This window comes from Podarcis pityusensis (genome assembly GCF_964106645.2).
Source record: "Podarcis pityusensis genome assembly, chromosome: 1".
Classification (NCBI taxonomy): Eukaryota; Metazoa; Chordata; class Lepidosauria; order Squamata; family Lacertidae; genus Podarcis; species Podarcis pityusensis.
The window spans coordinates 8899630-9170870 of NC_138028.1; the positions used below are offsets into that span (position 1 = coordinate 8899630).

The 271241-nt window shown below is 45.6% G+C and overlaps 3 protein-coding genes across 5 annotated transcripts; 2 read left to right on the top strand and 1 right to left on the bottom strand.

Moving 5' to 3' along the window:
* Positions 1-10328: 10328 nt before the first annotated feature.
* MNAT1 (MNAT1 component of CDK activating kinase) lies at positions 10329-148085 on the top strand. The gene is made up of 8 exons (XM_080992273.1): positions 10329-10540; positions 44319-44471; positions 45454-45527; positions 51558-51661; positions 53340-53480; positions 70504-70629; positions 105188-105309; positions 147792-148085. The coding sequence occupies exons 1-8, from the start codon at positions 10452-10454 to the stop codon at positions 147910-147912; spliced, it is 930 nt and encodes a 309-aa protein (XP_080848399.1). The 5' UTR covers positions 10329-10451; the 3' UTR covers positions 147913-148085.
* Positions 148086-150925: 2840 nt separating this feature from the next.
* TRMT5 (tRNA methyltransferase 5) lies at positions 150926-159661 on the bottom strand. Of its 2 annotated transcripts, none has more exons than XM_080983447.1 (5): positions 159523-159661; positions 154705-155360; positions 154151-154278; positions 152644-153289; positions 150926-151258 (listed from the first exon to the last, which is right to left on the bottom strand). In XM_080983447.1, the coding sequence occupies exons 1-5, from the start codon at positions 159525-159527 to the stop codon at positions 151173-151175; spliced, it is 1521 nt and encodes a 506-aa protein (XP_080839573.1). In that variant the 5' UTR covers positions 159528-159661; the 3' UTR covers positions 150926-151172. The 2 variants fall into 2 exon arrangements, with proteins under 2 accessions (XP_080839573.1, XP_080839574.1); XM_080983448.1 differs by lacking the exon at positions 159523-159661 and adding an exon at positions 157545-157667.
* A 32-nt stretch (positions 159662-159693) lies between these two features.
* Positions 159694-208125, top strand: SLC38A6 (solute carrier family 38 member 6; the record flags this gene model as incomplete). Of its 2 annotated transcripts, none has more annotated exons than XM_080987615.1 (16): positions 159694-159827; positions 162906-163036; positions 164928-165001; positions 168062-168114; positions 168711-168750; positions 183204-183282; positions 191048-191130; positions 191639-191697; positions 199842-199907; positions 201464-201517; positions 202313-202392; positions 204007-204107; positions 204483-204607; positions 206249-206393; positions 206498-206592; positions 207209-208125. In XM_080987615.1, the coding sequence occupies 16 exons, from the start codon at positions 159717-159719 to the stop codon at positions 207287-207289; spliced, it is 1377 nt and encodes a 458-aa protein (XP_080843741.1). In that variant the 3' UTR covers positions 207290-208125. The 2 variants fall into 2 exon arrangements, with proteins under 2 accessions (XP_080843741.1, XP_080843740.1); XM_080987614.1 differs by having other exon boundaries at positions 159717-159833.
* Positions 208126-271241: the final 63116 nt, after the last annotated feature.

The following is a 271241-nucleotide window of genomic DNA, read 5'->3' on the forward strand; positions in this document are numbered from 1 at the left end:
ATACGTAAATTGTTGAGAGAGTGGATATCTTTCAATGGAGTTGTATCGCTTAGCTAAGGGAGACTTCAGAACCTGCCTCTCCACATTACTTGGTCAATAACACAGGACTATGCACATAAATTTAGGAGTTAGATCCACTAAAGTCAGTGGTTCTTACTGCGTGCTGCGCAGAGGGTTGTCAGAAATAAAGTCTCATTGAGCTCAGTCAGTCCCAGTTAAGCTTCCCAGTTAAGTTAAACTTTCAGGTTTCCAAATAAATGGTTGAGAGTGTAAGATAACTTTCTGTGGACAGCTAGTCCACAGAGTTCAAACCTCACCTCTCCACATTACTTGGTTAATTAAGCGTATATATGCATATATATTTAGGAGTCTGAGCCATTAAATTCAGCGGTTCTTACTCCAAAGTGCATAGAGGATTGCTCAGAAGTAAGCCCCATTGAGCTTCTCAACCCCAATTAAGCACGTCTGTGGGATTGAATCCTGTGAAATCCTGTATCAGCTTACCTAGAAGTCCCATTGAACTGAATGGGGCTTGCTTCTGAGTAGCCAAGTATTGGGTGGCGCTGTAAGTCACCATCTTTTTACACTCTTATGTGGACAGTGGGGGGATAAAATATGGGAGTGTAAGTCGGGTTTATTCTAAGCTCTGACCCCGCCCCCCCGCCCCCGCACTAGCAGCCAGCGTACTGCCCATCCCCAAAATGAAAGAAAGAAAATGAAAGAGGGAAGAGAAAGCAAGAATTAACACAGAAAGAGGCAGGGAAGAAGAAGAAAACAGCACAGGAAAAAGGCTGGAAATTTGGGGAAATGAGAAAGACAGGGAGCAAGAAAAAGCAAAGTTTCATCGAAAAGAATGCGGGATTCCCTTGCCGCAATTTCTTGGGCAAAGAGATTATTTCCCTTTCTTAACCTGCAGTTTGGCACCAAGACTCCCTTCCTGCTCAAAACAGAACTCTAAAGCTGAGCCCCCACCCAAAATATTATTTTTTGTGACTAGGATTTGCAGTCTGTTACAAAATGACTATTCTCCCTGTAAAATACATTGAAGATTCTGTTTACTTTTACTGCTGAGGTATACTAAGAGTTAATGAAGGATCGTCGCAAAATGGCTGCTCAAAAGCTGCAGGGTTGCTGCTGCTGCTGACCCATGTATTATTTACAACACTGTCTGGAATAAGGTCCGGAAAACAAACTTATTAATATCAATGGATCTGTCTGCCTGTCCTTCAGTTTTTGTCTGGTGACCTTGCACCTCTTGATCTACCTGGTTCAGTCTGCTGGGCCTAGCGGACGAAAGGAGGAATCGTCTCAGCCTTGTGATGCTATCTTCTGAACTGTCCACATGCCTTGCCATTTGGGAGAAGTCTTCTTCGAGGATTAGTTCTCCAGGATAGGAGTTGACAAGCTGGAAGGTATGCAGTGGGTGACCATGATGATCAAGCGTCTGGAAACCAAGCCTTATGAGGAACAGTTGAAAGAGTTGGGTATGTTTAGCCTAGAGGAGACTGAGAGGAGATATGTCATCTTCAAATATCTATAGGACTGTCACATGGAGGATGGAAACAAGCTTGTTTTTTCCTGCCCCAGAGGGTAGGACTCGAACCAATGGATTCAAGTCTCAAGAAAAGAAATTCTGACACTAAACAACTTTCCGACAGCAAGAGCAGTTCAACAATGAAACAGAGGCCTTCCAAAGGTGGTGGACTCTCTTTCCTTAGAGGTTTTCAAGTGGAGATTGGATGGCTATCTGTCATGGATGCTTTAGTTGCAATTTCTGCATTGCAGAGGGTTGGATCAGATGACCCTCGGGGTCCCTTCCAACTCTACATTTCTATGATTCTGTTGAGAGTTGTTTGGAGACCCCTATTCCCCCAACAGAGCTTCAGTTCCCAGAGTGGTTTCACAATCAATTCATCTTCACCAGGAGTTCTGTGCAGGAAACATTAGTTTCCTAGCAACTCTCAGAACACTTAAGCAACTACAACTCCCATAATTCTTTGGGGGGGGAGCCATGGCTGTTTAAAGTGGTATCATAGTCCTATAAAGGTATGGTGAGAACGTGGCCTAAGACGCAGCAGAGACCTTTGCCAGGCTGCAGCTGCTGTTATACTTGAGAAGTGAAGACAGAGAAGGGATGGGAAAGGGATGCAAAGAGCTGAGATGATAGTTGGCTGGGAGTGGGCGGGTGTGTGTGTGTGTGTGTGTGCGCGCGCGCGCTATCCTGCGATTTGCCAAACTGTCTGTTGAAGAAGAAATCACTAACTGGGCTACCAGGTCTACGTTCTACAGAAAGGCTGAGTAGAAAAGAGTCCTTCAAGGCCTGCGGAGAACTGCAACTGCTGGAGACAGTTTTTGGACCACAGACTGCTGAACACTAAACCACAACACTTTGCCTTTGGAAAGAGTTCCTTGCTGGCAAGGACAAAGACTCCATATATATATATATATATATATATATATATATATATATATATATTCTATTTCTTTTTGTCTTTTCTCAACCATTTTCTCCTCTTCTTAGACTCTACCTATCTCCTTATTAAATCCCAGGTGCCCAACTGCAGCACAAGCTTATTTCGCACTGCACAATTTCCGTGACTCTGCACAAGATGTGTCTAGCTGCATGTTAGAATAAACCCCCAAAGGTATTTTCTTGGCAGGGAACTCCACTGAGTTTCAAAAGGGCTTACTTCAGATAAGGCTGCAATCTAGACACACGTCACACTGAGTCCACTAAATGTGCATAGGCGTGCAGCAGAACGTGAATCATTACCAAAATATAATTAGAAACGAGCCTGTTATATATATATCTTAAGTATGTATACAAACTCAATGAGAGGTGTGTTTGCTTTTGCTGGGTAATCTTATTTATATTAGGTTTAATCTGAGACAGATAAACTCTCATCTCCTCATCAACACATAATAGCCTTTCTCTTTTCTGATTTTTTGTATTTGTCAGAGTTGAAAATCCTTGTTCACAGCAATACGGTCGTATGGAACTGTAGAAGAGAGGCGCAGATACTGTTTCCGGCTGTATATCCAAAAATAATCCAGTGGCATACTTTTACTGCAAAACAAAAGAAAACAACAAAACCTCTTCTGCAAATATTTTTGTTGTTGTTACTATACTATAATGTAGGTTTAAATGTTTCTTTAGTTGTCCTTGAATCTTCCGGCCACGGTCATCCTTTTGCCACACTCTTTGAGAACCATGCCTTTATATGCATTCCTTATATACAGCTGCTCATTCAGAGATTGCTTACTTACAAGTAAACTACACACTCACATGCTGCGTGATAACGCTGGGTCTGTAGATGCAGCCTTCGAGTGCCAGTATTCTGGAGGGTGTGGTGGCCCTGTATGAAGGAGCGTCTCCACCCCCATCATTCTCCCCGGACACTGAGGTCCAGCTCCGAGGGCCTTCTGGCGGTTCCCTCATTGCGAGAAGTGAGCTTACAGGGAACCAGGCAGAGGGCCTTCTTGGTAGTGGCACCCGCCCTGTGGAACACCCTTCCGTCAGATGTCAAGGACATAAACAACTATCTGACTTTTAGAAGACTTCTGAAACAACCCTGTGTTTGATGTTTTCATTTGTTGGAAGATGACCAGAGTGGCTGGGGAAACCCAGATAGGTGGCATATAAATAAATTCTCCTCCTCCTCCTCCTCCTCCTTTAACAGCTCCAAGGGTTCTTAAGCAAGTCTCCCACTGGAGGACCCAAGAGATTGCCTGCTTCTAAAGGTCCCTACCCTGTTCAGTGTGGTGTAGTGGTTAAGAGCGGTAGTCTCGTAATCTGGGGAACCGGGTTCGCGTCTCCACTCCTCCACATGCAGCTGCTGGGTGACCTTGGGCTAGTCACACTTCTCTGAAGTCTCTCAGCCCCACTCACCTCACAGGGTGTTTGTTGTGGGGTAGGAAGGGAAAGGAGAATGTTAGCCGCTTTGAGACTCCTTCGGGTAGTGATAAAGCGGGATATCAAATCCAAACTACTCTTCTTCTTCTTCTTCTTCTTCTTCTTCTTCTTCTTCTCCTCCTTCTCTGAAGACACAAGTGTCCAGCAGTGTTCAGTTACAAGGAGCATTTGAGAATTTGGTTAACCTTGAATTCATTTTCAGAATCCTTCCAACTCTAAGATTCTACGAACCTGAACTGAGTTCAGAATCCTTACACGCCAAAAATCCACTCCTGGTTTTCTCCTAATGCCTAATTTAGGAAGAAAGGGAAAAAGTTGTTAAATTCTTAGGAGTCCGAAAACCTTGTCAATCTATTGCAAAGTTGCCCCCCCCCCAATCCCAAATTACTTTCTGCCCACCACCAATGTTGGAAAGCACAGCAATGTATTAAAACCAAAAGTGTCATCATAAAGAGCAGCTCAAGTAGGCAAAGAACGATGCAGTCCAGTCAAAGTTAGGCACTTTAAAATGAAATTTAAACCACATTCTGATGTGTGTCTACATACAAGCAAGTCCTGCTTTTCAATGGGATGCTCTCCCACTTTGTGAGATATTATATGTTGAATTGTGTTTGATATAGAAGTTACATAGTCAAAAACAGCCTGTTACATTGTGTGTGTTGCTCCCAGGTAATTGTGTATAGGACTGCGGTCTAAATGTGCTTAACTTAACTTTGGAAGAATCTCCCGTTTTTTGTTGCAATGCTCCTGTACCAGTAGTGGCATGACATTTATTTATTTGATTTTGGATTTACGAAAGCCAGTGCTTAAAAGAGTGCAGTATAAACAGAGAGCACGTTGTGTCTAAATACAAAGCTGCTATCTTTGCAACCTCAAGTCACAGTGTACATAACACTGAACTCCTGGCTGCCGCCGCCACTCTCTTGTGCAGATTCTCATAATGGATTCTGTCAGCTGCAGGCAAGTGCTAACCACCACCATTTTTTAAAACTACAACTCCCATCATTCCAGACCAATGGCCATGCTTGCAGTGGTTGATGGGAGTAGGAGTCCAAAACAGCAACAACACCTGGCTGGTACTATTTTGAATACCCCTGGATTACACCATCATAGCTGCAACCCTAAACACATTTATTTGCAAGTAAGCCTCCCCAAACTAATAGTTTGTAGTAGGACTTAAGAGCACAATTCTACGCAGCACATTTCTACTCAGAAATAAGTTTCATTAACTGTAAAGGGACTTATTCCCAGCTGAACCATAGGATTGCAGCCTTTGTCCTCTCAAATATCGGTACACAAAACTGCAGCTTTAAGTCTAAGGAAGCATAAAGGTAAAGGTAAAGGGACCCCTGACCATTAGGTCCAGTCGTGGCCGACTCTGGGGTTGCGGTGCTCATCTCGCTTTATTGGCCGAGGGAGCCGGCGTACAGCTTCCGGGTCATGTGGCCAGCATGACTAAGCCGCTTCTGGCACACCAGAGCAGCGCACGGAAACGCCGTTTACCTTCCCGCCAGAGTGGTACCTATTTATCTACTTGCACTTTGAGGTGCTTTTGAACTGCTAGGTTGGCAGGAGCAGGGACCGAGCAACGGGAGCTCACCGTGTTGCGGGGACTCGAACCACCGACCTACTGATTGGCAAGTCCTAGGCTCTGTGGTTTAACCCACAGCGCCACCCATGTCCTCTAAGGAAGCATATATGGGAGTAAACAGCAAGGCTACAACTCTATGTATGTTTACTTTCGAGCAAACGCGATTCAGTTAAGTGGGACTGAGGTTGCCTATACAGTACACTCTCTACACTGAAAATACACCTCTCCCTATAAAGAATCATGGAAACTGTAGTTTCCAGCACCATTAACAAAGTACGGTTCTCAGGATCATTGCTGTGTGTCAAGGCTTTAAATGTGTTTGAAATGTATAGTGCGTAATACCCAGTTGTTGCACAAGAGGCACTTGAGTATGGCACACAGGAGTGAGAACAAAACAGCTTCCTTTAAAAAAAAAGTATGATTGATCAGCCGTTCCTTTCTCTGTCTGGGAAGAGTTCATTCATTTTCTTAAAACATTTCCTTTGTGGATCGTTACTGTTATGTACTGAAGTTCTCACCCTGAGCCAGCAGGGGGATACTGTAGATAGTTCAGGTCCACATATGCAAATAAGGGATCGAAAGTGACGTTCAGTGATTGGATAGTTACAGAAATTTGTTACAGTTACGTTGTACTGGAGCTCTATATAAGCAGGCTGGCTGAACCTTTCAGTTCAGATCTGTTCTGGCCTGTGAATAAACAAGAGCTGTTGAAGAACTGCTGTGTCGTCTGATGTGTTCACCCACAACTTAACAGTTACTCCTGGGTTCAGCTCACCGCAGCAGAGACAGGCACATTCCCGTGTTTTGTGAATCAAAATCAGACACTGATTTCACGGAGGTGTTTGGAATGGGAAAGGACATCAGATGTCTGATCCTAGCAAATTTATTAACTTGGATTGGCAGTACAGATTGCAAATCAGTTTTCATGTATAAAAGCGGCTGTGACTGTTCTGCTCAGAAGCCACCAACTGTATTTTATGAGACGTCTTTCTCTTCCATCTGCCGTCTGGACTAGTCCGACAGATCCTCAAGCGCCTTGTAGATTGCTGACAAGACAGACACGATCCATAAGGAACTTAGGCTATGCCCTAAAATTGAACTCCCAGTCCCAAGCCAGTCATTTAGCATGAACCCTTCTCATATAGCAGCCATGCGGACCTCCAACTACTGCAGGACTCATCATCCCTAACCACTGCTCCTGCTGGCTGAAAAGCTACAGGCTTCCAATCCTTGCCCTATAGACCTATTCTCTGTTCTTGAGAAAATCTTAATAAACACAGGTTAGGCTTTGTTTTGGAAGACGAAAAGTACTTTGACCCTGTGAATGAAAAACGATTTCCCTCTAGTGTGGGGAAGCTGCATTCCTGACCCGATTTACTCGGGAGCAAGTCCCCACTGAAATCAGCGCATTCACGGTTAGGATTTGACTGACATGACCCCTAACTGCATACCAAGCCTGGATCTGTGTCAGATTGTGACATTATTGCAGAGCACCCAGTCCCATTTTGGTTATCTGCGATTTTAATGCCTTTGGGACACCGTTATCGACTTGAGCATTTAGACAAGATCTGCCGTGTGAATCGTCCCTTGACTAGAGCAGGGTTAATTCAGTTCAGATCCAAGTAGTAATATTTGGCATGTTGATGGGACATTGGGGCTTTTAATAACCCCCTTTCGAGCCTAGGGCTCCATGCACACTTAGACTGAAAAGTCCTCTACACACTTACCTGGGAGTAAGCCCCATTGAACACAATGGCACTTAATTCTGAGTAGACGTGCCTGGGATTACAATGATGGTTGCTGATAAGCCTGCAGTCCTATACTGTACATGCTGACCTGGGAGAAAGCCCCGTGGAAAATAATGAAGCTTACCTCTGAGTAGACAGGAATGCTATTGTACTGCAAGACCGTCTGAATTCAGTTGGACTTGTTTCTGGCTAAACACACTTAGGCTCTCCATGGCAATATATACTTACTTGGGAATAAGCTCCACCGAACGTAGTTGGATTTACTTGCGAGGAAATGTTCATAGTACTGGTCAGCACAGTCCTTTGATCCTAGTGGGAAAACTAAGCAAGTACTTCTAACTTTCTCCCATTGGAGAATGATTGTCTTCCAAAGTGGCTCACAGACACGATCAGCTTGGAGATAAGATGGGACTGAACACGAGATCTTCTGCAGATCCTCGACCACTGAAGAGCTACACCCCTTCCCAGGTATGTGAGCTTTAAACATCCACATATTTATTCGTTTAAAAGCATTAGTATTTTTAATATTTATATACAGTACTTCATTATTATTCTTATTATATGTCCCTATTTTCATCTGAGCAATGTTGGAGGGTATGCAACGCTACGACAAAGAGGAGTAAGTGCTATTGAATTAGGCAGTGGGACCCTACGCTCTCTAAAGATGCAATGCCATCCCTGGCTTCCCTGAGAGCAAGCCTCCTTGAATTAAACAGGATATGCTTCCCAGTAGGCAGGAGGACCATGCTGCAGCCTGGGAAGCAAGCCCTATTTAAAATAGCCAGGGCTTACAACTGAGTAAGGCCGAGGTCCCCTCGCAGGAGCCACATTGCCTTCTCCAACACAAAGGCAGATTGGAAGCATCTCGGGGCAGAGACCTGCATGGCCTTCTGCAGTCTGAAAGCTAAAACGGTGTGTGGGGCGTAGTCGTGCCCCCCAATCAAGTCCAATAAAAAAATACTTAACTAAAAGTAGAAATTGTGGAAAGATTTCAACAGATTTCTCTGAGAAATAATTTTAAAGCAACTGTTGTTGAGACATTTCATTCTGAATCTGCTTGACACAGCCAGAGGAAGATGACAGGCATGGGCATAGCCAGGATTTTTGTTTCGGTGGCGGGGGGGGGGGAGGGAACAGAACCTCAGATTTGTATTTATTTGCATTGTTTTTTGTTGGGGGGCAGGTTTTTGTTGGGGGGACAGAACCTCAGATTTGTATTTATTTATATTTTTAATTTTTTTATTTACAATTTTCATTTATATACATTGCCACAATTATTTTACCAAGTTTTAATGTTTTCCATTTCGACTCCCTTCCCCCTTTTTCTGCGGTTCCTTACATTAATTTTTACCCTTTCCTGCCTACTCCTGTCTTAACTCATTCTTTTATGCGTCTCTTCTAATATAGATCTCCTATATCAACCTGCAGGTTGTTACAAGAACCCTGTCTTAATCTGTTTCCAGGTTTGTTTTGCAAATACTCAATAAACCATGCCCATTCCTTTCTAAAAAAAGTTTGCTGTCTCAATTTCTTAAATATGTATTTGATGGATTCTGATGGATTTAGAAGCTGCCCCTCCTTGGCTACGCCCATGATGACAGGTGGGTATCCTTCCTCCACCCCCCCCAATAAATTCTGGCTGCCCCCCTCCAAGTCTCTTCTTCTTTTTTGGCGATCACTTGTAGCCGAGTAATATTGTCTTCCATAAACATGGTTTTAACAATGAATCCGTAAGTGACCGTGGAGGCCAATTCTGGTTCCACACGTCCTTCCACAGTGGGGACATAGGTTTTCGGGGGGAATTGATCACGGTTGGATTTGCCAACGGTGGGATTTGCCAAGCGTATCTTTCTCTTAGCACGTGTCTCCCTCTCGTCCTGAGTTCAAGTGTCTTCAAAGCCCATGACACCTTTGGTAAAGGCTGCTCTCCAACTGGAGTGCTCGCAGGCCAGTGTTTCCCAATTGTTGGTGTTTATACTACATTTTGGGACGCGGGTGGCGCTGTGGGTTAAACCACAGAGCCTAGGACTTGCTGATCAGAAGGTTGGTGGTTCGAATCCCCGCGATGGGGTGAGCTCCCGTTGCTCAGCCCCTGCTCCTGCCAACCTAGCACTTCGAAAGCACGTCAAAAGTGCAAGTAGATAAATGGGTACTGCTCTGGCGGGAAGGTAAACGGCTTTTCCGTGTGCTGCTCTGCTTCGCCAGAAGTGGCTTAGTCATGCTGGCCACATGACATGGAAGCTGTACGCCGGCTCCCTCGGCCAATAAAGTGAGATGAGCGCCGCAACCCCAGTTGGTCACGACTGGACCTAATGGTCAGGGGTACCTTTACCTTTATACTACATTTACCTTTATACTACATTTTTAAAAAATTGCCTTGAGAGAGTCTTTAAACCTCTTTTGTTGACCACCAGCATTACGCTTTCCATTTTTAAGTTTGGAATAGAGTAGTTGCTTTGGAAGATGATAATCAGGCATCCGCACAACATGAGGAGTCCAACAAAGCTGATGTTGAAGAATCATTGCTTCAACTCTGCTGATCTTTGCTTCTTCCAGTACACTGGCATTAGTTCGCCCGTCTTCCCAAGTGATGTGTAAAATTTTCCAGAGATCGCATTGACAATAGCTGTCAACTTTTCTTGCGAGGAATCCTATTCGGAATAAGGGAATTTCCCTTAAAAAGGGAAACGTTGACAGCTATGGCCATTGATGGAATCTTTCAAGGAGTTGGAGATGGCGCTTATAAGTTGCCCATCTTTCACAAGCATACAGTAAGGTTGCTAGGACAAATGGCTTTGTAAAGAAGCATTTTAGTTTCCCTGCGAATGTTCCAGTCCTCAAACACTTTGCACTTCAATCGGGAGAAAGCCGCACTCGCACAGCTCAGGCGGTGCTGGATTGTGGCATCAACCCGGGCCCTCGTGGAAAGACAACTGCCCATCACAACCTCCAAGCCTACAATTCAAAGAAGTCAGCCGTCGGGCTCTCTGTGCGTCGCGGCTTTCCTTCCCCCGCTCCTCGCCCTCCGCCAGGCGGAACTGTCGTTCCCGAGGCTTCGGAGCCGCCCGGACGTTGTTTGCGGAGGGACGCCGCTGGCCGGAGTTGCCAGGCGATGCTGAGCCGCGGCGAGGAGTAGCTGCAGCGCCAGGAGGAGGGCGAGGAGGAGGAGGAGGAGGAAGGGAGCGGAGGCCCAGCCGCCATGGACGACCAGGGCTGCCCCCGCTGCAAGACCACCAAGTACAGGAACCCCTCCCTCAAGCTCATGGTCAACGTCTGCGGCCACACGCTGTAAGTGCTGCTGGCCTGGGGGGGGGGGTTGCTTCGGGGCGGCAGTAATCCTTGTCTGTTAGCTGCTGCATAAAATGGGCTGTGTACGTGTGTGTGTGTGTGTGTGTGTGTTTGTGTGTATATGTGTATGTATGTATATGTGTGTGTATACACACACAGCGAGATCCCATTTTATATAAATTCTATAATATATATATATGTGTGTGTGTATATATATATGTGTGTGTGTGTGTGTGTGTGTGTGTATGTATATGCGTGTGTATACACACACAGCGAGATCCCATTTTATATGAATTCTATAATATATATATGTGTGTGTGTGTGTGTGTGTGTATATATATGTGTGTGTGTGTGTGTGTGTATGTATATGTGTGTGTATACACACACACACACAGCGAGATCCCATTTTATATAAATTCTATAATATATATATATGTGTGTGTGTGTATATATATATATGTGTGTGTGTGTGTGTATGTATATACACACACACACACACACACATATATATATATAACATATTCTGGGGTGTTGTTGTTTATATAGAGAGAGATAGAGATAGATAGATAGATAGATATAGGCGTAGAATGGAAGGGACCGCAAAAGGCCATCTCACCAAACCCCCTTGCAAAAAGCCAAGGGGAATTGTACAAGTGCAACAAGCAGGTGTTGTTGTTTATGTAGATATAGATAGATAGATATAGATATATACAGTGGTACCTCGGGTTATGCTGGCCACATGACCCGGGAGCTGTACGCTGGCTCCCTCGGCCAATAAAGCAAGATGAGCGCCGCAACCCCAGAGTCGGCCATGACTGGACCTAATGGTCAGGGGTCTCCTTTACCTTTACCTCAGGTTAAGTACATAATTCATTCCGGAGGTCCGTTCTTAACATAGGCATAGAATGGAAGGGACCACAAAAGGCCATCTCACCAAAGCCCCTTGCAAAGAGCCAAGGGGAATCGTACAATTGCAACAGGCAGGTACTAAAATTAATAGTTGCCTCTCCTCCGGTTCAGGTACTAAAATGCTACTATTAATAACTGCGTCTGGTCTGGTAAAAACCTGTAGACTAGACTACTGCAAAGCATTAGAATAATAATAATAATGATTTTGTTATTTGTACCACGCCCACCAGACCGGGTTGCCCCAGCCACACTGGGTGGCTTACAGAATATAATAATAAAGTGTCAGACATGAGAAACTTCCCTAGACAGATGTCTTCTAAAAGCTGTAGTTATTTACCTCTGTGACTTGTGGGACTGCAGGTGAAGTGGATTTGGAAACTTCAGCTGGTGCAGAATTCAGCAATGAGGTTGCTTCCCCGGGCAAAGTGGTTTGAGCATAGAACGCCAGTCCTGGCCAGATTGCACTGGCTGCCGGTTAGTTTCCAGGCCCAATTCAAAGTGCTGGTTTTGATATATAAAGCCTTAAATGGCTCAGGACTGTAATACCTCAAGGACTGAACTGACCCAGACCCTGAAGTCATTATCGGAGGCTCTCCTTTGTGTGCCTTCTCTGTGGAAGGTGGCAACATGAGAAAGGGCCTTTTCTGTGGTGGCTCCCCGCTTGTGGTATGCTTTCCCCAGGGAGGCTTGCCTGGAGCCTTTGTTGCATATCTTTAGGTGCAAAAAACATCCTCTTCTCCCAGGCCTTTGTCTAACTAAACAATCTATGGCCTTTTAAACTACGTGAGGGGGTTTATTGTTTTTGTTTGTTACTATGTTATGCATTTTTGTGCTTTTATATTGTAAACTGTCCTGGGATCCTGGATGGAAGGCGTTATAGAAATTTCATAAACACTACTACTACTAATAGTAATAGCACTAGCACTAGCAATAGCAATAGCAATAGCAGAGAGAAGAAGTGCAGAGAGGGGGGATGGTGCAGATGGGTGAGGTCGGGTGGTGATGTTTCTATTTTACTTAATATATGTGGGGGTTTGTGTCAGTGTTGCATGTGCAGGTTCTCTGCTGTTCACTTGTGTTCCTTTGGTGGTGAGAGAGGTTGGGGTTGGCCTAGGGTGTGGCTGTTCATTTGTGGTTGGCTGTGGTGGTCTTTGTTTTCATGTGTGAGTGGGGTGGGTGGGTGTTTGGGATCAGGTTAGCCATATTGATTTGTATGCTGTTGGTGGATTTTTGTCACTGTCTTGTTGGACTGCGTATGTGATAAAAGGGAGCCATACCAGGGTGAAGGCATCGTCTTCTATTTGTCCCCATGTCAGTTTCAGTTTATTGGTTAATTTTTCTAGTAAGGCTGTTTCCCATACTATTTGGTACCATTGGTCCATGCTTATTCCTGACAGGTCTCTCCAGCGTCTGGTTATGATGTTTCTGGCTGCTGAGAGTAGGTGGGTCATGAGTTCTTTGTGGTGTAAGTGGGCATTGTTGTCTTGGAAGATGTTTAGTAGGGCCAGTTCTGGGGTGATTTCTAATACTTGCTCGGTTATTTTACATATTTCTCGTATGGCTGTTGTCCAGAATAGTTGGATTTTGGGACACTCCCACCACATGTGGAGGTATGTTCGTCTGATGTTTTTATGCCTCATGTGCAGAAGGTCGCAAGTTCAGTCCCTGGTGTCTTCTTGGAAAGGTTCCTGCCTGAAACAATAGAGACAAACCAAAGTGGCTTAAACGAACAATGGCTTAAAGTTACTATGTGTTAACCAGGCCAATGTCTCCTTGATTGATTAGAAGAGGATGTATTAGTAAAGTAAGATTTAGTTGTTGCTTGATATTCCAACAATTCTTATTTATTACAGCACCATCACTGAAAGCCCATATGGCAGTTGTAGTAATAACATTCTGGGCAACAGTATTCCAGGGAATTCCTTGAATAAAAAATATTCTGAAGGAGTCTCACTTGATGTGTGCTGTTAAATTGTACTTGGATTCTCCAGGTGGGATTTTGTCTTGATCAAGAAGTCGAAATAAATAAAAAAAATTAAAAAATTGTCCAGTAGTACCTTAGAGACCAACTAAAGTTTGTTCTGGGTATCAGCTTTTGTGTGCATGCTCACTTCTTCAGATGATGAGTTTCAAGCCAGTAGCACTTCATCTATCATGAGCAAAATCAGATTATTCACGGTCTTTTTTCCAGAGATTCCCAGACTAATTGTGTTGCCCAACTCTAATAAAGATATGAGGTGTGTCTTTAGATGAATGGTGGCCAGCTCTCTCTTTTCAGTTTGGACCTCTTTTTTCCCTTTTTCAATTTAATGTGATTGATCTTTTTACTTGAATCAGGTTTAAAATCAATCAGCAAATGTCAAATGAAAGCAATTTATAACAGGTTAAATCAAAGTCAATGCTACTTGTCTTACAATGTCCTTTGGAATTGTCCTATTCTAGTAATGAAACAAACAAACACCAGACACAATTGTTTCGAAAGTCTCTCATTAGGCCCAGATTGTCCTTCCCAAAGACATTTATATTTTTAAAAAGGCCAATTTGTTTGTAAGCAATTTGTATCTCCTGACTACTATTGAATGCCTTCGAAGTCTGAAAATACAGTGATTGCTTTCAACGATTGCCCTGAAGTGTAATATTGTGTGGAATTTTATGTCTTTTTATAGAGTAGGGCTGCTAGTAATACACTGTATCTCAACACTAGTAGGAACAGTGCTTAAACCCTATTGGCAGTATAAATGGTTCTCTCTTGGCACCGGTAATACGTTAGCATCTTTGCTCATAGAAACAGGACTACTTTTGTGCTTGATATCTGGTGATAACAAAATTAATGATGTAAGGAGGGAGCTGCAACCCAAGATAGGAAAAGAGGTAGTAAGGGAGGACCTAGCTACTTTAAATGAATTTAAATCTCCAGAGCCTGATGAGCTGCATCCAAGAGTGCGAAAGGAGCTTGTGGATGTACCGTATTTTTCGCACCATAGGACGCACCGGACAATAGGACGCACCTTGTTTTAGAGGGGGGAGAACAAGAAAAAAAATTCTCCCCCTCTCTGCCCAGCGCCCCTTCAGCGAAGCGGCAGGAGGCGCTGCGCAGAGAGGGGGAGAATTTCCCCCCTCTTGTTTTCCCGCTCTAAAACAGGGTGCCGTTTAAGGTGTGTTCAGTCGCCTTCAGGCGGCTACCTTGGAAGCCTGGAGAGCGAGAGGGGTCGGTGCGCACCGACCCCTCTCGCTCTCCAGGCTTCAGGTTCCTTTCGACCTGCTCTTTGGGGCTGGTGGGGGGAAGCCCACCACCAGGGAGCAGCGGAAAGGCGCAGCTGAGAGGCTCCTGCCATAGCCGCGCGTCACCTCTCCAGCCGGGAGAGGGTCGCGGGGCTATGGCGTCTTCACTCCATAGGATGCACACACATTTCCCCTTCATTTTTGAAGGGGAAAAAGTGCGTCCTATAGAGCGAAAAATACGGTAATTTCATGGCCTTTGTTTATTATCTTAGAGGATTCTTGGAGAACAGACTAGATATGGGCAAAAGTTGTCCCCATCTTCAAAAAGGAGAAAAAGACCCAGGTAACTACTGTCTGGTGAGCTTGACAAGGAAGTCCCTAGAACAGAAAATTTACAAAAATAACGCATTACAAGCGAGGCACAGGCAATGTTTTTTTTTTTTAAAATGTATTTTTATTAAAGATTTTATTGATTTACAAAAGTGTTTGCAATGTCTCTCTCTTGTATTCCCCCCCATGTAACATTTTTACAAATCAGTTTCATTTGTTGAGACATTAGGAAGAAAAGGGGGAAAGAGGTGCGGGGTGGGGAGATGGGGTGGGGTGGGGTGGGGTGACGATGTTTCTATTTTACTTAATATATGTAGGGTTTGGTGTCAGTGTTGCTTGTGCAGGTTCTTTGCTGTTCACTTGTGGTCCTTTGGTCATGAGAGAGATTGGGGTTGGCCTAGGGTGTGGTTATTCATTTGTAGTTGGCTGTGTTGGTCTTTATTTTCATGTGTGAGTGGGGTGGGTGGGTGTTTTGGATCAGGTTAGCCATATTGATTTGTATGCTGTTGGTGGATTTTTGTCATTGTCTTGAAGAAGAGGAAGAGTTTGGATTTGATATCCCGCCTTTCACTCCCTTTAAGGAGTCTCAAAGTGGCTAACATTCTCCTTTCCCTTCCTCCCCCACAACAAAGACTCTGTGAGGTGAGTGGGGCTGAGAGACTTCAGAGAAGTGTGACTGGCCCAAGGTCACCCAGCAGCTGCATGTGGAGGAGCGGAGATGCGAACCCGGTTCACCAGATTACGAGTCTACCGCTCTTAACCACTACACCACACTGGCTCTCAGTTGTTGGGCTGTGGTGGATTTTCGTCATTGTCTTGGGGAGCCATACTGGGGTGAAGGCGTCTTCTTCTACAGTGGTACCTCAGGTTACAGATGCTTCAGGTTACATACGCTTCAGGTTACAGATTGCGCTAACCCAGAAATAGTACCTCGGGTTAAGAACTTTGCTTCAGGATGAGAACAGAAATTGTGCTCTAGTGGCGCAGCGGCAGCGGGAGGCCCCATTAGCTAAAGTGGTGCTTCAGGTTAAGAACAGTTTCAGGTTAAGAATGGACCTCCGGAACAAATTAAGTTCTTAACCCAAGGTACCACTGTATTTGTCCCCGTGTCAGTTTCAGTTTATTGGTTAGTTTTTCTAGTAAGGCTGTTTCCCATACTATTTGGTACCATTGGTCCATGCTTACTGACAGGTCTCTCCAGGCACAGGCAATGTTGAGCCCAAGCCTGGGCACAAGGTCAACTAAAAATTTGTGGGCTATGTGAGGACCTTCATAACTGGATGCTCCCTCACATTAAAAACATGCTTAATGTGTAGGGCTGGGGTCTTGGTTGTGACATCATGGGACTCTTCCAAGGACCAGTGCAGCTGCGGGGATAGGCCTTCTGTGCCCTCCCCAGCTTTAAGCTCGGGCAGAGAAGGAGCTTACCTCTCTGTGGCTCAGTGCAAGGTCAGCAAGAATATGCAGTCATTGTAGTGGGCCCAATCCTGTGGAACACCCTCCTAAACAGGCACCCTCTTTGCTGAACTTCAGGTGCATGACTAAAACTTTATTTTTCCAGCATGCATTTTAAGGTAGCGTTCGGTTTTATGGTACATTTTTACTGGGGTTTTTTTGTCCAGTTTTCTGTGTACATCACTTTCACTTTAATTTTAGGACTCAGCTTATCAGGCCCATCTTTTGCCAACCTGCTGCCCTCCAGATGCTTTGGACTACAGCTCCCATCTGCCCCAGCCAGCGTAATGTTTGCTGAGACTGATGTGAGTTGTAGTCCAAGCTGCCTGCAAGGCAAGTAGACTGGGGAAAGCTGATGGAGTAGAAATTAAGAACTCAGTGGGAGAGCTGAGCTTGTGCTTGAGTCTCTCCGGTTTAAATCAGTAGGTCTTAAATGCCCTTAAACTTTGGTTGGTTCTTGTCCTTTGTGTTTAACCAAGAGGGAAAAAACTGTGTATGAGCAGGACAACGTCTGGTTGCCCATCTGAATGTGTGCTTGCCAGGCTGGCTTTATGGAAGACCACAAGCTTATCTCTTAATACTTCCTCCTTAAGTTTCATTGCTTGTAATGATCCTTAGCTGGGAAAGTTTAGCTTTATGAGTTGTCTTGCAGGCACTAAAAAGAAAGAAAATGGAAAGGAAATACTGCACAAAGGGGAAAAAATACATCTAATTAATGTGAAGACTGTTGTGTTGAACAGGACTGTGGAAATGAGGTTTATGGTTGGTTGTAAAATGTGCCACATGGTCTCTACAAGTCAGGGGCCAGATCTCTTATATATAGAGAAATATTTTTTTTAAAAAACCAACCAGTTAAAAATTGGACCTGTTCCTTTTCCCCTCCCATATCAGAGAGGAAGAAGAAGGCGGGTCCACCGCATCTGTAAAGCTTGTCAGGAATACCAGTAATTCTTTATTTTAAATGATAAAATCAAAATCCTACACTAAATTCTGATCCAAGAGTCGCTGAACTCTGTGGATTGCATAAAATCTGCAGATCAAATTATTCTGTTTGGCTTGTCTGATCTTGCCTAATTGTGGAACACTTTTTTTTTTAAAAAAAGACTCTATAATTTTAAAATTACTTTTTTATCTTTTCCTTCCTCCAAGATGCTCAAGCAGCATACAAGGCTGCTTATTCTATGTGTTATTGGAAGAGGCCGTAGACTGCATTCTCAAATAATTCTTTAACATTTTCTTTTTACACCAAACTGAAGTTCGCACCAGCCTGTTAACCGAGCCTTGCAGCACTCTCCCACTATTTTCAGCCCTCTTCGGGTAGAGTATTTAACCATTCCAGAAGACGTACTGCATCAAGTAGACCCTACTATAGGGCTGAAGGAGAATTCAGTCTGCATATTTGGTGTTTTAGACTACAACCCCAGTCATCCTTGACCATTGGCCATATGGGTTGTGGATGATGGGAGTTTAGTCTAGAACAGCTGGAGGGCACCAGGCTGGAGTAGACAGTGCTTGAAGATGGGCAAAAAGTCTGATCTATCCACACTCTCACACCTGCTTTGCTGCATCCAGGTATGCTTGAGTTCAAGGCCAGCAAGGCAAAAATGCACAAGGTTGTTGTCAGGGAACTGCCATCGGCTCAGGGGCAAGAGGGGAAAAGCCGGATGGATTACAGAGAGCCCCCAAAGATCGTGGGAAGCAGCACCTCCTCAGCGGAGGAGAGTAACCACGCCTCCAGCGGAGAGGAGCTTCAGTGCCAGGACACCTTGCCTGAGCAAAGCGGGGAGGAGAGAGGTCCTCCGTTACCCACACCCTCCCTGCGCAGTAGGCTTCCGCACAGAGAGGGGAAGCGCAGACTGGGCATCAAGAAACCACTCTGCTGGGGAAGGTTTAAGGACCGCCCATTCTCAGATTCTGCCAGTGAATGAGCCAGCCACGGAATAGTGGTGCTTTGCATGGCGAAGGGTTTTTGGCACCAATAACAAGGCTTTACAGCCGCCCAGGGAGGCATTTGCCTGATTGCTCTCGAATAACCCCCTTCATGGATCACTACCTTGCCATGGCGAAGGGGCTTGAATAACTCAGAGAAGCTATGAACTATGCCGTGCAGGGCACCCAAGATGAACAGGTCATAGTGGAGAATTTTGACCAAACGTGATCCACCTGGAGGAGGAACCGGCAAGCCACTCCAGTATCCCTGCCAAGAAAACCCCATGGGCAAAGACATGAAGACAGGAGTGCCTGGCGTGCTCTGGTCCATGGGGTCATGAAGAGTCGGACACGACTAAACGACTAAACAACAACAACCCCCTGATATCCTTACAGGTGTGAATAGAGAGGACTGGAGGGCTGTATTTCACCCTTGTGCCTGAGGTTTTCTGCCACTGCTATAAGCCCAGTTCTTTTCTTTCTTTCTTTAAAAGCATTTATATATTGCTTGATATTTCAGGATTCTTTTAAGCAGTGTACCGTCTTAAAAAAACCAGAACAATATATCATAAAAAAACCAAACTGTGACGATAGACTGCTCTGCCTCCTTTCTTTTAGCAAATGTTTTGTGCCACTGGGGAAGTGGTAATTCTGTATTGATTTGTTTTGGAAGTTTGTATGTGATGCCAATAAAAGGTTTGATGATGATTAAAAAAAACAAAACCACACAGCCTAAAACCAGCAATATGAAAACACAGCGAAGGATATAAAAGTGAATTTAAACAAAAAATTCAGAGGCATAAAGCAAGATCCAGTTATGGATCGGGGAAAGCTTGGGCAAAAAGATAAGTCTGAAGCAACTACAGTGGTGCCCCGCAAGACGAATGCCTCGCAAGACGAAAAACTCGCTAGACGAAAGAGTTTTCCGTTTTTCGAGTCGTTCCGCAAGACGAATTTCCCGATGGGCTTGCTTCGCAAGACGAATCGTCTTGCGAGTTCTTGCGAGTTTGTTTCCTTTTTCTTTAAGCCACTAAGCCGTTAATAGCCGCTAAGCCGTTAATAGCCGCTAAGCCGCTAATAGCCGCTAATAGCCGCTAAGCCGCTAATAGCCGTGCTTCGCAAGACGAATAAACCGCAAGACGAAGAGACTCGCGGAACGGATTAATTTCGTCTTGCAAGGCACCACTGTAATGGCTGCTGCTTCGCGTATGGAACATGAAAGGGCATTCTGCAAAACAGCCATCACTGCCCTGCGGTATTTTATAGGGTGTATTGCCATGAATAGAATTTCCCCAGATGTGATCTGTACAGGGCCAGGCAGGTTGGTAGCCTTTTCTCTTTCATGCTTAAAAGCAACACTTTCTGAGAATAAGTGGGCCTGTGCTTTTTCTAATGCGGGAGAAAGAAGAAAAAGCATGCTTTTGCTATCAGATTTTTTTTGGGGGGGGCACTGCTGTACCATATTCCGTGAAGGTCAAACACTCGGTCAGCAAAAGCAGATGCAGCACTATTGTTTCAGGAAGGCTGTATCAGCTGCAAATGTGATCCAGAGAGAGAGAGAGAGAGAGAGAGAAAGTTGCAATCTCCAAGATGTACAGTTTTAAAAATAGAAGATCTGATTGCTTTGACATCTTCCGTGGCTCTCTGTGGCTACAGTTCAAAAGAAGAAGAAGGGGACTTTGAACTACAACGATTACCTTAAATGCAGAAGTCTTTGGCACTGAGAAAAGGGCCAAAGCCAATAGTGCTGTTGCTTGCGATTACTTGATCTGAAACACTTTTATTATTGTCAGCTAGTCCAGACCTGATTTCACCGTTCCTGTTGACTTGAAGGAAAGTACTCAGTATAGTAAGCCATTAGAGGTTGAGAGGTCTAAATTGCAGCTTTAATTTCAGGCAACAATCCTGGAGGCATCCAAGGATATGCTTAATTCGACTCCCTTGATTATTCCTCTTGAGGTCTGTGCAATTTGTGCAGGAGTGAAGAGTATATTTGCATTCGAGTTCTCTCTCAAAACATGGCAGCAATTTTCTAGCCCTCATGGTGTGTTTGTTGAGGCAATGACTTCTATGACTGTAGAAGTAGCAACATCCTAATCATCCTTTGTGGTCACTCTTGGGAGATGCTGTCTGTGAAAGTTGGAGTTGGATAAACAATGGTGATTACTTAAAGCAGGTTGGTGTATGTTGTAGGGTTTTTTTTATTTAATTTTTTAAAAGTCCTGTTTCAGGCAGCCTGGCGCATACATGAAAACTCAGCTCAGAAAAGATGCTGGCCATTTCCCTACCTGACATAGTGCGGCTTGGAAGGTCAGTCTGTAAAAATTCCTGGCTTGAGAAGAATGATAGGGAATTCAGATAGGCTTCTAAGTTTTGGAAAACTTAGAAGAATAAGTGCCTTAATAAATGCATGAATCATAATCTGTTTGTTGCATGTGGAATGATGGGTTATATAGAGTTCAAAGTCACATTGGGTTTTATTCAGTGAAGTCCTACTCAGAGCCCAGACCCACTGAAACTAATGATTCTAAGTTGTTGTTGTTGTTTAGTAGTTTAGTCGTGTCCGACTCTTTGTGACTCCATGGACCAGAGCACGCCAGGCACTCCTGTCTTCCACTGCCTCCCACAGTTTGGTCAAACTCATGCTGGTAGCTTTGAGAACATTCTAAGTTAGCAATGTCCATTACAGTCAGTGGGTCTACTCTGAGTAGGGCCAGCATCAAATACCACCCATTACAATGAAAGTTCCCATTTGCCCTACTCATTTCTCCAAAAAGAGAGCACTGTAATATCTGAGACGAAGAGTTGTGGCTGAAAGCATGTGCCAATTGTATCTTTGGATGCAAATATAGATATACTTGGTTCTTCTTCTATGCACTGCATAGAGACATAAGGCAGACAGACGGGAACTTCTCTTTCCTGTAACGTGGGAAGCATCTCTTTGAATGTAGCACAGGGATGCCTCAGCTCATTAGGAGGTATCGAATTGACCACTAATAAGCAAAAACTTGGGCCATAATACAGTGGTATCTCGGGTTAAGTATTTAATTCATTCTGGAGGTCTGTTCTTAACCTGAAACTGTTCTTAACCTGAAGCACCACTTTAGCTAATGGGGCCTCTTGCTGTTGCTGCACTGCCGCTGCACGATTTCTGTTCTCATCCTGAAGCAAAGTTCTTAACCCGAGGTACTATTTCTGGGTTAGCGGAGTCTGTAACCTGAAGCATGTGTAACCTGAAGCGTATGTAACCTGAGGTACCACTATACGTCAATGTCTCTTGATCATTCATACCGGAATCATAATATTTATATTCTTGGGCACCTGCCAAGGCTCCCCTCCTAGTTTCTTTAAGTTGATTTGGGTATATATGTGTGTGCATACCCACGAAGACAGGCTTTGGAAGATTGAGCGGACGTGTTGTAGCTTTTCTCTTGTCTGTGTCTTATTTGTTTCACGTTGCTCTATCCCAGCTTCTGCCAACCAAGCAGTTTGAAAGCATACCAGTGCAAGTAGATAAATAGGTACCACTGCGGTGGGAAGGTAAACGACGTTTCCGTGCGCTCTGGCTTCCGTCTTGCTGTTTCCGTTGCACCAGAAGCTGTGTAGTCATGCTGGCCGCATGACCAGGAACGCTTTCTGCAGACAAACCCCGGCTCCCTTGGCCTGAAAACCAAGATGAGCGCCCCAACCCCATAGTCTCCCTTGAGTGTACTTAACCGTCTAGGGCTCTTTTACCTTTACCTTTATTTGTTTTACAGTGCATCTGTGTGGTTTGGCTGTTGTTAGGGAGTTTTTCTTCCATGATTTAGAGCAGGCTTCCTCAACCTCGGCCCTCCAGATGTTTTTTGGCCTACAACTCCCATGATCCCTAGCTATCAGGAACAGTGGTCAGGGATGATGGGAATTGTAGTCTCAAAACATCTGGAGGGCCGAGGTTGAGGAAACCTGATTTAGAGGCATACTGCAAGTAGTAGGATTTTATACCTGTGTGCATCTCCTTGTGTGAGACCTTTGACGTATTGAAGGACTGAAGGGGCCATCCTTGTGATTGTGTCATGGTGACGCTTTCTTAGTCTTACAACAATTTCACTGAAAGTTTAAAGGAACATTAGCAAACATTTCAAAGATAATCATCCCTACTGGTTAATGTCAGCATAATCATTGCCAGTGACCTCCCGTTTCCTCTCCCAACCCCAAAGAGGCAAGCTTTTAAAATAAACACATAGACGTACGGATGTGCAAGATAGGCCTGTTCTTATTACAGATGCTTTGAACTGATTATCGGTGCTTTTAAAATTCAAAATAAGTGAATAAAAACAAATTTACGTTAAAAAATTTAAAAATAATAAGCACACACAGACAAATATTATTTTGATTGAGGAGGGGAGGCATCACTTAAAACTGCTTAAAGTAACCATCATCAAAATAACCCCAAAATGGGATCCAGATTCCAATATATGCCTTTAATTCCCCCCTCCCCCAAAAAACCTTTGCTCTCATTGGTAGATCTGCGGGTAGTGCTCATGCCTCATGAACATCTCTCTCTCTCTGTGTGTGTGTGTGTGTGTGTGTGTTGTGCTGGTGTAGCTGTTTTGGGGCAGACTTCGCTTGCTCCTTTATAAGTGTCTCCAGTGCCTATTACACATCTATTATTGAGGTGATTAATGAATGAAACATCCAGGAGGGTCTCTTTTGGTGTTACCTAGCCATATAATCACTCTGATGTTCTTTATTGTGGGAGATGAGTAATATCTGAAGAATGGTTTGCAGGATTGAACTTTTTCGATTGCATGCTTGAATTATTATGTAGTTGGGACATGAAAGTGTTAGTGAGCAGAAATTACCGCTTTATTATTCTTCGTTTGCCTTCGTTTGTTTCTTCAAGCCATCCATGCCCATTACTTAAACTGTGTGCCTTGGAGGAATGGTGATTAATATGACTTTTATTAAATAGCTGTAAATCTCCTTGCGCCTGTGAGGTACATATGTGTGTGCGATTTTTATGTACATTGTGTATATATGTATGCCTGTGTGTGTAAGTTTTATGTGCTATGAAAACAGTACTGTTCCTTTCTGTAGTTATGACACAAAGAGTTTTAGGCTTAAGTTTCTCAGGCTCCTGCATCTATGCTGTGTCTTTCAACTTAACAGTAAAAGAACAAGCTCTGGAAATCTGTTCATGCCAATGTTTATCTTGGAAACCTAAGACGCTGCCATCTAGGGAGTCAGACCATTGGTCTCTCTACCCTGGTGTTGTCACTGACTGGTGGCATCTCTCCAGGGTTTCAGATAGTCCTCAGCTCAACCTGATTGAAGCTGGGACATTTCCCTGGAAAGCATAGAGTCAGAGAATCTTAGAGTTGGAAGGTATCCCGGGGGTCATCTAGTCCAAACCCCTGTAACACAAGAATCTCAACAAAAGCATCCAGGACCAATGGCCACCCAACCTCTGCTTAAACACCTCCAAGGAAGGAGAATCCACCATCTCACATGGGAGTCTGTTCCACTGCTGAACAGCTCTTACTGTCAGAAAGTTCTTCTTGATGTTTGGTCGGATGTCTGGAATTTGGGGTCTCATTGCTGCACTGGCTCCCGGTGGAGTACAGGATCAGGTTTAAGGTGCTGGTGTTAACCTTTAAAGCCCTATACGGCCTAGAACCCTCGTATCTACAGGACCACCTCTTCTGGTATGTCCCACGGAGGACCTTACGGTCTTCAAACAAAAACATCCTGGAGGTCCCGGGCCACAGGGAGATTAGGCTGGCCTCAACCAGAGCCAGGGCTTTTTCAGCTGTGGCCCCGATCTGGTGGAACGCTCTGTCACAAGAGACTAGGGCCCTGCGGGACTTGACATCTTTCCACAGGGCCTGCAAGACAGAGTTGTTCCACCAGGCCTTTGGCCAAGGCACAGTCTGACCCCCTCCTTTGGTAATCCTCACCAGAAGTCTAGCCCAATGGTTGCCATTAATTTGATTTGAATTGATTTTAGAATTATTTGATTTTAGAATCCTATGTTACTTTTATTGTTGTTAGCCACTCTGAGCCCGGCTTCAGCTGGGGAGGGCGGAATATAAATATAATTTATTATTATTATTATTATTATTATTATCATCATTGGCACTGGGCTTTGCTGCATGCCAACCTGCCATGTTAGCAAAGAGTGTGCGGGATAAGAAGGTGATATGGGGACCTGTGCAAAAGACCCGGGGCTCAGTCTCTCTAGGTAACCCCATAGAAAAGCCCCTGTCAAGATGTTGGAGGGACTCCCATCGTTTGGGACTATTTGCTACAGAGAAAAGGCAAGTAAGAGTTGGTGTGATAGAAGTTTATGAAATTATGCAAGGCAGTGGATAGAGAAAAGTTTCTTTCTCTCATAACACCAGGACTCCTGGACACCCAATGAAGCCGAGTGTTAGAAGATTCAAGGACTTCTTTTGCACAGCGCAAGGCTGAACTATGGAACTCATTCCCACAGGAGACAGTGGTGGCTACCAACAAAGATGGCTTTGAAAGAGGATTCATGGAGAGGCTATCCATGGCTACTAGCCATGATGTTGTACTCTGCCTCCACGGTTGGAGGCAGCTAGGCTTCTGAACGTTAGCTGCTGTAAACTATAGGAGGCCAGAGGGCTCTTGTGATCAAATCCAGCTTGTGGGCTTCCACTCAGGGTATCTGACTGGCCACTGTGAGAACAGGATGGGCAGCTAGATGGACCATTGGCCTGATCCAACAGGACTCTTCTTATTGTCTTTTGAGTGTGGAAAAAGTGCTTGCATTACTGAGGTTATGGGCTCCTCTCTAGCATAGTTGACGTACCATATGAAAGCATGCTTCCACAAAGCAGTGTGGTCCAGTTTTCGTTGTGCAAAACATTATTTGATTTTTATTATTTTTATATTATTATTATTATTATTATCTTAAAGACATTTTGTGGAGTGAGGCGTGGAAAGTGAGAAAATGCTGAATTTGAAGAATAATGTAATAAACCCCAAACATGCCGTTGCTTCACTTTAAGAAAAGAAAGAAAAGAAAAAAGAAAAGAAAAAGCCAAATACGGAAGTAGTTATTACTGAAAATTTAATGATGCTTCTATCGATGTGGTGCATTGCCTCTGCAGTTTTGCAGTGATTTATTTATATTTCATGAGCCTGCAATTTCTACTTTTGGGTGAAAGGAGCGACTTGCCAGTGACCATGGCTACTGTGTTTACGAAAGGCATGTCCCATTGTCTGCAACGTTATTTCTTAGAGCAATTCAGAGGCTAAATTAAATTGGTTCACCTTTTGAGGCATACAACTTATTTGGCCACCAAATAATATTTGGCCACCAAGGAGTCCTGCCCCCCCCCCCAATATTCTGTACTACTTTCATCTGGCACCATGTATTAAAACTCACACACCACAGTCCTGGCTTGGGTAGCTACTTGTGATAAATCCCCAGAGTCCTGCTGTGTTTCATCAGAGCAGTGTTTGCTTGATTTAAAGGTAAAAAAGGTAAAGGTACCCCTGCCCGTACGGGCCAGTCGTGACCGACTCTAGGGTTGCACGCTCATCTCGCTCAAGAGGCCAGGAGCCGGCGCTGTCCGAAGACACTTCCGGGTCACGTGGCCAGTGTGACGAAGCTGCGTCTGGCGAGCCAGCATCAGCGTAGCACACAGAAACGCCGTTTACCTTCCCGCTATAATGCAGTCCCTATTTATCTACTTGCACTTAGGGGTGCTTTCGAACTGCTAGGTGGGCAGGAGCTGGGACCGAACGATGGGAGCTCACCCCGCCGCGGGGATTCGAACCGCCGACCTTTCGATCAGCAAGTCCTAGGCACTGAGGTTTTACCCACAGCGCCACCCGCGTCCCTTTTGCTTGAATAAGCATTTGGTAATTTGCTCTGCCACTAGGTACAGCCTTCGCTATTCTCCAGACCTTTTGGACCACAGTTCACAGCAGCAGTGTGCGTGGTGAGGGACGGTGGGAGTTGTAGTCCACCACAGCCAGCATAGCCAGTGGATGGGGATGGTTGTTTATTTGATTTATTCAATATCCACCCGGCTGTTCCTCCCTAAGGAGCCCAGGAGTGGCGAGCAACAAAGCAGTGAAACAATACAATGAAAAACAAACGAAATAAACATTAAGGAATAAATATTTGGTTTTTTTTATTATTAGTTAAGAACAAGTGATGCAGTTTCATTTGAAGAGGCTAAGGGTCAGCCTCAACAGGAACAGGCTTTTCATAACAGAGGGTGATGCTGCAGAACATTACCAGCAAGCACAAAATGTGTTTGTCCGCTGGCTGCTGCGGAGCTTATTGATTCTGTCTTTCTCCTTTGAAAGGTGAGCTTCGTTCTAAGCAGGGGGTGGATTTGAACTTGGAACTCTCCGGCCAAAGCCCCACTCTTTGGTGCTTGCCACCTTGGCTCTTGCACTGTTCATTCTCAGTTGAAAATGAAACCTAGAGACTTCATTTTATTTATATATACATATATACCATATTTTTCGCTCTATAACACGCACCCGACCATAACACGCACGTAGTTTTTAGAGGAGGAAAATCCGTAGGCATGCCACCCATAGGCATTTCCTCCATAAACACGCACAGACATTTCCCCTTACTTTCTAGGAGGAAAAAAGTGAGTGTTATGGTGCAAAAAATACGGTAGGTAAAGGTAAAGGGACACCTGACTGTTAGGTCCAGTCGTGGCCGACTCTGGGGTTGCGGCGCTCATCTCGCTTTACTGGCCAAGGGAGCCGGTGTACAGCTTCCGGTCATGTGGCCAGCATGACTAAGCTGCTTCTGGCGAACCAGAGCAGCACATGGAAACGCCATTTACCTTCCTGCCGGAGCGGTACCTATTTATCTACTTGCACTTTGATGTGCTTTCAAACTGCTAGGTTGGCAGGAGCAGGGACCGAGCAACAGGAGCTCACCCCGTCGCGGGGATTCAAACTGCCGACCTTCTGATTGGCAAGTCCTAGGCTCTGTGGTTTAACTCACAGCGCTACCCGTGTCCCCTATATACATATATATTTACAGTAAAAGGTAAAGGGACCCCTGACTGTTAGGTCCAGTCACGGACGACTCTGGGGTTGCCGTGCTCATCTCGCTTTAGTGGCTGAGGGAGCCGGCGTACAGCTTCCGGGTCTCAGTAGCTGTCTTTATTTACCAACAGAGTATCCAAATGCATGCTTGAGTATTAACGATGGCTAGGTTTCTCCCCGCTTTTCTAAACAATAAAATAGAACGCAGCCCTTTTCGTTCCACTGACTGCATTGTTTAGTTCATAGCCTCCTTACGGTTTCTCATAATTATAACTGGCATATATCCATTCACGGTTTGATTTGTGTTTTGGAGAGGGATTCGAAGAAGGAGAGGCCCATATAAGGCGATGTCACTGAATGCAGAAGCATAAAACTTAACAACCAGGCACATTCTCTGCTAATGTAGCCTTGTGCTGGTATCTCAAGTGCAATCTCGAAATGGGAGGTTCGTTCTTTTCTTAGCAGAAATCATACATATGTTTCTACTTGCCTAGTTCTCTCCCTCCCCCCCCCCCCACATTCAGCCCACCCTCTTTTGTGTCAGTATAAAAAAAGATGAATGAGGCATTAAGGAGAAATGCAAGCTTGCAAGTCATATTTTATTATAAATGCATGTAAAAAGATGTATTGAATTGTGTGTCTACTACAGCAGATCTCAAAGTGTGGTCCTGGGGCTCTGGAGATTAGGGCCAATCTGCGTTGCAAATTTAAAACAGATCAACTATCATAGAATCGCAGAGTAGGAAGGGATCCCTGGGGGGTCATCTAGTCCAACCCCCTGCAGTGCAGGAATCTTAGCTATAGCATCCATGACAGATGGCCACCCAACTTCTGCTCAAAAACTTCCAAGAAAGGAGAGCCCACCACCTTCTGAGGGAGTCCGTTCATGGTGTCCTCCAGTTAGCATAGTATTATGTTCCCCCCCACAACTCCCTGCTTTTTAACGTCTGGGATTATGGGGCGTGTTCTAGGTCGTGCACACTCAACCAGGGCCAGGGCCTTTACAACACTGGCTCCAGTCTGGTGGAATGCTCTGTCTCATGAGACCAGGGCCCTGCAGGATCTGATTTCTTTCCACAGGGCCTGTAAGACGGGAGAGTTGTTCCGCCTGGCCTTTGACTTGGAATCAACTTGATCCCCTCCCCCTCTTTCCTTTTTCTTTTCTCCTTCTGAGATGGAACTCCTATTTGGGGCTTTTTTCTGGCCCACGTAGGACCAGTCTGGATAGTTGGCCTTGGTGAAGATTTGACGTTTTCATCCCCAAAAAGTTTTTGATTTGAGTTTCTACTGAAATGAGGCTGCATTTTAATGTATTTTAATCTTGTTGTATTTTAATCAATTGTTTTTGTACCTGGTGTTAGCCACCCTGAGCCCAGTCTTGGCTGGGGAGGGCGAGGTATAAAATAATAATAATAATAATAATAATAATAATAATAATAATAATGTCATGTGGAATGCTGCCCAGGCCTCTTTGGCATCAGCCATCGCCCCGTGTGAACCGAGCACATTCTTGCCCACTGCTACCAGTCTTCCCCTGTAGTTGCCCGCTGTCGTTAATGGAATTGCAGCTCTGCTCATAATGGAACCCCTCTTAAGGTCACCTCTGCACTGTACCTTTAAAGCACATCGCTCTTCCAAAGGATCCTGGGAACTGTAGTTTGTTAAGGGTGCTGGGAATTGCAGCTTGTTGCGGGGTAAGTGACAGTTCCCAGGATTCTTTGGGAGAAGCTGTGTGCTTTAAATATATGGCATGGATGTAGGTATTTAAAGGTGAATCTACCTAATTCACACTTTCTGAAACAAGACGTGACCCAAAACACAGTCAGCCTTCCAAGGTCACACTTCAGCCAAGCGGTGTGTTAAAATGTGTATATTAAAATGTGTATATTAATTAGGGCAATGTGCACACACAAATGCATATGTTAGTGAAAATAGCATCTATGCATGCGTTATGTTAGGGAACGTTGCTTTGCAAAAATGTATATATTTTGTGTTATAAGATTTTTAATAACTAAGATAACAACACAAGACAAAATGAACATGTTAAGCAAAATTGTATACAAAGATGTTTATATTTAGATTAGATTGCTGCAACGTGTTATACATGGGGCTACAACTGAAGCTGCACCAGAAACTTCAGCTGGTGCAGAAATCAGTGGCCAGCTTGCTCACCTGGGCGAGGCGGTTTAAGCATATAACAGCAGTTGTGGCCTGACAGCACTGGCAGTCAATTAGTTTCCAGGCCCAATTCAAAGTGCTGGTGTTGACCCATAAAGTCTTAAGTGGCTCAGGACCGCCTGTCCCCATATGAACTGACCTCAACCCTGAAATTATCATCTGATGCTCTTCTTCATGCTTTGGGAATGTCTCTTCCCTGGAAGTGACTTTTGTGTGTGCAGCTGTGGGGGGAAAGAGCCGTTCCGCCTTTGAAAAGCGCATTGTGTCTTTGTGTCCCTGGTAATAAATGCTACGCAGGTGAGTCAGCCTTTTGTGCCAGGGGGCAGGTGCTGATTCTCTAGCAGTTTCTTTTTTTCAGGGGGGGGGGAGATGTGGATGGCATGCTGAAACGCACCCTGGCATTCATCCTGTTTGCAAACACTTCAGAGTGTGGAGAGCGGAGGAAGGGTTGGGGTTTTTTGAGTGCATGATAAACCATTTCCCCATACCGTCTGGGAGAAGTAAGCTTCTATTTCCTCCTTAGTGGGAGAGCTAAGAAGTAGAGTTCACTCTCTTGGCTCTGGTGGGAGAGACCAGCTCTGTCAGGAACCTTTTGCCCCTGAGCTGGGCCAGCCGATCATTGTAGGTACAACTCTTCAGAACTTGGTTCCCCAGTTTTTATTTTCCTCTTCCCTGTTGCTTTCCTCTTGTGTGTCATGCTTTTTAGATTGTACACCTGCAGGTAGGGACTTTCTTGTTTTGACTGCGTATAATTAAAGCTATGGTTTTCCTAGTAGTGATGTATGGAATTGAGAGCTGGATCATAAAGAAGGCTGATCGCCGAACAATTGATGCTTTTGAATTATGGTGCTGGAGGAGACTCTTGAGAGTCCCATGGACTGCAAGACGATCCAACCTATCCATTCTGAAGGAAATCAGCCCTGAGTGCTCACTGGAAGGACAGATCGTGAAGCTGAGGCTCCATTACTTTGGCCACCTCATGAGAAGAGAAGACTCCCTGGAAAAGACCCTGATGCTGGGAAAGATGGAGGGCACAAGGAGAAAGGGACGACAGAGGACGAGATGGTTGGACAGTGTTCTCGAAGCTATGAGCATGAGATTGACCAAACTGCGGGAGGCAGTGGAAGACAGGAGTGCCTAGCATGCTCTGGTCCATGGGGTCACGAAGCATCAGACACGACTGAACGACAACAACAACAAGCCACTCTGAGAACCTTTTTGGCTGAGGGGTACAAGTGCTGTAAACCAAAAGCCAAGCCATGGACCCCCAACTTCTGAAAATTTTAATATCCCTATGGTAGTTTTTGTTATGTGAATGGTGCCACGGACCCCCTGGGTAGGTTATGCGAACCCCTTGGAGTCCGCAGACCACCATTGGGAACTACTGCTCTAAACAATTGATGGATTAATGCATTTTCTTTTATAGCTCCAGAGCAGAATGAAATGTTGGAATGGTTACTGTAGTACAAGGGGTGTGGAACCTTTTTCAGCTTTAAAAATCACATCCTTTCCTGGGCATCATTCCGGCGGGGCGGGGGGGGGGCATATGCCTGTGATGGGCGGGGCCAGAGGCAAAAATGGGTGGAGCAACAAATGAAAACATTACCTTTGTGCAGTAGGCTAGACTCTTACACATCTCTCTAGCCTCCATTCAGGCATTATCAGAGTCCAGGGACACCCGCAGGAATATTCCCACTTCCTGGGGAATTGGCCAAATTGGACGCTTTCCTCGAGTACAGGGCTTGCGCTTCCGGTTCCCAGCTTCTGGCATAACATCCAAAGTACAGGCCCATATATTTCCTCTGCAAGGGGGGATAACATCTGGAGCTTGAGGAAGCTGAGAGCTATGGACTTCTCTAATTCAAACGGCCGCCGGGAGTCGCTGACGTGTCTCCGCTTGCTTCCTGCTTTTGGTGATGAGCGCTTGCATAAGCCCTTGGAGACTGTACATAACCAACTTGATTGAATGTGAATGTCTCCTTAGACCAGTACATCAGGCCTAAATAAAAAAGGGCAATCAATAAGAACGTTATAGTAGCTGAATTTACAGAAACGAGATATGAAGCAATATATTTTCCCAAGCAACTTTCGGATGTCTTTTGCAGAGTAGATTTCTTTCGAAAGACAAGTAAGGAGCCCATGGGAGAACTAAGAGACAGTAGCCGAGGGAGAGTGGCTCAGAGAAGCTATGCCATGAAGATCCCTAGAAAGCCTACATGTGTCTGTGAGGTGGGATGGGGGGAACCCTTTCAACAGCCATTTTTTTTTAGTTTTGTACCCTGGCTTTCTTACCCCTGTGTTAAACACTGGCTTCCAGTTAACTTCAAGGTATCAGTCCTGGTGTTGTTGGCATCTGTCTGTCATGGGAGGCAATGGAGGAGTGTGCCTTTGGAGGTGAAGTCAAACTGTTGGAAGGTTGCTGCAGCCGTAGAGACCAATACAGGAGAGACATGTTTTGTTGCAGCTGGGGCAAATGAAGGCATCCAGTTGTGCCGCCGCAGATCCTCCTAGTGGTCATTCCTCCTCTGCTCACTGCTGTGGATGCACGACCTGACCGTCTGTCTCCAGGCACTGCGGTCGTCTGCAAGGGATTCCCCACACAGCCGGGTTGATGTTGTCAGGCTTCACGTCACGTTTGCAGACATCTTTGTAGCGCAGAGTTGGTCTGCCAGTGGGCCTGGTGCCTGAAGCCTGAAGCCTGGGGAACAGAGACCCAAACACAGTAGCTGCTGGTGGCGTGATGACGCAGTAGAGCTGTGTTGCTGATCTAGCTTCCCAATGCCACAGGGCACTGCCAGGCACTAAGAGGGAGAAGGGCAATGCCGTGGGGAACCTGATGCAGAAGCAGCGGTAGAGTCCATTTGATGCTTCTGCAGCTGCACCTACACTGTGCTGAGCATGGATTTTGGGGGTCAGGAATCTGGGTCCTGCTACGTTGGGGCTGGGATACCTAAAATATCACCTCACCCCTTATATACCCAGCCGACCACTGTGAGATACATCACACCGTGATGTCTGTTCTGTATGATGTTGGAATCAGGACTTTAGCGTAGTGGCACTTACCGTCTGGAACTCCCTCCTCTTGCCACAATGTCTACTGTCCTTTCAGCGCCTGTTGGAGACTTTCCTTTTTTCAACCAGTCTTTTAAAGTCGAGATTTTTTTTTTTATCCCAGTCTGAATCTGTGTTGGATTTGGAGCAGTTGTTAAACATATGACATAGTCCTCTGTGTGTATTTCAACGCCAATGTTTTTATTGTTAAATCGCTTTGAGTTGTTTCATAGGAAACGATTCATAAACAAAAAGGGAATACGTAAATAAATATGCGAGAGACTCGCACTTAAAAACAAACCAGCAATGAAAAACAGAGGTTATCTATGTAGGTTTAAGAATTCAATGCCACCTTTCAGGGCAAGGACCTCCCAGGCAGTTTACATACATACAAATATGCTATATATTTTGGAAAGCTGTTTGTTTGCTATGCATTTGGATATTTCCTAAGATCCTGTTCCTGTGATCAAGAAGCAGGTGGTTCTTCTTAGATACCATTTTGAATCAAGGCAGTAGACTGAACCTTTAAAAATTGCATTGATTTTAACCACTGATTTCAAAACTGCACTGATTTCCTTTTGTTTCTTCAAATTCCTGAGCTACAAAAATTGTTGGCACCCCACCAGAAAAACAAAGTGGCTGCCTGACCTACAGGGAACCAAGACTTATTTTGGATTCCACTTCTGAAACTTTTTGAGAGAGAAAGAAAGATGAAATGGGACTTGTGGGTGGCAAGGAACTGGATCAGGGCTAAGGAGTGAAGCACCCAGGGTGGTGCAGTCATTTCTGCTGCACTTGCCAAAGATTTCATCTGCCGCCTTTTTCGAAAGCATTTTGGAACTGCGCATGCAAACACTGACATGGGTTTCGTAAAGGGCTGTGTGCCTTTTCCAAGCTGTCTGCTGGCAGTAATTGCAGTTTTGGTTTTCATGCACCCAGATATTTATAGGTGCCCTTGTTGTGAATGACATTTGGTGGATTTCAAATTGGCCAAAAAGAGAATCTTTCTTTAAAAAATAATAACATTGGATCGTCCCTCGGTGTCGATCGGACTTCTGAGTTCAGACCTCCTGTGTAGGATACGGCGGTACCTGTTTTTATTTTTTCATATTCCGTAGAACCAAAGTGCTTCTAAAGGAAAATAAGCATAGAGAAGCCGGAAATATTCCTGTGTAACTTCACCCAGTGCTCTTTTCAAGTCTTGCCTGCCCTTTTGCAAGACCATGAGGGGAAGGCGAGACGCATTCTTATGCCAAGCCCTGTTCTCCTATTTTAGAAGCTTGACGTAACAGTGTAAATCCTTGCACCTTTCTCTCCCCACCCCACCCCACCCCCTGTCCGCCCCGCTGCGTGTGGTTGAAAGCAGCTCGGCTCTAGATAAAAGCCAGAAAATTAAGGAAGCGGGTTTCCTTAATGGGGATCTGAAAGATTTATGAAAAGAGTCTTTGAAATCACAGACGTTTAAAAGAAGGCATGTGAGAGCTTGAGATTGCTAATGATGATTGACGGGAGTCAAAGGGTTTCCCTCCAGGCAAGGGTGGCATATGGCAGGGGAGTGGGTGCTGCTGCCAGTAATGGATGGAGCGAATTATGTCAGGGGTGGGTGACATATGGCGTGTTGCTGGAGGGAGGGCCTCTGAAGGTGCTTTATGTGGCCCTCGGGCGCCCGCTTGGAAATGTTGCCGCATCCGTTTAGCAAGAGGGATGTTCTGGACCATGGGGGATAGGGACTTTTCTCAGCTCCAGGGTTCCCCTTCCCTGCTGGGAGATCGTCTCAGGGCCACATGCCTGAGCTGGGCAGGCAAAGATGGGTTGGGCAATTAAGCAGATATTACTTTTGCATGATAGGCTAATTTCTACACACACTCAGGCACCTTCCAGAGGCATTGCCAGAGTTCACTGTGGGCAAAAAGGCACTCCAGGAGGGTGTGAAGAAACCCCAGCGGGCAAGTGTAGCTGTGAGTGTCTCCAAGAGAGAGTTCCGAGGGCCAGATAGAGAGGAGAGCCTCATTTGGCCTGCCGGGTTGAAGTACCCAACCTCCCTTTCCTACAGTGCAGGCCTTTGCCAGCTGGTGGCTTGTTGGGCTGGGCGATATCTGGTGTTCAACTTCGTGATGCATCGCCAGCTAAACGCCACGATATACTGATATATCACAATGTCTGAGCTGGTTTTCACCTTTGTAGTACAGTCGTACCTTGGAAGTCAAACGGAATCCGTTCCGGAAGTCCTTTCGACTTCCAAAACATTCGGAAAGCAAAGTGTGGCTTCTGATTCACTGCAGGAACCTCCTGCAGCCAATCGGAAGCCGTGGAAGCTCCATCGGATGTCCTCCTTCCAAAAATAGTTTGCAAACCGGAATAGCCGCTTCCGAGTTTGCGGTGTTCAGGAGCCAAAACGTTTGAGAACTAAGCTGTTAGAAAACCAAGGTATGTCTGTATATATCGATATATCGCCCAGCCCTAGTGGTTTTCAAAGTGGAACAAGGCCCACTGACAGCCTTCTATGGGTTCAGTTCACCCTTTGTGTTTGGTCCCTGTGTGGGACCACAGAAACCAGGACGTGGCAGGGGAGGGGGAAGGAAGGACCTGTGGCTTGAGAGGTCACAAGTTGTGCGACCTGTTGTACAAGTAAGGTGGGTGGGTTTTTCAAAACTTTCCAGTTAACCAATTATTAATAAGTCTTCTGTTAAGCTCCTGCTGGAGATGCTCTCTCCCTTTCCTTTTTGGGAGTTAATAACAATAATAGTAGTAGTAGTAGTAGTAGTAGTAATTTTATTTACACCCTACCTATCTGGCTGTGTTTCCCCAGCCACTCTTTTCCAACCCCCTGCAATGCAGGAATCTCAACCACATCAAACATGACAGGTGGCCATCCAAACTCTGCTTAGAAACCTCCAAGGAAGGAGAGCCCTCCTTCTTCGGTGCCTCATCACTCAGGTAGGGTATACAGCTCCTCTTGGCTTAGTGCTTTGTGCAGTATCAAAGGAAAGAAAGCGTGTGTGTCGTCCCCCCCCCCCATTCTTGTATATCTTGAAGTTGAAGCTGAATAGCCCTCACTTTGCAAAAGTGACTCTGAGCGAGATTTTTAGATAAGAACTTGAACGCAAAGCATTACGGGGATGTAAAATTTTTCCGTACGGTCTGATCTAGAGCCCTGACTCCTGACCTTTTTGCGCTTGGAGAGAAAACAAAGCCTTTTGTGAAATCTTGGGAAGTTAGGGGAACTTTGAAATATAACGTTGACGGGCAGCTCTGACCTTGGGGAAGAGCTTTCAAGTTGACGGGCAGTTGTAGCATCGAGTCTTTTCAGATCTCACTAGACCACCAAATCCCAACATGAAAGACTGGACCCCCTTTTCTAGTACAGTATATTCTTCTTCTGAGCACCGGCCTTCATCGTTCTTCTTTGTTGAGTGCGTAAGGAAAAGACAACACAAGACAAATGGTATCATTGGAGAGCGATGCACTTGAGAAGTTAGAATCAGGGGAAACAGCCTTATATTGAGACAGACCATTGGTCCATCTAGTTCATTATTATCTACTCTGACTCGCAGCAGCTCTCTGGGGCTTCAGGCAGCAGGTAGTCCCATTCCTACTCAAGAGATGTTCAGGATTGAACCTGGGACCTTTTGCATCCTAAGAGATGCTCCGCCATTAAACTGCAACCTTTCCCCCGCTAAGCCGTAGCTCTTTCCCAGATTGATGCAGAGTAGAAAGGAAGTGTGGAAGCGGATCCCGATGCAATTGTTTGGGAGAATGAGAAAGGTAAATATGGACACGCCTTTGGCATTGTGTTTAGTTGTAGACAAGCCCTGAATGACGGAATCTCAAAAATCATCATGAGTTGCATGGATTTCCTTTCCTTTAGAAAAACCAGTGCCTTGGGCGCAGGGGTGGGGTGTCTTTCTCATACAGCGTGGGTGAAATAAGTAGGTAGCTGTACGGCCCTTGAGAGTCTTAGCAAAACACTCAGATTGAAGGGTAGGCTGTGAGTTCCTCACTGTGCAGGAAGTTGAGCAATGAACTGGCCTGTTCCTTGAACCAGCGTTCTTTATTCCACCCCCCCCAACTTGCCTTTTGTCAAAGCTGTTTGTCTTGGCTTGTGACAGCCCAGAGGCAACTGGTATTAGGAACTGTGTCTCGGATGAACTGGAGGTGATGCATTCGGGGGGGGGGGGGGACGGGACCAAGGTAAAGACTTTTGCAATGATCCTTACTCATTTTTAAAAGCTTCCTTCCGCTGCCAACGCTCCCATGCCAGGACGACATAGTGAAATATTGTGGACACCCCCCCCCCCACTTGGGTGCATTAAGTACATCTGTTTGCCCAACATGCTAATGGATTTTGAAGTGGTCCTTCTTGCACCTTGAGTAAATTTTGTGTTTAATCTGGCAGTGCGTACATATTGTGCAAGTGCTTGCTTTTCTCATAGAGCATTAGCTCTTTTTAAAACAAATGGCGTGTATTTGGGCCTTGCTGGCTCAGGAATATAAAAATTGTTTGGATAGGAACAATTCTGGTCTGAGGTGTGATGATGACAGGCCTGTAGGGAACACTGTAAACTTCCGTAAAGTAGGTCAGGCCATTTCTCCATATAGACCAGTATTGTCTACCTGAGCCTGGGACCGTCAAAATGGCTGGACTTCAACTCCCATCTGCCCCAGCCAGTATGGTCAGTGGTCGGGAATGATGGGAGTTGTAGTTCAGAACATCTTGAAAGTACCACATTGGCAAAGGCTGGTCTGCACTGACTGCCATCATCTCTCCAGGGTTTTAGGCAGAGGGCTTTACTGTCAATTTTACCATGATATGCCAGGGATTGAACTCAGAAAGCACGTGCCCTACACTGAACTATGAGCTGTCCTTGAAAGGCATGTTGTGATGAGTTGTTGGCACCCGTCCATCTCGGGAGATAATGGAGGAGTGTGCCTTTGGGGATGGAGTCAAACTCATAGTGTTGGAAGGTCGCAGCGGCCACTGTGGGTATAGAGAAGGATGCAGGAGAGACATGTTTTGTTGCAGTTGGGGCAGATGGAGGTGTCCGGCTGTGCAGAGGCTAATTCATTTGCCCAGGAGCTTGCCAATACTGATTTTTGGTAGAAATAGGCCCTGTCCTATCGTTGCTGTACCATCATTTCTGTTTTTATAGGCAGCTGACCCAGAACAACTGCTGAGTTTCAAGCAAGCCGTATTGCTTTAACATGCACTCTAATGTTATCCGAGAGGGTAGAACAAACATTTGAAATAATCTTCCCGAAGCCTATTTGCGATGTCTCGAACACAGTTAAGTTGCCATCCAAATATTTAGGTTGAGCAGAGAAAGCCATTGCAGTCCCAGTGCAGGAGACATTAGCCATACCTTTAATTCACATTCCTTGCTGAATCACCAGCTCTTGCCACTTCTGGGCTGGGAGTGGAGGAGTAGAAGAGGCTCCCCACCTCAGTGTGAGTGGTCGCTCCATTTTTCAGTTAAGAAGGGGACATAGGGACACAGGAAACCCCCTTATTCTGAGTCAGACCATTGGTTCACCTAGTTCAGGGGTTGGCAACCTAAGGCCTGGGGGCCGAATGTGGCCCAATTGCCTTCTCAATCTGGCCTGTGGACGGTCCGGGAATCAGTGTGTTTTTACATAAGTAGAATGTGTCCTTTTATTTAAAGTGCATCTCTGGGATATTTGTGGGGCCTGCCTGGTATTTTTCAATGAGTAGAATGTGTGCTTTTATTTAAAATGCATCTCTGGGTTATTTGTGGGGCATAGGAATTCATTTCCCCCCCTTCAAAATATAGTCCAGCCTACCACATGGTCTGAGGGACGGTGGACCGGCCCACCGCTGAAAAAGCTTGCTGATCCCTGACCTAGTTCACTGTTGTCTGCTCTGACTGGCAGCAGCTCTCCAGGGCTTCAGGCGTGGAAATCTTCCCTAGCCCTACCTTTCAGCAGCTTTCACTACCATTGATCATGGTATACAGTGGTACCTCGGGTTACATACGCTTCAGGTTACAGACGCTTCAGGTTACAGACTCTGCTAACCCAGAAATATTACCTCGGGTTAAGAACTTTGCTTCAGGATGAGAACAGAAATTGGGCAGCAGCAGCGCAGCGGCAACGGGAGGCCCCATTGGCTAAAGTGGTGCTTCAGGTTAAGAACAGTTTCAGGTTAAGAACAGACCTCCAGAACAAATTAAGTTCTTAACCCGAGGTACCACTGTATTATTATTATTATTATTATTATTATTATTATTATTATTATTATTTCCTGTGCCACAAATGACTAATGAATGGGCAGTAAACATTTCTGTCGGCTAGTAATGCCTGTGTAAGCTTGCAATCCTGTATGCATGTGTAAATGTTGGCCTTCTCTTCTTCCCAGAAAGGCAGAGCCGCTGTCTGTTTAAAAAGCGGTCTCTGGAACCTTTTGCCAGCTGCACTCTGGCAGCCCCATCACTGCTAAGGGTTTGGAAAGCCCCAGAGACTCTGTTCGTTCCCCCCTGACTACTTTTTATTAAAGCTGTATTCTGCAGATTTTTGTTGTGTTTTTGGGGTGTGTGGGCTGTTCATTGGCCTTTTTCTATAGGCTTTTAATGAATTTATTGCTGGGGTGTATTGTATTGTATTGTATTTTATTGCTGGGATGTATTGGGATGCGGGTGGCGCAGGGTAAAACCTCAGCGCCTAGGACTTGCCGATCGCATGGTCGGCGGTTCGAATCCCCGCGGCGGGGTGCGCTCCCGTCGTTCGGTCCCAGTGCCTGCCAACCTAGCAGTTTGAAAGCACCTCCGGGTGCAAGTAGATAAATAGGGACCGCTTACCAGCGGGAAGGTAAACGCCGTTTCCATGTGCTGCGCTGGCTCGCCAGATGCAGCTTGTCACGCTGGCCACGTGACCCGGAAGTGTCTGCGGACAGCGCTGGCTCCCGGCCTATAGAGTGAGATGAGCGCACAACCCCAGAGTCTGGCAAGACTGGCCCGTACGGGCAGGGGTACCTTTACCTTTACCTTTATTGTATTTTAGTTGCGAGCTGCCTTGGGCGGGTTAGTATCCTTATCCCCTGAAAGATGGCATAAGAATATAAAAAAATAAAGGAGGTTTTGTCAAGCATTCCTTCCAGCATTCCAATCACTGTCCACTTACTTGGCTGTGGGGCAAAGCACACCTGTTAGATGTTATCCCACTTCAGAGCTCTGCAGGCTCTGCAGGCATAAGGAACTCTGCCCTTTATGGAAAAATGTCACTCTGCCAAAGGATGCAAGGCTACACCTGTTGCGGTCACTTCCTATTGTCCAAAGAGGGCCTATTTATATCCTTGGCGTGCTGGAGAGGGGAAAGGGTGCGAGGGGGGGCACAGAAAGACCCAGTTGTAGCATGCCTGCCTCCCCCTCTGTCCCTCTCTCAATTTCAGGCTTGCAAAATGATTCCTGCAACAAGCTTTCTGGCAGAGAAGTGTGCATTGATGTTGGAACAAACCCGCTGCCTCCAGGACCTCTTCTAGATGAGACTGGCTTTGGTTATTGGGGTTGAACAGGCTGTGGCCAACCATTTGCCTCTCTCTCGCCCCCCCCCCCAGCACACTCCGGTTCCCCTTTTCAGGCTGGGACAGTTTAGCCAACAATGTCTTTGTAGTTATTTGTCCTGGTCTTTAGCGCTGGCTGGCAGCCTGAGCGAAATGTACCGCAGTGTTGCTCAAACAGGGCTTTGCTGCTGCTAGACAACGGGGGGTGGGGGGGTGGGGGAGAATCCGTAACCTTTCATTCTCTTTCACTTGGATCCCACACCTACAGACACGACATTTCCGCCACGTATCTGCAGTGTGGCAGGTGGTGGTCGGGTGCAAGTATTTCCCTCAGACTTTCTCTGCACAATCTCTCGGCCCTTGTTTCCCAGCACTTTTCTTCCATGACCTTTTCCTCCTCAGCTTTCTATGGGAGCTTAGGAAGAAGCCTCCTTATGCAGAGTGAGGCCATTGGGCCATTTAGCCCTGCAGTCGTGTTTGGAGCACACGCGAAGCCAGACCGTGTCTTGGCATGCACGTGGTGGCTCCCGAGGTAAAGGTAAAGGGACCCCTGAGCATTAGGTCCAGTTGCAGATGACTCTGGGGTTGTGGCGCTCATCTCGCTTTATTGGCCGAGGGAGCCGGCGTACAGCTTCCGGGTCATGTGGCCAGCAGGATTAAGCCGCTTCTGGCAAACCAGAGCAGCGCATGGAAACGCCGTTTACCTTCCTGTCAGAGCGGTACCTATTTATCTACTAGCACTTTGACGTGCTTTTGAACTGCTAGGTTGGCAGGAGCAGGGACCGAGCAACGGGAGCTCACCCTGTCGCGGGGCTTCGAACCGCCGACCTTCTGATCGGCAAGTCCTAGGCTCTGTGGTTTAACCCACAGCAATTGCCTTGCCCCAGGATTTTTAGGTCAATGCAGTAGATTGGAATGGTTGTTTGTTCATTCATTCCAAGGGTCAGCAACCTTTTTCAGGCGTGGGTCGGTCCACCATCCCTCAGACCATGTGGGGGCCAGACTATATTTTGAAAATAAAAATAAAAATGAACGAATTCCTATGCCCACAAATAACCCAGAGATGCAATTTAAATCAAAGCACACATTCTACTCATTGAAAAACACCAGGCAGGCCCCACAAATAACCCAGAGATGCATTTTAAATAAAAGGACACATTCTACTCATGTAAAAGCAAACTGTCCGTGGGCCGGATTGAGAAGACAGATTGAGAAGCCTTAGGTTGCCTACCCCTGATTCATTCATTCATTCCATTTATGGCTCACCACCCATAAAATATCTCAAAGCAATTTCACAATAAAAGCATCAGCAATAAAAAAAAAACCACAGCATTTAATATATTAAAAAAATTCTGTGTTGTCATCTGTCTGTCTTTGGAAACAATGGAGGATTGCGCCTTTGGGGGTGACGTAAAACTGTTGGAAGGTTGCAGCAAATGCTGTGGCTGTAGAGTACGATATGGGAGAGACATGTTCTGTTGCAGCTAAGGCAGATGAAGGCGTCCGGTGCTGCTGCGGCAGATGCACCATGGCGTTTCTTCTCTCTGCTCCTCCCAGCGGTAATTCCTCCTCTGGTCACTCCTGTGGATGCAGAACCTGTCTGTCTGTCTCCAGGTGCTTTGGTCGTCTGTAAGGGATTCCCACAGGGTGGGGTTGATGTTGCCAGCCTTCATACATCATGTTCGCAGACATCTTTGTAAAGCAGAATTGGTCTGCCAACGTGCCTGGTACCAGAAGACAACTTCCCATAGAGTGCGTCTTTGGATGCTAACGTCCAATATAAAAATAATTTTTAGAAGGTGTGGTCAAGGAGCAGACACCTTAACTGTGATCCTAAGTTCAGATGATCTGCTGTGTTAGGTGTTGGCTTAGCTCTCCTCCCACTCTGACCTATTAAGCCTGGAGAAAAGCCTAGTTGGTACAAGCTGTTCCCTCCTTGGGTGCCAACCTGCTTGCGTGGTCATGGCAAACTCAGTGGCGGAGAGCAGACAGGGGCGGAGCTGGTGTGCATCCTGGGGGTGTGGCGCGCGTCCTGGGGGCGTGGCATGACACCTGTGGGGGCGTGGCACCTAGAGCGGGCAGGGGGGCAGCTGCGATGGCACCCCACTGGGATCGCGCTGCTGGGGGTGGTGCGCTCCCCCTGCACTCCTCTTCCTCCGCCGGTGGGTAAACTCCATTCTGGCTTACCGTGATGTGTGAACCAAGCCAGTATTGTCTACACTGACTGTCAGCGGCTCTGTAGGCCTTTCCCAGACCTCAATGCCATTCGTCGTCCAACCTTTTTTCCTTTCCTTAAAAAAAATAAATCTGAAGTTTAGCAGTGATTTGCAAACTGTGCAAAACCACTTGGTTTCCATACATTTGTCCTAAGCTCTGTGTGGAGATTTCCTTTGCAAAACAGGGATTTCTGACCTGCCCAGCGTTGGTTATCTCAACTCACCCCTCAACCCCCAGGCCAAAGTGGCTGCTGTTGTTGTTGCTGCTGCCTTCGTTTGTAATAGCCTGAGTACATGTATTCACGTATTTCAAGAAGTTTTGCTTCCTTCTGAAAATCCAGTCCAACTCGCTTGTTCTGACCTTCATTTAAAACTAGTCGTTGTCGTTCATTTCCTAACCTTGTAGATCAGGGGTGAAGAGCATTTTGTTATATGGTTGGATCAGCCTTTGCGAAATCAGCCGCTTTGCCTGCTTATCTAGAATCATAGAATCATAGAATTATAGAGTTGGAAGAGACCACAAGGGCCATCGAGTCCAACCCCCTGCCAAGCAGGAAACACCACCAGAGCACTCCTGACATATGGTTGTCAAGCCTCTGCTTAAAGACCTCCAAAGAAGGAGACTCCACCACACTCCTTGGCAGCAAATTCCACTGTCGAACAGCTCTTACTGTCAGGAAGTTCTTCCTAATGTTTAGGTGGAATCTTCTTTCTTGTAGTTTGGATCCATTGCTCCGTGTCCGCTTCTCCGGAGCAGCAGAAAACAACGTATTGCGCAAACAAACAATCTATTGCGCATAACAGCCTTTTGTGGAAGAGGAGCTTGCCATCACTCCAGCGCAGCCTCACATTCAATCACAATGTGGTCTGTGATTGTTTCTTTAGACTGCACACCCTGGGCTGCTCCCTCTTCATTTATTAATTCATTTATATAAACTCCATTTAATTCCCACTTTTCTACACGTTGCATTCAGGGTGGCTGGCAAGGGTAAGGGTTTGGAGGAAGTAATGATTCTGAACACCAGTTGCTGGAAATTGCAGGAGGGGAGAGTTGCTCTTGGTTTCCCTATGGAGCCTCTGGTTGACCACTGTGAGAATAGGATGCTGGACTAACTAGATGGACCACTCGGCTGGATCCACCAGGCTCTTATGTTCTCAATGATGTGTGGACAGCCCAGTATAAATCTACCACCATGACAATACTAAATCACCAATGACATGTTGCAGAATTTGTTTTATTTCATTAAATTAGGATTCTGCCCTATACCTGTAGATCTCAGGGTGGTTCAGAACATAAAATCACAATATTAAAAAACCCAGAAAATACATAATAAAAACAAAAACAACCCAATAATCCCCCCCTTCCATGACATATTTTAAAAGGGCATTGGATGTCCATCAGCCAAAGGCTAGGTTAAAGAGGAACATTTTTGCCTGGTGCCTAACGAAGGCACCAGTCTAACTTCCCTGGGGACTCATTGCAGAAAAGGCTCGTTCTCGTGTTGCAGGAGGGCTGCAGAAGATGATCTCAGGGTCCAAATGGGTTCATATGGAGGTATTATGGTCCTAAGCCATTTAAAGCTTTAAAAACAAGCACTTTGAATTGGGCCCGGAAACGAATTGGTAGCCAGTGCAGTCGGACTAGGATCAGTGTAATGTGCTCAAACCATCTTGTCCCCGTGAGCAACCTGGCCGCTGAATTCTTCACTAGCTGAAGTTTTCAAGCCATCTTCAGAATGCACCCACGAAAAAGCCCCCATTTCGAAGGGCCCTAAAGAGCAGGAAACAAATGCAAGAACCCTCAGCAGCAACTATGTGAGGCTGAAGTGGCATTTCTCCACCCTCTTTCTTTCTTTCTTTCTTTCTTTCTTTCTTTCTTTCTTTCTTTTTAAAAAATAAATAGAGCACCAGTTTCTGCATTCAGCTGTTTTCTCTCTTTCAGCTGTGAAAGCTGCGTGGAGCTGCTGTTTGTTCGAGGGGCTGGGAACTGCCAGGAGTGCGACACCCCTTTGCGGAAGAGCAACTTCAGAGTGCAGCTCTTTGAGGACCCAGCTGTTGACAAGGAGGTGGAAATCCGGAAGAAGGTGTTGAAAATGTTAGTGTCACAAAGCCCCAAATAAGGGAGGCCGCCTCCATTGCCCCGCCGGTCAAGGCCAGATTCCCTTTGGTTGTGCTTGTGGAAGGGTGTCTGTTTAAACTGTTTGCCGAGTTGATCTCCAGAGATACAAACCGAATATAAGAAAGGCATCTTTCGGTGGAGACAGACCAAATGGAGATTTTGATGGTTGCCAGTGATCTCATCACCTGCTTGTTTTAGAGAACATAGTTAAATTGCACTTATGGTTGATGACTGCATACAACGACCCTCTCAGTTCTTTAAACGGGGCTGAGAACTTTTACGCCATAGGTTGGAAGATTTAAAAGCTGGAATGTTAACATTCAAACTTAGAGGAACCCCTAATGCCAATAATTAATTTACAGATATTTGTGCTTTAACAAGTGCTTATGAAACAGCTTTTAAAAAATATAATAGACATCAGTTCTAACTGCATGGTTGGCCCTCCAGATGGTTGAGGTTACAATTCCCACCAGCTGGCAGCAGTCCAGAACATCTGGCAAAGGCTTCTCTAAGCTTATCTTACACTCGAAATCACAGTTGTCTTAGTGGTGCCATACTGCCCTTCGGATCTCGATCCTTGCTGTGCTTTGTGGTCTTTCAGGAAAAATATTTTCACTAGCTTCTAAACTGGCTGTGTTCTGTCTCTACAGTCAGTGGCACTTTATCTCTGAATTCCAGCTACTGGGAATCACAGGTAGGGAGAGTTCTCTCGCACTTGGGCCCTTCTTGCTGGTTTCCCATGTGTCTCGTATGTGACTGGCCACTGCGAGTACAGGATGCTGGACTGACTGGGCCTTTGGCCTGATCCTGATCCTGATCCTGAAATTGCTCAAGAGCTCAGTTCAAATGCGCCCAGGGCGCTTGGACCCTCAGGAAGAACGTTGAAGCATCAGGCGTCGTCATCTTGGCACGATTGCATGCAAGCATAATGCTGATTTCATTTCATCTTCTCTCACAGATACAACAAAAGAGAGGATGACTTCCGCAGTCTAACGGAGTATAATGATTTCCTAGAAGAAGTTGAAGAAATTGGTAAGTCCTAATGCTTGCATATTTGATGCATGGTGTGCTTTCATCTCTCGCAGGCCCTGCAGAATATTAAAGCTGAATCTCTTCCGTCGGGTCTCTATCTTGGTACCCAATAGTTATCTAATTACTATCTCCTTACGTTTTTAATCGGGAACTCTTCAACTGGAGCGCCGTGTCTTGTCTCTAGCTGTCAGGGTTGCAGGGAGTGGGTGCAAGATGCAGGGAGCAAATTCACCCAAAGAAGACGCTTTGTCAAGGCGCTAGGGATGCTGAAGAAACAGAGAGGGTGGGGAGATCAAATAAAAAAGAAAGGGGGATCTGTGCTTCCATTGGCTTTGTTTACTGTGACACAAGCCATATGGCCCCTTTTTCATCCTCTCACTCCTTCAAGTACAGTAGCTTGGAGCGCTTTGAAGCATTTGACCTTGCATACCACTTTGGGAACAGGTTTTTTATGGTGCTAATGTAGAGTGAGGGAGGCTTAAGAGCAGGGCCGGATCTCTCTCTCTCTCTCTCTCTCTCTCTCTCTCTCTCTCTCTTCTCTCTGCTTGGATTTCAGGTCTACAGATGCCATTGCCCGAGGGCTCTCTAGCTTTGGTGGGGAACTCGTACTTTTTTTTGGGTAGGGCAAGAGAGTGGCAGATGAGTTGAATATGTTGGCAAGAGAAGAGAAATCAGCCACCCCAGAGGGTTGCCGGGCAGATTATTTGGGGAGGTGGTGGGCAAGTGAGGTGAAAGAGTTGGGTTATCAGAATGGTAGAGTTGAAAGGGACCCCAAGGATCAAATACTCCACCCCCCTGCATTGCAGGAACCTTTTGCCCAACGTGGGACTTGAACCATCAACCCTGAGATTAAGTGTCTCATACTCTACCAGCTGAGCTATCCAAGGATATAGTTACATAATGCGGGAGTGGGCAATAGTGGCTGCTTCCAGGTGGTGGAGCTCCCTTCTGAAGGAGGCTTGACTGATGTCCCCTCTGCTTTCCTTTCATCAGCAGGCAAATACTTTTTTGTTTAGACAGGCCTTTGGCCACTAATTGGCTGTTGAGGAAGGGTATTTTAATAGTGGGTGTTATACATTTTCTTCCCCTTTTGCTGTGCTTTTAAAGTTGTTGTTTTTTTAAATTCAGTGCTACTTTTAGTATGGTAACTTTTTTATTTTTTGTAATTGATTGGTTTTTATTTATTTATTTGATGTGTCTGTTTTTAATTTATGTCGTGAGCCTCCATGTGTCCTGCATTGGGGAAACGTTGGGTTTAAAACAAACAAACAAGCCAACAAGCCAACAAACAAACCAACAAACTCAAATAGACCCAGGGTTTGAAATGAAATTTCCATTGTGCAGAAAATGAGAACAGACAGGAGTGTTCCTTATAATGCATTTATTTATTTATATAGAACCATCCATGTGTCTGGTGCATTACTTTTGCTTTCTGTCCCAGGGTCAGTGATTTGGGTGTTGCTGTTTTTTTAAAATGTTGAATCGATTTTCCACCATGCAGATTAGACTAATTTGCGTAGGGTAATTTGCAACAGAAAATTGTCAGATTGCACTGGAATTTTTTTTCCTGATGTCCCAGGGAGTGAATCAATTTAGTTTGTTTATTGTAATGTTAAGAGCTATTCGATGGACTGTCCTTCGCTGGAGGTTTCTAAACAGCAGGTGGAGGGTCATCTGTTGGGGATTTTTTAGCGTGATTCCTCCATTGCAAGGGGGTTAGACTAGATGACCCTTGGGTCCCTTCCAGCTCTACAATTATATGATTCTACTTGTATGTTGTGGACTGCCAAACTTGTCCCTTGCTGTATTTATAATTGGCACCTGTTCATTGCTACTAATCAACTTACGAAATGGAAAATTTTCTATGGAAAAATAAAGCAGTGGAAAGTTTTCTGTCCCACATCTCTACCGAGTGTTAAAACCTTTTTGTTCCAAGGAGCATTAAAGGATTAGCTTTATTAAACTGTGTGTTTGCTTCATTGGCTTACCCTGGGCTGTGTCCGTCCCCCCCCCCCGCCCTGCTTTTTATTATTATTTATTGGTTCATTGTACTTTTTTTGCTGTTTTCCTCTGCCTTTAATGTCGAAAGATTCAGAATAAAAACGTTGTAAAATAAAAATATGCCTGGAGAAGATGTAGCCAGCTTTTCATTTAGGGGAAATCTCCCTAGTGGCTGAGAATATTGTACAATCATGCTAGCCTTAATAGTGGTAGGAAACTATATTATTAAAGTGGTCAGGGTGTCTTGGGCAAGTGACTATGGGCAATGTTGTTGTTGTTTAGTTGTGTCCGACTCTTCGTGACCCCATGGACCAGAGCATGCCAGGGACTCCTGTCTTCCCCTGCCTCCCGCAGTTTGGTCAAACTCATGCTGGTAGCTTCGAGAACACTGTCCAACCATCTCATCCTCTGTTGTCCCCTTCTCCTTGTGCCCTCCATCTTTCCCAGCATCAGGGTCTTTTCCAGGGAGTCTTCTCTTCTCATGAAGTGGCCAAAATATTGGAGCCTCAGCTTCAGGATCTGTCCTTCCAGTGATACTAGTGCTGCCAGAGTAGTTATTGCCCATTATTGGAAGTAGGGCTCTTGACACCTCGTCCAACACCATTTCAACCATTTCAAAATGATGGAGCTGGCAATGTATTGTGAAGCACAGTCATCAAAACTCCAGGAGGCGATAGAGCTCCAAGTCATCTGGCGGCTGGATGCCTGCCTTCCCTTTTGGCTACCTTTCCCCTCTGATGGCAGAACAGTCCCACTTCCAGCCTCGGTGCCTCCTTGTAACTGTGGAGTCTCTGCTTAAGGCAGGAATCGTGGCTGGGTAGCTCCTTCCTTCTCCCTCTCTCTGTCTAGGGAGCTCGTGATAAGGTCTAACAACAAAATCTACAGGAATACAATTCAGTTAATAGCAAAAAGCCAATGCATCTTCAAAACTACATTGACGCCAGCAACAGCCTCACCCCGGTGGCCTGTAAGTTTCTTGGGCAGCAGAAGCCGCCTTTGCAGCTGGAGTCAGTCCAAATCCTACCCTCCCGGGCCAGGTCTTGTAGGACTCACAGGGGGCAGGTCTTGTAGGACTCACTGCCAATTGATGGGCTCCCAATTTTCGCCAACCCAGCCAGCATGGGCAATGGTCAGCGATGCTGGAGTCCAGCAACGTCTAGAGGGCTACAGGTTCCCAGACCCTGTTTTTAGGGCCACGTGGAGTCCTGTTGGCCCCTTGTGTCACCTAACAACTTGTGAGTCTGTAAGCTGTAGGTGCCTTGGATAGAAGCCCAGTGGCGCTGTCTTCCGGCAAGGTGACCCAGAGAGTGCGGTTGTCTGGAACTGGGGGCCCAAGTCTTAAATTTGAGGCCTGGGCTGCAGTAGCAGGTGGAAAAACAGTGCAGCTCAGAAATATAGTAATGTAGGAAGTTGCCTTATACTGAATCAGACCACTGGTCCATCTAACTTAGTGGGTTCCCTCCCCCCCATTATATTTTATTAAGTTTCAATATTTTAAACATATACAGTCAAAACACAGTTTCGTCTTTTTCTCATTTTTGTTGATTTCACACTCTTTTTTCCACGGAGCTGTTGCTTCTCCTATACTGCTGCCCGCTATCGTCTATCTATCCAATCATATCCATGACAGTCTAGCTTAGTATTGTCCACACTGACTGGCAGCCATCTCTAAGTCTCCAAGTCCTGCCTGGAGATGCAGGGCTTTAGCCAGATGTTCCACCACTGAGCTTGTGGCCCTGAGCTACGCCATAGTAGTTCACCTGCAGTTCTAGCATCACGCCGCTCCCCTCCCTTTTTGGATAGTGGCTTGGAAAATGCTTCTTCCTTTCAATTCGGAGCATTTTTCTTTCTCCGCAGAAGAAAGTCCTGGCTTTTCAGAAGTGGGATTGCTATTCAAAGAGCAGTAAACCTTTTGGGCTTCAGAAACAATGGGCTTTTTGTATTATATTTTGACAGATGTCTAAAGGCAGGCCAGTGTGTAAGCCCAGCCAATAAGAGATGGGCCAGGAGATAAAGAGCGGCTGCACACTAGTCTATTTTCCTTCTTGCTCTCCCAGCCCCTGTGGGCAGGTTCTTGTTTGGAAACGTACAGTATGCTTCTGTCTGAATGCAAAAGAGAGGCTTCTTTAAAATCCCTGCAAAACAGCCACCTGCTCATAAGAACGTAAGTGGAGCAGCCCTGTAGTTGGATCAGGCCAGAGAGGCTCATTCAATCCAGGTTCCTTCTATCACAATGGCTAACAGGGTGCCTCTTCTGGGAAGCCCACTTACATATTGCACATGGGTACAATAGTCCAATCTCACTTATTGCACATGAGTGCAATAGTCCCATCTCACTTGTGAACCCCAGCGACTGGTATCCAAAGTTTTTTCTGCAATATAACAAGGCTTGGCTTAGTGTTTATTTCTTAAAAAATGCTTTTTGGGGGCCCTAATGCTACATTGGGGGACGCGGGTGGTGCTGTGGGTTAAACCACAGAGCCTAGGACTTGCCGATCAGAAGGTTGGCAGTTCGAATCCCCGCGACAGAGTGAGCTCCCTTTGCTCGGTCCCTGCTCCTGCCAACCTAGCAGTTCGAAAGCACATCAAAGTGCAAGTAGATAAATAGGTACCGCTCCGGCGGGAAGGTAAACAGCGTTTCTGTGCGCTGCTCTGGTTCACCAGAAGTGGCTTAGTCATGCTGGCCACATGACCCGGAAGCTGTCTGCGGACAGACGTCAGCTCCCTCAGCCAATAAAGTAAGATGAGCGCCGCAACCCCAGAGTCGGCCACGACTGGACCTAATGGTCAGGGGTCCCTTTACCTTTAATGCTACATTCCCTCTTGAGCAGCTGTCTGGGGTTGTGGTGTCATGCTAATGGTGGGTTAGGGTTAGGGTGACACTTAACTGTTGTATACTAGGCTACATTCCAGCAGAATTCAGCCTCTGAGCTTGAGGTTCCCCAGCCCTGATTTATGTCTCCCCCCAAAAACCCTGCTAGATGCTGAGGCCGACAATGGGTACTCCTAGCTTGGAAAAGAAAACATAAACCCCATTTGAACCAGGAAGAACCCAATTTTTTAAAAGTACCAATCATACACAAACGCTGGCAGTCTTGTATCCCATTTCATATATAACCGCAAGTGTTTTCTGTCCGTTTCCAGCCAATGGTTCTGAATACTAGCCCGTGGTATCCCGTGAACAATGAAACAGGAAAATCCCAAGCACCCCCTCCCTTGCCCCTCCATTAGTACTAAGCTGCTGAGCTGTTGGCTGCCCAGCCCTTCTTTGACATCAGAGTGGCTAAGCCAATGAGGTCAAGGGTGCCAGGGCAGCGAAGAATACACAGGTCACGAGACACATAGGGTCAATGTGGGAGGTTTGATGACCTGGCTTATGGTCTGTGGACAAGCTTGTTAAAAACCTGAATATGCCAGTTAGGAACTGAAGATGAAAGCTTGTCGTTGCCTTCCTATTTGCTAAAGAAAAGAAGTGCAGTTCAAAAGGTTTGCTGCTCTGCTTAATGCAGATATCAAACGTTGCATTTGAATTTGTGTTGCGCACGCTCAAATCCTTTTGTGATTGCCTTTTTGTGAACAATTGTCTCACAACCAGGATAAACTAGAAAATTAAATACATCTATATGTATAATCAGTGCTTTTTTTTCTAAAAAAAATGTTTAGGGGCACTCTCATTTTCCCACTCATATTGAAATACTGCCCCTCAATGAGGCCAAACTTAGATTCACAAAATGTTTAGGGGTATGCGTACCCGTGCACCCCCCTGAAAAAAAGGACTGTGTATAATTATGCATGAGGTATGTTGTTAATTAAATCTATTCAAATTACGGGGTGCGGGGGAATAGTAGCAGAAATTAAGATTTCTGATGATAGACACGGAGTCTTAATTTTAAGGTGGGAATATATTTTTAGAAAACATTGTCCTTGAGTAAAAGTAATGCTTTGTTATGACTGCTGTTTAATATGAAGCTTTGCTTCTTTTCTTCATCCCTCTCTTCCCCACTGCTAATTTATAAAACGTTGATCTAGTGTTCAACCTGACCAACAACATTGATGTAGAAAATACAAGAAAGAAGATGGAGATGTATCAGAAGGAAAACAAGGAAGTCATTCAGAAAAATAAGATCAAACTGGTAAGTTGCCTAGGGTTGGCTTTTGTTTTGTTTTGTTTACAGTTCTTTGGATTATTTGCCAAAAGAAACAAAGGCATTTTTTTTTTAAACCCCTAGTTCTGTCCAGTATCCAAAATAGTAGGCTTGCTAGAGCAAAAAAGTCTTGGTCCGCTATAGACAGTCTTCTGAATGGGTAAAGTAATGGCTTAAATAAAGCAAGCTAAGTTTGAACAAATTTAAGGCACGTTCTTTGGACTGGAGAATAAAAACAAAAATTATATGCAGTGTGTTTTTTAAATTTTGTATGCAGCATTCTGAGTCTGTCTTGTAATTAGAGCAAACACACAAGAAAGCTGTGCTGACAACCATATTCAGAACGAGGAAGGAGACCTGTGAGAGAGTTGTGCTTCAGTACCTGTTGCTGTTTTGCAAGTCTGCAGCTTAGAGTTTGGATTTGATATCCCGCTTTATCACTACCTGAAGGAGTCTCAAAGCGGCTAACATTCTCCTTTCCCTTCCTCCCCCACAACAAACACTCTGTGAGGTGAGTGAGGCTGAGAGACTTCAAAGAAGTGTGACTGGCCCAAGGTCACCCAGCAGCTGCATGTGGAGGAGCGGGGAAGCGAACCCGGTTCACCAGATTACGAGTCCACCGCTCTTAACCACTACACCACACACATCAATCTAAACATACTGAGGAAGGGGAGACAGCAATTCCCTGGCTGCTTTAGAGTATTTGAGACTCAGCTTAGTTCTGATGTATTTTGTGTGTGTACATGACCTCTGTTACTTCAGCTTGCAAGTGGGTGATGGAGGGGACCCAGTGAATTCTACTCAAAAAATAATTTTTAAAATCCCTTTACATAGAGAACTAGCATCTCAGGCTGGATTCTCCCCCCGGATATGCTAGCTTTCTATCTGGAGGGAAACCTTTTTGCTTGTTCGTGTTTAGTTGCATTCCATCATGTTACCCGCCCGGCAAGGGTGGTCTGAAGTGGTGCAGCCTAGGCGCAAGTTCACCACCTCTGGGGAACGAGCCTTTGTGATGTTCCAAAACATGGCTCAGTCAAAGGCTTGCTCTTCCCATTGCATAGCTGTCAATCGTCCCTTATTTGGCGGGAAAGTCCCTTATCCCAGCGCTATGTCCCACTGCTGTCCCTTATTGATGATGTCCCTTAAATTTCCCGGGTTTCAAAGGAAGCAGCTCCTCTCCCTCCCTCCCTGCCAGCCAGGGAGGAGGGAGACTCCAACTGTGTTGCTTGACTGCGTTGCTCACCCAATAAGGAGTCTAAGAACGACTGGGGGGTGGAGCTTGCATGCCTTGTGCCGATCAAATCGGCCGTGTTGCCTGGGGACTCGCCTTTGCTCAGCGCTTCCCAGCGGAGAGGTGACGGTGGTTTTCCTTGCTGCATCCCCTTTGCCGGGTTGCTGCGCTGTGGGAACCACCGCTTGAGACTTCGTTTGGCTGCTGGCTGGGCTTTCTGCCTTTGGCTCGGAGGAGCTCAGAAGTTGAACATACCTGTGTTCGGAAAATCCCTTATTTTGGCTGCTGTTCCCTTATTTTCGAGGCTTCTGGTCCCTTATTTTCAAATCTGTAAGTTGACAGCTATGCCATTGTTTTTCTGCTGCGATGGTCATTGTTGAGACACCCTTTTCTTTGGCTTCACCTCCCAAGTGCTCCCTGTTTTCTCTCTCTTAGTCTCGAGAGCAAGAGGAGCTGGAAGAGGCTTTGGAGGTTGAGCGGCAGGAAAGCGAGATCAGGCGGCTTCTTATACAAAAGGAGGAGCAAATGCAACAGATGCTGAAGAGGAAGAACAAGCAGGACCTTCTCGATAAGCTGGTAGGTGATGCAGCATCCAGAAGGGCATCTCAATTACTTAATACGGAAATGGACAGATTCCCTCTCTCTCTGTTTGTCTGGCTTATTCCTATACCATGACACCAAAGACAAATGACCCTTCTTCTAGGTTCCACTCCCAGAAAGATGATGTTCACACACTAGGCTACTTAGAGTGGCTGGGGAAACTCAGCTAGATGGGTGGGGTATAAATAATTATAGTGGTACCTCAGGTTAAGTACTTAATTCGTTCCAGAGGTCCGTACTTAACCTGAAACTGTTCTTAACCTGAAGCACCACTTTAGCTAATGGGGCCTTCTGCTGCTGCCGCGCCACCAGAGCCCGATTTCTGTTCTTATCCTGAAGCAAAGTTCTTAACCTGAAGCGCTATTTCTGGGTTAGCGGAGTCTGTAACCTGAAGCATATGTAACCTGAAGCGTATGTAACCTGAGGTACCACTGTGTTATTATTATTGCCATGCTTTGTTTAGTCACTTTTTGATGGGACATCCACGTAAATAATAATAAATAATAAATAATTTATTTATATCCCGCCCTCCCCAGCCAAAGCTGGGCTCAGAGCGGCTAACAACAGTAAAAATAACACAGTTTGCATAAAATCACAATCAATTAATTGAAATACATTCTAAAATCAATTCATTCTAAAATCAACTCAGAGTCAAATCAATGGCAACCATTGGGCTAGACTTCTGTGAGGATTACAGAAGGAGGGGGTCAGACTGTGCCTTGGCCAAAGGCCTGGTGGAACAGCTCTGTCTTGCAGGCCCTGCGGAAAGATGTCAAGTCCCGCAGGGCCCTCGTCTCTTGTGACAGAGCATTCCACCAGATTGGGGCCACAGCTGAAAAAGCCCTGGCTCTGGTTGAGGCCAGCCTAACCTCCCTGTGGCCTGGGACCTCCAAGATGTTTTTATTTGAAGACCGTAAGGTCCTCCATGGGACATACCAGGAGAGGCGGTCCCGTAGGTACGAGGGTCCTAGGCCGTATAGGGCTTTAAAGGTTAAAACATGACCACCAAACTCCAGTGATGATGATCCTGCGTTTTCCCTGAGGATCTGCCTTTTCGCAGACTGCAGCAACTCTGATTTCCCCCCCTTCTTCCCCAGAAGAATGGATTGCACAGACCATAGCAGGATGTGCACACAACAAAACTGCAACACGCCAGATATTGTGGGAAGTTGATCGTAATTCCTTTTGCAGCTTGCAATGGGAGAGCGGCGATTAGATTGCATTAGGAGCCACACATCTAGCAGTGGCTCTTTTTGTCAGTTTGTACACACAGTTTGTCTCGGTGCGTACGTCTTTCTCCCAAGGAATTCAGAGTGACACACGTCTCCTTGTGTTTTATTCCTCGCAGCAATCCTGCAATGTAGGTTAGGCAGAGTACAGAGGTCGCTCAGCAAGTCTCACCACCGATGCGGGTTTAAACCCCAGCCTTTCTGGTCCAAGTCCCATACGGTAACCAATTATCCCACACTGGCTCTGTGGGCTGGAGCAGGAGAATGACTGGTTTATTCTGGAGACTGGCTCTTTTTTGGTCTTTTGCCCTCTGCCACCAGAGGAGATATTCCTTCAGTCTGTCAGTTGTGTACAGGACTGGTCATCGGGCTGTGTCAGATCTCTTAAAAAACACACCTTGGCTACTCTATTGGCATCATGGCCCAACCTGAATTTTCATTTTGGTCACATGGTTCCTCCATTGCACCCCATAATGTTCACTTCCCCCTTCTCCTCTCCTCTGGGTCTCTTGTTACGAGCCCACCAGCTGGATTTCACTTTCTTCCTGTCTTGCACCCCCTCCCCCAAAAAACCCAACAACACTTTTTATTGTTTTGCTTTAACAGTCCTATCCAATTGTTGATGTGTTTTTATTTCTGTTCTGCTTCCGTTCTTCCTTTGGGAAGGCTGAGCACCTGAACTCCTTATCTGACCCTGAGGGATAGCCACTGAAACGAGAAGGAGATTTAGTGTCACGTGATTTAAGAGGTGGTTTTATTGAGCGGGCGGCTATACCCAGGGAGAACCTCGCTTGGGAGCAAGGGGGCATGTGGGTTTTTTTTTATTTTTTAAAGGGGAGGTATTGTATTTTTTAATTATTCCTGGGCCACGGGCCTAGATATTTCCACATGCTCCCCTTCTTGGATGTTGACAGAAAAAGGAAATCCTGTGTGGCCCTTGACCTTGCAGGCAGCAGAACAGTATAATGTTTTAAAGACCTTGCAACCTGCTCAGGGTCTGGTTGCTTTCCCTCCTTCCCTTCTTCTTTTCTTAAGTCTATAGTCTCTGTCACTTCCAGTGGCGTAGCGTGGGGGGTGCAGGGGGGGCCGGCCGCACCGGGCGCAACATCTGGGGGTTAGGGTTAGGGGGCGCAAATCCACGGGTTAGGGGGCGCAAATTACTTGCCTTGCCCCGGGTGCTGACAACCCACGCTACGCACTGGTCACTTCCCCTGTATTATCCAAGTGGGTATTGAGCGTATGGATGCACTTAGAGCCCAAACAGGTGGGCAAGGCAGGAACACACTACATGCCTTATGCAGAGTCAGACCATTCATCCATTTGGCTTAGTTGTGTCTACACTGACTGGCAGCTGCTGTCCAGGTTTTCTTTTTAAACATTTTTGAAATTCATTGTCACTTTTAACATTTATCATCATACATAAATAATGATCATTTTACAAAAAGGATTCTCAGAATCCCGGAACTTCCCTCCCTGGTTTCCCCAGATACTCTTTTCAAACTGCATTATATCATATTCTCCGTATTTTCTTAAAACTCAGTTTTTATCATAGTTCTGGCTTCATTGCAAGTGTTTTCACAATCCTGCCAATGTTTTCAGTTGTTTCAAGTAACTTAGAAAATTTCCCCATTCTTTGTTAAATTTATTGTCCTCTTGATCTCTGATTTTCCTGGTCATTTTTGCCAATTCGGCATAGTCCACCATCTTTATCCGCCATTCTTTTTTTTTAAAAAATAATTTTTTATTAGATTTTCCACAATGATAACACAAACCCCTCCCTTCTGAGTTTCCTTGTAATTAAAAGTAACAGCTTTCCAATATCATTATTAAACTAAAACAATTTCCAATTATAGTCCATCTTATTCACTTTTCTTAACATTCTAAATCCCATTTATTTAATTATAACTTAGTTTAATCCTAGGCCTATTTGTTTCTTTCAAGTAATTTCTAATTTTATAGATATATAATGAACTAAAAGAAATGTTGAAATATACATTTATTAAGAAACCAGAGGCCTTTCTTCTTGGAATAACAGGTTTGGAATTGCCCAAGAAAGATGTTAAATTATTTTTTTTTGCCACAATGGCTGCCCGAATATTACTTGCTAAAAATTGGAAAACACAAGAACTACCAACAGTGGAAGATTGGCCGATGAAGATGATGGACTTTTCGGAGCTAGCTCCGAAAATATTATTTAAAGGTACCTCTCCAGGTTTTGAGGCAGGAGTCTTTCTCCAGCTCTGCTTGATGATTCCAGAGGTTACTATGGAACTATGGTCCTGTTCACTTGGCAGGGACTTAGGAAGTTGCCTTACTACTGGTCCATCTAGTTCAACATTGCCAACACTGGCTGGCAGCAGTTTTACAGGGTTTTGGGCAGGGGATATTATTCCCAGCCCTTCCTGGAGATGTCGGGATTGAACTTGGGGACCTTCTGCATGCAAAGCAGATGCTCTTACCCCTAAGCTGCTGCATTTTCTGCTCATCTTGTAGGAAAGTATTGGGGAGGTCTAAGCAAACCTCTCTCTCCTCAAAACTGGCAGGTTTCAAAGACTGTATATGCACGGTGCTAAGTACCTCTGGCAGCAGAGAGCAGCCTGGAAGTCTTAAGCCCACAGTTGTTTGGCCTAGGAATGCTGGCCTGGCATTTTCTTCCTTACAGCCACCCCAAAAGAGTAGAAGGAATTGGACTCAGATGGTGCGATCACATACTGTATTTGTCGCTCCATAAGACGCACTTTTTTCCTCTTAAAATCTAAGGGGAAATGTCTGTGCGTCTTATGGAGCGAATGTGTGGTCGCTGGGGGGGGGGGAGAACCTGGGCTTCCCCCGCCAGCCCCACAAGCCCTGGGGAGGCTTCGCACGGCTATCCCTGGCTTTTGCGGGAGGTGGGGGAAGGGACAGAACGAGGCTCTCTCACTTCCCCCACCTCCCGCAAAAGCCCCCAAGAGCCATGCTCCCTTTAAAGAACTGCACGGAGTGTGTGTGTGGCTCTTGGGGGCTTTTCCCCGAGGAAAAAGCCTTCTCCCTTTTCCTTCTCCCTCCTCACGGAAAAGCCTGCAAGTGCCGCACACACGCTCCACGCGGCTCATGAAAGGGTGCTCTGAGCAGAACCTGGGATGCATACACGCTTTGCTCAGCGCTCCCTTTAAATAATATTTTTTTTCTTGAATACCCCCCCCCCAAAAAAAAACTAGGTTCACCTTATGGTCAGGTGCGCCTTATGGAGCGAAAAATACGGTACATTTTGAGAGCCAAATTTCAAGCAATAGCATTCTTTAAGCTAGGAATAGCCAATGTGGGCCCCTCCAGACATTTTGGACTACAACTCCCATCATCATTGACCTTGCTGGCTGATGGGGGTTGTAGTACAACCGCATCTCAATGGTATCACACTGGCCACCCCCACTTTAAGCTATGAAAGGCACTTTTCCTTTGCAGCTAAAAGAATCTGGGTGGGCTAAGGGGGAAGTTGCCTCTGAGCCTAGTCTCTCTCTCTTTGGGGTTCTTTTTCTTTTTCTTTTAAAGCTTAAAGGTCCCAAGAGAGGGTCTTGAAGGACAGACTTCCTCCCCCCCCCCCCATGAAACTTTCACAGATGCGTCCTTGTGTGTAAAATATTTCCAAAGCAGCCTCTGGTAGAAACGTAAAGTAGACCAGGACATTCCAAAGCCTAACAACAAAGCTACTGAAATAATGCTTTTGAATGCTGTGTTATGGCAATAAGCAAAATCAAGCCAAACTCCGGGGCTGTCCGAAATCCGCAGCTGTTGAAGAAAACTGCAGCTGTGCTGCTCACTACCTTCCCCTTCCTTTTGTAATGTCTGAGATAATTTTTCCCATAGCCTGGCTTCGGGAGTTTCTGCAGTCCCCCCCGTCCCAATATCATTGGTTGCAATTGACTGGACATGAGAGCCCAAGTAAATTCAACATGATGGAAAGTAAACAACCAATATTACCTAATGCAGAAAAGAGGAATAGATGAAAATTCAGCAGCACAGACAAACAAAAACCCAGCGAAGAGAAAATCCACACCAGATGAGCCGGTGTGGTGTAATGGTTAGATCATTGGACTAGGACCTGGGAGAGCAGGGTTCGAATCCCATCCCTACTCAGCCATGAAGTTCACTGGGTGACCTTGGACTAGCCACCCTCCCCTAGCCTAACCTACCTCACAGGGTTGTTGTGAGGACGAAATGGGGGGGGGGGAGGAGAGCCACCTACACCAGAGCTTCTCAAACTTCATGTCGCTGGCACACTTTTTAGACATGCATCATTTCATGACACAGTAAATCGGTTTTACTAGTAAACTGGAGGTTAAACTAACCCCTTTCCTTTATCATTTGCCTGATAATAAATGTTGGAAATGTAAAGAAACTGAAGGTACATTCTTTCACCTTTGGTGGACGTGCCCAAAGATCAAGGCCTTCTGGGAAATGATATATAATGAACTGAAAAAGGTATTTAAATATACCTTTCTGAAGAAACCAGAGGCCTTTCTTTTGGGCATTGTCGGCCAATTGGTGCCAAAGAAGGATAGAACCTTTTTTATGTATGCTACAACAGCAGCAAGAATACTCATCGCAAAGTATTGGAAGACACAAGATCTACCCACTTTGGAAGAATGGCAGATGAAGGTGATTGACTACATGGAATTGGCGGAAATGACTGGCAGAAACCGAGACCAGGGAGAAGAGTCGGTGAAAGAAGACTGGAAGAAATTTAAAGACTATTTACAGAAATATTACAAAATTAAGGAATTTTAGAAGGATGTTGGATAGAAACTAAGAGGTTTTTAGCTGTAATGCCTTAAGAGATATGAAAAAAAAAAAGTTAACAATTGGGTAAAAGTTTAATGGTAAGGATTTGCTGAACTAACAAACTGAACTGGAATACAAAGAAGGGAGGTATGAGGAGGTTCGGGGAAATAAGTGCAAGGAAGATAGGTTATGGAAAATTAATGTGTTTTTAATTGTTTAGTTTTGTATGTTTTTCTTTATACTTTTTTCTTTATTTTGTATTTTCATGTATCTTTTTGAAACTTTTAAATAAATATTATTTAAAAAATAAAATAAAATAAACTAACCCCTTTCCAGCCCCGGGAAGCACGGGGAACGTTGGCATGACACACCTGCGGCCAACGCACGATCGTGTCGCGACACACAGTTTGGAAAGCTCTGATTTACACCACCTTGAAATCCCTGGAAGATAAAGGTGGTATGCAAATTAAAATAACTAACTAATCAACCACAGTCTTTGCTGGTATTCCAGTGGTTTGCAGACAAGGGGCCACATGGTCCTTACTTGGTCGGGAGTTCCGTAATTTAGGTTGAGATGCAGCGATTGTTCCAAAGTCACCCACTGAGCTTCATGGCTGAATGGGGATTTGAGTTCAGTTGTCCCCAATTGTACTGTGACCCTCTAATCATTACACATGGTCAGTAGGCAAGACATCTCCCCCTGTACACGGGGAAACACGACGGAAAGCCCTATCTCTTTATCTCAAGTGGCAGGGGAGGAATACATGGAGGAGGCAAGCTGTAAGGTAGACATAGTCTGAAGTTCATAACAGCTCCAGTACTAACAGTTTATTTCTTTTAATGGCTGGAGTGGCGCGCCGGGGGGGGGGGAAGGGTTAAACTGAGTCACCAAAGTGTTTCCAACTCAGCTTTAAATTCTCTTTTAATTTATACGGGGCGGACATTGTTTTCTTACACAGCAGTTGGCTTTACTGGAAATCCATTTTGCCAGATGGCTTGCAAAAAAAAAAAAGAGCAGTTATAAATAATCTTTATAACATGACCAAAATAGGTAACTTAATGACATTTGTGCACACATTGCTACTAAACATATCTAAATATGTTGTTAATGACTGAAAGGTAATGCGAAGGGCAGGGGGGAAAGAAGGTTCTTGTTTGTGTTTCTTTCCACCCTAAAGGGAATATTCACAATCTCCTTTGTGAATTCTCAATTAATTTTTTTCTTTAAAAGAAAAAAATCCCAGTTTGCATTGGTGGTGAGAACCTCGCGCCTTATGGAGTGCAGGCTATCATTCTGATGGGATAGACCTTAATTAGTTCTGGGATGCTTCTGAATCTATAAACAGGCCCTCTGCATTCCTGATAGCATCCCTCTTATAGTCTCCACCCCCAATTTCAGCCCGGACATGGAGGTTCACCCTTGCAGTGAAGTTCCCTCACTGCAAGAAGTGAAGTTACAGGGAACCAGGCAGAGGGCCTTCTTGGTAGTAGTGCCCGCCCTGTGGAGCGCCCTCCCACCAGATGTCAAAGAGATAAACAACTATGGGACTTTTAGAGGACACCTGAAGGCAGCCCTGTTTAGGGAAGCTTTTAATATTTGATGAATTATAGTATTTTAATATTTTGCTGGAAGCTGCACAGAGAGGCAGGGGCAACCCAGTTAGATGAGTGGCATATAAATAATAAAGTTATTGTTGGTTATTATTAGTGTCCGTCTCTGTATGACTTCCTTGCATTTTTCAGAAATTGCCCACATGCTTTTTGGGTTCCCTCTTTGCGACTGTATGATCTGGAAATTTTCCCTTTCAGTTCATAAACTGTGTTTTTAAATTCCCAGGATCACCCTAGAGGTGTTGGATCCCTTTTCATAGCAGAGGAAGACAATGTGGTGCCTGTTGTCGTTGTTGTTGTTATTGTTATTATTGTTGTTATTATACCACCCTATGCCCGGAGGTCTTAGGGCAGTTCACAGAATAAAATCAAAATATTAAACCAGAAAATACATAATCAAAATAAAAAACAACCCAATACCCCCCCCAAACCCCCCCTACATTTTAAAAGGGCATAGGATGTCAACCAAATAAACAAAAGGCCTGGTTAAAAAGGAACTTTTTTGCCTGGTGCCTAAAGGTGTATAATGAAGGAGCCAGGCGAATGTCCCTGGGGAGAGCATTCCACAGACAGGGAGCCACTGCAGAGAAGGCCCTGTTCTTGTGTTGCCACCCTCTCGAGGAGGAGGCGGCACACGAAGGAGGGCCTCAGAAGATGATCTTAGGGTCCAAGTAGGTTCATATGGAAAGAGGTGGTCCTTGAGGTATTGCAGTCCTGAGCCATTTAAGGCTTTATAGGTCAAAACCAGCACTTTGAATTGGGCCCGGAAACTAATTGGTAGCCAGTGCAGTTGGACCAGGATCGGTGTAATACGCTCAGACCGTCTTGCTCCAGTGAGCAACCTGGCCGCTGAATTGTGCACTAGCTGAAGTTTCCAAACCGTCTTCAGAGGCTGCCCTACGTATAATGCATTCCAGTAATCTAACCCTGAGGTTACCAGAGCATAGACAACAGTAGTTAGGCTATCCCTGTCCAGATAGGGGAGTAGCTGGGCCACCAGCTGAAGCTGATGGAAGGCACTCTGGGCTACAGTGGCCACCTGAGCCTCGAGCAACAGCAAAGGATCCTGGAGTACCCCCAAGCTACAAACCTGCTCCTTCAGAGGAAGTCTAACCCATCAAGAGCAGGCCATCTCCCACCCATCTGGTCTAGGGAACCACCCACTAACAGTGCCTCAGTCTTCTCTGGATTGAGCCTCAGTTTGATGGCTCTCATCCAGTCCATTACCAAGGCAAGACATTGGTCCAGCACTTCCACTGCCTCACCTGCAGATGGAAAGGAGAAATAGAGTGTCATCGGCATATTGCTGGCAACGTACTCCAAACCTCTGGATAACTCCACCCAGCGGTTTCATGTAGATGTTAAACAACGTAGGAGATAGGATTGAGCCCTGCGGAACCCCACATCGAAGGTTCCATGGGGCTGAAAAGCTTTCCCAAGCAACACCCTCTGGGAACGACCATCCAAGGTGGACTGGAACCACCGTAAAGCGGCACCACCCATCCCTAGTTTGGACAGTCGCTCCAGAAGGATACCATGGTTGATGGTATCGAAAGCCACTGAGAGGTCGAGAAAAATTATCAGGGACATGTTTCCCATGTCTCTCTCTTGACAGAGGTCATCATACAGGGTGACCAAAGCAGTTTCTGTGCCAAAACTGGGCCAATCCAGTCCCTAGATGTCGCTGGACTATAATCCCCATAATCACCGGCCAATGGCCTGCTGCTGGGGGTTGATGGGAGCCTTGCCGCATCTGGAGGCAAGCACTCTAGCCTTGCTGATGGCCAGTCCTGTCTCCTCTCCCGTGCCTCCTTGCCTGGCTATTTCTGCCTCTGTACGCTGCAGAGAACAGAAGCGGAAGGATCTCCAGGGTCATTTTAAGTTTGATGATTCAATTGTTCTGTGAAATAATATTGGGAGATGGCAGCTGAGAGCTTGAGTGGATGGTGTTTATATATACACGTTTACTCACATGTCAAACAAGAGATTTGGAACGAGACTTGATTGGCAGGTAAGCTCCGGACTGGGGAAAAAAATACTGCTGCTTCACGCAGTGCACTGTTTATTTCTTTAACATATTTACTCAGCCGTGGCTTTCAGAGGGGGTTTACAAAGTGACATTAAAATGAAACAAAGAGAGAATTGAGCGGGCTGTTTAGAATATCCAGCAAAAAATATAGACAGAACTAAAGAGTTTGGAAACTGAATTTTCACCTGGTGCTGAAAATAAAAACACTGCCAGGAGAATCTCCCTGAGAATGGAGTTCTGCAATATGTGGGGCCACCACTGAAAAGCCCCTGTCTCCTTTCACGCCATTCCCAACTTCAGTGTTGATGCAGACGGACACCCAAAGCAGGGCTTCTGGAGCTGATTTGAGGCCCGGCAGATTCATCCAGGAGAATGTGGCCCTTTAAAATTTTGTACCCTGACCCCTTGCAATTGAGGGCTTTGTAGGGTACAACCAACGCTTTGAATTGTGCTCAGAAATGCACAGTTTCCAGTGTCGCTGTTCCAAAACTGGCATAATCTGCTCTGTATGAGCAGTAGGAAAATAAGAAGAGCTTTGTGGCTGGATCAATGTAGGGAAAAACGTGAAGCCAGCCAATGCCTCTCTTGATTCCCACAGCCCCTGTTAACTCTGTCAGGACAGCGAATCACAAGAGCAGGTGTCGGCCAAAATCACAATGCGGGAAAAACTGGGAAGCCAGCTGTCAGGGAACTGCCATCGGAAGGAAGGGAAGTGAAAGGGCTCACACAGGTTGGGAGAGACTCAGCAGCTGAAGAGGGAACCAGTAGGGGGAGAGGAGCTGAGCTGAGGGAAAGTGAGCTGGAGGGATGGCTCAGAGACACTTCCAGCGAAAACAGTGGGGAGGTTTCAGGACCTCCTGTAGGGACACCCACTCCTCGCCGGAAACTGTCACGCAGAGAGTCCAGAAGACGTGTTTCCGTTAAGGAGCTTTTATGTTGGAAGCGATTCCGAAAGCAACCACTGTCGGAATCTGCCAGCGACTGACGGAGCCATGTTTAAGGGGCTCCGTTACAGACAGAGGTTTGCAAACTTGACCAAACTCTGAGGGACTAGGATTTTACACACAAGCAGCTCATCGTCCCATCACAGCATTCCGACAGTCTCCGTGAGCAGCTTGTGCAGGAGAAGGCATCATGAGCAACCCAGCCGGAACCGGAGAAGCAGGAGCTGGAGCGGGTCCAAGCCTGGAAGAAAGGTACCGGGTGTTGGAGGTCCAGCTAGCGCTGCAGACGGCGAGGCTTGAGGAGAGGAGGGCTCAGGATGCAGACAAAAAGGGGAAAGACACCCAGCTCGTCAGAAAGGTACCAGGATTGGTGCAGAAGTTTGGGGGGGAGCCCAAAGACTATCATGGCTTTCGGACAGAGATGCAATATGCCCTCAATCTGCAGTTTGATGAATTCCCTGACGAGGAATCACGAGTGGCTTTCGTGATTGGGCATCTTGAAAAGGGGGCGAGAGACTGGGTTAGACCCCTGATGGCAGCGAATAGTGACGTCCTAAAGGACACGATGAAGTTCTTTCGCGCCATGGATCTGATGTTTTCCAGCGATATTGAACAGGGAGTGGTCCGCAGACAGTTAATGGCTTGCAAACAGGGGAGCCGATCTGTCCGTGAGTACTGGACTGAGTTCACCATGTTGATCCATAAATTGGGGTGGGATCTATCGGCGGAACCCATTCAAATGCTCTTTGAAGAAGGGCTTTCTTCGGCTGTGAAAGACGAACTTTCCCGGGCGCCCAGGGCGGAGTCTATGGACCAGCTGACCAAATCAGCGCTGACCATAGGAGCGCGCCAGGAGGCGAGAGCATTGGAGAGGCGGGAAGGGAAGGGGGAACGTTGGAAGGAGTTCCGCATTCCAGACATTCCAGAGCCAACTTTCCCGCCGGCAGAGCCGATGGAAATCGGAACAGCGCGCGCGCGCGCAGTTTCAAAGCCCAGTGAGGGGGGAAAGAAGGAGGGAAAAGGCGCCCGGAAATGCTATCTCTGCCAACAGCCAGGTCACTTTGCCAGAGTCTGCCCCCAGAGGAAGGAATGGCAAGGGATGGTAGGAGCTGTGGAGGGAAGAGAGGAAGAAATACCGAAGCAAGTAAAAGCCAACGCCTGGCTGCCACCGTCGGGGCACAGCAGCCAGGCCAAAGAGCAGTGAAAGTGCCCACGCCAGAACCTCCTAAACCCGCCCTAGTGATAGAAGTGGCGCTAGAGCTGCCAAACGGACACCCTCTAAAGATAAAGGCGCTGTTGGACTCAGGCAGCTCCTGCAATTTCATGAGCAAAGAGTTTGCAGCTGAACACCAGATACAGACGATCCCTTTAAGCAACCCCCTGCAGGTGACCACGATCGATGGCAGGGAGCTGTTGGGAGGAGAAGTCAGCTTGCAGACCGTCCCAATGATAATGAAGGTGGCAAGGCACACCGAACTGATAGCGTTTAATGTGGCCACCTTGGGAGGAGCTCCCATTATATTGGGGATGAGCTGGCTAGCGTTACATGATCCGCTGGTGGGCTGGCATCAGAGAGTGGTTTCTTTTGGTTCAGCACATTGCTTAGAACACTGCAAAGAGGGAAAGGGTTTGGCAGGGGCCCAAGCCACCCTAGCAGGGACTGAAGTAACGGAGAACGTGAAGGTACCACGACAATACGCAGATCTCCGCGACGTCTTCAGCGAAAGGGAAGCTGACCAACTACCCCCGCATAGACCCTTTGACTGTCAAATCAATTTACTCCCTGGGGCACAGCTCCCTGTAGGCAAGCTGTACGCCATGTCAGACAGAGAGATGCAGGAGCTAAGAGAGTTCATTGACAAGAACCTGAAGAGAGGGTTCATCAGAGAGTCCAGGGCGGTGGGGGGCAGCCCAGTGTTTTTTGTGGATAAAAAAAACACGAACAAGCCGAGGCTTGTGTGTGACTTCAGGGCCTTAAATGCAGTGTCAGAACCAGTGGCTTTCCCTATGCCCAGGATTGACGACATTTTGACAAGGGTCAGGAAGGGAAAGATTTTTACTAAACTGGACCTAAGGGGGGCGTACAACCTGATACGAATAAGGAAGGGGGATGAATGGAAAACCACCATGTTCACCCCTTTGGGGGCATTTGAATATTTAGTTATGCCCTTCGGCCTACAAGGAGGCTCCGCGTGCTTTCAATCGTTTATGAACCACGTCCTGGGGCCTTTGCTTTACAAGAATTGTGTGGCCTTCTTAGACGACGTGTTGGTGTATTCTGAGAATGAGGAGCAGCATGTGAGAGACGTCAGAGAAGTGTTGAGCAGGCTGCAAGCCAACCAGCTGTGGGTGAAACTGGAGAAGTGTCAGTTTCATACCAAGGAGGTGGAATTCCTGGGGTATCGCCTGTCAGACAAGGGATTGGCCATGGATCCCGGCAAGGTCCAGGCGGTGCTGGAATGGAAAACACCCAAAACAAGGAAGGATGTGCAGAGGTTCCTAGGATTTGGGAACTTCTATCGTAAGTTCATCCGAAACTTTGCCCACCTGACGGCGCCCATTACGGACTGTCTCAGCAGTAAGAAGAAGTTCGTTTGGACTGAGGAGGCGGAGCGAGCATTTGAGGAACTAAAAAGGGCCTTCGCCTCGGAACAACAACTCCTGCATGTGGATTTACAAAAACCGATGAGAGTGGAAACTGACGCATCAGACCGGGCTGTGGGGGCGGTGCTTCTGCAGCCTGGGAAGGAGGAGTCAGAGTGGAGACCGTGTGCCTTTTTTTCGCGAAAGCTGAACAAATCCGAGAGGAACTACACGGTGTATGACCGAGAACTACTAGCCATTCATGAGGCGTTCCGGAGATGGAGGCACCTGCTAATTGGCGCACAACATAAGGTGCAAGTGTGCACTGACCACAAGAACCTAGAGTATTGGAGGACGGCACGAGTGCTCAACCAACGGCAAGTGAGATGGGCCCAGGAGTTCTCCAAATTTAACTTTGAGATTTGTTACGTGCCAGGCCCAGAGAACATTAGGGCGGACGCTCTCTCACGCAAACCTGAATATTTGGAGGGGGAGGGAGCACCCGAAGAGAGACATGTCATTCCAGAGGACCGCTGGGTGTGTGGGGCGGCATTGGTGGGACAAAGAGAACTGGTAGAGGAAACAGAGAATGATGAATACGCCCAGAATAAGCTCAGAGGTCTTAGGGGTGAGGGAGAGGAACCAGGGGGTTTCGAGGAAAGAAATGGAGCTTTGTATTACAAAGGGGCACTGTATATCCCTGAAGGAGACTTAAGGGGGAGGGTACTCAAGCAGTTGCACGACAGCCCCACGGCGGGGCATTTTGGACAACACAAAACCATGTGGTTGGTCACCAGGGAATTTTGGTGGCCTAAGGTGAGGGAAGATGTACGGGAGTATGTAAGAGGGTGTGAGCAATGCCAGCGAGCCAAAGGGGAGAGGCGGGCACCGGCGGGGCTATTAGAACCCTTACCAACCCCAGAACGACCTTGGGAGGCAGTGTCGATAGATTTTATGACTGATCTGCCGAAGTCCAAGGGGAAAACAGCCATCATGGTGGTGGTAGACCTACTAACAAAGATGTGCCACTTTGTAGCCTGCTCGCATGCAGTCACGGCGGAAGAGACAGCGAAGTTATTTGTAGAACACATTTTTAGGTTGCACGGGGTGCCATTGAGGGTGGTCTCAGACCGAGGAAAACAATTTACTTCCAGGTTCTGGAGGAAGCTCATGAGCTTACTGCAGGTGGAGGTCAACTTTTCGACTGCCCGGCACCCTGAAACCAACGGGCAGGCGGAAAGAGCAAACGGGGTCCTCCAGCAATACCTGAGGTGTTATGTCAATGACAGAGAGAATGACTGGGTAGAAAAGTTGGCGCTGGCGGAATTTGCCTACAACAATGCCGAGAATGTGTCCACAGGGATGAGCCCCTTCTTGGCTAATTATGGGTGTCATCCCAGGGCTTTCCCAGGGGGAGAAGGGGAGAGATGGAGCGTCCCGGCAGCCGAGCATTTTGTAGAAGAAATGGAAGCAATCCATCGTCAGCTCCAACTCAACTTAGAAAGGGCGAAGGAAGAATACAAGAGGCAGGCAGACAAGAACCGAAGGGAAGGTGAAACCATAAGGGTGGGAGATAGGGTGTGGCTGTCAACCCAAGGGTTGCCGTTCAAAGGAGGTTGTAAGAAATTAAGACCCAGGAGATTGGGTCCCTTTGAGGTCATTCAACAGGTCAACCCAGTGGCTTTCAGGCTCCGGTTACCCAACCACATGAAACTGCACCCAGTATTTCACAGGTCGTTACTGTCACCGTATGAGGGGGGACGAGAAGGGATGGCCACTCGGGGACCGGTCATAGAAGAAAGGGAATGCAGCAGCCATGTGGCAGAAATCCTCGACGCCAGGTGGAAGGGGGATCAGGTGGAGTATTTGGTAGCGTGGGAAGGAGAACCGGAGTCAGAAAACACTTGGGTAATGGCAGAAGATATCAATGACGAGGTATTGATAGAAACGTTCCATCAAAGGTTCCCAAGGAAACCTCAGCCTGTGGAGAGGTTCCGGAGGGAATACTTTGGGACCACCGATGAGGAGGAGGAGTTGGAAGGATTCTCGGACTCGGAAGGGGAAGGGGAGATGGACTCTGAGGAGGAGGAGTACTTCGAGACCAGGAACCGCAACAGGTGGAGAGAAGTGTTCGGGACATCGGAAGATGAAGGAAGTTCATTCCGGGGTTTTGCCTCCTCACCGCCCGTAGAGGAGGGGGCGAGAGGGGATGAAGGGGGCCCTGGAGGGGAGGTGGATGTCAGGGAACTGCCATCGGAAGGAAGGGAAGTGAAAGGGCTCACACAGGTTGGGAGAGACTCAGCAGCTGAAGAGGGAACCAGTAGGGGGAGAGGAGCTGAGCTGAGGGAAAGTGAGCTGGAGGGATGGCTCAGAGACACTTCCAGCGAAAACAGTGGGGAGGTTTCAGGACCTCCTGTAGGGACACCCACTCCTCGCCGGAAACTGTCACGCAGAGAGTCCAGAAGACGTGTTTCCGTTAAGGAGCTTTTATGTTGGAAGCGATTCCGAAAGCAACCACTGTCGGAATCTGCCAGCGACTGACGGAGCCATGTTTAAGGGGCTCCGTTACAGACAGAGGTTTGCAAACTTGACCAAACTCTGAGGGACTAGGATTTTACACACAAGCAGCTCATCGTCCCATCACACCAGCCGATGCCTCCATCCTTATTTCAGACTTTGTGATACATTGGTATATTGCGATGTTTCGCTGGTGATATATCATGATGTTGAAAACCAGATATTGCCCAGCCCTACTTCCCACTTGTGTTTTCCTGCAACTGGTGTTCACCAGCAGTCTGCCTCTGATAATGGAGGTGATGATGATGCTAATGATAATAATGATAATTTTATTATTTATACCATCATGACTAGCAGCCATTCCTAACCTTATCCTCCATGGGTTTTTCCTTAAGCCATATCATCACATGCACTGTCCTGCCTTACAGAAGTGTAGCGGGCAAATGTGCACTGTGATACTACATAATTCATTTTCTTAACTGCGTATTAGGAGGAGGGAGGAATCTGCCATTTTTGGTCTCAAGCCCGCAGCGGGCATTGCATCTAGTTCCCGTCAAAGCTCGGGAGTCAGTTCAGCCAATAATTTGATTTCTTGTTCCTTGGTATGCAGAGTGTTTGCCCGCATTAACAATCCTTCTGTTGTTTCGCTTGCTCATAAAAATTTAAGTAATTTTAACTTGTTTTTGAGCAACTTTCATTGCTTCGTATGTGCACGCACGCCCATTTTCTTTTAAAATAGGAAAGGTTTTGACTGGCCTCCCTAAAAAGAAATCACTAAAGGAGAAAATAAATATGCTGTTGGTTGCGTGTACAATAGCGCCATTGTGCAAAGGGGGAGTGAGGATCACCTCCAAACGGCCTCAGGTGAAATCTAATGGAGAACCAATTTGAAACTGGATGGAGTTCATTGGTCGAAAGAATGCGTCTTAGATAAACATCTGATCCAAGTTAGATGACTTTCTGTGCTGCTTGTTTTTGTGATTAAGTTCTAATTATTATTACTTAAAAAAACATTTTTTAATACATAATGGCTGCATTTGGCCTTCTGAAATAAGGAGCTTGTTATATTGTCATTTAATGTGGAATCTATAAAAATGGCTGTTTGCAAGTCCCTCTGATTTATGAGGCTAACGCAGCTTTTTCTTATTACTGAAAGTGATCGTTTTCTGGTAAACCAGGAGTATTGAGCCGTGTCCTGTTCTCCTGAAAACAGCCTTTTGAGATGCAATTTGTCATTCTAGGAATATACGGCACTAATGGTGAATTGTTTATGCCTTTTAAATATTTTACTCTCTCTTATTTCTCTCTCTCCTTAATTCCATTTACAGGAAAGTTCTCATCTTCCTGCTTCTTTGCTGTTGGCCCAGCACAAAGACAGGTCTACCCAACTCGAAATGCAACTGGAGATTCCCAAACCAGTCAAGCCAGTTGCATTTTCGACTGGCATCAAAATGGTAAGGCCAGACATCTTTGTGCATATGGGGAGGGGGGAGAGATGAGTTTTCTGCATTCTGCATCACAGTCTTTAGCTGTTTCAGTCTTGGTCTTTGAGATCTACATTTGACTTGCATTTAACACCATGCCAGCATCAAACTTTGTGGTAGCACTTAAATAGTGTTGGTATAATGTAAAATTGAAGGCGGTGGTTAAAAAATAAATAAAGGAGGGGGATTATTATTATTTATTATATAAATACCACTCTTATATTATATTATATTATACCACTCTTCATCCGAAGATCACAGGGTGGTTTACAATATAACACCTCCCCCCCCCAATACATTATGTGCTACACTGGTGCATGCAATCTGGTGTGAACCAGATTTCCACGTGGTTATTGTAAACATGTGTGTCGCCTATTTTGAGTGGGCTTGTGATAGTGGAAGTAGGCAGCCCTCTGTTTAGAGTGATCGGCGGGCGGGGGTGTGTGTGTTGAACTAGAATCCCTTCCAACATTTTTTGGGTTTTACCCAACAAAATGGTTCGATTCGCATAAGGGCGTCCCCTCCCTCTCCTCTCAGTGTGTGCTTTCCATGCCCCCCAAACTGTTTTGGGGGTTCCACCCAACCCTCTGGAGCAGATTTGGAGGGGCGGCATGCAGGGATGTGCAGGGAGAGGACGGGAAGTTGCGTTGTTCAAGTAGATATCCTTGTGTTAACCAAACAACTTCATTGGACGCAACCCAATGAGTCTAAGTGGTGTTTGCACAATCCATAGGTACACAAGAACTCCATGATTGTGCAAGCGACTCTGCCATACTTTCTAGTTGCTCAGTAGTTAACAAAGCCACAAGTAGCTTTCGTTTGGGTAATGACTTAATCTTCTGTGCTGCTTAAACACTCCTTGCTCTCTTAATTCAAAATAAAAAATAGGGCCGGTTGCATTCAATTCTGAAATGCTTTTCTTTTTCTTTCCTCCCTCGATGTTAGCCCTCCAAAGCTTTCCTTGCTTGTTTTAACACATTTTTGTTGGTTCCCTGTAGCAAAATGCATTGTATGGAGATAATTACTTAATTCCTCAAATATCCCAGTGCCATTTGGAGCAGTTTTATCTGGAACGTCAATCTTGTAAACGGTGAAGAGGTTCAGCGTGATTTCTGTAAGAACACTTCAGATAATTGGCAGCTAAAGCAAGCTGCAAACTTTTTTACCCTTACAGACAGGTTGGCCAAACTCTTGTGTCAGCATGTGTCCAGCCCATATTTTGGCAAAAGGGATCTTACCCGGGATTCTTGACTTTTCCTGCGGATCTAGCTTCTGCATAGCACTTAGCTTCCCTTGCCTACTGCTCTATACAGATACATATCTGGCATAGAGAGAATTCTCTGCAGCAGGAGTAGGAAAACTCAGGATCGGGGGCCAGATATTGCCCTCGAAACCTTTCTGTCTGGCCCTTGGAACTCTTCCCAGGCCAAACCATGTTTTTAGATCTGCTGTAAGCCGCCCAGAGTGGATGGGGAAACCCAGCTGGATGGGCTAGGTATTAATAATAATAACAGTAACAACAACAACATCCCTCACTGGCCCTCCTTCAATGCCCTAGTGTGTTTGCCGCCCTGGCAAGCGTCCTTGAAATCTAATAATGCTTGGCTGGATGCAGGGGGGGGGGGGCACCAGCTGGGGAACCCCCAAGGGAGGAAGGCTCAGAGCCAAGGGATTGGCGGTGGGACAGCAACAATAATTTTATTATTTATACCCCACCCATCTGGCTGGGGCGACTTTGAACACGTATAGAAACACAACTAAACACCAGACATTAAAAACTTATCAAACATAAAAAAACCTGCTGTGAGCAGTTCCCATCCCAGAACCAGAAGAGGTATAAAAAAGGGGGAGCAAAAACAGTCAAGGCATCAGAGTCTCACATTGCTTAGGAAGGACCCAGGGAGGAGGAGATTTAGGGAGCTGTGGGAAGGCGAGGACCTCATTGGTTGCTGTGCTCACTAGGCCAGAGCTGTTTTGTTTCTTTGAATAAAGAGTTAATGTCGGTGACACCTTGTGAGTTATTGCAGACCTGCACTCGGCACCCGCCCTGACATTGGGTTGAGGCTACACAGGGATGTGTGAGCGTTTGTAGAAACTCGACTTATATTCAAGCATAAACTTACATCTAGTACTTGGCCCACTTTTGCCTCTGGCCCTGCCTTCTACTGTCATGTGGTCCTTGGAAGGTCGATCTAAAAAATGGCATCTGCTGAGAAATGGATAGCAATAACCATGGAGGAGCAGCTTCTTCTATTTCTTCTTCTTCTTCTTCTTCTTCTTCTTCTTCTTCTTCTTCTTCTTCCTCTCTCTTCTCTCTTCTCTCTTCTCTCTTCCTTTTCTTTCTATCAGAAGATATTACAGGGCCTAGATATCCCACTTATCTTCCAGCTCTCTCTGACGTGCGAGCTGTTTCCAGGAGAGAGGTATGGAACTACTGATTTCAAAATATTAATTTCCCCCTGCCTTTCGGCAAAACAGCTTTCCAGGCAGCTAACAACAGAAATTAAAGCTCTAAATTTAAAACAAATGTGGCAATAAAAATGTCTCAAACAGCAGCGAGAGGAGGCCAGCAATAAAACCATCAGCAACAAGTCAGCAGTGAAATGATAAAGCTGCCCTGAAATATTATCCACAAAAACATCACCTGGCACCTAAAAGCTAATAAAGGAAAGGTGTCGGGGAGAGCATTCCACAATCCGGGCACCACGACTGATACAGCACTGTCCCTAGTCACTTCTCAACTGTCCTCTGTAGATGGGGACCCCCGGAGAAGGCTTCTGAAGGAAGTTCATATGGGAGATGATGGCCCTTCAATAATCCTGGCATTGATGGGCTACCCTAGTAGATTTGCTCATGGTTCGATTGGGTGAGGAGGCCACATTCAGAAAGCTTCCCATTCAGCAAAATGCAGCATGCAGTGGTAGTGGAAGAGCTCGCAGCTTGTTGCAAGAGAGCCTGAAAACCTTTCTTTCAGGATCTTAAATGCTAGCCAAACCCCCTGCAATATGCAATCTGTTGGATATGGAACAGGACAGAGTTCTGTCAACTGCATCATCTTAGCAGCATTGTTCGCCGAGTCGCTGGTGGTTTTTGGTTCAGGGAGGCTCATGGTCCCAGCATTTGCAAATTCAAAATCTAGGGCCAGCCTTGTTTTCCTCTGTTGACACAAGTACTGTGGGTGCAGGGATGCTCTGGAATGTTTTTTAGGCAAAGGGCTGCAGGGCCAGACACACAGTCACTCACATACACAGGCCAATGCACAAAACTAACCAGAGGCACACATTTTTAATTCTTAGTAACTCCACTTAATTCTCACCTTCCTTTTCCCCCCTATGTCCCCACCACAAAACATTTGGAAAAAGCTTTCCAGGAGCCCTTTACCTGTCCTCGCTGTGCAAAAGGCAAATGCTCAACCTTAAAAATGCATCATGAAAATTTCATGCATGCAGCTGAAAAATGCACGGGCACTTTCTCGATATTTTGCAAGGAGCATCTGTGTGCTGGCACAATTCCCTCAGCTGCTCTATCTTCTTGTAGAAGAAGAAGCTTCAGTTGCACACTTCACAGTGGTTGGGGATGAAGGGAGGTTTGTTTCAACAACACCTGGAAGGCCGCCATGTTGGCTATCCTTGTAGAAAGTACAGAACTATGCGTACCATTGGGGTGATCGGGTATAGAAGAACATCTTAACGTCCCTGTGGAGAGAAACAATTGCAGAGTAGAGGTGGGGTTCATGCCTTCATCATGTATGCTTCCATGAGGTATCTGGTTTTGACTGGCCATTGTGGGAAGCAGGATGGTAGACCAGACAGAGCTTTTGATCTGAACTAGCAGGGCTCTTCTTGCGTTCTTATTATCAGTCTCTTTCAAATTAGTTCAGTTTTGAAAGGTTCAGTCCACCGTCTTGATTCAAAATGGTGCCCAACTGTATCTGAATATAGATGAAAACCTGCTCCTCGATCTCAGGAACTGCCATGCAACATTTGGTTGTGGAATCTTAAGAGCTGTCCAAATGCAGAGCAAACAACTTTCCGAAAAATATAGGGCCGGATTCAACCAAGTTGTTGAGCTAGCAGAAGCTGGGGCAATGGGACTCTCCCCTCCCTTCTGGAAAGAGTTTGTAGATTTCTGTTGTGGACTGGAATGTCTCAGGCCAGACACAAAGCCTTGTTGTTGTTGTTGATGATGATGATATAACAAAGACCTTTCAGCCACATTAGAAAATTAAAACTTTCTTAGCGAAGAAAAGGTTCAAGTAGGAACATGTTTAGCTACATTTGAGAGGTTTGGGCTATTTCCTCCTTTTCCCTCTTCTTTTTTTGTTATTTGAAGTGTAAGCCAGACAGAGTGTGTTGAAAAGCAGCCTGTCATTCGATCAGTTTTTCTTTTTTTAAATGAGCGCTAACCTGCCAACTAGTGCATAAGATATGTTAATTAGCCGGGGGATTACTATGTAATTGCCGATCTTTCAGAGTGTTCAAGCATTCAGCTCAATTAGCTTGGATTTAGTTTTTAGTTTAGTTTTTTTTTTAAATCGTAAGTGACTAATAAGTCATTTTATTGGTCATCATCCTGCCCATTTCCGCCTCCAGCCAGAGGCCCAGCATCCACACAGCCTCACCTGATTTGCATGCAGTAGCCTGAGACTGAGCTGAAGGTTGTCGGCATATTGATGACAGCAAGTTCCAAACTCCCGGTTGACCCCACCAAAAGTGGAGCCCACAAATGCTCTGCAGATTGGGCACAGCTGGCTTCCAGGGGCTCTGATGCCCCTTATGAGGGACTGGTTTTCATCAAGTAGTTTGTCGTACAGAATAGCCCAGCTAGGGAGCAAGCCCGGGATGTAATGGTGGTGGAGAAGTAAGCATTCTTTGGCACTGCTACCTGGGAGGCAAATTATGATCCTGTGCTTGTTCATTGATCCACTGGATTCAAGGACTCACTGTATAGCTCAGTTGGTTAGAATGTGCTGCTGATAATGCAGAGGTTGCAGGTTCAATCCCCATGTGGGAGAGCTGTATTGGAGGTGCTTGGACTAGATGATCCTCAGGATCTCTGCCAACTCTACAGCTCTGTGATTGTCACTACAGTTCTTTTGCCACCTGCACTTGAAATTTCATTACACAGAACTCACTAGGAAACTCAAGAGCCTCCCATAGAGACTTGGTGTGAATATTGAAGTCCCCCAACACAACTGTTTGGGGGCGGTCCAGTAGCAGGGCAGCTATTGCCATTGGGCATCAAGGTGAGCAGAACTTCAACAGAATACACCGCAGCCTTCCAGTTTGTGCTGGTGTTGCACCAAATACATAGCTGTCAGCTTACAGATTTGAAAATAAGGGACCAGCAGCCTCGAAAATAAGGGATCAGCAGCCAAAATAAGGGATTTTCCCAGCATAGGTATGTTCAACTTCTGAGCCCCTCCGAGTCAAAGGCAGAAAGCCCAGCCAGCAGCCAAACGAAGCCTCAAGCGGTGGTTCCCACAGCGCAGCAACCCGGCAAAGGGGATGCAGCAAGGAAAACCACCGTCACCTCTCCGCTGGGAAGCGCTGAGCAAAGGTGAGTCCCCAGGCAGTGCGGCCGATTTGATCGGCACAAGGCATGCAAGCTCCACCCCCCAGTCGTTCTTAGACTCATTGGGTGAGCAGTGCAGCCAAGCAACACAGTTGGAACCTCCCTCCTCCCTGGCCGGCAGGGAGAGAGAGGGGCTGCTTCCTTTGAAACCCGGGAAATTTAAGGGACATCATCAATAAGGGACAGCAGTGGGACATGGCGCTGGGATAACGGAGTTTCCCGCCAAATAAGGGACGGTTGACAGCTATGCAAGTACTTGCACAACTGTCAGGCGTCAGGGAATCTGATCCCTGCCACAGCAGGCTGCCAGGGATAGATAAACAAGAAAAGCTCTTACCAAAGTCTTTTATTCAGTATTCACAGAGAGAGGCTTAGAAAGGCAGCCTCTTGGACTAATGGCGTTTCTCAGAGTAATCTCCACCCCACTTCCCTTCCCGTAGCTGCTTAGGGCCACTTGTCTCTTAACCCTTTGCTCTCCTACTTTAAATGCTCGCCAGGTTCTGGGTGGGGGGGTCTGGAATGCTTTCTAGTGATAATGTGTCAGCCAGCTGCTCTGGCTCTTCTCCCCCCCCCCCCATTATTTCCCAGCTTTGCCCCTCATCTATCTCTGAGTATTCACCATTCCTTCTCAGTCCAGTCCCTGACATCAACTGGACCACCCAAGTCATCCACCAAGGTTTCAGTAGCTTATGGCAGGGGTCAGCAACCTTTTTTAGCCATAGGCCGGTTCACCGTTCCTCAGAACATCTGGTGGGCCAGACTATATTTTTTGGGGGGAAATGAATGAATTCCTATGTCCCACAAATAACCCAGAGATGCATCCCCCCCCCCAAAAAATAAAATATTCATTTTATAACACAAATAAAAAACACAAACAGAAAAGACAAACAATACAAACAAATTATTGTCATATCCTTATTTTTCTAAACATTGTTAAATGGGCTTCCCTAAGTCCCCCCTATCTGATTTTCATTTTACTTCGTCTTTAGCAGTTTACATATATCATAATTTCTAACCATCTTTTTTTTAAATCACACTTAAAATAACTTCACATTTTATCACTTACAAATAATACTGTTTTAAAATACCCTATCTTCTACTTCTAACCCTACAGCCTATATCCACTTCCAAAGCTATTCTAAGGTTTAAATATTAACATATTTTTTCAAATATTCCTTAAACTTCTTCCACCGTCTCTTCTCTCTGGTCTTGGAGTCTCCCGGTCAGTTCGGCAAGTTCCATATAGTCCATCATCTTCATCTGCCGACGCATTTTAAATAAAATGACACATTCTACTCATGTAAAAACACACTGATGCCAATTGAGAAGGTGAATGGGCCGCATCCGGCCCCTGGGCCTTAGGTTGCCTACCCCTGGCTTATGGGATATGCAAACACTCAGGATTCACCAGGGTGTTTCCAGAAAGAGCTTCCCTAGTGCTCTCGGCCCTCTAAGGTAAAGGTAAAGGGACCCCTGATCATTAGGTCCAGTCGCGACCGACTCTGGGGTTGCGGCACTCATCTTGCTTTATTGGCCGAGGGAGCCAGCGTACAGCTTCCGGGTCATGTGGCCAGTATGACTAAGCCACTTCTGGTGAACCAGAGCAGCGCACGGAAACGTCGTTTACCTTCCCGCCGCTTACCTATTTATCTACTTGCACTTGACGTGCTTTTGAACTGCTAGGTTGGCAGGAGCAGGGACCAAGCAATGGGAGCTCACCCCGTCGCAGGGATTTGAACCGCCGACCTTCTGATCGGCAAGTCCTAGGCTCTGTGGTTTAACCCACATCGCCACCCACGTCCTGCTCTCAGCCCTCTACACCCCCCCAAAAAGAAAAGAAACGTTTTGTTGTAGCCACAGACTAGGTTGCAATGTATGCTTTGTTGCAGGCTGTATATGGTATCCACGATACTTTAGGTCCCTCTGCTGGCAAGGTTATAATGGGGGGTATCATCATCCCCTGAGACTCTCGTGTGCCCCCTCCACAAGAGGTCCGGAGGATGGCAACATGAGAATGGACCTCTTCTGTGGTGGCTCCCCATTTGTGGAATGCTCTCCCCAGGGAAGCTCGCTTGGCACCATCATTATATACAGTTGCAATCGTAATTATTCAACACCCCTTGCAAATCAGGTTTGTTATCAAAATGTACAGACTGTCAGCTGTTTGCAATGAACAAATCAAACAAATGCAATTGAAATAGCTCAACACAATGGATGCTTCAAGTGGTTTCAGCCGAAAATTGCAACCTAGGTGCCAGTCAAAAACTTTCCTCTGTCACCGGGCCATTGGTCTTTAACTAGCTGTGGCTTTTTAGATGTGGGCGGGATGTTTTTAATGTACTTCTTTTTCCAGTTGGTTTTAATGTGGGTTTTTTTATCTGTCAGTTTTTTGGTTTTTTTTTTGTAATTCGCTATGGATTCCGCTGGGCAAGATAAGCAAATGTAAGTCATCATCATCATCAGGATCAGGGCAGGGCCTTATCAACAGTGGCACCATGGCTGTGGAACATCCTCCCTGGGGGATGTTTGTTCCGTCCACCCTCTGCTGATCTTTAGATGCTGGGAAAAAGCATTGCTTTGGTATGGTGCCCCTGTTCCCTGCAGTTTTCTGTTGCTTTCATTTCTCTGTGCCTGTCTTCTTTTTGTTTATTATTATTTTCTAATATTTCCAACATGTTGTTGACCACCTTGTATATCTTTAGAGGCCAGAAGACAGGGCGCCAGTATATCCATTAGTAAGTAAATACTCATCAGTGGACTCCCAGGGTTTTTAGTGCTGATTTTTTTGCTGTCTCTTCCTGTGTTGTTCGCCTAAGCTGTGCAAGAACGACCAGTACTGAAAGATGGAAGGTGTCTCATAGAACTAGCCAAAAAATAGCTGGCGGGGAATAGATACTCTTTGTTTTTCCCTCCTCTTTCCGCTGTTGTTTGCTTTGGAAAGATCACGTTTTAAGCACATGGAAGTACTTCACACTTTGGATAAATGCTGACTTCCTACATGCTTTCTGACGGAACAGCACATCATCCGTGCAATGCAAGCACATTTAATAGATTATCTCAATATAACTTCTCATTTCTGCTGTCTGGGTTTTTTGTTTTTTTTTTAAAGACGAAGTCTATTGCATTCCTTCTTTTGTTAACCATGGGTTTTTTTTGACCATGTGCTGAATAAATCACGGAGGGCCGAGAAACGAAATAAAACCTTGCACTATATAAATATAATGGAAAGATGCATTTTGAGTGGTAACTTTTACTGCTCTAGAATGTTGGTAATAAACTTTTAATATTCAAAGTGAAATGGCTGAGAAAAGAAACTTGGATGAAGTTTTAATGGCTGGCAAATGTTGGTGGCCGTGAGATCAGATCCCACTGCTTTTAAGCATGTCTTTATTTAAATATATAAAAACGGCGCTTTCCTAGAAAACGTAGCAAGGCAGTGTTCGGCATAGAAAACAATAGCCTTACAAAAATAGCATCAGTGAAGACTTTAATAAACCGATTGGAAAAAAAGAATTCTAGTTGCGAAGGCCTGCCTGAACAGTGCAGTTTTCAAAAGATGCCTGAGAGAAAGCAGGGATGTCTCCCTCTGGTCTTCTACTGGCAAGGAGTTCCACGGGTCTTGAAAACAGCCTGCTATTGACTTCAATAGAACCGATTGGTTTCAAACCTCATTCCGTCACAGGGGCATTTTCCAGGATAGCTACAGCTGGTGAGGAAGGGGCCAACCTGTAAGAACATTGGCAACTTTGGCAAGGAGCGCCATTTGCTTGCAGCTCAGCTTAAACAGTATTTTGTGTGATTTGTTGCAGGTTTTTTTGTATTTCTTAAAAACAAGTCATGCAGCTGGGAGAAGGGCTGCAGCTCTTTGGTAGAGTGTCTGCTTTTCATTGGGAGCATCTGCTTTGAACGTAGGCGCTCGCAGATTCAGTCCCCAGGAACCTTTGGGTAGGACTGGGAAGGGCTCCTGGTACGAAACTCTGGAGGACCGCTCCCAGTCAGCGTGAACAGCATTGAGTTAGATGCACTAAGGGGCTGTAGCCTCCTCTGTTCCCCTTGAAGTGTAAGTCGCAAGGTCTTACAGGCATGTGGCTGCTGTATGCTCTAAAATATCGTATTTTTCGCTCTATAGGACACACTTTTTCCCCTCCAAAAATTAAGGGGAAATGTGTGTGCGTCCTATAGAGCGAATGCAGGATGCGCGGCTAAACCCAAAGCCAGAACAGGGAGATGGAGCGCTGCACAGTGCTCCATCTCACTGTTCTAGCTTGGGATTAGCTGCGCAAAGCCTCCGCACGGCAGCGGGGTGAAGGCACCCCGCTGCCCTGCGGAGGCTATAAAGGCCGTCCCCGAAGCCAGAACAGCGAGACGGAGTGCTGCGGAGCGCTCCGTCTCGCTGTTCTAGCCTGGGGATGGCTGCGCAAAGCCTCCGCAGGGCAGCGGGGTGCCTTCACCCCACTGCTCTGCAGAGGCTTCAAAGGCTGCGCTCCGGGGGCTTCAGGCAGCTATCCACAAGCCTTCCGAGCGCAGCAGGAGTTCCCGCTGCGCTCGGAAGGCTTGCAGATAGCCGCCTGAAGCCTGGAGAGCAAGAGGGGTCGGTGCACACCGATCCCTCTTTCTCTCCAGGCTTCGCTTCGCTGGAGAGGCACTGCACATTTTTCCCTCTCTGCGCAGTGCCCCTTCAGCGAAGCAGGAGGAGAAATGGAAGGGGCTCCGTTTCTCCTGCTGCTTCGCTGAAGGGGCGCTGAGCAGAGAGGGGGAGGATTCCCCCCCCCCATTCTCCCCCTCCTATGGTCCGGTGTGTCCTATGGTCTGGTGTGTCCTATACAGCGAAAAATACGGTAGTTTGGAAAGAGACAGTCCTTGAGGTATTGCGGTCCTGAGCCGTTGGCATCCATCTGCCCTGAGAAACAGTGGAGTACACTTCCAGGGGTGAAGTCTAACCACTGCGTTAGCAGCATCAAAGTGACCTCCCTGGGTCACAAGCCAGGGCAGTGTTTACGGAAGTCCTGGGCTGCCCAGACCACAAGACCCCTGGATATGTGTAGGGGGATATGCTTATAATAATAATAATTTTCTTTTAATTATATCCCGCCCTCCCCAGCTGAAGCCGGGCTCAGAGCGGCTAACAACAGTAAACAACAGTAAAAGTAACACAGTTTACATAAAATCACAATCTATTAATTGAAATACATTCTAAAATCAATTCATTCTAAAATCAATTCAGAATCAAATTAATGGCAACCATTGGGCTAGAGTTCTATGAGGATTACAGAAGGAGGGGGTCAGACTGTGCCTTGGCCAAAGGCCTGGTGGAACAGCTCTGTCTTGCAGGCCCTGCAGAAAGATGTCCAGTCCCACAGGGCCCTAGTCTCTTGTGACAAAGCATTTCACCCGATCGGGGCCACAGCCAAAAAAGCCCTGGCTCTGGTTGAGGCCAGCCTAACCTCTCTGTTGCCCGGGACCTCCAAGATGTTTTTGTCTGAAGACCATAGCTTAGCCTTTAACTCCTTAGTTATCCAGCAAGGCAGCAGAGGTTTGGGATAAGAGGTTTTGACCTTTGGACCCGCTGTTGGGTCCAATCCAGTAGAGCCTTTCTTCGCATGCAGAGTAAGTCCTAACACACCAAGGGGTTGAGACCCGTTGGCTACCCTCACCTGGTTTTGCCACCCAGTCGAAGTTGTTTCCTGGGTGTGGCTGCTGACAGCTTCTAGGAGCCCTAGGTGAGAGCTGAGTGCAGGGTGGAGACCAAAGGTGGACAAGCTACCCCAGAAGGAGCATAACATGTCCCCCGCCAGAGGTGCTCTTCCTCCTGTGGGGAACTAAAGAAGAGTGAATTTATTTGGGTGCCCATTGCATGTTTGGGAATTGGCCTTAATCAGGTACAGTACAGTGGTACCTCTGGGCCAGTATATCTGGCCTCGGTTCAGTATACCTGAAGGAGCGTCTCCACCCCCATCGTTCTGCCCGGACACTGAGGTCCAGCGCCAAGGGCCTTCTGGTGGTTCCCTCACTCCGATAAGCCAAGTTACAGGGAACCAGGCAGAGGGCCTTCTCGGTAGTGGCACCTGCGCTGTGGAACACCCTCCCACCAGATGTCAAAGAGAAGAACAACTACCAGACTTTTAGAAGACATCTGAAGGCAGCCCTGTTTAGGGAAGCTTTTAATGTTTGATGCATTATTGTATTTTAATATTTTGTTGGAAGCCGCCCAGAGTGGCTGGGGTATAAATATATCATCATCATCATCATCATCATCATCATCTGGTTGCCACTGCCTCTGGTTGCATATGCTTCGGGTTACAAGCTCCGGTAACCGGTAGCCGCTCCCGGTTGTGAACTTTGCCCCGGGATGCGAGCGGAAATTGTGTGCTGGAGGTGCGTGCGCAGCGGGAGGCACGGTTTCACTAATGGTGCCTCAGGTTATGAGCGGTTTTTGGTTACAAACAGACCTTCGGAACGGATTCTGTTCGTAACCAGAGGTACCACTGTACAAGCGTTGAGTGCCTGCCTTCATGTGTTGTGGTGAAAAGGGTTTTTGCATCAAAGAGACAATGAACTAAAGTGAGGAAGATGTCCTAATGATGGTTTGCATGAAGGGTGTTTGCTCAGGTGCTCAGGGGCGGAGAAGAGATTATTGTTCCCTGCAACCATTGACAGACATCAAACGCTGGCACCCCCGGTTTGCACCCAGGACAGGTTTGGTATGTCCGTGAAGACAAAACTGAGGCAAATTCACTCACCCGATGGTTACTCTTGAAAGAAACATCCCTGTTTGTTTAAAGGGATAAGAATATTCAGCCTTTGAAAGGTTTAATGGCTTATCTTTGTTTTATTGTATCAGCTCTTATTTCCTCTCAGATAATTAACCCAGCTAATCCAATTTCAAAGTATACCATTACAGACCCTTTGCAAATCCTTTACCTGTAAATAAAACTTTTAGTATTTTAATGGGACATGAGAACACTTGCTGTAGTTTGTAACATATTGGGGTGTGTGTGTGTGTGTGTGTGTGTGTTTGAATCTGCAGGAGGTGTGAGTCTGTCTCTGTTTATGATGATGAGGGCTAGAAATATGTGTTTCAACTCTAATGAAGCCCAGCTAAGAGGTGCACCTGTGTTTGTTAATTTCACAGGTAAATAAATGGACAGCTTATTTTCCACGTTATACAGTGGTACCTTGGGTTAAGAACCTAATTCATTCTGGAGGTCCATTCTTAACCTGAAACTGTTCTTAACCTGAAGCACCACTTTAACTAATGGGGTCTTCCGCTGCCACTGCGCCGCCACTGCACGATTTCTGTTCTCATCCTGAAGCAAAGTTCTTAACCAGAGGTAATATTTCTGGGTTAGCGGAGTCTGTAAGCTGAAGTGTATGTAACCTGAAGCGTATGTAACCCGAGGTATCACTGTATACGTTTTATTTCAGCTCGGACATTTAATTCTTCAGGTGGCGGTAGTTCATACAGTCAGCTAAGGTTCACCAGGTAATATCCATGTTTGTATGGAGCCCCTCAGTATCTTAATTCCAGAGTTGCAGGTTCAATCCCCACACGGGGCAAAAGCTTCTTGCATTGCAGAGGGTTGGACTAGATGAACCCCATGGTCCCTTCCAACTCTACAGTTCTATGAACATTTCACTGTCAGTTCCCCTCCATTTCACCATCAGCCAATTTCTTTGGCTAAGTTGACAGTCAAAATGGCCGCCCTCCAGTATGGGGCCACCCCAGTGTCCCCCCATTGCCTTGCCCCTGCTTCACATCATTGGCTGCTTAGAGGGATTGATCCACAGGAAGGGCTAGACGTGGAAGATGCAGAGTAAAAATAAAGGAAAAAGCCACCTCCTGTCTTGTGCTTTTGTTTTACTAATGAATAGCGATGACCAGTCCGTAAAAATGGGAGGCGAGGGGGTGGGGTGGATTTTGAGACTTCATTTAACAACTAGATGCTAGGTGTGGGTGATGGTGGTTGCTAAGTGCAGGATCCTTTCTGTTCCGAAGTGGAAAAATAAATAGAAGTGGATTTGAAGTGGCGGGTTGGAGACAAGGACAGCACACACACTATATTTCTAAAGCACACCATGGCCTCTGAATAATCATGGCAGCTGTAGTTTATCCCACACAGGGCTACAGTTCCCAGACTTTGGGGGAAGTAATGTGCTTTAAATGTGCTTTAAATGCCCCAACTCCAATTTGCAGAGATTTTTCAGTTTTCAGCTAGAATTCAATCTTGTCGAGAGGGCCATGAATTCACTATCCCTGCACTAGGAGAAAAGTATTTCCCCCAGATGGCTCCGTGTGTGTGTGTGTGTGTGTGTGTGTGTGTGTGCGCAGCTGGGAATGTCCCAATTCCTTATTTTTCAGTTCTATTGGTGCGTTCATGAATTTTCAATTGCCTGTGACAGCCAATGTTGAGGCTGGAAGGGGAGAGAGGGAGAGAGAGGTCAGATAAGGGAATGTCACCTGAATCAACATATTTCAGTTTTGGCAAAGGAGAGTGATTTTTCTGATAAGCTAGTTTGAACCTGAAGTCCCCAGATGAAAATATCAACCCGGTTGCATTAGCTCCTTTCTGTTTCCTTTCCCTTCTCTTTTCAACAAAGAGATGTTTTGATGGCTGATCGCTTAGAGCTCTGGAGTTAATGTAAAGGATGTAGATGTTTCTGTGATTAAGTTTGATGTAGTTTAGCATGCATGAGCTATGTCCCCCGCCAGCCCAACTCCTTCATCTCCTCTCCTTCTGGGTTTGACTTACACGCATTGCTGGCTCATGCAGTTATGCCTTACTGTAAGTTAATCACCTTTGTAAAAAAGAAGAAGTTAGATTTGTAAAATAAATTTAAAAAGTTTTTAAAAGGTGGTTAGATTGGTCTCAACTAGGGCCAGGGTCTTTTCAGTACTGGCCCCGACTTGGTGGAACGCTCTGTCACAAGAGACTAGGGCCCTGCGGGACTTGACATCTTTCCTCAGGGCCTACAAGACAGAGCTGTTCCGCCTGGCCTTTGGTTTGGACTCAGTCTGACCCTTATGTTTCCCTCCCCTTATGGTCTTGATCTATTGGCTACTTTTAAAATGAGGCTGCATTTTAAATTGCATTTTAACCTGTATTTTAAATTGGTCCCCCCCATTATGTTTTTACTGTGATTTTATTGGTGTTAGCCGCCCTGAGCCCGTCTCTGGCCGGGGAGGGCGGGGTATAAATAAAATTTATTATTATTATTATTATTATTATTATTATTATTATGATTTCAGTTTTTTGTTTTAAAAAAGACATTCAGATAGAATGGTAAAATATATTTTTCTTGGCACGTGCATGGTCCTGGATTTGGGGCCATTAACTTTTGATGGGTTCATCTCTGCCCAGCCTTGAGTCCCAGTTTTCGTGCACCATTTTTGGCAGTAGGTCTGAGTAGCACACACAGCAGATCTGACGAAGGAAGCTGGTCCCCCTAGTGATAAGCTCAGGCAACAGCATCCTGTGGGTGGTTGTGGTCACACGGACACCTTTGGCCTTGGAGGACAAATGTCAGTATCGACATACCACTTCCGTGGGATTTCTGGATTGACGCTTCGAGTGCAAGGGGAGAGACGATACATATTTAGTTTCCGTTCCGTAGAATTCTGCGAAGCCCTACATTCTGAAACCAAGGATGTCAGACGCTGTTGATACCCTGCAATAGGAGATGCCTCGTGAAAACTGAGTAGCTTGCTCATGGCCATCGCCTCGAATGGTGGGAAAGAAACCCTCTTGTTGTAATGCATTAATTTAGCTGGCAGAATAATTTAGTCATGCTGTCGCTGTGCAGGAACATATGTTTCGTATGCCTTACTGCTTTACCGGCAAGAGACATGCAGCTGTGCATGTGAGTCCTCAGCTTACTTTACATGCAGTTTCTGTAAGGCTTAGTGCTTGAGTACTGTTCATGTCATTGGCAATTTATAATGGGAGGCTTCAGAATACGTCTTTCTCGTTCCCGCTAGAGTTTCAGATTTAAAATTCCAGTGCCCAAGGCTGTCAGATGCGGGGAGGGGAACGTTTCCCATGAAAATAGCTGCAGTCCGAACCCTACTAAGCTAGGGCTTACTTCTGAGTAAACCTAGTTAGGCTCGTGCTGTTAATGATCCCTGAGCGCTCATGTTTAATCACATTAAAGTGCATCGTTTTAGGGGAATCCGATGCTGTTTGAGCATGGAAATATACTTCAGATAAACAGCTGAATGGTTTGCTGAATCCCCTGAGTCCAGTTACAGGAAATACTAATTTATTAATAAAAGGCCCTTCCAATACTTGCAGGCACCGTCTCGTGTGATCTCTCTGCATCCATAATGACATTAAATCCTGGCATTTGAAACACAGCAGCAAAAGATCTTTCATAAATCACCAAAGATCCTGTGGATTTAGCCATTGGAAACACTAAAAGGGATTAACCGTTTGTACGCATTTTGGAGTCCCTAACTCAGGTATAAAATAAATACGGAAAACTCTTTCTTCTCATCTATACCACTGCATAACTGGTACGGTCTCATCTGATAAAAAAAAAAAGAGTCGGTTTTGCAGTGCTTCAGACCTCACTTCTCTGTGATGGTTTGACGGTTCCGCTGAAAAGGTGTAGCGGTGAAATAAAACAGCGCACGTCCACAAAATGTTGGGAATCTAAATGACTCCACTGTGGCACAGGTTGTCATTGAACAAACACAATACTAGACAGGAGTGGGGAGCCTCAGGTCCAGGCGCCAAATGTGGCCCCTTGGAGCCTCTATCTGGCCCTCAGGACTCTCCTTACTCAGTACGCCCCTCTCCGCAGGCCATGCCCATTGTGGGCCCTCCATGAATGTCCTTGCATGGCTTAAATGTCTCCTTGAACTCTGCTAATGCCTTTTGCTTGCATGGATGGAGGCTAAGGACACGGGTGTGTGAATCTCTGTAGAAAGCAGACGCGGGTGGCGCTGTGGGTTAAACCACAGAGCCTAGGACTTGCTGATCAGAAGGTTGGCGGTTTGAATCCCCACGACGGGGTGAGCTCCCGTTGCTCGGTCCCTGCTCCTGCCAACCAAGCAGTTCGAAAGCACGTCAAAGTGCAAGTAGATAAATAGGTACCACTCCGGCGGGAAGGTAAACGGTGTTTCCGTGCGCTGCTCTGGTTTGCCAGAAGCGGCTTACTCCTGCTGGCCACATAACCCGGAAGCTGTACGCCGGCTCTCTTGGCCAATAAAGTGAGATGAGCACCGCAACCTCAGAGTCGGTCATGACTGGACCTAATGGTCAGGGGTCCCTTTACCCTTTACCTTTATGGAGGCTAGGGACACGGGTGTGTGAATCTCTGTAGAAAGCAGCCCACTACACAAGGGTAAAATTCACCTCTGTGGCTCTGTCCACTTTTGCCTTTAGCCCCGCCCACTGCTGGGATGTGGCCCCTGGGAGGTTGTCAAGAAAGGCATCCGGCCTTCAGGCTGAAAAGCCCCACCCCCCACCCCTGCATTAAGATGATTAGGTGTGAACCATTGGGTGCTTTTTAAAGAATTGTTCATACCCCCAGGAAGCTTTCCATTGAAAAAGTGGATGAACCAAAGTATTGGGGGACCCCCCTGGAAATTACTTAGGGGGCTCATTGCATATCCTAACCACTACCCTTGGGATATTTATACCCATGTTGATACAGGTTGTTGTTGTTTTTTAATGTTTAATTGGAGCAAATACGTCTCATTTTTAAAAAATCTGATTATATCGGGCTCTATTTGACCTCCAGATAAGTAAAAGTGGGTTTTTTAAAAAAAGGCGTAGGAGGGTTAAACTTGACTCGTACGTGGAAGACGCATGTTGTGCAATAACGCCCCTTCGCTCCCCTTTCATAATAAATCTTAAGGGAATATTCGTCTGAAGGGCAAGATGCCAGAAAGAACAGGTTCGACTTGTCTGCGAGGATTTACACCACAGTAGTACGCACAACTGTTTTTTCAGAGGTCGTTGGGAAGGTCATGGAGCTAGCTTGCGTTACTGAATGAGAGCAGCTTTACGGCAGCCGGGGGGGGGTATGTTTAAAACCTGATGTGAAAATGGAGATTGAAGCAGGTCAGGTTTACTTGTTGGGGAAAAAAAAGAAAAAGAAGTTACAACTTTGCAAAGTTATCCATAGTTTTGCTTTTCCCTTCTGATCCACGGAGTGGATCCCATTTACAACAACTGCACTTTTTAATTCCCCAAGCTGGTTTCGTGACCACGTATATTTGGCAACTGAAATGGCCCAAGGAGCTGGGAGGAAAGGCCGAAGCAAGCGTTTCCCCGAAATGGAGATTACGGTTTTTAAAGCACCTCACCGGCAAAACGGTTTACCTCTTTTGTTCTCGTCTGAGTCACCGGGGTGGGCGGCACCTTCCTGGCAAGCGATTATTCTGCATCTTTGCACTGGGTGCGATTAGATAATTCAGTTACACCTGGTGCAGAGATGCGGCAAAAATGCCCACCCCCATCTGAGCCTGATGCTCATGCAGAGTTGCAGTGGGCAGCCTCCTTTGGATGTGTACTTAGGTTTCATCACCCTCATCCTCAATTTCTTGCAGTATAATTGCAATTCTTGGAACACTTGGCTTGGGAATTTTGTTGTTGTTGTTTAGTCATTCAGTCGTGTCCGACTCTTCGTGACCCCCTGGACCAGAGCACGCCAGGCACTTCTGTCTTCCACTGCCTCCCGCAGTTTGAGTTACAGATAGGTAGCCGTGTTGGTCTGCCATAGTCAAAATAAAAAAATCCTTCCAGTAGCACCTTTAAGACCAACTAAGTTAGTTCTTGGTATGAGCTTTCGTGTGCAAGCACACTTCTTCAGATACACTGTTCTGTTTCAGTGTATCTGAAGAAGTGTGCTTGCACACGAAAGCTCATACCAAGAACTAACTTAGTTGGTCTTAAAGGTGCTACTGGAAGGATTTTCCCGCAGTTTGGTCAAACTCATGCTGGTAGCTTCGAGAACACTATCCAACCATCTCGTCCTCTGTCGTCCCCTTCTCCCTTGTGCCCTCCATCTTTCCCAACATCAGGGTCTTTTCCAAGGAGTCTTCTCTTCTCATGAGGTGGCCAAAGTATTGGAGTCTCAGCTTCAGCATCTGTCCTTCCAGTGAGCACTCAGGGCTGATTTCCTCAAGAATGGATAGGTTTGATCTTCTTGCAGTCCATGGGACTCTCAAGAGTCTCTTCCAGCACCAGAATTCAAAAGCATCAGTTCTTTGGCGATCAGCCTTCTTGATGGTCCAGCTCTCACTTCCATACATCACTACTGGGAAAATCAAAGCTTTAACTATACAGACCTTTGTTGGCAAGATGATGTCTCTGCTTTTTAAGAAGCTGTCTAGGTTTGTCATTGCTTTTCTCCCAAGAAGCAGGCGTCTTTTGGGGAGAAAAGCAATGACTGACCACTAAAGCATCTGGGGCTTTTAGTTTAAAAAGATACTGGCTTAAACAAGGGCCATTATAAGACAGGAACACATAAAGAGCCCTGTTGGATCAGGCCAAAGGCCCATCTAAACTAGCTTCGTGTTCTCACAGCAGCCAGCCAGGTCATTTGGGAGCCTGCAAGCAGGAACTGAGTGGAAGAGCTGTCTCTCCATTTGTGATTCCTAACTGGTGTTCAGGTGCCTATTGCCTCGGACAGTGAACACAGAGCCTAGTCATTGTGGCTAGTAGCCATTGATCACTTTATTTCCTCGAACTTGTCTCATCTTCTTTTAAAGCCATCCGAGCCATCTTATGGGAGCGGATTCCATAATTTAACTCCACGAGGGAGTATTTTATTTTCTCTGTTCTGAATCTTCCATTGTTCAGCTTCAGTGGATGGCTTCAAGTTCTGGTTTGATGACAGAGGGGAATAAATTTTTCTCTACCCAATTTCTCTATGCCATGCACAATCTTACTCACCTCTCTCATGCCTCCTCTTACTCTTTCTCAACCCTTTCTTTGTTTTGAGATGAAATGACCAGAACTAAACACTCTTCCCTATCCTGGTCTTCCCTGTCCTGGAATATGCCTTTCTCACTGCTGCCACTGGGTCAGCATCTTCATCAAGCTATTCACTGAGACCCGGCAGTCTTGTTCCTGGTCAGTCACTGCCAGTTCAGAGCCCATTAGTGTATATGTGAAATTAGGGCTTTTTGCCCCAATGTGCATCACTTTAAACTTATCAAAAGCTTTTTGGAAGTCTATATATGCAGTGTCTATATCTATATCTGCTTGTTGACATTCTTAAAGATGCTGCACTGGTTGTGCTTCAGCAAGATTTGCTCTTCAACATGCTTGGTTTCCTTAACAATGCTTTCCCACCACTGTTCCTGGAAGAGACATTAAGGTAAAGCAATCTGTAATTTCCAGAATCACCTTAGACTCCCAGTGGTGGTGTAGTGGTTAAGAGCGGTAGTCTCGTAATCTGGGGAACCGGGTTCGCGTCTCCGCTCCTCCACATGCAGCTGCTGGGTGACCTTGGGCCAGTCACACTTCTTTGAAGTCTCTCAGCCTCACTCACCTCACAGGGTGTTTGTTGTGGGGGAGGAAGGGAAAGGAGGATGTTAGCCGCTTTGAGACTCCTGAAGGGGAGTGAAAGGCGGGATATCAAATCCAAACTCTTCTTCTTCTTCTTCTTCTTCCTTCTGGGGGAAAAAAAGTTCAAGTGCAGGGATCTGCCCCTCCATCTTCTCCTGTGAGGTAAAGGTAAAGGGACCGCTGACCATTAGGTCCAGTCGTGGCCGACTCTGGGGTTGCGGCGCTCATCTGGCTTTATTGGCCGAGGGAGCCGGCATACAGCTTCTGGATCATGTGGCCAGCATGACTAAGCCGCTTCTGGTGAACCAGAGCAGCACATGGAAATGCCGTTTACCTTCCCACCAGAGCGGTACCTATTTATCTACTTGCACTTTGACATGCTTTTGAACTGCTAGGTTGGCAGGAGCAGGGATCGAGCAACGGGAGCTCACCCCGTTGTGGGGATTTGAACCGCTGACCTTCTGATTGGCAAGTCCTAGGCTCTGTGGTTTAACCCACAGCGCCACCCGCGTCCCTCTCCTGTGAAGACAGATGCAAATAATTCATTCAGCTTCTCTGTAGTCACCTTTTCCTCTGTTAGCACACCTTTGACTCCCTTATCATCCGAAGGTCCGGCGGTATCCCTTGCCGACCTTAGGGACGCTCCAAAGTGCGTCCCTTCCCTCGCCGTATATTACAAGGGCGTAGGGTCACCCAGTGAAGTTGATTTGGCGATAGGTTCACTACTTCTTCACACTTAGCTGACTTGATTACTTAATTTGAGCTAGATAGGCTGCGATCTCATCCAACACCACGATTCTTATCTTCTTGTAAAAATAGACCCTAGAGATTCATTTCTTTCCCCCGCCCTCCTCAGCAGTTTACTATATATTATCTTTGGCTGATATTACAGCGACGTTTCTGAAATGGAAAAAGGAAAGCAAAAGCTGGGCTCCAGGCTCCCCCCCCCCACCTCACGGACTGCTGTGCTTTCTATTCCTTAAAAAGAAGAGGGGATTGCTTCTAAGTGCACATGGCCAAGGGGGGGCGGGGCGAGTTTGGTGGGGAGATTACTTAGCAAACTCCGGAATGCGCTCCGGCAGATGCTTCTGAGTGGCATCAGCATGTGTGGCGGCAACTGGTGGAAAGAGGGTGCTCCTTCCGGGGCAGCTATTTCCAAAAAGGCTTAAGGCTTCAGAGGTGCGTTAAGTCTTCCAAGCGGATCCGTGCTAATTGCTTCAAAGCAGTGTGTTGGTTAGCGCAGGGAACTTCCTTTTTAAAGTTTTACGGAGTAAGCTCGGCGTTATGAGAAGATTAAAAAAATAATTGGACTTCCACATGCTGTATAAAAATAAGACCCACTAATGGAAAAGAAGAACTTGCTCCCAATGCAGCAAGGGAGAACTGTGTGTGTGTGGATTATACAGGTGCAAAGGCACATCCGGATACTCACTGAACTGCCTGTGTATTTTGTTTTATATACATACCCACCTGGAGCATGCATCTAGTTCAGGGTTTCCCAAAGTTGGGTCTCCAGCCATTTTCAGACTGCAATTCCCATCACCCCCAACCTGCTTGCTAGGGATGATGGGAGTTGTAGTCCAAAAACAGCTGGAGACCCAAGTTTGGGAAACTCTAATCTAGTTGATATACGCAGCTGAAGGTGGATCAGGGCCATTTTATATTATTCGCCACTATGCTTCAAACGCCTATAGAAATATATGTCTGCGGGGTGCAGAATCTCAATTAAAACCAAAACGATGGGAAATAAGGGATATGGTTTTGGGGGTTGGGGTTGGAAGAACCCCCAGAAGTGCACATAGAGGAGGAAAGTGGGGGTTGTTCTGGCAAAACTGAGTTGCTTGTGCAGACAGAACATTTATCACAATGTGGTGTTGAATCCCACCCATTCTCTCTCTGTGTATATATATTTACTGATGGCTAATGGCCCAGGGCGGGGAAGCAGCCTGAAAACAAATTGTCAGTGTGTAGCTGAACTTACTTGTATTTCTATAGCCTGCCCCACACCAAACGGTCCCAGGGCAAGTTGCAGAAGAAGAAAAAAGTGCAATTAGAAACATACAGTGAAAACCACAAAAACAGCCACTATCAGAATAATAGCCCAGCAGCACAGAACTGCAGCGCACAGCAACGGATAGTAATGCAGGGATGTATAAATAAAAAAACCTCTGTTTGTTGAAGAGTAACTCCATCAAACCCAGTGGAGTGAACTTCTGCACAGAGCTGCCTAGGATTGGGAATTCTAATCTGGATAGCTGGGAAGAAAAATGAAGCAGGGTGGTCTTAATTTGGGCTGATTTTTCCACAACGTTTTTTGTCTCATGGCTCTCCCAGTCATTAATTCTGACTCCTCCCATTGCCAGCGAGCAGCTCCAAGCAGATTCCTGCTCAAGGGAATGTTGCCCTCTGCAGAGAAAAGGGTACCCAGCACCGTTGAAGGACTTTTAGCATGATCCCCCCCCCCATTGCTTTTTAAACCCTTTACCGTTTTTATGTCTTCACCTTTTAAGATTGTTTGTTTTACGTCTGCTGTTCTGTTTTTTAAAATATAACTTTATTTTTACGGGACTTCAATGTTTTCGTTATTATATATGTTTTGGCTGCCTTGAGGGCCTGATCTGGGATGTAAGGCAGGCTGAAAAATCCTACACACAAAAAGTTGTAAACCTCCGTATTGATTTATCTTTGTTGCCCTTTGCCAGACTAAGCAGTAATGTTTACATGTGCTGTTTGGAAAATATTTAAATAGGTGGCTCCTAGCCTGATTTTGTGATTTGCTGCGGAAGAGAAAAAGCAGGCTGGGCTTGGGTGTGGAAGCCGCCACTCCAGTTCCCTGCATCGGATGTGAGTGCAAGCGTCCAGGGCAGTGTGCCTCTGGTTCAAAAGATAATGTGATGGCCACAGAGCCTTTTGCTAAACTTCTGGGTATTCCAAAAGGAGGGTTTGGTCAGGTTTGTCAAGCACTCCCTCCCCTGTCCCACATCTTGGCTTCCTGAAGTCTGCTCCTTCAGACACTTAATTTTTGTTTTAAATTAATTATATCTTTTCTTAAGTTGATTTATATAAAAAAGAGGTCTCAAAGCGAAATATCTTGCATATTATCTTGTTAATATGCAAAGAGGTGAATGAAAAGCCAGAAACCTAAGCAATGTACAAAACAACATTCCCAAACTGCTCATCCAGCAACCCCAGAAGAAGAATAAGTCCCACTAGAGGCTGAGTTAATATTTATTTTAAGAATATGGGACGCCACTTTACTGAGTCATACCAATGGTCCACCCAGCTCAGTATTCTCTATGCTGGCAGGAGCTCTCTGGGAATACAAACTGGGAATACAAACTGGGAATACAAACTGGGAATACAAACTGGGATTACAAACTGAGTCTCCCCCAGCCCCTCCTGGAGATACCAGGAATTGTGCCTTTTGCATTCAAAGCAGATGCTGTACCACTGAGCTATGGCCCTTCCCTTTTATAAGTGTAGTTAAAATGTGTTAATTCCTGAGGCAGAATCGATGGGAGCTAAATACGTTCATGGAGCAGGGACAGGCAGCCTTTGCAACAAACCCCAAGCGAACTTTTAGAAGTCCATGAATAACTCTCCTGTATTTCAGCTGCAAAATTTCATACGCAGAGATTTATCAATCGCTTGCTGCGAAGCGAAGTCCAGTGGTTGCGAAGATTTAATGCAACTGCTCGTAGTGCTGTATAAATTTAAGCTTACTCGTAAACCTTTGGAAATCCCATGCATAGATAGTAACCTAACTGCTTGCTAACTGATTGATCAGTTATTTATGTTATTTATAACTTGCCATTGGCGTGCAAGCCCGTTCGAGGCATTGTGTGTGTGTGTGTGTGTGTGTTTTGTTAAAAATAATCCAATTAAGCCACAAAACCCTTCAACTTGTAAAACTCAGAAGATCTTATCCCACCCCCGCCCCCTGAACTTTGCTTAAATTAAGTAAATCATGGCTTGGATCTAGAATTTTTACTCCCTGGGGAAGGAGCATACCTAAAGTGTGGAGTTTTGCTCAGGGGAGAGGGGAGGCAACTTTTGTCAATAGCTCCTTGCATCCTCTGAAAATCTGCTCTTCAGAAGTGGAGGACTCCCTCTGACTGTGTGTGCGCGCACACACAGAGGAGGGACTCGGAAAGGGGAAAACCACTTCCCCTTCTTCTGACAGTGGGAGGCTTTCTGTGGACAGAAGGACCCCTCCATTTGGAGATGGCTAAGTTTTGATTCCAATCCAGTAGTGATACTTTATCTTTTATACAGTTATTTAGTTTAGAGAAATGTGGGACACGGGAGGCGCTGTGGGTTAAACCACAGAGCCTACGGCTTGCCGATCAGAAGGTTAGCGGTTCGAATCCCCGCAACGGGGTGAGCTCCTGTTGCTCGGTCCCTGCTCCTGCCAACCCAGCAGTTCAAAAGCACGTCAAAGTGCAAGTAGATAAATAGGTACCGCTCCGGCGGGAAGGTAAACGGCGTTTCCGTGCGCTGCTCTGGTTTGCCAGAAGCGGCTTAGTCATGCTGGCCACATGACCCGGAAGCTGTACGCCGGCTCCCTCGGCCAATAAAGCGAGATGAGCGCTGCAACCCCAGAGTCGGTCACAACTGGACCTAATGGTCAGGGGTCTCTTTACCTTTACCTTTAGTTTAGAGAAATGGCAAGAAAGAGGGAACATGATAAGAGATGTATGTATGTACAACCAGCCCCAACACAACAGGGTTTCGCTCCCAACAGTGACTTGTTTGTTCAAAGTACCATACATGGGTGAATTTCTGAGTCAAAGAAAAATGGGTCCAGAAATGCAAAACAAACAAACAAAAACAAACCCCGTAGGATTGAAAGCAATTTATACCTAGGCTGCTATATCTTAAAAGTCTTATTTTCCAGGTGCTCTTGGAGGGAGATTACCTTTGGAAGTAGTCTGAGAAGGAGTGTGCAAAAGACTGTTTGCATTGTGTTAATTGATGAAGTATTTATTTACAGAGGTGCTTTACAAGCCTTGTCATGAAGGATTACTTGGCTTTTAATAATGCAAATAAGTGTTCTCTGCCTGTTGCCTTTCCATGCAAACAGAATTTTCCAAGGCCAGCAGAGAAAATATACATACCATGCACATGTGTCTACTACAAATGGGATACGAAAAGAAATCACATTGGCTAAATTAGTGCTAAGCTCTGCTGGTTTTAATGTCCGTCACGTGCTGCTCCTCTCAAGGTGGAAGCAGAGCAGTGTGGTACAGAGATGAATCAAGGCCAATCTGATGTGGAAGTCACCATAGAAGTCAAGGGGCACCAACTGTGACCCATCATGGCCTCTTGATGTTAAGAGGTCTCCTTGCTGGTGTGGCGAGAAGTGCATTGTGGAACATTGACCCAATCCCTGGCTGTCATCCCTCTAGCCCCAGGTTAAGAGGATGCTAAAGGTTTGAAACCTGCTGAGTGCTACTGGTCCAGAGAGTCTAACTGAGTGCTTCAGACTTTTGGTGAAAAACAAATGTTCTGTAGTTTAACTGGCACAGTTAATTAGGCTGCAGTACCAACTGCCTGCAGATTCAGGATACGGTTTTTTAAAGCAAGAGGCTTCATTTTATGAAGTGGGTGTTTCCCCCCCGTCTCTTCAGATGGAAAGGCGGATACTGATTGATGTTACTGGGTTTATTTCTCAGAAGAGGTACCTTGAAACACTGCAAGGCCATTTGCATCGACTGCCAAGAGCTTAGTGCAGATTTTCCTTTATGGAAATGCCACATAGGACATCGTCAGAGAAAAGAAAACCTCCTTCTATGTCTTGTCTTTTGACTAGCAAATGCCTGTCATTTTGATTCTAAATCATCCTTTTCTTTCTCATGACAGACAGTTTTAAAAAAACAAACCCACTAGGTTAAAAATGTATTACACAAAGCTTAAGGAAACAGCTATGAATTCAGATGAGGCTTTGAAGAAGCCCCAATTTATCCAGCTCTCAACCAAACCTTCGGATGCCACTACTGCCATCACCTGTCACTTGCTTGGCAGGCTTGCCTGCTGATGAAACTGGGTGCGTGATAATGGATAATATTGTCATTTATTTGTTTTATATTGGATAATATTGTCATTTATCTGTCCCCTAAGTAGTAGCAGTTGTCAGGACATTGTCCTGTTCGCCTCTGTATAGTTCCATCCGTATTTCAGATATTGTGGTAGATTGCAATATTGGTGATAATGTGAGGTTTAGCTGCTGGTAATATTGCAGTGTTTAGCTGGCGAGTTATTGCAATGTTGAAAACCAGATATCACCCAGCTCTTACACACATTGTGATTCATGATACATTGCCAGCTCAGATATTATGAAACCATTATCACGATGTGAACTTCAAACCGGTTTTGGACGATATATCGATATATCGCTCAGCCCTACTTCCCACAAAACACCCCAAAGCAATTTAACAGTAAATAGGGCATAAAAAATACGCATAAGAAAAACACATAACAAAAACAGTTTCAAATCCAACCAGAGACAGACTGGGATAAGAATCTCCACTTAAAAGCCTTGTTGGAAAAGGAAGGGCTTCACAAGGCGCCCGAGAGACAATAGCGACGGCCCTTGTCTGATATGTAATGGGAGGAATTGTGTGGTTTCCTCTCATCTTAGACCTTTGTGCCTGGCAGATGGGATTCAAAGGAGAATTCAATGGCTCCTTCTGGAACTCCTTCTGGAATTTTTGCTGAAAGCTAAATGAGTGGCTGGTTCCAAGAAACATCCACAAATTCCCTCTTCCCCCTCCTGCCCCTGTCCACATCTGGCACTGCAGTCCAGGAAGTTTCGATGTATTGATGTGAATGGGCGGAAAGATGCTCGATAGCTCCTTGCCGTGTAATCCCGAAACTTGCTCCGCAGCCAAGCAGACGGATATTGCCATATATTATTAAACAGACATTTGCTTTCTTCGGAGACGCTGCAGAAATGGCATCGTTTTGAAAGGAAGCCAGCGTGGCTCGGTTAAAACAGCAGCAACACAGATCTTCGTTCTTTAGAGAATTTTGGAAGGGTTTTTACTTTTCAAAAGTAACGTCCTGCCTCACACCAACAAGAACAAAAAATATCCCCAAATCAACCAAACAAAGTGGGGAAAGACTGGGGAGAAAATCAAAAACTTTAAGAGACATGTGGCTCTCCTGATTTTGTTGGACTAATTATAATTATAATTTATTATTTGTACTATGCCCATCTGAATGGGTTGTTCCAGCCACTCTTCCAGAATATGTAAAAATATAATTAAATGTTAAATCTTAAAAAGCTTCCCTGTACAGGGATGCCTTCAAATGCTTATTAAATGTTATATAATTACTCATCTCCTTAACATCCACTACCATTGGCCGTGTCAACTGATGGGAGTCAGAGTCCAACAAAGTCTGAGTAAAGACAGGGGAAACATTAAATTTAATTCCAATTTAAAGATGTATCTGTCAAATTTGCATGCTACAAAACTAAATGAGGACCAAAACACACGCACCCTTTGAAATTCCCACTCATCCAAATTTCATAATGCGGTACTCCCAACCAAACGATATTTACAAAAATGAATACATTGGGGGACATTGGCATAGAACGAATATATGGCTGAAAATAGCATGCACTATATTAGGAGAAATTGCTTTAAAAGTGTACATTAAAAAGGTTACTAGGAAAAATTAGTGCTATAGCGCTGAATAATTTTCATGAGGACTTTTTCCAAAATTTTAAATTGCACATTCCTGCAGAAATGTGGAGGAAAGGTTGGGAAAATGAGAAACAGAGGACCCAAACTGCTGAACTGTTCTCTTGTATTTCTAGCCCACAAAGTCTGAGCTTAGATGTGATCTTTAGCTGAGATTATTATTTATCCGTAGGAAGGATTCCTCTAATGCCATTGTGCAAACTGATTTAAGGGTGTGTGTGTAGAGGTACATGATCTTCAGTTTCTGAGCGTCCTGAAACTTAATTGCTATTGAATGAAGAACTGTTGCTAACTCTTTGGGTTGGCAATCCCTGACCACACAGCTTTTGGTTTTGTTTTTGCTGTGGGCTGCTGTTCTCAGCCAACATCCCTGGAGTTTGAGATATACCTCCTGTGAAAAGTCCCAACCCTCTGCATATTTCCTAGCAATATTTAGTACGTTGACACCTTTAAAACATTATCCAGATGGTATTTGATACCCCATAAATTGGCATATATAAAGTTTTATAATAAGTACAAAGCCTTTGGTAGCACCACATACGTTATTGTAACTAAGCCTAAGTACGTGCAACTGAAATAATGGCATATTCTTGCCGGATTAGCCTTGTCTCCATTTCCCACCCCTTCCTACAATGCCAGCCTTGTGTCAGCATCTAGACTGTAGTCTCTTTGGGGCAGGGACCTGACAGCTCATTCCTTCTAGCGCATCATGCACGTGAGTGGAAAAATATTAATTAAGAAAGAAATAATATTGATCCATGTAGAGATGAAGGATATAGCTTTCCAAATACTGACAGTGGTCGTAAAAGATCTACACTGGCTTTCAGTACATTTCTGAGCACAATTCAAAGTGTCGGTGTTGACCTTTAAAGCCCTAAATGGCCTCGGCCCAATATACCTGAAGGAGCATCTCCACCCCCATCGTTCAGCCTGGACACTGAGATCCAGCTCCAATGGCCTTCTGGCGGTTCTCTCACTGCAAGAAGCCAAGCTACAGGGAACCAGGCAGAGGGCCTTCTCAGTGGTGGCTCCTGCCCTGTGGAACACCCTCCCACCAGATGTCAAAGAGATAAACAATTATATGACTTTCCGAAGACATCTGAATGCAGCCTTGTGTTAGGAGGTTTTTAATGTTTGGTATTTTATTATGCTTTTATATTTATTGGAAGCCACCCAGAGTGGCTGGGGCAACCAGTCAGATGGGTGGGGTCCAAATAATAATAATAATAATAATAATAATAATCCATATTTCTAGCTCAGAGTTGTTTTCCAGATCATCTGTTCATCCTGTTACATGCAATGAGTTTTTACTCCCATTGTGTGAGACTAGCAGCTATAAAGGAGATGAACCACCTGCCTAGAGCATTTGGATTTAGATATTAATGCTGAATGATGGGGGGATATTTTTTCCATCCTGACGTCCGCATGCCCTTGCAGAGCCCATGTGCCACTGGTGTGTGGGGCCAGAGGCAAAAAGTGGGTGGGGCCAGGGGTGAGAATTTGACCTTTGTACAGAAGGCTGCATTCCAGCTACAGAAGTGCCAGAGGTCTACATCTGTCTGTCCAGGCAAACAAGGGGCAATCTCACGGTGCAAAGGGCACATTCCAGCAACGCCAAAACACTTGAAGCGGGCATGGGGCTGGACTGCTGTGGGGTGTGCCCTGGGGAGGAGTCAGAGCCCCCAGGAAATTCTGAGGTCCAGATACAGAGGCCTGAGGTCTTGCATCCCTGCGTTTCATTTGGGTGAAGAGACATAACTCTGTGGTAGAACATCTTCCTTGCTTGCAGAAACCCCCAAGTTCAGTTCCCACGGAGGGCTGAGTGAGTCTCTTTTCTCGAACCCTGGACAGCTGCTGCCAGTCAGTGTAGGCTACTTTGAGTTCGATGAACTAATGGACAGACAGCTTCTTACGTTCCTACTCTCACAGCTAGTCCGTTAGCAGATGCTATTAAAACTATTTTGTGACAAATGAATGCAGTATTTTAGCTGCATACATCTGTTATGTGGGGGCAGTGTTGATTTGTTTTGTTCTTGTTAATGTTAATAATAATAATAATAATAATAATAATATTTTTTTTATTTATACCCCGCCCTCCCTGGCCAGGGTCGAATTCAGGGCAGCTAACACCGAATATAAATTACAATAAAATGTAATAGAAAAAAAGAAAAAAGAAAAAAGCAATTAATTAAAATACGGCTTAAAATACAGCTTAAAATGTATTTTATTTTGCATTTTTACGCTGTGAACTTCACTGTGATCTTCAGATGAGTATACTAAATAGCTAGCTAGCTAGATAGATAGATGGATAGATAGAATTAAAACAAGAGGGAGGAGGGTTTTCATCTATAACTTATATTTCAAAATCCCTCAACTCCTGACCTTCATTAAAACAAACTATAAAATGTGCATCAGGAAGCTTGGTGATTTGAGGTTCCCTCCATACATGAAACTCCTGTGACTCTTTTCTGGGGAAAAATGTGTTTCATCTATTCTCCTCTGGTTTTTATGCTGTCATTGTGTTTTGGAGAGGTCCCATGTGTATGTTTGTTTGTGCGTCTGTTTGTCTGTCTGTGGGTAATTACCATTGCCAGGGTAACAATGGAAGGAAAAATACAGCAGGCGTCAGATCTGTGAAACTGTGAAGTAGCCGATGCTTTTTCCATCTGGCACTTGCTTGTACTTAAAAAGCAGAACAACAGCAACAAACTTGAATGAATTGTGAGGAGCAGGAGCTTGAGTTACGCTGCGAGGCCAGAATCCCTCTTTGCCTGGGAATTAAAAGGGCAGGGATGGCATTGCACATTTCAGCTTGACACTTGTTTGTTTTCACAGGCTGCAGAAGATTGGGAGGGTTAGAGGTTAAAATAATACTGAACGGGGTCTTCCTCATCTATCGGTTTTACTCTCCTCTTCCTGGGTGTTATTGGAAGCAGCCTGAGCAGAATGCGGGGTTTGGGGGAGGTTGGTGGACGTTCGGGAATAGGACTTGGGGTGGAAGGGATGGGATAGAATGGAAATTTGGGTTGGGGTTTTGCGTAGCAAGCTGATTCTTCCGCCTCCCCTAGGAAATGCGTTGAAAAGTGTGGCGTGTAAAGGTAAAGGGACCCCTGACCATTAGGCCCAGTCGTGACCGACTCTGGGGTTGCGACGCTCATCTCGCTTTAGTGGCCAAGGGAGCCAGCGTACAGCTTCCGGGTCATGTGGCCAGCATGACTAAGCCGGCATACAGCTTCCGGGTCATGTGGCCAGCATGACTAAGCTGCTTCTGGCGAACCAGAGCAGCGCACGGAAACACCGTTTACCTTCTCGCCGGAGCGGTACCTATTTATCTACTTGCACTTTGACGTGCTTTCGAACTGCTAGGTTGGCAGGAGCAGGGACCGAGCAACGGGAGCTCACCCCTTCGCGGAGATTCAAACCGCCGACCTTCTGATCGGCAAGTCCTAGGCTCTGTGGTTTAACCCACAGCACCACCCACACCCAAATGACTAATGGGAAGATGTGTAATACCCCGCAAGCAAACTGGGATGGATGCAGAATGAATGCCCACTGTCCTGTAACTTCTCTGTAAACAAGTCAGAAAGGAGTCTTGGTAAAAGACCTAATGGGCATGTAAACTTTGCAAATCAAGATGAATGCTGAAAATCTGAATCACCCGGGAGGTCCCTAAGTGTACATTTGTAAAGCGTAACTGTTGGCTGGTGTGTTTTCTGTTGCCCTGAATCCATCTCAGCTGCCTCTAAGCCCCCACGGTTGCTGCTCTAGAACTACCAGTGAGACTTGCAAAGCCTCTGGGAGGTAAACTGATTCAGGGCTGGTATACATGTGCTATCTAAGATTCATAGAACTGTAGAGTTGGAAGATACCCCAAGGGTCATGTAGTCTAACCCCATGAAAAGCAGGAATCCTTCGCACAGCCGTCTCAGGTTGGGCTCGAACCACCAACCCTTTGGTTAACAGCCAGACGCGCTGACCAGTTGCACCACCATTCCGCACCTCGTCCTCCCAAGTGTCAGGCCAGATCATATCCTTGCTGCCATTATCCTCCCGAGTTAAGTTTGAATCTTCGTTTACACGCCGTGTGGAAAATGTAAGTCCTATGCAAGCAGTCTCGTAATAAACCTTTGGATGGTTTCGCAGTTCCCGGAGTTGCAAAGAATGGACAGTGTACAGTAAATGAAGCAGACCATGATAAGACATGAAACACCCCCCTGCAAATCCCCAGCAACAACCCTTTATCCTTGTTGTCTATGTTCTTAGAATTTTTTCCATGTACCATTTGGAGTCTGTCAGTTTCCCCTGTGCAAACATTACAGCATCCAGAGGGAATGAGACTTGCTTTACCTGTGACCACAGATTCAAATGCTAGGCCTGATAGGGTAAAGCAAAGCAAAGGCAGATTTGAGGCCTGCAGAGACACCCTGTCGTCTTGATGGACAGGCCAAACCTTCCCGTGCTAAAGTTTAATTCCTACTTTCTCTTTTCTCCTTCCTTTATTCCTACCGTATTTTTCGCACCATAGGACGCACCGGACAATAGGACGCACTTTGTTTTAGAGGGGGGAGAACAAGAAAAAAAAATCTCCCCCTCTCTGCCCAGCGCCCCTTCAGCGAAGTGGCAGGAGAGGCTGTGCAGAGAGGGGGAGAACTTTCCCCCTCTTGTTTTCCCGCTCTAAAACAAGGTGCCGTTTAAGGTGCGTTCAGGCGGCTACCTTGGAAGCCTGGAGAGCGAGGGGGTCGGTGTGCACTGACCCCTCTCGCTCTCCAGGCTTCAGGTTCCTTTCGACCTGCTCTTTGGGGCTGGCGGGGGGAAGCCCACCACCAGCCCCAAAGAGCAGTTCAGGGAGCAGCGGAAAGGCGCAGCGGAGAGGCTCCTGCCATAGCCGTGCGTCACCTCTCCAGCCGGGAGAGGGTCATGGGGGGCTGCTTTAGCCCCGCGCGCTCTCTCCCGGCTGGAGAGGTGACGGGCGGCTATGGCAAGAGCCTCAATAGCCGCGCGTCACCTCTCCAGCCGGGAGAGGGTTGCGGGGTGCTTCTTTAGCCCCGCGCGCGCTCTCCCGGCTGGAGAGGTGACGCGCGGCTATAGAAGCTCCTGCCATAGCCGCGCGTCACCTCTCCAGCCGGGAGAGGGTCGTGGGGCTATGGCGTCTTCGCTCCATAGGACGCACACACATTTTCCCTTCATTTTTGAAGGGAAAAAAGTGCGTCCTATAGAGCGAAAAATACGGTATTTCTCCTTTCTCCTGCCTCTGTCCTAGCTTCCTGTCAACTCACAGAGTCAGGGATGCAACGTTGAAACTGTGCTTTCATGAAGACCCACTAACCTTCAAGTTCAGGGAAAGCTAGTGTACTTAGAATATACTAGCATTTAGCATTGTTGATTACTGGTGGGTTCCCTCTCTTCCCTGCCCAGCCAGCCAGCTTTAACGGAGGGGACACGTGCCACTGTCTGAATGGGCAATCCCTGTTGTAAATTCTAGAGTTCTTTCAGTGCGCAGGAGGAATCAGAGCAATATAATCTGCTCTTCTGCCAAAGGAGCGAGAAATTCGAATGTCAGTGAACTCGTATGCAGTAGTACCATTCCATCACCAGCCTTCACCTTCCTCTGGTCCCTGTCAGCTCCATAGCCTCTGATGTTACAGATCCAATGTCTCTCAAAGTATGAGGTTGGTCTCCTTAAGGAGATGTGGGAACCACTAAAGGCCAGGAGGTAGCATTTCAACTGCATCTTAAAAGCTGACCCAGTACAATAAGCCATTGTGATATATTGGACAAGATTGCGTGGCTGGCAAATACCAAGTTAGGTGTGAATTCTCTGGACATGATGCTAAAAACATAGGTTAGCGTTTCAGGAATGAGCTGCAGTGAATCCTGGGCTTGCATACTCTCCTCTCCCTCCTGTTCTAGCATAGCTGTGATGCAAAGTTTGGAAGCTATTCCTAGTGTCCTAAATTTCCTGCAGCTTGCCGTGTTATTTGAACCAAGACAACCTGTGGTTAATCTTGACTACAGTTAGTTTAAACAAGCCAACTTCAAACCATAGTTTATGAAGCAGGCTTGTTTCAACTAACCATGGTTAAGATTAACCTTAGTTTATGGTGCAGATGATATGGGAATTTTAAATGAGTCCTTATTGTTTCTCAAAGGCAGTTAGCTTGCAAATGTGCCATCTGAAGTTAACCTATTATGTCTCTGTGTTCCTCCTTTTCAGTTATGAAACAAATGGGAATTTGCTGAATGAATTAATTGTTACTCCATTGTAAAAGCCCATCCTGAAAACCATAATGCATGGTAGCTTAAAAAGCCCTGCAGAGATTAATTAAAAATAGCTTCCCCTTCTTAATTAGGGCTCTCAGGAAATAATTGATTACAAATTGCAACAGGCTTGCTGCACAATGTTTGCTTGATATGGCTAATGATAAGTTTTTACCTAATTAGTTCACCATTGACATTGGGAAGCAGCTGCACTCAGTTACTGTAAATCTGACATTAGTAAATCTTATTTTCCGCCCCTCCCCTTCCAGAAGAATTATCCTTACCAAACCATTATTCCCATACTGTTGAAGTCCTAGGGAAGAATGCCAAGTTAGAAGCAGGAAATGGATCATATAATAGCTAGCATGTGCTGGATGTGATGTTTTCAGTCCAGCGTTGTTCTAAGGGTCAACACTACCTAAAGCCCTAAAATGTAACAGTCTTCTACATCCTGGTATAACTTCTCAACAGGGTCAGCATATTTCGTTGGGACCTGTTCCAAAGATCGAGGAAGTGCTCTATGAATATCAGCCATTGCATGTGGAGACCTACGGGCCGCCAGTTCCAGATATTGAAGTGTTGGGGAAATTTGGGTAAGTTTTTCCTTATTTATTTATTTTAACCAACGTCGCTGTCAGTGAAATGGTATTCAGGCAGGAAACTTGCCACCTTATCCCCCAAATAAAGGGAGGTGGGGGGGGGGGAGTGAAAGCAAAACAGACCTTAATGAAATACTAGACTTCCTGCCCAAATCAATGTTTTGTTTGGGTGACCGAATATAAATTTTTTTTTTGGTTTTGTTTCTCTCTTGCTCTCTTTCTGCTTTTCTGGTCTTTTATAGATCAGCTGAGAATTCGGCTGGATCGCATTCATGTTTTCAAGGTTGCCGTTGGCAGCTAAGGAGAAGTAGCTGTTCATTTTCAGTTGCACAGCATTAAAGAGCAAAACCCCTCCAAAAACGGGGGGGGGGGGGCGCCTTGATTTGTCCAGCCGTAGGAGGCCAGGAAAAATATCAGGGCTGGCCCTTTGCCATGAGAAGGGTTTGATCTGGCGCTCTGGTCCAAAGCTCAGTGGTGTGTTCCATCCATCAGAAGAGCATCCATTGTCCAAGCTCCATTTGAGCCTGGACTGGGAGTACTGGCTCGCCTCCCTGTGCAATTTGTGAGATAGTTCCAAATGCATGAAAGGTCTTTCCCATGGCTTCAAAAATGAAAGGCCCTTTTGCAGATTTTTGTCCCTTTCTCCTAATACCAGCACCCAGCACACCAGCTCTATTTCTCCTTTACATCTGCAGGTGAGGCAGTGGAAGTGCTGGAATAATAATAATAATAATAATTGTTATTACTATTGTTTCCCCAGCCACTCTGGGCGTCTTCCAACAAAATACTAAAATACAGTGGTCTGTTAAACATTAAAAGCTTCCCTAAACAGGGCTGCCTTCAGATGTCTTCTAAAAGTCTGGTAGTTGTTGTTCTCTTTGACATCTGGTGGGAGGGTGTTCCACGGGGCAGGTGCCACTACCGAGAAGGCCCTCTGCCTGGTTCCCTGTAACTTGGCTTCTCGCAGGGAGGGAACCACCAGAAGGCCCTTGGCGCTGGACCTCAGTGTCCGGGCAGAACGATGGGAGTGGAGATGCTCCTTCAGGTATACTGGACCGAGGCGGTTTAGGGCTTTAAAGGTGAGCACCAACACTTTGAATTGTGCTCGGAAATGTACTGGGAGCCAATGTAGATCTTTCATGTGGTCTCAGTGGCCACTCCCAGTCACCAGGCTAGCTGCCGCATTCTGGATTAGTTGCACTTTCCGGGTCACCTTCAAAGGTTAGTGTCTTGCCTCACTAATGGACTGGATGAGAGCCAACAAACTGAAGCTCAATCCTGATAAGGCTGAGGCACTGTTAGTGGGTGGTTCCCTAGACCAGATGGGTGGGAGATCGCCTGCTCTTGATGCGGTTATACTTCCTCTGAAAGGGCAGGCTCGCAGCTTGGAGGTACGCCTGGATCCTTTGCTGTTGTTCGAGGCTCAGGTGGCCTCAGTGGCCCAGAGTGCTTTCCATCAGCTTCAGCTGGTGGTCGAGCTACGCCCCTATCTGGACAGAGATAGCCTAACTACTGTCGTCTGTGCTCTGGTATACTCAGGGATAGATTACTGCAATTTGTTATACGGTTCGGAAACTTCAGCTGGTGCAGAATTCAGCGGCCGGGTTACTTACTGGAGCAAGACGGTTTGAGCATATTACACCGATCCTGGTCTGACTGCACTGGCTACCAATTAGTTTCTGGGCCCAATTCCAAGTGCTGGTTTTGCCCTATAAAGCCTTAAACGGCTCAGGACCGCAATACCTCAAGGACCTCCTCTTTCCATATGAACCTACTTGGACCCTGAGATCATCTTCTGAGGCTCTCCTTTGTGTGCCACCTCCTTGAGAGGTCCGAAGGGTGACAACGTGAGAACAGGGTCTTCTCTGCAGTGGCTCCCCATCTGTGGAATACTCTCCCCAGGGAAGTTTGCCTGGTGCCTTCATTATACACCTTTAGGTGTCAGGCGAAAACGTTCTTTTTAGGGATGTTTTTAATGTTTGGTGATTTATTGTATTTTTAATATTTTGTGGAAGCCGCCTAGAGTGGCTGGTGAAACATAGCCAAATGGGTGGGGTATTTATCATCATCATCATAAGGCCTTTGGTTGACCGGATTGACATCTGATATCCTATACCCTTTTCAAATGTGGCTCTTTTTTGGGGGGGGGGTTGTTGTTATTGGGTCATTGTTCTTCTTTTGATTTTATATATTGTAATCTTTTCTGTGAACCACCCTGAGACCTCTGGGTATAGGGTGGTATATAAATTCAAAAAACAAAACAAAACAAATAAATGACGCTGAATGTTGGAAGGTTCAGAACAGACAAAAGGAGGTTCTTCCCACGGCACAGCAAAACTTTGCAACTTGCTCTTGCGAGAGAGAAGTGACGGCTGCCAACGTGGATGACTTTAACAGGAAACTAAGATTCTCCTAAAGATTTCAGAATAAGGCATTGCAAAGGAAGGTCAAGCATAGAATCAGCATAATTAGCAAGGGAATAAAATGTTATCCTAAACACAGAATGTGTCCGTGGTTCATCATATTCAGCAACCAGGTTCAAAAACGCACAGCCATCACCTTACAGGAAATTGGGTGGGTTGAGGGCGATGCTGCTTTCCGTCATTCTCATTTTGCCCCAGGATACTTTTGGGCCCCCGCATTATAAGTCTTGGTTGCGGCGGGTGGGAGAGCAGGCTTCCTTATGGCCCTGGTGCTTGGAGAGTAGGTGGCAGAAGGCCATTCTCAAACGTGTGCCAGCCCTGACACCAGCAGATGTCTCATTGACAGTGCTGTTCTTCAGAGTCTGTGGACAACAGTTTCACGGCCAGTTTATAGCAGAAACGGGGGGGGGGGGGCATAATAGCAATCCTTTACCTTAATCCAGGGCCTGGCCTCATCCATCCTCTGGTCCTAGTAGCCTTTGTCCTTCAAGGTGATGAGCTGAGACTAAATGTGGATCCTTTCATATGCAACAAAGCAGTTCAGGAGATCTGTTCCTCACTCTTTGCTTCTTTGGGTAGGATAGGCAGGATATAAAGGTAACAGATAAGTATTGTAAATAATCACTAATTGGTGAAGGAATTAACCTATGATGTCATTGTGTAGGGTTTGCTTTGGTTTCTTGAGGGTCTGCCCCAACTGTTTTATTTGAGGAGCCCTTTACATTTTGGGTTTCACATCTTCTCACTATCTGGTGTATCAGGTTATTAGAGGCAAATGTTAATTAGCTTTCCCAGCCCTGGCGCAGCCTGAGCTTGCAAACGCCACCTGTTAGCAGAACAGCTGCTTGGGCCTCCAAAGCCCTGGGATTTCGAATGACGAGTTGCAATGTGTGGTGGTAAGGAATGGGCCTCTCATTCTGCATCAGGAATCTCTCAGCTCTTGGCATTTCGTGTTTTCCACTAGAGTTTTGAGAACCGGCTTTCAGCAGCCAAACATGAAACAGCCTCCCTGTGTCATGCTTGCTGGCACACGGCCTGAAGTCATCATGTGACTTTCGCTGTTTGTTAAATGTCCTTGCTCTTGCCTAAAAGCAGTACATGTAGCAAATACCGTATTTTTCATTCTATAGGACGCACCAGACGATAAGACGCACCTAGTTTTGGGGGGGAGGAAAACAAGAAAAAAAATATTTGGAATCCCAGAAGTCAGAATAGCAAGAGGGATCTGGCTTCTGGGATACCGTGTGGCTGTTCTGGCTTCTGGGATGACTGCGCCAAGCCTCTTCAGGGCAGCGGGATGAAGGCTCCCCCTGCCCGGAAGAGGCTGCGCGGGGCTAAGGGCAGAAGCCAGGACAGCAAGCGGGATCGCTGCGTAGCGATCCCTCTTGCTGTCCTGGCTTATAGGATAGCCGCATGCACCCTCTCTCGGGCAGCGGGATGAAGGCTCCCCCTGCCCGAAGAGGCTGCGTGTGGCTAAGGCAGAAGCCAGGACAGGCACGTCGCTGAAGGGACGCTGCGCAGTTCTTCCTCTCTGTGCTGCGCAGAGAGGGAGAACTGTGCAGCGCCCCTTCAAGCGAAGCTGGAGAAGGAACAGAAGGAGTCCCTTCTGTTCCTCCTCCGGCTTCGCAGGGCAGGCGCCTCGCTGAAGGGGCGCTGCGCAGCTCTACCTCTCTGCGCAGCGCCATTCACTCCATAAGACGCACTCACATTTCCCTTTACTTTATAGGAGGAAAAAAGTGTGTCTTATGGAGTGCATCTTACGGTAACTAACATGGGTAAGAGACTATGAGCCAAAAGGCACACCCTGATGATTTTGCTAGCTGTTGTGGGTATCTGCATCAGGACCTCAAGACCCTAGGTGAGGAGACGGGGAGCCAACGTGAGACACCCCACATGTCGCTGGACTGCAGCTCTCATCATTTCTGATGATTTGCCCTGTTGGCGAGGTTAGTTGGAGTTGGCATCCAGTGCCACCTGGAAGGCGCAGTGTTAGAAACTCAGCTATATAAACTGGGCGCCAAGTGGCTCTTTAATCCAAGGTTCCAGTCGCCAAAATGGAATGCCTGGTTGCCATTTTGGGGCAAGACAGCTCTGAAGTCTTGTGTTTTATATGATGGACTGTCGGTGATTGATTTTCATTAAACATCTGGCTAGTTCAGACGACGACCTTGAGCTAGCTTTCTCCCGATTGAAGTTCAGGGTGTTTGAGAACCAGGACATTCGCAGGGAAAACAAAATCCTTGTTTACAAAGTTGTAGTACTACCAACCTTACTGTACTCTTGTGAAACATGGACCATTTATAAACACCGTCTCCAACTCCTTGAAAGATTCCATCAACAGTGTCTCCAAAATTTGTACACATCACTTGGGAAGACAGGTGAACTAATGCTAGTGTACTGGAAGAAGCAAAGATCACCAGTGTGGAAGCAATGATTCTTCAACATCAACTTTGTTGGACTGGTCATGTTGTTCGGATGCCTATTTTATCGTCTTCCAAAGCAACTACTCTACTCCGAACTTAAATATGGAAAACATAATGCTGGTGGTCAATAAAAGAGGTTTAAAGGCTCTCTCAAGGCAAATCTAAAAAAAGTAGTGTAAACACAGACAACTGGGAAACACTGGCCTGTGAGTGCTCCAGTTGGAGAACAGCCTTTACCAAAGGTGTCATGGGCTTTGAAGATGCTTGAACTCAGGACGAAAGGGAGAAATGCACTAAGAGGAAAACAGGTGTGGCGAATCCACACCGTGATCAACTCCCGCCCAGAAACTGATGTCCCCACTGTGGAAGGATGTGTGGGTCCAGAATTGGCCTCCACAGTTACTTAAGGACTCACTGTTAAGACCTTGTTCATGGAAGACAATCTTACTCAGCTATGAGTGATCCCCAAAGAAAGGAGAGAAGAAGGTGAAGAGCTTTGAGAACTTAAAGAAGAAAAGTCACTTGATCCAGGGACAGTCCATATATATTGATTGGCCAATTCTGACCTCTTTTTCTGAATGGTGACAGACCATTCATAATGTAGGGATAGTCTTCACAATTGTGAGTAGGGCAGTGGGGTGTGGTAAGTGAAGACAGGCGACAACAATTCACTATAATGTTGTTCACTGCTCCTGCTCAGGCTGCACAGAAAAAGCATTTTGGTTCCTGAAATTCATTCTGATTGTGCAAATAAAATATAACAAACAGAATTCTACAAGAAGTGTGTGAAAACAGTTAAGATCCAAGGATCCCTAGCATGAACCTCCAGGTGGTGGAGATGTCAAGCGCCCTCCTGGCACCTGCACTTGGTCGCAAGTGGCCGATAGCCAGGTGCAAGATGTGCCTGGTGTCCATCTAATTTCGAACACTCGGAAAGCGTCATATTGGCTGTTCTTGCTCCAGAGCTTCGTTCATTCTATTTATATCCTGCTCTTTTTCCCAAGAGCTCAAAGGAGTGTACATGGTCCTCTCTTCTCTTGTCCCTGCCCCACCCCCGCTTGCCAATTTTATCCTTGAAACAACCCTATGAGGTAGGTCAGGCTGAGAAACTGTGACTGGCCCAAGGTCATCAAGGGGGTGGGGTTTATTGATTTGAGAGTGTGTGTGTGTGTGTGTGTGTGTGTGTGTTGTTCTCGTTTTTATTGTGCATCTTGAGTTTTTATCTTGTACAGTGGTACCTCTGATTGTGAACGGGATCCGTTCCGGAGGCCCGTTTGCAACATGAAAAGAGCGCAACCCGCAGGTTGCGATTTGCCACTTATGCGCATGCGCGTGATGTCATTTTGCGCTTCTGCGCAGGCGCGAGCGGCGAAACCTGGAAGTAACCCTTTCCGGTACTTTCGGGTCGCCGCGGGACGTATCCTGAAGGAACGTAACATGAAGCGGACGTAACATGAGGTATGACTGTATTTTTGTGTTGCGAACTGTCTTGAGATCTTACAGATGAAGGCCAGCATAGAAAATGAATGAATGAATGGGTGAGTAGGGATTTGAACCCTGGTCTCCCAGGTCCCAGTCCAGGACTCTAACCACTACACTACAACACTGGCTCCATCACCCATGGCCCCGTAGCTAAGGCCCTAAGAATTCTGTTCCTCCCCACCTGGCTATTCAGCGAAAGGTACAGTGATTTTGCTGATAAGGCTGCAGCAAGTCCGCTGTGAAAGGATATTAGACAGGCAGAAATATATTTTTGAAAGACCCATCTCATGAAATGCCCTGAAAGTAATAAACAATGTCTCCAAAAATCAATAGAAAATGCTACCAGAAGTAATTTTTTCAGAAAGCTACAGGACAAAAGTAATACGCTGCACTGGCAGCAAAAAGGGGTGGGTGGGTGGGAAGGGGGGGGGACCCAGAGGGTGGGGGGAAGGGAGTCCTTTGCTCCTGAGACTTGAAGCAGCTGAGGTCTGCACATCGCTTTGGGAAACTGGCTAGTAAGCAATAAATTGTAGTAATCAAGTTGCAATATTATTTTAGGAATGTGAAGTTTTTGCTGTAGCCGATGACTAACAGTGATATTTGTTTAAAAAGGGGGGAAAGAACAAACAGCAAAGTGAAATGGCGCCAGTCTTGATGTTCTAATGCAGTGGTTTTCAAGCCAAGGTTCCAAAGGAATCCTGGGGTTCCATGGAGACGTGTCAAGGATTCCTCAATGAGAGAGTCAGTAGCGTTGAACAGACTTTCCTGGCTGCTCAGGACTCCTACCCCAGCCAAGCTGTTCACCCCTGTGTTGCACAGCCATGGGGGACTAGCAGATGCACCCCATGGGTTCACTCGGTTCATGCAAGGTGACAATGAGGTCCAGCGCACTTGTGTTCCCTTCAATGTGCCCCAGAATCTGTGGGTGGGCAGGTGGCAGATGCACACAGGTTTCTTGGCAGAATAGTTGCTATGGAAGGGATTTCCTGAAGCTAGAGAATGTAGAAACTGGCAGATCTTGTGCGTGGACAAGATGATGATGATGATGATGATGATGATGATGATGATGATAATAATAATAATAATACAAAATTTTCTTTATACCCCACCCTCCCCAGCCAGAGCCGGGCTCAGGGCGGCTAACACCAGTAAAATTACAGTAAAAACATAATCGGGGAAAAACCCCCAATTTAAAATACAGGTTAAAATGCAATTTAAAATGCAGCCTCATTTTAAAAGTAGTCCATAAAAAGATGGCAGGGCAAAGGAGAGAAAGGGGAAAGTTTAGTATTAAATGGGTACAAGTAAGACCTCCAATAAAACGCTGCTTGTTCAGGGTTCTAAGCAGGTAACCACACCCTATTCCAGAATACTCTATTCCACTTCCTGCCCTCCTTTTCCGTCCACCCTCCCCTTTGACAGCCATCATTTAGTGTCCGCTGAGTGTGCTTAGTCCTGACTGAATGTTTTTTGCCCTCTTAATCCCCCCCCAAAAAAATTGTTTATAGGCACATGCACACACTCTTCTGAAAACCTCCCTCTTGTGTGTGAATAGTCTTTTAGTCAAATAAATTTGTGTAGCCAAAACATTTGCTTATCACATTTTATGAACAGGGTAGCGGTGTTGATGACTGAAGCCTTCTGTCACTTTCTTGTTTGTGTCTTACTTGGAAAGAAGAACAAAATCATTTTAACACGTTGCCTATGGTTTTTGTGAAATACAGCAGAATATTTTCTATTGCGGGATAAAAAGAAGGATTGCAATATCCATGCGACTCCCAAGTGGCACCGCTCTCTCTCTCTGGCACTGCCAATTACACTAATTTGCTCCAGACGAGATGGAAACACAAGTTAATGTTTTGCCAATGAGGGCTGAGTTTTCCCAGTGCTAAGTGCTGAATGAGGTTCCCAAGACTGCTCTGCTGGCAGCTGAGATTTTCCTATGCTACTAACGTAAGGTTATCCTTTTTATGTATTTAGATAAATATTCCCATCCGCTCCACTTTTGAGTAGCCATCTGGCGCTCTTTTGGAATCCAAAGTTTGTGTTGGGTGGTTCTGTTGACTCTTCCATCTTAGAGTGGATCAATATGCCTAGCATTTTACAAAGTAGGATCTCAGCCATGCTGGGGCTTCCACCCTTGCTCTGCCATTTAGTTACACACTGGGGAGCCAGTGTGGTGGAATGGTTAAGAGTGGTAGTCTCGTAATCTGGTGAACCGGGTTCGATTCCCCGCTCCTCCACATGCAGCTGCTGGGTGACCTTGGGCTAGTCACACTTCTCTGAAGTCTCTCAGCCCCACTCACCTCACAGAGTGTTTGTTGTGGGGGAGGAAGGGAAAGGAGACTGTTAGCCGCTTTGAGACTCCTTAGGGTAGTGATAAAGCGGGATATCAAATCCAAACTCCTCCTCCTCCTCCTCCTCCTCCTCTTCTTCTTCTTCTTCTTCTTCTTCTTCTTCTTCTTCTTCTTCTTCTTCTGTTTTTTGCATTCTGAAGCACCTTAGTGAAATGAGATTAAAACTACTGTAGACCAGTAACAACAATGAAAAACGGACAGAAAGAACAACAAACTGTTAATATTTTATTGTAAACTGCCTAGAGGCTACGGCAGGGATGGAGAACTGGATCCAGATGTCAAATAGGATCCTGGTGTCCTCCAAGCCCACAGGCCACTTTGTCAAACACGTGACGTCACAGCGATGCCATAGGAAATGCTCCTTTGCCCACATGGGTTGATTTCAAGTTGCACAGCCAAAGGAAGTATTTCCTTGTGCTGCTTGCTGTTAGCACTGATCAGCACTGACAAGGAACAATCAGGAAGATGCTTCAAGGCACCCAGTTGTTCCTTTGTAGCTGTGTCTTTACCTGCCCCACCTTTGACAGCTCATACAATGTCAGGTGTGGGGCACTTGGGCGTGGTTTGGGGGAAATGGCCTTGTGGCCAAACTGGGGTCCCCGCTGGGCCTAATTTGTCTCATGAGCTACAGGTTCTATCTACATCACTGAGCTATTGTGATAGGCATCTGACACGTTTAATGAAGCATCAGTATCAAATGGGAAGCGACTTCAGATTACAGGCCAAAAGCCATTTGGTAGAATACTGTTTTCATCTTGAATCAAAATAACATCAAAGGAAGGACTGAACAGAGAGTGGCACAGCCACTCTCCCAGAGTTGAATGACATGGCCATTGCAGACCAGCCAGTCTTCCATCAGTGGCGAAACATAGAGCAGGACCTCACCCAAAGAACATGGTGATCAGCAGGTTCATTTCGGAGAAGGTCCTTCAAATATCCGGATCCTAAACTGTTTAGGGAAGTGTTCTCCAGGCTCATTCTCCTCCAGTTTTGGACTACAATTCCTATCAGCCCCAGCCAGGGACATCCAAAGTATCTTGAAGATAGCACGTTTGAGAAGGCTGGTTTAGGGCATTGAAGGTGGTGTGGTAGATCAACCACTTGAATTTTGGTTCAGAAACTATTTTAAGCCTCCGTAACTGCTTTAAAAGTCGAGGTCATAGCATGCGCTGCTTCTTTACTGCCATGTTTTGCACCACCTTTTCAAAGGAACCTCCACTAATTCAGCTTGGATGTGGCTAGGACTGTGTCTGTTGTGATGTTCTTCTGGCTTTTATCTGCCTGCTGTGATTTGTATGCTGTGTTGGGTTTTCTTCTTTATTGTACTTTTTGTGGTTTTATTGGAAGCAACTTTGAGAGCCATGATTGAAGACTGGCCAATAAATAAACAAGTAAGGCATGAGTGGCAGTGGCCAAATCAGTCTTCTCCTTGCAGCTGTCGTACTAGCTTAAGCCGAGCAAAAGCACTCCTAGCCACAGCTGCTATCCGAGGATCCAAGCTGAAATGGAAATCAAGAGCCTTTCCAGGCAGAAATGCAAGGCTGGGGGACCTGTGGCCCAACAGATGCTGTTGGACTATGGTTCACACCATCCCATACCATTTCCCATGCTGGTTGGGGCTATGGGAGTTGTAGTCCAACCAATGGCTTCAAGTTGGAAGAAGAGAGATTCTGAGTAAACACCAGGAAACACATCTGGCAGTAAGAGCTGTTTGAGAGCGGAACGGTCTCCCTTGGGAGTTTGTGGACTCTCCTCCCTTGGAGGTTTTGAAGCAGAGGTCGGACGGCCATCTGTCAGGGATGCTTTAACTGAGATTCCTGCTTTGCAGCGGATTGGACTAGATGACCCTTGGAGTCCCTTCCAACTATGTTGTTGCTGTTTAGTCATGTCCGACTCTTCATGACCCCATGGACCAGAGCACTCCAGGCACTCCTGTCTTCCACTGCCTCCCGCAGTTTGGTCAAACTCATGCTGGTAGCTTCGAGAACACTGTCCAACCATCTCGTCCTCTGTTGTCCCCTTCTCCTTGTGCCCTCCATCTTTCCCAACATCAGGGTCTTTTCCAGGGAGTCTTCTCTTCTCATGAGGTGGCCAAAGTCTTGGAGCCTCAGCTTCAGGATCTGTCCTTCCAGTGAGCTCTCAGGGCTGATTTCCTTAAGAATGGATAGGTTTGATCTTCTTGCAGTCCATGGGACTCTGATTCTATGATCATCAGGAGGACCACAAGATCCCCATCCAGTGGCATCATGAGAGTGGTGCAAAAGGCAGAATTTGGGACCCGGAGCTTTCTCTGAATCAGTACGACTTGCTACTCCACGGTTGAACAAATGGTTCACACCATGAGATCAGCTCAATGAAACTGCCTCCTCCTCCTCCTCATTGTCCTACCTCTACACTGCACGTGGGAAGAGAATGTGAAAAAGATGTTTAATTCACTTTCCATATGGATAGCGCTATGGAAGAGCAAGCATTGGAATGATTCAATAGGCATCAACAAATAACAGTGAAATTGTCCCAGGCCAGCAATGGAGAGAGAATCAGGTGCAGAAGCTGGGCCACTGCACACATTGGGAACGAGGTGCAGATACACATCTGGCGGGAGATGTGCAACCACCTCACAGTCCCTTGCCCCTTTGAGCAGGCTGGATGGGCCTTCTGATGGGTTTGTGGACTCCTCTCCAGGGACACCCAGCGTTGCCGAAAAGATGAGTTCCGCACGGCAGGAGCTGGATCACAACTTCTGATTTCTAGGAATGGGTTTATTTGGCTTTCATGAATGTTTGGAGTGACCCCGCTTTGATGGTGAGGTGGTGGCTTGGAACCAACGCAAGCCTGTTTTCTTTCCAAATAACGAGGGAAGCAGATAGCGGAGGCTTGGCCAGCTGAACAGCAACCAAGGACAGCAACGTGGCCTCCTTCAGGAAGCCCGGAGCTGTTTGGAGAAGTTGGGACGTTTCTGGCAAGAGATCTTCTGGGCTTTTCAAATGGCACCCTGCAGTATATGGAGCTTTCTCCCCTTTTCTCTTCAAGGAGCACTTCTGTCAAGGTCGTTAACGGAATATGTTAGGAGCGAGCCGCTTATGAAACAGAATTTTTCTCCTTCCTGTCCGCCCACCTGTGGGCCTAGTGTGGGTTCTGTAGCTGTTAACGGCCCCGGGAGGATGATAAAACCCAAGAATATGGAAAATGTATAAAGGAGGGGGGGGGGAAAGGAAGCCTACACCAGACCGTGCAGTTACTTATATTCCAAGTTGGCTTCAGCTGCGCATGTTACCACTAAATTAACCTCAAAAGCCTGGACCTGACAGGAGAATGTCCCCAGTAATTGTTTTTGTTGGCGTTCGGCTTCAGAATTAACTCATTGATCTCACATGAGCCGGTGTGCTCTGAATGCTTCTCCAGGAATATGTGCTTTCCCCGACCCTTCACTTAAAAAAAAAAAAAAAAAAGCAATCATGGAAAAAAACGTTTCTGCTCTGAGCAGTTGTCAAACAAGCTTCTTTCATTGACAATCAGACACAGGGCAGCTGAAGGGGATTGTTTAGTCTAGAGTAAATACTCCAGAGATTACAAGGTCACTGTAGGAAATGTAATTATACCATTTTATTCTGGAATAGTCTCTGGGTTTTTGTGTATGTTGTAGGAGGGTAGCAAGGCCTACTGAATGTTTTGCTGAAGTTCCGGACAGCCACTTTTCAATGGCCAAAAGTGTTGGAAATTCAGGGCAAGACAGGAATGGGTTTATGGTACGTTGGGTAGGATGGCGCTGAAAAGCTAGCGGCTTTCAAAGCATCTTCCAAGGCATTTTGATGGCTCCTTCGAAATTTTATGAAAAGATCATCATGGAATGGTGGTGCTATCAGGGCAGGACTTTGGGGCAGAAGTTCAGCTGCCACCCCTACAGAACGAGCAGGAGGGCCCCCCAATGCAACTGGGCTAAACATTATCATCTAAATTGGGGCAGGAAAACCAAGTCAATATGCCCTTGTATTCACAGGTGAGCTTTTGACCCAGTGGATGCTCTGCTAACTGGAGGGGAAAGGAGGCGATTTTTGCCAATTTCCCTCTCCTCCCTGCATCTCCCGCCACCTCTTAAAACCACCCTTTGGGACAGGGTAGAGGTGGTTTGGGGGGGCATAGTGGGAAGAGTGAACCCCTTCCTCTTCCATTAACAAGGGTGTCAGCGGGAGCAAAAGCTTTTCCGTGAGCGCAAGGGCACCCATTGGACTCCCCGCTAAGATGGCAAAAATGTTGGTCCACCTCCTGCAACCTTCCTTCTCCTGCACTTTGAGAAGCCCAGTTTGAGAGTCCTTTGGCAATAAAAGAATTTTCCAGTCTTCAAAAAGTTTCAGGTGTCCGTATCATTCAGACAGTAGCCTCCCTGTTGTAAGCTTTCCTTCCTTAGTGGCATGTTCAGAGGTAGTCTTTTCTCTTTGGGAAGAGCTTTCTTACAAACGCAGCATGTTATGTTCTTTATGTTGGGGAGAGAGATGTCTCTGTTGCTCTGCCACACGGAGAGCTGGTTGACCAATAAATACACTTAGGCACCGGGCATAAAGCAGTCTTTCATTTAGTGCGATCGCAAGCCTGGAGATCTAAATTGTACTGTGTTTGTGCAAAGGGCAAAGTAGCTGGTTCCTTAATACAAAATCAAGGAGAAGAAACCTGCTGGATCAGCTCAATGGCTCATCTAGTTGTTGAGGATTCTGTTCCACCTTAAGGAACAGGCATGTGGAATTGTTGCATGTCACATGTCTGTTTACATTTCAGCACAGCTTGCTGGGTACTTCCGTTTTGTGTATAGCTTTTGCTTATGCTGTTTTGCTTTGGATACGAAGGAGATCAGACATGTCTCCCTTTGTCCTGATCTACGCTGAATAAACCTGCTTGTAAATATGCTCACACAGCCTCTCGTGCCGCTTCTGTTTGTGCAGCGTTTGCTCTGCTGCATAGCGTGCTCAGTCTTCTAAAGCCTGGGGCCGCAGATTTATGCTGCACCAAGGACCGGAGTTCGCCCAGCACACCGGCCGGTGGGCTGGAGCCAGCTGGGGGCCTGCCAATTGCCCCCGTTTCCTTAGGTGCTTGCCAACACTAGTCCCAACACCCCCCTGTTCTTACACTGGCCAGCCAGATGTCTGTAGGAAGTCCTGAACCAGGACCCGAGTGCAACTTATCTCTCTCCACTTCTAAATCCCAACAAGTCACAATCAGAGGAAGAACATAGTTGCCAATGGCTAGTAGCCATTGATCGCCTTACCCTCCATGAATTTGCCCACTCCTCTTTTAAAGCAAAAAAAAAAAAAAAAAAAAAAAAAAAAGCAGAGACATCAAAGGTCCATATAGTTAAAGCTATGGTTTTCCCAGTAGTGATGTATGGAAGTGAGAGCTGGACCATCAAGAAGGCTGATCGCCGAAGAATTGATGCTTTTGAATTATGGTGCTGGAGGAGATTCATGAGAGTCCCATGGACTGCAAGAAGATCAGACTTGTCCATTCTGAAGAAAATCAGCCCTGAGTGCTCACTGGAAGGACAGATCCTGAAGCTGAGGCTCCAGTACTTTGGCCACCTCATGAGAAGAGAAGACTCCCTGGAAAAGACCCTGATGTTGGGAAAGATGGAGGGCACAAGGAGAAGGGGACGGCAGAGGACGAGATGGTTGGACAGTGTTCTCGAAGCTACCAGCATGAGTCTGACCAAACTGTGGGAGGCAGTGGAAGACAGGAGAGCCTGGTGTGCTCTGGTCCAGGGGGTCATGAAGAGTCAGACACAACTAAACGACTAAACAACAACAAATTGGTGGCTACCACTGCTTCTTATTAGAGGGAGTTTCCTAGTTTAACCTTGTCTGTCTTGAATCTTCCACCATTTAGCATCACTGGACGCCTCCAACTTCTAGCATTATGAGAGAGGAACGAAAAATTCACTCTACTAATAACTGAAGTGGTTGCTCCACTATGTCTTGGTAAAGCAGAGGTGTATTTGTGTTTGTGTGTTTTTTTTATTCGGCTTTAATACCTTCAAACAAATTCCAGGCAGTTAGTAAGTAAATACAGTTCCTGGCCTTGCCTGCAATGTCAAGAAATGTGTTTTTTGAGTTTTGGACTCGGAACGTCTCAAAGTCTTGTAATGTTTCTAATAATAAAATAATGACTTGAACATATGCAGAATTTACAGATTAGCCATTGTCAAGGCTAGAAGGTAACACGGCTGTATTTTTCTTCCTTTGCGCAACTGGCTTTAAATGTAAAAACATAAATCCTACCTCGTTGGAGAGGAGACGGCAGGGTGGTGTGGTTTTCATTTGCTATAATTTCCTGTGAGGCACTGTTCCAAACAAGGCCTACCTTTTTGCAAGACAATGCAGTTTTGCGTTCAGCAGCATGCATCTGAAATATTTGAAACTTGTTTAGGCAGCCTTGGGTATATCGTACAATCTCGGTGAATGTGTTTAATAAAGCGTGGTGAGGTCTGAAATAATTTTTGAATTATTTCACAGTAAAATCACAAGTTAAATCAGCTCCCCCCTCCCTTGCAGTCATAAATGTCGCCAATCTCCTTTCTACCTTGCTCCCTTCCCTATGCTTTTGCATGCCACTGCAAAATCAATTGTGTAACTTTTTCTCCACTTCACCTTACACACACACACCAAAAAATCCCTGGGTTGTACATTACTGAGCTGCAGGAACTCTATACTTCTGCAACTTGTCAGAATCAAGTTTTAGTTAATAGATATTTTTCAGTGATGTAATGGGAAACGTTTGGCAGAGAGACAGAATATAATGGACTGTGATTAATGTTTTAATAAGCACTTTTGCTCTTACTTATGATGCAGAGGTGAAATGTTTTCCTGCTCTAGATTGATAGACCTGTAGCAGGTGTGTGTACACAATCTTTTTCTTAAAAAAGAAAAAAAAAACCACTAAAAAAATAAAGCTGAACGCTTTAATTTGTTTTTGCTTTTTAAAAAATGGGTTCTTAGTCTTAAAAAAAAATAAATCCCCAGCAATATTGATGTCTATGAAAGTGTACCTTCCAGAGACTTTTTCCACTACCTAAAGTAATTGCATTTAACAAAACAAAGCAAAACAAAAAACCTCACACAGTAAAAAGATTTGTTTGAAAATACCTCAAAAGAGAGTCAGAGCATTAGGTTGATGATAATAGCTGATTCTGATTTATTGTCAGTTCTTGGGTTTGCGTTTACTTTGCTTCCTTTGGTTGACTTTTCATTATAGAAATTGTATTTTCTGGATTTTTTAATATGTTTCTGTTAATTCATTCTTCGGTTAACATTTTCCCCAGCATCCATCACTCCTAGTATAAATGTCTGTGGATGGTTTTGCGAGCAATGTTAAGAGTAAGGGTCAGGAACTCCTTCATTTTGGAAAAGCTAAGTCTGTCGTTCAGCTCCTGCACTGAATGCAAAATGTCTCTGATCTGTGTTGTATTTTGCAAACCTTTAGAAATTAGGCACTCCAGGTTCAGGGGGAGCAGAGAGGTGTGTTGCCCACTCCTTATATCTCAGCTCTTCATGTTTCGTGTTTTTCAATATAAGAAATATATGCATTTTTCAGTATATGAAATACATTTCAATATATGAAATACGTTGCATATTTCAGTTTGCATGTTCAGCACGCATGCATATTCCTCAGGATGCTTCCCTATCCCGTTATAATGTTATGTAACGAAGGGACCACAAGTTTTGTTGCATTCAACTAATGGGTCCCGCTAGCAGAAGCCTATGCAAGGACTTCGGCTAGTGCAATGGGCCTTTGCCCCTATGCCCCCCAAGTTGGCTCGGGGTGGCGTTGGTTGGGAGAATCCCCAGAACAGCGCACAGCGGGAGTAGAGGGCAATGCTTGCACTGACGGAGTGAACTTCTTAGCACTACGTTGAATATTGTTTTGGGGCAGTTACGTTCTTCAGTAGATCCTAAGAGGGGAAGGCTTTTGAACTGCCCCATGAACCTTGCCTGTTGTCTTTGTCCATGGAGTTTTCTTGGCAGGGATACTGTAGTGGCTTGCCGGTTCCTGCTCCAGGTGGATCACGTTTGGTCAAAACTCGCCACTATGACCTGTCCATCTTGGGTGCTCTGCTCGGCATAGTTCATAGCTTCTCTGAGTTATTCAAGCCCCTTCGCCATGGCAAGGCAGTGATCCATGAAGGCTGATCGCCGAAGAATTGATGCTTTTGAATTATGGTGCTGGAGGAGACTCTTGAGCGTTCCATGGACTGCAAGAAGATCAAACCTATCCATTCTTAAGGAAATCAGCCCTGAGTGCTCACTGGAAGGACAGATCCTGAAGCTGAGACTCCAATACTTTGGCCACCTCATGAGAAGAGAAGACTCCCTGGAAAAGCCCCTGATGTTGGGAAGGATGGAGGGCACAAGGAGAAGGGGATGACAGAGGACGAGATGGATAGTGTTCTCGAAGCTACCAACATGAGTTTTACCAAACTGCGGGAGGCAGTGGAAGACAGCAGTGCCTGGCGTGCTCTGGTCCATGGGGTCACGAAGAGTCGGACACGACTAAACGACTAAACAACAACAACATGAACCTTGCTCTGCTCTCTGCCTCTTGGCCTGCCTAAATGGCTCCCATACTAAAGGCACAACCGAGGAAGAAATTCTCCTGCACAAGCCCTGCTAAAGAGAACGGCAGCTCTTGGCTTAGCTCCTGTCCCTGTTTTAGTAGGATTTGTGCAAGTAAAATTTAGCACCAAGAAGAGGCTTCCTAAGCCAATCTAGCCCATCATCCTCGGTCCATTAGTGGCTGGCCATGAGCCTCTGGGAATCCCACAAAAACTGTGGATGCAAAAGTCCTCTCCCGTTGTTGCTCTCCCACATCGATATTTCAGACGGCCCACTGGCTTTGAATACGGAGGCTTCATTGTGCGGCTTCACTAAGCATATTTCATCATGTATCTGTCGTGGCCAAAGGACCATTGAAGGCCCTTCCCTGGGTCTCCCTCCCAGTCGCCTCCCCTCCAAATAAACCACTACGCACCATTTCTAAGTAACATTTGGGTTTATTTTTTTAGCCCCTCGCCAAAATCTTGTCTCCAGTGAAGTCAGCAGAGGGTTTTATTGTTCGCTTTAATGATGCTGGTAATTCACACTCAATTTCACTCCGTTTCCTCTTACTTGGAAGTTCAATAGAACTTGATTGACTCTATAGGCCAAGCGGGGGATAGTTATTTGACCCATGCGGAGTTAGTGCCCCCTTGAATGAAGTCTAAAGGAAGGTTTTTGAGGGGCAGGTAACTAGGGCTGCAATATATAGCTGATTAAACAGTCTGATGAATTGACTAAAAACCTTTTGATTGACTGACTTAAAAGGGTACCCCCCAATTAGTCAGGCAACGGGTTGAAGAAAACCGCTTTTCTTAAGCCTGTGCAACAATTGCAGGAGACAGCGCATGAGAAATCACCTTCGTCTTCCTTTTGAAAGCAACAATTATGCTTTTAATGACACACAATTACAACATTTAAAGAGAAAGTATCTCTGCCCGATTAACTACAAGCAGTACAGATGGCACTTTATGCCCTGGCTTCTAGCTGAAGTTCTTGCTAGGAGTTCAGTTCGAGGTTTTGAGTCCAGCTCCAGTGACTGAGCCTGGAGGTCTTGGGTGGGAGAGCAGATAAGGTTCCAGGCCGGAGGTTGGCAGTTCGCCACCCACAGCCCTGGCTTCTCCCCATCACTGGGCCCGTATTTCACAACAAGAAAGCAGCGTTGCAAAACCGTGCCGAGCCCTTGGTCTGCTACCCTGATGCACAACTTGGTAGCTGGTTTAACAGCATGTCTGCTTCTGTACTTAAGATTCAAATCTTGCCGGCAAACCCAAAGGGGGGCCTGGATGGAAAGGAAAATCTCATACTTTTGTTTCTGCCTGAGCCACATAGAAGAATTAATTTGAACTATAAAACTATTAAATGGATGCAATGTTTGGCTTAGTTTGAATGTTTTAGTATATGCTTGGTTTTAAAGCGACCTCTAGCATTTTCTCTTCCTTCTTTAACGTATGACACCCCGCCGCCCCCCGTCCCAAGCACGGAGTAATTTCTGTCCTCCACTTAGTTTTTGATTATTTATTTCATTGCTACTCTATGTTCTTGGCCCAAAAGGGCTACTTAAGGTGGTTCCTTATATTCCTGATGATACCAGAGGGCAGCAATTGGCTGCAGAGCCAGAATAATCATTTCTTTTTGCTTGCATTCAGCATATATTTGCCCTTTCCGAGGTCTCCGGCAGCTGAAACAGCAGAGTCCTGCCACGCACTATTTTGGCCAAGCCTTGGTGGAAATGGTATCTCCGTGAAATGTTTTGCGACCTGTTTTTAGAACAGGATCCTGGCTGCCAGCTTTCCTAAGAAAGCAAGAAACAGCAAGAAGTACAAATGAAAGTGAGGCTGTACTCTTTAAATCTATTTAAATTTCCATACCTTTAAATTTAGCAAGCTAGCTCTCTCCCCTTCCCTTTCCATCTTCAAAGGAGCCTTGTGAACCATCACATCCCTTTCTCTCTTTAAGTATAGCTTTCCCCCCCTGACCCTATGGTTGTGGGGCCAGATGGCGGTAGAACTTGTGGGGCCAAGTTGGAGGGCATTTATCTATTGTTTTATGTATACCGTTTCTGTACCGTAATGTGGACATGGGATAGCTTAGTCAGTAGGGCATAAGGTTTTTAATCTCAGGGTTGTGGGTTTAACCCACACGTTGGGCAAAAGATTCCTGCATTGCAGGGGGTTGGACTAGATGACCCCCGTGGTCCCTTCCAACTCTACGATTCTATATGATTCATAAGACCCAGAAGTGACTTTGTTCTTAAAAACAGGAATAAATCATACACAACTTTAGGCAATGCACTGTTCTTTAAGCTGCCTCAATCTCTGCTCCATATTAGCCCGGTTTGCATTATCCTACCAGAAGCCTTTCCCAAATGTCCATGGCATAGTTACTTGGCTCCATCAACCTCTTCCTAATAAAATCTTCCTTTTAGGTTTTGTTTTGTTTACACTGCAAACTGTAGTATGTGTGCGATTGCTCGCCTTCTCTGTTGCCTTTAATTGGGAATGTTGCCCATTGATTCGGTATTAACAGAAACCCTTTTTTGTCGGCGGGGGGCGGGGGGGGAGTGATGGACGTGAATTATAGTTGTTGTAAAATATGATCAGATCTGGCACGTGGCTCAGTAAGGATATCACAGCATTGTACGTCCTCTCACTGAACGGTGTGGTATTCTTGACTAATGCACGTGTCTTTTTATTTGTTCAAAATAATTTATATCCTACTTTCCGTCCCTACGGAGATGAGAGCGGACATTCGGTTGTCCCCCGCCCAAAAAGCCAAGTGACGTAGATCTAAAGAAACCAGGCGGCAAGATAGCACAGATCATCAATGCACAATACTGACTGGTCCCAAATGAAAAGAAGAATTATTAGACTGCAACGGGCACCTTCCTGGTCAAGGATGGTTTGCGAAGACAACAGTCGAGTTTCTTTGCACAAATGAGATTTGGAGGTCTTGGGTGCTTATGCTGGTAAAACTGGGTTTGTTTGTCTTAGGAAGGAGACGAGGTGAGCCAAGGTAGAAAGCATAGCTCAGAATCATAGAATCATAGAGTTGGAAGAGACCACAAGGGCCATCGAGTCCAAACCCCTGCCAAGCAGGAAACACCATCAGAGCACTCCTGACATATGGTTGTCAAGCCTCTGCTTAAAGACCTCCAAAGAAGGAGACTCCACCACACTCCTTGGCAGCAAATTCCACTGTCGAACAGCTCTTACTGTCAGGAAGTTCTTCCTAATGTTTAGGTGGAATCTTCTTTCTTGTAGTTTGGATCCATTGCTCCGTGTCCGCTTCTCTGGAGCAGCAGAAAACAACCTTTCTCCCTCCTCTATGTGACATCCTTTTATATATTTGAACATGGCTATCATATCACCCCTTAACCTCCTCTTCTCCAGGCTAAACATGCCCAGCTCCCTTAGCCGTTCCTCATAAGGCATCGTTTCCAGGCCTTTGACCATTTTGGTTGCCCTCCTCTGGACACGTTCCAGTTTGTCAGTGTACTTCTTGAACTGTGGTGCCCAGAACTGGACACAGTACTCCAGGTGAGGTCTGACCAGAGCAGAATACAGTGGCACTATTACTTCCCTTGATCTAGATGCTATACTCCTATTGATGCAGCCCAGAATTGCATTGGCTTTTTTAGCTGCCGCGTCACACTGTTGGCTCATGTCAAGTTTGCGGTCAACCAAGACTCCTAGATCCTTTTCACATGTACTGCTCTCAAGCCAGGTGTCCCCCATCTTGTATTTGTGCCTCTCATTTTTTTTGCCCAAGTGCAATACTTTACATTTCTCCCTGTTAAAATTCATCTTGTTTGTTTTTGCCCAGTTCTCTAATCTGTCAAGGTCGTTTTGAAGTGTGATCCTGTCCTCTGGGGTGTTAGCCACCCCTCCCAGTTTGGTGTCATCTGCAAATTTGATCAGGATGCCCTTGAGTCCATCATCCAAGTCGTTGATAAAGATGTTGAATAAGACCGGGCCCAAGACAGAACCCTGTGGCACCCCACTAGTCACTCTTCTCCAGGATGAAGAGGAACCATTGATGAGCACCTTTTGGGTTCGGTCAGTCAGCCAGTTACAAATCCACTGAGTGGTAGCATAGTCAAGACCGCATTTTACCAGCTTCTTTACAAGAATATCATGGGGCACCTTGTCAAATGCCTTGCTGAAATCAAGGTAGGCTACATCCACTGTGTTCCCTTCATATACCAGGCTTTGTAATTCTGTCAAAAAACGAGATCAGGTTAGTCTGACATGACTTATTTTTCAGAAATCCGTGCTGACTATTGGTGATCACAGCATTCCTTTCTAGGTGCTCACAGACTGTTTGCTTAATGATCTGCTCCAGAATCTTCCCTGGTATTGATGTCAGACTGACTGGGCGGTAATTATTTGGGTCCTCTCTTTTCCCCTTTTTGAAAATAGGGACAACATTTGCCCTCCTCCAGTCTGCCGGGACTTCGCCTGTTCTCCAGGAATTCTCAAAGATGACTGCCAGTGGTTCTGAGATCACATCTGCCAGTTCTTTTAATACTCTTGGATGCAGTTCATCTGGCCCTGGAGACTTGAATACATCTAAACTAGCCAAGTATTCTTGTACTATCTCCTTAGTTATTCTGGGCTGTGTTTCCTCTGCTGAATCATTTGCTCCAAATTCTTCAGGTCGGGCATTGTTTTCTTTATCGGAGAAGACTGAGGCAAAGAAGGCATTGAGGAGTTCAGCCCTTTCTGTGTCCCCTGTTTGCATTTCACCATCTTCTCCTCTGAGTGACCCCACTGTTTCTTTGTTCTTCCTTTTGCTACGAACATACCCATAAAAGCCTTTTTTGTTGCTTTTAACCTCTCTAGCAAGCCTGAGTTCATTCTGTGCTTTAGCTTTTCTGACTTTGTGTCTACACGTGCTGGCTATTTGTTTGAATTCCTCTTTGGTGGTTTCCCCCCTTTTCCATTTTTTGTACACATCCTTTTTTAATCTTAACTCAGTTAAAAGTTCTTTAGATAGCCACCCTGGCTTCTTTAGGCACCTTCCATGTTTCCGTCTCATTGGTATTGCCTGAAGTTGTGCTTTTACTATCTCCCTCTTAACAAACTCCCAGCCATCATGAACTCCCTTTCCTTTTAGTATTACTGTCCATGGGATCTCACCCAGCACTTCCCTAAGTTTTATGAAGTCGGCTTTCTTAAAGTCAAGAAATTGAGTCCTAGTATGCTTGGCTGCTCCTTTCCGCTGTATAGTAAACTTCAGAAGAGCATGATCACTCGCGCCTAATGATCCTTCCACTTCTACCCCACTAACCAGGTCATCAACATTGGTTAGGACCAGATCTAAAATGGCTGTTCCTCTTGTTGCTTCTTCCACTTTCTGGACAATGAAGTTGTCTGCAAGGTCAGTGAGGAATCTGTTTGACCTTATGCTCTTGGCTGAGTTTGACATCCAACAAATATCCGGGTAATTGAAGTCCCCCATTACTGCTATCTCCCTTCCTTTTGCATGCTTGGCCATCTGTTCCAGGAAGGCATCATCTATGTCCTCCGTTTGGCTTGTGGATCTATAGTAAACTCCCACAATGAGGTCACTGTTATTCTTCTCTCCCTCAGTAGGAGACCTCAGTTACTGGGGTTCAAGAGCATGGAGGAAACAGGAAGTCAATGTAGGAGTTGAGTCCAGCCAGCCAAGGAAGTGCAGATTCTCTCAGTGATGAATTGCCTAGACTGAGAAAGGGCAGCAGACTCTGTATAACAGGCAGTGAGTGACACAGGACCCACTAGCTGGGATCACTTGACCCTGGAACCAGGACGATTCTGTTGTTGTTGTTTAGTCGTTTAGTCATGTCCAACTCTTTGTGACCCCATGGACCAGAGCACGCCAGGCACTCCTGTCTTCCACTGCCTCCCGCAGTTTGGTCAAACTCATGCTGGTAGCTTCGAGAACACTATCCAACCATCTCGTCCTCTGCCATCCCCTTCTCCTTGTGCCCTCCATCTTTCCCAACATCAGGGTCTTTTCCAGGGAGTCTTCTCTTCTCATGAGGTGGCCAAAGTATTGGAGCCTCAGCTTCAGGATCCATCCTTCCAGTGAGCACTCAGGACTGATTTCCTTCAAAATGGATAGGTTTGATCTTCTTGCAGTCCATGGGACTCTCAAGAGTCTCCTCCAGCACCATAATTCAAAAGCATCCATTCTTCGGCGATCAGCCTTCTTTATGGTCCAGCTCTCACTTCTATACATCACTACTGGGAAAACCATAGCTTTTACTGTACGGACCTTTGTTGGCAAGGTGATGCACAGTATTAATTTATTGTCCTGAACTACCTTGCAGCTCCCCTTTCCTGGAGCCCTTTGCACACTCTGCCACTGAGTTGCATCCTTTCTCCAGAATGAGACCTTTCCCCTTTCAGAGCCGGAACAGATAAAATAGGCTTTGCAGCGCCTTGTGTGTATGTTTGCTGATTTATACTGGACGCCTGAAATCCAGGGTTAGCATCCTCTTAAAGGACATTTCATTTGGATAGCCTTACTTTGTGTAAAGGGAACTCCAAATGTTTTCCGGCTTCTCCTCTCTCTTTTTGGCCTCCATTTTGCTTTCAGCCACTGTTGGGTTTCTTGTCTTGGGTCATCTTAATTTTTATTTGGATCCTTCTCTGTTGTTTTATCCATCTTTCTTTCCTTTCCCATTCTGCTTCAAGAGCTTTCTTTTGAAAAGAATACAATATATATGAAAACATGGGGTTATGATTACATGTTTTTGCGGTTGGGGGAAAATGCTGAATGCTATCCTTGGAGTAAAAATAAACACTTACGAAACTGTGGAAACAGAACCATTTTCATAACTATGAGGCTGATTTTCTTCTTGCAAAGTTTCCCATGTTGCCATCTTTTCGTTCTTTAAAAGCCTGTCTTCTGCCTCCAAATAATATTAGGAGCATAGATTTCCTTTGCATTTCTATACTTAAACTTTATGAAATCCCCCCTGTTTGAAGCATATTGATTCTTGTTAGCGTTGAAGAGTGAAAAGCAGAAAGTAATTTAAACATGACAGGAGCAGTTCGTTGCGCCGTTAATTGCTGGCTTTCTGGGCAGCCGGTGCAAATTATTTTTCATTTTTATGGGGGAACTTCTGAGAGGTTCCCCACTGCCACCACAACACACACACACCAGTAAGTGCACTTATTAAAGTTTAGCCCCTTGAAGATCATGCCTAAGTCTTAGGATCGCATGTTGTTTTCTTGTCTCCGCCTTCTCCCAGTTTTTGGTTTTCAAAATCTGTTTCAGCTTAGCAGGACATAGTTTTATTCAAGATGCTCAAATGTTGATACTCTCTCTCCCCCCCCCCCCCCCGGCCGCCTTACCCTTTCTGGCAATCAGTGTTATAACATATAATTATGCCGTAAATATTCAATGTTCTTCATCAGAACTTGGCTCTCCTCCCAGGTCTGGCATATCATTTGCTTTTCTTGTTATAGCGACAGAGGCGGTTCAACAAAGGGGGGTGGGGTCTGACCAAAGCATCAGCACCCCCCCCACCGTGACCCTCACTTCGAAGTTGGGAGGGGGGAAGCGTGGCAACAATTAGAATTTTTATTAAATCGGAACAGAGGAAGCTGCGTTATACCGAGTCAAACCATTGAAGCACCTTCACCTGGCATTGTCTGCACCAGGGTTTCCAGCTGTTTTGGGACTACAACTCCCATCATCCCTACGACTAGCGGTCAGGGATGATGGGAACTGTAGTCCCAAAATAGCTGGAGACCCAAATTTGGGAAACCCTGGTCTACGCTGACTGGCAACAGGGCTTCATCCTTGCCTGGAGATGCCAGGGATTAAACGCAGGACCCGCTGACTGCAGAGCAGATGCTCTAACCACTGGGCTAGATGGCCCTTCCCCATATAAAGCGAGAGTCTATAGTCCCCATGGTTCTGAATGAAGCACCGTTTTAAACAAGAACTTAGGAAGCTGCCTTATCACGAGCCAGACTTGGTCCCATTATTTTCCCCACACTGGCAGTAGCTTTCTGGGGGCTTCAGGCAGGGGACACCCCCATTCCTATATGAGATTGGACACAGGACTTTCTGCATGCCAAGTAGATGCTCTGCGACTGAGCTGCACTATTTTGGATTTTTACTGCACCTTGTCCCAGGGGATGCAGGTGGGTAGCAGCTCTTTAACACCAAATTAGCCAGATTTCCACCAAACTATAAAATACTGTTTTGAGACAGGATTTGTTTGCTTAAGGGGCTAACCCATTCCTTTTTTAAAAAAAGAAATTTTATTAATTTTACAAATAAAAAATACAAATAAACACACATCGATAAAGTAACATGTGTAATATGTGCAGATTCTTCGAATCTCGCTTCTTCACCCCCGTCCCATCCATGGAGTCTTGTTTTAAAACATCTACAACTGCATATTAGTTTGTACTCCAGTTTTTACACTACAAGCGTGTCAAAATCCTGCTCTTGTTTTCATCTGCTTACAGTGGACTCCTAAATAATTTGTAAATTTTCCCCATTCTTTTATAAAGTTTTTATCCTCTTGGTTTCTGAGTTTTCCAGTCAGCTTTACCACCTCGGCGTAGTCCATCAACTTGGCTTGCCATTCTTCTCTGGTTGGGACTTTTATCATCTTTCCAACTCTGGGCCAGAAAGCTTTTATTGCCTTACAGTTCCACCACATATGATAAAAGGTACCTTCCTTTTCTTTACCATTTCCAGCAGATATTTGAACTTGTCTTATACATTTTTGCTAACTTTGTTGGAGTCAAATACCCACCAGTACATCATTTCATATAATTTTCTTTCAATGTAGAACACACCATAAATTGGGGCTAACCCATTCTACCCATTCTAGGCGACACAAAAGACGATGGCATTTAGGAACAGAGGAAACGGCTTGATTCAGAGTCAGACCATTGATCTATCAACCTCAGGGTTGCCCCACACTGCCTGGAAGCAAGTCTCCAGGGTTTCAAACCGGTCTCCTGCCTGGTGATGCTGGAGGTAGCTGAAGAAATGTGCGTGCACAGGAAAGCTCATACCAATAACTACCTTAGTTGGTCTCTAAGGTGCTACTGGAATGAAATGTACAATAGTTCAGGACACTCTCTAGAGCACAGAATCATAGAATTGGAAGGGACCCCAAGGGTAGTTAACAATAATTTATTATTTATACCCCGCCCACCCGGCTGGGTTTCCCCAGCCACTCTGGGCGGCTCCCAATCGAATATTAAAAACACAATACAGCATTAAACATCAAAAACTTCCCTAAACAGGGCTGCCTTTTAAAAGTAGGATAGTTGCTTCTAATGCTGTTGGACTACAACTCCCATCATTGTAAATTCCCCATACTGGCTGGCACCGGTGGTTCAGTCCTCCTCAGTGGGGGCTTTTCCAGTAGGGTGAATGGGTCTCTGCACTACCACCCCCATTCTGCCATCAGCCAGCCCTTACCCGCCTGCCTTTGTACTTCCAATAATTCCAGGCATTGGCCCTGGCTCCCAGCTTCCTCCTCCATAGCCTCAGTATTGTTGTTGTGGAACTCAGCAGGGAGGGAGAGGATGGGGACAAAGACAGAACCAGCCGGCTCCACTGTCATTGGCTCTAGCGCCACCTGCTGTTGGTCTCCCTGCTTTCTGCCCTATCACCCTGCCCCTGATCCCCAGCATCTCCGGGCACGGCTGGGAAAGACCCCTGCCTGAGACCCTGGAGAGAAGCTGCCAGTCAGTGTCAAGAACCCAGAGCTTCCCGTGCTCTTTTGGGGAAAGGTTGTAGTTCAGGGGTAGAACGTTTACTCCGCATGCAGGAGGTCCAGGTTCCATTTGTGGTGTCTCCAGGTAGGGTTGGGCTAAGACTCCTGAAACCCTGGACAGATGCTGCCAGCCAGTGTCAAGGATCCTGAGCCAGATGGAGCAACAGTCTGACACAGGCGTGGACAAATGTTCCTGTGATACTTGCACAACCTTCTTCTGTAGCCACACTGCAATTCACAATAGAAAGCAGCCTCACTTTTCCTGCAACGTTATATTGTGGTTTGAGCGCTGGGATAATGTGAATAACCCGGGGAATATAGAAGGTCTCTTGTTCCTACAGTAAGAACCATGCACTTGCCGTGCTATAAACCAACACCGTACAGGGGATTCTGAATGGAGCACACGGGGGAAAGGTGGTCTCCCAGGGCGTTTGTGTGGACAGGTGTGGATCCTTAGCCGCGCACCCATGTTTTCCTAGGGTGAGACTCAAAATGCAAAGCTGGTTATGAAAGCAATACTGCTGTTTGTCCCGGCAGTTCTAGTGCTTTGTGCACCGAATAGCAACACACATAAACACACCCCGCATTGCTGACAGAAGGAACCAGTAGCACAAAAATAGCTTTTCCTGACTGGCCTCTGCCTCCCTCACCCTCCCATGCATTGAAAAGCTGCCCGAGGATAAGTTATTCGGCAAGCGCATGTCTGTTTGCAGGTGGCCCTGATGAGACAGATCCTCCTGCCACCTAGTGTTTGATGAGACACTTTCTGTGCCTTCGGAAAGCTTACTTACAGCAAGCAGTTTTCATGGTGCCCGCTCGGTGCCAGGCATTCAGGCAGCCTCTACATGGCCGTAAACTTGCTCTTCCCTTCTCCTTAGAGATCCGTGCTTTCTTCGAGATGTTCATGTGCTCAAGAAAATGCAGTGATTCCAACCTTTCTTTCTTTACACAAGTATTTCTATACCGCTCTTTCACAAAATATCAGGGCGATGCACTATGAGAACACACACACACGCACACACACACACACACACCCGTTAAAAGCAGTGCAGAACGATAATTAAAACTACAAGCTATTTAAGAAAATTGTAATAAACTGTATAAGGAAAACTGGATTAAATCACAGAATTGTAGAGTTGGAAGCGATCCTGAGGATGATCTAGTCCGACACCCTGCAAAGCAGGAATATAATAGTAATAAGAATAATAATTTATTATTTGTACCCCGCCCATCTGGCTGGGTTTCCCCAGCCACTCTGGGCGGCTTCCAACAAAGATTAAAAATACATCAAAATGTCACACATTAAAAACTTCCCTGATTGCAGGGATTGAACTGGCAATATTCACATCATCAGCACCTTGCTCTAAACAACTGAGCTACCCAGGCTGCACTCGGATGTGTGTGTGTTTTTAAGTAGGAGCTGGAATTTGATAATCGGGTCGAGGCTGCAAAAGCTTGTGTACGTAAGCAATGCTGCTTCCACCAGACATTCAAACACCCCTTATTTGTTGGAGGCCACGTAAGAGAGAGAGAGAGACAGGTAACTCAAGTGCCATAGCCTTGGAGTCCGGGCAATGGACAAGCTGGAACATGTGCAGAGGAGGACAACCAAGATGCTCAAGGGTCCGGAAACCAAGCCTTAGGAGGAAAGTTGGAGAAGATGGGGTTGTTTAATCTGGAAAAGAGGAGATATGATAGCCATCTTCAGATATCTAAAGGGCTGTCACATGGAAGATGGAGCAAGCTTGTTTTCTCCTGCTCTGGAGGGTAGGACTCGAACCAATGGCTTCAAGTTAAAAGAAGGGAGATTCCGACTAAACATCGGGAAGAACTTGCAGACAGTAAAACCTGTTCGACAGTGGAACTGCCTCCCTTGGGAGGTTGTGGGTTCTCCTTCCTTGGGGGTTTTTAAGCAGAGGTTGGATGGCCATCTGTCATGGCTGCTTTAGTTGAGATTTCTGCATCACAGGGTTGGGCTAGATGGGATCCCTTTGGGATCCCTTCCAACTCTACAATTCTGTGATGCTTAGATTCCCTTTCTTCCCTCAGAAGAGGAATTGCACCTCTGCAAGATGAGCCTGTGGTGCTAGTACAACTTGATGATATCACACTGCCATCTTCTGACTTAAGAATGCTCTATTGCAGAAGCCCCAGGACAACCAGACTCTCTCCCACTTCCTCAGAGTAAGGAAGCAAGCTGGGCCTCTTTAACTGGAGAGCCCCTTTTTAGCAAAGGTGGAGGTTGTAGTTTGGACAGACCTACTGCCTCTATATAGGGCTCGGTGTAAAGTTACCTTTTGCCGAAGCAACATCTAAAGCAGGGGTCAGCAAACTTTTTCAAAAGGGGGCCAGTCCACTGTCCCTCAGACCTTGTGGGGGGCCGGACTATATTTTTGGGGAAAAACGAACGAATTCCTATGCCCCACAATTAACCCAGAGATGCATTTTAAATAAAAGGACACATTCTACTCATGTAAAAACACCAGGCAGGCCCCACAAATAACGCAGAGATGCATTTTAAACAAAAGGACACATTCTACTCATGTAAAAACACCCTGATTCCCAGACCGTCCGCGGGCCAGATTGAGAAGGCGATTGGGCCGGATCCGGCCCCCAGGTCTTAGTTTGCTTACCCATCATCTAAACTCTGCTCTCCTTTAGTATTGAGCGTCAGCTCTTGCCTTGCCTCATTGGAGCTCAGGGCAGGCCATCAGTTTTCTTGTTCCCTAAATCCCCCAAGCCTGGGAGCTGGAACCATTGATAATCAGTCTCACTTGATAATCAGTTGCCAGGCAGTATCAATTGAAGTTGCAGATGGGTTGTTGAATGTTCAGACATTCCCCCATATAAACAGAAATTCCCTGTATAAACATAACTCAGAGCTTTCATACATAGAAGCCGTTTTGAGGTTAAGGGACATACAAGCGCTTGATGCGTTCACCTTCAGGCTGAAGTGGTTTAGTTCAGACATATTGTGTAAGTTTGCCCTAAACCTGTTCCCTGGCTGACGTTTTTCTGGGTGCTTTTTTTTTCTTCCTGGGTGCTTTCCATGTAATTTTGGTGATGAGTCCTGCCTGTCCAGATGGCAGATTGGGGGACTAGCACAGGTAGTACGCCCCCACCCCAAAATAAAATTGCACGACATTGACATGTCAATTGATGCTGCCATCTTTCAGTACACTCAGAGCCGGCTCACCCATGAGGCAAGGTGACTGCCTCAGGCGGCAGGATCCACAGGGGCAGCAGTTATTAGTGCAGATCTTCATTCCCCCCTTGTTCCTGATTTGATCTTCACTCACCCCTTCTGTAGCGGGGAGGTGGGTGCCATATTGTGGTTCACCTCAGGTGCCAAAATGTCTTGGGCCAGCCATGAGTACATTCTTCCCATTTAGCAAAGAACACTAGGTCAGCCATGAGGGACCCTTTGGCCTGGGCAAGCACTGAAGCAATTGGCTGAGTCCCTCTCTAGTACCTGGTTCCGGGGACAAATGTTCCATTTGGTCACTGAATGTGCTGGCTCTGTCCCAAAAGTACCCTTTGCACCAGCTGGAAAATGCAGCCCTTTTCTCAGAAGAAGATGTTGTCCTTAAAAAAAACAAAACCTGTTTAGTTTTTATATCTATAACTTCTTGTTGATTTTACCCTAATACGGCTTTGTTGTTGAGGCTGCAATTTGTAATGGGTGTCTCACGGTTTCCTCCTGCAACCGTGAAGAATTCCAGCGGATGAGAAACGCTGTCTCTGCTCTCCACAACAAGTTTCTTAGCTCTTTTCCTTTCCCAGGTGCAAAGTCACAAATAGAGATCTGCATACTTCGGTCCTGATGGCTTGGCTCCTACGGCTTCAGGAAATCGTATTAGCCCCACAGAACCGTATCACCTACAAACATGGATTTGGATTCTGTGTTGTTGTTTTTTAAGCCCTCCTTTCTCTAGCATCCTCATTCACTGTTGTCTTCACTCTAAAAGGAAGCTGAACTTCTCTGTCTGCTTCCCTCCCCCCCTTACTTATTTGTGTTTTTAACTGCGTTTCTCTGGAAAGTCTATCATGGCGAGATGGAGCGGGACAATAAAACGCAGTGAGTTATGTACAGACTTTGTAACAAATAGGAAAAACAGGCGCATTGTTAGGCGCAACAGAAGCCAAAGAATAATGGCGCTCATAATACATTGACCAAAAGGGGGGCAGTGAGTTCGCCTGGACTGTTTTCTGCTCACTGGCTCTAAGCATGCGGCTCTTGGAATCAGGGCTGTCTAATAGAATAATAGAATTGTCGGGTTGGAAGGGATCCTGAAGATCATCTAGTCCAACCCCTTGCAAGGCAGGAATATGCAGCTGTCCCTATTCAGGGATCGAACCTGCAGCCTTGGCGTTCTCAGCACCACGCTCTAACCAACTGAGCTATCCATTCTGATGGGGCAAGTGACCTAGGTGACTTTGCCTGGGGTTCTGAGCTCAGGCTACCTATCCTTGGCTGTCCTCTCACAGCAGCTGAAGCAAAATGGCTCTTTGTCATGCTGGCAGCGCCAACCTACACGGGTTGTTGTTAACTTTTTCTAAGAAATAATAATTGGGGTGGGGGTGGAGCGGCAAATTTACATTAGTGCCCGTTCAATACATGGTGAGTGCGTGAGTGATTACGACCAGAGTCATGCAAGGTGGAGTCTGCTGCACAGCAGGGGCATTTATATAACACTTTAAGAGGTTGGGGGAATTTACAGGAACTTAATTTCAGCAAGGGTGATCTATAGATCTAAAGGGAATTTGTGCTAAAATTCTTGCATCGTGGCATGTGGGGAAACAACCGTGTTGCACTGTGGATTGCAGTTGCCAGTTCTCACAGTCCCAGACTATTTCTGAGATCATCCTGTTTGTTACCATTGCTTATCAGTACTGTATTGTGGCGTCTGTCCATGGAACTCAGGTTGACGTGTGAGGATCAAATAGGATAACGCCCCCCCCCCCCGCCAACCTAAGTTCGGCTGAAAGGCAGTGATTGGGTCAAGGGAGATTTGAGCAGGATTTTTTCTGCCCTGTGTCCAACACCACTTTGGTGGATCTGCCACAAACTTTGGATGCAAAAGCCAATTAAAGGTGTCATATTTGCACTTTTCGCCATTCATCAGGAAAGCCAGCAAGCCAGCAAGATCTGCGTTCAAACGGTTGGCTTTGCTGAACATGACCCGCAACCTCCTTTTCTCCGTTCCATTTCCGCCGAAGTCTTTGAGACTCCTTCAGAAGTATGTCAAAAGCTGAGTGGCTTGTGGCCTGCTCCTGTGGCTGCCTGCTTTCCTGAGTGCCCTACTCAACAGAGACGGAGGGAGTGGCAACACGGGTCTAATGAGAAACCCAAGCTTTTGGATTCTGCCCAGTTGTGTACGTGGCTGAGAGGGAGCTGAAAGCCAAGGGAGAGCCAATGGGAATGAAGAAGTGTCCCTCTCGCTCCCTGGCATTCTCATCCCCTCCCTCCAGAGCGAGATGCATGCGAAGCCTGATTTAGCCATGGCCAAAATGCTCTGCGGTCCCTGAGCATGCAATCTATCCCCACCATGCAGCGGGAGCGCGTTTACCGGATTCCGGCCCGGGGACTCAACTGCAGTGTCCTTGCCAGGCAGACGAGCTGCTCAAGGATGTGAAAATGCTTACTTGCAGTTGTTTTCTGCGGGGAGATGATTGATTTGCTCTATCTGGAGGCTTTCGGACCTGGAAACCCGAGTGCAGCAGAAAATGCGCTGGCTGTTTTGGCGGAGCCGGGTGTTGAGAGGACAGACAGCTGGCCGATGACCTCAGGAGAATGGCAAATGCAGGGCCAGGTGTCTCGGTCCGCTACAGAATGCCTCCAGCTAAGCCAGGCCCCAGCTTGGAGGAGGGTGGGCGGAAGGAGCTCGGGCCGAGAGGAGGCCCCCAGCGAGCTCCCTTTGCCGTTTCTGATGAACAGGCAGGGGCTTGTGCTCGGAGCCTCGGCATCCAGGGACGCAGATTCCCTTGTGAATTTGGAGAGGCACATTTCTGCCTTCCTTTGTCACGCTGAAAAAGCTGGTTGGAGCCGACCTTGTTGCGCAGCCAAGCGACGGCATGCGGAATGTTGTAGGGATGAGATCACCGCTGTAATCTAAGACACCAGTGGCTGTTTGAACACACACACACACACACATATATAGAAAGAAAGAAATTAAAAAGGCATTTGTTACCCAGTGTAACCCATAGGCCTTTCTCAGCACGGCGCATTTGCACCTGTTGAAAACTTCAGTCGCTTTAAAAAAAGAAAATCTGGAAGGAAATGTAAAGTTAGCACTCCCTGCATGTCGAAACAGGAGCATAGGGATTGTGGAGCGAGGAAGGAAACTCAAATGCTGCTTTCAAGTTTAATTATGCAAATCAGTAGTTTTATGCAAATCACTCTGGGGTGCAACCCCCAGAACAAGTTGCTTGGAGGTACGCTTGATCTCTTTTGACTTTTATCCCAGTAAACGTGATTAGGGGGGAATGGCAGTTTTTGTAATCCTCCTCTGGTTTTGCCTGGACACATTTATGAAATCATTGCAGTATCTGAGCTAGGATGGATAGATAATCTTTGTTTGCCCCCTCTGCACAAGATGTCTGGAGGGTGGCAACACAAGAAGGGGCCTTTTCTGCGGCTGCTCCCCATTTGCGGAATGCTCTCCCCCTTGAGGTCCGTCTGGTGCTTTCATTGTATATTCATAGAATCATAGAATCATAGAGTTGGAAGAGACCACAAGGGCCATCGAGTCCAACCCCCTGCCAAGCAGGAAACACCATCAGAGCACTCCTGACATATGGTTGTCAAGCCTCTGCTTAAAGACCTCCAAAGAAGGAGACTCCACCACACTCCTTGGCAGCAAATTCCACTGTCGAACAGCTCTTACTGTCAGGAAGTTCTTCCTAATGTTTAGGTGGAATCTTCTTTCTTGTAGTTTGGATCCATTGCTCCGTGTCCGCTTCTCTGGAGCAGCAGAAAACAACCTTTCTCCCTCCTCTATGTGACATCCTTTTATATATTTGAACATGGCTATCATATCACCCCTTAACCTCCTCTTCTCCAGGCTAAACATGCCCAGCTCCCTTAGCCGTTCCTCATAAGGCATCGTTTCCAGGCCTTGGACCATTTTGGTTGCCCTCCTCTGGACACGTTCCAGTTTGTCAGTGTACTTCTTGAACTGTGGTGCCCAGAACTGGACACAGTACTCCAGGTGAGGTCTGACCAGAGCAGAATACAGTGGCACTATTACTTCCCTTGATCTAGATGCTATACTCCTATTGATGCAGCCCAGAATTGCATTGGCTTTTTTAGCTGCCATGTCGCACTGTTGGCTTATGTCAAGTTTGTGGTCAACCAAGACTCCTAGATCCTTTTCACATGTACTGCTCTCAAGCCAGGTGTCCCCCATCTTGTATTTGTGCCTCTCATTTTTTTTGCCCAAGTGCAATACTTTACATTTCTCCCTGTTAAAATTCATCTTGTTTGTTTTGGCCCAGTTCTCTAATCTGTCAAGGTCGTTTTGAAGTGTGATCCTGTCCTCTGGGGTGTTAGCCACCCCTCCCAGTTTGGTGTCATCTGCAAATTTGATCAGGATGCCCTTGAGTCCATCATCCAAGTCGTTGATAAAGATGTTGAATAAGACCGGGCCCAAGACAGAACCCTGTGGCACCCCACTAGTCACTCTTCTCCAGGATGAAGAGGAACCATTGATGAGCACCCTTTGGGTTCGGTCAGTCAGCCAGTTACAAATCCACTGAGTGGTAGCATAGTCAAGACTGCATTTTACCAGCTTCTTTACAAGAATATCATGGGGCACCTTGTCAAATGCCTTGCTGAAATCAAGGTAGGCTACATCCACTGCGTTCCCTTAGGCACCAGGCAAAAACGTTCCTCTTTTTGGGCCGATCAATATTCCACAGCCTTTTAAATGTATTTTTGGGGAGGGAGGGTATTGTTTTGTTTTTCTTTTAACTATTTCTTTTATGTTTCTAGCCTGTATTTTTATCTTGTAAACCACCCTGAGATCTTAGGTTTACATTTAAATCAATCAATCAATCAATCAATCAATCAATTAACAGGACAGGTTGTGGAGGTAGAATTAAAAAAAAGGTAAAGGACCCCTGACAGTTAAGTCCAGTCTTGAACAACTCTGGGGTTGCGGCGCTCATCTCGCTTTACAGGCCGAGGGAGCCGGCGTTTGTCCGAGTCATGTGGCCAGCAGGACTAAGCCGCTTGTGGCGAAACCAGAGCAGCACACAGAAACGCCGTTTACCTTCCCACTGGAGCAGTACCTATTTATCTACTTGCACTTTGACGTGCTTTTGAACTGCTAGGTTGGCAGGAGCAGGGACCGAGCAATGGGAGCTCACCCCGTCGCGGGGATTCGAATCGCCAACCTTCCGATCGGCAAGTCCTAGGCTCAGTGGTTTAGACCACAGCGCCACCCGCGTTCCTGGAGGTAGAATCGAAACATCAATAAGAATGTGGGGTTGCAGAAGCACATGGGGCAGGAGATCAACAGTGGGAGACCTGCCGGGGACAAAGTAGAAAAACTCCTCTATTGTTTGTACCATGGGGGTCTTTTTTATCCTGTATTTGTGCTAAAAGTTCCATTTATTCCAATAAGAGTCTTGGGCCAGGCCTGAGCGCAGGGGGTGCAGCTGCCTGTCTCCTCCTGCCTCCTCGGTCTCTATGTCGCCCCTTGTAGAACTCATCAGGAAGGAGGAAGAGGTTGGGAGGTAAACTAGAATTAATGATCTCTGCTTCCATCTGGCACTGGCTCCAAATCCTGTCGCCCTCTCTGCCTTCCACCTTACCATTCCCAATGGGCACCAGCAGATGTATATTGATGACACTCCTCTATAAAATAATGTTCATGGCAATGATGACAGTAATAATAGTTGCGGTGCGCCCTTCCCCTGGAAGCAGACCTGAACATTGCTTGAATGCGTTGTAAGGCTTTTTGCTTTGTGTTGGCTGTTTACGTCCAGGATCAAGGCAGGTTTTGTCTGGATCAATCGTCATAGCAAGCTTCTTTTCCCCTGCTCCTGGAGGGTAGGACTCAAACCAATGGCTTCAAGCTACAAGAAAGCACATTCCGACTAAACTCCAATAAGCACTTTCTGACAGTGGGAGCTGTTTGACAGTGGAAGGTTGTGGACTCTCCTACGTGGAGCTACCTTTGAAGGTGACCCGGAAACTACAACTAATCCAGAATGCAGCAGCTAGACTGGTGACTGGGAGCGGCCGCCAAGACCATGTAACACCAGTCCTGAAAGACCTTCATTGGCTCCCAGTACGTTTCTGAGCACAATTCAAAGTGTTGGTGCTGACCTTTAAAGCCCTAAATGGCCTCGGTCCAGTATACCTGGAGGAGCGTCTCCACCCCCATTGTTCTGCCCGGACACTGAGATCCAGCTCCGAGGGCCTTCTGGCGGTTCCCTCCCTGCGAGAAGCAAAGCTACAGGAAACCAGGCAGAGGGCCTTCTCGGTAGTGGCACCCACCCTGTGGAACGCCCTCCCACCAGATGTCAAAGAGATAAACAACTACCTGACATTTAGAAGACATCTGCAGACAGCTCTGTTCAGGGAAGTTTTTAATGCATGACATTTTAATGTATTTTTAATCTTTGTTGGAAGCTGCCCAGAGTGGCTGGAGAAACCCAGCCAGATGGGCAGGGTACAAATATTATTATTATTATTATTATTATTAGAGGTCTTTTAGCAGAGGTTGGCTGGCCATTGGCTGTGGATGCTTGAGTTTAGATTCCTGCATTGCAGGGGGTTGGACTAGATGACCCTTGGGATCCCTTCCAGTTCTATGAGTCTACCCCAAGGGAGAGGGCAGGAGGTAGGAAGAACGTATTTCTGCATTTTTCTCCCGCTTTAAAAAGCTGTCGTACTTTCCTGCCCCCCAGTTTGTGATGCTGAGGTTAAATCAGGGAGCCGGCAACGTTTTCCAGTGGGTGTGCAACTTTCTCCCCTCCTGTCAAACAACCGGCAAATGAATGAATCTTATCTTCCCCATGCCGCCTGTTAAGACATCTGGACAGCAGATTTTGAGGAGGGAAACATCTGCATGCCAAATACTTGCAGATGTATGGTGCACTGTCGACAGTCTGTGTGTAACGCACGCTTTCAGGCTGCCCAAGCGAGGACAGGATAGGGCGAATGATGCTTCTGTCGCCCATGTTTCCAGGAAGAACCGCTTTGCCTTTTCAGAGCTAGGTCCGGGCCCTGCTCTGAGAGAGACAAAAAGCTGTCATGTGGCACATGACTGCTGATAAGTTTCCCTGAACACAGGCTTTCAAGACCTTCTGTCAATTTTGCACTAACACCAGCTATTCCCCACTAGGGCTGGGCGATATCTGGTTTTCAACATCACGATATGTCTGCCAGGAGTTCAGCCTACACTCGCGTAGGACCCTGGTAGAGACACATGCCCGCCTGGCATGTTCTCTCCCTCCTAGTCGATCGTTTGGGAGCTTCATAAGCTTTCTTCAGTCCGAACATCACAGCGACCAATGCCAACCGACACCGGCACACTTAGGGATCCGCAAAGTTTGCGCATCATGCGTGACAGACCTCAGCAACTCAGCATTTTGGCTAATCTACTTTCTTTACATATAAATACACATGGAGTACTGCAACATGGCGCCCTCTCTCTCTAGCATCAGACAGCAAAGAGAAAAAAACAAAGCACAATAGTCCCACTTCATGGAACACAGTAACACAGACATCCTGTCTCCGTCACTTCCCACTCTGTGGAGTCAAAATATACACCATCATGTGAAAAACAACAATCCCATGACTGCAGTCATAGAGCAGGAATTCTAACAGTGTCACCAGCTAAACATCGCAATATACCGATATATCACGGTGTCTGAAATAAGGATGGTGCTATTCAGAGTCATTGACTGGCTTCACGGTTTCCCCCTCATTGTTATTTTTGCACAGCACACGGAAACACATCATGATTCACGATACATTGCCAGGTCAACTATTATGAAACCTATATAACAATATGGACTTCAAACCATATCGCCCAGCCCTGTTCCCCAGTCCTTCGCGCTGTCAACTACCTAGTCACAGATGAATGGGACCCACTGAGACTGAGGGTGCCTTCCCCACCAGTCCTGGACTGGTAAAACCATGGCTGAAGAGGCCCCCCAAGATTGGTCCCCAGTTTGCAGCTGACGGCTGGCATTTGTTTCTAGGCAGCACTTCACTTATTCCAACGTATAAATATTGGATTAAACCTCCTACTTGGCTGCTCAAAACAAATATTCACAATTCGCACATCTTGAGCAATTCAAGATGCCTGCCAGCAAACTCGATTTTCTGTTGGGGTGTTTTAAGAAATGTGCCAAAACCAATTTCTTTGCCATTTGAAGCAGGACGCCTTTGGGTTTTTTCTTTTCTTCCCAGAGAAACCAAAGGAAAGGATAAAATGTTTCCTGGGCTATCAGGAATGCAAATTTAATATTTAAGGGGTGGAGATATGTTTTTGCCTCCCATGTACAGAGTCTTGCATGTGAGGAAGCAGATTTTTGAAGCACCCCTGAGAGATGCCCAAAGGCTGGTGGGGCAGTTGAGTGGAGGAATGGCTTGACTGCCCTTCATTGCTGCTTTTGCCCTATTCATCAAGTGTTGTTATTTTTATATAAATTTATTTATTTGGTTTCCAGATTAGAATTTTACAGTCACATCTCCAACGTACAACATAGAAACAAAATTGCAGAGAATCTCCTGGACTTCCTTCCTCCCCTTTGTGGGTCCTATTTTTAATCATTTCCTCCTGCATCTTTTATAATACTCCAAATCTTTTATCTCTCCATTATATCCAAAATTCACCATTAAATTACAAGTGTTATTCTAATCCTCCTAACGATTTAACTGTTTACAATGATTTTTAAGATAAGTTATAAATTTTCCCCATTTCTTATTCAAATTTTGGTCTTCCTGATTTCTGATTCTTCCGGTTTTTAGCCATTTTAGGATAATCCATCAACTTCATCTGCCATTCTTCTCTGGTAGGGACTTTATCTTCTTTCCATCTCTGGGCCAATAACATCTGCACAGCCATGGTCGCATACATAAATAGTCTTTTCTGCTCCCTTGGGATTTCGGCACCTAGAATTCCTAAAAGGAAGGCTTCGGTTTTTTTAAAGTAAAGGTTATTTTAAACATTTTTTTCAACTCATTATATATCATTCCCCAAAATTCTTTTACTACCTTACATTTCCACCACATATGATAAAAGGTGCCTTCTTTTTCCTTACATTTCCAGCATACATTTGACCCTCATCATATGTTATTAACTGGGGGAGTTTGCCGCTTCCAGATCCGGGGCTGCCCTCTTACTCAGACGGCTATCGGAAAGGATTTGATAAATTAACAGAGAATCCGTTTCTTGATGGCTGCTGGCCAAACAACACCTTTTTGTGTTTGGAGGCACTGCTGGAGATCGGATTTTGAGGGCCCTGCAAAACTGAGAAAGGTTTTATCCTGTTGGAGTGATTGAAGAAAATAATCATTTGCACGACACTTGTGGGCTAAAAAAAAAGCAATCGTGAATACCGCTGGGATTCGCTTGTGTGACTTCCGTTCCTGATCTCTGATGAACTTGTGCTTTGTGGCCATTTCCGCTCCAGTCTCCCTTTCTGACGGAATTGGCACGCCTACCAGCGAGTAATCACAGGTCACTTTCTTCCATTTGGGATTAGGATGCTGTGCCTTGTGATCCCCTTAGCATTTCTTTGTGGGCGGATTAAGTACTCCAGGGGAGTGACGAGTTTCCTTTTCCTTGGAAGGAAGCACAGAGGTCTCTGGGTGCCTCGGCAAGTGTAGGGGCACGACCCCCTTCTGCCTCTTCCGCCGAGACACTGCAGCAGAACTGACCTTGGGCATTCGCCCTCCCTGTTCTGTCTACGTAGCATCTTCACAAAAATAACCAGGTTAGAAATAGTGCTCGCGTCTGCCTGTTCTGTTTATTAGGTGCAAGACACAGACTTTTGGAAAACTATAATTAATCAATTCATCCTTTAAAGCCCCCCACCTTAAAAAAACAAAGAAACAAAAATTTATTGGTTTTGAAACAAATACAAGAACCATTAAACACTTATCCAGCGGCACATTTGTGTGAACGATCGAAATCAAGACTTTGTTATACCAACCACTCAATTTTCTCAGTGGAGAGGTTAAATAATAGGTTTGAACATTGAATGGGTATGTAAGCTTATGTCTAAAGTCAGTGGACAGACCTTTTTTTCTTTAACGCTTTTACAGCATTGCTGGGATCTTCCTGCTTATGACATCTGCCCTGTAAAAGCAGGCTTCGTTTAAGCACCCTTCACGGAAACTAGCTGTAAATTAGAAGATGCAACTGCTTGGCCTGTTTTACTGGTGGTCCCATGTTCTCTCCCCAGCCAGTGCTGCAGCTGTTTCAGGTTTCTCGGGGAAGCGTACGAGAGAATCTGTGGGTGGGTTGCAAGTTTATGCTTGAGCTGCCAAGTGGAGAGATGGAATGACTCTACCTTCCCAGGAGCAAGTTGGACCAAGATGGGGCGAAACCAAAACAGCGAGTCGTAATCTTGCCGGTTTGAGGTGGAGCTGTGAAAGCTGGTTTTCATTTGGGATTCTGGTGTCTGTGAAGGGCTGAGACAATCAGCTGCCCACTTATGACATGATAACACCTTACGATAGAGATAAGCAACTGACAGCCAGAGAGCAGGGAGAGGGAGGGAGTCAGGTCTTCCATGGGCTTCCCATCTGGCCTCCAATTAACTCCCTCACCTCTGTTCATTAACTTCCAGCCACTTTCTCCCAAACTCAGACATTGGATGGGGCGTGGAAACATATAATTATAGAGGTGGAAGGGACCCTGAGGGTTATCTAGTCCAACCCCCCTGCAAGGCAGGAATCTCAACTAAAACATCCTTGACAGGTAGCCATCCAACCTCTGCTTTAAAACCTCCAATTATGGAGAGTCCATCACCTCCCGAGGGAGTCTCTTCCACCATCAAACTGCTCTTACCGTTGGAAAGTTTTTCCTGATGGTTAGTTGGAATCTCCTTTCTTGTGAATTGAAGTCATGGGTTCGAGTCCTACCCTCCAGAGCAGGAGAAAACAAGCTTGCTGCATCCTCCATGGGACAGCCCTTAAGATATTAGAAGATGGCTGTCCTATCTCCTCTCAGTCTCCTCTTTTCCAGATTAAACACCCCCATCTTCTTCAACTTTCCTCCTAGGGCTTGGTTTCCAGAACCTTGATCATCTTGGTTGCCGCCTTCTTTACCTGTTCCGAGTTACCAATATCCTCCTTAAATTGTGGTCCTCTAGAAGTGGTTGGACTTCGACTCCCACCAGCCTCAGTCAATGTGGCCAGTGGTCAAGGATGATGGGAGTTGTAGTCCAGCTACACCTGGAGGGCTACAGGCTCCCCACCCCAAAAGGGCTCCTCTAATTATTTCCTTCCTAGCATAAAACAGCAGCTGAGGCCTTGGCCAGGTTCTCCTCTACTGATTCCCACACAGAGGAACCCTTGGGTACGGGCATCCATGGTGCATCGTAAGGGCACTGCTGCGCCAAAGCAGAGCGGGAAGGTGGCCAAGATCCCTTTGCCTCTGTCTCAGCTGGTATGGGAGTGAGTCAGAGGTGACCCTTCAGGTGTTGCTCGATTCAAAACATCATCCCTTTGAAAAGATAGTAACAAAACCAGCTGCTCATCAAGGCTCAGGCTGTATTTATGGGGTGACAACATTACTGAGCAATAGTAACTGTGCAACAGAGGAGAAATAAGCAGATTGGACCCACCAGTTGTAAATGTTGGACAGAGACGATGTGAGATCCCCAGTGGGATGGATGTCTAGCTCTTGCCATTTACTCACCAATAGGTGGACTAGATTAACCTCAGGTGCCCTTCCAATTCTGCAAATCTAGGATTCTGTAAGCTCTGTGTGTCATTAGTATCTCTTTACAACCACAGCGAGTGCTTTAAAGATTTCCCAAAGCTGAGCTACACAACAGATGAATAGATTTTATGTTGTTGGGCTCTTTCCTGCGTAGCAGCTTTGAAACCATTTCAATCACATTCATATGAATGTTGTACTGATGGGAGTGATTTGGGAGCAGCTTAAACTTTCCATCTCCTTTCCTGGATATGCGAGAAAATGTTGGGCAGGCATCTGTTGAAGTTTTTGGTACTGGGCATCCTGACTCCGGGCAGGAGGTGGTTGAACCAGGTGAGGCACCGAATCCGTTCAACCTCTCTAATTATGGGAATGATTAATCCAGCAAGGAGAGTTAAATCAGATTTGGTCTCTGCTGTTTCCGTTTCCGAGGTTTTGAGAAGTGTCCAGTGTCTGTGGCACTGTATCCAGCGGTGGGAACCAGAGAAATTGGCTTTTCTTTCAATTCCCATCCCGGAGCATGAAATGCTTGTTTCTCAGCTCAGACAATGCCTTTCTTTGTTCTAGGTATCTAAACCACGTCCGAGCCGCCTCCCCACAAGATCTCGCTGGTGGCTATACTTCCTCCCTTGCCTGTCATCGAGCCCTTCAAGATGCCTTCAGTGGGCTATTTTGGCATCCTGGCTAGGTTGGGAGTAACAGACACTGGAGCGGAGCGAGCAAAGCAAAAAACCTCAGGTGAAAATTGCTGCCGTCTGCACCCTGGCCGGGCTGCCGTCTGTCTTTCCTTCCTTTTTTGTGTGTGAAGCCAGCTGCACTTAAATATTAAAAACATGATGTACAGAAACTTTCTTTTTAAAATGGTGGTCATGTTTCTTCTTCTCTGGTGGAATGAGGGTAAGGGTGGGAAAGGTTCTAGTCACTTTGCAGCTAGAGGCTATTGGAAGAGATAATGATTTTGTTTTGTATGTTTTGAGGTTTCAGAAACAGACTTGTAAAAGATTTTTAAAATAAAGTCAGATTCATAGAATCATAGAGTTGGAAGAGACCACAAGGGCCATCAAGTCCAACCCCCTGCCAAGCAGGAAACACCATCAGAGATTAAGGGAGCTGGGCATGTTTAGCCTGGAGAAGAGGAGGTTAAGGGGTGATATGATAGCCATGTTCAAATATATAAAAGGATGTCACATAGAGGAGGGAGAAAGGTTGTTTTCTGCTGCTCCAGAGAAGCGGACATGGAGCAATGGGTCCAAACTACAAGAAAGAAGATTCCACCTAAACATTAGGAAGAACTTCCTGACAGTAAGAGCTGTTCGACAGTGGAATTTGCTGCCAAGGAGTGTGGTGGAGTCTCCTTCTTGGAGGTCTTTAAGCAGAGGCTTGACAACCATATGTCAGGAGTGCTCTGATGGTGTTTCCTGCTTGGCAGGGGGTAGGACTCGATGGCCCTTGTGGTCTCCTCCAACTCTATGATTCTATGATTGTTGTGATTAAATTCTGCAGATTCTGCCGCTGCACTTCAGGGTTTTATTTGCACAAGCACTGAAATGCTCCTTTTATATACTGTAGCTCTGCAGTAAGGGCAAAGTTCTTTCATCTCATAAAATTGGCTTCTCCTAATGCAAGCAAATGGGGGTTTCCTTCCTTGAAGTACGATACAAGAACCAGATATGGGGCTGATTTTTAATTCATTCTACTTTGCATTCTGAATTATGTAAGTTAGAATGATTGTGCCGCAGAATGCAGCAGCTCTATTAAGAACGTCTCATCTTTCCTGCTGTAGAATAAAATTGCAAGGGTGCCATCATGCTGCAGTTGATATATTGCCTATATGATGACAGAACAGTAGTGGGGGCATGCAAGCCACAGAGGAACAGACAGGATAGGACAGGGCAGCTCCTTTGTCACCATAATGCTCACTCAGTGCCACTGTTGTGGCCTTAGCAGCATACGAGTACGTTGGAAAACACAACTAGGATTGTCATCACTATCACATGATACCCTTGCTCTCATTTTGAAAATATATCTATCCATATTCTTCAAATAAATAAAAAATTTGATACTGTATTATACTATGCTATGCTGAAATGTTTGTCCTTGAATCTTCCTGCATACCTGCCTTCCTCCCCTGTCATACCAGTGTGCCGCACCACACCTTTTGAGAACCACTGATTTAGACAGTACTTTGGAGAGTTGCAAGTGCTTCGTATCTAAGCCCAATGCCTGAATTCATGGCGGTTGCAACTTCCGGATTTGCAACCCAGTCTCTTAGCCACAACCCCATACCACTAAATATGCTAATTTTAATTCAGTGGAATGATGCATAGTGTCAGAAGGACAAGCATCGAAAAGATTCTCTCCCTTTCCTCTCAGCAGAACAGAAAAGCTATTCAGAGTCTGCAGCTTGCATCATAACCTCATAATTGTACCAGTTGTTCTTTTCTCCCAAGGAATACAATAAATTGCAACTCAGCCACTCCAAGGCCTGTTTGGAAAGTTCTTGCTTCTTCACAAACAGCAAAGCAGCTGCTTGATTGGTTTTATTATCTTGTACATTGCTTTGAAATTGATGAAAATATAAAATAAATAAATGAAATAAATAAATAAATAAATAAATTTAATGATGACAATGAGTTACTTTGGACAGCAGTGCAGGCAGCACCTAAATGTGCCTCTGGACATTTCTCAGGCAAGACAGACTGGTGTAGATAAGCACTGTGTTCAGAATGACTGCTGATTATAATTTGGGATGATGTTGTTTATTTATTTAAATGACTTTTACAGCCTGCTTTCTCCCCACAAAAACCTCAAAAGTGGCTTGCTCAAAAATAAAATTCACTAATAAAAATAACTATATTTAAAATAGAAAGCACAGCAGCATTAATATCAACATTTAAAAATAATTTCACAGTGCTCTCTGAAACAAAATAAAAAGGGGGTGGGGAGAGAGAGATACTTTCAGCATCTATCTAAAATGGGAAAGGAAAGATTTGGATAAATTCCCCAGAGAAAATTCCAGCGTTATAGTGCCACTGTCAACCAGGCTCTGTTGCTAGTACCCAGCTATCAAATATCTGCTAACAACAGGCTAAAGAGCAGGTCCTCTGATGCCAAGCTGAAGACCCAGGCAGGTTCATATAGTTCAAGGTGGTCCTTTAAAAAATCTGGTTCTGGGTCATTAGAGGGCTTTAAAGGCTTACAGCAGCACTTCCACACTGTGTGTGTTGCGGAGAGAACCAGTTGGCTTGGGTAGGTCTGGGTTGCAGAAGTAGACCCAGAATGTGTTTCTGTCATGATTCAAACATGGGCAGGGCTGGAATCCGGAGTCAGCTTTAGCTGCACTCTTTCTGTAGTCTGTATCCCAGCTGGGAGCCCACTGCCAATTCCTGATGCTCCCTTGACCGACCTGCTGCTGTCGCCACCTTTTTGTCACCTGCTCATCTAGCATGAACACGGTGATGGCCTCGGTTTCACCTCATAAGAGAACCTGCGCAGGAGGTGGTCACTCTAAAAACATGTTCATGTGTTTATTCAATTTAGACCCTGCCTTTCCTCCCGAGGCAGCCCAGGGGCAGGAACAGGTGTTGTTTCAAGGCTACCAAAGACACAGACTGTTTCACCTGGTTCCTTTAACCTCTCACCTCAGTTTCTCATTGGCTGGGGAATGACTGCACGCAACCTAAACAGAAGATGCTACCAAGTGTGGCAAAATAAACATTTAATATTCTTTTTTTAAAAAAAAAAAAATGTACCCCATCCAACTGTTACAGAATTAAAAAGAAGCAAAGATGATCAGGGCATAATCAGCACAGCAGCTCTTAATACCATTTTTCAGAGGCTGTCCTTACAAGTTCTGATGAACAAATGCAATCTGCTTGCCTCCCTTGAAAGATAGGAGTTAAAAGTTCTGCATAGACATCATTTCTGGAATGGTACCCACAAAGTCTCCTAGACCACCAGGTTATTTTTTTCTTCAAGGGGCTCTTCATTTGGACGCAGGCGTTTAGATGCTGGTTCCTGGGGATTATCTGCACCTACAAGTAAAAGATGACAGACTATCTGAATCAATATGGATCTGGAGGCATGTGTGGATTTCTAGCAGTTTAGGGGGAGACCCTTAAGTTTTTCTCCCAGTCCCCTGCCACACAGCAGCCCCCTGACTTTCATGCAAGTGCCAGTGGCCTGCCTGTGGCTGGGCAGTTTTGTTGGCATCACAAAACACGTCTGAAAGTGGGTTTGATGTGGCATTAAAAGCAGCCTGGTTCTGTGTGTGGCAGTGGATACACATGTTACAGCGGCAGCAGGCTGTGTGATGATGTAGGCAGCACAGTCAAGAGGCTGCCTGGAGGTGGGGAAGGGTCCTAAAAAAGGAAGCTGGGGGGGGGGGAGCAGGAACCAGGGAGCAAAATTAAAACCACACTTTCAAACTTGTCTCACGTAAAGCGGCTGTGGAGACAGGAGGGGTAGGTGAGGTACAATAAAGGGACCCTGAGACAGGATGTAGAGGAATTGTAACTCTGCCTCCATTCCCACCACACCCTTTCTTGCTGCTCCCGAAGCTCAGGAACCCTCTGCAGTAGCAGAACTCAATGGGAGGCAAAGGGCCTGCAGTTGGAAAGCGACCATCGGTGACACCTCAATGCATACCTGCAAAGCTCTTAGGATTTGGGGTCGTCTGCAGCACAAAACTTGAGCAGGAACAAAGCAAAAGGATTTTACTAAGCATCCGAGGCACTGACAACATACTTGCAACTTGCCCCAAGACATGCAGCCACATCACAGGTTGTGAACTTCCCACAGGGAAAACATAGGAGGTCATGCGTGAATACACACAAATTCGTTTCCCTATGTATTCATGTGCTGAGAAACCAGGACTGGCTGCAGCTTCCCTATGCATGCACAGCAACGAAACAGTTGCATGTGCGCCTGTAACACATTATTTATTTGTGACCTTTATGCTTTTTCCTCCCTAGAAATACATTTCCCCTCGTCCTCCTATGCAGATTAAGGGCCACCATTAGGGCTGGGCGATATATCGATTTATCATCAAAAACCGGTTTGAAGTCCATGTCGTGAAGCCAGCCAATGCTGTTTTTGATTCCTGCAGCCCTGTTAACTCTGCCTGCTCAGCTCTCCTCTGCCTCCTGCAGGGTGCAGCGATCACAAACACAGGCGCCAGCAAAAACCACGATGCAGGAAAAACTGTGAAGCCAGCCAATGCTTCTGCGTATCTCCATCCTTATTTCAGACATCGTGATATACTGTTATATCACAGTGTTTAACTGGTGATATATCACAATGTTGAAAACCAGGTATCGCCCAGCCCTAATCCCCATTTCAATGTCCGATCTGAGGCAAAGGATTCACAGGGGACCCTAAAAGCTTGCAGTAGTCCTGCCTCTTTCTTTGACTCTCTTACCTTTCAGAGAAGACAGCGGCTTGTACAACACCTTGGATGGGAGGCTGAAGCTGATGCACATCATGTCCTTATTGGGCGCTACGTTCCTCACCAGCTCCACAGAGCAAAGGCCCTCTAAGGAGATTCCCAAGCAGGCTTCGACTCTCTCCTGAACATCTTGCGCAGGGTTGTCGTGCTTGGAAAAGCAGTAGCAGTGCACGGTGGGAAGACTGGTGCTGCCCGGCTCTCCATCCAAGAGGTGCCTGAAGACATCCAAGAATTCAACTGCCATGGCTGGCAAGTTCATGACGATGTGCAGGCAGCTGTTCCGCTCCTTCAAAGAAAGCTGTCTGGTCAGTTCTTCCTTCACCGGCTCCTCCAGGAACTGCCTGCCATCCATGTTGAAGACCTTGACTTTTCTGTCCACTTTGTTTAGCTTACAGTTGTGCTGCAGCCACTTGTACGAGTCAGGGTTGAGGTCGTTTGCAAACACAATGCAGCCCTTCTTCGCTGCAGGAATCGCAAAAGGCCCCACCCCGGCGAAGACATCAAAGAGAAGGTCACCTGGCTTGAGGAGGCCGACGATGCGCATGTGTTCTGTGCAGAGGCGGGGGTTCCAGTAGACTTTGGAGAAATCAAATTCGTACATGATATGGTGCTCCTTAACCTGCAAGAGTTCAAAATATTGGCATGATCGCTAGCAGGCTAGAATGTCTCTGGTCCAGAATTCCCCAGTAAAGGATGCCTCACACATTTTATTTTGTAGTCATGAGATGCTTTTGAAGATAAAATACATAAATGTGCATCACCTTCTATGAATGACATCAAGATCTATCCCATCAAATATCTTTTGCATATGCAAAACCTACTATCAGTGACTGAGAAATGATCATGCCCCTAGCCAAGTGTACTCCATGGACGAAAGCTGTGATACATGTGGGTACCATTCAGAAATGGTGCCGTATGTTTACCTTTTCTAATCAGCAATCAGATCCCAAGTAGAAGACATATCATAAGTCCTAAATCTGTTCTGGGTTTCCCCCCCAATTCTCTAGAACAGATTTGGGGACTGCATGGAAGCCGGTCTTGATGTGCAATTGGACAATGATTTAGTTGAATGCCACCCACAGTTTCTTCAAACTAATGCACAAGGAAGACAATGTTTTCCCAAAGAAGCAAAATCAGCACCTGGTTTCTGAACTGGTTCTAAAATTCAAGAGTTCATTAGCATCTTTGATTATGTGGTTTTAAAAAATTTAATATACGTCTATACATTTGACCACCACTAAGCTACGTTCTTCCTACAAAAGTCTTATGAACAATTGTGATTTCATTTAGGCTAGACTTGGACATCTGGGAACACACAGAGACTGCCAAGTCTATGGAACAGAGAGGAATAAAGAATTAATATGTCAGACTGTATCTTTCTGCAATGTCTGCTCTTTGCTTGTCTGCTTTTCTCAATGTTAGATTTTTAATCCCCCCTTTTTTTTTGTTGCAAGAAAATATTATTAAAAATTCCTGGTACCTTTGTGATCATATTGGCCTCCTCTCCGGCTAATACCTCCATTTGAAAATTCCGATAAGCATTATCTATGGTATTGGTTTTATTTACAGCGCAGGTGATTCCTGGGTTCTTGTCAAGGATAACTTGACCTGAAAGGCAGAGAAACGGGCTGTGAAATTTGCTTTTCAAAAAAGCAGGCATGTGATTTAAACGTCTATGATACAGACTCATAAAGAACATATAAAATAAACCCCACTCCATTTCCATTAGGCTGTTGCTTAATTTTTTTAGTGAAGAAATGCTGATTGCCCTTGCCAAGGAATGTGGCACAATGCTTGCCCTCCTCTAGCCATTAATGAGTTATCAGTAGGCCTTTACGAATGGGAGAGATCACTTTTGTCTCTCCAGAATTTTTGCGACATTATAGCTTAGATCTAGTCATATCCACACCATGTATTTAAAGTACATTTAAATACATACTTCAGACATACTTAACCCTGCTTCAGAAAGAAACTGCTCAGTCATTTCTTTGGAAATAACCAAACAAGACTTCTCTGATGTAAGTCTTAACCTACCAATTACGTGTTTGTAGGGCAGCTGATGGTCCCTCAGATTCAAGTGAATGATGTGGCCAATTCTGCTGAATGCAGTGGTCACTTCCTGACCTTCAGGAAGCACTGCTTGCAGAATTTCGTCCACCTTGAAATGGTCGTATGTCAGTTCCTGGTTATACTTGACAATCTCATGGCTAATGTTAAAGCTCTTCAGGATCTGTTGCTCAGATTCGCCCAGGGAACAGCTGTCGGATATGGCATGAGGATCTAACAAAAGAAACTTTCTGCTTTCATCTTCTGGGTCTTCAACAACTCTTTTGAGACCTGGGCGCTTCAACAGCACTCGTTTGAGAGGCTTCTCCAGCTTGCTCAGGAGGTCTTTGCTAACCTTCAGAGCTGGGATGACAACATTCCTTTTGAAAGCAGCTCGGTCAAGGGTGGTCATTCCACGGACCCTGGGATGTGGCGAATGCAGGTCAAGGTCAAATTTTTGTTCAGGTACCTCCGGCATAGTGCACAAACTATTTCTACAAGCGGCTGCAAGATGTCCAGGAAGTCTATTAAGAGGCTGACCGCAAAACGTCCAGACTGCTGGAAATGATGTATTTGAGGCAGTTGTTCCAAAATATTTCACTTTCAGGAGGCTAGCAGGCAAGCTGTTTAATCGCCTGAAAATCCTAGAAGGGAAATCATTCACTTTATAGACATTATGTAAGCATTCAATAAAAAAATAGGGGGGGGGGAATGCTACAAATCCACATGTCTGTACAGTTCTCATAAAATCACTAGCACTTGTATGAGATTATTCGAAACTGTCCTACATAACCCAAAGATAACACTGATGCAGCAACGAATTAGAAGCTTGGCAGAGGAAGGAGTTTTGGGCTTGTATCCAAAGTAGTGCTATGTGAACTTTCCTAAGCACAAGGATTCCTGCTTGTGCAACAGAATATTCTCCCCATCTCCTCCTGTTTCCCCCCATATGCCACCTACAACTCTTCTAGGGGTTCCTGTAGCCCTGTGGAGCAAATCTGGTACCCAAGATTTTAGCCCTGTTGTCAATAGCAGGGTGCAATCCTAACTGTCTAATCAAAGGTAAGCCCTATTGAAATCAGTTATTCCCAAATAACTGAAGTTAGGACTGCAGCCCTGGCCCTGAAATGTATGCCATAACAGGTGAAGGCCTCACTAAACATGTGCAGAGGATCTTTCCCTCAGCAGTTGAATAACCACATCCTAAGAACCGTCAGCCTTATCCTTGTACCAAGTAAAGTAAGAAGGTGCCTCTGGTCACAAACACAGGGATCTTTAATTTGGGAACTAGGCTTTCTGGATGGTTAGAATATAAAACTTCCAAATAGCTTTGTGTTTCACCGAGTTTCTTTTTAAATCAAAACTTGATTTAAAGAACACGAGAAGAGCCCTCCTGTATCTGTCCAAAACCACACATCCCTTATCACACAGTGGCCAACCCAGATGTTTTTGAGATGCCCATAGATAGGGTGGAAAGGCAAAAGCCCTATCTACTGTGTCCATATCCTGCAACATTCAGATGTGTATATACATTCACTTCCTACACTAGGCCTCCCTTAAGAGTTCTCAAACTAGTTTGTGAACTTCATGCAGGTAGCCCACAGAATGTCTATGGATTTGTGGTTGAAAATGAGGCACGTCCATTGCATTAAATATTCACATTGATTTTAATTGTTTTTCTGTTTCTTTTTAAATATATTATATTTCATTGTATTGCAATTCTATGAAATATTTTGATTGTGTGATTTGGGTTTAATTTGGAGATTGTTTTCCCACACACACAACGGTTCTGTCGCTGATATCTCCTTGGGAAATGAAATGGGGTAGACGGGTATTTTAAGTGGTGTTTCCTGCTTGGCAGGGGGTTGGACTCGATGGCCCTTGTGGTCTCTTCCAACTCTATGATTCTATGATTCTAAGTAAACAAACTCCTAAGAGAAGATCAGGCATAGAAAAACAAGTTATGTGAGGAAAAATGGAAACAATTGGGTATGTTTAGCCTGGATATGAGAAGACTGAGAGAGAATGGGCTAGCACTCTTCAAAAGATGGCCATATAGGAGAAGGCAAAGAACTTGGGTCACATGCACACCATAGATTTAAAAGACATTATACCACTTCAACCATCACGGCTTCCTCCCAAAGAATTATGGGAGCCGTAGTTTGTTAAGGGTGCTGCATATTGTAGCGGGGGGGGGGGGGTAGAGGATAAACTATAGTTCCCAATATGGCTATATTTTGAAGGCAGCCTTGTATCAGTAAGCTTTTTATGTCTGATGTTTCGCTGTTTTTATTACTACAGTGGTACCTTGGTTCTAGAAGTTAATCCATTCCAGGAGTCCATTCAACTCCCAAAACCATTCAAAAACCAAGGCGTGACCTCTGATTGGCTGCAAGAGCTTCCTGCACTCAAGTGGAAACTGTGTTGGACATTCGGCTTCTGAAAAACATTCACAAACCAGAACACTTAGTTCCGGGTTTGCGGTGTTCAGGAGCCGATTTGTTTGACAACTAAGCCGTTTGAGAACCAAGGTACCACTGTATTCTGTTTATTTTTATTCTGTTGGAAGCCACCCATAGGATTATAAGCAATATATTATTATTATTAATAATAATAATATTAATTTTCCTTCAGGATCGAAGACAGTATGATTCTGAACACTAGTTGCTGACAATGTCAGGTGGGGAGTGGGTTGTTTGACTCAGGTCCTCCATTCTGGCTTTTCACAGGCATCTGGTTGGCATTTTTTTTTTTTTTTTTAAGAACAGGGATGCTGGACCTAGATGGGCCTTTGGCCTGATCCAGAAGGGCTCTTCTTTTCTTCTTACCTTAAGTTGCAGAAGGATAATATCTTTTTGCCTGAACATTACATGAAATACCTTGAGAGCAATAGCAAGTTATGGCAATGCAGCCAATTTGGCCTAGAAGGTCGCTGGGCTTCTCCCTGGTTTGGGATCTTCAACCAATGTTTAATTTTTTTGTATTAATATTATATTTTGACAATATGTAGCAAAAACCATTATACACCATAATGTGCAATCCAGTCAGATGGGTGGGGTAATAATAATAATAATTTAAAAATATCTTTGCTTCTCATGCAAAAAAGAGTGTGTAATAAAAAGAGGAAAAAGCAGAAAACAAAACCAAAACAAGGACCTATTAAATGGGGGAACATAACAACCAAAGTCAATTTAGGTTGCCTTGGGCGAGATAAAGTGACAAAACACATTTAATAAATAATAATAGTGACAACTGTTCCGGAGGCTAGGACCTGAACCAACAGTTTCAAGTTAAAATAAATGAGATTCTGACTAAACATTAGGAAGAACTTTCTGACGGTAAGAGCTCCCTCAGGGCATCTCCTTCCTTGGAAGTTTTCAAACAGAGCTCAGGCAGGGCATCTGTCACGGATAATCTAGTTGAGATTCCTGCATTGCTGGGGGTTGGACTAGATGTCCCTCGGGGTCCCTCCCAACTCTGCGAATCTATGAACTCCGCGTGTCATTAATATATCTTTGCAACCATAACCAGTGCTCTAAAAGATATCCCGGCGCCTCTTCACTACGCCACAGATCAGGGTTTCCCAAACTTGAGGCTCCAGCTTCTTGTTGGTTTTTTGGACTACAACTCCCATCATCCTTAGCCAGCAGGACCAGTAAGCCAGGGACGATGGGAATGGTAGTCCAAACAATAATAATAATAATAATAATAAATTTTATTTATATCCCGCCCTCCCCAGCCGAAGCCGGGCTCAGGGCGGCTAACAACAATCAAATAATCAAAAAATCAAATAATCACACAATCTAAAAATATTTCATTATAAAAATTAATTAAATCAAATTGATGGCAACCAATTAAGCAAAGTTCTGTGCAGGTTGCCAGAGGAGGGAGTCAGGCTGCGCCCTGATCAAAGGCCTGGCGGAACAACTCTGTCTTGCAGGCCCTGCGGAAAGATGTCAAGTCCCGCAGGGCCCTAGTCTCTTGTGACAGAGCATTCCACCAGATTGGAGCCGCAGCCGAGAAGGCCCTGGCTCTAGTTGAGGCCAGCCTAACCTCTCTGAGGCCTGGGACCTTGAGGATGTTATTATTTGCAGACCGTAGGTTTCTCTGTGGGGCATACCAGGAGAGGCGGTCCCGTAGGTACGAGGGTCCTAGGCCGTATAGGGCTTTAAAGGTTAAAACCAGCACCTTAAACCTGATCCTGTACTCCACCGGGAGCCAGTGCAGCTGGTATAGTACCGGATGAATGTGATCTCGCAGCGAAGACCCCATAAGGAGTCTCGCCGCGGCATTCTGCACCCGCTGGAGTTTCTGGGTCAGTCTCAAGGGCAGCCCCACGTAGAGCGAGTTACAATAATCCAGTCTGGAGGTGACCGTCGCATGGATCACAGTGGCTAGGTCAGGGCGAAACAAAAAACACAACCCCAGTTTGGGGAAACCCTGCAATAGGCGATGAGATTAAGGCAGGCCTGCTAGGGGTGTTCTCGCCCTGCGGTTGCTGCGCGGAGCTGAGGCCGAGGCCTAGTTGGCCTACAAGAAGAAGGGCCCTTCTTCCTCCACGCTGCAGGGACGCGTGCCTCTGAGCGCGCGCAGAGTGCATTTGCCTAGTCAGACGAGGGAAGGAAGAAATAAAATTAATATTTATACCCCGTCCATCTGGCTGGATTTCCGCAGCGGCCTCCATAAAAACAATAAAAAGTCAAGCATTAAAACCAACCCCATAACGGCTCCCCACACCCCCCCAGCCCCTGTTGGAAGCGGCGGGGAGCCCCCAGCCCCTCATTTTTTTTAAACGGGGCGCCTCACCTCATGCCGGCCTCTCGCCGCGCCGCATTTCCCCTCAGCTCGCCGAGGCCCAGCCTCCCCGCCCAAGCGCCGCCCTCGAGTAGCGCGCCCCGCCCCGTTTCCTCTCAGCGCCCGCCGGCTCCTCCCCGGCCCCGAGGACGGGGCTTCGGTCGGCCTCCCGCCGCTCTCGGGACTTCTCCGCTCCCTTCGGCGCCATGGAGGAGCCGCGGCTCGTCGGCAGCGTCAACTGCGAGCCGCGGGGATGGTACTTGTCGGCGCAGGAGCTGGAGGACGGAGCGCCGCTCCTGCCGCCGCCCCCGGGCAGGGTGTGTGTGGGGCTGGGGCGGTGGGGGGGCGAGAGGGGAGGCGGTGGGGCCGGGCTCCGCCGGGTTGTAGGGCGGCTCCTCGCTCAGCCCCACAGAGCAGGGCGGGTTGGCGCTTCCCGCTTTCGAATCCCCTCACAGTGAGGGGTGCTAAAAAGAAGAAGAAATTGTAACATGGCTTGGGGATTCAAAAGATATTTCGATAATAGTAATAATAATAATAATAATAATAATAATAATTTATTTATACCCCGCCCATCTGGCTGGGTTTCCCAGTTTGGTTTGGCTTGGTAAGTAAAACGTGTATGAAATTGCCATAGGAATCATTAATGACTGCCAAGTCCTTGCAGTTCTAAATCAGTGCTATTCGTATTATTGGTTTCCCTCGCCCCCCATAATTTTTATTAAATTTTCTGTTTTACGATTTAGAATACTCATTTAAACAACCTTAAGATATCAGTGACTTCCCTTCTTCTCTTTCCATGGTTCATATTGCGTAGCGCAAACCCCTGCATATTTTATATAAACTAAATCATTGAGTATTCCATTATCAGAACCATGAAAACTTGTTTACACTGTTGAATTTATCTTCATGCTGGCAACAACCCTGTGAAGTACGTTAGGCTAAGAGAGGGAGGGTGACCTCCAAATTGCTGAGTTGGGCATCATGGCTGAGTAAGGATTTGAAACCACTTCTTCTTTGAAGATACCCCATGCTGTGTCTTCAAAATCGGAAGCCACGTAGATTGGGCACAAAGATTTTCCCAGCGCAGCATCTTACGTCTCGCTTTGCACCGCGCCATAACATATACTCATGGTACTCCTCATTCCATGATATTTAGCCCTGTACTCAAAAGATATTCCCCATGTTGCCTGGCTGCTCCTGAAACCTATAGGAAGTGGACAGACTACAGTTGCGATTCTGCGCTTTTGCGCATGCGCAAAGTGCTATTTAGCGTTTCTGCACATGCGCAAAGCGCTATTTAGCGCTTCTGCGCATGTGCGAGCACCGAAACATGGAAGCAACCTGTTCCGGTCCTTCCGGGTTTGGCGCGGTGTGCAACCTGAAAACATGGAATCTGAAGCATCTGTAACCCGAGGTATGACTACATCATTTACCCTGATGACGCTCCCAGGCCTGTGTTGCATTTCCACATCTCCATGAGCTTCCCAGCACACCTTGCTCACAGCCCCACGGGCAAAGTGGCATTTCCTAGTGCCGTAGAAGAACACAGCACAGACCCATGAAACTTTGCAACCCTAGGAAGACTTGTTGAATGCATACACTGCCACCCCTGAAACATCATAGGGCCCTCTCATAGAACTTCACAACCCCATAGAAGCCACAGAATGGACACATACCCCTCTGTCATTCAGCTTGGTGGCACAGAAGTTCCTCACGTGGGTTTGAAGACTCGGCCCCATAGAATCCTGTAGAATGGACCCACATGCTTCTCCAAGCCGCCGGTGTCATTTGTAACACAATTGCATCTCCATAGAGCCTCACAGCACCAACATCATTGCACAGGGCATGCTACAAATGCTTTTTGCAACCTTTGGAAGTGACCTGTGTCACCAGAAGGCCCCATAGTACATTCTCCCCCCCCCCCCATTATATACAGGTCATGGCACACAGTCCTCTTATAAATGGGATTGTCCAGCACATTCTTTAGAAAAAGCGTTGTAGAACAGGTTTCTCTGCCCATTTGTTTCGTTCCATCCCACTTCTCACAATCTCATAGTTCCAGAATTTAGCATTATTCCTACAGCTGTAGTGGTGGTTGTGGGAATCCATCTGGACCCACCAAAGATGGTTCTTCCATTCCTAGAAATCTATGGACTGGGTATTAATTCCACAGGGACCCTGTTGGATAGAAAAGATACTTGCATTGGTGTTGGGGAGAGGAAAGAGAATAATGCAACCCTCCCTGTTTCTACTCAAAAGTAAGTCTTGTTGAATTCAGTGGGGCTTACTCTCAGGTAAGTGGGGTTAGGATTGCAGCCCAAACCAAAGAGCATATATACCTCTTATGTCTCACAGGTTCTGGATGCCTTTTAAATAGACAAAATCGTAATGTAGTAAATGAACTAAAAGCAACAACAGCCATCCTCTAAGCACCGTAGTATTCCTCCCCAAAAAGCCACTACTGTAAAACTATCAGTGACTCTCTCCATAGACTGTGGGAGTCTATTCAACTAGACTAGAGATCCACTAACTCTACCAGTAATGTTATTAAGTTTGAGTTTTAGGAGATGGAACAGTGTTGGCTCTGGTACAGTCTTTTGCAGGCATGACCTGGCTTCATTTTCTGTTTTTATTGCCACTTTTGAGACCAAGGAAAAAAATAAAGTTGGAAAGCTCACATTTTGATTACGTATTTCATAAGTTCTGGCTCTAAGAAGTCCCTAAACTTACAATACTTGGTTAAAAAAGAAATCGAGTTAAAAAACCTAATGAGGCTGAGATTTCCACCCTCCTAGCCATGTCAAATCTAAAAAAGCAAATAAATTACGACATTTTTCTCTTTACTGGCTAGATTAACAGTTATTAGAATTTGGTCTTCCCTGATTCATCTCTAGTAACTGTTAGGTTTTAAATAATTTTTTGTGTGTTCAAACTCAGACCTTTAACTAACTAACTAACTAACTGCATATGCTCTCTTCGGTGAGTGCTAAAACATTCATGTTTAGACAAGCCTACCCAGGTGTTTTAAAAGTTGAGGTAATTTTTAAAATCTGTTTTAATACAGTATTTTAACATTTGTATGATTTTAGGTGTGGTTGCAGTTTTTTCTTTATTTTACTCTTTTACCTTTTTGTAAACTTCTTTGAGGTCCCCCCCCCCAGTCAAGCAGTGTATAAATTTTATGAAATTTATAAAATAAAAATATAATAAATATAAAATAAATAAATATACTGCTTGATTGTAATAAAACTTCTGAGTGGATTGTCAGCGGTAGTCAAGAGTCTTTGTCTATGAATTAAATTACTTTTCCACTCCCATTTGCTTTGGGCTTGTGTGATTGTTTTTGCCCAGATGAAGAATTCACAGTGTTAACAATCTGGTTCTGTCATTTACAGACATTTTTGAACCAGACATCGTCTGGGGCTTCCTTTGGCTTCTCGGTATTTAATTTAATGAATGCTATCATGGGCAGTGGGATACTTGGATTGGCATATGCCATGGCTAAGACGGGAATCCTTGGATTTAGGTAAGTTTTGTGTGTGTCAATTATATTTCATATTATATTGTACTATATTTTCAAGTAGTGTGTAAGAGTTTTATATAGTTAAACCTCAGTTGTCAACCGTAATCCGTTCTGAAAGCCCTTTTGGCTTCCGAAATGTTCAACAACCGAGGCACAGCTTCCGATTGGCTGCAAGAGCTTCTTGCAGTCAAGCGGAAGCCGCGTTGGACGTTTGGCTTCCGAAAAATGTTAGAAAACCGGAGCATTTACTTCTGGGTTTTCTACGTTCAGGAGCCGAAATGTTCCAAAACGGAGGTGTTCGGGATCTGAGGTTTGCCTGTAATGCTATAAATTAACACTTATAGTTGTAGATTAATTAATATAAATCCTGTATATTAATCCTTATAGTCAGAAATATACTGTGTGATACTAAAGAAGTTAAAGTAAGCTTCAAAAATACCATATAACATGGGGGAGGGGAATGCAATTGTGCTAAAATCTCAACTTTCCTCCGTGTGCCACCCTTGTCTGCTTGATCTATACATGCGGCAGTTTAAGTTGCAGAATCCTGGGGTGGTAGATTGGACAGTACCACTTCAAATGCCAGGTTGGGGCGACAGCAGTGCTTGGTGGGGTGCCTCAGGTAGGGTGGCACCAGGAGCAGACCACCACCATTTGACAAATTGTGCAGTTATCTTTTGTGATGTGTTAATAAATTTGCAAGCCATACCTCACTATTTCTGGCTCGGAAACCCGAACTGGGGTATTTCACATTGAACTGGTCCACACATAACATGGCGTGGCAACCAAACTGTAGCTTGGCATCATGTGTGAACGCTGCCCAGTGAGTTCATTATGGTTTGCTTGCTGCCAACAAACCACAGCCTGAACTCATGGTTTGTTTTTAGCTTACAAACCATGGCTTGATGTTGATAGCTCAGCATTGTGTGTGAACCCAGCACCCTTCCTTAAACTTGCTGGCCATCCCACACCGGGTGCTTAAGGTAAAGGTAAAGGGACCCCTGACCATTAGGTCCAGTCGTGACCAACTCTGGGGTTGCGGTGCTCATCTCACTTCATTGGCTGAGGGAGCCGGCGTCCAGCTTCCGGGTCATGTGGCCAGCATGACTAAGCTGTTTCTGGCGAACCAGAGCAGCGCACAGAAACACCGTTTACCTTCCCGCCGGAGCGGTACCTATTTATCTACTTGCACTTTGACGTGCTTTCAAACTGCTAGGTTGGCAGGAGCAGGGACTGAGCAACGGGAGCTCACCCCGTTGCGGGGATTCGAACCGCCGACCTTCTGATCAGCAAGTCCTAGGCTCTGTGGTTTAACCCACGGCGCCACCCACGTCTTACCAAGCTACAAAGGCATGAGGAAAGGGCAGCTGGAAAACTAGCCAAAGATTGGCGGGGCAAGTTGTGATTTGTTGCATCTTCAGCAGTGTGTGGTTTAGCATTGTGTGCAAACCAGGAAATTGCCAGTGCCAGGTTTAAATAGCTTCGTCTTGTGATAGTGGTGGATCACCCAGCCAGAGTGCGATTGCTGTATTCTCATAGGAGAGGTGCTGTTGTCATTTGCCATGAACAAACAGGCAAATACCAAATTAAATGGGTGACCCGAAACATTCTTTAGAACGTTCTAAAGCATAGAGATAGTGAAATGGTTCAACAATTGGCCTTTCCCCCATATATAAAAAAGTCCAAATTTAATGACACAGAAAATTCAAAAGAAAAGCAGAACATGGAAAATATTGAGTAACCAACCGTGGCGTGAATTAGATTCTGCCGATGTGAACCATAAAATGAGGAAAGAACGATTTCCTCTGCTTGTTTCTGGGAAAACACAATGTATGAAATATATATATATATATATATAAAGTGTGGCCTTGATCATTTGTTTCTTCTGTCCTAGTGTGTTGCTGCTGATTGTTGCCATCCTTGCATCTTATTCTGTATTTCTCCTGCTTACTATGTGCATTCATACTGGTAAGTGAAGGCAGCATGCAGTGATTTAATCACAAAAGCCTTTAGAATGGACAAGTTAGAAATACATTCAGAATTTGCGAAGTGCATTTCAGGGGCTAACAATCGCTGTGGCTGGTGCCGTATGAGAAACCAGTGTTTTCATGGTGGTTGAAGTGTTGGGCTAGAACTTGGGAAACCAGGATTCAAATCCCTACTCAGTCATGAAGCTCACTGGGAGACTTTTAGATCAGTTGCCATCTCTCAGCTTAACCTACCACATGAGGTTTTGTCAGGGGAAGTCCTGTGACTTGTTATTGCAGTGATTTATCTTGTTATTGCAACATAGAGCCCTTTCCACGTTGTCCTGCCTGATAGTGAAATCATACAATTGTGTTGCAAAAGGCTTTGGGGGATTTTTTTTTTTTAATGTATAGCCCATTTGTGCAAACCGCTAGCCAAGTCTGTTGGGCTTCTTTGCTGCTCTCCCCCTGCCCCCCACGAACTATAAGGGTGCTCTGGAAAGGGGAAGATCAGTAGTGCTGGGCAAGCTGCTTTTAAGCTTGCCTGCCCTTATTAAATGTCAGATTTAGAAACCCCTTTGTAAACCCAGGTTTTTCCAATTTGAAAATTTCTCTTTAAAAGGTAATGCTGTACTCTTTTAAAAAATCAGTGTTTCTCGAATTTGGGTCCCCAGCTGTTGTTGGACTACAACTCCCATCACCCCCTAGCTAGCAGGAACAGTGGTCAGGGGTGATGGGAGTTGTAGTCCAACAGCAGCTAGGGACCCAAGTTTATTTATTTATTTGTATTAAATTTGTAAACCACCCTGCACCCAAAGATCTCAGGGCAGTTCACAGCATTAAAATACAAAATACATAATAAAAAACAAGAATGAAAAGGGGGGGTGTACCCATGACCTCCTCTCCCACAAACAAATTTAAAAAGACATAGAATATCAACCAGCTCCTGTCTTTTGGCGGGAGGCAATGGAAGCATGGCGGGTGGCACTGTGGGTAAAACCTCAGTGCCTAGGACTTGCCAATCGTATGGTCGGCGGTTCGAATCCCCGCGGCGGGGTATGCTCCTGTCGTTCGGTCCCAGCTCCTGCCAACCTAGCAGTTCGAAAGCACTCTTAAGTGCAAGTAGATAAATAGGGACCGCTTTATAGCGGGAAGGTAAACGGCGTTTCCGTGTGCTGCGCTGGTGCTGGCTCGCCAGAGCAGCTTCGTCACGCTGGCCACGTGACCCGGAAGTGTCTTCGGACGGCGCCGGCTCACGGCCTCTAGAGCGAGATGAGCACGCAACCCTAGAGTCGCACACGACTGGCCCGTACGGTCAGGGGTACCTTTACCTTAATGGAAGCATGGCACTCAAATCAAAAGTGTAACACTCAAAACGGAGCACATTCGGCTTCTGGAAAAAGTTCGCAAACTGGAACACTTACTTCTGGGCTTGTAGCGTTTGGGTTCCAAGTTGTTTGAGTTCCAAGGCGTTTGAGAACAAAGGTACCACTCTATACTTGGGCCACCGTCTCCTCTGTCACGCCACTTTCATGTTTATTTCCTGACTCTTCCCTCTGCCTTTTTCTGATGAGGGGGGTTCATGTTGTGAGAAAACTTTCCTTCTCTCTTTCCTTGTTCCTTTTGTTCGCCATAGCTGTCTCTGGCCAATCTCTGGCCTTCTCTGATTCTTCTCCGAGGCTGCTGCTCCTAGTCTTCCACTTCCTCTTGGCCTGCACTCTTAAATGTTGGACAGAGGTAGGGTCCGATTGTTACTTTTTTATTATTTTAAGGTTATTATTTAAGGCTATTATTCCATAAAACTGGCCAAGTCTTTTTTTTTTTTAATGTCAACAGTTACAATGCAATAAGCAAATGTTAAAATCATGACAAGAACAGCAAGCACAGACTTGTCTGGAAAAAATAATGAATATGATGGACCCAAGAAAGAGAGAGAAGACGCAAGATGGTTGATTAAATTCTGGCAGAATGAGCAGAGAATACTGTAGCGGAAGACCCTTGAGCAGAAAGTGAGCTTCTTTGGCGCCTAAATCTTTTTGGGAACTCATGGCAAAAAGGATTAGCTAGGACATTGAGCAGTAGTTGATCTCCACCTTTTTACACCCTCTGTGATTTTGGGGGGGGGGGGCAGTATCGAGATGTAAAATAAGATGGCAGCTTTCATTGAGTCTCTTCCGTTGGTACAGGAGTACCCAACCTTTGAGCTATGCAGGAGTCTTCATTGTGTCAAAGAGTTTTATGGAATGCAGAATCTCACACACTTTTGCACTAACAGGTTGTGCATGTCCCTCTTGTTGAAGAGAATGTTTGTTTCCATTGTGCAGCAATTTTCTCTATCATGCCAACTGCATTTTCCCATTAATCTGCTCCCAAATATGTAATATGCTAGTTTCTGTGATGCAGAAAAATAATGAAATAAAAACCTAGATCGTTACAGTGGTAACTCGTGTTAAAAACGCTTCAGGTTGCGGACCGCGGGAAACCCGGAAGTACCGGAAAGGGTTATTTCTGGGTTCCGCCGCTCGTGCATGCGCAGAAGCGCCAAATCGTGTCACGCGTATGCGCAGACACGGCGCTGCGGGTTACGAACGGTGTGGGTTGTGGACGTGCCTCCATCACGGATTACGTCCGCAACCCGAGGTTCCACTGTATTTTGATTGATTGTATTCAGCAATTCTAATTTCTCTTTATAAACACAAAGGGCCTAATTCAGTAATTCCAACAAAGTTCAGCATTAAGAGAGATAGGTATGTGCTTTATGTTCATAGTTAAATCAGTGAGACCTAAAATAGCTTAATTTTGGCTAGATTTAATATTTGGCAATTAACTGTAATTTCACCAGTATCCACAAAATTAGCATTTTCGGGCACACTCCATGACTACCTTAATTAACCCCACAAAACTTTCCCCACCTGCATTTCTAAGTTCTTGTGCTTTTTTGATGGAAGAAGCACATATATTAGATTTATAACCATATGTTTTGTACTTGATATGCATGCATAAAACATGCATATAATTTTCCAGTAAATATTAATGTGGAATTATTTGTTCCTTCTAACAGCTGTTACTTCTTATGAAGATCTCGGTCTCTTCGCATTTGGCTCACCTGGAAAGGTAGTTTCCAAACTCTCCTTTATCTCCTTTTGGTTTTGTTATTGCTCATTTTTAAGAGAGAAAAGTCCATCATCACTCGTAGGGATGTAGCATGTAGGATATCTAGCTACGGCTGTTGCTCCCTTAGGTAAAAAGGTAAAGGTAAAAGACCCCTGGACAGTTAAGTCCTTTCAGAGGTGACTATGGGGTGCTGCGCTCATCTTGCTTTCAGGCCGAGGGAGCTGGCATTTGTCCACAGACAGCTTTCTGGGTCTTGTGGCCAGCATGACTAAACCGCTTCTGACACAACAGAACACTGTGACGGAAACCAGCACACATGGAAACACCGTTTACCTTCCCGATGGAGCGGTACCTATTTATCTACTTGCACTGGTATGCTTTTGAACTGCTAGGTTGGCAGGAGCTGAGACAGAGCAACGGGAGCTCACCCCGTCACAGGGATTTGAACTGCCGACCTTCTGATCAGCAAGCCCAAGAGGCTCAGTGGTTTAGACCACAGCGCCACCCGCTTGGGGACTGTTGTATGATATTTCATGAATCACATGAGATTGTTCTTACATTTCTGCTTTTCCTAACATCATCTACTGTTTTTGTAGGTTCTTGTGGCCAGCACAATCATTATACAGAATGTCGGAGGTAAGAAATGTTAAGTTACAATAATTATTAACACTGAGGATCTTTCAGAGCTGTCCTGAGAACAATTATACAGTGGTACCTTGGGTTACATATGCTTCAGGTTACATACGCTTCAGGTTACAGACTCTGCTAACCCAGAAATAGTGTTTCAGGTTAAGAACTTTGCTTCAGGTTGAAAACAAAAATTGTGCTCCGGCGGTGCGGCAGCAGCAGGAGGCCCCATTAGCTAAAGTGGTGCTTCAGGTTAAGAGCAGTTTCAGGTTAAGTACAGACCTCCGGAACGAATTAAGTACTTAACCTGAGGTACCACTGTATAGTAATTTGATCTAGTTATGGTCAACTGCTTTGTCTCCTTGAATGTCTTGTATCGTCCCATCCTTCCAGTCATGGTCTGGTTATTCTACATATGAAAACTGGGCTTGAAATTGTTCCTATGTCCTTAAATTTGTGGACACCTCTGTTAGAGATCATAGATATATTTATAGATATATTTACCTGCCTAGGAAAGGCTGCTGTAGCTTTGGGACCAAGCACCACATATGAGAGTTGCTGAGTGGCGTAATTATACTGTGACTGCATAAATTTGACTCATGCTGCCCAGTGACTGCTCTTTTTATAAACATACTTGAGAACTAGGTCGCTTGCTTTCATAATTCAATTTAGTGTCCTTTGTAGAACAAGCTATGTTTTAAAGTGTAATAAACTCTTGCTATTAACTCCAGGCAGGAGTATGAACAGTCTAATCCCAATGACCGAGTATTATTTATTCATACCGGTTTGGGGTGACGTTACGTAGTGAGAAACAAATTTTTTAATTTCCTTTCCTATTTGACTGCACCTCTAAATAAATGTCATTAAACAAGTTGGGTCTAAGCAGTGAAGGGTCTGTCAGACCGAGGACCTGTTATAAGAGTGTGCTGGTCAAAGGAAATTTGAGTCTTATTTTCTTCTCCTTCCAACAGTTCATAACCTTGTATGTGTGTCACTTTTAATAAAAGTCCCCCGAGAAACCCTAGAGGCCTGAGCTATTGCACACTGGGTGTTATCAAACTACTTATTCTGTCCTCAACAATAACACTGGCTGTCAGAAAGCAAAGACGTATCTGCCAAGAACTCCCATTTCTGATTAATTCAAGAAGCAGCATTTGCACTTGGAAAATGTTATTTCAAGCTTTTAAATACCGCTAGATGGAAATTTCCATGTTCCTTCAGCATTCGGTGCTTTTGTTTCGCTTTCTTTCCATAGGAGTACACACATTTCTCTTGCAAAGTGTGGGTATTGCACCTCCCACCACCACCGCAAAATTAACCTGTTCTAAAGTCACTGCAAAAGGATAATTCTCTTGCCACAACTATATTTGCATGGTTCCCATGTTACATGGACAGTATTGCTTTCCTTTGTACGTAGCTAATGACATATGTAGACAGTGCAAACATGCCAGTAAGGTACAACATAACTGCATTTTTGCTAAATAGGCCAACCAATCAGAACACTGCACAGCCAGGTGGAGAGGTGGCTTACGGACTGTGAAAAGGGCCGGTCAACCACCATTCTGCATAAGGAGCTAAGCAGTGGTGGTGGTGTTACAGGTTTCTAAAATTGTCAATGCTGTGATTAAATAGATTGGCAAGCAGGGCTATTTTGTGTCAGTACAGTGGTACCTCGGGTTAAGTACTTAATTCGTTCTGGAGGTCTGTTCTTAACCTGAAACTGTTCTTAACCTGAAGCACCACTTTAGCTAATGGGGCCTCCTGCTGCCGCTGCGCCGCCGGAGCCCGATTTCTGTTCTCATCCTGAAGCAAAGTTCTTAACCTCAGGTAGTATTTCTGGGTTAGCGGAGTCTGTAACCTGAAGCGTATGTAACCTGAAGCGTATGTAACCCGAGGTACCACTGTATTCACTAGTACAGAGTACTGGCACCTTTTTTTGTGCATCCATTTGTGCTGGTACCCATGGCAGTCATATCAAAATATGAGTATCATCACCTAATTTTTTTTTAACCCCCCCCCCCCAAAGCACTTATCAGCAGCAGGTTCAGAACAATTAAGTTCTATTTCACATGATGCATAACTAGTTTGTGGAACTCACTGCCGCAAGATCTGGTGATGACTTCTGGATAAGGTGGCTGAATTAAACAGAACATACAACATCGATCTGTCAATGGTTATTGGCTTTTTAATAACATGCTGGGGGCAGAAAATGGGAGAGGGTTGCTGCATTTGTAGCTGGCTTAAGGGAGTTCCTAGAGACATCAGCCTGGCTGTTGTTAGAAGCAGGATGCTGAATTGGGTGAGCTTCCTGACTTGCATCCAGCTGTGCATGTGGTGTTTCACTTGTGGAATGGGATATTCCCCCTCTTTTCCTCCCGCTGCCCCCAAAATCTGCCCTGGAAGGTCTCCCAGGCCTCTGAAGCAGATTTTGAGGGTGTTTGGGGCAGTCCGGGGAAGAAAAGGAAGTCGCTTCAGTGAAACGGCAACATCTGACCAGATTTTGTCTTGTGTAGCAGTTAACTTGGTTTTACATTTTTCTTTCAGTTTTGACTGTAAACACTTGCAAATTTTTTTTTTAAAAAAAAGAGGCTGGAAGGAAAAAGAGCAATTTCAGATTTGATATAATTTCCTACTGGACATTTGCACGAAGGAAGTGTAATGGGTACACCTGTGAACCTTTTTGGTGAGGGCAACCTTTCAGAAGCCGGCTCTGAGAACCTGCCTGTTCCCTAGAAACTAGAAATGCCTTGCGCGAGAGCCCTTGCCAGACCACTCTCGATCCTTTCAAAGCCAGGAAAAATCCCGCAGGCAGAAGTGCTGGGTCCCTTCCCACTTTCCTCTTGTTTTCTCTTACTGGTTATTTACTGCCGCTTCCTCGTCAAAAGTTTGGAGATTGTTAAAAGATGGAACGATGAGAAGAGCCAAGCAGATAGCAAACAGAGCTAGACCCAAAATGGGGGCTGAGAAGTTGGGAGCTGCTTTCCTGCGGCAGCCCATGAGCCGTACGCTGCAATGTCCTGCATATACAAATATAAATCTGTATTTGAGTCACTACAGAGCAGGGATTCTGAAATCCTAATGTGGAGAAATGGTTGTTCCTGTTGTTAAACAATTGGAAGGCAGAAACCACCCAGCGATGTTCCAGTAGATCCTAGTTTACCTTCTGCTCAGAAGCAACTGCAGCAGCCACTACAGAAGGGATTTAGCAGAGTCACTGTTGTCGTTTAGTCGTTTAGTCGTGTCTGACTCTTCGTGACCCCATGGACTAGAGCACGCAACATCAAAAAAACTAAGATCATGGCCACTGGTCCCATCACCTCCTGGCAAATAGAAGGGGAAGAAATGGAGGTAGTGAGAGATTTTACTTTCTTGGGCTCCATGATCACTGCAGATGGTGACAGCAGTCACGAAATTAAAAGACGCCTGCTTCTTGGGAGAAAAGCAATGACAAACCTAGACAGCATCTTAAAAAGTAGAGACATCACCTTGCCAACAAAGGTCCGTATAGTTAAAGCTATGGTTTTCCCAGTAGTGATGTATGGAAGTGAGAGCTGGACCATAAAGAAGGCTGATCGCCGAAGAATTGTTGCTTTTGAATTATGGTGCTGGAGGAAACTCTTGAGAGTCCCACGGACTCCACGAAGATCCAACCTATCCATTCTGAAGGAAATCAGCCCTGAGTACTCACTGGAAGGACAGATCCTGAAGCTGAGGCTCCAATACTTTGCCCACCTCATGAGAAGAGAAGACTCCCTGGAAAAGACCCTGATGTTGGGAAAGATTGAGGGCACAAGGAGAAGGAGACAACAGAGGACAACAAGCACTTAATATTGTTCCATATTTACCAGGCCGTTTAAAGGAAGCATGAGTGTGCAAGGCTACCTGTAGAGCCTTTGGTCTCCAGGCCTTAGACATGATTAAGGATCTGCCGTCCAGCTTTTCAAGATTCCTTCCACGTAGGAAGAAACCAAAGGTGGCTTGGATTAGGAGCTGCATGTGTTTATTTCTCTGAGAACAGGATAAGAAAAGGTCCCAGGTACACTTGAGAACATTTCGTTCCCTCGGTGCTGTTGTCACTCCATCTGGTGGTCATTTGAAGTAGAGCTGCATCTGGAACATTTCTCAGGAAAGAGCTGGAGCCAAGCTCTTGTGATTTTCTCTCTCGGAGGAAGGCAACAAAAAATAACAAACAAGCAAAAAATAGAGAGCAGTGTGAATCCTGACCTTGGGGGAGAGGGGATTATCTTAAAACCTATTGTACTAGGTTCACGCTTAATTTTATTTGCAAGTCTGTAATTAGTCTAATCTGTATTTCCTCTGCAGCAATCTAGAGAGCAGCTTTTCTGCTTTGCAGAACCTTTTCTTTTTATGGTTTTAGCCTTTTAACTCTGAATTCTTTGTGCAGCCGGGGTTTATGTAGCTGTTTGGTGAAGGGGAGTCATATTATTTCACTTCTGAATCCCTTTCAGTGAGGCATTCTGAAGCAGTTTACAATATAAAAACATAAAAAACATATTTAAAGCAAGTTCGTATCTAAAAACAGCCAAAGCAATTGCATATATGAAAAAAGCACACAAAACCCCCCAATGAGAATATGTACAGTGGACACTCGGGTTGCGAACGGGATCCGTGCAGGATGCACACTCGCAACCTGCAGCGTTCGCAACCCATGTTTGTTCACGTGTGGGTTGCGATACACTGCTTCTGCGCACGTGCAAAGTACAACTTAGCGCTTCTGCGCATGTGCAAAGTACAACTTAGCGCTTCTGCGCATGTGCAAAGTACAACTTAGCGCTTCTGCGCATGTGCAAAGTACAACTTAGCGCTTCTGCGCATGTGCAACTGCCGAAACCCGGAAGTAACCTGTTCCGGTACTTCCGGGTTTCGGCAGTCTGCAACCCGAAAAAATGCAACCTGAAGCGGCTGTAACCCGAGGTATGACTATATTTTAAAAGCTGTTTAGAAAGGACCCGGACAGCTTATGCAAATTTGTGCCGGCATCTAGGAGTTCAAAATTATGTTTCTGCCATTTCACTTTTTTTTTTACCCACCCCTCCTGAAACATCTGCACTAGCCTCAACAAGCTTTTCTCTTGCATAAGTGTCTCGAATTGGTGGCATGGGAAGGAAGGAGCCTCCCTGCTACAGATAGGGGACTTCTGTCAGATTTGGCCCTGAAAGGGCGATGGAGAGGACACAGAAGCCAAGTCCTTTTGACGCCTTCACTCAGATCCTTAAAGGTCTTTGACTAAACCAGGTCAGATTTCTGATTGTGTTCAGGGAGCTTTGCTACTGCATACTCCCTCACCTCCTTTTCTTTTGTCAAAAGGAGTGTAGGACAGAGTTGTAAATATCCACTTGCCAGGTTGCCTGTGGTGAGATTTGCCATAATGGCAAGTAGGGAAGCTTTTGTAAATTGGGTATATTTCCTTCCTGCCTGTCCCCTTCCCATTAATGTAATGTAAATTACCATCTGAGGACAAGTAGATTAGCAAATTTTATGGACGTTTGCAAGATTGCTACAGGATCAAGTGGGGGAACGGCACAACAAATGTTGTGTGTACCTAAAAGATTTGTTTACCTTTATAAATTTTGATTATCTGCAAAGGATGACATGGGGCAATCCCTGCACAGATCACAGACTCCTGAATGCCATGGAGAAAAGTTTTATTTTTGTATTCGTGTGTGTGCAGTGTGCTTCAAAAAGTGCTAATCCAAAGAATTAGAAAGGCAAATACAGGGAAGGAAGCCAGAAATATATAGCTTCTTCTCTCACCACAGTACATACTTTCCAAACATGTTTGAAATAAGCAGACACCTAAAGTGGGAGCAAATTTCCTGCCAAGGGGCATCCATTTCTTGGTAAAGATCTGCCTAAATTAATCTTTTAAGTGACTTCTGTATTTGCTGCAAGTGCAGATTGTTTACAGAGGGATTTGGACTAATTTGAGTGCTCACCCCTTCAGCAGCTTATGTTTGGCCTGAAAGCTAATTACCCTTATTGTTTTAAATTGACGATTTCCAGCTCCGCTTTAATTAAAGGCAGGCTTGCGATCTCCAGTCCTAGTTGAACAATTCAGGCCCATTAAGGTCAATTACGTTTTATTTTTATAATTAAGGCAGTAGTCCAGGATTTTTATTTTGAAAAAAAATCAGGGACAGGAAGGCCTTTCCAAAAGAGAAACAATGAATGTGCCTGCGGGTTGTGTCATTCCATCCATATATATTGACTAGCAGGAATGCATAGAGGAAATAATGCGAGAAGGAATGGGCTTAATAAAAAGCAGCACTTCTGAGCTCGTAATCTAACTGGGCTTGGATCAGCCAGTTTTATAATTAATTCATAGTGTTTTCCCACTGCAAATTGGTGCCCTGTGGTGTTAAAATCATCTCTTCTTTTGCCCATGTCAAGAGTACCTGCATCCTTAAATTTCCCTATCGTTCCCACTAAGATTTCCAGCTTTTCATAACCATATGCACTGTCCATACTTTTATGAGGTTTTTTTTCTACACTTTTGGAAATTGAGCAAATTCCAACTAGTTCAGTTTCACAAGTGCTTGTTTGCGGAGCTGGGGGAGACTGGGCTGCAAAAAATAACAGCAAGAAGTATACTTTCCAAAAATGCCGTGGAACCTGAACTAAGAAGGAACTTTATCTACAGGTTAAGGATGGTACCTTATAAACCAGTAAAGATGGTGCAGTGGTACCTTGGTTCTCAAACTTAATCCGTTCCAGAAGTCTATTCCGAAACCAAAGCATTCCAAAACCAAAGCATGCTTTTCCATAGAAATTAATGCAACATGGATTAATCCGTTCCAGACTTTTAAAAACAACCCCTAAAACAGCAATTTAACATGAATTTTACTATCCAACGAGACCATTGATCCATAAAATGAAAGCAATAAACAATGTGCTGCAGTAGCTGAACTGGGTTCCACACAGTCACAAAAACGAAACAAAAAATACCCACAAAAACAAAAACGCAAAATAAATAGCAAAAACAGACAGACCTCAGTGTAACACTCAAAATGGAAATGTGGTGCTCAAATCAGAAGTGTAACACTCAAAACGGAGTACGTTCAGCTTCCGGAAAAAGTTCACAAACCGGAACACTTACTTCGGGGTTTGCAGTGTTTGGGTTCCAAGTTGTTTGAGTACCAAGGTGTTTGAGAACCAAGGTATCACTGTATAAAGCTAAGATGTGGAACTTCCTTCCCAGAGAAGTGTGCCTGGATTCTTCAGTTTACAACTTTGGGCAAATGCTGAAGTCACATTTTTACCCTGGTTTTTGACACTTGAGATAGGTGTATGTCCCCCATTTTTTAAGTTATTCGGTGTAATTAGTTACCAAGGATGAAAGTGGTAGCAAAAAGGCCTCTAGGTGCCCTAATCATCTTGTCCTGCTGATGGCATAAATGGGACCCCCCCCCCCAAATATGCTGGCTTACAAAAGGCCTCCAAAGCTCTAGATATACAGTGACATATGCTGCTTTGCTCCTGTGACCACCTGTCCCACAACCTGAGGCCAGGTAAACTTCAAACAAACCTGGGATCTGCAGCAGTTCCCAGAGAGGCTTGGCCCACCTGTGAAGTTGGTGGGGACCCCTGACCGTTAGGTCCAGTCGTGACCGACTCTGGGATTGCGGTGCTCATCTCGCTTTATTGGCCGAGGGAGCCGGCGTACAGCTTCCAGGTCATGTGGCCAGCATGACTAAGCCGCTTCTGGCGAACCAGAGCAGCGCATGGAAATGCTGTTTACCTTCCCGCCAGAGCGGTACCTATTTATCTACTTGCACTTTGAGGTGCTTTTGAACTGCTAGGTGGGCAGGAGCAGGGACCGAGCAACGGGAGCTCACCCCGTCACGGGGATTCGAACCGCCAACCTTCCAATCGGCAAGCCCAAGGCTCAGTGGTTTAGACCACAGTGCCACCCGCGTCCCTGAGGTTGGTGGGGACGGGATGTTAAACACAGCACCTGGCCAGGAGCTGTTGGAAATGATCTACCCAGTTGCAATATTATTGCAAAGCTGCTGGATTATTATCAGTTGTTATTGTTACTGAATTTATATCCCACTGTTCCTCCTGAAAGAGCCCAGCAAGCCTCAGTTGCCTGTGGATCACACAGTTGGTAGATGCCTCTGTCTGTGTGATTTGTGGACAAGGACAAGCAAGTATCAGCCTCACTTCCCCATCTGCAAAAAGAATTGAGTAGGATTGACCTGCTTCACAGACCTGTTATGAGGGTAACCACAGTGAGGGCAAGGCACTTTGAAAATTAAAAATGCTGAGTAAGTGATGATCAGTAGGGAAAATAGATTTCTGAAGTCGGCAAATGCACCCTCAGCCCATATGCATTTTTGTAAAACGCTCTGTTAGCCTGTTCCATAAAGCCCCGAAAGGAAGACATGCGTCCTTCTTAATAACAGTGTCATGAACTGAACTGGTTGGGTAAGAACATCTAGCCAGAGGGGATGAGGTTCATTCTTTCCAACCACCGGATATTTCTAAGGGTGTCTTGCCAGCCCTTCAGCTAGGGAAGGCTGATCCCATGAACTCTCTCACAACTCCCTAAGCTCACAAACACACATCCTCCTTTTGTCACCAAACCGATGGTTTGGCTCTGGTCTCTTGTCTGTGGACGGAGTGGTTAGGAAAAGTTGGAGCCTCTGGTTGCAAATCTTTAAAAACAAAACCCACCTTGTGTGTGTGGAGTGGCACATTTTCTGTGACTTCTGAGATACATGGAGATATTTCTATCTTCTTCAGTACTTTATTTCCTGCAAATCCTTGTTAATGATTTTGGGATTCGTTCGGGAAGCGATGTCTAAGTTGAATTTCTCTGCTCTTTGTTTCTTCTTCAGATACATGCCTTTGGAATCGTTTCAGATATCTCTCAGGGCAAATCCTGACTGTTTCATACATTACTCAGGGCAAACACTGACTAAAGCAGCCTTCTCCATCCATGTTTTGGACTAAAATTCAATCCAGTCACTGGACTAAGGAGACATTCAACAGGGAACTGTGAGGAATTCTGACTCTCTATGATGCACATGCTTTTTCACATTCACACTTTAAAAAAACAAACAAACAAAACTCATTCACTTTTTATTTGTCCTGCAGTTTAGCAGAGCAACAGCAGCAAGACGCTGCCACATGGTCCCCTTAACACTCTTTTTGGTAATTTGTTGTTGTTGGCATCTTCTGTCTCAAGAGACTATGGAAGAGGGTGAAGTCAAACGGATGGAAGGTTGCAGCGCCTGCTGTGGCTGTAGAGACCGATACGGAAGAGACGTGTTTTGTTGCAGATGGGGCAGATGAAGGTGTCGGGTTGTGGAGCTGCAGATACACCATGGGGTTTCTTCTCTGTGCCCCCCCCAGTGGTCATTCCTTCTAGGAAACAGGCTTTTATCCAGAGTAATTCATTCTGTCAGTTCAAGGATTCATGCTGATGCAGTGGAACTCTGCATGCACCCTGAATCTCTTCTGGGGGTTCCCCCAAACCTCCAGAGCATATTTGGGGAGAGTGCAGGGTACGCGCATTAGGAGATTCCGTTGCGTAAGTGTGAATCCTTGTGCTGACAAAATGAGTTAGGCGGATGCGGCCCAAAGTTTTTTTAAATTTCCAGTTGTGTTTCTTCCATTTCAGTTCTAATTTGTCATTGTTACGGCAAGTAGCAAGCAGCCATAGCTTAGTGCAGGCATAGGCCAACTCGGCTCTCCAGATGTTTTGGGACTACAACTCCCATCATCCCTGACCACTGGTCCTGTTAGCTAGGGATGATGGGAGTTGTAGTCCCAAAACATCTGGAGGGCCAAGTTTGCGGATACCTGGCTTAGTGCCTTTCTACACAGTCTGGCAGTGGCTGCACAATGTGACCCATGAACTAGCTCCCACTAAGAGCCTCTCCAGTAAAGGCAAATAAATATCATTTGTGTGGTTACTTATTGCGGTAGCACAACCTCACAGGCCTTTCCTCTTCCTTTCTGGCCAGTGTCATGTGATCGTTTTTCCGGGTTGCTCCCAGTCTCAGCTAGGATTCCACGTACATGGCAGGGTCCGGCCACCTGCAATACAGAGTGTGGGGTGGAAAGAGACCATTGTGCACCCGCAGCTTTCTCTGTTAGTCTTTCTGGGTGGTTGCAGTAGTGCACTGATGGGTCCAAAGAGTGCCTCGGTGCTTCTGGGACTCGGACAAGGCATCTAAAACTGCAACACTTTGGAATGACTGGAGAGGGTGAAGGTTGCACTTAGTGGCTTTGTCTTCCGGTCAAGTGTCTCCAGTTTCAAAAGTGCAAAAACATTTTACCTATGATAAGCTGATCACCACATGAGTGAGTCACTGGAGGACTGTCTGCATCTCCGCTGGGATAATGTGTGTTATTTCATGGGAGTTGCGCAGGAAGCCCAACCCCATGAACAGCAAACATTTCAGTATTTAGTTTTAGTATTTAGTATTCTAAATATCAAATGGGAAGGCAGGCCTTCTGGCCTTGAACCACATTGGGGACCAAGAAGTTAGACAAGTCTGTAAGGTACCATGTTGGGCATAGTGATTGGTTGACTCCTGCCCACTTCAGGAATGGTGAATTTATTCAAAATTGCTAGGAGCGAAGCGCAAACAGCCTAGCATTTGAATGCACCAATTGCAGACCCTGGGAGGGAGGAAAGGAACAGGGCGTTGGGCTCTCTGTGGCTTTAGGGCCTTTACTCCCACCAAGACTGGGCTATTGGATGTACATGTGCCACATGTGAAGGCTGCTTGAAATTTCCCAAGTTCCCTTTGCAAGAATTAACTCACTTACCCAGCTTGCACCACAAGGATATAGACCAGAAACTGATTCCCCTAACAGCCCTGCAATGTGGGGAAGTAGTCACGTGAGTCTGGCATCTGATAGGGAAATATGGGGCACTTTTTTGTTTGCAGATCCACCAAGAAATGTCAGGGATCTGCAGGGAGTAGGGCAGTTTCACTCGTGAAGCTCAGAGGAGAGATACACGAGAACTGGCTGCAGACCAGACCAGGAGGCTACTCTGCCCAGCGCTCTTGTCTCCAGCAGTAACCAAATGCCCCAGCGATGCCCAGATGCTGGCATCTTTTGTGTAAAATTCCTGTCTAAGAGCCATGCGGAAAGGAAGGGCTGTAAATCAGTTTTAAGCGTCTCTAAGCAGGAGCTAATTTCTGCCGTTAGTACTCCATCATTGATAATTGAGTTATGTGGCTGTGGAAAGGCATACAAGGAAGTTCTCTGACCACAGTTCAGCTGACAACTAGTAATGCAGGTCTAACAATAGATGTAATGTGCCGGTTTTTTAAGCACTGCCATTGTAGCTAACTCTGCAACTGTGCACATCACAATTTGTGCCTGTAAACCAGGGGTCAGCAAACGTTTTCAGCAGGGGGGCGGTCCACTGTCCCTCGGACCTTGTGGGGGGCTGGACTATATTTTGGAGGAAAAAAATTGAACGAATTCCTATGCCCCACAGATAACCCAGAGATGCGTTTTAAATAAAAGCACACATTTTACTCATATAAAAACACACTGATTCCTGGACCGTCCGTGGGTCAGATCTAGAAGGCGATTGGGCCGGATCCAGCCCCTGGGCCCTAGTTTGCCTACCATGCTATAAACAATTCAACTACATGCAGACCTTGTGCTTCCCCTTTAATTCAGTGCTTTAAGTGGCTGCACAGTGGCTGATTTTTTATTCTTCCAACAGCTATTACTATTATTTGGTCACTTTTATGTGAAAGCCTTCTTCAGTGTTCAGCATTTGGCGGGGGGGGGGGCAACCCCATAGCTTAACCTTTTAAACTCAGGATAAAGCACACGTCTGAATTGTACTGTTTTCTCATGAGCTGCCAGAAGAGAGATTTCTATCGTACAGAAGCTTCAGGGTAGAAATAGATTCGCTGAACTTCGAGTCCATTTTCCTTATGACCTAGAGGAAGAAAAGGAACAGCATATAAGGGGAAGAGAGGGTGCTCATTTCATTTTAGTTTTTGTATAAAAGCACCCGAATGTAGCACAGGGGATCGGGTCTCTCTCTGGAGCATGGTATTCAAAGGAGTAGTGCTGCCATTTAGGAAACAAAAAGAGTCAATCAAACAACAAAGGATAAAAATGATCAAATGGTTAGCCAGAGGCTAAAATAAATGCATGAGAAAGAGTGACACATTGTATATTAGCAAGAAATCTGAGCTGGAAATTAGTTGAAGGTTGGGTTTTTTGTGTGATTTAACCGATGTGACTTTTAAAAAACAATTGTGAAAGAGATAAATGCCTGATCTCTCAATTCCAGATGTGCAAAACGGGCATGAGAGAAATTTTAAGTTTCGATACAGAAGTTTGAATTTCTTTGCAAGAGATTTTTTTTAAAAAAGGAAAAGGGGAAAAAAATCTCCTTTATATTCATTGGCACCTATTGGTTACCATCAGAAAGTACAGCATCGTTATTACTGTCCTGCAGTCATGCTGGTGGTTTTCAAATTACATGACCTTATAACACTCCATCAAATTTCCTTTTAAAAAAGGAATAAAATTGGAGACACCAAATAAAATGTCTCCCCATGCCTTAGTCAACAGGGAAGGCCAGCGTCGATTGGAAAAACCTGAGTATCTCAATACAAAGAAGTGAATGTTTCCTTATTTAGTGACCTCACAACTGTTTTTAATTTAACCTTGCTGTAGGTACATGCCACTCTGGATTAATGCAATTCACTTTTCTTTATGGAGGCCACATTCCTCCACTTGAAAAATTGAAATTTTAACTGTTTCAGGGCTGCAGCATTCTGCAGTTAACTTTCTACTCCTTTTTTGTGATTGATACGGATAACAAACTTACAGAAATGTGTTGCATTTTTATGTTTTCTTGTGGGGGCAAATCCACTTAAGTGAATTAGTTGGGAATACCTTTCTGGTTATTTAAAAGAATGTAGGTGGGGTTTTTTTCCAGAGCAAGGTGCAGAACAGAATTCAATAATAAATGGTGCGGGATACAAATTGAATCGTTTTGATGTGTGCAATTAATCGCCCTATACCTGGAGGTCTCAGAGCGGTTCACAGAAAAGATCAACATAAAAACCACAATATATATAATCAAAATAAAAACAACCCAATAACACCCCCCCCCCAAAGCCACATTTTAAAAGGTTATAGGATTTCAATCAGATCAACCAAAGGCCTGGTTAAAAAGGGATGCTTTTGCCTGGTGCCTAAAGGTGTATAATGAAGGCGCCAGGCGAACTTCCCTGGGGAGAGCATTCCACAGATGGGGAGCCACTGCAGAGAAGGCCCTGTTCTCACGTTGCCGCCCTCTGGACCTCTCGAGGAGGAGGCACACAAAGAAGGCCTCAGAAGATGATTTCAGGGTCTGGGTAGGTTCATATGGGAAGAGGCGGTCCTTGAGGTATTGTGGTCCTAAGTAGTTGAAGGCTTTATAGGTCAAGACTGCCACTTTGAATTGGGCCATGAAACTAATTGGTAGCCATTCCAGTCAGACCAGGATCGGTGCAATACGCTCAAACCGTCTTGCTCCAGTGAGCAATCTGGTCACTAGTAAATTTATTATGAGGACAGGTAGGGCAGAGAGAAGACCTCTTTTGCAGCGTCCTCATCCCCCCCACCGAACCCAGTGGTTGAGACTGCTTCACCCAACGCAGGGGTCTCCTTTTGCCTCTGCCTCAGCAGTGTCTCATCGCCAGTTCCCACCCCACCCCCTTCCATAAGACTACAGAGCACCATGACACTTACATGGGAGAAAGTAATGAAGGAAAAGGAAGAGGTTAGCCTGCTCTCTCTTTCAGGTATCCCTGACTCTCCAAGTTGTACACTGGGATAACGTGGAATGAAATTGCCCCAGTTTTTTTCCCTTTGTGTAAAGGTAAAGGGACCCCTGACCATTAGGTCCAGTCGTGGCCGACTTTGGGGTTGAGGCGCTCATCTCGCTTTACTGGCCGAGGGAGCCGGCGTACAGGTCATGTGGCCAGCATGACTAAGCCGCTTCTGGCGAACCAGAGCAGCACACGGAAACACCGTTTACCTTCCCGCCGGAGCGGTACCTATTTATCTACTTGCACTTTGACGTGCTTTCGAACTGCTAGGTTGGCAGGAGCAGGGACCGAGCAACGGGAGCTCACCCCGTCACGGGGATTCGAACCGCCAGCCTTCTGATCGGCAAGTCCTAGGCTCTGTGGTTTAACCCACAGTGCCACCCGCGTCCCTTCCTTTGTGTAAGGTCCCCCCAATTCTAATGAACCCTCTGCAGTACTTATGAAATAACATTTGTATGAGTTTTTCACCGGGATATAAGAAAGGGACAAATGGAGTTTTTATGTGCTGTGCCCTTTAGTGAGACACGGTCTCTTGGTCTCCTAACTGTTCTGTACTAGCAATGCTAATTGCACTTTGCCTAGAGATGTCGAGGTTCTAACTCAACCAATGCCTGTTTTCTTAATTCTCAGCCATGTCAACCTATCTTCTCATTGTTAAGTCCGAACTTCCTGGGGCCATTGCAGGATTCCTTAGCGGAGACCACAGCGGGTAAGGAGAAACCTAAAAGCATTCTACGAGGGCAAGCAAAGGCATTTCTTCTTAAACATAGGGGCCGCGATACTTCCCACTGTTCTCCAGGTGAAAGAGAGAGAGACGGGACCTTGCAGATTCCTTCACCTGTGCAATGCAGATTTGTGCTACTGTTCAAAAGTGTAATTCATTACTGATTGCTCCCATAGTGATTAATAGGAGCCTGAAAATCATAACTTGCTGTCAGCATATTTACATCTGCAGCTCACACAAAAATAGTTGTTTCTTCTTTGTGCCAAATGCGGAATACTTCTTCAGACAAGCTTACACAGTCAGCAGAACCAAGTGGCAACACATTTCTTGGATTGCAGATTTTCAGGCTGCAAATAGAAGGTTTTCATGCACAAATACACACACGTCTCTGCACATAGAAAGTTGGAATGTTGAGGTGAAGGCCATGCTGAAGCGCTACCTTTCCGTGTTTAGAAAGTTTCTGAATTGTGGGTCGTTCAAATATTCTTGCTTTTTCTGAAGTGGTGCACTCCATGCAAAGCTTTAGCAACTGATTCTGCTGGTTATATAAATTGCAGCTGAACTGGGTTTTAACAGCAGCTATACTGAAGCCAAGTCTCCCACTGCCCTGCCTACTTGATTGTCAGTACTGTATTCCATTGATTTAACCTCCCCCTTTCAACCCCCCCCCCCCCAATTCTGGAAAATGGGGTTTTCTAACAAGAGGTCTGAGGCAACTCTGCCTTAGGTAAAGGGACCCCTGACCATTACGTCCAGTCGTGACCGACTCTGGGGTCGTGGCACTCGTCTCGCTTTATTGGCCAAGGGAGCCGGCGTACAGCTTCCGGGTCATGTGGCCAGCATGACTAAGCTGCTTCTGGCGAACCAGAGCAGCGCACCGAAATGCCATTTACCTTCCCACCGGAGCGGTACCTATTTATCTACTTGCACTTTGACGTGCTTTCGAACTGCTAGGTTGGCAGGAGCAGGGACCGAGCAATGGGAGCTCACCCCCATCACGGGGATTCGAACCGCCGACCTTCTGATTGGCAAGTCCTAGGCTCTGTGGTTTAACGCACAGCGCCACCCACCTCCCTAACTCTGCCTTAGACCACATTAATACCACACATGTGAAGTACTATGCTACGACTTTAAACGGTCACGGCTTCCCCCAAAGAATTCTGGGAGTTGTAGTTTGTTAAAGGCGCTGAGAGTTGTTAGGAGGCCCATCTTCCCCTCACAGAACTACAATTCCCAGAGGTCCTTGTGAAGAGGGATTGATTGTTAAACCACTCTGGGAACTGTACCTCTTTGAGGGAAATAGAGGCCTCCTTTAGTGGAAGCCATGTTTAAAGTAGTGCTTCAAATGGATGGTGTGAGTGTGGTTATAATCAGTTGCACTTTAGATGAATTTTCGAACTCCACTCAGAAGCAGCCAAACAGATTCCTTGGTCATGTGGTGTCGTTCCCAAGTTGCAAATCACCATTTACTTTTACACGTGTGACGTTTTCACAAGGTGCTTTAACTGCCTAATTTTTGCACAAGAAAATACTTTAGAATATATTTTTTCACACGGTAGGATCCAGTTTTACCTTACTAAGACAGGCTAGTTTCCTATGGGTTTCTGTCACTTGTAAAATCCACTTTGTGCCAAAGAAATCACACCAAACTTATAGCATGAGAATCAGGCCTCTGCCTGAGCCCTGAAACGTTTAAACTGCCGCTGTCATGTTACCATGTTAACATATTTTTTTCTAACCACAAAGCAAAATCTGGCAGTTAGTGAAATTTTAAATATTTTTGTTTTCGCTGAGTAGTTATTGGACTTGTCTTTGGGAAACGTGCCAGTTTTCATATTTGTTTTATAATTCCTCCAATTTGGCTGTGCAGCTGCATTCACTTCATCTTTAGATCTGACTCAAAACTTCTTCTTTTTTTAAAAAAAATGTGGTTCAGCTTGCTGAGAAAAATGTTCCAACATTTGAATAGCTTGTTCTTGTTTTGAATAGACTGGAGTTGCCCCTGCTCCTACAATAACTTCAGGGCGTCCTTTGCCTGTCTTTTCAATCTCCTGGTTTCCATGAATTCGAACTCTTAGCACGAAACATACTCCTTGAACTGTAGGTTAATGTGCAACATTTTTAGTAGACCTTTTTTTCAAAAGCGAAAAAGGTGTTTTTGATTATGGGTGGAGGCAGCAGGGGGTCAGTTTTTTGATCTTAGGCGTTTGTTCCATTTTCATTATTCTCTCTCCCTAGTTTCTAGTCATGTTTGGAAATAAAATAGGGCACAATACACTAGCACTGGGTGATCCATGCTGTAAAAACAATTGGGATATTTCCCTCCTGATTACCTTTGCTAGCACTGGGTTTCAGCTCGTTGGTTGGGACCCACAAGTGGGGTAGGCCCCAACCTAAGGTAGGTTGCAGCCTGCACATCAGTATAGTTTGTTGGTTTACTTCTAGAACAAAGCAAGTATTGAGGGAGGCAGGTTTCCTGAACCTTTAATAGTTGTATAAAAGAGCAGTTCTAAACCTTGTCTCCATGGTAACCCACAAGTCCAAAATCACCTTGGGATGGCGACCCATAGATTAATTGTCACATGAATTCCTGAGTGTTAAAATGTAAGACTCAAATCTTGCTGGCATTCGATTGCGTGTGTCAACACACAGCGTTACAATCTGCCAGTGAAACAAAAAGTTGCATCATAGACCAGTTGCGGATTCCAAGCAACAATAATTTTGTGTTTCCTTATAAAGCCTGCAACCCACTTTTGGGTCATGACCTATAGGTTGGGAAACACAGGCATACAGTTTTGGCAGGGCTAGCCTTTTTCTATTCCTCTCTGATGAGCTCTTCTTCACAACTGCTGAAGGTGCAGGAGTTGGTCCCATGTTAAGGCTGTTGTTTGAGATAAGTCACTGTGTCTGAAAAAGTCGAACTACCCTTCTCTGTAGGATTTGTTTGCAGCTGCTGTACTGGAAGGAAAAGAGAGTTGTGTAGTGCTGGAGACTCGGGTGGGTTATGTGAGTGGTAACTGGTGATGGGCTTTTCATGGTGGTGCTCCATTCCTCATATTGAGGACCATTCCTCAATATTTGCCTAGTGGCTACACTCTTCACAATATTAAAACATTCTGAATATGCCCCCCCCCTTTGAAACACTCAGCCAATGATTTCAGGATCACTAGGAACAGTATTTCAGCCATCAAATGCCTGGGTAAACCTTCTGAATGTCAGTAATGAGGGAGACAGACACATCTTGCCAGGGAGGGCATTCTGCAAATGTGGAACCATCACTGAGAAGGCCCTGTCACTGGTCCATGCCAACCAGGCAGCCCCCCCACCCCCCTGTGGCACTGGCACCAACAAGGCCTCACCTGCCAATCACAGGGTCCAAGATGGTTGGTACTGGTGCTCTTTTAGGTAATCAGTTCCTGGCTATTTAGGGCTTTACAATCTAGTACTAACATCCTGATCAGGGTCCATCTCACTGGCAATCCAGTGCCGCGCTTTCAGGACTGGTGAGACATGATCCCATCGGGCTTCCCCACTTCACATTTTTATTCCGTTTGTTTTGTTTTACCGATAATGATTTTCATTGCTGTTTTTAGGGGCTTTGTTAAAATTGCAAGTCTCCTTCTGCACATGGGTGTAGAGAGAGGGATAAAATTTTAAGCTAAGGAAACCTGATATTTTACACGGCACTTTTTCAGAAGTAAAAGTTTGCTCCTACAGCTGGAAAGCTTTGTGTTTTTTTAGGGCATGCAAGAGTGAGAACCGCCTGCCCTCATTGGAGCACTTTCCTTGTCTTCCAATTACATTCAGTTCTGGGCATGCCTGCTCTGAGGACAGGCCATTCTGTTTCACCTGCATTGGTAGCGATTGGATCTGTTCAGTGCAGAGACGGGACAGAATCCATCTTCTACTGGAGGCTGAATTGAAACCAGACATAGTTTCTAATGTAGTCTGTTTCAGAATCAGAGAGACAGCAGGCAGCTTTCTTTGTTGATGATGCTTTGAGCTCACAGGAGTTAATCTATTTCTCGCAGCACACAGTTTGAGAATTTATGCTCTGCTTTTCACGGGACCTTAGACACGCACCTCTTAGATCCGCATCTGCTTTGTTATCTGCCCACTCCAGCCAGGTGGGTAGCAAGATGCTCTGGATAACTTCGTACTACACTTACAAACAGGAGCCACACATAACATTGCTCAGGCTGCTTTCACCTATATGGAACAAGAGCCACAGTTTCCAAAATATGAACATTGACCCATCTCAAGGCTCTTGTAGCATGTGCCGGATTTGCAGAGGACAGCTGTCTGTGCCAAAACTTGTGTAGTTCTATAGTAAGCTCTTTATTTGGGAGTCATCTGCAGCTGATGGTCAAAACTGCCAAGGAAAACACTTGGCCAGAAACAGTGTTCAAGCCCTTGTAAAAATAGTTACCCCCCCACCAAAAGAGCCAAACCAAAACAACTTTGAAAATTGAAGGAGCCAAATTATTAACCTATAGTGAACTTTTTAGAGCGAATCTGCTTCATTTATGGCCATTTTGAAAGCGAGTTTGAGAACATAGACCCAACCTTTGGAGCTACTACCTTCTCCAATAATATTGTTCTTTCCATAACAAATATTTTTAAATTGCTGTATAAGCAAGAAGCATCTTTCCTGCTTTTGTCAACATCAGCCAAAGACTAAGTGCTGATAGGGCAGAATTCCCAATTGCCTAAATAACATTTTAAAAAGAGATTCTAGTTCCCAGGAGCCTTAAATTTCGTTAAGTTAATCTATGATGGAGTAGAACTTTCACGTGCACCTCTTTGCAATGGATTTTTAAAGTAGAGGAAATGCTTAGAAATGGAAAATATACAATCCAATGCTGAATCTAAGGAGAGGCTTCAAAATGTGCAAGGAATTGCAATATTAGGGTAATGGTTATTGGGGGTTTTTTTGTAATACAGTGGGATGACAGATTGGTTGATTCATAATATTAAGAGGTTATGATATTTAATTATAGTTCATCAATATAAATTGGGTTTAAATATGCTTGGCTGCTAATGACTATTTTACGTTTTAAAAATATTAAAATAGAAAAAGTACACTTTGAAACAGTAAAGTGCATCTTTCATATATTTCAGGCAGGTGAGTGCAGAGGCACTGTAAGCCTTGCGCACAGGATTCATTTTTTGTTTCCTTGGGTGTGTCACATAGAGCCAAAGAAACTGCATGCGTTATTTATATTCTATTGGCATTTTAAAAACAATTCAAGAAAAACGCAGTAAAACACAATAAAATAAAAGCACAACAATTAAATTAAAATACTCAGCCCAGAGACCAAAGAAACGAAACCACAGAGCCAGATCAATATAAAATTTCATTGTTAATCTGTGCCAGGCAATCCAGCTGGCGTAAAGCCATTGTTCCATAGATTCCGTGGGAGAATGATGGTTTTGCTCCAGCTGGATTGCTTGTCAGTCACTCTTAAGGCTGCAGTCCTAAACACACTTAACTCATGAGACCCATGAGAACATGAGAAGAGAGCAGCTTGGTAGCCATCACTGCCTTGTGTAGGAGTGAGTTCCATAGGCTACCTATGCACTGTGTCCTGAAGCACTTCCTTTTATCTGCCCCTGATCTTCCAAAATTCAGCTTCACTGGATGTCCACAAGTTCTAGTTTTTATGAGAGAGGGCAAATTTGGTTAGGGATGCTCTTAAAAGTGTGTTGGGAAGAGTAGGCATGTTTTCAGGGTAGCAGATGAAAAATCATTTATCAAGATTCTGGGGAAAATTGGGTCCTGTTATAGCAATACTCACACCCACCCACCCACCCTCCTTTTATGTCTCTGTTCTTCATAGAATGCAGTTTACAGAACATAAGGGTCAGGAGATGGTGTGATCAAATAAATGCAGGCTCTGTTGGTTTAGCGTAGTCTTTTATGCATTACGAAGAGACCCAGGGGATGCAAGGAGCAGGCAAGGCCACAAGCTGTTATTGAACTCGTAGAGGAGTAGGGATGGTGGAGCTGTGTAACTCAAGTGGGGCAGTAGGCCTGGATGATGGGAGAATAGTCCATTTGCACCCCTGCTCCCTTCCTCTTTTCACCAGTGGTTTTCTCTTGGCTGAGAGGTGCAAAAATGTGGAGCTAGTTGCCCAGACTTAGGGGTTGTGTTGATCGGCTCTCCGCCAAGGTCACATGTTGGGGGGGGGGTCATTGAGAAAGTAGGGCGACCACAGCCAAAGCAGCTACACAAGTTGTAATTTGCCACTGATGCCTATTGCCCTGTGTGTATATACTGTTAAATACGTTACTTGCTCAGGCAGGTCAGACGTGTGTAAATATATGTCTCAGGTCAGTACTGCCCACCTAATTTCAACAACCAGTACAGACATGCCCAAAAGTGTTACTGGCACTCTTAAAATGGTAACATGATGCCCCTTCCTGTTTACGAGGTGCTAACCATGTTCTGGGCTAAATAAAACCAGAGACCAAAGGCCAAGGTGTTTATAGGGAACAACCATAAGGGATAATGCATAAGACACTCATCAATCAGCATTAGGGGTTTGAAGCAGAGAGGGCTCTTAATGTGGCGTTCAGAACATTCTTGGTGGCTCTGTAGCTCTCAGTCAAAATAGCCCCTTTGGGGATTCCCCCCCCCCCCCGGCAAGGCAGACCATACCTGTCATCAAGGTCCTCTGACTTGAGAGCTATATCGGTTAAAAGTGCCGCCGCAATTGTCCTCACATCTGCCCTGGGTTCGACTGCTTGCAGTATACTGTACAGTGGTACCTCTGGATGCGAACGGGATCCGTTCCAGAGCCCCGTTCGCATCCTGAAGCGAACACAGCGCATGTGGGTCGCAATTTGCTGCTTCCGCGCATGCGCGTGACATCATTTTGAGCGCATGCGCGAGCGGCGAAACTCAAAAGTAACGCGCTCCGTTACTTCCGGGTCACCACGGAGCGCAACCCGAAAATACTTAACCTGAAGCTACTTCAACCCGAGGTATGACTGTACAGTGGTACATCGGTTTACGAACTTAATCCGTTCCGGAAGTCCGTTATTAAACCGAAACCGTTCGTAAACCGAGGCATGCTTTCCCTACTGAGGCCTCCCGCTGCCAGTACCCTTTCACTGTTCGGCTTCCGTTCGGTTTCCGAGGTAAAGTTCGCTAACTGGAACACCTACTTCCGGTTTTGTGGAGTTCGTACACCAAATAGTTCGTTAACAGGGCTGTTCGTAGACTGAGGTACCACTGTAAAACTATATGTTGCTATATGAATCACATTTCCCTGATGAATTAGGCATGAGATTTTAATAACTTATCTTTCTTGTTTTTACTTAGATGTAAATCCCGTTAAGTTCAATGGCGTTTACTCACAAGTAAATGTGTCTAGGGTTGCAAGCTAAGAATTATTTAACAGGGTAACAGCGCTTCTAACCTGTTCACAGTCTGCGAGTAGTAGCGTCATGTTTTTTTTAAAACTCTAAATAAATGCATCCTTTAAAAGACCACTTTTTGGAAGTTGTTAGTGAGACTGAAAGAAGGTGATTCTTGTTTTTTGATGCTTAATTATCCATGATTTGTAAGTGTTTAGTTAAATAGTGTTTGTCTCTATCTTTTCCTTTAAAAAAAACCTAATTTTATTAAGACTCTTCAACATACAATAAACAAAATAGCAAATAAGAAAGAAAGAGAATGAAGAGAAAACCAGGGAGACAGAGAGATAAGAATAATAACAGAACCCCTACTGTCTTTTCCAATAGCTCCTGGTATCTTGATGGGAGATTGCTGCTGCTTCTTACCTCAGTTTGCATTGTCTTCCCTCTAGCACTTCTTCCTAAAATTGGTAAGTAATTTTAAAGGGAGTATTATTGCTGCCATAATTACTATTACCAGTAGTGTTCTCTTTTAGTAGCAATTTAATTGAGGAGTTTAAAAAGAAAGCCTTAATGGGTGGTGGTGTGTGTTTTTTTAAAAAAGATTCGAGGAAAGATTGGGAGGGGAGGGAGGTTTATTTGCAATCTAGTCTGTCCTCCAGCTTTGCCTAGTTAACCTATTACTTAGATTGCAGTAGTACTGTGTCTGCTCTACTAAAATAAAACCTTTACAACAGAACATTAAAGAGCTGCATTTACTTACAGCATGCCATTAGTGGTAAGCCAGTTCTAATTCTGCCCTACAAAACTACATAAATGATCTGTGACAGGCAAGTTGGAATGTTGTTATTCTGAATCTTAAGCCCCAGATACCGAGCCCCATAATGCAAAACATACCTAGAGCATGAAGCTCCTTTCGCCCTGCACCAGGATCACTTTCCTTATAAATTGCCTCTTATTTTTACTGTTATTTTACAGGCTTTCTTGGCTACACAAGTAGTTTATCATTTTTCTTTATGGTGTACTTTGCTCTTGTGGTAAGTCTGAAAAAAAACAACAACCCCCAACCCAACCCAGATCGCAGCTTATGTTAAGTTTTCTTATTATTTTGATGGATCTCAGAGTTCCTTTGAAACGGATGTCTGTGCTTTAAAAGCTTGCCTCTAAAAACGAAGTGTTCCTTCTCCTCTCCTTTAAGTGTGGTGGTATGTATTTTCTTGCTTTGGGGTAAGTTGGTTTGGCTGAAAAGTCACGAATGTGAAAAGATTTGCCATCGTTAATTGTTTGGACTGTAAAATGCAGTTGGAGTGTATTTGTTTTGCTGACAGGGCAATGAAAAATACTGGCCTGAGCACTTTCCCCTCCCCTTCTCCACGTGTGGAATGGATTTTTATTTTATTTTTTGTCCTTGCTTCCAACCACCATTTACTGCAACTCGTGCAGAAGAAAATGTCATATATTCCAAGTAAAATTGAATGTACATGTTCGCTTAATAGTAAAAAAGCACAAGACGCAGCAAATCTCTTTTGAGCAATTTAATGTATATATTAATATAGCAAAAGCCTTATTCTTTCCATCTGAAAGCAATACTTTCCCTCCCCTTCTCTCTCTCTCTATCTCTGTGTGAGCCAAGTAGGGCATTTCAGTGCTGATATTTGCAGCCATTGATTCCTATATGATATATGGAAAGCAGAGTACTGGAACACATTTGGTCTGGATTTGTTTTGCTAGTGGTTTCTGCAAATGAGGGAGTATTTGGAAGTGTTTTTAGCAGGCACAATCATTTTAGGCATGATTCCATCTCCGAGACGGCATGCATGATGCCCACAAAACCGCTATCTGCGGTGGTGGGTCTTGCAGGTGCCGTAACGTTTTTAAGAAGTTCTTAATCCATGTTGCAGAGCGCATAGGTTAGCTTGCTGGTCCCTGGCCCATACATCCTGAGCATGTTAATGCCTTTGTGGCAGCGCTGCACACCAGAGGTACATTATGTCTAAATTGCCGCCAGATTTCATCAAGGAGATAGGTAAGTAAGTAATGGTACTCTCCAGAAGGGAGCTGGAGAATTTATACAGCTCACATTTCATGGGCAGTCCACCAGCCCTTGCCCCATGGTTTCTAGAGAATTTCCAAAATGATCGTATTTATTTAGAAACACGAGAAAAGCCAGTTAGATCAGGCCAAAGGCTCATCTAGTCCCAATATCCTATTCTCACAGTGTCCAACCAGATTCACATGGGAAGTCTGAAGGCAGGAACTGAGTGCAAAAGCACTTTCCCCACCTGTGGTTCCCAGAAACTGATATTCAGAGGAATAACTGCCTCCAACTGTGGAGGTAGAACTTTTTAATAAAAAAAAAACCATTTTAGTCGCTTTTTGATCACAAGCTCTAAAAAGCTGAGATTCCCTACATCTCAAGAGTTTGTATAAATGACCCTTGGGGGTCCTTCCAACGCTACAATTCTGATTCCATGAAAGTAGTTTAAAATTGACCATACCAAGTAATCACAGTGCAATGTTAAAACCATATAATGTTAAATATTACTAAACTGATATAAAATACCTAGCATAACATACTAAGGCAAGATTTCCCTTTTGTGAAGCCATAATCATAAATACCGTATTTTTCGCTCTATAAGACGCACCAGACCACAAGATGCACCTAGTTTTTGGAGGAGGAAAACAAGAAAAAAAATATTCTGAATCTCAGAAGCCAGAACAGCAAGAGGGATCACTGCGCAGTGAAAGCAGCAATCCCTCTTGCTGTTCTGGCTTCTGTGATAGCTGCGCAGCCTGCATTTGCTCCATAAGACGCACACACATTTCCCCTTACTTTTTAGGAGGGAAAAAGTGAGTCTTACAGAGCAAAAAATACGGTAATTGTGAAGTTGGAAGGGACCCCGTGGGTCATCTAGTCCAACCCCCTGCGATGCAGGAATTTTTTTGCCCTAGGTGGGGCTTGAACCCATGACTCTCTGGTTAAGAGTTTCATGCTCTACCAACTGAGCAGAAATTTCTCAGAATTTTTTTTTCCTTACCGGTGTGTGATTTTTCTTTTGTGAATTCTGACTCCCTTGGAGAATTTCAGTCCTACCCGGAATTTCAGCAAAATGGTTTCCCGAATTTTGCCATCCGTGAATTTTGGGTGCAACTGTGGATCTAGTTTGCTCCTTCATATCGTCTCTTATTGCACTGATTTATTCATCTGCCAAGATGAACCAGCAACAGAGTTTCGTTCAACATTAAGTGAGCTGAAATTTCTCAGAAGACTCCTTTCGAAGAAGAATGAAAACCTTTGAGAATTTTACTTCCCTACCTAATATTTTGGCAAATTCCCCCTCCCCCAGCTTCACTGCCCACAAATGGCATGGAGTATTTTCTTTTCTTTTATTATTGTATTTCACCAAATTCATATACCGCTGATAGTAAAAACAAAGAAACGTCAAAGCGGTTTACGAAAGGAATAAAGCAATTAGATTATCAATAAAGGCACTTAAAAGCAACTATTCTAAATATTCAAAAACCATTAAAATAAATGAATTCTGCGAGGCCACTGTTCCTTTTGAGCTGGGCAGGGCTTACCATAAACTTAGCATAAGCAAACCCCCACATAACTTAAGATGTAAGATGATGGTGTTTATTTTAAAGGTGAGGGATTTGATGCTGGAAAACAACTGAAAGGGAACACAGAGCTAGGCCTTGGAGTATGATAGAGCAAAGCAGATTTCCCCATGCTAGAAGCTCATTATTTTGGCGACCTGAATATAGAATTTATAGCACTTCATATGCTACCTTAGTGGCATAATTTCAGTTTCTGCATGGCTGCTTCCAACAGGTTCTGGTGACTTGCAACAAGGATTACACCCATGGGGGTGACCTATAACATTTCCCCCTTCCACTGCAAAGCAACCAGCTCCCAGGGTTGAGTAGCAGTGGAGTGTGGAGTTGGTATGTTGCATATATTTCTAGGTTGTTTCCCTAATGTCAAAGCAGTGTGGGAAGAAGCCACACAGAAACAGCAACCCAGGCCACAAAGGGAACATACGGCAAGTGCCAAGACTGACTCAGTTCATGTTCCACCTGTGCCATAGATTCACTATGGCGGCCTTCAGCTGGTCACTTATCAGGCACAGTTTCTTATCTGTAGAAAGAGAGAAAACGAGGAGGGTGTTAAAGGAAAACACAGTAACGCTTGTAAGGCATTGTGCAGTGCGGCATAGTAAGAGCACTGAACTTGGACCTGGGAGACTTGGATTCAAATCTCTAGGCTGGTCGCTTTTTATCATCCTAACCTAAGGTGTTTAAAATGGGTAAATCTCCTGCTTTGAACTTCTTGGAGAAAGGGTGAGATACAAATATGATTAATAATAATAATATTAAAAATTCAGAGACGTCCAGCAATTTATTGCAAACATGGGAGTTCTGATGTGCTCGGAATTCCCCTACCTGCAGAGGAATATGCTTCTGTTTAATTGAATTGGATAAGAGCGGAACACATGAATATTTTCACATGGCAGTCTGGATGAAAGCGGGTCCATCAGCAGTTGTGAAATACAGTGGTGCCTTGCAAGACGAAATTAATTCGTTCCGCGAGTTTTTTCGTCTTGCGGTTTTTTTCGTCTTGCGAAGCACGGTGTCGGAAAAGTTTTGGAAAAGCTTCAAAAATCACCAAAGTCTTCAAAAACCTCAAAAAAGGCTACCACACCGCGTGCTATGAGTTGCTCCTCGAAGTCAAGTTGCAACTGTATTAACGGTTTTAAGAAAAAGGAAACAAACTTGCAAGACGTTTCCGTCTTGCGAAGCAAGCCCATAGGGAAAATCGTCTTGCGAAGCAACTAAAAAAACCAAAAACCCTTTCGTTTTGCGAGTTTTCCATCTTGCGAGGCATTCGTCTTGCGAGGTACCACTGTAGTGGCTTTGTTCCTCACCCCTCACATCTTTTTGTGCGTGGCACACTTTTCTTCCTCTTCTTTGTCCTCTGTGTAAGTTTGAGCCTTGTGATTAAACCAAGTTTTGTACAAGACTGGCTGCCTGTGCATCATCTCTCAAGTCGCTGTGCAGCTGCGCAGGCTCTTGAATGCGAAGGTCAGCTGCCTTGCCCCCATTATTTTGGGACTCTCCAAAAGTAAACAAGCCCCTAACAAATGGCCTCTCCCCTCCTCTTCCCTTTGGGGTATCTAGCCTAAGGCCCAGGATGAGATTAATCACCACCTGCTGAGTGGTCTGGACTTGCTGTTTTGACTTACTGTGGTTTTCTTTCTTCTTTTGCTGGGGGAGGGGAGAAGATTGGCTGTCTTTTAATGGCTCGAATTAAGGAGCAACATGGTAATGAGGTGCCATGTGCCCTGTCGCTGTAGAGAACATACTTTTTAATTTCAGAAGGCATTTTTACACTTAAAACAAAGGCTGATATGTGTGTTTGTGTGTGTGTGTGTGTATGTGTGTGTGTGTTACTTAATTGGGTGCTTTATTCTGTTACCCCCTCCCCTTTCTTTTAAAAGCCCTCTACCTGCCCTGTGGATCAATTGGGGAAGAAATGAATGAATGAAATAATGCCTGCACTTAATAGGAGCTGAACTGCCTTGCTCTTAAGCCTTCTGTGCTAAGAGTTCAGTGTTGTTATTTTAGCAGCATAAGGAATGCCCTTAGCTTGCATTGACTTGCGTGCAGGTCTTTGATAACATGGACCAATTTTCTTCTTAGTTTTTTTTAAGAAGATAAAAATCATGTATAGGGCATCCAGCAAAAAATAAAAAATAAAAAATGCCATCCAGAGTGCAAGACAACCAACCCATTAAGGAACTGAACCATGTGATAACATCAGACTTCAAAGCTGTCGAAGCAGCTCCCTAAGGGCAGTGTCTGTCAAGAATTCCAAAATACGTTGTAGAGGTCTAGGAGATGGTAATCTTCAGCATCAGCCTCCTCTTAACTGAATCCCCATTCAGTAATATGGACTTTGGTCTACTTACGCCCATCATGTTTCATCTCCTTGAACTCTCCCAGTGGGTTGTGTTTTCGTTTTGTTTTGAGTTTTTAAACTTAGAACAACAAGCCATTTTTCCATGTCAGTCTGTTTTTCAGACTCCTCTCTGTTTCAAAAGCGACTTAAATATATGGCACTGGAGGCAGGTTTGCTGTTTGCATTCCAAGGTTCCTTTTTTATTGATCCCATGTATGCTTCTGTGAAAGTCCCATTGTGCTCTTATCGGTCTTATTCTCAGTTAAGAAGGATAGCTCAGTCGGTGGTGGAGCATGAGACCCTTGAAATCCCAGGCTCATGGATTCGTTCCCCATGTTGGCCGAAAAGATTCCTGCATTGCAAGGGGTTGGACTAGACCAGGCATGTCCAACTGGTCAATCGCGATCTACCGGTCGATCGTGGGGCGTCCCTGGTTGATCGTGGTTGATTGTTCAACAACTTTGATGAATTGTTGTTGTTGTTTAGTCGTTTAGTCGTGTCCGACTCTTCCTGACCCCATGGACCAGAGCACACCAGGCACTTCTGTCTTCCACTGCCTCCCGCAGTTTGGTCAAACTCACGTTGGTAGCTTTGAGAACACTGTCCAACCATCTCGTCCTCTGTCGTCCCCTTCTTCTTGCGCCCTCTATCTTTCCCAACATCAGGGTCTTTTCCAGGGAGTCTTCTCTTCTCATGAGGTGGCCAAAGTCTTGGAGCCTCAGCTTCACAATCTGTCCTTCCAGTGAGCACTCAGGGCTGATTTCCTTAAGAATGGAGAGGTTTGATCTTCTTGCAGTCCATGGGACTGCTCCCCCCAAACAGCTCAACAACTTTGGTCAATCCAATGGGTAGATCACTGCCAGTTATTTTTTAGAGGGAGTAGATTGCAGTCTCTAGGGAGTTGGACATGCCTGGACTAGGCGATCCATGTGGTCCCTTCCAGCTCTATGTTTCTAAGAGTTCATAGAACTGCAGCCTTAGCCTTTGCATTCCTTACGAACCTTGTGTTCCTTGAAGCTTAAAAGGGATTCCCTCCTTGCACGACTGGGCATGGTACAAAGGCATCATATACACATTTGCTTGGAAGTAGGTTTCACTTTGCTCAACAGGGCTTTCTCCCTAGTGAGTGGGTTTAGGACTGCAGCCATACGATGCATTTGGCTTCAGTATAGAACTGGATTAGACACAGGGGAGGGAGGGGGGTCCACACATTTTGGCTGGCCTTGCCAGCTAGCCCTTACTTGCGATTGCCACCACCTCTGCTATACTCCCCTGCACAGAGGACCCAGGAGAGGGGCAGGGTCTCATCTTTCATATGCTGAGCTTCAGAGTCACTGGGAAGCAGAAGCCCAGCAGAAGATCGGAGATAACATCCATCTCTCATTTCATAGTGAGACAGGCAGTTGCTAGACTGGGGGTGTGGGGGAAGGAGCTCACCACCTGCAGCCTGGCAACGATATTTGTTGACTCCTGTTTGGCAGCTCTTCCAGGATGATGAATTAATGCAGCCTAAAAAGGTGTGATCGTGTGCATGTGGCAGAGGAAAGAGTAAACATGGAGGATGAAGAATGAAGATTGCAGGAAGGAATGGGCGAGAGACGAAAAAGCAGAGTGTACTATCAAGACCACAAATGCTATTGAATACAGTTCAACCTTATCAATCATTGCTCGGAAGTGAATCCCACAGAGTTCAGTGAAAACTTACCCCTAAGAGAATGAGCCCAAGGTTGCTGACCTTAAACGTAAAGTGAGACACATGTGTTCTTCAAGCAATCATGCGTCTGCATGGAGTTCGATCTTGTATCTGCCTGTATTTATTGCTTAGAATTTAATGTAGCATTTTTATTAGTATCTGAAATTAATCCAGTGCTCCTTATTCACACTCCTTTGTGCAAACCAGTGAGGCCATACCTACAAATGGGGGGGGGGGGAGCTTTAGATTTTAAGAAAATTACGTCCTTCAAGGTGATCTTCAGTCTCCATCTCCATTGAGCCATAAACGGATGCAGAAAGTTATCTCTGGCCCCAATGAGTCAGGGCCATTTTGTGTATCCTAAAGTGTCGATGTGGCACATCAGCAGCCAAGTAAGGGCCCCCACCCACCATATAAACGTTTTTTATCATTATATATTACGCTGCTGCTTGGAAATCCACATCTATATAAAATTTCCATTTGCCGCACTGAAATACTGGAAGGTGTATTAAATGCAGTTCAGTTTTCCAAACTAGTTGGTGTTTTTTGTTTTGCTTTTTGAAGATGGAAAAATGTCATGTTGAAATGCACACGGCGGTTTGCATATCATCTGTTGCTGTCACAAGCAGATACACTTTAATGTGTTCCGGAGGGGAAATCTTCACCAGGCATATGGAAGCAATACTTTTACATTTACTGTAATTTTCTGTGATTGGTTTCTAGGGCGAGCCATCTGTTCAGATTATTGCCACTAAGAGAGGGAGAGAGGGAGAGAGAGAATGAGAGAGAGAGAGAGACACTGTATATTGGCTACAGAAATGGGCTTAGCCCTGAGAGACCATCAGGCGGGTTGAAATCCCACCTGGGAGATCTTTGGCAGCCTGCTTCCCATCTTTATTACGGGAGTAACAATAAGCTACCTTGCAGGGTTGTTGAGAGTACATATGATCTAAGAATGACAGAGCTGTGCTCTAAAAGTGCTTTAGAGTTACTAGCATATTAGAATAATGCGTAGAGAGCCCAGCATTCTGTTCCCTAATGGAGCACCATTGTTTTAGATCTCCAGTCTTGCTCTCTGGACAAGTCATTATTTCCACTGCTTATTGCTACATTTTAGAGCTAAGGTGTGACTTAGCTATACTTCTGCCTAGCTCAGGGTACAATTCAGCATAGCGCAGAGCAGAATATGCACACTGGGAATGAAGTCTGCTTGCACAATAAGACTTTTGCCACCCTTCCACCCCCCCTGCACCCCCTAAACCTGTTCTGGATTCCTCCCCAACCCTCCAGAGCAGGCATCCCCAAACTTGGCCATCCAGATGTTTTGGGACTACAGTTCCCATCATCCCTGACCACTGGTCCTGTTATCTAGGGGTGATGGGAGTTGTAGTCCCAAAACATCTGGAGGGCCGAGTTTGGGGATGCCTGCTCCAGAGCATGTGAGTGGACCTCATTCTGTGCGTGCGACAACTTAGTTGAATCCTGCCCATTGTCTGCAAAGTATTAACTGTATTCTTTCTCTGCAGGTCATAATTAAAAAGTGGTCCATTCCTTGCCCTCTGCCACCAAAGCTTGCTATGGGGTTCTCCCAGGTATGCACCTTTCCTGACTTATCTGTAATTCTTTGATTGCAAAAGAGCTTACCACATTTAACTGTAAAGTGGTAAGTTGGTCAATTATTTTTCGTTGTTTGAAATTGCACAGAAACAGCAGAAATGCCTTACACTGATGCGGTGGGATCTTCGGATCCATACAGCGATTATAGTCGTCATATCCAAGGCTCTTATTTTATGACTGTGACGTATTTGTGAAAAATAACATATTAGCGGCACTGTAGGAAATGTCTGTGCCCTCCACTCCTGAATGTTGCACAGCTTCAGGTTCCAGAAAGACTTGAAGTCCCAGTGCATAGTATGTGTCCAATAATGTCAGCTCCTTGCTGAAGCTAAGCAGGTTTGGTGTATGGGTGGGCAACTACCTGGGAACCATGTATATCACCTTGAGTTCCATGTTGGAAGAACGGCACGGTATAAATGTCAGAAAATAATAATGACAGACATCTGGGTGCAGGCTATTCTGGAGGCATACATTCGTCTGTTATGAGAAGTCCATACAGAAGTTTATACAGTGGTGCCCCGCAAGACGAATGCCTCGCAAGACGGAAAACCCGCTAGACAAAAGGGTTTACCGTTTTGGAGGTGCTTCGCAAAACGAATTTCCTATGTGCTTGCTTCGCAAGACGAAAATGTCTTGCGAGTTCCTGCGGGGTTTTTTTCCTCCCCCCCCCCTTTTTCCCAAGCCGCTAAACCGCTTATCAGCTGATGGCTAAGCCTCTTAACAGCTGATCGCTAAGCCGCTTATCAGCTGATCGTTAAGCCGCTTATCAGCTGATCTTTAAGCCGCTTAACAGCTGATGCTAAGCCGCTTATCAGCTGATCCGCTAAGCCGCTAATACTGTAGCGCTAATCCGCTAAACCGCTAATGGGCTTGCTTCGCAAGACGAAAAAACCCGCAAGACGAAGAGACTCGCGGAACGGATTCTTTTCGTCTTGCGAGGCACCACTGTATAACCCTGAATGGATGGCTTTGAAAGAGGATTAGACAAATTCATGGGTGCTGATGGCCATGTTCTGCCTACACTGTCAAAGGCAGAAATGCTTCTGAATACCAGTTGCTGGAAACCACAGGAAGGGAGAGTGCAGTTGCACTCAGATCCTGCGTGAAGGCATCTCATGGGCTTTGGGTTGGCCACTGTGAGAAGAGGATGGTGACGGGGGGGGGGGGGTTGTTTTACCAGCCTGATCCAGCAGGGTTCTTGTTATGTTCTTATGCTGACATGCTTGCACTGAGTGATTTGCAAAGGAAGTTGTGCCTCTTATAATGGAAGGATGACTTCCTCCATAGTAGCTTGTCTAGGGATAAGCGGGAGGTTAAGGAAGCATCCATACGCACATTTGCAACCATTTCTGATGTGTTTTGGGTTGCGGTGTAGTGAAGGTGCACAACTGGTGGTGCATAAGTGTCGAAGCAATGTTACTGTGAGCTGGAGTTACGCAGTCAGTCACTGGATTTCAGAGTATTTGTTATAAAATTATGGGGTGGGAAGCCAGCCGATGAGTCTCATTTCTTGCCTCTGTGTCCTACACAGGCCTCAAATTCTACTGAAGATTGTAAAGCAGCGCTGTTTAACTTTTCTGCAGAGGTAATCTTAAATCATCCTCTTAACAGATCACAAGAGTTTGCAAAAATGTATTTAAGCATCGGGCTAAGCCAGGGTTTCTCAGTTTGTGTGTCTCCTCGTGTGTGTTGCACCCTGCTCTGGTGATAAAAATAATATGAGTGTGGAATTTAAATGTTCAAAGCCCTGTCGGCATATGGCTAAAACAAAGGATTAATTTAGAATCAGGCCATTGTCCATCTAGCTTAGCACTGTCTATCCTGACTGGCGGTGGCTCTGCAGAATAGTTTCAGATGGGACATTCCCAGGCCTACCTGGAGATGCCAGGGAGTGAACCTGCAACTGTTTGCATGCAAAGCAGTTGCTCTTCCACTCAGCTGTGGTCCTTCCTCAGCAGCCCTTTGAGAATCTGTACAACCCAGCTCTTATTTTATTATAAACATTTGTATCCTACCTTCCCATAAAAAATGCCCAGGGTGTACGTAACAACAAAATATAACATTAAAAACAGTCATTTTTTTTTAAAAGCATCATAACTCTTGAGGGATAGTCTATGGACTCAGCGATACAGCTGCAAATAAAATGTTTTAAGTGTGTTGTAAAGTGCATTATAAAAATGTGGCACTAGATGGCGATCGTGAGCTACGGCAAATTCAATATATTTTCCACACCTTTTTTTTTTTTTAAAGGATTTTCGCAACATTTTAAATGTGTGTCTAGATTCCACCCAGGAAGGTTATAGAAATGAGTATCAAATATTTATAGGTTGCATTTCAGCAGCGTGACTTTTCTTCCGTTTTTCTTTTCTTTTTTTGGCAGAGTGCATATGCCATTCCAACGATGGCTTTCTCATTTCTCTGCCATACATCAGTATTGCCAATTTATTGCGAGCTCCAAAGGTAACATGTGATTTGTAAACGCGTATCATTTTTTAAAAAAATTGTTGTTGGCTGTGACTGCTGCCATTCTCAGAACATAAGCTTCCTGATTCATTTAGTGTTCATGTCCAAAAGGAATGCCAAATTTATTATATGTCTGGTTCTCCCAATACACTGGACCAGTAAGCTGTCTTCCCTAACCTTGAGTCGCCAGATATTGTTGGGCTACTACTTCATTTATGAATTGCTTCCCATGAGATATCTCGAAGCAATTTACCTATGGCAGTTGCATATTTAAAACCTGTCAAAGCAATTGCATGTGTGTGTGTGTGTGTGTGTGTGTGTGTGTGTCTGTGTGTGTGTGTGTGTGTGTGTGTACAGCGTAAAACCAACAACACATACATAAAATCAGTTCAGATCCAAGGCAGATGTTTTTGAACAGGGACTTTGCTTTTAGAGGGTTACATTCTCTCCCACCAGTAGGTACATCTCCCCATTTGTTGCCTTATTTGAATAAAACATCACCTAACTTGTGGGTTAAACCACAGAGCCTAGGACTTGCTGATCAGAAGGTTGGCGGTTCGAATCCCCGTGACGGGGTGAGCTCCCGTTGCTCGGTCCCTGCTCCTGCCAACCTAGCAGTTTGAAAGCACGTCAAAGTGCAAGTAGATGAATAGGTACCACTCCAGCGGGAAGGTAAACGGCGCTTCTGTGTGCTGCTCTGGTTCACCAGAAGCGGCTTAGTCATGCTGGCCACATGACCCGGAAAAAACTGTCTGCGGACAAACGCCGGCTCCCTTGGCCTATAGAGCAAGATGAGCACGCAACCCCAGAGTCAGTCACAACTGGACCTAATGTTCAGGGGTCCCTTTACCTTTACCTTTAACTTTAATCTCTAGCTATTCTAACGCAAAGCCTGCCTTGTTTCTCTCTGCCCAGCAAGGGACCAACATAGTTCACTTAAGGCTGGAAACATATCTGCGTAATTGGTAGACTTTCTGGGAGGTATTCAACGTAGCACTATAGCAATCATTCCCTCGGCATAAGCATTTCAGCTTAACAGACAGAGCAATTCCCTCTCTCTCCCCACCCCACTGTTCTGAGGGTTATCTTGCGCCCCACCCCCAGGGCCAATGGGGGGGAGAGAGGAGAAAGCCCCATTGCACTAGTGGAAAAACTTGCATTGGCTTCTGCTGGTGGGTCTTGTTAACTGCATCCGGTCCTATGTTTCAAAAAATTACCTGTCAGCCATCGTTTCTAGGTGTGTCCTGAGACCTGCAGGATCTAGCAGAGACTGTCTGTACTCTCCCTCTTCAATCTAAGTCTGGATGCAGGCAGTTTTGTTATTGTTATTTTTGTTTTGTTCTCCTTCCTCCCCGCCCCGCTTTGTATAACATCTTCCCTGATAAAGAGTTCTTGAGAACTTGAAAGTGTGCACGTTACTCATTAAGATTTGACAGTTTTCAATCCCCTGAAGATTCAGAATTGTTTCACGGTTTTAGTGGTAGGCCAGCCCAGAAACCTGTTTCATATGCGCATTGGGAAGATGTGAAACAGTCAATAGCAACTTCTTTCCTGCATTTTCATACTCCTAAAGTCTTAAATAATGTCTTATTTTTCTCTCTGTGTTTGTAGTCCATCCAAAAGCAGGATGCAGAAGGTAGCCAACACTGGGATTAGCCTGAGCTTTCTGGTTTATTTCGTGTCAGCGCTATTTGGATACCTCACTTTTTATGGTACGTTTTTAAAGTATTAATTCCTGTTTCTTCATAAGTGATGGCGCAGGTCTGTGCAATCGTGTGACCCATTAGGTTTATCACTGTCTTAACAGTGGGGCTGGGGCTGCCATCCGTTTGAACAAGTCTCTAAAATGTGCCAATATCTTTTCTGCAATTGCTTTTTGCAGGTTTAAAACAGTGGTGGGCACTTTTTCAGGGAAGCTTGTATACTCTGACTAAGCTTCACCTTAAGAACCCCTGCTTACTTGCCAGCAATCTCCGAACAGTTTAAGAACCCCTGCAAAAGCACGAGCCTGCTGTTTATTGTATGGGTGGGGTCCAATTCAGATTGCGGCTTCCAATTTTAATAACCTTTCCCCTCCAAAATTTCAGACCATGTGGACTCAGAATTGCTGCAAGGATACAGCACGTACCTGCCCCATGACACTGTAATCATGACTGTAAAACTGGGCATCCTCTTTGCGGTGCTGCTGACGGTGCCCCTAATCCACTTCCCTGTAAGTATTGCAAAAGACCTGATTGCTGGCCCAGCAAAAGTGGCTCCCTTAATTATTTGCAGGCCCCGCCATCCTAGTCTTGGCTGTCTCATCCATTTGTCTTGCGGTGGATCAGAGTGCTGTGCTTGTGTATGTCCGTTAACAGCGGCAAAGGAACAAGGCCTAAACCGCTAAGCTAATTTGTGCTTTCTTTCTTTCTTCTTCTTTTTTAACGAGTTTTAGATCTGAGCTGACTCACAGCATTGCTTGCAGTTTGCAGAATGTGGCGTTCCTAAAGTTTATTTGGTTTGATTTTGTTTTGTTTTGTTTCTGTTTTCTTCATATTTGGTTTTCAAGCAAGCGTGCATTTTAATGTAAATAGGAGTCAGCAAGAAGTGGCCTTTGCTAATGATTTCCTGCAAGCACGCTCAAAACGGATCTTCCTGACATGGAGTTTACTTTACGTTTTTAACAGGGATTGTAGAAAACCACAAAACTGCTGCTGGCCACAGCCATTTCTGAAATCCCCCGCTGTATTGGGGCCAAACTAGATGTCACACAGAGGTATATAACATTGGCTCCAAACCTCTTTAAAAAAATGAATAGCGTTTATGGGAGGTGGCTGCACATTTGATTAGAGTATCAGCCGAGGGAAATGCTGTGCTTCACTACTTATTCAGACTCCTGAAAGCTGTCCCCCCCCTTTCCCCCCTTTGTTTGGAAAAGCAGATAAGGAAACACTCTTGAGCAAGAAAAGTGCAAGTGGTCTTATGGCCAGTTCACACATTATGTAGTAACAAGTCCAGGATTCCCACCAGGGGTGCCAACTCCTGGGGGCTGTGCCCTTTGCCCCCCCCCCCATTATTTTGGGAGGGTGCCAGGCCCCCCCCGAGTGTCCCAAAAAAATCAGCGGGTGGAGGAGGTTGAATGCAGAGCAGAGCACAGCATGGCTTCAGGGATCGACTCCTTCCTCTCCTCCTGCCACAAAGATGAAGGAAGGTCACTTCCGCTGGCAGCGGCAGGCGGAGGAGCCACTGGCCATTGAAGCTGCCACTGTGCTTAGCGCCTCCCAACGTCCTGAAGTTCCACATGTGATGTCCCCCCACCCCACCCCGGCAAATCGCCCTTGCCTCTGTTTACAACCTAGTATGTACCCAGCAGGGAACTGCAGCTAATCATGGCTCCCACACAATTTATGTGTAATGTGTTAAGATATCGGTCCTTAGTGCAAATCAACAGTCTTTGGTGAGCAACAATCCAGATGCCAATTTTTTGCTTTGCTTTGCTTTGCTTTGCTTTGCTTTGCTTTGCTTTGCTTTGCTTTGCTTTGCTTTGCTTTGCTTTGCTTTGCTTTGCTTTGCTTTGCTTTGCGGGGATTCAGTAATGGATGGGATTAAATTAAGTTGTTAAGTGTGGAGCAAGGTCCACTTGCACGGCAGGCCTTGCCCCCTATTCCTCCTGCCTCCCCTAAATGTACACTGGGGGTGGGGGAGACCCAGAACAGGTTTAAGGAGTGCACAGGGAAGTTGCATTGTGCGAGTGGACCTCGTTCCATGCATGCAATACCCCTTTTAGCGCTACGTTGAATTCCACCCAATGAACGTCAAGATTTATTTATTACTGGTCTGATATGCTTTTATTTTTCTCCTTTGAATTCCGCAGGCGAGGAAGGCTGTGATGATGGTGTTTTTTTCACATCTTCCTTTCTCCCTGACCTGCCACATTCTTGTCACTTTGGCACTCAATGCGACAGTTTTCTTGATTGCCATGTATGTGCCTGACATCAGACACCTTTTTGGAGTGGTTGGTAAGTTTGTGTGCTTTCATCTTCCCCAATCCTATAGTCTAAAAAAAAATCTGCATGCAAGCCTCGCCGTGACTAAATAACTCCCCCTCCCCATCTTTTTAAAGGCTCAACCACATCCACCTGCTTGCTCTTTGTATACCCTGGGCTGTTTTATCTGAAGATTAGCACAGAGGATTTTATATCGAGACAGAAGCTTGGGGTAAGATGCTAAGTTCTTAGTTTTGGAATGCTAATGTGGAAGGTACTTAAAGCAATTGTTTAAAGCAGTTGCTAAAGCGCATGGCCCTCTCTGACTTGTGCCATTTCAAGGAGTTTAGGATCATAACTCTGAAGGCCCCCAACCAATATGCAGTTATGTCTAGCCATTACTGTCTTGGAGGTCACTGCAGCCTTACCCAGTTGAAAGGGCAAATTCCTTGGTGTAATCGTTTCCTAACCCACAAGTGCAGTTTTTGTGAATAGATGTCTTATTCTCAGTGATGTCTGCATACCAAGGAGAGGTTTTTATCCTGTTTGTTTTGATTTAAACTGTTTAAATCTTCACAGAATCTCTAGCCCAATGGTTGCCATCAATTTGATTTGAATTAATTTTATAATGAATGATTTTAGAATGTTGTACTATTTTATTGTTGTTAGCCGCCCTGAGCCCGGCTTCGGCTGGGGAGGGCGGGATATAAATTATTATTATTATTAAAAGCCTCTACCACCTAAGAGGTAAAACGATTTTCTGTCCACCACTCTGTATGTGTAACAGAAGAGTAAATAATTGGTTTCTCCTGCTTAGGATTAAACTGTTTGTGTGATTTTCTTCACAGGCATGTGCACTGCTAGTTCTTGGCCTCTTGTTTGGTACTGTCAGTTTAGTACTGATCATTTATGATTGGATTCATCAGTGAAATAATCCCTGCCACCTTTGCAGCAGCCCAAATGATCATTTCCGGCTACGTCTAAAGCAAAATCACTCAATTGGATGCCAGAAAGAGACTGTCTGGGGCTTTGAAAACCACCACAAACCAAACTCCCAACCAATTACCTCTTCATTCACCAAAGCAGGCTTTGTGATCCTGCAAACTTATTCTGGAGCTAGAGAAGATGGAGGATTTCCACAGTTCTTCCTCTCTCCCATTTTTTTTAAAAAATTCCTGCATGCAGTAGCTAACGAAATCAAGCGAGGAAACTCGGAGCCCAATGGCATTGTGTTAACATTGCCTAGATCTGGTCTTAGGCGCATAATGGGACCTAGTGGAGATTGCAGCTTGTGAAGATCATTTGTGAATTGCTCCTTGCCGATTAGTGAATAATCATGTGTCTCGTGTCAAAATGTGGAATCGTTATGGCTAAAATCCAGCAAGACAGGTGGTCTTCTCAGAACATTGGTTGAAAATTGCTGAAATCTTTCTACACCTGTTACTGTCAGTTTCACAGAAACAGCTTGCAAACTCTCTCCAACCTTCTTCCAGAGTGCTTAGATTTGCAGATCGAAACCAGGCCTGGTCTTAAGTTTGATTAAAGCCTGCCGTATGAGACAATTTACAGTTCAACAAAGGAGTAAAATATGATGGTGAAATTACTCTGCCTTGCCAACGTGTCCTGACTTCATAACTGAACTGTAAAATATGTATCGTTTTATACTTCAGTGCAATTAATGATAAAGTTCCCATTTTATGAATCATCCTTAATGTCAATACAGACCTAATTCAAACCATATGTATTAAATTGACATGGTACAGTCCTGTCATACGTCTATGGCACTTCAGAATTCACATGTAACTAGGTTTGGGGGGGATACCTCTAGTTTCTCAATACCTCCCTGCTTTTGAAAATGTTACACATCAAGGAGAAGGTGGTTCGGGGACTGGGGTGGTGGAGAAGAAAGCAGGATTAGAAGCTTTCCGCAGCAGAGGAGAGCAACTAAGATGATCAAGGGTCTGGAAACCTTATGTATGTATGTAAGGAAAGCCTTATGAGGAATGGTCAAAGGAGCTGGGTATGTTTAGCCTGGAAAAGAGGAGACTGAGAGGAGATAGGATGATGAAGAACTAGAGTTTGGCTTTGACATCCCGTTTTATCACTACCCTAAGGAGTCTCAAAGCGGCTAACATTCTCCTTCCCCTTTCTCCCCCACAACAAACACTCTGTGAGGTGAGTAAGTCAGAGAGATTTCAGAGAAGTGTGACTAGCCCAAGGTCACCCAGCAGCTGCATGTGGAGGAGCAGGGAAGCGAACCCGGATCACCAGATTACGAGTCCACCGCTCTTCAACTATCTGAAGGGCTGTCACATGGAAGATGGCGCAAGCTTGTTTTTTCCTGCTCTGGAGGGAGGTAGTTGGCTTCAAGTTATAAGAAAGGAGATTCCAACTAAACACCAGGAATTCTTATTGACAGTAAGAGCTGTTTGTCAGTGGAATGGACTTCCTCATGAGGTTGTGGACACTCCTTCCTTGGAGGTTTTTAAGTAGAAGTTGGACGGTCATTTAAATGACCCCTGGGGTCCCTTCCAGCTTGTATGATTCTATATGAAGGGGTCTCTTTCTATGGGAGCACTTTCAAGGAAGGCAATTAGACAGTATCTAGAAGATCAGCCAGCTTGAATCGGCGCAGGCTAGATCTTTTGGGAGCTGCGATCTGAAACATTTAGAGGACACCAGTTTCGGGGAGGCTGGTCTATTGCAAAACTAGGACTGCATCGCTTCAAAACCTTCTGAGTTTGATTTGGTCCAAACACCACATTCATTGAAGTTTAGAAAACTAGGGACTAGGAACATAGGAAGCTGCCTTATGCTGAGTCAGATCATCTAGCTCATCTGTCTACAGCTCTCCAGAGTTTCGGGACAGGCGTTTTGTCTCAGCCCTATCTGGAGATGCCAGGGATTGAACTGGCATGCAAAGTGGATGCTCTGCCACTGAGACCTTCCCCTAATTTACATGGCTGAAATTGTATAGCCCAAAAATGGAATATGTATTTTGAGTCAGTTTTAAAGAAGAGAACAGAAGGAACTATGTTAAGGGAGAATTGGGTGCCATTGGAGAAAGTAATGTGGTGTCTGGGAGAAGATTTTATTAAAATAGAGGCCGAGCAGCCACCCTGAACCTCAAAGCAAGACAAAGGGGAAAGAATCGCCCGAGAATTACCGTATTTTTCTCTCCATAGGGCGCACCGGACCATAGGGTGCACGTAGTTTTTAGAGGGGGAAATCAAGAAAAAAAATATTATTTCCCCCGCAGCCCCAAAGAGCAGCGTACAGGCTGCACGCAACCTCTCCCTGCCGGAGGGGCTGTGCGCGGCTATCCCTAAAGACTTCCGAGCGCAGCGCAAGTTCCCGCTGCGCTCCTCAGGCTTCGGGTTCCTTTTGCTGAAGCCGGGAGAGCAAGACTCTCCTGGCTTCAGCGAAAGGAACCTGAAGCCTCCAGAACGCAGTGGGAACTTGCGCTGCGCTCCGAAGGCCTTCAGACGGCTATCCCTGAAGCCTGGAGAGCGAGAGGGGTCGGTGCGCACTGACCCCTCTCGCTCTCCAGGCTTCAGCGAAAGCAATGCGAAGCCTCCAGAGTACGGAGGAAGCGCTCCCTCTGCGCTTCGGAGGCTTCGCTTTGCTATCGCTGAAGCCAAGGAGCCTGCATTCTCTCCATAGGACGCACACACATTTCCCCTTAATTTTTGGAGGGGAAAAAGTGAGTCCTATAGAGCGAAAAATACGGTAGTGTTCCTAATACTTTTATTCATTAAAATATTTATATTCCTCCTTTTGTGCCAAAGGGCCTTCATGGTGGGTGACAAAAAGAAATGCAGCAATTGAAGACAGCAAACTTAAAAAAATTAAGCAGCAACCATCAAATAAGCAGCAAAGCCAAAATCACAAGAGGGAGCTGAAGGGTAGCCTAATGACGAATGGAAAAAAGTCTACTCCACAGTCAGAAGGCTTAAAAAGATTTGGGGAAAATATACAGCCTGCCCCCCGCCCCTAGAAAGCTAGCAGCGAAAGGGCAGGCTGCACTTCCCCAGGGAGAGAGTTCAGGACCCCTGTAGAAAAGGCTTTGTCGCAAGAGATGCTGCACTGGAACAGAGGGTGGAAGCATACTTGGAATTTAATCGGGGAGCACGCTCAAAGCTTTTCATATACATGATCTTAATAATCCTTACAGCAATTCTGTAAGGTAGGTCAGGCAGAAGTATTGTCCTGCCACTGCTCATACCTGCATGAAATGAATGTGGTTGGCACCAAGATATTGTGGCCAGTATTGGATAAAATTGGTATTGTTGTGATGAGGCTGCTATGGAAATGATATTGGAAAATCACACACACACACACACACATATATACAGTGGTACCTCGGGTTAAGTACTTAATTCGTTCCAGAGGTCCGTTCTTAACCTGAAACTGTTCTTAACCTGAAGCACCACTTTAGCTAATGGGGCCTCCCGCTGCTGCCGCACCGCCAGAGCACGATTTCTGTTCTCATCCTGAAGCAAAGTTCTTAACCTGAAGCACTATTTCTGGGTTAGCGGAGTCTAACCTGAAGCGTATGTAACCTGAAGCGTATGTAACCTGAGGTACCACTGTATGTATGTATGTGTGTGTGTGTGTGTGTGTGTGTGTATATATATATGTGTGTGTGTGTGTGTATATATATATGTGTGTGTGTGTGTGTGTGTGTGTGTGTGTGGTGTGCAAGAGTGTTCCAGAGGGCAGGAGAATATTGCCTCTTATTTTGAGTTCTGAAAAGTATTAATTAACAATGTCACAAACGTGGGGAAAGTATCTTGATTTGTAAACACCACTTCTATTGTGTTTATGCCAAGGGGGGAACCTCCAGATTAGCTATGCTGCGAACACTTCTGGGCAAAGCCAATATTATTCATGGAGTAGAAACAACAACATTTCCCCTTCTCTCCCCCGAAATTGTCCCAAGGGATGGTTTGTATTTTAAACCGAGAGAGCCTTTCATCTGCCTTGAAAATCGTATGCTCAAAGGAAGCGAGTTTCTCCAGAAAATAGGAGCTTAACATGAAATTATGACATTAAACCTTATACTGGAATGGCAAGAATTCAGAGTGCGGAGTTCCTCATTATTTCCAGATGGATGGAAGGAGTTTAATTTTGGCTGAGAGCTTACAAAAGCATCCCTGCCTCCGGAGCACTCCTGCCTGCGTGCTGGAACTTCCTGCCAAAAGCACCAAAAAACCCCTCGATTTCTCCATTCCAAGTTGGACGACCTTTTGCTTCCCTTACAGGACTTGCACTGTCTGTCAATAGGTGCGCCTCTCCTTGAGGACTTGGCATGCGCAAGATCTAGCCATGGGCTAAAAGCACTTTTAAAATAGCCTGGAGATCTGCCTCGGATTTGGCAGCCTAGATGGAAGCCAGCACTTCAGACCCACAGCGGCTCTCGTTCTCCCCTTGCCTCCACCACTCCAGTTCACACAAAAAAGTTAAAACAAACATTAACATTGTCAATAAAAGACAGGTGTTAAAAACCAAACTATAATTAAAATCAACAGTAAGCTAAAAACATTCAAATTACATGTCAACTCCTACATGTCTGGATAAGGCTGGCCTGAACAGAAACATTTTTAGCAGCTGTCAGAAACAGTACAAGCGATGGCAAATGGCTGGTGTCACTAGGCAAGGAGTTCCAAAGTTCCAAACCGATTTAAGGTTTCACTGCAACCAAGCAGTACGTGTTTTGTTTTCTTCTGATCGGTAAGTCCTAGGCTCTGTGGTTTAACCCACAGTGCCACCCGCGTCCTGTTTTCTTGCATACACGCCCTATAAAAAAGGATTCTTCACTGGTGTGGAAGCCAACTCACATGCGCTAGAATAAAACATAGTCTTAAGCGCTCACTTCGTAGCCTTGACAAGTGGTCTTCATCACCCCTTCCTTTCCCAGGATCTCTTAATTCTCCAGATTCACAGGCTTAGCTCTGCAGTTATTCTCAGCTGTCTTGGTCTGTGCGATGAAATTCCTAAATAGATAACAGATGGCAAAAACGCACCTTGTGCAAAAAGTGAAGACAGCTGTAAATCAATGATTACTTGTTGCCTTATCCCCCAGGGCCTGATGAGGCATCCCCCTTTTTTCTGAAGTTCCTGGAAATTTTCCTTCTGTGCTTTCCCCCCCTCTTTCCAAAAAAGGATCAGATCTGTCAACATTGCTCGTTCATAACATCTTGGAAAGAGGAGCTGAACTGTAGAGCAGTCTTGAAATTCAGGGTGCATGAAGCTTAGCTAGAAGCACATAACAGGGTTCCTTCTGATACTGGCGTGAGTTCTCAAGGATTGATCAGACAGTGCGTGAGACCCTAAAAGTTAATACAAAAGCCAGAGAAAGTGCAGTTTGTTAACTTCCATTTGCACCCAATATAGGATGTGCCAGGGCTTAACAAAATTCAAGAAGGACACTGACAAACTGGAACATGTCCAGAGGAGGGCAACCAAAATGGTCAAAGGCCTGGAAACGATGCCTTATGAGGAACGGCTAAGGGAGCTGGGCATGTTTAGCCTGGAGAAGAGGAGGTTAAGGGGTGATATGATAGCCATGTTCAAATATATAAAAGGATGTCACATAGAGGAGGGAGAAAGGTTGTTTTCTGCTGCTCCAGAGAAGCGGACACGGAGCAATGGATCCAAACTACAAGAAAGAAGATTCCACCTAAACATTAGGAAGAACTTCCTGACAGTAAGAGCTGTTCGACAGTGGAATTTGCTGCCAAGGAGTGTGGTGGAGTCTCCTTCTTTGGAGGTCTTTAAGCAGAGGCTTGACAACCATATGTCAGGAGTGCTCTGATGGTGTTTCCTGCTTGGCAGGGGGTTGGACTCGATGGCCCTTGTGGTCTCTTCCAACTCTATGATTCTATGAAAATATTCTTGGCTGGCAGAGGAAGAACACAATCCACTACTCCAAGGCTGAAGAATTTGAGGTCCTCTAGATGATGGACGCGGGTGGCACTGTGGGTTAAACCACAGAGCCTAGGACTCGCCGATCAGAAGGTTAGCGGTTCGAATCCCCGTGATGGGGTGAGCTCCCATTGCTCGGTCCCTGCTCCTGCCCACCTAGCAGTTTGAAAGCACGTCAAAGTGCAAGTAGATAAATAGGTACCACTCCGGCGGGAAGGTAAACGGCGTTTCCGTGCGCTGCTCTGGTTCGCCAGAAGCAGCTTAGTCATGCTGGCCACATGACCCAGAAGCTGTACGCCAGCTCCCTCAGCCAATAAAGCGAGATGAGCGCTGCAACCCCAGAGTCGGCCACAACTGGACCTAATGGTCAGGGGCCCCTTTAGCTTTTTAGATGATGTACTCCTGACTCCTATTGACTTGCATTGCTCCTCCTGCATTTTAGGGAGGTTGGACCAGATGACTCTTCCGACTCTTCAATCCCATGATTCTGTGATTCAGTGCTGGACCATTGGCCATGCTATGGATTTTATAGAACTTGGGTGGCATCCAACAAATGTGTCCTGTCAGAGGAAAGATATACACCTGCACAGTGGGACTTCCCCCACCCACCCCACCTCTCCTTCCTCTGTGCACCCACTAAATATGATCTGGGGTTCCCCAACCCTTTAGAGCGGATTTTGGAAGGGCGTGGGACATGCATGGGTGGAGGAGAGGGATGGAAAGCTCTGTTGCGCAGGGGTAAATCCTTGCGCTGATGGGATGTGTTAGCTGGATGCCACCCCTATAGTCTCAGTAGGACCATAGATCTTTAAAATCTAGAGATAGAGATTTCCAGTCCCAATAGGACCAAGACTTGCCGGTCAGATTCCAACATGCTCTACCAGCTCACTGTTCTATGACTGTCAGCTGGTACTATGCTATGTGCTGTTGTTCTTTGTGGGGGATATATAAAATAGACACAGCTGCCTGCATTTTTCGATTCTCCTTGGGGAATGTGGCTATGCACCCTCTTTTTTTCGGAGGCGCTGACATGCTGAGCTTCAAAATTTTGCTGCTGCCACACCACTGTTTTTGTTGGCTGCGTAACTCTCGGCTATCAAGATGTGAAGCTTCCCTGGCATAGAGATCCAACGATGGGAAAAAGCTTAACCTGCTGTTTTCTGCCTCTTACACAGCTGTTGGAAGATTGAAATAGACCTGCCAGGGAAGAAAAGAAGAAAACCTCTTATGGCCTGGAGGCACTTTATGCCAAAGCCTTATTCCTGCTAAGCAGGTCTTGGTCTGGTCAGTGACTGGATGGGAGACCACTGGGGAACTTGGTTTACATAAGCGCTTTATCAAAGCTCCCTCAGTTTCTATATTTTTCCATTCCCCCCACCCAATATTCAATTCTTTACAATCCCACACCAGTTTCCATTTTTTTTTAGAAGCAAATACTAATGAAAAACCAGCAGCATTTTGGTGCAAATTTATCCTAAAGCACACATCTTTATGTGCATTTTCCCCCAATATACACATTTTCTGAAAGCAATTTCCCCTTACCGAATACATTTTTGTATGCTGTTTCCTCCGATAGATGCATTTTTATGCATACGTCACCCCAGTATACGGCTCTTTGTACGCATTACTTGACTGGTGAACCGTGCTTCAACATTCTGGGAAGTGAGAATTTCAAAGGATGGCTGCGTTTCAGTTCAACTAGGTTTGCTTAGAAACGCAAACAGAGCCAAATTTCTCTCCCGTCACTACATGAAATAAAATGTACTAATTTGGTTGCATTTAGGATTTGTCTGTGGTCCCCATTTTCCCCTGGACTGGCTCCTGTACCTTTAAAAGAAGGAATAATAATAATAATAATAATAATAATAATAATAATAATTTTTTATTTATATCCCGCCCTCCCCAGCCGAAGCCGGGCTCAGGGCGGCTAACAACAATCAAATAATACAACATTCTAAATTCATTTCATTATAAAATTAATTCAAATCAAATTGATGGCAACCATTGGGCTAGAGTTCTGTGAAGATTGCCAAAGGAGGGAGTCAGGCTGTGCCCTGGCCAAAGGCTTGGTGGAACAGCTTTGTCTTGCAGGCCCTGCGGAAAGATGTCAAGTCCCGCAGGGCACTAGTCTCTTGTGACAGAGCGTTCCACCAGATCGGAGCCACAGCCAAAAAAGCCCTGGCTCTGGTTGAGGCCAGCCTAACCTCTCTGTGGCCTGGGACCTCCAATATGTTTTTGTTTGAAGACTGTAAGGTCCTCCATGGGACATACCAGGAGAGGCGGTCCCGTAGGTACGAGGGTCCTAGGCCGTATAGGGCTTTAAAAGTTAAAACCATCACCTTAAACCTGATCCTGTACTCCACCGGGAGCCAGTGCAGCTGGTATAGTACCGGATGAATGTGATCCCGCAGCGAGGACCCCATAAGGAGTCTAGCCGCAGCATTCTGCACCCGCTGGAGTTTCTGGGTCAGCCTCAAGGGCAGCCCCACGTAGAGCGAGTTACAATAATCCAGTCTGGAGGTGACCGTTGCGTGGATCACAGTGGCAAGGTCAGGGCGAGAGAGGTAAGGAGCCAACTGCTTAGGAAGAAGCCTGCCCCGTTGCTAAGACTGCAACCGGATGCACACTTACCTGGAAGTAAGCCCCACTGAACACATCGGGACTTAACTCTGAGTAAACATGAATGGGCGTATCAGCTCAACCGCCAGCCTACACTTCCTGGCCCTGCAAGAAAAGGAGGAGAATGGGTTGGCAATCATAACCAGAAGCCTTAACTAGATGTCCAGACCCAGGGATGTACAAGTGGCTCAAAATCACAGTGTTGGGAAGCTTCCTTTATCGTCTCGGTGCTGCGATGTAGGGAAGCCCACCATTTCAAGGCACTGCCAGTAAACGAAAATCAATCATGGGCAGCATCTTGGGCGACAAGCTTTTTAGAAACTGCTGGTTTCAATGGTTAGGCTCAGCCTTTGAAGTTGACACTCTGTTAAATGGAATGGAGGCAAGTCACACCTTCATGGGAGCAATATAATCTCTCTGCTGGGCAGACAGGGCGGGGAGGGGGGGGCACACACTCCGATCTACAGGTTATCTTCAGATGTGGAGAGTTCCCAGGCTGCACGCATAGTATGGTGTGCTATGAGGTTCCAAGTTGACCCGTTCTAGAATAAATTAATTAAAGGCACCTGAAATATATTCTATGCTCTTTATTCAGCTCATAGTAGCAAGGAATGAAAGTTCTCCCAAAATATCTGCTTTATATACATTATTTACACAATGGGCCGCACGTGATTGGCTAATTCCAGGATTTTCCTGTAGGCCAATCAGATTGCGGATTCACTCCCACCTGGAGCTGGATTGGGTGGCTCCTGCGGACCAATCATACTGCTGCATTGTTCTAGGACCAACCAGACTGCTGCATTCTGAATCCTATTGTTCTAGGACCAATCAGACTGCTGCATTTTGGATCCTATTGTTCTAGGACCAATCAGACTGCTGCATTTTGGATCCTATTCAACTCAGTACATAACAGCACCTCACTTTTAAATAGAAGCCCTAGGACTGCAAGTGAAGGGGGCGTTCTGCTTGTGCTGCCTCTGCCCATTGGCTCCACTCGCAACAGTGGGACTTGACACTTAACGTGCAAAAAACAACAACACACCTCCCAGGTGAATTGCAAGCTTTTGTAGCTGGGTGCTCCAGGCATTTGCTAGACTACAGTACCCATCAGTCCTAGCCAGAATTGCCATGCATGATGGAAGGTGTAGTCCTACATATTCTGGAGGGCTACAGGCTCCCCAGGCCTGGCCTAAGTGCATTCATCTTCCACCTGCCATAGGCATATGGGCAGCTGCCTTTTTGACCATGAAGTCCAGCCTTCCCTACTCTGTCTTGGTCCGGCAAGCGGGTTCGCTTCTATTATTTGCCACCCAATATTTTTTTTATGTGGATATGTTAGCCGAGATTAAACCTGGGAGCTTTTGCAAGTGGTCTTCCAATGAGTCAAGGTCCCTCCCCTTCCAAATGCAGCTGACAGCCAGGTGTGACAATATTTCAACCCTACCTGTTGTTGATCTCCACCAAGATGGAAAAGGGGTGCCAGAGACTGCAGAATGGGCTACTTAACGTCACGTGGCAAGTTGAGGAACCATGCTTTTTAACTCGTCTGTGGTTCTGCTTCCAAAGCAAAACACACCTCCCTGCAGGTATGAAACTGCCATAGGAACATCTCCTTAATGTGCTAGCTTTTTATTTGCAGGGATTTTGTTTTTGCAACGTGGAGGAACATCCCAAAATGTGGGCAGCCCCCACCTGCAGCCTGAAGTGGTACATTGCACAGCCCACTCTTACTGTCTCTGAATTTTACCACCACATTTTATTTTTTTGCCCTGAGAGGCTGGCTTTCTACATGCAGAGAGCTTTTTTCACATCCAAGCAGCATGTCCAAATGGTGCACCATAATTTATAGGATTTCAAGGGGGGAAACCGCATCCACCGGAACTTGACTTCAAATCAAGCCTGGTGGCAGCCTTTTCTGAATATTGAAGGCGCTGAGCCCAGCTCCCGGGCTGTTGTCAGCTTGCTCTGTGGCCCATAATACTCCTGGCCCATGCACCTGGTTTGCATTTAAAACTCATTTGCACATGATGTCACTGTTTTTTATTATCAGCCCAGGGAAGGTCGCGATGGGTCATTTGGGGAAGGCTTGCATTGTTGAGTCTCCACAGAGCCGCCGCGGCTGATGCCTTAACCATCTGACTTGCGTTTCAATTTTCGGGCATGATGTAATCTGAGGCCCGAGATTTATAATAAACCGAACAGGGAGCTACTTGCCCGGAGGCTAATCAGCCTGGTCTCGTGGAACTACTTTTCTGGAAAACGGGTCGGAAAATTGTAGCAAATGTCATGTAGCGAATCAAAGTCATGGCTGAGAGTCTGCAAAGGCTGGGAAGCTGGGTGGTTCCTTCGTGAGATGGCGATGGGCTTTGGAGAGGCGCGGGGAGCGGTCAGCTGGTGCCGTGAAAATGTGTGCGGCTGGGAGCCAGTGTGGTGTAGTGGTTAAGAGCGGTAGTCTCGTAATCTGGGGGACCGGGTTCGCGTCTCCGCTCCTCCACATGCAGCTGCTGGGTGACCTTGGGCTAGTCACATCCAAACTCTTCTTCTTCTTCTTCTGTTGCATGCATGTTCTCATCTCCCATCAGTATTATTGGTGGGGGTTTATTATACAGTACCACTGCATCAGCATCTTAAAAAGCAGAGACATCACCTTGCCAACAAAGGTCCGTATAGTTAAAGGTATGGTTTTCCCAGTAGTGATGTATGGAAGTGAGAGCTGGACCATAAAGAAGGCTGATCGCCAAAGAACTGATGCTTTTGAATTCTGGTGCTGGAGGAGACTCTTGAGAGTCCCATGGACTGCAAGAAGATCAAACCAATCCATTCTGAAGGAAATCAGCCCTGAGTGCTCACTGGAAGGACAGATCCTGAAGCTGAGACTCCAATACTTTGGCCACCTCATGAGAAGAGAAGACTCCCTGGAAAAGACCCTGATGTTGGGAAAGATGGAGGGCACAAGGAGAAGGGAATGACAGAGGACGAGATGGTGGGACAGTGTTCTCGAAGCTACCAGCATGAGTTTGACCAAACTGCGGGAGGCAGTGGAAGACAGGAGTGCCTGGCGTGCTCTGGTCCAGGGGGTCACGAAGAGTCGGACACAACTAAACGACTAAACAACAACAACACCATTGCATCTCGTGTGGGGGGTTACCTTCTGGGGATGGGGCATACACACAAAAATGCATATACCCAACCACCCCCTTAGAACCATCCTCTGTGCCAAGGGGGCCTTACCCACCCCCAAAGTAATGTGGAGAAGTTTTAAACTGTCCGCCTTGCTTAACTGGGCAAGTCCTGCTTAGTGTGAGGCTTCCAGGATGTTCTCAGAAGATTTTGCAGGGCATTCTCACAAGAGCATCCCAGAGCCCACGTGTGGAGTGGGACTTAACAGTGGTTCTCAACCTGTGGGTCCCCAGATGTTGTTGGACTACAACTCCCATCATCCCTGAGCTCTGGCCTTGCTAGCTAGGGGTGATGGGAGTTGTAGTTCAACAACATCTGGGGACCCACTGGTTGAGAAAGGCTGGCTTAGAAGCTCTGGAAGGCTGGGAAAATGTAGTGCAAAAAGAGCCTTTAAGCTCTCTCTGCCTTGCGGGCATGTAATTTGACAGTTTCAATGAATCGACTTTCAACCACGCAAGGTTGAAATCACACGGATTAATTGTTCATCAGATGCAGTCGTACTGTATTCTGCTTTGTTGCACCTTATGTTCAAAGTGCATTCTCCATAATTCTACTTAGCGCTGCCTAGACTCACAAGAGTGAAAGACAGCCTCGTAGGCTATCTGGTCCAACCATAAGAGCTGTGGGGGCTTTGGCCCCCACAATAAAATATTTGAGGGGGCTGGAGCCCCCCAAAGTTGATGGGCACTGCCATTCAAATGGTGTGGTTGCACTGCATCATGTGATTGATTATGTGGGGCAGGGCTTACCTGGGCCCCCACAATATTTTATTCCAGTTGGCACCCTTGGCTCCAGCTCCTCTGCTCTGTGCAGGAGCCCCAGGGCTAGAGCACCTCTTACCCACCCTCTGTTTGAAGAGCTGCAGCGAAGGAGCACTCTCCCTTCAGCTTCCTCCTTGGCAGGTCCCAAGCAGAGTATGGTTTAAACCACAGCTGGGGACCCTGTGGCCCTCCAGATTCTGTTGGGACTCCCAACTCCCATCAGCGTCTGCCAGCATTGCCAGTGATCAGGTGTCGGGGACTGGCAGGACATTGATGGCCAGGGGGAAGCGGCCTGGAGTCTGACTCAGGAGTGGGGGGCAGTGATTTGTGGGGAAGGCAAGAGTCTGAGGCAGAGGAAGCTTCTGAGCTGGAGAGTGGAGCTCAATATGGGTTGGAAGGCGAGGAGGAAGAGGCAGGTTAGGCAAGTGAAGGGCCGGGCACTTCCCCAGCCTCTCCTGCACCACTGTCTCCCAGAACCAGGAGCGGGTTGAAAAGGGGAGGAGCAGAGGAAGTTTCCATGTAGGCACCGTCTCTGGCTGCATGTCTTGCAGCCCATCAGGGGGAGCTACTTAAGCTATTGGAGGGGGAGTGGACCCCATTGCTGCAACTGCTCCGCAGAGCACGGATCTGGGAATAGCTGTCCAGAAGTTAGATGGGGGGGGTATTTGGACCCATAGAAACAACTATCAGCTTTGACAAGAAGTTAATTATCTGGCATGTGTATTCCTTTGGATGGGGAGCTTGTAGTCCAATAACATCTGGAGGGAACCATGTTGGCCACCCTTGTTCCAGCCCAGGAGTGGGCAACCTTTCTCGCCAGATTATACAACTCACGGGCCACCTGAGGCCGGTGGGCGGAACCACCCACGTGCCAATCACCCGACATCATAATGACCTGGGTGCAAGAGCTCTCAGAGCCAGTGTGGTGTAGTGGTTAAGAGTGGTGGACTCGTAATCTGGTGAAGCGGGTTCGCTTCCCCACTCCTCCACATGCAGCTGCTGGGTGACCTTGGGCTAGTCACACTTCTCTGAAGTCTCTCAGCCTCACTCACCTCACAGAGTGTTTGTTGTGGGGGAGGAAGGGAAAGGAGATTGTTAGCCGCTTTGAGACTCCTTAAAGGTAAAGGTAAAGGGACCCCTGACCATTAGGTCCAGTCATGGCCAACTCTGGGGTTGCGGCGTTCATCTCGCTTTATTGGCCAAGGGAGCCGGCATACAGCTTCCGGGTCATGTGGCCAGCATGACTAAGCCGCTTCTGGCAAACCAGAGCAGCGCATGGAAACGCCGTTTACCTTCCCGCCAGAGCGGTATCTATTTATCTACTTGCACTTTGACATGCGTTTGAACTGCTAGGATGGCAGGAGCTGGGACCGAGCAACAGGAGCTCACTCTGTCGCGGGGATTCGAACAGCCGACCTTCTGATCGGCAAGCCCTAGGCTCTGTGGTTTAACCCACAGTGCCACCCACATCCCTTTGAGACTCCTTAGGATAGTGATAAAACAGGATATCAAAGCCAAACTCCCCCTCCTGCTCCTGCTCTGCACTGATGATTCCCAGCATTTTGCCTCTGATAGGAGCAATGGTGCACAGCCATTGTGTGTAGCAGCCACTGACAGCCTTTCCCTTCGTTCCTTTATCTAATCCTCTTTTTAAAGCCACCCAAGTCGGTGGCCATCACTGTGGGAGCGAATTCCGCATCAGTCGGGGCAGCTGGCCAGGACAGGAAGGGCTTCCTTTACTGTCAGCTTGTCCCTCATTCTTAGGCAGGAGAAGGACTTGCCCCACCTTCCTCCGCAGCTGTGGCTGTCTTTCGAGAGCAGTTGTTCAGTTGTTTGCTCTGGCAGCTGCCAGCTTTGCCTAGTCAGGGGAGATCAGCTGCTGCCTGAGCGAGCCTAATAGCAACCAATATCCTGTGGCCAAAGTGAGCAACACACTCTCAGTCACAGACGAACGTTCAGACAGAAGAAGAAGAAGAGTTTGGATTTGATATCCTGCTTTATCACTACCCTAAGGAGTCTCAAAGCGGCTAACATTCTCCTTTCCCTTCCTCCCCCACAACAAACACTCTGTGAGGTGAGTGGGGCTGAGAGACTTCAGAGAAGTGTGACTGGCCCAAGGTCACCCAGCAGCTGCAGGTGGAGGAGCAGGGAAGCGAACCCAGTTCACCAGATTACGAGTCCACTGCTCTTAACCACTACACCACACTGACAGACAGACATGCAAACCTTTGGACCCCTTTAAAGAAGTTTTGCACTTTTTTTGCATTTCTCAAGATACTCCACATCTAGCCCCAGATTCTGTGGTTCCCCCTTCACAGCACCTTTCAGAACATCCCGTGTCGGTACGGATCCAGAAAGGATCTGGAGAACTAGGGGTGAAATTCAGTTATTCCGTCAATTCAGGCATTTCTGATTGCCCAATGGAACAACCTCCTCACTTCTCCCACTCTGTATATGCTGATATGGGGGTTCCCCCAAAGCTCCAGAGCAGATTTTGGGGAAACAGCAGTGGCAGGAGAGGGAGGGAAATCCTACAACAGCAGCAAGAATACTTATTGCAAAGCATTGGAAGACACAAGATCTACCCACACTGGAGGAATGGCAGATGAAATTGATGGACTACATGGAATTGGCGGAAATGACTGGCAGAATCCGTGACCAGGGAGAAGAGCCGGTGGAAGAAGATTGAAAGAAATTTAAAGACTATCTACAGAAATATTGCAAAATTAATGAATGTTAGAATGATGTTGGATTGAAGTTAAGTGGTTTCTAGCTGTACTGGTATAAAAGAATATGGAAAAATTGGTTTTTAATATGTAAAAATTTAATGTTATAATATATCAAGATTAAAGATTAGGAGTAAAAAGGAGGGAAAGGAATTGCTGGATTAACAAATTGAATTGGAATACAAAAGAGGGAGGTATGAGGAGGTCCGGGAAACAAGTAAACGTAAAAGAAGTGATGAAAAGATGGAATTGTTTTTAACTGTTTTTTCTTCTTCGTATTTTGTATTTTTCTTTTTTATTGTTAATTTTCTTATTAATGTGATTTTTCTTCTTGTGAAATTTTAATAAATATTATTTTTTTTAAAAAAAAGAGAGGGAGGGAAATCCTTGTTCTGCTAATGGGAGTCATTGTGCTGGTTAGTGCTACAGGAATGGTTTAATTGAATCTGGCCCTGTATCCGGGTTGCTGTATCCACTCAGACTAAAGCAATAGCTCTTGCTGGGAATTGCAAATAAGGAGAGTGCTGTTGACTCGGATCCTGCTTGCAGGCTTCCCCATTGGACTACTGCAATGCGCTCTACGTGGGGCTACCTTTGAAGGTGACCCGGAAACTACGACTAATCCAGAATGCGGCACCTAGACTGGGGACTGGGAGCGGCCGCCAAAACCACATAACACCAGTCTTGAAAGACCTACATTGGCTCCCAGTACGTTTCCGAGCACAATTCAAAGTGTTGGTGCTGACCTTTAAAGCCCTAAATGGCCTCGGTCCAGTATACCTGAAGGAGCGTCTCCACCCCCATCATCCAGCCCAGACACTGAGGTCCAGCGCTGAGGGCCTTCTGGCGGTTCCCTCACTGCGAGAAGCCAAGTTACCGGGAACCAGGCAGAGGGCCTTCTCGGGAGTGGCACCCGCCCTGTGGAACGCCTTCCCATCAGATGTCAAAGAGAAAAATAACTACCAAACTTTTTGAAGACATCTGAAGACAGCCCTGTTTAGGGAAGCTTTTAATGTTTTATAGGTTATTGTATTTTAGTGTTCTGTTGGAAGCCGCCCAGAGTGGCTGGGGAAACCCAGCCAGATGGGCGGGGTATAAATAATAAATTATTATTATTATTATTATTATTATTATTATTATTATTATTATTATTACAGCATCTAGTTGGCCACTGTGAGAACAGGACCCTGTCATTTTGCGGGACTGGTTGGGGCTGCCTGTGCTTGTATTGCAGTTGGTACCAGCATCATGTGGGCGTTAGAGGCTAGATGCCCCCCTCCAAGGATAGGAGAACCTTTCCATTTCAGTTTATCCCCCCCTCCCAAGTTTGGATTCAATCCTCCACCCCAGTTTGCAATATTTTTTAAAGACCTCATGAAAATTCATCACCACCATAGCGCCAATATGCACATTGTTGTATGCATGTTTGCCTAATGGCACACATTCCCCCCCCCCAAGTATTTTTGTATATTCTTTTCACCAACAGATGCATTTTTTAAATGCACCCTTTCCCCTAGGATATGCATTCCTGTACACACTGCTTGGCTGGAGAACTTCAATGCAAAATTCTGAGAAAGGTGGATTTCATAGGGTGGCTGTGTTTGGGTTGGCGTATGGTTTCAGAAAGCGGAGATTTCGCCTGTTCACTTTTAAATGTGAACCGAACCAAGTTTTTCCTCTGCCTCTAGCAGCTCATGTTGACAACATTTTCGGAGGCATCTCTGCAAGGAAAACATAGCAGCAGTGATTTACCGGGAAAGTTCGGACTGTCCTGGATAATCAGGGACCATGGAGCCGCATGGGAGCCCTCCTCCCCTCTCTCTGCCCTGTTTAGATGCATTGCAGAGAGGATGTAGACCTCCCCAGGCTGCGTTTATGGAAAATCCCCAGCCTTTTTCGTAGCAAGAGGAGAGAGATTCTCCCACACCCACAAGCGTAATCCGTGTGGGCACCCAAGTTGCTAACCTGTTGCTGACAATCACTTGAAGACATGCAAGTGTAAACTGAGTAATTATTTGGCAATTTACTGCTGGGGATTTATGATTGTGGCAGATCCCTGGGTGCTGAAAAGGCTTAGGCCTTGCGGTGAGTAAGAATAGCATCTGCTGTCAGGGACAGCGCGGATCAGGTTGCAAGGGCAAGCGGTCCTCTTGCACAATCCGGTCACCTGTTCGGATTAAGATGGAAAATGTCCTCTCCTGTCCCGTGGGCTGGCATTGCACAAGCCAGGGCTCTCTGGAAGTCTTGAATTTCCCCTCTGACATGCTTGGAATGGTTCGAGGCCGGACAGGTGATTTTTTCTTCAACTGGGCCATGTGGGGCTCTTGCCGTAATCGTCTGTGGGTTGCGATGGAGCCCCCGAGACATCCATGCCAAAGCACTGTTTTGGGGAAGCCAGGGAGGTACGGTGATGCTGGACTGTGACTCGGGAGACCGGGGTTCAAAGCCCCACTCGGCCACAAAGCTCATAGGGTGATCATGGGGTGGTCACTGTCTCTCACCCTAACCTACCTTTCAAGGTTGTTGTGGGGGTCAAATGACATGGGGGAGAGCAATGCAGGCCACACTGAGCTCATTGGAAGAATAAGGTGGGATAAATAATGTAATGTAATAATGTAATGTAATAAATAAATAATAGGAATAAACTCCCAGCACTGGGCACTTCAGGACACCCTAACCCCCAAATTCCGATTTCCCCCTCTTCTTCCACCTGCAGTTTTTAAAATCTATATCTATATGTAAGAAAAGGAGGAACGTGGGTGGCGCTGTGGTCTAAACCACAGAGCCTAAGACTTGCCGATCAGAAGGTCGGCGGTTTGAATCCCCGCGACGGGGTGAGCTCCCGTTGCTCGGTCCCTGCTCCTGCCAACCCAGCAGTTCGAAAGCACACCAGTGCAAGTAGATAAATAGGTACCGCTCCGGCGGGAAGGTAAATGGCTTTTCCATGCGCTGCTCTGGTTCGCCAGAAGCTGCTTAGTCATGCTGGCCACATGACCCGGAAGCTGGACGCCGGCTCCCTCTGCCAGTAAAGCGAGATGAGTGCCGCAACCCCAGAGTCGTCCACGACTGGACTTAACGGTCAGTGGTCCCTTTACCTTTATATGTAAGAGAATTAATAGTGTTCCTGCCAGCTTCAGTCTTAGGAATTTGACACCTCATTTTCATGCATGTTTTAAAAGAAGGATGGGTGAATTTGTAAATTTGGGTATTTCTTAGTGTCACATTTTTCCAGTTGTTGTCTCATTTTGCAGCCTTGTTGCATCAATTTATGATGTAATTTTTAAAAAGGAATTTAGAATTAAATAGTTCTCATGAAAATTCATTATTATTATTTGTTGAATTTACATACCGCCCTATACCCAAGGGTCTCAGGGTGGTTCACAGAATAAAATCAAGATATAAAACCACAAAATACATAATAAAAATAAAAACAGCAACCCAATAGCCCCCCCCACAAAAAACACATTTTCAAAGGGCGTAGAATGTAAATTCATCAGTGTTGAATGTTCATTGCACGTAATGTGCATTTAACCTGATATAAATATTTCTTGCTAGCAATCGTCCCTGATACAACAGAGCACTGTGTGCTATTTTCAGCAATAAGTGCATTTTTAGTGCAGCCTTTCTCCTAATGTATGCATTTATGTAACCGTTCTCCTTGATCTCAGGAACCATCGTGCAACATGCAGTGATGATAACTTAAGTGGTGTCCAAACGCAGAGCAAAATAGACAACAACTTCCCCAAACATACAGTAGATCAGTTAGCAGCCAACACCTTAAATCTTTGTCGCCAACCAGCACCCTGAGTGTGGGAGAACCATGTGGATGAGGCTTCAATGCCTCCTTGCACAGTATAATATTAAACATTTTGCTAAGCTGAATTGCTTCCCCTGACTGGTGGAGTCCGCCACCAAGCTTCAGGAGACAAGTGAAGGAGGAGATAACTCTCATGCCATTCTTGGCAGTTCTGGATGGTCAACTTCTTCCATAGCACAGTTGGTAGAGCATGAGACTCAGAAACTCTTTTTTTTTTTATAATGATATTTATTAAAGTTTCACAAAAATACATGAAAATACAAAACAAAGAAAAAAGTATAAAGTTTTAAAATACAGCAAAAAAGTAGAAAATAAGAAAAAACGTACAAAATAAAACAGTTAAAAACACAATAATGTTCCATAACCTATCTTCCTTACTCTTATTTCCCCGGACCTCCTCATACCTCCCTTCTTTGTATTCCAATTCAATTTGTTGGTTCAGCAAATCCTTACCATTAATCTTTTACCCAATTGTTAACCTTTTTTTCCCATGTCTCTTAAAGCATTACAGCTAAAAACCTCTTAGTTTCTATCCAACATCTTCCTAAAGTTCCTTAATTTTGCAATATTTCTGTAAATAGTCCTTAAATTTCTTCCAGTCTTCTTTCACCGACTCTTCTCCCTGGTCTCGGATTCTGCCAGTCATTTCTGCCAATTCCATGTAGTCAGAGACTCAGAAACTCAGGGTTGTGTGTTTGAGCCCCATGTTGGGCAAAAAAGATTTCTGCATTGCAGGGGGCTGGACTAGATGACCCTTGTGGTTCCATCCAACTCCACATTTCTAGGATTTTATGACTACAGCACGCAAGCCAAGAAGTCTCTCCTCTTGGCAAATGAGACAATCCCATTCCCATCATCGGATTCAGTTCACAATCAACAGGAAGCAGAATGCAAGGAATGCTCTTGGCTCTGGCGAAGGCCCGACCATGACCTAATAGGCCTCGTCCGCCTTTGAGTTCCAGAAGGCATTCCTGCCCCTTGCAGAATTAGCAGGCTGTTTCTGCAGAGCCTCCCAGCACCTGCTGAGCCCGGATTCCCCGCGTAGAGGTCAGCTGCGCAGCTAGGTTCCTCTTGCAGAGATATCTTGATATGCTGATGGGAGTTGTAGTCTAAAGCAGCCAGAGGCCACCAGGTTGTCAAAGGTTGACTTCTCCCAATGAAGAAAGAACTTCAGGGAGCAATTAATTGAATGAAACTCACCCCTGAGCATTGGGGAAAGGGAATCACTGCTCAGTCGTCATGCCTGCAGTGTAAAAGAGATATAGCAGGATGCAAATTCTCTCTTATATTCCCATCCCTTGCCAAAGTCAGTTTTTGCAATAAGATTTTTATTAAAGTTTTTCATAATGCAATGAAATAGCAACTACAAAAAATAAATAAATAGGATATGGAGTCCTCTCTTAAAAGTAGTTCTTGGCCCTTACCACCCACAGAAGCTTAAGCATCTCCTCCCAGCCTCTCACCTGAGATCTGCCATTTCTCCTCCCAGCCATGGGAGCCTAACGTTTCTCTGTCTCTCACCCAGGGTTCTCCATCAACCCTGTACTACCCTCATGAGTATACAGTCTCTGTACCTTACTAAAAGTCCCAAGCTTAGGCCTCCAAAGAAAAAAGGGGGAAGAAACAAAGAAAGATAAAATAACCAACGTAACTGACCCTGGAAGGCTGATCGCCGAAGAATTGATGCTTTTGAATTACGGTGTTGGAGGAGACTCTTGAGAGTCCCATGGACTGCAAGAAGATCAAACCAATCCATTCTGAAGGAAATCAGCCCTGAGTGCTCACTGGAAGGACAGGTCCTGAAGCTGAGGCTCCAATACTTTGGCCACCTCATGAGAAGAGAAGACTCCCTGGAAAAGACCCTGATGTTGGGAAAGATGGAGGGCACAAGGAGAAGGAGACGACAGAGGACGAGATGGTTGGACAGTGTTCTCAAAGCTACCAACACGAGTTTGACCAAACTGCGGGAGGCAGTGGAAGACAGGCATGCCTGGCGTGCTCTGGTCCATGGGGTCACGAAGAGTCGGACACGACTAAACGACTAAACAACAACAACAACTGACCCTGAGCATTGGGGGGAAGGAGATTCTAAGTGAACCACTGTTCAGTCATCACGCCTTCAGTTTGGATGAGATATAGTGGGATGCGCACATGCAAGTATATTCCACCCCTTACAGAGTGTGGTGAGGCAAAGTCAATTATGCTTGCGGTGTAAAGCAGCAGGGCAAAGGCTGTGGTGTGCTAGGGGGCTGCTCCTCCCAAGATAACACCCCAATACACCATTAACGGACAGGTAGTGGAGAGGCTGCCAAGGGGCTGGGGGCAGAGTTGGCTGAAACACAAAGCTGGCGAGGCACGCAAGATTGCCAGGGAGTACCGCTAATCCCCATGTGAAGAATGAAGGCTGGTTTTGAAGGCATGGCGAGCCCTGCTGCTTTCTCGGCCAACAGCTGCTGGCCTTGAAGCACGTGAGCTGTGGAACCCTGAAAAGCCATCTGGTGTTCATCCGAGATGAATCCGGCAATAACGGCCAGAATTCTCCAAGCACCAGGGCAGGGGAGAAGCTTCCAGCTGGGAAAATCGCCTAGAGAGGCAGCTTGGGTAGCAAAATATAGAGAGGTTGCTTGGGGAATAAGGTGGGGAGTAGAGGAGGAAGCCAGCAGCTTAACGCTAAATGGGTGGGATCCAGGACAATTGCTCACCTTGCCCTATGGGTGGAGATACCCGTAGATCTGATTTCTTTTTTTTTTAATGGATTTTCACATTTATCACATTACAAAACACAAAACAAAGAAAAAAGACACAAAAAAGAATTTTTACTTCATATCCCTAATTTCATTACACTGATAACTGACTTCCTCAAATCCTCTCTAACTGAATTTCATTATATCACCTGTTTAACAGTTCTCCAAATTCATATTTCTAATAATATTAACTCCTTTCATTTACTAACCTCTTCTCCTTTATTAATATTCTAATCCTTAATATTTACTAGCACATATTCTTGTTCTACCCCTAAGCCTATTAATTTCTTCCAAGAATTTTCTATTTATCTTATATTACAATATTTAGCTAGATATTCTTTAAATTTCTTCCAACCCATTGTATCTCCTCTTCCTGACTAGATTCTTCCAGTCAGGTCAGCCAGCTCCAAAAAGTCCAACATCTTCATCTGCCATTCTTCTATTGGTATCTCTTGCGATTTCCAATTTTTGGCTAATAAAAGTCTTGCCGCTGTAGTACCATACAAAAACAGTCTAACATCTTTTTTTAGCAATTCCAGTCCTATTATTCCAAGCAGAAAGGCTTTCTTAATAAATGTATTTTTCAACATTTTTTTCAACTCATTATAAATCTTTTCCCAGAAGTCTTTCACCTTAGGACATGTCGTAGATCTGATTTCTGCAGTTGCTGCCAAGTATTGGGGGAAACAGTGAGAGATTTTACTTTCTTGGGCTCCATGATCACTGCAGATGGTGACAGCAGCCACAAAATTAAAAGATGCCTGCTCCTTGGGAGAAAAGCAATGACAAACCTAGACAGCATCTTAAAAAGCAGAGACATCACCTTGCCAACAAAGGTCCGTATAGTTAAAGCTATGGTTTCCCAGTAGTGATGTATGGAAGTGAGAGCTGGACCATAAAGAAGGCTGATCGCCGAAGAATTGATGCTTTTGAATTCTGGTGCTGGAGGAGACTCTTGAGAGTCCCATGGACTGCAAGAAGATCCAACCTATCCATTCTGAAGGAAATCAGCCCTGAGTGCTCACTGGAAGGACAGATCCTGAAGCTGAGGCTCCAATACTTTGGCCACCTCATGAGAAGAGAAGACTCCCTGGAAAAGACCCTGATGTTGGGAAAGATGGAGGGCACAAGGAGAAGGGGACGACAGAGGACAAGATGGTTGGACAGTGTTCTCGAAGCTACCAGCATGAGTTTGACCAAACTGCGGGAGGCAGTGAAAGACAGGAGTGCCTGGCGTGCTCTAGTCCATGGGGTCATGAAGAGTCGGACACGACTAAACAACAACAATTGGGGGGAACTGGTCAGACTCACAGGGTTGGAAGGCCTACTTGGCAACAGCCAAGGTGAATGACCAGAGACAATAAGGTTGCCAACTTTTCAACCCCCTTCAATGGCAACTTTTGGGGCAGGCTTCCGCAAGCGACCACGTTCACAAGCCCAATCAGCTGGCAGGCTTCCACATCCATGGGTGAGCAGCTGGTAGACAATCTGGGTCAAAAAAACAATGGGGAGCAAGGGTGGTTTGGGGGGGATGGTCTTTAGTGTTGGAGCCCTTATTTGGGGAGTGAGCCCCATTTCACTCAATGGGATTAAAGTAAATACTAAAAAAACCCTCGTGACAATAAAATGAAAGGAACAGCATTATATTGAAGAAGTCTTGATATCTGTCTTTCTCTGTTTTAGCCTCACAATGACCCTGGGAGGTAGGCTAGGCTAAAAGAGGCTGTGAGAGGCCCAAGGTCACCCAACGAGCTCCATGACCGAGTGCAGATTTGAACCCTGGTCTCCGAGGTCTAACCACTGCGGCTCTGTGATATAGAAACAGAATTCTCTGCCCTTGGAAAAGTGCAGTCTTTTCTCTATTCCCTCTTTTCTATGCAGTTGTGTTTTGCTTTTTTCTTGTTCACTGATCCTAAACCTTCGCTGCCTTGTGAGATATCTTCAGGAGAAGAAGAAAAGGCGAAGGCATAAACTGTGCAGAAATCCAGAGTCCGTAAGACGGTTGGATGGCGCCTTGTGCACCTCTTTCTGGCAACCAAGCTGGTGCCAAACGTCTTGCTCCACTTTCCTTTGGACCACATCAGCGAGGCCGACAGGGGAGTCTTGTCATCTGGGCAGCTCAGGACCGCCATACACATTGCCCAGGCTTGCACCCCAGGAAGATCGCTTAGGTTAATGCAGTGGTTTGACTTCACCCCCAGAGGCACTAATAATAATAATAATAATAATAATAATAATAATAATAATAATAATTTGTTATTTATACCCCACCCATCTGGCTGGGCTTCCCCAGCCACTCTGGGCGGCTTCCAACAAAATATTAAAATACCGTAACAGCAAACATTAAAAGCTTCCCTAAACAGAGCTGCCTTCAGATGTCCTCTAAAAGCCTGGTAGTTGTTGTTCTCTTTGACATCTGGTGGGAGGCGTTCCACAGGGCGGGTGCCACTACCAAGAAGGCCCTCTGCCTGGTTCCCTGTAACTTGGCTTCTTGTAGTGAGGGAACCGCCAGAAGGCCCTTGGAGCTGGATCTCAGTGTCCAGGCTGAATGATGGGGGTGGAGATGCTCCTTCAGATATACTGGGCCAAGGCCATTTAGGGCTTTAAAGGTCAACACCGACACTTGAATTGTGCTCGGAAATGTACTGGGAGCCAGTGTAGGTCTTTCAAGACTGGTGTTATATGGTCTTGGCGGCCGCTCCCAGTCACCAGTCTAGCTGCCGCATTCTGGATTAGTTGCAGTTCTCCAGGTCACCTTCAAAGGTAGCCCCATGTACAGTGCATTGCAGTAGTCCAAGCGGGAGATAACCAGAGCATGCACCACTCTGGCGAGGCAGTCCGCGGGCAGGTAGGGTCTCAGCCTGCGTACCAGATGGAGCTGGTAAACAGCTGCCCTGGACATTGTCTCTCAAGACAGATGGATGCCAAAAAGATTGACCCCTGCAAATGCCGTCTGGAGGAGCCACAGGAGCACATGGGAGGATGCCTTACACGGAGTCAGGCAATAGGTCCATCTTCCTGTTTTTACCCTAACTGCCGAACAATGTTCCCCGCTCGTGCCATAAAGCATAGTGTACACCTTTCCATTGTTACAGAGGATCAAGTCTAGTTTCGTTGGAGGACAAGCCTTTCCATACCAGTGGGAAAAAACACTGCTTGCTAAAAGCAAAATGCTTCATATATAAAAAAGAAATAAATCTGTTGTTCTGCCCACTGGCACAATAAAACTACGCACACGCGCGTGCACACACATAGAGCCCATGGCGAATGATCACTTCTGCAATCCAGTGATTGATTTCCACAGCTGAAAAACAGGATTACAGCCCTGTTTTGCCACAGGAGAGAGCAGGGTGATGGATGAGTTCGCTCAGGGATTACGCTATAGATAGAGTTGTCAACAGCGGGAGTTGCTTTTATTTTCCCGTTCCCCCCACATCTGTGGAGATAACGCAAAAGCAGGGCCAATTAATTGTGGTTTCCTGGTGGCGTCTGGTTATTAAGACTCCCTCCTTTAAAGCACTTCCCCGGGCTGTAAACTGAGCCTCTCGCTGCTCTGCCTCTTCAGCTTTCCGTTCCCCAGGAAAAGGGCGAAATTCTGTATCATCTACACGCAGATCTCCTCGGCGTATGGAGAAGCTCCAACTAAGAAGATTTTGATCCGGCTGGGAGTTGGAGGAAAGACTGCCTGGGGGCCAAAATGACATGCTACACACGTTGTGCATAACTTCCCCAGATTTTTCTTTTCAAAACAGCTGCCAGCAGGAGGTGAGGGTCAAGGGCTGCATAACCCTCCCCTCTTTCAAAACCATCCCTCCCCCAAGGTGCTTCCCTTCTCATTGGGGAAAAGAATATAGCTCCTTGTATCTTTTCCTTAGGGACGCAGGTGGCGCTGTGGGTTAAACCACAGAGCCTAGGACGTGCCGATCAGAAGGTCAGCAGTTCGAATCCCTGCAACAGGGTGAGCTCCGGTTGCTTGGTCCCAGCTCCTGCCAACCTAGCCGTTTGAAAGCACGTCAAAGTGCAAGTAGATAAATAGGTACCACTCTGGCGGGAAGGTAAACGGCGTTTCCATGCGCTGCTCTGGTTTGCCAGAAGTGGCTTAGTCATGCTGGCCACATGACCCGGAAGCTGTACGCCGGCTCCCTTAGCCAGTAAAGCGAGATGAGCGCCCCAACCCCAGAGTCAGTCACGACTGGACCTAATGGTCAGGGGTCCCTTTACCTTTACTTTTATCTTTTCCTTAAAGGGGAAAAATTAATAGATGGGTACAGCTGAGTGGGAGAAACAGTTTAATGGAAAGGACCAAGCAGTTGCTCTTCTTCTACTTTTCTAAAAATCGCAGTTGTCCCGTGATGGCTTTTTCCATTTAAAAGAGGCCAATGGGCAGAGATGATGGGAGCTTTGGTTCAGCAATATCTGGAGGCAGCCCTGTATAGGGAAGATTTGATGTTTTACTGCGTTTAATGCCAGTCAGATGGCCGCATATAAATAACAAATTGTTATCGTATTTACTTGAGTCTAATGCGCCGTTGGATCTAACGCACACCTCAATTTTCAGAACCTTGAAACCCAAAAAAGTATTGGCTGGTGAATGTAAATGGGCCATCAAATCTAATGTGCACCTTAATTTTCACAACATAATTTGGCCAAAAAAGGTGAGCGTTAGATTTGAGTAAATATGGTATTATTATAGTGAAGGCTCTTGCTTCCATGACTTTCTTGTGGGCTTCCTGAAGGCACCTGCTTAGCCACTGTGGGTAACAAAACCACCAAGCTAAGTAATCTGGAACCCTGAGCAGAAGCATTCCACACTGCAACACATTGTAGTAGCTCCAACTCATTGGCAATCTATGTAATAATGCCACACAATCCCCATTTCTTTCTACTAACTGCTAGAAACCAAAACCATCCATCAGGATGACAAGAGACAATGTTCTCCTTCAAAGACCAAGTGAAAACACCTCAGTTTCACCACCTGTTGTCTTTTACAGGGTTCGGTGATTTACAGCAACAGAGAGGAAAGTGAAGGAATAAGATCACTCAGTTGTAAAATGTGTTCTGATTTACTGCTCAGAACAAGGGAGCTAGGATTTCTCACCTACCACTCGTGTGATCTCTCAAATCCCCGCTGCCCAGTTATTAGAGTAGTGGTGAACAGGAACAGATATGGAAGCCCTGCATGAAGTTTAGTGGTGCCATAGGATTATCCCATAAGCCACACCCTTTGAAAGTTTCAGAAAGGTGTTTGGAATGTGTTCTCAGAATGCTGTTGTGGAAGCTGTATGCGATCTGGCTTGTTTGTTCCTTTTAGTGGCTTGTAAGAGCCATGCGGTCTGAGCTTGCAGCAACCAGCTCAGGCTTTACATGCTGAGCTTCATGTACCGTATTTTTCGCTCTATAAGATGCACCAGACCACAAGATGCACCTAGTTTTTGGAGGAGGAAAACAAGAAAAAAAAATATTCTGAATCTCAGAAGCCAAAACAGCAAGAGGGATCACTGCGCAGTGAAAGCAGCAATCCCTCTTGCTGTTCTGGCTTCTGGGATAGCTGCACAGCCTGCATTTGCTCCATAAGACGCACTCACATTTCCCCTTACTTTTTAGGAGGGAAAAAGTGAGTCTTATAGAGCAAAAAATATGGTAACCAACATGCTTAAGTCTAATCAATGCTTGAAGGGCTTAACTCCATAGAGTAAACTGTCCTGCCAGGCTTAGCTAGGTCATCCCCCCTCACCTTGGGAGGAAGGTAATCAAGCCTATTGTTGCACCTTAGTCTACCTGAGAAGCTCAATGTATCAGGTCTGAGCTGGATGCTCCAAGCTTCGATTGCATGGCTATTGCAAGTCACTCTTGAGTTCCTATACCAATGGTTTAGGAACTTTCACCACTGTAACTAAGCAAAGTTTTACTGCCTCTGCAACCTATTCTGAATGATGTACAGAAAAGCACATGAACCTGACTTTTAAAGAGTTTGTAAGTAAACCAAATTTTAACTTACCAAACGTGTGGTCTTTTCCAATGCTGGGGAAGAGGGAAGTTTTGGAATTCACTAAGGCATATTTTAAAGGTTTAACAACCTATATTATGTTTTACCTTGCTGCATATTTTGTGATTTTAACTCTCTGGTGGAGTTCTCTCACCCAAGGGTACTTGCCCCAAACCTGGATCTTTGCATCCAAGGACTTCTTCTATATTTATACCTGGTTTTTTTCCTTGCACCAACACCAAGTAAATGGTCAAATGTGCAGACGACAACAAAGAGGGGCACATGCAACCGATCTGTGTGCCTCTCTGTGTGTGCCGGGCTATTATTACATCAAACCTCTGCGACAGGTCAGCATGGCAGGTTAATGCACTTGGAGAATTTTTCATGAAGATTTTTTGACTTGGTCACAGCTTGGATTCATAGATCATCCATTAGTCACAGATGTCAGCAAGAGTATCAAAAGTATTAAAGGTCACAAGAAGAAGAAGAGGTCACCTGTCCTAGGGAGGAATCTTGAATGCAATAATGCATCGCAGAAGGGCTCTCCATTGGCTGGCTGCAGAGTTAAAATTACACCCGGCCTTGCAGTTCTCCGTGACCCTCCCTCATAAGGCTTGAATTTATGCACACAGATTGATTCAGCAACATGCCTACTCTGCATTTTGTACAGCTCTTTTTGAGTGTTTGGAGCAGACATCAGCTCAGAAATCCTTCCTGAAGCCCTGTAATCACATAAGAAGAGTCTTGCTGGATCAGGCCTAGGGCCTACCTATCCCAGCGTCCTCACAGTGGCCAACCAGATGCCCCAGCTTACCAGAAAGACAAGAAAGTGCTGTAATGGTTGGAGTCAGCAGCAAAAAGAATAACTCACTCAAGGCCAGTGAAGCTAAAGCTTTGTTCAAGGAAACAAGCCACAGCTCAGGCCTAATGGTCTCAGCAACCCTTTCCAGGAGGTCTCGTCCTGATGTAGCAGTCCCAATGAAGGACTGAAGGGCCCCGCATGTCAGGGACCGTGCTGAGGAGGGCTGCACTGAGGAAGAATGTTGGTCCTGATCCTGATCCTGAACCTTCCCAGGAGCAGGAGGACAGCATAGATTTGGAACAGTGGTTTGCAGAGGGGCATAGTTCAGAAGGCAGAAGCTGGGAAATACTGGGTGGGGGGGGGAAGCTAGCAGAAGAAACACTAGAAGAGAGTTAACAAATTTTCAGTTTCTGGATAGTATCCAACCCCCTTCCTTAAAGTCCTGGAGAGCTCAGAAAGTTTCAGAACAGAAAGCGCAGCGGCTACAAGCTCAGATTACAAGGCATAGGAGTGACGTAGATTAATAGGGATGGAGGAGTGAGTGACCTTAATTGGGAGCACCGCCATTCTGGTTAGAGGCTTACTTTTGTCCTTCGCTGTCTTTATTAAATAAATTAACTGGTAAGAATTCCCTTTCGTTTGATCTGTTCATTTATGGCCACGGGGGAGGAAGCAGATTCCCCGAAGCCTGACACCGCCTTCCCAGTGTCCTCTAGAACTCCTCCTCTCCAGGGTGTTTCCCATGCAGTCACAACCACCTTCTGCTCTGCCAGTTTCATTTCTCTGTGGGTTCTGGGAGAGCAGCGGGGAGGGGAGTTGATTGCAGCAGCGGGGGAAGACTCCCTTGATTCTTCAGCAGCTGCCTCTTGGCCCCACTCCTCACCAGCCTCTGCTTCCGCCTCCGATTCTGGACTGCTCTCGGCCACGGACTCTCCCAGCTCACTAAGTCCTGTTACCTCTTCAGCTTCCAACACCTCCTCCTCCCAGTCTGCTCCTTCTTCTCCCTCTGACCACTCATCATCGTCCCACCACCAGTCCCCTGGTTCTGAGTCTTCTTCCCCTGTGGGTTCTCTTAAGTGTTGCCTGGCTGGGCCTCTCACCACTCTTCAGCATCCAGGCAGTTCATGACAAGTAGAGAAAGAAAGAAAGAAAGAAAGAAAGAAAGAAAGAAAGAAAGAAAGAAAGAGAAAGTCAGGGAAGGGAGAAGAGTGAAAGATGGAGATACACAGTCTTAAATTTAGGGGGGGGGGGAATAGACTTGACACAGATCTGACACCAAAAATGGTAGTCCTGTGTCAAATTATTTCTTACTGTCCTGTTACATTTAGCTAAACGTTTCTATGTTGTTTCTCCAACTCCATTCAGTGTTGTTGGCTTTTGCTGTTAAGGAAGTTTTAGGGAAACAGCATGGGTACATCTAACTAAATGATACAGGAGGCAAGAAAGCAACAAAGGATGCCTCTCTTCAGGGACATTCCTGTGTCAAGTGTCACATCTTGTTCCATCCTTAACTAGGGGAAGGGACAGCTGATTGGTTAAAGCACCTGTTTTCCATGCAGACTATCCCAGGTTCAATCCCCGACATCGCCAGTTAGGGCGGGGAGAGAGAGAGCCACTGCCGGTCAGTGTAGACGACTTCACTTGTTATAAGGCAGCTTCTTACCAAAACTGGAATGGCCTCCAAGATAGTGAGGCATCGTAGAGATTGGAGCCGGTTGACCATCGATCAACAGAGATGTGAAGAGATTTCCGGCGACTGGCATTTTCTTATGCCCCAGTGTGAAAGATAATGGATCAAATGGGAAATCAATGGGAAATATGACATTTTCTCCAGTGCCTGCTTCAGAGTGCATTACACCAAGGTTTTTGGTTCCATTATTAAGATGATATATTGCTGGAGGTGGGCAGGGAATGAGCATCGGAGGAGGAAACTTAACTCGACACAGTTTCTATTCATAGTTTTGCTCGTGCCGGGAATGACTCCTAAGATATGTACGAATATTTCCCCACTGCCAACGCTGCCGCAAGCCATTCTTTTTGGAGAGTGTGAAATCAGTTAGTGATTTTCTGCCTATAAAGTGGCAAGGCGAAAATTTATATGTATATCTATCCATCTATCTGTCAGAAATCCTGGATTTCCCAAAGATAATATCAGCAGAGGATAAGATCACATCTATTACCTCTGTGTTTTGTTATGTTTTGGTTAATATTTTATGCATTGCAGAAGGATTGCCAGAGTCGGTTCCAGACATGACACATGGCAGACACAACTGGTATGGACCAATCAGGGCTAAGCCATGTGCTTCCTAAAGCAGACAAGGAAAACCCAGATGGGAGCCCTGATTAGACCAGAGTGGGGAAGAGGAAATCCTCATCTACAGAGGTCGCTGTTACCCATGGATCTGAAAGTATTGCCGTTAAGAATGTTAAAAATGTTAAAAAACCAACAACACCCCACCTGAAATCAACTGGTGTTTCCAGGTAGGGGCTTAATTTGCAAAGGGGTCCCAGGGATACCGCAAATGGGTCATTGGCAACAGAGGTTTTTCTTTTTTAATAAAAAAAAATTTTAAGAATCAAATTTCCTAGAGAAAGGGGAAATCCAGATTAAATTTGGGGGCAGGATACTGGCTGGTGTCTTGATGCCAATGCTGCAATCATCTTGCATGCTCAAGAAACTGGCATGCACAGGAAGTACTGATTCCACAATAAATAGCAAGTTCGCAAAACTACCTTCGTATTGCTGGGTGTCTATCAACTGCCCAAAGATGGAAAACATTATCTGAAATTAACACCTCATTATGATGGAGTAATATATGGAAAATTACAGTCCATGAAAATCTTACTGGGCACACCCGTTTTTTGAAAGGAAAATCAAAGGTAACCTCGTTGGTCTCAGTTTGGTGGGAATACAGTGGTATCTCGGGTTACAGACGCTTCAGGTTACAGACTCCGCTAACCCAGAAATAGTACCTCAGGTTAAGAACTTTGCTTCAGGATGAGAACAGAAATCGTGCGGTGGCAGCTGGAGGTCCCATTAGCTAAAGTGGTACCTCAGGTTAAGAGCAGTTTCAGGTTAAGAACGGACCTCCAGAACGAATTAAGTACTTAACCCGAGGTACCACTGTATGTTAAAAAAAAAGAGAGAAACTTTACATTTGCCTCTTCCACAAGCCTCTCAGGAAATTTGGGATAAGTAACATCTGACTGCTTGAATCAGAAAAATTATTGACGTAATATTTTATTCCTTTTATTCTTGGTACTCCTTGTGCCTCTGATAGTTTAATTCCCACACCTGTGGACCTCCATTTCCCTGTCTGCATCTTATCACAAATATCTAGATAACCTGCTTTATCACTTCTTATTGTGCATGTAACATCCCATGCCAACTTTGGCTTCGTTTTGTATTTATGCATTTCTCTCATGATTTTATTATTTGGGTTATATGGAAAAATCCCCTTCATGGATCATGGCCACTGGTCCCACCACCAGTGGGACAAATAGAAGGGGAAGAAATGGAGGCAGTGAGCGTTACAAGATCTACCCACACTGGAAGAATGGCAGATACAACTGATAGACTACATGGAACTGGCTGAAATGACCGGCAGAATCCGTGACCTGGGAGAAGAGAGGATTGAGGAGGACTGGAAGAAATTTAAGAACTATTTACAAAAGTATTGTAATTTGAGTGAATGCTAAATAAGATGCTAGATCAAAATAACTGAGCACCACTAAATTTAGAAGTTTTTAAGAAAATAAGTAAAACTGTGAAATTTAGCTCCCTCTGAGAATTATAAGATTATGAAATATAGAAGGGATATAAGAACTTAAATAAGATGATAAATTGCTGACAAAATGTTATAACGATGAAAGTGGGAGCGGGAGATGTGAGGAAGTCCAAAGAAAATGTGAAAATATGTTAAGATCAATGTTATATTGCTTACTATGTTTATTTTTATTGTAAAATCTAATAAATTGCTTTAAAAAAAAAAAAAGAAAAGAAATGGAGGCAGTGAGAGATTTTACTTTCTTGGGCTCCATGATCACTGCAGATGGTGACAACAGTCACGAAATTAAAAGACGCTTGCTTCTTGGGAGAAAAGCGATGACAAACCTGGACAGCATCCTAAAAAGCAGAGACATCACCTTGCCAACAAAGGTCCGTATAGTTAAAGCCATGGTTTCCCCAGTAGTGATGTATGGAAGTGAGTGTTCTCGAAGCTACCAGCATGAGTCTGACCAAACTGCGGGAGGCAGTGGAAGACAGGAGTGCCTGGCGTGCTCTGGTGCATGGGGTCACGAAGACACGACTAAACAACAACAACAGCTGAATGCCATGAGCACACTGGAAAACTGGCACCTAAATTTCACACTGGTACCCAAGCATACTGTGCATCCAATGCATTTTTGTGTAAAAGCATTGCTTCTAGTGCCTCACGTGCCTGAAGATTTAAGGAAAGGGGAAACCCTGGCAAGCAATTTTGTTTTTGTTTTTTGTTTTTTTAATGAATAGGGCCTTTGATCTTGCAGGCTGCTCTGCATCTGAGCCTGTGCTTTTCAAGTTTGCAGATGGAGTGGAAATTCAGAGTAACCGCAGGACTCCTGGCACAGGTGATTTTTCCTGTTTTCAAAGTTGAAACTGGCAGCAGCAGCTGCTGCTGCTTCTCTCTTGAACAGGGCAGCCATCAATGGATTCGGATGATTTGTGGACAGAATGGGAGGATGGGATAGAAGCTTAAAAACTGCATGCATAGTCTTCCTAATTTTTTTTTTTTTTTAAAGGTGCTCTCACCTACCTAGAAATTCAAACCTGCCACCAGGTCAGTTCTGGAGGTCTGGCAACCCTAATCTGGAGGGCTCAAACCCCGTTCATATGTGTGCCTTTGCATGTGCTCATATTGTCAACATAAGAATAACACTTAAACATTGCAAGTACTTGACTTTTCATTTACCGGTACTTTTCCTCCTTTCTTTTCCTTCCTTCCTTCCTTCCTTCCTTCCTTCCTTCCTTCCTTCCTTCCTTCCTTCCCTTCTCCCATCTGCATTGTTCAGTTAGCCTAAAGGACTCCTGCTTTCATATATTTTTCCTGACATAAAAATTGCCTTGCTGATATATCCAGTAACTTTGCACTCAGTTACCAGTGTTTTCGTTGGAGAGCATTTCTCCAGTCCTTGTTTCAGCATGAAAGGACTTATTGATACTTCTTCTTTTAAAAAAAGACCAACCAATGGAAGCCTAGAGTGAAAAGGAGTCAGCAAAAGAGATCTTTAAGTCCCTTTGAGAGCACACCTGGCCGGGTCACCTTGAAGTGGGCTTTAATTGACTGGTAGACAAAAGAGCAGAACAAAAGTCCTTGAGAGAGGGGAGGGGAGGCTTCTTACCATTTGGCTTTTAAGAACTCCACCTTCCCTGACCTTATTATTGGCTCCTGGAATGAAGGTGCCAGCAACTCTGATTGCTTCCTTTCTTTTTTGTCCGATTCTGCTATGTTCGTAGAGTTGACTAAAGGAATGGAGGGTGGAGGGGAGACAACATTTTGCAAACATTTGGCAGAACATAAGCATTAGAATTCAATATTTTTTGAGGGGAGGATTTTCATTTTTGTTTAACTGCTAAATACTCAAAAGTTTGAAATAACTGCAACTTTTAATACCTGAAAGTGCTGTATCCTTTTCTTCTTCTGACTAGCATCCAGTAGTTGTACAGTCATACCTCGGTTTTCGAACAGCTTAGTTCTCAGATGTTTTGGCTTCCGAACGCCTCAAACCTGAAAGTGACCGTTTCGGTTTGTGAGCTATTTTTGGAAGCCGAACATTCAACGGAGCTTCCACAGCTTCTGATTGGCTGCTGGAGCTTCCTGCAGCCAATCAGAAGCCAAGGTTTGGTTTCTGAACGTTATGGAAGTTGAACAGACTTTTGGAACGGATTCTGTTTGACTTTCAAGGTACGACTGTATAGTCCTTTCAGTTCCCGCAAAATACTTTTTAATTTTTTTAAAAAATTAATTAACTATTCAATTCCTTATAAAACTTTTAAAATATCCATATATCAATGGGGGAAATGTATCAAAGGAGCAGGCCAATTTTAGATTTGCTGGGGAATTCCCCTTCACTCCATTTTGACTCCATGTTAACAGGGCTTAGTGAGCGGGGAGATCCTGTGGAAGAGAGCAGTCCAGAATCAGAGGCAGAAGCTGAAGCAGGGGAAGAGGGAGGCCAAGAGGCAGAGATGAGTCAGGCTGGGGAAGGGTCACAGGTGTCTCCCCCTCCTGCTGCTACAAGGTCCCCTTCTTCCTTCTCTCCCAGAACCAGAAGAGGCATGAAGAGGGCAGCGGAGAGATTGGCTGCATGCAGGTGCAGACTCCGATTGCTTGGAAAAGGCCCTAGGGAGACAGGAGCTTTGTCTCACAACTGATTCATGTGGCCAGACTTACTGGGGATGAGCTGCTGTGCTCATCAGGCCTGACACTCAGCAAAATCAGTGAAGATCGTGCTTTTCCTAATAAAGAGTTAACTCCAACTTTGAAAAGTGTGATTTACTGCCAGCTCACACTTTGACACTGGAGGGCACCAGCTTGGGAAAGGCTATCTTACAGAGACAGAGGATTCACCCAGCCTTTCCCTGTCCAGTGTTTGTGGCACTTAACTAATTCCTTAGATGGTTGGATGATTCACACATGGAATCTTGCAGAAGGCCAGTTACATGTTAAAGAAAGAAAGAACATCTCCTAAAAGGGCAAGTCCTTAACCCACCAAATAAATAAAATAGTTGATAGGTAAAGGTAAAGGGACCCCTGACCATTAGGTCCAGTCGCAGACGACTCTGGGGTTGCGGCGCTCATCTCGCTTTATTTGCCAAGGGAGCCAGCGCACAGCTTCCAGGTCATGTGGAAAGCATGACTAAGCCGCTTCTGGCGAACCAGAGCAGCGCACGGAAACGCCGTTTACCTTCCCGCTGGAGCGGTACCTATTTATCTACTTGCACCTATTTATCTACTTGCACCTATTTATCTACTTGCACCTTGATGTGCTTTTGAACTGCTAGGTTGGCAGGAGCAGGGACTGAGCAACAGGCGCTCACCCCGTCGCGGGGATTCGAACCGCCGACCTTCCGATCGGCAAGCCCTAGGCCCTGTGGTTTAGACCACAGCACCACCCACGACCCAAAATAGTTGATAGCCATTGGTATATGGATCTGCACAAAATGTGGGTTAAGAATCTGCACGACACACACATGTTTTCATTTCCTTAATGCCTGTTTGGTTTAGCTGCCGGTGTGTCAGAGGGAGCCTTGGGCTTTCTGTTATTTCTAAGCCACGGCGCATAAGCTGCTGCAGCCAAGAGGTCGGGGCTTCCCTTTCGGATCTGGGCTGCTTCCTCTGTTTGTTCTCCCCCTTTCTTCTCCAAACCGTTTAGTGGAACAGTCCTAAATTGCCGGCTCCAAATTAATAACTGGAACCTGGATTACTTCACCATCAGAAGCCTTGGCAGCTCAGCCCCCCTCCGATTGATTGCAGGTGAACGGCTCCCAATTGCTCTTTCCTGGGTCATGCCTCTGGCCTGCGGACCACCTGGAAGGCAGCATTTGTTAAATTGCCCCGAAGATCCCCTGCCCTCCCCTTCTGCCGCCCACTTCTCCGCTTCCTGGTCCCTGTGTAAACCCGCCATCTCGCCCCTCAGCAGCACGCAGTGGCTTCAATTAGCCTTTTTACGACTCAAGAGGCCATCTCGGCATCGGGCGTGCTTGCTTGGCGCACTCCCTGGGGCTATGCGCTCGGAACATGAGGGAAGCTCTGTTTATTTGGACGGCACGGCCAGCACATCTACTTAAAATGCTTCTCGGCTGGGAGACGTGGCCTGCTTAGGGTTAAGTCTGCTCTTAAAGCAATTTAATTAAAGCTGTTCAGATTCCTGGCCTGATAATGCTTTGCTGGATCTGACCAAGGTAAAGCCCATCTGGACCGGATGCCGTTTCCAGCTGCTGACAATCAAATGCTTCGGAAGAGTCTCAAAGTTTCCTGGGAAGTGGGATGGTTAAATCCAGACCCTCCAAGCGTCCCTGTTTTCCAGGGACAGTCCCAGATTTACAGAAGCCATTCCTGTTTCTGATATGATCCCAGAATGCCCCGCTTTTCCTTAGGATTTCCCTATTTTCATCAGAGAAACGTTGGAGGGCATGGTGTTATGTGACTCCCAAGCTGAGAAGATGAGTAACTATACAACCTTTAGAAGACATCTTGAAGGCAGCCCTGCATAGGGAAGTTTACAGTTTTATTATATTTTTATATATGTTGGAAGCCACCCAGAGTAGCTGGAGCCACCCACTCAGTCCGGCGGGGTATAAATAAAACAACAACAACTATTATTATTACTACTATTACTACTACTACAGTGGTACCTCGGGCTAAGTACTTAATTCATTCTGGAGGTCCGTTCTTAACCTGAAACTGTTCTTAACCTGAAGCACCACTTTAGCTAATGGGGCCTCCCGCTGCCGCCGCACCGCCAGAGCACGATTTCTGTTCTCATCCTGAAGCAAAGTTCTTCTTAGCGGAGTCTGTAACCTAAAGCGTATGTAACCCGAGGTACCACTGTACTACTATATATTTCCATCAGAGAAATGTTATGTGATCCCTGAGCCAAGGAGATAAGTAACTATACAACCTTTAGACAATATCTGAAGGCAGACCTGTATGGGGATTTTTTTTAAAAAAAGTTTTATGTTTTATTATGTTTATATGTTGGAACCCTCCCAGAGTGGCTGGGGCAGCCGAGTTAGATGGGTGGGGGTATAAATAATAACATGATGATGATGGAATCGGACATCCCTATTTTTATCGGGAAAATGTTAGAGGATATGTAAATCGCTCTGGGAATTGCAGCTCAGCAAGGGGCAACAGGGGTGTGCTAACAACCTTCGCACCCTTAACAAACTACAGATCCCAGAATCTTTCAAGGAAACCAGGACTGTTTAACCTGCTTGGCTGGGGAACCACTTTGCGCATTGCAGGTTTTGGCAGATGGCTGTATTTTGGTTTGTATGTAGTTTAGGAAAATGCTAATCTGGTAGGTTTGCTTTTACAGGTGAACTGAATCGAGTGTCTCCTATTACCCTAGAGGCCTGGGAACGATCTTTCTCTCTCTGCCTGAGAGATTGGACATCTTCTGCCAGTTTCAGGAGGCAGGATGGAACAACATGGACCGATGGTTTGGTATCAGTCGACTTTATATGTCTTTTCTCTCCTCTAAAGGGTAAAGGGGACCCCTGACTATTAGGTCCAATCGTGAACGACTCTGGGGTTGAGGCGCTCATCTCGCTTTTTTGGCCAAGGGAGCCGGCGTACAGCTTCCAGGTCATGTGGATATTATGACTAAGCTGCTTCTGGCGAAACCAGAGCAGCGCATGGAAACGCCGTTTACCTTCCCGCCGGAGCGGTACCTATTTATCTACTTGCACTCTGACGTGCTTTCGAACTGCTAGGTTGGCAGGAGCAGGGACTGAGCAACGGGAGCTCACCCCGTTAGGGGATTCGAACCGCCGACCTTCTGATCTGCAAGTCCTAGGCTCTGTGGTTTAACCCACTGCGCCACCCGCGTCCCTTTCTCTCCTCTACCCCACTCTGTTATTCCTAAGGTTGTGCAAATCTATTACTCTCCTCATAAATATTCCCGTCAAAAAATGTTTCCTTGCGTATGTTTTTGGCAGCAGCAGCTGTTAGAAAATTCCCAAAGCCAGAGCATTGGCAACAGCCTTCCTTTGTGTGTGTGTTGGTCTCCTAACCTACCACAGAATATTATTAAACTTTTTTCCACTCTGCTTCTTTCCCTATCTACAGGATAGAAAAGACTTTGGTACCAAATTTGGACGCTGTGTGACAGAATGCAAAGACTATATGCATTTTATTATTATTAAGGAGCCTGATTTGAAATTAAACTTTTGCAGCAGTGAATTCGCCTCCTGAAGTGCTGTGAAAAGTGGGGAGGGCCTGAGGAGCTGTACCCAACCAGACATGCACAAGGCTCTCTCTGACTGATGCCTTCTTGACTGCAGGAAACCCAAACATCTGCTTTGATTCAGTCTTGATGGAACGCTTGCTTGTAAATTCATGACTTAATCAGGACTGCTGAAACAAATGGCACATACTGCGGTGAAGGGGGGAAGGGGAGAGATCAGAGCCAACCACAGATCTATCTGTCAGTGAATGCTGTAAAACAATGCCAAATCATAGAATCACAGAGTTGGAAGGTACCCCAAGCAAGGGGTTATCTAGTCCAACCCCTGCAAATGCAGGCATCCTATAGAATAAATAATAATAATAATAATAATAATAATAATAATAATAATAATAATAATTTATTATTTATACCCTGCCCATCTGGCTGGGTTCCCCCAGCCACTCTGGGTGGTTCCCAACAGAATACAGTGGTACCTCAGTTTACGAACTTAATCTGTTCCAGAAGTCCGTTCTTAAACTGAAACTGTTCTTAAACTGAGGTGCGCTTTCCGTAATGAGGCCTCCCGCCACCGGTGCCCTTCCACCGTTCAGATTCCGTTCGTAGACTGAGGTAAAATTCGCAAACCGGGACACTACTTCCAGTTTTGCGGAGTTTGTAAACCGAATTGTTCGTAAGCAGCGCTGTTCTTAAACTGATGCTTTGGAATTATGATGCTGGAGGAGTCTCCTGAGAGTTCCATGGGCTGCAAGAAGATCAAACCTATCCATTCTTAAGGAAATCAGCCCTGAGTGCTCACTGGAAGGACGGATCCTGAAGCTGAGGCTCCAAGACTTTGGCCACCTCATGAGAAGAGAAGACTCCCTGGAAAAGACCTTGATGTTGGGAAAGATGGAGGGCACAAGGAGAAGGGGACGACAGAGGATGAGATGGTTGGATAGTGTTCTCGAAGCTACCAGCATGAGTTTGACCAAACTGCGGGAGGCAGTGGAAGACAGAAGTGACTGGCATGCTCTGGTCCATGGAGTCACAAAGAGTCGGACACGACTAAACGACTAAACAACAACACGCACTTCTTTGAAGTCTCTCAGCCCCACTCACCTCACAGAGTGTTTGTTGTGGGGGAGGAAGCGAAAGGAGAATGTTAGCCGCTTTGAGACTCCTTAAAGGGAGTGAAAGGCGGGATATCAAATCCAAACTCCTCCTCCAACAACAACAACCACTGTATTAAAAACACGAGGAAACACCAAACATTAAAAACTTCCCTAAACAGGGTTGCCTTCAGATGTCTTCTAAAAGTCAGATAGTTGTTTATTTCCTTGACATCTGGTAGGAGGGCGTTCCACAGGGCGGGTGCCACCACCGAGAAGGCCCTCTGCCTGCTTCCCTGTAACCTCACTTCTCGCAGGGAGGGAACCGCCAGAAGGCCCTCGGAGCTGGACCTCAGTGTCCGGGCTGAATGATGGGGGTTGAGACGCTCCTTTAAAAACCAAGTAGTTTTTGGTTCTTTTCTTTTAAAGCTATTTTATAGATTTCTTAACAAAAATTAAGAAGTGCAAACATAACAGAAAGGAAGAAAGCAATGAATAAAAAAATGTTAACCATAAGCAGCCCACAAGGACAAAAGGGCAAAGGCACAACGCAGCTCCAAAGGGAATGATAAAAATATCAGCTCCTAGGAAGATTCCCTTCACAGATAATAATATATATATATATATAAATGAAAGTATTCTCCGCCTGTGAGTTCCGTCATAATTGAGACCAAAGGTATAGCCTTAAAAGAAAGAGATCTCAGGGTGCTCTACGACATAAGATCACAATATAAATACAACAAGATACATAGTAAACAACAACAACAACCCAATAATCCCCTCTCTTACAACAAATTTAAAAGGTCTTTACATGTCAATCAACGAAAGGCCTGATTGAAGAGGAACATTTTTGCCCGGCTTCTAAAGGTGTATAAGGATGGCACCAGGAGAGCGCACCCTCCAACATTTGTCCGATGGAAATAGGAATGTTCCATTTCATAGTGATTATTTTACTATTTATACCCCACACATCTTACTGGGTTGCCCCAGCCACACTTGGCAGCTTCCAACATACATAAAAACATAATATAACATTTTTTTAAAAAATCCCCATGCAGGATTGCCTTCATATAGCTCGAGGGCTGGATAACTCCATGCCCTCCAACATTTCTCCAATGAAAATAGGGACGTCCTAAGGAAAAGTGGCTCCTGATGTATGGAAGTGAGAGCTGGACCATAAAGAAGGCTGATCGCCGAAGAATTGATGCTTTTGAATTCTGGTGCTGGAGGAGACTCTTGAGAGTCTCATGGACTGCAAGAAGATCCAACCTATCCATTCTGAAGGAAATCAGCCCTGAGTGCTCACTGGAAGGACAGATCCTGAAGCTGAGGCTCCAATACTTTGGCCACCTCATGAGAAGAGAAGACTCCCTGGAAAAGACCCTGATGTTGGGAAAGATAGAGGGCGCAAGGAGAAGGGGACGACAGAGGACGAGATGGTTGGACAGTGTTCTCGAAGCTACCAGCATGAGTTTGACCAATCTGCGGGAGGCAGTGGAAGACAGGAGTGCCTGGCGTGCTCTGGTTCATGGGGTCACAAAGAGTCGGATACAACTAAACGACTAAACAACAAACAACAACAACAAAGGAAAAGTGGACATTCCAGGATCAAATCAGGAATCGGGACGGCTTCTCTAAATCGGGGACGTCCCTTGAAAATAGGGACACTTGGAGGGTCTATAGGTGAGCCTTCCTGGGGAAAGCCTTCGACAAACAGGGAGCCACTGCAGAAAAGGTCCCGTTGCCACCCTCTGGATCTCTTGTGGAGGAGGCACATGAAGAATGCTCTCAAAGGATGATCTCAGGGTCTGGATAGGCTCATATGGAGAGGTGGTCCTTGAGACATTGCTGCCCTGAGCCATGAACAGGGTCTCTGCTGGCTCTGCTGCCGACCAATAAATCATCCCAGTGGCTCCAACTGGGAAAGTGCCACAAAGCTATGCATTAAAAATCAGAGAACCCTCCTGTTGCCAAAATCCTTTTTCTGTGTCGGGGGCAGGGGGACCCCATTCCAAATGCCTCCTTAATACTTCCTTGTCTTTAATGTGGCCTCGGAAAGAGTATTAATTCATTAGCAGCTGCTCAAATATGAGGAATTGTGATGGGGAAGGGGGCAGCCACAATATAATTTTTTTATTATTAAGAATTTGGGAATTTAGCTTATATGCCAAGAAGATGGAACACATTTGTCAAAACGTTATTTATAAAATATTGGAATAATAAGGTGCAAGACACAATCAGCCAAATTACTTTGGGGGAATAGATAGAATAATTATTATTGCAGTTTAGTTTGCATGAATATTCTGTGGGAGTCCCCCCCTCTTTCCTTATGGCAAATAGTTTATGTGGCTACATAAAAATATCATGTATTAAGGAAGCACAAGGCTACTAGCTGCAGTTCACCACTGGGAGCAAGGTTCACCTTATGTTCATGTGATAATTACTAATCCTCCTCCTTCTCAGTATTATTATTATTTTGTAATTTTTTGTACGCTCCTGAAGGAGCGTCTCCACCCCCATCGTTCTGCCCAGACACTGAGGTACAGCTCCGAGGGCCTTCTGGCAGTTCCCTTGCTGTGAGAAGCCAAGTTACAGGGAACCAGGGAGAGGGCCTTCTCGGTAGTGGCACCCGCCCTGTGGAACGCCCTCCTACCAGATGTCAAAGAGATAAACAACTACCTGACATTTAGAAGACATCTGAAGGCAGCCCTGTTTAGGGAAGCTTTAATGTTTAATAGATTATTGTATTTTAATATTCTGGGAAACCCAGCCAGAAGGGTGGGGTATAAATAAATTATTATTATTATTATTATTATTATTATTATTATTATTACTATTATTATATTACACAGAACTGTAGAATCTTAGAGCTGGAGGGGACCCAAGGGTCATCTAGTCCAACCCCCTGTAAAGCAGGAATCTCAACCAATCTTTACCCATGACAGATGGCCACCCAACCTCTGCTTAAAAATACTCTCCATGGAAGGAGAGCTCACCGCCTCCCAAGGGAGACTGTTGGACTGTCAAACAGCTCTTACTGTCAGAAAAATTCTTCATAATATGTTTTGTTAATACGTGGGAGAAGAAAACCGCTTTCCTGCCTTTGTTAAGCTGCAGAGGAGACTCTGCATAATGTCAGACAAAAGGGATTGGGACGGATGCCACCAGACTTCAGTGCAACATGAAGCTGTCTGTGCCCTCCTGGGCAGGGAGAAATCAATGTTTGACAGCAGACAATTCCTCGGGGGTGGGGGGGATGTGTAACACTGTAAAGTATTCAGCGGGAGGGGGCTGGTTGCAATGGGGGGGTGGGGGGGTTGGAAGGCTCTGCCTCCGCCAGGGCACAAGCACATGCCTTTGATTTTCTCTTTACGGCCCCCATGTTGAGTGATCTGTCTTATTGGCACCAAGTTAACTATTTTTAAATGATGCGGCAGCTGGCTCAACACATATTTCAAAGATTTATGCTCCAGCTTCTGGCTGGAAGGGGGAAAATTCTGGACCAGTTACTACCGTTTATCCCATATACAGATATGGGCTTCGTAAATTCGTCCCAGGCCATTCAGAGTGCAGAGTCTTCAGGAGCTAAAAACAGGGCAGTGAGGTAACCAAGGCAGGCAGGGCAGAAGCAGCCGCCCCGGGAAAATATAGGACAGATTTGCATTTAAGAACATTAGGAATTGCTATGCAGAGTCCGGCCCGCCAGCCACCGAGCTCAGAGTTTGGCCAGCCGAGTTTGCACAAGTAAGGCAAGATGCAAGGTCCCTCCCTTTTGCTCCTCAATACTTTGGGCATCGTGCCCCAGCCAAAATCCCTGAAAATTGTGCTCTTCTCTGCTAGGCCAGTGGCCGGAGGACATCGCTGTAAACTGCTCAGATTGTGGTGCGAATAATGAAGACCACAATCTTTCTGGTCTTCCAAATTAGGTGGTCTTAGAGGACCAGTCCTGTCGCAGCACCTGCTATAGGTCCAAGACTCTCCACACTCCTTCAATATACCCTCCAACGTTTCCCCAATGAAAATAGGGACATCCCATTCCACAATAATAATTTTTCTATTTATACCCCACACATGTTACTGGGTTGCCTCGGCCACTCTGGGAGGCTTCCAACATATATAAAGGTAAAGGGACCCCTGACCATTAGGTTCAGTCGTGGCTGACTCTGGGGTTGTGGCGCTCATCTCGCTTTATTGGCCGAGGGAGTCGGCGTACAGCTTCCGGGTCATGTGGCCAGCATGACTAAACGGCGGAAACGCCATTTACCTTCCCGCCGGAGCTGTACCTATTTATCTACTTGCACTTTGACGTGCTTTCGAACTACTAGGTTGGCAGGAGGGACCGAGCAACAGGAGCTCACCCCGTCGTGGGGATTCAAACTGCCGACCTTCTGATCAGCAAGTCCTAGGCTCTGTGGTTTAACCCACAGCGCCGCACGGGTCCCTTCCAACGTATATAAAAACATAATAAAACATTAAACATTAAAAAAAAAACCTTTCCTTATACAGGATTGCATTCGGACGGCTTGGGAGTCGGATAACCTTCCAACATTTCTTCAGTGAAAATAGGGACGTCCTAAGGAAAAGCTCACTGGAAGGACAGATCCTGAAGCTGAGGCTCCAATACTTCGGCCACCTCATGAGAAGACTCCCTGGAGAAGACCCTGATGTTGGGAAAGATGAAGGGCACAAGGAGAAGGGGACGACAGAGAATGAGATGGTTGGATGGTGTTCTTGAAGCTACCAGCATGAGTTTGGCCAAACTGAGGGAGGCAGTGGAGGACAGAAGTGCCTGGCTTGCTCTGGTCCATGGGGTCACGAAGAGTCGGACACGACTAAACGACTAAACAACAACAACAACAAAGGAAAAGCTGGACATTCCAGGATCAAATCAGAAAGCGGGACGGCTTCTCTAAATAAGGGACGTCCCTGGAAAATAGGAACGCTTGTAGGGTCTGCAATCTGGCCTGTGAAGCCGTAATTTATTTTATTACTTGATTCATAAAATTTATTCACTGCTTGATTGGAAAAAAGAAAACCACCCTCAAAGCTGCTTTCAAAGAGAACAAAAGAATGAAACGACCAGTGAAAGCAATTCTTTGAAACATTCAGAAGATAAAATCGGCAATAAACTAAAAGCAGACTGAAACATATGCCAGCATTCTACTAGTCTTGGAAGGCTTGCCTAAATGAAAATGTTTTAAGCAGGCACCGAAAACAGAATAGTGACAGAGGCTGCCTGATGTCAATAGGCAGGGAGTTCCAAAGTTCCCTCAGCAATTTTGCTGCAGCATTCGGCACGAACTGCAGCTCCCAGATCAAGCTTGAGAGAAGTGCAACACTAGACAGACAGTTCTTTTCATTTCTCTCCCACCCCATTTCCCCCCTTCCTATGTCCTGCTCAAGCCAAGGTCGTTCTTGAACCCCGTTAAATAAGGGGCCATTTAGCAGCTGATGTCTAGCAAGGCTGCCTCCTTACGCTGAGGTTGTGCAAGGCTTGCAGAGAGAGGATTGCTGCAAAAGGGATTCGCTTCAAGTCTGCAGTAGGCTGGTGCTTGCCAAGCTTAGAGGTAAAGGTAAAGGAACCCCTGACCATTAGGTCCAGTCGCGGACGACTCGGGGGTTGCGGTGCTCATCTCGCTTTATTGGCCGAGGGAGCCGGCATACAGCTTCTGGGTCATGTGGCCAGCATGACTAAGCCGCTTCCGGCGAATCAGAGCAGTGCATGGAAATGCCGTTTACCTTCCTGCCAGAGCGGTACCTATTTATCTACTTGCACTTTGAGGTGCTTTCGAACTGCTAGGTGGGCAGGAGCAGGGACCGAGCAACGGGAGCTCACCCCGTCACGGGGATTCGAACTGCCAACCTTCTGATCGGCGAGCCCTAGGCTCAGTGGTTTAACCCACAGCACCAGCCACGTCCCGCTCGCCAAGCTTACTCGCTGGGAAACAAAGGCCAAAGTTTTCAAAGCTGCAGGTGGAAGAGGGAAGAGTCAGAAGATCGGGGGAAGGCCTGGAGGCAAAAGGGTCCATTCTGGGAGGCCTCTGCAGAAGGAGACCCACAAGTGGTAAACAATTTACTTGCCAGGGTATGTGCTCCAGAGCTGGCATCATTCTCCCCCCCCCCCTTTGGCACAAGGGATGTCAAAGCCCTTCGGAGTGCAAGATAATCTGTGGAGGGTTGAGAGCCAGAGGGATGTGTTTGTGATGAGATGAGGGAAGTGAAGTGCCCAGTTATTCCTCGCTCCAGCTTCTATTAATGTTACTGGCACCTCAACAGGTAAATTCACTCGGAAACACTTGGCCCATGAGGTCAGGCGGCAGGAATTGATCAGTCTAATTTTAAGCAAAGTAGTGTCAGGAACAAGGACCCGTCTGCACCGTGTTTTTACATTAGTTTAAGAGTCAAACAACACATGTTGAAGTCTACCACCTCTCAATAACCTTCTCCTGCTCTGATCTTCTTATTTTGACTCCTTTGCCCCACAAGCTGGTGCGTTTGCAGTTTAAAAATGGAATTAAGTTGCAATAAGCCTTCTAATTAGGGTTGCCAGATCAGAAGAACATACCACCCAACATTTCTCCAATGAAAATAGGTACATACTAAATAATAATAATAATAATAATTAATAATAATAATTATTATTATTATTATTATTATTATTATTATTAATAATAATAATAATAATACAGTGGTACCTTGGGTTACATACGCTTCAGGTTACATACACTTCAGGTTACAGACTCTGCTAACCCAGAAATATTACCTCAGGTTAAGAACTTTGCTTCAGGATGAGCACAGAAATCGTGCAGCAGCGGTGCGGCGGTAGCAGGCGGCCCCATTATCTAAAGTGATGCTTCAGGTTAAGAACAGTTTCAGGTTAAGAACAGACCTCCAGAACGAATTACGTTCTTAACCCAAGGTACTAAAGGTAAAGGTAAAGGGACCCCTGACCATTAGGTCCAGTCGTGACCGACTCTGGGGTTGTGGTGCTCATCTCACTTTACTGGCCCAGAGCAGCGCACGGAAACATTGTTTACCTTCCCGCCGGAGTGGTACCTATTTATCTACTTGCACTTTGACATGCTTTCAAACTGCTATGTTGGCAGGAGCAGGGACCGAGCAACGGGAGCTCACCCCATCGCGGGGATTCGAACCGCCGACCTTCTGATCGGCAAGTCCTAGGCTCTGTGGTTTAACCCACAGCGCCACCTGCATCCCTAACCCGAGGTACTACTGTAATGTTAATACCCCACCCATCTGACTGGGTCACCCCAGCCACTCTGGGATGCTTCCAGCATATATAAAAACATGACAAAACATTAAAACATTTTTTTAAAAAACTTGAAACATTTTAAAAAACTTCCCTATGCAGGGCTGCCTTCAGATTTCTTCTAAAGGTTGTATAGTTACTTATCTCCTTGGCTCAGGGGTTGCATAACTCCATACCCTCTGACATCCTAGGGAAAAGCAGGACATTCCGAGATCAAACCAGAAACCGGGACGGCTTGTGTAAATTCGGGGCTGTCCCTGGATACTCCCAGCCCTGGATGTTTCATGACCTAGGCCCAATGATGTCATGGGGGAAGCCCGTAGTCACATTACAGAGTGAGCCCAGGAGATGGAGGTTAATTGGGAGAGAGGAGCGGAGGAGGGCAGCCTCCCACCTCAGGTGTCTATCTGTATCCAGCTTCTGCCAGGCCTAAGCTTATAAACTTCATGCACTGTCTTCTCAATAACATGATTATTAAAGGCCTTCTCAACTACCTGGATATTCAATCGCTCCACCTGCCACCTGGAGGGGATCAGACAAACCTGGAGACCGCAGATCAGACCTACTTCCAAGTGGAATTTCTTATGCCACTCTGTATATGAATTTATTTGAATTTTGTATACGTTTATACATTTGTGTGCATGCACATTTGTGTGTGTGGTGCATAATTGTTTTACATACGAAATTGTTTTGTGCATTGCTTTCATCATGGTGTGAAATCGCTTCAAGGTGCTTCGCAGGAAGCGATGCATAAATTAAGTGATAAAGAAAAGCATGAAAGCGACGTTAAAATGTGATGCAAAAGCTGTGCGTTTAACGTCAGGTGTAGCTTGGCCCTGAGCTAGTCGTTCTCTAACTGGGAGGATTAAAGCCAGAGCAGGTGGATGGATGAATGAGTTGCATGATCTGAGGCTCTTGTGAGCCCAGCATACCTGTACACTGAGGAGGTTGCCCGCTGCATCTCTGAATGCTTTGTTCCAGCTTTAATTCAGAAAAAGTACCATGATTATAGGGATGCGGGTGGCGCTGTGGTCTAAGCCACAGAGCCTAGGGCTTGCCGATCAGAAGGTCAGCAGTTTGAATCCCCGTGACGGGGTGAGCTCCCGTTGCTTGGTCCCTGCTCCTGCCAACCTAGCAATTCGAAAGCATGTCAAAGTGCAAGTAGATAAATAGGTAGCACTCTGGCAGGAAGGTAAACGGCATTTCCGTGCACTGCTCTGGTTTCGCCAGAAGTGGTTTAGTCATGCTGGCCACATGACCTGGAAGCTGTACGCCGGCTCCCTCGGCCAATAAAGCGAGATGAGCTCCGTAACCCCAGAGTCATCCGCGCCTGGACCTAATGGTCAGGGGTCCCTTTACCTTTCGCATGATTATAGTCATCAGGGGCTGAACTCTACAATACTGCTGGATTGTTGTACGACCAAATACCCTCTCCACAATCCCACAGGCTTGGGAGAAGGGTTGTTCTCTTCCCTGACCTGCTAGCTTTTTTGAGAGGGAGGCTTTTGCTCTTGGTTAGATGGACGCAGAGTGGTTTATTATTATTCAAGACTTCTTGTGCTCCCCTATGCTCCCCTTTTCTTCCCATCCAGGGCGGCCCTGCCCTCTGTCTGCCCCTCAGAGCTGGCCCACCATGCAGGGCAGGGCCTTGGCAGTCGTGGCAACCTCTCCTCCTCCTCGCCTGTTCTCCAGAGCTTCTGCAAGCTGCCCACGAGAACGAGGCTGGCATCAGCGGCCATGGAGAGGCAAGAAGACGTTCCCTCACCGCTGCTGCTTGGGACAAGCACCAGCTCATACTCCTCTCTGAGCTTGGTGGCGGTAGCACTGACAATAGGGAAACGGGGATATTGCAGGATCAAACTGGAAGCCGGGATGGCTCTCGTAATTCTGGGACTGTCCCAGGAAAATCGGGATGCTTGGAGGGTGGCTTGTGGGCTTCCTGAAAGCACCCACCATCAGAAACAGAAAGTTGGACTCAGTTGGGGATTTTCTCATGCAGGTTAAGTCTAACTTCACGGCGGTGGGTACCAGCGTATGCCTGAGCCCTTTCTGAGAGTGACAGGCGCAGTCTCAACCGCCGCTTAGATACCCGGTCGTTTTGCAGTTTAGCAGGCCCCTCTTGTAAAATGCTTTAAAGCTCCTTCCTTCAACCTCACCCCCAACCCCTACCCTCTTGCCAAAACGTCCTTCATACTCCCCGGAGCCCAATTCAGTGTTCAATAGAGAACATTGCAACTTGCTGGTAAGTCTTTGGGGGTGCCTTTTTTCTTTCTTTCAGGCTAACAGGGGTTATGCTAATAAAACGAAAACACAAGGAATGTTTAAGAGGCTGCAGACCACACCGGCTACCTTTATTATTCAGGCGCAAGCTTAAGAATGCTGGTAAACCTGATGTGCTGGCAGGGCAGCCGGCTTGCGGCTAATTCTGTTAATGGCCTCCCTGCTATCTGCCATACGGGAAAATGCAAACCACACACACAGAAGGGCTTCGTTTTGATCTGGCCACGAATTCACACAGCTCCCAAGGGGGGGGGAATAGCAGGACAGGGAGATGCCCTTGGAAAGAGCATTATTCCTCTCCCCTGAATGCGCGCACATGCGCTTGTGTGCTCAGTCTTTCCTCCATGGAGTTCAGAGGAGACTCTATAAGACAGAGGGGTAGGGAACCCGGTGAACCTCAAATGTTGCTGAACAGCAACTCACATCAGCTCCATCCATCAGTTGCTTAGATCAAGGTTGCAGGTTTGATCCCCGTATGGGACACTGCGTATTCCCCACCCCCAATACTCTTACATTCAGCATCTTAATGTTTTCTTATTTACCTTGCGCTTTGTCGCGCTCGGACTTCCTTCCTTCCCTGCTTCGGCTTTCCCAAATTAACATCCACTCATACAGATTCTTATTTACACTCCATCCACATCACTCTGCCACATCTTCTGGCGGTTCCCTCACTGTGAGAAACCAAGTTACAGGGAACCAGGCAAAGGGCCTTCTCGGTAGTGGCACCCGCCTTGTGGAACGCCCTCCCACCAGATGTCAAAGACGACAACAACTACCAGACTTTTAGAAGACATCTGAAGGCTGCCCTGTTTAGGGAAGCTTTTAATGTTTGATGTATTACAGTATTTTAATATTTTTTTTGGAAGCCGCCCAGAGTGGCTGGGGAAGCCCAGCCAGATGGGCGGGGTATAAATAATAAAATTATTATTATTATTATTATTATTATTATTATTATTATTATTATTATCATCATCATGTTAACCCTGCTACAGTTTTTAAGCTTCTACAGTTATTCCGTATATACACAACAAATTTACTCCACTCCTCTTCAAACTTTGTTACTTTTTGGTATCTAATCTTATTAGTCATTTTCGCCAACTCAACATATTCAAACATTTTCATCTGCCGCTCCATTAACGTTGGGATCTCCCGGGTTTTCCATTTCTGGGCCACGAGAAACCTAGCGGCGGTCGTAGCATACGTAAATAACTTACGATCCTCTTTTCTTACTTCATCTCCTATTATCCCTAGTAAGAAACCCTCTGGTTTCTTTGGGAATGTATATTTAAACAGTTTTTTCATTTCTTTATATATCAAATCCCAAAAGTTTTTCTTTTTTTTGCATGTCCACCACATGTGGAAAAGTTCACCCTCTTTTAATTTACATTTCGCAGCTGGAAATGGAAATGGACAGCTGCGTATTCCTGCATTGCAGGCAGTTGGTCTAGATCAGGGGTAGGCAAACTAAGGCCTGGGGGCCGGATCCGGCCCAATCGCCTTCTAAATCTGGCCCGTGGACGGTCCAGGAATCAGTGTGTTTTTACATGAGTAGAATGTGTGCTTTTATTTAAAATGCATCTCTGGGTTATTTGTGGGGCATAGGAATTCGTTCATTTCCCCCCCCCCCAAAAAAAAATATAGTCCGGCCCCCCACAAGGTGTGAGGGACAGTGGACCGGCCCCCTGCTGAAAAAGTTTGCTGACCCTGGGACTACATGATCCTCGTGGTCCCTCCCAACTCTACAATTCTATGATTCTGTGATTCTATCCAGCATGGCCAATGATCTGTTTCCCATGGGCATCCAATTGGTGGCATAGCGTGGGTTGCCAGTGCCCGGGGCTGCACAGAGGAAGGGAAACCAACAGAGTGTGCATGAGCATTCAACTGCCCAGGAGATCGCAGCTGCAGTGATAAGGAAAGAAGAGCCGTTGCCTGGAGAGGTCACTTCCTGGTTCACATGGAGAAGCCATTTTCAATAGTTTGTGCAGCTGTTTTGAGACAGCACCGGGTTTTGAAATTTTGCGCCCCTAAGAATTTTGCACCCGGTGCAACCACCCCTGTGCCCCTCCACTAAGCTACGCCACTGCATCCAACAAAGGTGAATGTTGGGAGATTTGGGACAAAAGAAAACACTTCTTCACACAGCACATAGTTAAACTGTGGAACTCACTGCCATAAGGGGCAGTGGTGGCCAACAAACGTGAATGGCTTTAAAAAAAGTATGAGACGAATTCATGGAGGACAGGATTATCCATGGTGACTTGCCATGGTGACTTTCAGCCTTTGAATGCCAGTGGCCGGACACCACGAGAGGGGAGGGTGACGCTCTGGTGCTCACGTAATCTGGTTGGCCACTGTGAGGACAGGATGCTCGGCTAGGCGATCAAGGGTCTGGAAACCAAGCCTTATAAGGGGGGGCGCAGAGGGAGCTCGCTGTCCCTCGCATGCCGCAGCCCAGCAGAGGTGGGCAGAGCTGCCACGGTCATGCGTGAGAAAGCTGCTCCATGGCAGCTCCCTTGCGCTCCGGAGCCAGGCTTCAACGAGGGAGCCTGTCACGGGGGTGCCTGATCTCGCCCCATCCCAAAAATGTGCCGGGGGCCACAGCCCCCCCCCAGCCTCTCCCCATGCTACACCACTGGGAAGAAATTTCTGGCAGTAAGAGCTGCTCAGCGGTGGAATGGACCCCTAAGAGAAATGGTGGACTCCCCTCCCTTGAAGGTTTTTAAGCAGAAATGGTTGGGGGTTGGAATTTTTTTTATATTTTTTTTTGCCCCGAGAAAACATCTAATCTTTCTACTGAAAATATTTAAAAATTATTTCACAATGGAATGCAACCCCCCCCCCGTTTCATTAAGTAAGAAACAAAGCAATTTCAATTTAAAGCGTGATGCTTTGGCAAGGATTCTATATGTATTCCGCAAACATTCTCGCCCATTTCGGTATCTGGGGAGAAAGTCAGGATGTAGGCATTTAAAATCAGCTGTTGCTTCCCCTCCTCTCTCTCTCTCTGCCCCCCCCCATCCCGGTATTTTAGCTACCCACAGCATATTCTCTGCCCTCGCTTGCACACACAACGGATTGATTCATCCCGCATTGCAAGTGTCTGCATCTGGTTTGTGGATTTTATTAGTCACTGCAGAAATATTTAAGCTTGCGGTGAGCATTTACAAGTGTTATTGCATGAAAAAGTCGAAGAATCAAGGCGAGACGATGGGTTTGCCAGACAAGGGTAATGAGACATAATCACCAAGAGCGAGGGAGGGGAGGGAGGGTAGAAATCCCACCCCCACCCCTTCCAGATAGACATCTACAATTCCAGCGCAAAATCCAAGGGATTTAACTTCCAGAAAGTTTGGAAAGGGTGCTACGAAATTGCAGCTATTTAAAAAGAAAGAAAAGAAACCCCCCAAAAACGAGCAAGACTTTTCAGATCAATGGTACGCAGGAAGTCAGAGACTGCCTATAGTGTTACAGCATCTTTCTGATCCATTATCACAATTCAGTTTTATCCTTGTTATTGAACTTAAATCTCACCTTTCCTATGAGGAACTCAAGATTCTTCCAGCTACACAACAACCCTGTGAGATAGGTTAGGCTAGGAGGCTGTGGCTGGCTCAACTTCAACCAATGGAGGTTCATAGACGCAGACCTAGAATCGTAGAGTTGGAATAATAAAGAATAAATAATATTTTTTTATTTATACCCCACCTTCCCGGTTCAGAAAACCAGGCTCAGGGCGGCTAACAACAAATTTAAAACACTTAATTGATGCAACAAAAAACAGCATAAAACAGTATAAAACGTGAATAACAATAAATTCAGAATTCAAAAATCAATTTAGGGGGAAAAACCATCCAATAAACATTAGATGATCACCAGGGCTAGCTGGCTAAATTAGTCCTATTTGGGCGAGCGAGAAGACCAGGGGAGAATTAGCTGTGGGATCCCAGAACGGGTAATCTTCATAAAAAGGGGCAGGGGAGGGAAGGAAGGAAGGGGAATAAAAGATCAGGCTAAGTTCAGATTGAAAGCCAGGTGGAATAGCTCTGTCTTACAGGCCCTGCGGAAGGAAGTTAAATCCTGCAGGGCCCTGGTCTCATGGGACAGAGCATTCCACCAGGTCGGAGTCATCACTGAGAAGGCCCTGGCCCCGGTGGAGGATAATCTGACTTCCTTAGGGCCCTGGACCTCTAAACTATTATTATTCATGGACCTTAAGGTCCTCTGCGGGGCAGACCAGGAGAGGCGGTCTCGTAAATACGAGGGTCCTGAGGGTCATCTAGCCCAACCCCTGCAATGTAGGAAAATGCCTTCTTTTGTCCTCCTTTTTGGGGGGGGGTAGGGTGGGGAGGGTGATATATATCCTTGTATTTGTGATGCCCTACCAGCAATGAAGCATCACAGGACATGCTACTAAGGTTTTTTATACATATATATATATATATATATATATATATATATGTTTTTATTGGGATTTTATGACAGTGATACAAAGCAACACCAGGAACAAGGCAAGAATTAACCAATAAAGAAGAGCGAAAGCAGATGGGATCAGAGTGGAAACTGAAAGTGATCAGTAGGAAGAAATTGTACCAGGTATGCCCTATGGACGCAGGTGGCGCTGTGGTCTAAACCACAGAGCCTAGGACTTGCCAATCAGAAGGTCGGCGGTTCGAATCCCCGCAACGGGGTGAGCTCCCGTTGCTCGGTCCCTGCTCCTGCCAACCTAGCAGTTCGAAAGCACGTCAAAGTGCAAGTAGATAAATAGGTACCGCTCCAGCGGGAAGGTAAACGGTGTTTCCATGCACTGCTCTGGTTTCGCCAGAAGCGGCTTAGTCATGCTGGCCACATGACCCGGAAGCTGTACGCCGGCTCCCTCGGCCAATAAAGCGAGATGAGTGCCACAACCCCAGAGTCATCCACGTTTGGACTTAATGGTCAGGGGTCCCTTTACCTTTATGCCCTATGGTTTAGGACTGGGGTGCAAGACTCTGATGGGATATAGATAGCCCAGTTTAGATGTCCACATGTTTGAGGGAGGGAATGACCCTTTGTCCAAATACCAGCTTCTCTGTTCCAGGGAAAGACTTCCTTGCCTTGCAGCCTAGAGAATCAACTGGCGAAGTTTGGAGGGCAATGCTGCCCTCTGCAGGATAATAAGGAGAATCCTGGTTATCTCAGGCCCCATCTGCCCGACAACTTTGCTTTTTTTATAATTTTATTTTCCATTTTCACCTTTCACAAATATTTTAACAACCCCCCCCCCCAAAACCCAGAATCTTTACAAAATCTAATTTACCTTCCTCTCAACTCCCCTCCCCTCCTTTCTGTGGTTATTTATTTTAAATCTTTTTATTTATTATCCAATATCCAATTCAAATATATTTACACTTTTACCCATATCTTCCTTTTAATTGTCCCTTACTGCATGTGTTTATATCAGTTTTGCTAATGTTTTTATTTGTTTACAGCATGTCTTCAAATAGTCAATGAATTTCCCCCCCTTCTATTTCTAAAAAATCTCTTTTCTTGATTTCTTATTCTTCCGGTGAGTTTCTCAATTTCTGCGTATTCCATTAATTTTAATTGCCAATCTTCGTTGATGGGAACTGTTTCTTCATTCCATCTTTGGGCATAAATCATTCCAGCATCTATGGTAGCATACATAAACATTTGTTTTCCTGTTTGCTAGGTACTTCACCAATTATACCTAAAAGAAAAACTTCTGATTTTTCCCCACAAAAGTTATCTTTACCATTTCTTTCAACTCATTATAAATCATTTCCCAGAAGGCTGTTGCGGGTTTCTCTTCAGATCGTATAAATCTTGTGCGACGACTTTGAAACAGGTGGTGATGATGATTATACAGTGGTACCTCGGGTTACATATGCTTCAGGTTACAGACTCCGCTAACCCAGAAATAGTACCTCGGATTAAGAACTTTGCTTCAAGATGAGAACAGAAATCATGCTCCGGCGGCGCAGCAGCAGCAGGAGGCCCCATTAGCTAAAGTGGTGCTTCGGGTTAAGAACAGTTTCAGGTTAAGAACGGAACTCCGGGACGAATTAAGTACTTAACCTGAGGTACCACTGTACTGCCCTTCATCTGAAGATCTCAAGGCAGTTCACAAGTACAAATAGTCACAGCTCCCCTGCAAAGAATCTTGGGAATTGTAGTTTCCAAGGGGGGCTGAGAGTTGTCAGGAGGCCCCTAGTCTACTCACAGAGCTACTATTTCCAGAGTTCCCTGAGGGGAAGGTTAGAAACACTGGAGAAACGTGAGGGCACTCCTGTCTTCCACTGCCTCCCGCAGTTGCTCATGCTGGTTGCTTCGAGAACACTGTCCCACCATCTCGTCCTCCGTCGTCCCCTTCTCCTTGTGCCCTCCATCTTTCCCAACATCAGGGTCTTTCCCAGGGAGTCTTCTCTTCTCATGAGGTGGCCAAAGTATTGGAGCCTCAGCTTCACGATCTGTCCTTCCAGTGAGCACTCAGGGCTGATTTCCTTCAGAATGGATAGGTTTGATCTTCTTGCAGTCCATGGGACTCTCAAGAGTCTCCTCCAGCACCAGAATTCAAAAGCACCCATTCTTCAGCGATCAGCCTTTTTTATGGTCCAGCTCTCACTTCCATACATCTCTACTGGGAAAACCTAGGAACAGGGGTCCCCCAACAACCCTCAGCATCCTTAACCTTACTCCATGTGTGCTCTGATTGGCAGAATTGGTACTACTACGGATGCCACATAATAGCCGTCCCGCATTTGTAAGAACCCAATTATTTAGTGTATGGGACGCGGGTGGCACTTTGAGTTAAACCACAGAGCCTAGGACCTGCTGATCAGAAGGTTGGCAGTTCGAATCCCCATGACGGGGTGAGCTCCAGTTGCTCGGTCCCTGCTCCTGCCAACCTAGCAGTTCAAAAGCACATCAAAGTGCAAGTAGATAAATAGGTACTGCTCCAGCGGGAAGGTAAACGGCGTTTCCGTGCGCTGCTCTGGTTTGCCAGAAGTGGCTTAGTCATGCTGGTCACATGACCCGGAAGCTGTATGCCAGCTCCCTCGGCCAATAAAGCGAGATGAGCGCCGCAACCCCAGAGTCGGTCACGACCGGACCAAATGGTCAGGGGTCCCTTTACCTTTACCTAATTGTTTAGTGTAGCAGGGTCTGAACTTTGGAACTCCCCGCCCATTACGATCAAGCAGGCGCCTTCGTTGTACTCTTTCCTGCACCTGCTGAAAGCATCCTTTTTTCAGACGAGCCTACTCAAATGCTTAGAAAGTTGAAGGGCTTTTAATCTCTTTTAGTACTCTAACCCTAGTACTCTAGGGTTGTAAACTGCTTGCAAATCTACACCCGTTGAGCAAAATTGCATGCAAAATGTGCACCAAAATATTGGTTAATGTTCATAATAACTTTTTTATATATATATTTTTAATGATATTTATTAAAGTTTCCAATAAAAAAGGACACATCAATAAAAAAGAATTAAAAGTAAAAAAGAAAAATACACAATACAAAAATACACAATACACAGTACAAAAAACAAAAAACAAAAAACAAAAAAAGAAAACAGTTAAAAACAATATCACCTTTTCATCGCCACTTTTAAATTTACTTATTTTCTGGACCTCCTCATACCTCCCTCTTTTGTATTCCAGTTCAATTTGTTTGTCCAGCAATTTCTTTCCCCCTTTTTTTAATCCCAATCTTTAATCTTAATATAATATAACATTAAATTTTTACCTATTAAAAACCAATTTTCCATTTCTTTTAACTTTTTTTTAATCCTAATCCTTAATCTTGATCTATATATAACTTTAAAGCCTGCACAGCTAGAAGCCACTTAATTTCAATCCAACATCACTCTAACATTCTTTAATTTTGCAATGTTTCTGCAGATAATCTTTGAATTTCTTCCAATCTTCTTCCACCGACTCTTCTCCCTGGTCACGGATTCTACCAGTCATTTCCGCCAGTTCCATATAGTCCATCAGTTTCATCTGCCATTCCTCCAGTGTGGGTAGCTCTTGTGTCTTCCAATACTTTGCGATGAGTATTCTTGCTGCTGTTGTTGCGTACCATAATAACTTTTTTTAAAAGACAAACTGATGTGCAGCTATGGCAAAAGGAACTTCAGATTGGAAAAACGAGAAACCCTAATTGACAGATCAACCATCCCTTCCTTGGCCCTGGGTTCTTTGGGGAGATGTGGCGGGATATAGATTTAATAAAGAAAATTTGAAGGGCCTGTACGTGGGTGTTTCTTGGTTTTCTGTTTCGGGTTGTGCACTAATAATAGAAGAATAGCACATATGCATTTTCATCGGAGAAATCTTGGAGGGTATGCCCTTGGAACTACAGCTCTCATAATTCTTTGGAGGAATCCATGACTGTTTTAAACAGTATGGTAGCACTTTAATTGTATGGTGTGAATGGGTTCCTGATGGCCGTGAGCCTTCATCATGTACAGGACGATATCCAATATGGCGGCAACCAAAGGAAGCCATTACAGAGCCATGGAAGACAGGGTCACTCTGAGCATATTGGCCTCACTCAGTGAATAATTCTTGTCATGGAGAACCGGGTTTGGCCTTTTCGCCTGACTTCGCTGAAGTCAAGAGACTCCAGTATCCAGCGGTGGAATAAACCAGATTCCTTCGCTTTGTTTGTTTTGGCCTACTGTGCCTCTTTATGAGGAAAATGGTCAAAGCGAAGTACTTCCCTTGTGTATTTTGACAGGAAGCCCCAGTAATATGCTTTCCTTTTGTTGTATATCTTACTCTTTCCCCCCTCAATCTTGTTTAAATATTTTCAAGCACAATGACATATTTATTAACCCACCACCCTCTCCATGAGGTAACTCTTTGATTGGCTTTTTAAAAAAAAATTTTTTGCAAAGACTCTCCGCAAAGGTAGAGATCTCTCTCTCTCTCTCTCCCCCTCCTGCTGTCTCCAATGAGAGTTAATATTATTACTGCTATTTGTGTCGAGCTCTTGAGAACAATCTCTGTAAAAAATGGAGGACGTTTATTTAAAACAGCTGGGCGAAAAAGCATGCAGGCCCAGCTAGAGTCGCCGGGGTCAGCGTTCGAGGCTAACACCAATCTCTGCAGAACTTTGAAGCTGACATTTTACAGATTATATGTGTCCCACCGCACAGTGGGCATGGCGTATAAATTGGGCTTAGAGGCCCCTTATTTGTTCTTTTGCATTTTTATGAGCCCGCAGCGTTCCTCTTTGAAGCGGCACACACAGAAAATAATAATAAAAAAAGAGAGTTGTTTTAATGCCGTGGAACTATTTGCAGTAAATCATGTTATAGCATCCTGGAAATATATCTGCTGCACTGCGGGGTTATGTTTCAAGTCCTCTTGTTCCTCGCATTCTCGTCCCCCCCCCCTTTCTTCTTCCCTCACTTATCAATCATCTTGTGTCTATAGGTGGGCAGAGAGGCCAGCAGATACGTTACAGTTATAATGAGGAGATTAGCAATGGCTGATGCCCACATCTGAATGCCATTTCTCCTGTGAAGGTCCTATTGTGTGGTGGTGGAACAAGAGAAACACACACACACACAGACACACACCCTGCAACAAACACACCACCACCACCGGTGCTTGAGAAGCATGAGATCTCCAAGGGCGGAGAGTCAGAGGTGGTTCCTTGGAGGGCGAGATCCGATGTCTGACGCCCCTTCCCTTCATGGAAGCTTCCGCAGCCCTTGCCCTATCAACTCAGAAACTCCTACATCCATCCTAGGTGTGCTAGGGGCATCTTGTGTTCATTTCTAATGGAATACATATTTTCAGGCGAAGGAGATGGGAAAGGATGGAGGATCATAAGCATGCTGGTATTTCTTTAATTTGCTCCCTTGCTGCGAGAAGTGAGGTTACAAAGGAACCAGGCAGAGGGCCTTCTCGGTAGTGACGCCCTCCCTGGGGGATGTCCTCCTATCCGATGTCAAGGAGATAAGTAACTATGCACCCTTTAGAAGACATCTGAAGGCAGCCCTGTATAGGGAAGTTTTTTTTAATGTTTACATGTTTTATTATGTTTTTATATGTGATGGAAGCTGCTCAGAGTAGCAGGATACAAATACAGTAGTACCTCCAGATACGTAACCCTCTGGTTACGTAAACTTCAGGATGCGAAAGCGGCAAACCCGGAAGTATTTGACAGGGTTTCGCATCGCGCGCATGAGCAGAAGTGGTAGGTTGCTTGTGTGCATGCCAGAAGCGGTCCTCAGATGCGGAAACCTCGGGATCTGACTGGACCTCCGGAATGGATCCCGTCTGCAACCAGCGGTACCACTGTATAACAATAACAATAATAATTAATACCCTGCCCATCTGGCTGGATTTCCCCAGCCACTCTGGGTGGCTCCTAAAAACATTAAAAACTTCCCTAAACAGGGCTGCCTTCAGATGTCTTCTGAAAGTCAGATAGTTGTTTATTTCCTTGACATCTGACACGGTGGGTGCCACTACCAAGAAGGCCCTCTGCCTGATTCCCTATAACCTCACTTTTCACAGTGAGGGAACCACCAGTTAAAAGTGCTGATCTGACTTTTCCCTTGCCAGTGTGAGCACTGGATACAATTCACCCTCTTTTGCTTCTCTCTCTCTCACCACCTTAGAAATGCAGTTTGCCATATTTCACTACGAATGTGAAGTCCTTGTGAAAATTCCCCAGCATTTTCACATGCATATGCACATTTTTTTAACGAACGCATTTCGGTATGTTGTTTGCACTAATAAACACATTTTTTGCACACACTCTTCCACTGGAGAACTGCAATGACAATTCGGAGAAGTGTGAATTTCAGAGTACAGCTGTGTTTCGGTTCATATATGAGTTCCCTAAGTGTGAACTTCATTGGTTTGCATTAAATGTGAATGGAACAACCCCTGCCCAAGCAAAGCCCTGCCACACATGTACCAAAACACCCTAGTAGATGTCAGGCACAGCTTTCTCTGATTAGCTTTGCACTGGCAAACGTCAACCGTTTCAGAAACACACTTCTCTAGGATTGTCAGCATTAATGAGTGACGACATCTGTTTTGGCATGCGTCTATATTCACCAGCGTATATCCAGAATATTGGTGGGTGCCCATAACTCCCTGAATGACTGTTACTAATCCCAGACATTCATAACTAAAGATGGTGACGTTTTGGGGCAACGTCTCCTATCTTAATACATGCGTATGCAGAAGGGTGGCCGTTTAGTCACTGCTAAAATAAGAGGAAATGCAAAAGCAAAAAGAAAGCACTGCTCTGCATAAGATTTGCATATGCAGATTTAAAAATAGCTGTGCAATTTAAATAGAAACACACCTACATCCTGCCATAGCGGGGAAGCTGTGGGCCGCAGCTGACTTGTGTGCTTGCACAGTTTCCTACTCAGGGTTCTTTTCATTAAACGGGGCTTGGACCAAACAGCCCTTCAAATAGAAAAATGCTCTCAGGCAGCCTTTGGGGTAGGACCCCATCCACAGTTGGCTGCTATGAAGACAGGATGCTGGTCTAGACAGGCCTTTGGCCTGATCCTGCAGGGCTCTGCTCAGGTTCTTACGATTTCATGCTTGTTGTGACATCTACAGTGGACGCTTGGGTTGCAAACGTGATCCGTGCGGGATGGCGCATCTGCGCACATGCAGGTTGCGATTCGGCGCTTCTGCGCATGCGCAAAGTGTGATTTAGTGTTTCTGCACATGCGCGACCCCCGAAACCCGGAAGTAATCCATTCCAGTACTTCTGGGTTTCGGCGGGTCCGTAACCTGAAAAAGCGTAAACTGAAGCGTCTGTAACCCAAGGTACTTAATTTTGTTTCTTAATTAGACTCGCGAGGCCCAAGAGCCGGTGGGAGCAAATAAAAGCTGGAGGAGGATTTTGAATGTTAGCTGGGGTGGTTGGGAAGCCTACATAATGGTGGGGCTGGCCCCTCCCACAATCTCATAGAAAGTTTTTCCGAATGTTTGTTTAGTCGGAATCTCTTTTCTTGCAACTTGAAGCCATTGGTTCCAGCCCTACCCTCCAGAGCAGGAGAAAACAAGCATGCTCCCTCCTCCATGTGACAGCCCTTGAGATATTTGAAGATGGCTATCACGTCTCCTCTCAGTCTCCTCTTTTCCAGGCCAAACATGCCCAGCTCCTTCAACCACTTCTCATAAGGCTTGGTTTCCAGACCCTTGATCATCTTGGTCACCCTCCTCTGCACATGTTCCAGCTTGTCAACATCCTTCTTAAATTGTGGTGCCCAGAACTGGACACAGTATTCCAGGTGTGGTCTGACCAAGGCAGAATAGTGGTACTTCCCTTGTTCTGGACACTAGACTTCTGTTGATGCAGCCTAGAATAGTATTACCTTTTTTGCTGCTACATCACATGGTTGACTCATGTTAAGCTTGTGGTCCACCAAGACCCCTAGATCCTTTGCACATGTACTGCTAGTAAGCCAGGTGTCCCCCATCCTATATTTGTGCACCTGATTCTTCCTGCCTAAGTGCAGAACCTTTCATTTGTCCCTACTGAAATTCATTTTGTTAGCCTGGGCCCAGTTCTCCAATCTGTTAAGGTCATTTTGAATTCTGATTCTGTCTTCTGGGGCATTAGCTAACCCTCCCAGTTTGGTGTCATCTGCAAATTTGATGAGCAAATTCCTTCATCCAAGTCATTTATAAAGATGTTGAACAACAACGGGCCCAGGACAGAACCCTGTGGCACCCCACTTGTCACTTTTTCCCAGGGTGATGAGGAACCATTAATGAGTACCCTTTGGGTTCGGTCAGTCAACCAGCTACAAATCCACCAAACAGTTACCTCATTCAACCCACATTTTACCAGCTTCCTCGCGAGAATATCACAAGGGACCTTGTCAAAAGCCTTACCGAAATCAAGATATACCACAAGACGCACAAGACGCAAGAAAAAAAAATATTCTGAATCTCAGAAGCCAGAACAGCAAGAGGGATCGCTGCGCAGTGAAAGCAGCAATCCCTCTTGCTTTTCTGGCTTCTGGGATAGCTGCGCAGCCTGCATTCGCTCCATAAGACGCACGCACATTTCCCCTCACTTTTTAGGAGGGGAAAAGTGAGTCTTATAGAGCAAAAAATACGGTAATTTGTCCGCAGCATTTCTGTGATCCACCAAGTTTGTAATTCCAATTAAAAAAAAGAAATCAGGTTGAGTAATTTCTGAGTAATCGCTCTCTGCCAGGGAGGTTTCCCTAACCCCGAGCTATTTATTTATTTATCTCGAGGCCAATGTTCTCAGTAGAAATCCAGATCCATTTTGCACTGTCCCAAAACATTTCCATCCTGCCCGTAAAACAGGCAGTAGGTGTTAAAGGGGTTCACAGACTCACAACTCATTGTCAACTAATTATCTTTAAGATGGTGTCACCACATATTTAATCGCTGAGTAATCGCTGGCCTTGCTCTCTCCGGCAGGGAAGTTTTCCTACCCCAAAGCAATTTATCTCTGGCATGTTCTCCGCCTCCCATCTCCTGCCCCGCCCCCCCCGTCCCCCGGACTACAGATAAGTTCATTAACCTAAACCGGCCACAAATGCAGACATGCACACACAAAGCTTTTAGGAACTTTCATCTTTTTTTAAAAAAAAAAGGGCACTGGGAGAAAACCGTGCAATAAACTGGTAGCCTGGCTAGCAGTAGGGGATAGCTTAGGACACCATGGGTGGCTAAGCAATATGAGAACCAGATGTAAAGGCTTTGGAGGAGCAGATCTGCTCTTTCTGTTTACTGACAAATGGAGTGGGCCGTGGAAGGCAATTAAAAAGCAATAACTGTACATTAAAGGCACGACTCATAATAGCAGCAAGAAACACCGCAGCCAGCTCGGGGGGGGGGGTGTTGGTGGAGGAGAGTGCATATTATGTAGTTGAGACAGATCTATAAATTGCCAGGAGACTTTAAAATACAGCTAGCTAACCAACTAGCTTTGTAGCTGAGACAAGTAGCTGAATTTCTAGGGGACTTTAAAATATAACTAACTTCATAGCCGAGCTAGGGACTTTAAAGTCTAACTAGCTGATGCGGGTGGCGCTGTGGTCTAAACCACTGAGCCTTGGGCTTGCCGATCAAAAGGTCGGCGGTTCGAATCCCCGCTATGGGGTGAGCTCCCGTCGCTCGGTCCCAGCTCCTGCCAACCTAGCAGTTCGAAAGCACGCCAAAAAGTGCAAGTAGATGAATAGGTACCACTCCAGCGGGAAGGTAAACGCCGTTTCCGTGCGCTGCTCTGGTTCGCCAGAAGCGGCTTAGTCATGCTGGCCACATGACCCGGAAAAACTGTCTGCGGAGCAGGCAAATGCCGGCTCCCTCGGCCTGTAAAGCGAGATGAGCGTCGCAACCCCAGAGTTGTTTGCAACTGGACTTAACTGTCAGGGGTCTTTTTACCTAGCTGACGGACTAACTAGCTAACTAACTAACTTTGTCACTAAGACAGATAGATAATTTGGAACAATACTTTAATATACAACTAGCAATCATGCAAAATAGTTGCAAAGCCACATGGTTTTGCCTTGGGAAGGTAAAGTGGGCTGGCCACTCTCAACCTAATTTGCCTCATGGAGTTGTTGTGAGGATAAAGAAGAACTCGTTTGAGAAAGCGTTGAGATACAAGTGTTATAATTTTAATTGCAGAATAAGTTATACAAAAGAACATTTCTGCAATTTTGCACGATGCAGAGAAGATACAGAATCCAGC

Bases quoted from the DNA above. Each gene is read 5' to 3' on its own strand.
- MNAT1 (XM_080992273.1), top strand. From the start codon at position 10,452: ATGGACGACCAGGGCTGCCCCCGCTGCAAGACCACCAAGTACAGGAAC. The intron at 51,662-53,339 runs GTAAGTTGCCTA...TCTCTCTCTTAG, and splicing joins AGAAAAATAAGATCAAACTG to TCTCGAGAGCAAGAGGAGCT. The intron at 53,481-70,503 runs GTAGGTGATGCA...TTCCATTTACAG, and splicing joins AGGACCTTCTCGATAAGCTG to GAAAGTTCTCATCTTCCTGC.
- TRMT5 (XM_080983447.1), bottom strand. The intron at 153,290-154,150 runs GTACCAGGAATT...GAACTCTTGCAG, and splicing joins AGGCCAATATGATCACAAAG to GTTAAGGAGCACCATATCAT. The intron at 151,259-152,643 runs GTAAGAGAGTCA...TTTTACTTGTAG, and splicing joins GCCGCTGTCTTCTCTGAAAG to GTGCAGATAATCCCCAGGAA.